Genomic DNA, 288,358 nt, shown 5'->3' with positions numbered 1-288,358 from the left:
GGACCGGTCAGACTTGACAATGTGGACGTAAACTTCTATCCCGATTTCACCCCAGCGGTCCAGAAGCAGAGACTGAGCTTTCTCGGAGTCAAACGTCGTCTACGGGACCTGAACCTCAAGTATGCGATGCTTTTTCCAGCTAAGTTGCGGATGGAGGTGGATGGCCGCACGCACTTTTTTGATCGTCCCGAGGCGGCCGGGGACTGGTTGGACTCCTTGCCCGGGGATCGGGGCCGGGGGGGTGGGGGGGGCGCGGTTGGAGGGGAGGGCTCGCCGGATCAGGACTGAGGGACTAATAGTAGGCCTCGCTCTGGACAACATTATCGTCATTTTTGACTGTTTGTTAAGTCTCCCTCCTGTGGAGGTGGTACGGGGTCTCTTGGGGGCTCTCCCTCCTCCTCTGGGGGACTAGTTAGTTTAATCATTCATGGGGCGACAGGCACACTGCACTTTGGGGGGGCTGTTTGGGCTCATGCAGGGGTGCAGGGAGGGGGGAGTTCTGTTGGGATGGGTGGGTTGGGGTGGGGTGTTGTTCGTTTTTACCGCAAGGCAAACCCTTTATTGTATTGGTGTTTTTAAGGTGCTCTCGGGGGGACGAATGATGGCTTCTGTATGTGATGGGGGGTAGGGACCTGACTTTATTGTCCTGGAACGTTAACGGACTGGGGGATAGGATTAAGCGAGGTGTGGTCCTGCAGTATTTGAAACGACTTTCGCCAGATGTGGTCTTTCTGCAGGAGACACACCTTATTGGTAATTCCTTTTGTGCCATGAATCGGCGTGGCTTTCGCTTGGTGGCCCACTCGGGCTTCACGTCGGGCTCACGGGGGGTGGGCATCATGGTGAAGAACTCGCTCCCGTTGGAAATAGACGAGGTGCGCCATGACGAGAGGGGACGCTACACTGTCTTAGTGGGGAGAATGGAGGGTAAAGTAGTTGTCTTTGTATCAGTGTACGTCCCACCGGGGTTACAGTCTACGACTTTTGCAGACCTAGGGCGCCTCCTCCTTGACCTTCCGGGGGGGCTTCTGGTGGTTGGGGGGGACTTCAATGCGGTGGTCTCTGGGACCGTGGATCGTCACCCCCCTAGGGACCTCCCCCGGGCGCAGGCGTGGCTGTCCGGCTTCTTAGATACACTGGGATTGGTGGACTGCTGGCGCTTAAAACATCCCACGCAGCTGCAGTACACTTTCCACTCGGGTGCCCATGGTAGCCTCTCACGGCTTGATTATGTCCTTGTCCCTGCGGCCTATGTTGGGAGGGTAGGAGAGGTGCGCCATTTGGCGCGGGGTATTTCAGATCACTCCCCGCTCCTGTTGCACGTTGATGTCTTCCCAAGGGGGGAGGGCAGGGTAGCTCCAATCAATGCCTGGTACCTGCGCGACCCCACCATTCGCGCTGATTTGATTAAATCCTTGCAGCGGTATTTCGATGAGAATGTGGGGTCCGTCCCTTCGGCTATCTCCCTGTGGGAAGCCTTCAAAACAGTTCTTAGAGGGGAGGCCCTCTCCTTTATTTCCCATGCCCGGAGGCGCGAGCAGGAGGAGGTGACCCGGGTGGAGGCCGAAATCGCTGAATTGGAGGGTGATCTAGAGGGTGGGGTGACGGATGCTGCACTACATGTCCTACAACTTAAGCAGGCGGCCTACAGGGCCCTCGTCACGGAGGCGGCCAGGGGCCTCTATACAGAGCAACAGGGGCGACTGTATGATGTGGGTGATAAGGCTGGTAAACTGCTTGCATGGTTGGATAAAAAGGAGAGAGCGAGTCGTGTGGTCCCGCTGATTGAGAGGATGGATGGTGTGCGTGTCACCGAGCCAGAAGACATTGTCTCTTGTTTCGCGAATTATTTCCGCGAGGTGTATTCCCCGGTTTCTCCCTGCTCGGAGGAGGATTCCCATGCCCTGCTTAGGGATATCGCGCTGCCTTCCCTTTCGGTGGAGGACAGGGTGTCGTTAGATGCCGCTCCTACCTCCGACGAAATTGCCCTCGCCATACGCTCGGTCGCATCCGGCAAGGCCATGGGCCCGAACGGCATCCCTATCGAGTTGTATAAGCTGCGACCGGATGTACTGGCACCCCACCTCCGTGCGATGTTCCTGGCGGCCCACTCGCTGGGCTCCCTCCCGTCGGACCAACGTCTGGCTACAATCGTGGTGATCCACAAGGAAGGGAGACCTCGAGACCGGGTTACATCCTACCGGCCTATCTCGCTCTTGAATGCGGAGCCCAAAATCCTCGCCAAGGTGCTAGCCAACCGGCTGGTCGGCGTGGTGGGCGATCTGGTCCACCAAGACCAGTCCGGCTTTATTCCCCATCGCAACACGGCCCTTAATCTGCGGCGCTTGCACGGGGTGCTCGCGCGTGTCCCGTTTGTGCGGGAGCCGGCCATATTGGCGTCCTTAGACGCCACCATGGCGTTTGACACGCTCGAGTGGCCATACATCTGGGCTATGCTGGCGAAGTTTGGATTTGGCCCGGGGTTCATCAGCTGGGTCAAGTTGTTGTATTCGGGCCCATTGGCGCAGGTGGTGGTGAATGGAAGAGTATCGGTCCCGTTCGAGCTGGGACGGGGCACGCGACAGGGCTGTCCCTTGTCGCCGCTCCTGTTCGCGCTGGCCTTGGAACCCCTGGCGGAGTGGCTGCGGTGGCACCCTTCCATCCGTGGTCTCCGTTGGACCCCCGAGTTTGAGGACCGCGTGTCCCTATACGCGGACGATATCCTTTTGTACCTAGCCTCCCCGCGTAAATCACTGATTGTCCTGGTTGATGTTCTGCGCTCATTCGGCCGCAACTCAGGCCTTGTCATCAACTGGGCTAAATCATGTGTGTATGTGCTTTCCGGGGAGGCTCCCGTCCTCCCGCGGGGCTGTCTGATCCAGATTGCCTCACAGGGGTTTCGGTACCTGGGGGTTTACATTACTCTGGACCCGGAGGCCCGCTACCAGCGGAATTTGCTTCCCCCCCTCCAGCGCTTGAAGGAGGACGTCGCGCGCTGGCGGCGCCTGCCGCTTTCGCCGCTCGGCCGGGCGGCATTGTTTAAGATGATGTCGTTGCCACGCTTCCTGTACGCTCTCCAGAATACTATGGATTTAGTCCCGGCGCGCTACTTCCGTGAGGTGGAGAGTCTACAGCGCCGCCTGTTCTGGGACGGGAGGCCGCGTATTGCCCTTGCGAAGTTGACGCTCCCATGGTATGACGGGGGGATTGCCCTCCCGGATATTAAACGGTATTACTGGGCCTCCCAGCTAGCTGCAATTAATCATGGCCTTTACGGGCCCGCCTTAAACCCGGCATTTGAAATGGACAAGATGCTCCTGCCTGGTGGCGACTATAATCGAGCGCTCTACTCTGGCGCGCCCGGCCCCCGCCTGACGGGACCTACGCGTGTCATGGTACGAGTATGGCACGCGGCTAACGCAGCTATGGGGTGGAAGGACCGTTTGACCCGGGCATCACCGTTGTACGCGCCTGAGAGATTGGGCTCCCTGTGGACCTCGAAGGGCTTCGTGAAGTGGGACACGATCGGCATCAGTAAAGTGGGGGACCTCTGGACGAGGGGGGGATTTAAAACATTCGAGACGCTGCAGACGGAGTTTCAGCTGCAGGGCAGTGAATACTTTCGGTACTTGCAGGTCCGTCACGCGCTGGGCTCGGTCTTCCCAGACGTCGCCTCCATCCCGGAGTCTTCCCCCCTGGAGGATAGAGTGCTGGATGGCCACGTTCCGGACAGCACGATCTCCCTTATTTACAAAAAATTGATTAATGATCGCTCGGGCTTGCTGACTGGCCTCCGCGAGGCTTGGGTTGCCGACGGGCTGGAGTTGGACGACGAAGACTGGATTTCTGCGGTGGCCTCTCCGAAGGAGGTGGCCATACCGGCTCGCCTTCGCTTCGTCCAGCTTAAGATACTCCATCGGGTTTACATGACGGGGCCAAGGCTTCTGCGTATGGGCTATGCTGAGGACGGGTTGTGTAAGCGTGGGTGTGGTGCTTTGGCGACTTTTTTGCATATTTTGTGGGAATGCCCGAAGGTGGAGCGATTCTGGCGTGGTGTGCATGAGGTCCTGCGAGTGGTTACGCATGTCGCGCTGCTGCCTGAAGCGAGGAGATGCCTGCTGAATGTGTGGGAACCAACTGACTACTCGGTTCCGCAGACGCGATGGGTGACTCTGGGATATATGATAGCTAAGCGTGACATTGCTCAACTGTAGGGATCCCAGAGGCCCCCGGCGGTGTCGGCCTGGAAAGAACACATGGATTGGTGCATGTTCCGAGAAAAGGTGGTGTATGTGGCGAGGGGTAAGCCTGGGGCATGGGTGAAAGTATGGGGCCCCTGGAACGCCTACCGCGGGGGTATCTGCGCGCCACCACTGCTGCCTGCGGCCTCACCAGCCCCGTCCCCTTAGTTGACTCCTTTCCCTAGCCCCGAGCACGGAGTTCCCCCAGTCCTCGATCTGTTCCCCTTCCCCTCTTTAGACTCCTGTGGATGGCTGGGGTCCCCCATTCGGGGAGCACGTGCTGTTACTTTCGATTGCGGGTTGCCTTGCGGGTGTGGTTTTTGTGTTGTTTGTATAAAATGAAACCGTATTGTGGGGTCAGTGTGATGTGGCCCACGACGCTGATACCTCCTGATTTTGCTTCTCTGCAACGCCAAGTGTTTTTGTATGTATGTCATATGCTCCTGTCATTCTAGCGGCCGGCCGGAAGGTTGTAGGCCCATACTTGTATATTCTTGAGATTGCAATAAACGGTTTCACAAAAAAAAAAAAAAAAAAAAAAAGAATCCCCAGCAAGCACAGTCTCACCTTTCAAATCTTCTTCATCAGATGTTAGGGGGTTGGCCCGGCCCGGCCTCGATCGGTCACGGACGGGCTCAGACGGGCCCGCCCTTGGCCCGGGCTTCGCCCGGCGCGCGCCCGCGCGCGTCGCGCGAAGCGGTGGCCGTGAGCTGTTTTCAAGCGTGGCGGGAAGAGAACACAGCTGGTGTCAATTTCAGGGCTGCTGGTCCTCGCAGTCCCGTCGCTTATGCCTGCCCAACGAAGACGTGGAATCAGTCTATTTCCACAAGTAGGTAAAAACCAGGGCACTGCAATATTCGCACTCGGGAGGATTCAAGTGCTCTGACGCTCCTTCACGAACGGCGCCCGCGAAGCGGTGGCCGTGAGCTGTTTTCAAGCGTGGCGGGAAGAGAACACAGCTGGTGTCAATTTCAGGGCTGCTGGTCCTCGCAGTCCCGTCGCTTATGCCTGCCCAACGAAGACGTGGAATCAGTCTATTTCCACAAGTAGGTAAAAACCAGGGCACTGCAATATTCGCACTCGGGAGGATTCAAGTGCTCTGACGCTCCTTCACGAACGGCACCCGCGAAGCGGTGGCCGTGAGCTGTTTTCAAGCGTGGCGGGAAGAGAACACAGCTGGTGTCAATTTCAGGGCTGCTGGTCCTCGCAGTCCCGTCGCTTATGCCTGCCCAACGAAGACGTGGAATCAGTCTATTTCCACAAGTAGGTAAAAACCAGGGCACTGCAATATTCGCACTCGGGAGGATTCAAGTGCTCTGACGCTCCTTCACGAACGGCACCCGCGAAGCGGTGGCCGTGAGCTGTTTTCAAGCGTGGGGGGAAGAGAACACAGCTGGTGTCAATTTCAGGGCTGCTGGTCCTCGCAGTCCCGTCGCTTATGCCTGCCCAACGAAGACGTGGAATAAGTCTATTTCCACAAGTAGGTAAAAACCAGGGCACTGCAATATTCGCACTCGGGACGATTCAAGTGCTCTGACGCTCCTTCACGAATGGCACGATTAAATATACCAATCAGGCGTAGACCAATATAACTGCGTTTTATGGCGAGAGGACAATCACATTATCACTGGTTATCATGGGTAATGTGCATAGAGTTGTAATGCCAACAAAAACGAATTCAGCAAAAACAGGGGGTGAAGGCAAAAAGTCTGGGGATTACCATTCCAAGGATATCAGGTCTAACAAATAACTTCAATACAGAACATTCCTTGTGGAGCAAAATTGACATCACCTCAACACAGGTCTGAATCTAGCTCAGTTTCTCCAACTGTTCTTGGTGGAATCTCTAGCACACCATTTCACCTATATCAATTCACATCAAGGCACTGACATTAAAAGGTGGAACACAGAGATAGACCAAAGACTCAACAGCAATTTAAGCATTCAGCCTCAAAACTGTACGTTTATTCCTCTCTCAAAACCGTTTGCATATCAAAAGAAATGCAACATTCATAACACAAAAAATGTCCACTCCACCACACAAGATGGATCACCATGGTGGCAGCCTCCGACAGAGCCAGGGTTATGCACACCCATGAACCCACTTGATGGGCGGATAGCAAATTTGCAGAGCAGCAAAGCAGAACACCAACATCTATCAGGAATGGTAACACCAAGCAGAAAAATTAAAACGCACAAAAATAAAATCTAGTGTACGCCGAAATGCAGTATTGGTGTAACTAAAAGGCTACGTACACCAAAATCATGACTAGAACAAGAAACATAACACCACCCTCATCTTTGTTTTATGAACATATTAACATGCCAATAAAATTGTGCTTAATATATACACTGGAAATCTCACAGCCTTTGATGATATTAATTTACACACTCTCTATCAGAAGTTAACAGCACTCATTCATAACTCATATAAAAAATATATATTAAATGTACCCCACAGGTCCTTATGGAAGAGCCATTCATATTGCTGGACAGCATTCACAAAGTGACATAATTGGACTCTTTTAATCATAGGACCACACAATGACAGATCCTCAATTGCTATGCAGTCCTTCCTGATACTATCTGCTGAGGATGCTGTCCCTAATATTGATATTGGACTGATGTTGCCATCTTCTACTAAAGCTCTGATCTACGTTGTTCCTCAAGGAATTGTATGTAACATTGTTGAGCTCCTGAAGAGAAACTGTCTTCATATTAATTTGGTGGATATCTTGGAGACAGGACTACAACTGCTGGACCCTACCAATTCGGTGCTCCATCAGGGCAATTAAGCGGACTCCAGGTCATGAAGACAATATGAAGCTTAAAGCAGAGATTGTCCACATACTCCCATGCCACAGAGAAACACATCAGAAAGAGGGTACATGAACATGAGGACACAAAATGAAGTGATACAGTCAGGAAAGGGATTCACTTACATTAAAAGCTAAGACCTAAAGTATATATCTGTTGACAGAACAATTTCCATTTAACTAAGTGATACTGTCAGGAAACGTATTCACTTATATGAAAAGCTAAGACCTAAAGTTTATATATGTTGACAGAACAATTTCCTTTAACTGAAGCGATGGGGGAGGGGTTGACGTGCCTGCTATACATGCAGGCTCTAAGTCTCTATGATTGTGGTAGATCGAGGTTTGAGATGGGGGTACCTATAGTTATGAAACTATAGGCACGACCCCATATCAGTCAAACAGCTTCCTGAATATATTTGTTTTCACTTGTTACTTGTATGATGCTTGTTCCTAAGTTCAGTTTGTTTATGACAGTCTTAAGGGTTTAAGATTTTACTCTGATCCAGAGGATGCCCTGAATATATTGTACTGTACTATGCACAAATCTCTTCCGCATAAAATTGTGGGAGTTGAGACAGCATGTTGTAAAATTCAAGTTAACTTCATTTAATACATATGTGCTGAATTCCCTGCCAAGCAACAAAACCTTTGGGACTTTGTTCACAGAAGTGGCCCTGATGTTATGTTCCTACAAGAGACACATCCCAAATGCACAGATCATTTCCGAATGAAAAATACATTTTGTTCAATGCAATGTGGGCATTGGCACAGACTAAAACAATAGGGGAAGTAATTCTTTGCAAACCAACCCCTGCCTTTGAAAAACATACAGTCTTCAAAGATCACAAAGGTCGCTACACAACATCCACTAACACTCATAAATGTTTATGCACCAGATACAGAGCAAACGGCTTATCTAAAAAATAACATAAGAAAACTCTTATGCTACACTTCGGATCAGATAATTATAGATAGGGACTTCCATCTAGCTTGGGATCCAAGCTCCACCTGGAATCCAAGGATTTCTCTGTCTACTCATATATCCAACCTACTTGCGGATAGATATTTTTATGTCGATTAGCTTACCGCGCAGACTCAAATCTGCAGACATATCTCTTTTGGGCCATGCCCCTGTAGAGGTGGAATGAGGATAAGGGCCTGGACATGGTGGTGAGGCACAATGGAAAATCAGCTGTGAATTGTATAGAGATGTGGTGCCTAGGAAAGAATTACCTCAAAAGATTACAGAGATTTTCCAACTCAGGAAGGTAGGGGATGCCGCCATGCGACTAGATGGGATGTATTCAAGGTGACATTGAGGGGAGAGGCAATAGACATCGAGCAGATATGATTAGGAAAAAAGATTGATAGAAGATAAATTAATAACTAAGTCACGCAACCTTGATGTGCATGATAAACAGAAGTCTTTTATAACTGGCAACAATGCAAGGTAAATTAAACATTCTTAGAACTAGTATGGCTAAGAAGACTTTCTGAACAAAATAGGGCACCTAATGATACTCCTGGGTCTAGCTAGCGCTATAAAAAACTTATATAAATAAATAAATATATGAAAAGTATCAAAATAAGGATATTATTGACTTGGCAATTAACGTCAATGGAGTAAAGAACCACATAACGAAAAATAAACTCTCTGGCAGAACTTGTGCCCTTTGAGAGGTTGAGAAACAAATGGACATACAAACCTTCTTCCAGAACGTATACATTCAGGATCCAAAAGAAGCGGAGATATTTAGAGAATTTGCTAGACATTGCAAACTCCTGACTATCCCAGTATATTCAGTGAAGACTTAAAGCAGCCAATATAAGTGGCTGGAATCAAACAGGTGGATAAAGAGATGAGTGTAGTTAAATCCACTGGCCCAGATGGGTTCATGGTCCTGTTTTGTAAAACATTAATGTCACAGTTAATCACACCTACGATGTCTCTCTTCAATACATTCACCAGGAAGTCTGGGGTAACACCAACTATGTCGACAGTGGATATAACCCTAATTCAGAAGCAAGGGAAAAGCCTGGATGACTGCTGAGCCTATTGCCCTATCACACCACTCAATGTAGATGTGAAATATTCTCAAAATTCATTGCAAATAGGCTAACTAAGGTGATGCCAAGGTGATACTGACCTTGTGGGTTTCATAAGGGATAGACAGGGTGGAGACAATGTAAGACGAGTAGTACATTTAGTGGAAAAGATCTCGGGCCATCCTCCTGAGTTTGGATGCTGAAAAGTCTTCTGATAGGATCAGTAGGGGGTATTTAGGAGAGATCTTAAATATGGTGGACCTTGGTCCTCGGATAAGAGGGTGGATATTGGAAAACTATGTTGCTCCAGAAGCCAGAATTAGGGCCAATGGCCTGAAGATGCCTCTTTTGCTCTTCAGATGGGCAACACGACAGGGCTGCACTCCATCCCCTCAACTTTTTGACCTGGTAGTGGAGCCTCCTGAAATCTAGATTCACAACAACAACTTAATCCAATGGATTACAATTGTGGGGAGGTGATACAGCCTAAAATAGGCCTGTTCACTGAGTTCTCATTAATGTTGACAAATTAGAAACATCACTGACCACCATCATAAGCCTCCTGGGAAACTTCAAGAATATATCAGGGTTCAAAGTCAATCAGCAAAAAACTGAAGTCTGTAACCTGTTCCTGCTTGAGAGAACAATAGATCTCAAATCAAATCAAATTAGTCTTTATTCGATATTTTCAATCATAAAAGACACAAGGACAATACATACAAGATCATAAAACAACAATCAATATTTTTTTTAAAAGATGATAGTCATAGCAGATTGAGATTCCTAAAAATATAATTGAAAAAAGTTTTCCAATAAAACAAACAGTACTATAGAATAGGATTTGAAAATAGTAATAAAATGGTGAGTAAGATTAATATCCTTGATTAAAAAAATTAATAAAAAAATATAAAACACCATAAGAGAAAACAGTTTATCCAAGAAATACAGTAAATAGAGATCACACCGCACCAGATAAATAAACAGGTTGATTAATGCAGGGTAACGACTAGGCCTGGGCAAAAATTTCGTTCCGTTCGCGGAAATTGCGATAATTTGACACTTTCGCGTTCCGAGGAAAGCGCGAAAATGTCAAAATTTCCGCATTCCGCAGCTTAGCGATAATTTGGTTCTTGCTCGCGCTGTAAAATAATACATTCTGCGCGCGCGCGATCGCCTTACCTGAATCCCTGCGTTCGCCGACAAGTTTTCTTGATCCGGTCGCGTTCTCCATGAGATGTTGTATTGTTTTTAGCCATTTGCGCTGTCTCGTGACAGTTCGCGCCCGCAGTGACGTCATGCGTCGCGCGATCACGTCTTTCTTCTCGCGATCATGCACCGCGAGACAACTGAAAACAAGATGGCCGCACCCGCGAGCAACCACATGGGTAAGTTGGCGAGCCGCAACCATGCAGAAAATCTCGCGAACATGCGTGTTTGCGATAATTTTTAACATTTTCGCGATAATTTGCAAAAGTGGATTTCGCAAATTCCGCCCACCCCTAGTAACGACTGCAGTAGCATCCATACCTTTCCTTCTAAGGGCCCATGTCCAGCTCAAAAATTGCGCCATAGCTATAGCTACATCTTCACGTGTGTCTGTTTTCAAAATACGCAGTGCAGCTTGACATGATCTTGTGCCAAGATTTAAATAGATCGGCTTGAGCCATTTATGACGAGGACCCTTATATGCTGGACACACAAACAATACATGTGTTATAGACCCATCCATAATTAAAAACATGCAGCATTTGGTGTCTAAGACTTCATGCCACTTAGCCGTAAAAGATTTTATGGGAAGGGTACCCACTCTAAATTGGTGGTATAATTTCCTGTCATCAGGTCGCGCAATAACATCTCAGTATGCCTCAGGCTTATATTCATACTTGTGTTCTTGGAAGATGCCTGTCAGGGATGTGCTGCTCGTCAATGACATGGACTGATTACAGACCATGTCCCTATAGAGTGCTTTAAAATCATTTTTTGTTGGGAAAAGATTCCCTACTGGGTCCTCCCATAGATGGCTAAGCCCCATATCAGATAAGGTGCCCTTAATCTTTTCTAGCCACTTCATTTTGGAAGACAGGTCTGCTTCTCTGATATGCTTAACTGCATTAGCATATGGTGCTAACTCTGGGGTTGTCCATATCCGTCTCCAATAAGCCAGGGGTCTAAAACCAGCTGCCTCCTCAAATGGAGTGCATCCCAGATCTAATAATAGGGGTCTAAGAGGAGTCGATTGAGGGAGACCAGTCAATGATCGAAAGAACTTATTCTGAGCAAGAACTAGCGGACCTAGATTTTCAAAACCCCAGAGCTCTGCACCGTAAATTATCGATGGCCTGATTTTCCCTTTATAGATTATCAGCGCTGGCCCTACTGGTTTTGTGTAGGATCTATTGCTGTAGAAGGTGGTAGTAAGACAGCTCCTCCATTTTTGGTTGTTCTTAGGATTTTTGCGATTTTTGGTCTCTGTTGACCCCCTCCCCTTTTCCTTTTTGATGTGGCTTCTGGGACAACCTCAAGGATTTTTATTTGGGGCGCAGACCTTGTAGATATTCGTTGAAGTGGGCTACTTACTGCACACTCTTGCACAGGCACAGCAGGTGAGTATATAAGAGGTGCTTCCATTGTGATGGGTACTTCCATTGGCCCACTTAGAGACTGAATTGTGTTGCTCGCCTTATCAGAAATATCAATGGCTGTAGCGGGGCAATGATAGGGTGTACGAGCAGAGGCCAAGACACCCAAAGATGATCTTTTGGACATGGGGGGGTTCAAGCGATAGACGGCGTTCCGTGATTGCTATCTCGTGCTCGAGTAGAGAGCTTGCTCTAATTAAGAATTGATCCAGTGTCCCTGCCACACTTCCACTCGGTAGCGCGCTTCTCCCCTTTCCCTCACGCTTGTTCATCTTGTGATGCAGGTAAAATTAGTTCAAGCTTCCTGATTAATAACAGGCTTTGGCAAAGACAAATACCGAGTTAATGGAAAAACTGACCTTGCGTAGGTGGGGCTCTCAGAGGGGGTCTCCTCCGATCACTGACGGGCTCAGACGGGCACGCTGCATGGGGTGATGTAGGCTTTCCCCAGCACAGGTGCGGCGCGTTAGAGGCAACAGCATGGCTTCCTGGGACTTGCAGTCCCCACCAGAGTTCATGCAACCTCCTCCAACACAGCGAAGCGGCTCCCCAACAGGCCTTTAGGGAGACTCTGGGGGGGCTCAACCTGCTCGCCTGCCTGCTGGTTGCTCACACTGGCCCCCCCCCCCGCAGTCCACAGTCTTTCAACGAAACGCCAACCTGCTCCTCACACAAAGTCCTTTCCACCCCCCTGTAGTGTGTCTGGAACCGTGGCAGGAAAAGGCAGGGCCTGTGCACTGTAAAGACTGTCCTGTGAAGTTTGCCTACTTAAAAGACTAAAGTGGGCATAAGGACTGGACCTATGACCCAATATCTGTAGAACAATTCTTGGGTGTGGGCATTCTGCCAGGAAGAAGAGCTGGATAAGCTTTCAGGAGGGACTGCCACTTTGCCCTTGGCTTTGCTGTGTTGGCCTGCTGCTTGCTGCTTCTGACTTGGGAGTGAAAGGAGTGAACTTTGCTTTCTGTATCCTGCTTCCAAGGTTCCCCAAGGGTTTTAGTTGAGTTTTCCTCCTGTTAGTAAGTCTCCAGTACCTGAACTCTTCTGCTGAGAGTCCTGACTTGCTAAAAGGTGCCAAACCAAGTTGCTGGGCTCTTAGAAGTGAATTCTAGCCATTTTGAGGAGAAAATCCATGTATCGACTCCAAGTATCGTTTGGAATCGGCGCAGCACTGCCAAAACTTGACGCATCGCCACTGCCTGCACCGAAGCATGGTTCCCGCTGAACGCAATGACCGCGGCTTACAACGCAGGCCTCAGCTTTTCATTGCAGCACCACCGAAAAACTGCTGCTGCGCGAATCTCGAGCACCACATCACAGAAGTCCGTGACACAACGCCCGCACTCTGACGCAACTCCTGTTTCAATGTTGTGTAATCGACGCAGCGTGAGTTGACTTTCGACGCATCATCGACGCATCATCTATGAGTAGCATTTTCTTCACCGACACCACATCGCAGTAAGGAACCAAGGCTGTGTGTCTGAAAACGGTGCATCACCTCCCCTGCGACAGTAAGCTAACAAGCTATGTTGTATATAGTAATGGTTCCTATCTTATGACAAATAATGTGTCCAAAACGGAGACCCAATTTCTTTATATTATTTATATTTCAATATCAAAATTAAATAGGCAAGATATGTACAATTGTCAAATATATACTCTACAAAACAGTTTTAAAGTACTTTGTGAGGTGAGTGATCACACAATGCATGGGAAAGAAGGAAAAAACAAGACATAACCCAGAGGTGTGATCTGCACTGAAACGGCAGTAGACATAGGAGAGCCCCAGCTAAAGAATCGATTAATCACAAGAAATGTCTATTGAATAATCAATTTGACCAAATATAAAGCTTCTTGTGGTACCAGTAAATGTTTAACAGTCTTTGCGCCATATGGCTGACTACGGAGCGCGGGGTTCACGGTTCGATCCCCGGTGCCGGCGGCAGCTCAGCTCAACATTATGTGACTCTGGGCAATAGCTCACTTAATCTCCCCAACAGCCCCTAGCGCCTTGAGACCCGTAGGGGTGATTAGTTTGCTCTTTACAAATACCAGATTTATTTATTTATATAATGTTGACAGTATTTCGACACAAGCAAGATTCCAAAGTGGTCATTAGGGCACAAATCAGATCGAAAGCTTCCAGCCGAAACACAATCAATTGTCAAAACGTCAAGGTATCGGTGGAACAAATCTGATTATGATCAATGTTTTGCATTTACAAGGGAAGTTGATGACATAAATATATACCATGGAGCCAGAGATGTGGCGTAAAAAGGTTGAGGTGTAAATACGGCAGGCACCTTATAATTGTGGATGTAATAAAAATGGTAAAATTAAATAGTGGGTCTTGGGGCAAAGTCTACAGAAGACTACAAAGGGCCACTTCAATTAGTGTGTCTTGAGGCAGAAGCTACCGGAGGCACCAGGGAACCAAATGCCCACAAGCAGCTCCAGGGTTAGTCTGAAACAGGACGTATGGGAAATTCCGTACTCTACTCTGCTTTGGCACCCAACCCCATGCTATGCATTGCCTTTGGCCGTATGCAGCAATGGTTAACATAAAGACAGGCCAACACTTTGACAAGTCCCTGTACCCAACCCCCACTGGGTGCCCAACCTCCCACTGTGCACAGCCTCCTCCTATGTGCGCCCTGTGCCCAACCCACTGCAGAACAAACCCCCCATTGTGCAAGGCCTTCAGCTTCCACAATGTGGGTTAGCCACAGGGTCTGTTGTGTGACCAGACCCATCTCCTATTTTGTTATTGTTTTTGCAGTACTGCAGTAGCACGTACCAGCTATAACACAGTACCACATGTGGTGGCATGCTGGGTACCACAGCACCACATGCCAGTACTGCTGCAGCCATGACCTTAAATATATACTTTTTGATTAAGGAGATTTTGCTTTTGGGATCCCACCCCTTCACAACATTGCCCTGGAGATCAGGTTGGGCCCACCAATCTCTAGCAAGATCTGACATATGCAGATTCTGTCTATAGAAAATGATGTAAATCCTTTTCCATATTTATCCTGCTTGGGTATTTGGAATCGAGGTTCAAGATGTACATACTTTCTAGGGCTTTTACCCTATCGCCTCCTCTGCTGGTATAATGTATTGTGTCTATCACATAGTATAACATTTGCGAGACATCACTTTGATGGATTTCGGCACAGTGCCTGGCCACTGGGTAGGTTAGATCTTTGTTTTTATAGGTAGCATGTGTTGTAATATGTGTCTGTGAACTTGCAACACAGTGCTGCCTACGTATCTCAATTTACAGCTACATGTTACAACATATACAGCAAACTCACTTTTGCAATTATAATTGCCTGTGATGGAAATAAGTATATGAGAAAATTGGGAAACATATTCCCTGGTGTTGATACCTATTGTGCACGCTTTACATCTAGGACACTTATAGAATCCATTTGTGCCTATGAACCAATTAGTTGATCTTACTGTCTCTGGACTAGATCTAACCAAACTGTCGCTCATGAAACTGGCTCCGCGGTACATTATTTGGGGTTTAATCAGAACCAAAGTGCCTATGATAAAGTGCTTTCACTAGTTGTTTATGTTGGTTGCTGTATGTAGTTATTAGCCTTATTGGGTTGTCTAGCTCCACCTTTTTATTTTGGACAAATAGAATACGTTCTCTGGATACCTTACTGATCTTTTCCAGTGCAGTGTAAATTATTTGCATGCTGTATCTCCATATCATGTCCCTCTGAATAGAATTAATATGTTGGAGTACGCTGCAATTTTTTTTGGCATGCATTAATTTATCATAGGGGGTGCTAGCTGCCAAATGGGTGAAAGCTAGATGCATCCAAATGGGAACTGCGAGCTGTCCTTTTTCAGTGGAGCCTGATTTCTAATTTACCGTAAGTGACAAATACCATCAGTTCTAAAAATGGTATCTGTTGTTTGCTGATTTGTCCAGTGAAATGAAGATTGTTGACATTAATGTGACATTAATGTGCTGTATAAAATCATTTGCACTTTGTTCTGACCCTTTCCAAATAATGAGGTGGTCGTCACTGTAGCATAACCAGACCACCACATTTTCCTCCCATTCTGTGGCATGATCCACTTTGAGCACCTGCTCCTCCAATGAGCCCATGTGTAAACACGCGTAGCTGGGGGAGAAGCAGGTTCCCATCGTGGTCTCCTGTATTTGTTGATATATACAATTATCAAATAAGAAAATGTTGTCACTTAGACATAGCTTAATCATCTTTATCAACAATTTAGTGTGTTGATGTAGTGCCAGTGGTCTGGTATTCAGATAATGTTCAACCACTCTTATTCCATCATTGTGATCGATACTTGTATGTAGAGATGACACATCGAGTTACACCATAATGAAGTCTGAATCACATGGCATGTCATAAATTACTCTCAGGAAGTCACCAGTATATTTGAAGAATGATGGAAGATTGTGGACATAGGGCTGTTGGAAATAGTCAATGTATTTCGATATGTTTTCATTTAGTCCATATATTAATAATAATTGGTCGTCCTGGTGGCTACATCATGTGAATTATGTAAATGACCAGAATTTTTGGATTGTCATTATGTAAAAAATTGTATTCCTATTGGTTGAGCAGTCCATCATTACGCCAGTCCAATAGTTGTCTTTTTGTTTGATTTTTTTACTTGGGCCATTGTTCCCTTGATGCCCTGGCGTAACATGTATAGTCCTGTAGCTGGTGTTGGATTTCTTTCTTATAAGCATTCAGTGTCGACAAAACAATGTTGCCTCCTTTGTCTGCATTGGAAATGACAATATCATGTTGCTTTTTATGTTTGTTCATCTGAGCAAAGCAAATCTCCACTGTTGCCTATTCGTTTTATGTGGTATTTGGCTTGTTCTTCCCCATGTGCTTGATGTCCTTAAATAACAAATCATTGAATACAGCAATGCCATCATGTGGGGTAATAGGTAAATTATATTTCTTGCAAGAAATGCGCATGCACGGGGCGTGCAAATGCGCAGTTTTCTCAAGCATTACCGGTACGGCAAGGAAGAGGAGGAGGGCAGCCCGGGGGTGCCGCAGTAAAGAGGTAAGTGGTTTTAAGTTTATTTTTAATTACTGTTAACTTACTTCTCAATAGGGGGCTGGAGGCGGGTGGCGTAGCGGACCTCCACGGAGTTCCACGGAGTTTGTTTGCTACTCCGTGGACCTCAGCGTAGCCCCGCTACGCCCACTACGCCCAGGGTTACTGCCAACACTACCTGGTTGAAGTGTTGGCAGCCAATCAGAGCAGTGCATGTCCAGCGATATCACTATCATTTTAAACTTACATTTCTCAAAAACTACTGAATGGTTTTACACTAAATAAGCAGAAGGGACTCCCTTAAACCAACATCTACCTCCCTGCTAAATTTGGTGTAAGTCCTGTCTGCGGTTCAGGCTGTAGGTGTGGCTAAAGGTTCCTTTGGGAATTAACTTTAAAAGTGCACCCTTATTTCGTGCTGCAAATTCTCAGTCCCCACTGCACGGATCACCCCAAACTATCCATGACAACCAGAACCTACCGTGACACTTTCTTTTAACATTTCATGAAGACTTGTAAAACAACGCCAAAGTTATAGCCAAGTCAAAAAATGCTTTTCCTATGGAAACTAGGTCCAACTGTAACTGGCAGTAGGCAGTATGTATATATTTATGTATACACACACACACACACTAAAGTGTTTGTATTTTAAAATTAGAGAACCATTAAGTTACTTACAAAATGAATACACTAAATTTATAGATGTGGTAAGGGGATGCTGTAAGTATGCAAGCATCTTTCTCTTTATTTTTTGCCACTTTAAAACTACATTATGCCTTAAATTACTAAAAACTCGTACCTCTCCTTTCATTTTTAACTCACTGGTTCCATACATTCATTAACATCTGAACGTTTCCTCCACAAACACGCCATGGAGATCTGGGACCTGCTTGACTTCATCTACCCGGACATTGCCTTCCCTATTGAAACCTGGATGAACTCCACGTCCTCCCTGGACATTGCCACCGCCACCCCGGACAGCTACAAGATCATTCACGAAGACTGCATAAATAAACCAGGTGGAGGCCTCGTCATCGTATTCAAAAGCACCCTCCACCTCATCACCCACTTAGAGAACCACTCAACCAACATGGAGCACCTCCACTTCCAGGTCCAGACCGACCCGAACACCACCCTCCTCTTTATGGCTTAATTGAGACTTCCTTTAAATCAAAATCCACATTCATGCCAATGATTCCATGTGACGCCATTGAAATTTTTAATTATAAAATAATAGAGGAAATAAAGAAACTCAATCATAGAACCAAGAAAGCACAAAGGAAATACAATGAACATGATAGAAAATATCTGAATTTTATCCCACTATTGCAAAATAATAAACAAGTCATTATCTGAAATGCGGATAAAGGAGGTAACATTGTTCTATGGCCAAGACCGGAATACATACCAAACGCCTACAGACACTTAAATGATGAACATTGCTACAAAAGGAGCAATATTTACCACGTAAGAGAGACTAATAACAGATTTCAAAGAGATCTCACAAAATTGAAAAATGAGAGACTGTTGATAGCAGAGATATACCAGTTCCTGCGCAATGACAATCCAATAATGCTGGTCCTATATTGTATTCCTAAATTACACAAATATACCGTCCCAATACCAGGAATACTCATAATTTCAGCAAGGAATAGTATCTTTGAATAAGACACCACAATATGTTGACTTCATTTTACAAGAACATGTGTGTAGTCTGCCATCATTTATCCAAGACACTGGTGATTTTCTAAAAAGAATGTAAAAAGAAGGTATGACATGCCTTAGAACAATGAATATCTATTAATGACATTGGACATAACATCACTATACTCTAGTATCAAGCATCAAGACGGACTAGGAGCAATGGAATATTATCACAGAAGCAGACCATTGAGACTCTATAAACATACTAAAATATTATTATATATGATTAGATGGTGCTTGGAAAATAGCTTCTTCCATTTTAATACCAAGGTTTTCCAACAACTAAGAGGAGTTGCCATGGGTAACTGCTTTTCCCTCAGCTACATGTGTCTTCACATGGGCTGGTGGGAGGAGCAGGTTCTCATGGGATAACATGGAGAAGAGTGGGCTAGACATGTTGTTTGTTGGCTTCGCTATATAGATGATGTATTCGTCATATGGAATGGATCTCTTGCCAGTGCCAAATAATTTGTGGAAAGGATCATTGTCAATTCTGTTAACATTTATAATTGTGTTTACAGCACATATAAACAAACAGAAAATTAATTTTCTTGATGTACAAGTGTATATAGTAAACAACAAAATTGAGATGCAGCTACATAGAAAATCAACAGCGGGCAATTCGATACTGCACACCAGCATTTTTCACCCTAGACACCTTAAAGATAGTATTACCTATGGTTACATGCTGAGGCTAAAATGAAATTGCAGTAAGAACACTGATTTAATTAAGTGTTTGGAGGATGTGAAACAGAGATTCCTTGCCCATGGCTACTCTGCCAAGACCTACAATCAAGCTATTACTAGAGCCAATCGGGACAGTAGAGGGACTATTCTATTCAGGTAGGATTTGACTACCAAAAATAGAAAGAGGAACAACCAACATAATGAACAAACAGATGAAACTGATGTTAGATTAATTTTAGCATTCAACAAACAAGAGCAACAAACAAGATCTATCCTCAGAAAACAGTGGCCTATATTTTGACTGTCCCAATCATAGGGCACAGACCCTCTAGAAAAACACCATAACCTTTAGAAGGGTCCCTACAATGAGTACCACACTGGTTAGCAGCAGCCCTGAAATAACCCAAACCACAAACTGGCTTTCAGCCAGAAAAGGATTTTATAAATTCAGCTCTTGCAGAGCATGCCGCTATGGGATCAATACATTACAATACCATACTGCCTTCTGTGACACACCTGTGAGAATTGTCCATTTGTACGCATGCAAAACCGACTTTGCTGGTAGGTGTTAGAATGTACTTGCAAATTACGGTCTATGGGAAGTACAAAATTACAGGTACATGTAAGGGTATTATAACACCTTAGAGCAATTGTAAACTCTGACTCTACCTATCCTGTGGCTCAGCACCACAACAAAAATCTCAACTGTCTGACATACTTTGTAATTGACTCTGTGCCAAAACTAAGGTGGGGAAGTAATTAGGAAGTACTGCTCAGACAGTTGGAGGCGCTGTACATACTGAATCTTGATACCAAATCTCCTAATGGTTTGAATGTCAGTGAGGATCTCCATAACATTCTATAGCAACAGCCAGTTATAATGATGGGAGAGTCGGTGAGTGGTGAGGTGGAAAATAAAGATGCAGACCGAGAAGATACTGGGGGAAGCACACAGTCAGGTAGTGGACCAGATGGTACTCAAGAGACTGGGGGACTGGCCATCGTTGACATAATGGGCACTGAATGGAAACGAAATGAGAGGTTAAATGACAGGATACACAACCTGAGACCATACACCAGACATGGATGGGGCTGGGGGCAGTTTTAGTTGAGAGGGGGGAGGGTTAAAAGGGGGAACTGGTAGACACCGATGGCTTATAAGTTTGGAGAAATGTATCATGGTAGACACCCATGGGGCTGGACTGCAACAAAGAAACATGCATGAAGATGGAACGATTATATATGTTCATTGGATTGCTGTATATACCTTTAAGGAGGTTGGGTTACTAACCCTGAGGTGTATGCAGATATCTTACGCATCAATGCTGGAAGACGAACGATACATACTGATTTTTGTAAATGTCTGCCACAAACTTTAATAAAGATATATTTTTTTTAAAAAAATAGACAGTTATATGTAACTTATTGATAGGTAGTTTCCATCTACACCTAGAGAATTCCGACAGCTATCAAACAATTTTTGGCACATTTTTGCACTTTTTATACATTTTTTCACAAGGGGTAAAGATGGAAGGAGTGTACATAATGTTGAGCCAGTGGTTCAACATAGATTTGCACAGTTTAAATATCAGATTTAAATCATGTACTTTTTCATCATGGAAACACTTTTTGAGCCTCCATGTTTAGCAAAATAAATTCAGACGTAGCAAGCCAAAAATAAGGGTAGGCATATTCAAATAAAGTGATCTCAATTATATGTGCTTAGCCAACTAAGGGCTCAATTTTGGATTCTAAAGTAAAAAACATGTAGCACATACAATGAGAATGGTGATGATACAAGCCACCTTATCAATGCTGATTTGTCTGTTCTTAGTATATATTTTGTATTACTGCTGTCATATATATTTATATATGTAACATACGTAATGGGGGATTTAAATTTGCCTTTTTACAGATTTTTATCTATTTTTTTATCTGTATGCATATTTTACTTTGCATATATTTATATTATCTGCATGTACTAATAAAATCCATCACAATGGTTACCAACAGATTTAATTGTGGTCATCAGTTACAGTATGGGCATTAATTATATTGTCAAATTACTGTCTGTCCTCTGCAAAAGATATGCATTCCACAAGTGTATAGGCTATTGTTAATGGTCATCACCACCCTGTAACTACGTGAACACTACTTAAAGAGGTGTTTGAATTTCAGCGTGTATGTGAGCAAGGACAGGTTTGGACGAAATGCGTAATGGTGAACAGGTTGCATTAAGCAAGTTTTGCACAAGTAACTCGAGTCTGTACCCGAGTTGGATTATATTGATTATATCGGCTTAACGGGATGTATGCAGGTATATATATACACACAAACACACGTGTAAGTGTTTGAAAATTAGAGAGCCATTAAGTGACTGAGAAAATGTTTAGTACAATAAAGGGAGTCACTGTTCCTTGTAAAAGAAAGTCAAAGAATGAAGCTTTGTCCTGTGCTACTCTATGTGTGGGGATAGTGTATCCTCATTGCGATGCCCTCACACACTCCGAAGGATGTCATGCTTCATCATAGGGCTTGTTGCTCCTCGTCTGGCCGGCACTGCAATGCCCTACGGGTCCCCCAAAGGGTCTCTTTTTCAGAGATCTTTTGATGAAGAAGCTGTATGGGTGCAAGCGTGTGAGTGGTAGTGAGGTGTCAAGTGGAGTTTCTTAAAAAATGACTGGAGGGGGAGTGGATACTATTTAATAAAGTGATCCCTCTGTCATTGTTAAAAGGTGTGTGGTGCTGCTCTGGGGGATATTATGCCCCTAGGTAGCTAGATATACATCTCTAATAGGCGTATAAGGTGGTCGACATGTTTTACGTTCTCTGTGGCCTCAGGAGGAGATCCAAAGCGTTTCTTCAGGACCAGGTTAAGGTTAAGTATCACTAGCGGTTTGGATTTGACCCTTGCGGCGGAGATGGAGAGAGGCAGGCAGGTGTACCGGCACAGCTAAATGGGAGAACCCTCCCGACTTCCCTCACCAATCTCATGAGGCAATAATTGTATTAATAAGGGAGACGCTACTCCCTCTCATTAAACTAGCAGCACAGGTCAAATCCAGACTGCTAGTGATACTTAACCTTAACCTGGTCCTGAAGAAACGCTTTGGATCTCCTCCTGAGGCCACAGAGGGCATGAAACATGTCAACCACCTTATACGCCTATTAGAGACGTATATCTAGCTACCTAGGGACATAATATCGCCCAGTGCAGCACCACACACCTTTTAACAATGACAGAGGGATCACTTTATTAAATAGTATCCACTCCCCCTCCAGTAATTTTTTAAGAAACACCACTTGAGACCTCACTACCACTCACACGCACGCACCCATGCGGCTTCTTCATCGAAAGATCTCTGATAAAGAGACCCATCGGGGGACCCGTAGGGTATTGCAGCGCCGGCCCGATGCGGAGCAACAAGCCCTATGATGAAGCTTGACATCCTTCGGGGTGTGTGATGGCATCACGATGAGGATTCACTATCCCCACACATAGAGTAGCACAGGACAAAGCTTCATTCTTTGATTTTCTTATACAAGGAACAGTGACTCCCTTTATTGAACTAGTTATCAATCGGGGTCACTGGACCTAACAATCAGCTCCTACTGTCCCCCCCTCATTTCTATAAATAGAAAATGAGAAAATGTATACGCTGAATTAAAGGATGTGGAAAGCATTTTTCTCTTTATTTTTAGCCACTTTAAAAATACATTATGCCTTAAATTACTAAAAACTCTTACCTCTTCTTTAATTTTTAACTCACTTGTTCCATACTTTCATTAACATCTGAATGATCCCTCCACAAACACGCCGTGGAGATCTGGGACCTACTCGACTCCGTCTACCCCGACATCGCCTTCCTCACGGAAATCTGGATGAACTCCGCCACAGACATCACCACCGCCATCCCAGACTGCTACAAGATCATTCACAAAGATCGCATCAACAAAATGTGTGGAGGCATTGCCATTGTGCACAAAAGCACCCTCCACCTCACCACCTACTCGGATGACCACTCGACCAACATGGAGCACCTTCACTTCCAGGTCCATACCAACCTGAACACCACCCTCTGCTGCACCCTCATCTACAGACCCCCCCTGGACCCTGCCATCCATTCAGCAATTCCATCATTGACTTCTTCACACCCCTTGCTCTCACCTCTACAGACTACATCCTCCTCAGCGACCTCAACTTTCACCTGGACAACTCCAATGACAAGAACACCTTGTCCCTGCTGGAGAGCCTCGCCATCGTCGGACTCAGACAACTGGTCACCTACCCAACCCGCTCAGCAGAACACACACTTGACCCCATCTTCTCCACCGGCGAAACCATCACTTTCAGCCACACCTCTGAGCTCCTGTGAACCGACCACTGCTGCATCCACTTCTCCTTCACCAAACCCACCACTCCCACTGCTACCCTCACAGAAGTTGGAACACGGTCACTGAAGAACAGCTCACCACCTCTATCAGCAAACCCCCTCCACCGACATCCACGGATGCCAACACTGGATCCCCTAAAGAAAGCCCCAGCCAAGCTACACTTCAAGAAAGCCAGCTGGTTCTCTCCCGCCCTTCATGAGTCCAGATGCACCTGTAGATGGCTCGAGAAGAGATGGTGGAGCAGATCCCTGAAGACCACTCAGCCTTCAAAACCGCTGTCACCGCACACCACCACCTCAATAGAACAATTAGGCTAGCACTACACGAAAAGATCAACGCCAATGCACTCAATAGCAAAGAACCTTTCTCCGTGATCAAAGAATTTGCCAAACCTAGCACAAAGACAGCAGACAACCACCCTCTCAAGACCTCTGCAACAACCTCGGCACAGGGAAGAGGTGTGGCGCCGTGGCCAGGGCGACTGACTCCGGAATCTGGGGATCACGGTTCGATCCCCGGCGACAGATTAGCCCAGCACCATATGACTCTGGGCAACAGCTTGCTTAATCTTCCCGACGGGATGGCCCCCAGCGCCTAGAGACCCTAGCGGGTGATTGTTCGCGCTTTATAAATGTGGATCATTATTCTTCCACTGCAATATTTAGGAGATATATACGAAAGCTTCAACAACCTCTGATCCCACCTGCAACCACCACACACAAAAACACCAGACCACAGCAGACCCTACTCAGGTAGAAGTCCCTCGCCGCTGATGACACCCTCAAGATCATGAAGAGCATCCACTACTGAACACACTCAAACCCCATGCTGCTCCACATCTTCACCAGAGCCGGTACTGCCAACGCCCCTGAACTCTGCCGCACCAACAACTGCTACATCAACACCGCCACCTTCCTGGAAGACTGGAAATGCGCAGAGATCACCCCCTCTACCGACCTGACGAACCTCAAGAACTTCAGACCCATCTCTCTGCTCCCCTTCCCAGCCAAGGTCATCGAGAAGGCCATCAACATCCGTCTTTCTGTGTTCATCAAAGCGAACCACATCCTGGACCTCTCCCAATCGGGCTTCCGAAGTAACCACAGCACTGAGACTGCCCTCCTCGCTACTACAGATGAGGTCCACACCCTCCTCAACTGAGGCATAACTGCAGTTCTCATCCTCCTGGACCTCGCGGCTGCCTTCGATACCGTCTCCCACCGCACCGTATGCACAAGACTCCACGATGCCGGCATCCTCAACAAAGCCCTAGAACGGATCTGCTCCTTCCTCACCAGCTGAAAACAGAGAGCCAGACTACCACCGTTTCACTTTGAGCCTACAGAGATCAGCAGCGGAGTGCCTCAAGGCTCCTCCCTGAGCCCCACTCTCTTCAACATCTACATGGCCCCACTCCCTGCCATTGTCAGGAACCACGAACTCAACATCATCTCCTACATCGACAACACCCAGCTGATTCACTCCCTCACCAAACGACCTTATAGTTGCCAAAAACAACTTCCATGACAGGATAAAGTCTGTCGCCACCTAGATGAAGAACAGCTGCCTCAAGTTCAACTCAGTGCAGACCAAAGTCCTCATCCTGCGCACCACCCCCTCCACTTGGTATGACTCCTGGTGGCCCGCAGCACTTGGAAACCCCCTCCCACACACACAGACCACACATGAAACATTTGCATCATCCTGGACTTCTCGCTCACCATGAAATGCCAGATCAACGCTGTCTTATCATCCTGCTTCCACATACTACGCCTGCTCCGAAAGATCTTCAAGTGGATCCCCACTGAGTCCAGAAAGACAGTCACTCATGCACTCATCAGCAGCAGAATTGACTATGCCATCTCACTCTATGCAGGCATCAGCCATAAACTCTTCAAGAAACTGCAGAACATTCAGAACACCTCTGCCAGACTTATCCTCACCATCCCCCACCGCAGCCACATCACTGGCAATGTGAGAGACCTCCACTAGCTCCCAGTCAACAAACGAATCACATTCAAGCTCCTCACACACACCTACAAAGCCCTACACAACGTAGACCCTGCCATACCTCAACCACTGCCTCGCATTCTACACACCAACCAGAGACCTATGCTCCACCAACTGGCCCTGGCCACTGTCCCAAGTTTCCACAAGACTACGGCCGGAGGAAGATCCATCTCCTACCTCGCACCAAAGACCTGGATCACCCTGCCAGTCCACCTCAGGCAATCACAGTCACTGCCTCAATTCAGGAAAACCTCAAGACCTGCTTCTTTGACTGAACCACTGCTCCTTCGACAGATTAGCAGTTCCCCCCACCCAGCGTCTTGAGACCCTTATGGGTGAGTAGTCACCCTTTACAAGACACTTGATTGATTGATTGACTGATTGATTGATTGCTAATTTCCTTCAGCCTGCTCCTCAGAAAAGGCTTTAAATTCAACAATTCTGATACAAATTAGCGTTCTGGAGTGCCTCCCTTTTGTCTTTAATACAAAATGTTACCACTTTAATTGTTCATTAGAAGTCTGTGCAGTCTATTAATAAGGAGTTAATTGACAAACTGCTTGTGCTGTTGAAAGTATATGTTTCCTTCTTAATGTCAGAATATTTTACTGAAATGGATGAGGAAGAAATTTGAGAACTCAGAGAAAATGTCTCCTCATTTTACCTTTCTAGTGCACTAACCCTAACTTTTTTGACAAGAAAAAAACCCCTCATTTTGTTCCCTTACTTTAGTATCTTCTGTAGGAAATGCATTCAGTTTTACAGCTTTGATTCCATCAAGGTCGTGTTTAGGTGTGTTTGTTTATTTATTTATTGAGTTTTATATAGCGCTGGCTCGAACCAGAGGTATCAGAGCGCTTTACATAAGGAACAACATAGCGAGTTACAAGGTACAATAATTTAAACATTTTTTCACAGAAATTACAAAGTAAATGACAAATCATAAGAGGCAGAGAAGGAAAAGGGGGACAAGAATAGGAGTCTGAGAATAGGTGAGAGGGGAGGAGGGAACCTGAGGGGGGATGGAGTAAAGGCAGTCCAGCAAAAAAGAGAAAAACGTTTCAGGGTCATCAGGAGGGGTTCGGAGGGAAGAAGGAACGGACAAGGGTCAGACAAGATGGAGGGTACGGATCATGGGAATCGACGAGACCATCTCCAAAAAAATGGCGAGATGCACAAAAGTCACAAGAATCAAGGTATCAGAGCGCTTTACAAGGAACAAAAATAGAGAGTTACAAGGTACAATAATTTAAACGATTAGTTGCACAGACATTACAAAGTGAGTGGAAAAATCATTGGGGGGAGAGAAGGTAGACGGGGACAAGAATAGTGTTCTGAGAGAGGGTGAGGGGGGAGAAGGGAACCAGAGGGGGGATGGAGTAAAGGCAGACCAGAAAGAAGGAGAAAAATGTTTGAGGATCGCCAGGGGGGACCGGAGGGTAGGGGGAATGGACAGAGGTCAAGCAAGATGGAGGGTCTGGGTAAAAGTAAAAAATCCATAACGAAGAACCAGAGAGCAGGATTTAAGTGCGAAGAGTCAGAGGGGGGACGCAGCCACAAAACCCAAGGCAGGCGGAAGGCTGTAGAAGGCGTGCAGAGGCTCAGGACCACAGGGGCATTGGTGTTGACAATCCGCAGGGCGTAGCTCCCGCACCCCCGTACCTGGAAAGCACTCACGGGTCCCAGAAGTCAGAACTGAGGCGGAACACACCCAGGCAGATGGCCAGTATGGCGGAAGCAGTGAGGCAGCAGCGGGGACTGGGAGAGTGGGCTGTCCCTAGATCAGTAGATTGCAGGCGGGAATTCGGGTCCACCGGACCAACAGCACCGTGGCACTCACCCTCAATACAGCTCATCACTGCAGGTGATCAGGCGTCGGGGCAGACAACTACTCCCGACCCAGAGGGCAGGGGGACGGTCTGGAAGAGTGGAATCTCGCTCCTGATCAATCAGCCGCCATCTGGAGTTTTCCGATGAAGCCAGAGCTGAGCCAAGGCTGGTCCAATTATCAGCAATCTGCGGCGATTCGTTCCGAGGGAGGCAGTAGAGGGACGAGGAATGCCATGCCCCAATGTCCGGCTGGGTAGGTGACGGCCGCGGGAGAAACCCGGGTCAGACTCCTCTAAAACCGAATCAAGCGGCTCCACCGGGCATCGGCCATGTCGTCTCGATGTCCGCAGTCAGGATGCGGGAAAAATTACAGGGAATAAGGGGGATTTAAGCCAAAACGGCAATCCCTGACTGGGAGCTCCCGGCCGGAACTCCTCACCGGATAGGCATCTTGGGTGAGCATCAAAAAGTGTGCCACACTTTTGTCATAAATACAGAATGTCAGTACTCTAGTTGCTGCTTCGAACTCTCTGCTGAAGTTGCACTAGAGTACTGGAGAAGAAACTGACAGGCTGCTGCTGATGTGCAAAACACTTGTTTCATTCAGCATATCAGACTTTTTTCTGATATTGATGAGGAAAATATTTGATGATTTATACAAAAAGTATCCTCATTTAAGCTTTCTTGAGCACTAAACATAATTTTTATAACAACATGTCTTTCATTTCTAATGGAAATGCAGTCAGTTTGTCAGCGTAGATTCCATCAAGATGGTGTTCAGGTGTGCCACACTTCTGTCACAAATACAAAATGTTAGAGCTCTAGTTATTCATTAGAACACTGGTGAAGTAGAACACTCGTGAAGCTATAGTAGAACACTAGGGAATTAACAGGAAAGCTGTTGTTGAAAGTACGTTTTACTATGGGTATCAGAATTTATTCTCACATGGTTGAGAAAGATAACATGAATTTATAGAAAATATGCTCTCATTTCAGAGAAACCACTTTTACACAGTGACGATTGCCACTGTGTAATTATCATTCAGCCACACTTTCCATCGAAAAGGCATTGTTAATTTACTTATAACTTTTGGCCCCAAGGACAGAATTGCATGAAAGTTGGCAATCTGCTCAGTTGCCTAATTTTCAGTATGACAAGATTTGTGAAGATCCATCCATGGTAAAAAAAAGTTCAGTGGAGAGAAAACGTGTATAATTTTCGATGTTAGCTCCAATAGGAAATTTTGCTGAAAGATAGAGCAAGACTACTCATTTACACTAAACCTGCCATGAAAGTAGATCTTTACTCAAATAGCATGCTTTTTTGATTTGCTGTAAATCTGTTGAGTAGTTTTGAGATATCTGCATTTAAAAAAAGGTGCCAAGTTTAGTTTAAAGGGTTATCAATTTTGTATATATTGTCAGTTTAAAAGCCATTTGATAGTTTGCTAAAAGCGTTGGTACGGTTTGCTGAATATGCGTGAAATTTGGCAGACACTTATCATGTTCAGATTGCTACTGGCATTTTATAATTTGTGTGTATTCATGAAGGAGGCCCAGTTAAAAGGGTGGATCAAAACAGTGCTTGTTTACTGATAGGTTTGGCACTGTGTGAATCTGCACTAAATTTGGCCAAAGCTAGAAATTATTAGTTTTTTATTAGCATCATTCTTAAAGGGCAATCTTCACGGGGTGGGCGAATTTTCATTTGCTTATAACATTGGTGCTGTTTGATCACTCTGTGTCAAATCAGGGAGCATTTAGCAAGTGATACCCACTGTAGCTATATGGAGGTTTGTTACAATCCACTGGGGGTGCAAAGTTAAAAGGGAGTAAAGGATTGTACAGGGTCAAGAGAAAAGATGCAGCCATTGAATGATTGGGGAGATAGCTGGAAGGGTAGCTAAGTCCTTGGAGATGATAGCAACTCTGCTCCTTTTCTAAATTGAATCAGGTTTGGAGCAGTCGTGATGTATACTGGTGTCTTATTCCAGATCCTGGGTGCATAGATGGAGAAGTCCTGTAGTTGTTTTTTTTTCTTTTGTACTTATCTGTCCCCAGTTTGATGATGTCCTGGCTGCGAGTGTGCAGACAGCCACTAGAGATGGTGGTATCAGACCCTGGCCTCTCTCAATCAACTGTCCAATTATCAATGCACTGAACTGGTCAAGGCAAGTGGGCTATTTAGCTCACAGCCAGACTCCTATTCTTCATAAACGCTCATGAACATAATACTCTCTCAGTGGCTTGTGCCATCCCAGCAAGACCCATTGCCAACAACTCTCAACATCATCAGGCACTTCTCCCTCGGACTTAAATATCTCTTACATTAGGGCGCTCATCATGAAGAATTACCTCAATCCAGCAGACCCAGCCAATAATCAACCAATCCCCAATGAAACATCTTTCAGAAAACTGAATGAAAGAGCTGCCTTTACTCAGATCTGTGGCTTGCTGGAAGACAGCTTTGATCTTTCAGACCATCAAATAGGGTTCTGCTGCAGGAGACGTTCCAATGGGATGACCTGAAGACTAAGGTGGACAGCAAAGAAGTTGCTTCACGTATAGTAATGGACAAGTCTGCCCCCTTTGGTACAGTCCGCTAATACCCCCTCCTGCTGAGGAGAGAGGAACCTGGCATCTATCATAAACTGGAACTTCTCCTACCTCTCCAACAGACACACTCTATTTTTGCTCCCACTGTTTTTATGGAACAAACTCTGGCAAACGTGTGGGGGGGGAATTAATCTCAGAGTTCCACTTCAACATCTATCACAGTCATCTACCAGATCTCATACAATTCTTACACCTAACTTGCCACAATCACGCATATGACAAAAAGATAATCCAAAAGCTGGAAACCCTGACAGATTTAGACATCTGACAAATTGTGAACCAATGGATACTGAGGAACCACTTAGAGCTTAAGTCCTAACAAACAGAGAACCTAAATTGTGGAGAATGGAAGAAGTACCAGCCTGCAATCCAAGGGATGCAGCCGCCTCATCCCATCACTGGTCTCAGAAGAGAACCAAGTCACAAGAAGTACTTTCTACACTGTGCAAACTCTTAGGTGCATCTTTCCACAGAAACTGCAGGCTGCCATCGCTTTGTCATGTCTTGTCAAGACAATATATTTGCATATATATCGACTGTGTGCACCAGGTACTAACCTATGTACGTGTGCTTGTTTTGCTTCACAAGATGGGTTATCTATAAAGTTTTCACCATAGTAAAAACAATGAAGGTAGTAGTATGTTAAGCACCTTTAGATCTTAGTTATTTTTTGCGAATAGTGTCTTTTTTCACAGCTAATGTATAGAGTGTGCGCTGCTCCTGGTAGATATTTTGTAATAGTCTGTGGCGTTTTACTTATGAAAGTTTCATTGTTTACAAACAGTGTGGTATAAAGAAAACTGTCTTCCTAGCGTAAGCACTCTTTACAGTATACTAAGTTCTCTAGCGATATCAACTTCATTTCTTATTGTAGGTTTCATGTGTGCCAGGGGTTTGATACAGATAAAAAGCTGTCCATGTTTGGTCATCCGCTTTAGAATTTGCATTCACTATTGTGGCTTCCTCTGAACAGTACAATATAGATTTAACACCATAATCGCATATATCTGTGGTTGATTGTTAATGTGAACTATGCCACATGTACAGAGATATATATGTGTGTATATATATATATACAAGTGCAGTCCATCACTGTATCGAGGGACGTGGACACTGTGCCGTCGTCTCCGGTTCTGCCCAAAGTGGGGAAGTGCGGCTGGAAGTAGGGGCAAGTGAGGCACCTTTGCTGATATTTGGGATGCATTCCACCTGACCAACGCTCCGAATTAGCTCACCAATCACTGTGAGTAACTTAATTCCAGGCCACAGGAACTTCCCGCCCAGGCTGAACACCGAGCTGCATTATAGGAAATTCAGTTTTTCCATTCCAAGCTGCAAGGGCGGTTCCAACGTGTATGTGGTCCAGGTGTGCTGACTTCACACGAAGATGAGGCGGGACTACTATAAGACATTCAAGCAGTCTATCCAACATTTTAAACATTTGGCATTTGAGAAAGGATTAATCTGAAACTCATCATGCCACGGATATAAATAAAGATACCTCACCGTTCTCCGCTGTGCCCCTCTCATCTTTTTCAACAATGAGAAGATTTCCTGTTCATGTTTAGCGTGTTTGCCTATGGCACGCAGGAGGGACCCTTCCGCTAAGTGTTCTCAGCATCACAGGCAACGGTGGCAACACTTTGAACTTACCGAGGAACCGGCAGCTGAGGACCGCCACACAAACCACGAGGGATAGTGACCTGCTGACAAGTGCAGTCCATCACTGTATGGAGGGACGTGGACACTGTGCCGTCGTCTCCGGTTCTGCCCAAAGTGGGGAAGTGCGGCTGGAAGTAGGGGAGTGAGGCACCTTTGGTGATATTTGGGATGCATTCCACCTGACCAACACTCCGAATTAGCTCCCCACTCACTGTGAGTAACTTCATTCCAGGCCACAGGAGCCTCCCGCCCAGGCTGAACACCGAGCTGCATTATGGGAAATGCCGTTTTTCCATTCTAAGCTGCAAGGGCGGTTCCAACGTGTATGTGGATCAGGTGTGCTCACTTCACTTGAAGATGAGGCAGGACTACTATAATACATTCAAGCAGTCTATCCAGCATTTTAAACATTTGGAATTTGAGAAAGGATTCGTCCCAAACGCGTCATGCCACAGATATAAATAAAGATGCCTCACCATGCTCTGCTGTGTCCCTCTCATATTTTTCAACAATGAGATTTCCTGTTCATATATATATAGACGTGGGTCCCGTGCTCTCCATGCCATTGGAATCAAGCTATCCTGGCTGAAGAGGGGTGAAACCCCGAAACCGGTCCTTGGTTGCTTGTTTCCAGTCCAGGGAGGACCTGGCTTGGCAGTTCGGGCTGGACTGTTCCCATGAGGCACGGGGTCAAGACTGATTTGCATATGGCTGTGTTCAAACTGGAATGGCATGGTGAGCAAGAAAACGATGGATTTAGGCCCAGATCTCTGTACTGGGGTGAATGTATGACATTGTTCTGCATTCTGTCCATCAACTGTTGTTTTTGCATTTGTCACCCCAAGTGGGAAGGGTATGCCCAGACGTGGGTCCCGTGCTCTCAATGCCACTGGAATCAAGCTATCCTGGCTGAAGAGGGGTGCAACCCCAAAACCGGTCCTAGGATGCTTGTTTCCCGTCCAGGGAGGACCTGGCTTGGCCGTTTGGGCTGGACTGTTCCCATGAGGTACAGAGCAAGACTGATTTGCATATGGCTGGGTTCAAACTGAAATGGAATGGTGAGCAAAAAAACGATGGATTTAGGCCCAGATCTCTGTACTGGGGGGAATGTATGACATAGTTCTGCATTCTGTCCATCAACTGTTGTTTTTGCATATATATAAGGAGGGGCAGGTTCTCGGTGAGGAGTCTCTGACCCTGGCGTGCTTAAGTCTCCATCAGTGTCATCGTGTCGTGTATGCAATAATTGTACTAGTGCCTCCCAGGCCCTCGCCTGTTCCATCCCCTTATCATTTTTAATTTGGGCTGCCATTTGCAGACGCGCGGTACCTTCACATGCTGCCCATTTAATAAATTCAGCCCGTCATCTATGAAAACTAGGGTCCCTCGGGGCTTTCCAGTGGGTTGTTATTTCTCTTTTTGCCAATACAAGCCCCAGGTCTATAAATGTACTGGTTACTTTGGTTTTAGCAGTATGGGGAAACCAGTGCAACAAACAGAGACCGATCGTGGGTTCTATATTTCTATCTGTAATAGCATGCAGAAGGGCAGCCACGTCTTCCCACTATGTACCAAGGTGAGGGCAATTCCACATCATCTGACAGAAGTCTGCCCCTGCGACTCTACAACGCGGACACATTGCCGTAGTCATGTTTAATCTTCTCAGGCGTAAGGTACGCTTGATGGATAATGAAGAAGTGTACCAACTGAAAACGAGCATTCCGGGTGCTCTTCCATGCACGTTCTAGCAACCCCTCCCACACCTTCTCAGGAATTTCGGCACCCAAATCCGCTTCCCACCGCTGTCGGAGCATTACCAGTGGGGTCAGTCACTCAATTGTCATTCGACGATATGAGCAAGTTACTGCCTTGATGGTGCCAGCAGCTAGCACCACATATTGACAAACCATGGAAGTGGGTGGTTCCTGAAGTCCGCCCTTCCAATAACTCTGGATGGCCGCTACAAGAGCTAAGTGTAATAAGTAATCCCCCTGAGCCAGCTCGTATCTGTCTCGTAATACCTCATATGGAATCATGGTACCATCGTCATACAGATCCCCTACAGTGAGCAACACCCTGTCTGCCCATTCTGCCAGTGCCGCCCAGTTGCCGCCATGCGGCAAAGCATTACATACCGCCAACGGTATTTCAGGGGCATATGGGTGCACTATTTGTGCTCGCCTGTGATTCCTGTTCCAGCAGAGCTTAAATATCCCCATCTCACGAGTCACCGAAGAGATTGGGAGTGGCAGCTGTAGAAGCAATTTAGAAAGCATCTGCCTCTTCCGTTGAGATCCCACTCCATCCCCACCTCTGCGGAACTCACGCATCACCGCCTGAGTAAGCCATTGCAGTTGCACCGCCAGATAGTAAGATTCAAAATCAGGAACTGCCAGCCCCCCATCCGATCGTGGTCTCATTAGTGTATTGAGTGCTACTCTCCGATGTCCTCCAGCCCAAGGAAACCCAACCACCATCGACTAAAGCTGCTTGAAAACCAACGCCGGAATCCAAACCGGTGGTGTTCTAAAATAATACAACACCCTGGGTAGTGCTACCATTTTGAGAATGGCCATTCGTCCAGCTACCAAGAGTGGGAGCGTACCCCAAAACTCCATTCAACCCTTAAGCTACCTAATGGCCCTGCCCACATTACCCTCCAATAAGTCAGCTTGAGTGTGATAAATACGAGTGCCAAGATACATCAGACACTGTCGCTCCCATCTTATCTCCTGTGTATATTCTCGTCCCTCAGCCTGTTTCACCACCGGAAATAAACAAGTCTTCGTCCAATTTACCCTCAAACTGGCAATCTTGCTAAGGTCGTCCAACAAAATCTTCTCACCGCGGAGGGCACCCTCTGCGTCCACCAAAAATAAAAGGAGATCATCAGCGTACAATGCGATATGATGGATTTGCTCTTGTACTTTCAACCCTGTATAATGCAAACCCGTCCTAGCCCGTGCCGCAAGCGGCTCCATGGCCAGGGCAAAAAACAGAGGAGAAAGAGGAGAAAGAGGGCAACCTTGTCTCGTCCCGCGACCTACTGGGCAAGTATCCGAATTTACCACCCCCGTCCTTACCCTCGCTATAGCCTGTTTATATAACAGTGATGTCCATTCTACAAAGCCATCGCCCAACCCAAAGTGCCTCATGACGTAGAACAAATATGGCCACTCTAAGCTGTCAAAAGCCTTTTCAATATCTATCGAAAGTATGGCAGCAGTATTTTTACCATATGAGCCATCCTCCAGGACATTAATAAGGCGTTGAACATTCTGAGCCGTATTTCGTTTGGGTATAAAACCCGCTTGGTCCGTATGTAATAAGTGGACCATAAAAGGGAGCAGGCAAGTCACTAGGATGCGGCTCAAAATCTTATAATCTGTGGTCAGCATTGACAACTGGCTTAAGCAATGGTATGATTAACGCCTCTCGAGTAGTGGCAGGCAAAAGGCGCTCTTTCTTGGCAGTATTATATAATGACACCAACCTAGGGGCCAACAGGTCTACATACGCGCTATAAAACTCCACCGGTAGGCCATTAACACGCGGGGTTTTCTTCCGGGCCATATGTTTAATCGCACCTTGGACCTCTCCTAGGGTGATGTCCTGACCCAACAGCTCCGCCCGGTCATGATCTAAGACTGGGAGATCCGCCCCCTACAAAAACTCCTGGATAGCCACTTCATCTGGGGTCACTTTGCTTTGATATAAAGCATTATAATAACCGAAAAACATGTAATTTATCCCCTTCTGCGTGTAGCAGGCTTCCCCATCAGGTTCCCGAAGTTCTAGTATGACCGTCCCTCTACGTGCTGCGTTGGCTAGCCACGCCAACAACACCCCAGATTTATCACGCTCCACATGCACCCTTACAGCATATTTTTTATAATCAAAGCAGCGCAAGCGCTCTACTTGCACCGCAACCTCTCCCCTCGCTGCTATCACGTTGCGCTGGCGATACGGTTGCTCAGGCCTCTCCCTCTCAGCCTTCCGCAGCCTCCGGTCCGCCCTCTCTAACTTCTGCAGTAATTCTCTGCGCACTCCCAACTTATACGCTATGCACTGTCCCCGAATTACACTCTTAAAGGCATCCTATTCCACCATTAACGATGAGGCAGTGCCCGTGTTGCTGTGAAAATAATCAGTAATGCCAGTGCCCACCATGTCGCATACTGCGTGATCTTCTAGCAATTCAGGGTTCAATCTCCAGGTCAGAATTTTGGGGCGTTCGGGCAATATATTCACACGTATTAACAGCAGATTATGGTCTAATAACGTTCGAGTTAAGTACTTGCTATACTGTACCACAGCATGTATGTCAGGAGAGCAAAGCATCGCATCAAGACGGACATGGAGGTCATGCGAGGCAGAAAAGAAAGAATAATCCCGGATAGTCGGGTGCGACGCTCTAAAGGTATCTATCAGCCCCCACCTATGCTGCCAGTCCCGCCTGACCCTTGAGAGAGCATGAGTAGGCGCCTCTGAGAGGGAAGGATGGGATCTATCCAACTGGACATCCGTGACCGAATTAAAATCCCCACCCAGGAGCACCGACCCAGTTAAAAATGGAGCGAGTTTCCCAGACATTTGCGCGAAGAATGCCGCTTGTTCTGTATTTGGTGCATATATGCTGCCCAGTACTACGTCCCTACCATTTAACCTCCCTGCAACCAACAAATACCGGCCCTCAGGATCCCTGAGCTGACGAAGGGGCTGAAAGGGATCTCCCGCCCATACCCATATATTAAAACCCCTCGCGCAAAGGCAGAATATGTTGTGCAGAAAATCTGTCCTCTCCACCTACGCTGCAATGCCGCTTCTTCCTTTGGTGCTATATGTGTTTCTTGTAGGAAAGCCAGGTGGACCCCCATCCGAACTAAATAGGTAAGTATTTTATGTCTCCGTACTATAGTGTGCATACCCCTGACATTCCAAGACAAACACTTCAAATCAGAAACCGAACCCATGGCATCGATCCGCACGGACTCCACATAGCTAATCTCAACAGGTTACGCCATTCCCCCCCTTCATTCCCATATCATAAGAAAAACAAACCCAACAACACCCCCCCCCCCCCCAGGACAGGCACTAGAACATTAGTCCCCATCCAAACTACACCAAACTAGTTTCCCTCTGGCAACTACAGAGGAACCGTGGGGGACAGTGGTTACAGTCCTTCAAGTACCAGCGATCAGCGCACAACGCAAAAACCCCTGTTCACGCCCCCAGAGTGCACGTACCGTACCCGCCCCCCGAGGCGCCGCATCTACATAAACACTTAACTCCCTATCAAATCCCGGCCCACAATCCCCACCACACCAAAAATCCAGCATTTAAAATACCAATACCATAAGGCCCATAGGTCGATGAACAACCTGCAAAGCAATCAAAGCAATGAAACAGAGTGAGAACTTTCAAACAATATCATCTGCAGTTCCTGGTGTAACATGCGGCATCTGCAGACTACTAGCCTGGGTGTCGTCCGTGTCCGTGCCTGCAGCCGAGACATTCGTGTCCACGCCAGCCTCCGAATCGTTTGCAGGGTCCCAGAGCAAGTCCGAGACCACCTTTAGGGCCTCTTGTCTGTCTCTCTCCGTCTGGGAAGCACTTGGCACCTTCAAAGTAGTAGTACGCCGTCGCGGCCTCGGCCAGAGCTGTGGCAGCTGTTTCGGAGGCAAAGCAGGCACATCGGTCCCAGCCGGTTTCCTGCCAGTCCTATACATTTCCAGCCAATCCCATGCCTCCGACGGATCCCCGCAAAAGTGGGTTGCTCCATCCAGGATAATCCGCAAGCAGGCCGGGAACATCAGTGAATACTGTAGCCCCTCATCACGAAGAGCTCGTTTGACAGCCAGGAAAGACACACGGTGGCGCTCAACCTCCAATGTGTAGTCTGGAAAGATCAAAACCTTACGGTTCCCCACTGTGTACGGTCCCGCTGTGCGTGCCGTCTGGAGAAGATGGTCTCTATCCTTGTAGTGGAGGAGCCTGGCCACCACCGGTCTCAGAGGACGACCCGGCGCCAGAGGGCAGGCCGGGACCCTATGCGGTCGCTCCAGCGTGTAGAACTGCGTCATCCCTTCCGGTGCCACTGTATCGCGGAGCCAGTCCTCCAAGTACTGGAACATATTGGATCCTTCAATCCCCTCCGGAAGACCCAAGACTCGGATGTTATTTCTCCTTTTTCTCCCTTCGGCATCCTCAGCTCTTTTCTCCAACACCAGGAGTCCTCGGCTAACGTCGCCCACCTGTTCAGCAATGGACTTCTGCACTGGTTCCAGGGTCGCCAGGGAAGACTCAGTCTGCTCCACTCTGTCCGCCAATTTGACTTGCTCGGCTTTCAACAACCCCAAACCCACTGAAACTGTCGCAATGTCCTGATGCAGGGCCTCCTGTGTGTCAGTAATGGCCTGAAGTATTCGGGCCAGCTGCTGCTGCACTCCTGCGTCAGCAGGCCCCTCAGGAGAAGGTGGGCAGTTCTCTTCCTGACTCACATCCCCTGGTTCCAGCTGCGCCGCCTGTATCTTTCCCCTAGGCTTCCCCATAATGCCGCTGCAGACCAGGCGCGCCTCCTCAAAGCTGTGTATTTCTTCCCCACCGCGACGCCTCCTCCACAATAAGCATTCACCAGTGTCCAATCGATGTGGCAGGAAACTCTATGGGAGTCCGCACTCACTGAACCATCAGAGCCAGCCGGCTTCGCACTCCAGCAGAGAGGCAGCGGAACCCCCACCTTGCAGCACCATCCAAGTGCGTGTCAGATTTAGGACAGGAGGTAGTCCAGCCGTCCCAGAAGATCGCCGTTATCCCGCGGTGCGTCCAGGCCACCCCAGGGTTCAATCCCCCCAAGCCAGTACCAGGACCCAGAGGTTCCTGGATCAAATCTGAGTCAAGAAGGTCCTCAAAGCACCAGTGGTATAGGCTCCAATAGAATCAAAGCTCGGGTCACGCAGAACACCTGTGCAATCCACCATCCACTAGCGCCTCCGATGCAACGCAGCCTTCCATTAAGGGCCCCCCTCATTCCCCCAGTAAAAGGGCCGGCTCCGAAGTGGCCCAAGAGCCATAGCCGCTAAAATAATCTCCACCTCCTCCTCACGCTCTCAATCAGGGAGCTCACTTCACGGGGCAGTGACCCATAGAATCAGACCGGCAGCAATTGTAGGCCGTCCTCCATTCAGGTCGACGCAGGCATTGGAACACCCGGCTGCTGCCTCTACATGCATGCGAGATATTACAATAGAAGCTCACAGTCTCTTGCACCATCCAGGCAGCAGCCCCTCCTCACTCAACAGTAGGTCGCCCGACTCCGCCCGCATCCATGTAAGTCATGGGCATTTACTCTCACCTCTGAAAGGCGCTGCAGGGTGCCGCGACACCCCCTCCAAGGCACCACCGCAGAGCCAGGACTGTCTCTGTGACCCTCCGCTAACCTCCGTAAGGGGTCCCAGCGGGTCCTTCTCATGTGCAGCAAGCGGACATGCCACCCAAACCGGATCACTTCAGGGCACATACGCCACTGACTTTTAGCCCGGGCAGCCCCTCCTCCTCCAGCCAATGCAAGCAGGGATCACCTCAATCAGCAGTGAACTCCGTGTACACGCCACCTCAGCCGGCGGCTCATGAAGCACCGGGACAGGCACAATCACTCGCCGCTCCGCAGTCGGGTCTCACACACCCCGAATAAGGTCACGGGATCGGCTGTATTCTTTCCACCCTCAGGCCAGCACCATCTTGTCTCCCCTCGGCCGGCCGCCTTCTCTAGTCGCCACTGCAGTCACACGGCTCAGCGTGGTCCGGGGAGGGCCACAAGCAACTCCACGTAGCCTCTCGCTGCTGCTAGTTCCCTCAGCGGGTTCCCCTCGGGGACAGGACAGCCGCGAGGTCGGAATAATCACGGGGCCGGCGTGGAGCTCAAAGCTCACACGTCCGCCTCCATCAGGTTGCAAGCCACGCCTCTCAAAACAAATGTAGCCCTTGTGGAGATGCTCTCACGGGAGGTAAGTCTCTGATGGTAAAACAGGACTGCAGCTAAAAACAACTCTGTGCACTCCATCTTTGTTGATCGGCTCAACGTGTTTCAAACAATGTGTCCTTGATCACTAGCCCATGAAATATGACGACGGCAAAACTGATATATATATATATATATAAATAAATATATGTATACTGCATAAATTGTCAATAAAGCGCACACTCGAAGTCTTTTGCAAATGCAAATTTGGAACTTTATTCCCCAGTTACACTTTTCGGCAAAGAATTGCCTTGATCAAACGCTGAGCCAACAAAATGATCGAGCATATGTAAACAAAAACATGGAGATAAGACTTTATCTCATACTGATGGCAGTGGTAGTGTTACAGCATCAGCCATTTTGGAGTGTATGAAATACTTACAAATTTTTACCTTTGATTAAGGAATGTAACTAATGGTGTCCTAATAACAATTTATGTATTGTTGAAATAACTATAGTTATTTGTACATAATATAGTATTCCAGATTTGATTCTAAAAATTCAGAAATCAAAATGCGTAAAAAACGAAAAAATAATAAGTACAATTACCCGGTCTGTTTGTGTATTGCAACCTGGATATTGGTGAACATCGTCGGATTGGCACCATCATTTGAGAGAAAAATACCTGTACAGAGACATTTCAACCTAGATACAATTAATGCATTAATTCACCAAGTGACAAATATCACAGTGTGTCTAAAAAAGATTTTACACGTTTTGATTACTGAATTGTTAGAATCAAATCTATATATAATCTATAAATCTAAATAATTATCTATACATGTATGCAAAAAAGAAGCAGAGAACTCTGGGTAGTTCTCAAGTTTAGGTGGAAAACAGCTCCTGTTTAGAGCACTCTCTACACCAGTGACACTCTAGATGTGCTCACCTCAAATGTCTGCTTTTCTATCAAAGTCTTTAAGCATAGGATTAGCACAGTGCCATCCATGCTGAGATAGAAAGGGACAAAGTATTTTGCCATTCCTACAGAAATGACTTTAAGCATAAGACTAGCACAGTGCTGTCCATGCCAAGCTGACATAAGCCATTTACCACTTCAGGCACTATATTACAGCTTTGAATCGGTAAAATACCAACCAAGCCAACCAGAATTAGTAAAAGCAACCCCTGAAATGGTGTTTCGCTCTACTTGGAGCTCTTCAGAGAAATATAATTTGGCCAGACACAAGGGAGCACCCAGTATAAGTCAAAACAATACCCTTTCAGGCATAGACTGCCTACAACTACCTACTGGCAGTCGCCAGTAGGTAGTTGTAGTTAGGACCATGTTTCTATAGAAAAAGCATTTTTGGCTTTCCTATATAGTTGGTGCCATTTGACAAATGTTTACGAAAGTTTTCAAAAATTGTGTCATAGTGAGTCTTGTTGTGCATCAAAATCATCCTTCAAGTGGGGGCCAAGAAAAAGGGGAGATGAAAAAAATTCCATTTCTCATGGTAATTCCCTTAGGAGCTTTGAACACAACTACAGCTCAGACTGCTAGACGGAATTACACCAAATTCGGCAGGAAGGTAGATTTTGTTTAGCAGATCACGCTTTCAGATATCTGGTGTAAATCTGTTTAGTAGTTGTTGAGAAATTTAAGGGAAAGCAAATAAGGATATCTGGGCGGAGCCTAAGCACAGATCTCATGGTGAGATCTGATTGCCTGCCAACAATTCAACAAGGAAGTGTTGACAGCGATCTTGACACTGGCCTTCAGCCGAATCCCACAAAATACTTTTTTTTAAAGGAAGACGGGCATAGTAGGAATACCCTGACCCTCTAGGTGAGGTGGTGGGGACACTGACGGCACCCGACGGGGTTAAAAATCACTTTTAAAAAAACATCTTTGTCAGGAAAATGTGATGGAGCAAAGCCAGCAATCTGCTGCAAAAATAAAATAAAAACCTGCAGGGGCTCCTGCACTTGTTTTGAATACAGCTCCTGAGAGGGCCAGGTCCCGGGGCATTTTATTTTTAAAAGGAAGTGGGCTCACTGGGCCTTCCTCCTGAGGCTCATTCAGCCCCAGGGATCACCACCTCCTCTGGGCTTTATTGATAAAAAGAATGGGGGTGCACGGGACATCGACTCTATAATCCCCGGGTACCACTCCACTGAGGCTAAATAACACCTAATGTAGGACCCATGGGACCGCCATCTCCACAGGACCAAATATTTTTAAAAGAAGGGGGGAGGGACCACCCAGCCCTCCTCCCAGGACATATATGGCCCCAGGGTCCACCAACTCCCTGGGGCTGGCCCATGCAGTTCACAGGAGAACCACACGGCCCCCCACTTGGAGTCAATAATGGCCCAGGGCAAGCTCCTGCTATGTGCCAGCCCACCCCCAGGACATAGCTATTTGCTCTGACTTCGTGAGAGCTTTGACAGGTCCCACCAGGTTAGAGCAAACACTCTGCAACGAGCAGAAAGAAGCATAATAAAGGATGGAAACAAGCAGAAAGAGGCAAAATAAAGATCAGCAACAACCAGAAAGAGGCAAGATAAAGGTGAGAAACAAGCAGAAACAGGCAGAATAAAGGTAAAAAACAAGCAGAAAACGGCAGAATAAAGGTCAGCAACAAGCAGAAAGAGGCAAAATAAAGGTGAAAAATGATCAGAAAGAGGCAAAATAAAGGTCTGCAACAAGCAGAAAGAGGCTAAATAAAGGTGTGAAATGGGCTGAAAGAGGCAGAATAAAGGTCAGAAACAAGCACAAAGAGGCAAAATAAAGGTGAGAAACAAGCAGAAAGAGGCAGAGTAGAGGTCAGGAATGAGCTGAAAGAGGCAAAATAGAGAACAGAAGCAAGCAGAAAGAGGCTAAATAAAGGCCAGAAGCAAGCAGAAAGAGGCAAAATAAAAGTCAGAAACAAGCAGAAAGAAGCAATATTAAATGTCAGAAATGAGCAGAGAGGAAAAATATAAGTCAGAAACGAGCAGAATGAGGAAAAATATAGGTCAGCAACGAACAGAAAGAGGCAAAATAAAGGTCAGAAGTGAGCTGTAAAAAGGCAGAAAACTAAGGATGAGTGGTATACTCTGCTCTGATGGCAGAGTTTTGCCTCTTCACGATCCGCGTAGTTAGGCAAAAACTCCGCCAACCTTCGGCGGAGAGGAGTTTACTGGTGTGCTCACCCCTAGACTTCAACCCCAACCAATAGTGCACCAGAAGGTGCGTTTGCAGAGTGGTTGAGAAAGGGGATGGGGCGTCTGATGAGGTCTCAGCAATCCCGCTGTGGGGGACTTACTTGTGCAACAATAGGGTTCTTGGCCCTGAACAATCTCAGCAGCCAATAGTGCACCAGGAGGCTCCTTTGCAGAGTGGTTGAGGAAGGGGGCGAGCCTCTGATGAGGTCTCAGCAATCCCACTGTGGGGGACTTACATGTGACAACAATAGGGGTTCTTGGCCCCCAAGGAACCTCTGCAGCGAAGGAGAATTCATCCCCCAACAAGTGGTGCACCAGGAGGCCCCTTTGCATAAGTGTTGAGTAAGGAGGCGGGGCTTCTGATGAGGTCTCAGCAGTCTGGCTGAAGGGGATTTACTTGTGGCAACATTAGCAGTTCTCTCCACCCAACAACCCTCAGCAGCCAAGGGGAGTTCATCCCCCAACCAGTAGTGCACACGGAGGCGCATTTGTAGAGTGATTGAGAAAGGGGGCGGGCCTCTGATGAGATCTCAGCAGTTCTACTGTGGGGGCCTCTGCTCTACGGGGACCCACAAGGGTCCATTCTAAGTCCAGTGCTTTTCAATGTCTATATGGCCCCTTGATCAGCTTGATATCGTCCTTTAACATCGAGACCATCTCATATGCGGACGATATGCAGCTAATCCTGGTCTTAGACAAAAACACCACATTAGCTGAAGAAAACCTCAGTCAATGTCTCACAGCAATTTTTCATTGGATGAAAGCCAATCACCTGAGATGTAATTCAGAAAAAATTTAAATAATGCCCTTGGGGCGAGGGAATGATTTTTGCCTCAGTCTATGGTGGCCGGCCGACACCCACCCCGCCCCCAACACAGTAACGGCAATCAGAAACCTGGGGGGTCAGAATTGATGCAGCCCTGTCTTTCCACCAGCAATCGCTATCTCTGGCAGGTACTTGCTTCCATCTGATCAAATCGCTAAAAAGGTTATTTGATCTACTCCCCATCTCGGCGAGGCAGACAGTTGCAATGGCCTTAATCACAGCTAGAATTGACTACTGCAACAGCCTCTATGCAGGAGCTAATCAATCAGTCTTGCGTAAACTTCAGATGGTTCAACATGCTGCGGTACGGCTAGTACTAAAATGGCCTCGAAAATCATCTGCATCAGCTGCTCTGGAAGCACTTCACTGGTTACCTATCCACAAGAGAATCCTGTTCAAAATCCTGATAATAACCTTTCGAAGCTTCCACTCCTCAGGCCCCCAGTACCTTCGCTCCAGGTTTGTTCGCTACTCTCCATGCCGCACCCTCAGATCCTCCAATGCAAATCTGTTAAAACCTCCAGCTTTCCGATGTATCTCAAAATGGGGGAAATCTATCGCAGTTTCAGGCACCAACGCCTGAAATCAACTCCCTAGTAACCTCTGTTTCATTCCATCAGAAACCCTGTTTAGAAAAAACCTGAAAACCTGCATTTTTACTCCCCCAGATGCACTATGTAGATCACACATCTAAACCTTTCTTTTCCAGTTCTCAATCACCCTGCCCGCCAATCAATCCGCTATAGCGCCATGATACTCTCCGGAGTGACAGTTGAGCTCTACAAATACCTTCTAACACAACATAACTTACTTGTGGCAACAATAGGGGTTCTTGGCTCCCAACAACCCTCAGCAGTAAAGGGGACTTCATCCCCCAGGCAGTAGTGTGCCAGGAGGTCCCTTTGCAGAGTGGCTGAGAAAAGGGGCGGGCCTCTGATGAGGTCTCAGCAGTCCAGCTGAGTGGGACTAACTTTTGGCAACAATAGAGGTTCTTGGCCCTCAACGACCCTCAGCAGCCAAGAGGGCTTCGTCCCACAACCAGTAGTGAGCCAGGAGGCACATTTGCAGATTGGTTGAGAAAGGGGGTGGGCCTCCGATGAGGTCTCAGCAATCCTGCTGTGAGGGACTTATTAGTGGCAACAATAGGGGTTCCTGGCCCACAATGAACCTCAGCAGCCAAGGGGACTTAATTAGGGGTGGCTGAGCAATACCTATCCCACTCACAGAACTCAGTGGAATTTGGTGAAGTTTTTCAGTAACCCCATGAAATTCCACGGAATGAAGTCCACGAGCTCCACCCAGGCTTAGAGAAAATAAGCAGAATACAATCAAAATCAACTCAGGCACTAATGCACCCATTCACAGAACAACTCAGATACTCTCACACCCACTCACAGACACAGTCAGACACTCATGCACCCACTTACAGAATCACTCATACTCTCTCTCACACACTCACAGATCAAATCAGAGACTTGCACACTGGCTCACAGACCCTCTCAGAGACTCACACACCCACTCACAGACCCAATGAGACACTCATATACCGACTTATAGCCTCACTCATACTCTCTCACACCCACTAACAAACCGATTCAGACACTCATACACCCACTGAGACACTCATGCACTCACTCACACACTCAGTGGTGGTTACAGTTAGGAAATAAGAATGTTGAAAACCTGACAAATGCACTTAAAAAAACAAAGGCTATGGGGATGTTCTATTTAGGAAACAGAATTTAAAAATCTGTAGAAATTAATTGAAAAAAATAAAGGTTACAGAAACGTTATAGTTAGGGAATGGAATTTAAAAAACCTTAGAAATTCACAGAAAAAATCAAAGGTTACGGGGCATTGTAGTTAGGCTCAGATTTCACTTGTAAAAAAAAACAGTCCTAATTCAGCAGTTATAGTTACCTGAGACAACTATAAAATACGCCCCCGCAAGGCACTGCTTATGACCTCACAGTTTACATCACTCATGACAAGGTTGGTGACGTCACTGATGACGTCACTGATGAAATCTCAAATGACATCACTGATTACATCATCCACACAACTACTCACACACCTACTCACAGCCCATACAACCGCTCATATGCCCACTCACACACCCACACAACCATTTGCAATCCTATTCACACATCCATACAACCACTCACATTGCCACTCACCCATACAGCCAATCCCACGGATACTCACTCTTCCAGACAGCCACTCACACACCAACTCACTTAACCAAACCCTCACTCAAGCAGCCACTCACTCACCCATACAGCCACTTACACAATGAGTCACTCACTAATACAGCCATTCAGACACCCACTCACTCACCAATACAGTCACTGACTCACTCACCCATACAGCCACTTACAGACACTCACTCACCCACCCATACATTCACTGACACACTCACTCGCCAATAGAGACACTCACACAGTCACTAACTCACCCACACACCTACTCAGAACACACTTATATACCATTCAGTCACTCACACACCTGTACAGTTACTCATACACCCACTCACATACAGATAACCACAGTCACAAAGTAACTCACATACACTATGTTAAAAAAGGAATCACTCATTAGTAGTACACAAATTATACTAATTTAACTTTTGTGGTACCTTAGTATAGACATTTAACACACAAAACATTTAAAAACCACTCACAATCACTGGATGATGTCAACAATATGTAATCAGTGATGTCATTTGAGATGTCATCAGTGATGTTACTGACCATGTCATGAGTGATGTAATGTGTGAGGTCATATGCAGTGCATTGCCAGGGTGTGGGTTATAGTTAGCTCAGGTAACTATAATTGCTGAATTTCACTGTTTTTTATGAGTGAAATCTAAGCCTAACTATAACATCCCTGTAACCTTTGGTGTTTCAGTGAATTTCTAATGTTTTTTGTATTCTATTTACTAGCTATAACGTCCCTGTAACCTTTGTTTTTTTGCAGTGAATATCTAAGGTTTTTTAATTCTATTCTCTGACTGTGACATAAGTTATAGTTAGGCTCAGATTTCACTGTATATACCCATAGAAATTCCACAGTTATAGCTACCTGAGCTAACCATAACTTACTCCCCTGCGATGCACTGCTACTGTCCTCAAATATTATATCCATCATAACATGGTCAGTGACAGCACTCATGACATCACTGATGACATCTCAAATGACATCACTGATGAAATTATGTGAGTATGTGTTTCATAAATGTTTCCAAGACTTAAAAAATATATACTAAGCTAAAGCATAAGTTAAATTACTATTATTTGTGTACTAGTAATTATTCATACTATTTCTAACATATCTCATCTGAGTGGCTGTGTGACTGTCTGTATCAGTGTGTGAGTAGATGTCTGAGTGGCTGTATGGGTGTGTGAGTGGGTGTATGGATGTGTTAGTGGGTATGTGGGTAGCTTTATGGGGGAGTAAGTAGCTGTATTGCAGAGTAAGTGGGTGTGTGAGTGGCTGTATTGTTGAGTTAGTGGCTGTGTGTCTACATAGGTGTGAGTGGATGTGTGAGTGCCTGTATGGGTGACAGAGTGGCTGTGAGAGTAGCTCTATGGGTGAGGGAGTTGGTGTGTGAATGACTGTATGGACGAGTGAGAAGCTGTTTCAGTGTGTATATAGGTAAGTGAGTGGTTGTGAGTTGCTGTATTGGAGAGTGAATGTCTATGTTAGTGGATGTAAGGGTGGGTGAGTGATTGAGCAGTTGTATGGATGTATGAATGGGTATGTAAGTGGTTCTGTGGGTGGATGTGAGATTGATAGTATAAGTGAGTGAGTGGCTGTGTCAGTGGTTGTATGGATAAGTGTGTGGGTGTATGCGTACCTGTATTGGTGAGTAATTGGCAGTGTGAGTTTCTGTATGGGTGATTGAGGTGGTGGAGCACAAGAGTGACATTACCTACCTGGTGAACTTGCAGACTCCCAAGAACCCTTTGAGGGTACTACATGTAAACCGCCTCAAACCTCACTTTGAGAAGTCTGAAGTAAGCATGCTCTTGGTGACAGATGATGGGGTGGACCTGACCTCCTGTCTGTCCAAGAGCACGATCGGTTGGTGAAAGGCATGAACCTCTCCCATACACTGACCCCAGAACAGCGGAGTAACTGTCGCCAGCTGTTGGACCAGTTTGCCACACTGTTCTCCCAGACACCAGATGTCACCCACTGGTGTACCCATGATGTGGACACCAGGGACAGTCCTCCTGTGAAGCACAAAATGTAGAGGCTGACTGACAGGGTCAAAACCAGTAACAAAGAAGAGGTTTCTAAGATGTTTGGCGTTAGGGGTGATAGAGCCCTCCGACAGTCCTTGGGCCAGACCAGTGGTTTTGGTTCCAAAGTCTGCTGCACCCAGTGCCACTCCTGAACTTCAGTTCTGTGTGGAGTACAGTGGGCTCAATGTCATCACCAGAACAGACGCACACCACATCCCCAGAGCCATGAGCTCATCGATCGGCTGGGAGCTGCCAAGTTCCTCAGTATATTTGATTTAACGTCTGGGTACTGGCAAATTGCCTTGACTGATGGGGCCAAAGAGAGATCACCATTCTCAACACCAGACGGGCACAACCAGTTCCGGGTGATGCCCTTTGCGTAGAAGAAAGCCCCTCCCACCTTTCAGAGGCTGGTCAACCAGGTGTTGGCTGGACCGGAGAATTTCAGTGCTGCCTACCTGGATGACATTTCAGTGTTTAGTTCCAGCTGGGAAGATCACTTGCACCACCTCTAAGAAGTGTTGAGGGCTCTGCAGAAGGCAAGCCTCACGATCATGGTCAGTACATGCCAGATCAGGCAGGGGTCTGTGGTGTACTGAGGGCACCAGGTAGGAAGCAGCCAGATGGCGCCCCAACAACCTAAGATTGATACCATTCTGGCTTGGGAGCCCCCCCAAGACCCAGACAGAGGTGAGAGGCTTTTTAAGTCTCACCGGTTACGATTTGTCAAGGGCTATGGCACCATTATTGCCTCCTTGACAGAGCTGACTTCCAGGAAGCAGCCAAGGAAAATGATCTGGAGAGATGCCTGTCAGACCACTCTTGATGCCCTGACGGCAGCTATGTGCCCATGCTCAAGGCACCTGACTTCACCAAAGAATTGGTCGTGCAGACAGATGCTTCAGAGCATGGTGTAGGAGCGGTGCTCTCACAACTAAATGAAGAGGGCCTAGACCAGCCTGCAGTTGTACTTAGCAGGAGACTACTCCCCAGGGAACAGAGGTGGAGTACAATTGAGTGAGAATCTTTTGCTGTGGGTTGGGTGCTGAAGAAGCTAAAACCCTACCTGTTTAGGACTCACTTCCGAGTGCAGACAGAGCACAGGCCCCTCAGATGGTTAATGCAGATGAGGGGTGAGAACTCAAAGCTGTTGAGGTGATCCATCTCTCTACAGGGAGCAGACTTTATGTTGGAACACTGCCCTGGCACAGAACACATCAACCCTGATGTTCTGTCCAGGTTCTAATGCCATAGTGAAGAGAACTCCCCGGTAGGTAGGTAGTACTCCCTACATTCAGCTGGAGGTGACAAATGTTAGACCTGTCATCTTTGTTGCGTATTTCCCCTCTCTTTTTGCTTTCTGACTTCCTGCTTTTGATGGTATGCTGGACTTCGTTTTTGCTAGTTTAGTGTCTGCGCACTTTTTCAGTGCATCAAATCACCCACACACTTATCTGTTAAACCACCCACAGAGCTTCCATGTGTCCCTGTTTCCATCAGCAGTAGCTCATCCATTTCAGTTTTTTCCAGTGTATTCTCGGATTTGTAGTAATTTTTAACCCTTTACAAAAGCAGGTCTACAAGTCCCAGACTTCAGAGAAAACTCCTGGACTGGATGGGGTACACACACATGCAATTGTGGAAACTTGAAACTCGAGAGATCTCCATGCACCTATGTGTGCACCATTCCACCGTTCAACCTAGCAGGACATTAATCTCTTCCACACGCTCACCAACCAACACGTAAATACTTTCATTTATTTAAAAAGCCAGTCCTAGTGACTTTGTCGGTGCTTATGTCAGGAAGTCTTAAGTGTTAGAAACGTTTTAAGTAAAGTATAAAAATAACAATTCACGTTCAAATGGGGGGACCCAGGGGGTGCGTGGCGTGAGCCGGTCGCCCCCTGGGTTGTTCGCACAATGGTTGCGGCACACAGGTGGGGCGGATGAGGGATCAGGGAGGCGGGAGGCGCGTGATGGGAGGTGTTAAATAAGGGGTAGGCGGGGCAGGAAAATCACTGTGCTCAAGGGAGCGGGGAGGAGGGGTTTTGGCCCTGAGCATTTTGTCCCACCCACCCTTCCCTTTGTTTTCATTTGGTGCTTTGCATCTCTTGGGATGTTCTTTTCATTTTCGTTAGCTGGGTGCGTTTTTTATTTTCTCGCCACGTTAAGACAGGTCGTCATGTAGTTTTTTAGGTTATTTTGGTAGGCGGATATTTTGCTGGGGGGGGTGGGCAGCCTTGAGCGGGATTGTCCATCCTCCTACGGGGGGAGGTGGGGGGGGGACTAAGTCAAGGGGACAGGAAATGAGAATGAGGGGATGCTATCTACAGGGGTCAGTCATTCGGGCTCTGATTGGGATTTACAATGGGGATTTGCTGTTTTGTACATAGTTTGAAATAAAAGTGAAGAATTTATTAACGATTTATTGAAAATGTTGAAAAGAAATTGATTGGCACCTGTCTTAATAAAGTGGCCTTTTCTGCTATGCAAAAGAATTGTGGGGCGTGAGTTATTGTGCGAGAGAAATGCGGGAAAGAAAAAGTTCTCTTAGCTAAGGTCAGCACCTGGTCCACAGGGCAGCCAAACAGTATCCAAAGGGCTGGTCTGACTGGTCAGAATGTGGGCCGGTTTTTGGGCTGTTTGCGAGCCTATGTTATGTTTTGGTGGACTCGTTTTGTACTGTTGATTAACTGTTGATTTACCCTTTACTACCAAAAACATTGACCCAGCAAGCACAAATACATGCAGTCACCTACAACTTGCATAACACCTACACAGTAAGTCTTTACAAGTTCAAAAGTGCCCCAATTTTAGGAATGTGGGACGGGCCACTTTTTAATATCTGTTCGCTAATGGGTGGCATGTTTATTACTTTGGTGTACTGGCCTGTATCTGTCTCAGTACGACTCTGTTTGTATATAAAATTACATAAGTATGTGGGGCGAGCAAAAATCTGAAGCGTCCAATACCGAGACGGGCTCCTAAAAATCAGATCCCTGAGACAAAGATTTACAACGTCCTTGTGTGTTTTTTAATGTTCTTTTTTTAGCTTTGTCTATCACTGTTGATTTAACCTGGGTCCATGAAATTCAGAAGTGACGTGATGAATACGAACCCGCGATTTCACGCATCATGCGTGAATCTGCGTGCGAGGATCCGGAATGGATCCGGAACTCCTTACTCCGGGATTTGGAACTCCAGCAGTGAATTTGTGCCTAGTCCCGGCTCAGCCGAGGCCGCTCCATGTCCGGGTTTTCTCGAGCTGGATTTCGTTGCTCCGCCTGCCGCCCATGTGCCTGCCGCTGGCTGCAGAGGAGCCGCTGCTGGGAGTGAGTACAGAGAGTGCGCAGGGCAGCCAGCAGTGAGGTAGCACAGGATCTGGAGGCACCGGGCCGGGCAGCAGCAGCACCTCTCTGCAGACACTAGGACTCCCCGCCCGGCCCGTTTTATCTGTGGGAGCGATTTGACGCGGACTGTGCGCGAAACCCACAGATCGCCGCTGCTGCACAAGGAGGCCCTATTTTTTTTTTTACTTTTCAAAACTTTTTTTCCTCTGTTTTGTGCCGGGCTGCCAGTCCCAGCGCCTCCGCCATGGTCTGCCTGCGCCTGCTTTGCACTTTAGCGGCTCTGTTCGCCTCTGCGCTGGGGGACCTGAAGTCCAGGAGCTGCTCGGAGGTCCGCAGAGCCTACATTTCCAAGGGCTTTAACCAGATCGATGTTCCGAACCAGGAGATTAACGGTGAGTGTGTGATATGAGAAGAAACCAACCCGTGCATGCAGCACCCGCGGAGACTATCGGGTTCAGATGTCTCCGGGACCCTGATTGCCAACATCTCCCTTGTCCCTGGGCTCCCGAGTGCCCGCTTCCGTTGTCTGCGTGTTCCTCTGGTGTGCATGACCCCTCCTCACTGCCAGCTGCCCCGCTTCATGGGGTCCACGCTACACTGTTGACTGCCAGCTCACACATCCTCCGGCGTGAAGACAGCCAGCCCCTCGCTAGCAGCGCTTCACTCTTGCCTTTTCTATGGAATCCTCGCAGAGTGGAGAATCCTCCCTGCCGGTATGATCGTGACCGTCAGCCTCCCTTTCTCTAGAATCGTGACTGCCGCCCTCAGTGTTCCCAGTATCACGACTGTCGGCTTCTGGTATCATCTCTGCCAGCCTCCGTGTCGCTACTGCCATGATCGCCTGCCTCCGTGCTTATAGTATTGTTCCCAAGGTTCTCGTATCGTGACTGCCATACTCCTTGTTTCTAGTATCGTGATTGCCAGTCCCAATGATTATAGTATTACGATTGTCAGTCCCCGTGCTTCTATGATTGTGACGGACTCCCTCCATGTTTGTAGTATCGTGACTGCCAGACTCTGCTGTCACGACTGCCAAGCCTCCTTGTCTCTAGTATCGTGGAGCATCACGATTGGCCACCCTTGTACCTCTACTTTCACGAATGGCAGCCTCAGCCTCTGGTATCATGACTTCGTGCCTCTAGTGTAACAACTACCAGCTTCCATGTCTATGGCACCATACTGCCAGCCTCTGGTCACATGTCTGCCAGCCTCCTTGTCTCTAGTATCACGACTGACAGCCAGTGGTATCACGACTGCTAGCTTCACTGTCTCCAGCATCATGACTGAGTGACACCCAATGGTATGACTGCTAGCTTCACAGCCACTAGTATCATGACCTCTAGCTTCATTGCCTATAGCATCATGCCTGCCAGGCCCTGGTATCATGACTGCCAGCCTCCTTGTTTCTAGTATCGTGACTCGCAGCCTCTGCTAGCTTCAGTGTTTCTACTATTATGGCAGCTACCCTGTATCATGACAGAAGGGCAGCCCCTGATTCTATCATTGCATCGTGATTGCCCCCGTCTCTGGCAGCATCATTTGTTGCCAGCCTCTGATCGAGACTGCCAACAGACACCCGTCTCTCTCAGCCTGTCAGAGTGTTGGGTACCACTTCTTCAGTCGCGTGGTGGCTGCCAGCTTCCATGTCTGCAGTATCACGACAGGCAGGTTTGTCAACTTCCCTGGCTCCAGCACTGGGGCTGCAAACCTCCATGTCTCTAGTATCACGACTCCTAGCCTCACATCTCTCATATCATGACTGCCAACCTCCCTTTTTCCTAGATACTAACTGGCAGACCACCCTGGTGGACTGTCAGCCCCACATGTCACTAGCATCCGCGCTGCCGCAGATCCGTAGTCTCCTGAACTCTTTTTTTTGACTGGCGCCCCGGGGTGCTCATCTGTAGCATTCTGTCAACCACCTGTATGAAAGATCCTGACACGAGCACACCTTGTCTCCAGAACTTTGTTGCCTGACATCTTCCAGAGCCCGGACTATAGCATCCCAAAAGAATGTCAACTCCCCCCCCCCCCCCCCTCCCCCTATCCTGACAGACTCCCAGCTCTCCTTTCTCTAGCATCCTAGCTGTCAGAAGCCACTGTCTCTAAAAACTTGACTATTCTTCCCCCTGGCACCATGAGTGGAGCCACTGAAATTATGCGGCAGGGGAGACCAAGATTATGATCCAGGTTTAACTATATTGTGCAGCAAGAAAAGGCTAATTTTGAGGCGTAATGCAACACATTTTGTGATAGTATTACCAAATTTTTTGTCATTTGTACATGTTAACACTGAGGGACAGACTGGCCTGTTAGGCAATCTGGCAGTGCCAGAGTGGCTGATCTCACAGATTAGTGTATGTTGTTTTGTTGGTCTGTTTGTTGGACTGTTTTATGGTATGGTGAGCCAGTTTTTACTGTTGATTTTTCTGATATTACTACAAATAATGCCGGCAGCAAGTGCAAATGCATGCAGTATATCCTATACCTTGCAAAACACTTATACAGCATTTCTTTACAAGTTGAAAACTGCCCTGATTTGCAAATGTGGGCCACTTGTTAGGTCTCGCCTGACCCAGCGCATGCGCTGGTCTGGCGAGACTTATTGAGAGGGCTCCATAAAGTGCTACCAGGCCAGCCTAGAGCTACAGTGCATGTGCGCGGACGCGCGCCCCGCGCTTTACCGCGATTACTTTCACTTTCGCAGCCGCGCGGCTGCTTTGATGTGTGATCGCGATCACTTTCACTTTTGCGGCCGCACGGCCGCTTTACATAGCCAATAGGTCTCGCTTTTGGGACCTTATAAGTATTTAGTTATGCAACTGTTGCATGGCTAAACACTTATAAGGTCTCAACGGCGAGACCTATTGGCTATGCCAATGCTTGTTTTTTTTAGCCGTCTGATTAACTAATGCTGGCCACTTTTAATTTGATGCCCAGGCTTATTTTCTGTCCTACTTTGACCATGTTACACTATCTGGGCAAATGTTTCACCTCGTTTAGACCAGTTTGACACCCAAATGCAACACTAATCAGCAGAAAGGTGACAAATCACATTTTTGTTAAGGGACTTCTGCTGTGTGGCAACGGCACATTTTTAACAACGTTTTGTCCTTTTGAGCTGGAAACATTTTTTTCTTATTAAAATCTGAAGAGTATGCAGCAGATGACGGATTATGTGGCAAATCGATAATGCGGAAAATGCTGCAGCTGCACGATTCCAGTGGCCCTGGCTATGACCAACTCCTTTCCTACCTCTCAATTTCCACTGGCTCTAGTTTCCAGGGTATACGAGTCCCCTCTCTCTAATATCCCGGCTGGCTGTTAGACCCCATCTCTCTAGTAGCCAAGCTGGCTGTGAGACCCCCAGTCTAGTAGCCAAGCTGGCTGTGAGCTGTAACTGTCTCTAGCATCTCGACTGTTCTCCACCCCTGTTCTGTGTATTCTCAGCCCCACCCATCTCTAGCATCATACCTCTTTGCCCTCTCTGTGAGGCAGGCTGTCGGCTCTGTTTCTCTAGCACCCAGACTGGCTGTCAGCTCCCTCCCGTCTAGATCCACATTGACTGTTGGCTCACCCTGTCTTTAGACCCAGGCTGACTGCTGGCTCACCCTGTCTCTGGGTCCAGATTGGATGTCAGCTTCCCCTGTGTCCAGCACCCAGGCCTGATGCCGGCCCACCCTGTCTCTAGACCCAGACTGACTGCTCACCCTGTCTCTAGACCCAGACTGACTGTTTGCTCACCCTGTTTCCAGATCCAGGCTGGCTATTGGCTCCCCCTGATTCTAGACCCAGGCCGGATGTCTGCCACCCCTGTCTCTGGACCCATGCAGGCTGTCGTCAGCCTCTATCTCAGGACATAGGCTGGCTGTCCGCTCCCACCTCTGTAGACCCGGTCAGCTCTCCCTGTCTCTGGTATTGTGACTGAATATCAGACCCCCCACCCCTCCCAGGGGACTCTAGCACCCTCAGTTCGCCCCGTCTCTACCATCCTCCCCGATGTCCCCTGTCTCTAGACCCCGGAGGGCTGTCCTGTATCTCACATTTAGTCCGTCTGGCCTTCCAGTCTTGGGGCCCTGGCGGTGAGGCCTCCCTCCGTCTGGGATGGTAAAACGGAATGACTCAAATTGTTGAGATCCTCACACGGCTGCTTTTACTGTGAAGTTTCTGATTTAAAGCTCACTTAAGCTTACACATACAGTACAACGTCGCCGACTGGTTTATTTGTATAGTTGTGAGTAGTAAGCTAATGTATGTGGACTTTAAGTATAATAAACTTGTTTTTAAATAGCAAATCAAAAGTTGCCAAATCCTCTGCTACTGTATGTGAACTACTGAGTCGGCCTCTCCCTCGTGAGGATGTTTCCAATGACTGTTGTCCGTGCTATAGCATGTAAGCATTATCCTGCGTAAACTACCCCCTTCCACGTACGTGGGACCCCGCCTGTCTGAGGGGAGCCAGGGAGGATGATGTCACTTCCTGTGTGCAGTTCAACAGGAGCGTGGCCTCATTCCTGTACGTCAGCGTATTTTGTCCATCGTTTTCACGTAAAAAATGCAAAACGGTGGAGGGGTCCTTAAGGCCTGAGTGAGAGTGCACGGAGGTGTGTGTTATGGAAACATGTTCTGCTGCACATGTATGTCTCTCGTGGGACCTCAAGGGCGCAGCATTTCAACCGTCCCTAGGTCTATTCCCCCTTCGAACGGGACGAATGAGATATACACTTCCTCAGACCCTCTTCCCCGCGTTGTGGCCCAGAACAAGGTCCCTGTTTGTCCGCACATCAACGCCCAGGTGTCTGTCCGTTGGGAGCGGCGAGAGCTAGCGCTTGGAAGGTGTGAGAGCGGAGAGGCGCAGGGGCTGCTATTAATGTTCCTGCCTGAGGCTCGCCCCGGTAACTTTACTAGACTGGAGCCAACCAGCAGCCCACGTCGTCTCGGGACGTGCCGTTAATTGTCAGTCCGGTTCTGGCCGGGACAGGGAGTACCGCTGTGTGGAGAGGCTGGGATAGGAATGGAAAATCCACCAGGGTCTGCAAACGCCGAGAGAAAGGCCGCCGCTGGAATGTAACCCTCCCTAGTGCTCTAAATTTAACACGTGGTTTACTCCAGAATTCAGCATTTCTTTCGGAAATTGGAGGAATTCCCATCACAACCCAATAAACGGGCCCCTTTGTCTGACTTTACCGTATCAGCATCAGTGGTACAGGGGTGTGCTGGCATTGTTCTGGTATGACTCATCTTCGTCTTTTGGTAATTGTTCTCCGGCAACCACTTCCTGCTACATCTGTCCCCTGAAACATGGCAGAGCGGCGGGAGCGCTGTGCCTCCTCACGTGTTGTCTGCTCAGCGAGGACAGCTGGAAGAGTGAAAACTTTAACATCTTTCTTCGATCTTCCAAAAGCAGATCATAAAAGGTACACAAATAAAAACATACAATCAAAGGCAGAAATATTTTTTTTAAACTTTTCAAAATGGCAGGGTGTGTTCGAAGTGTTACGAAGCGTACTCTATTTTTGCCTCACTCGTGCAGAGAGGAATTTCCTATAAAAAAAAATAGAAGGAAAAGAAGAATTGGGTGATAGACTAAAAAAAACTGTCACCTCCTGGCTAGATTTGGAGATACGGCTCTTCTCAAAGGGACAGTTTAATGGGCCAGACTTTCAGAGCTCAAATAAGGGTGAAAGTGCAGCGTTGTGAGAGAGAAAAAAGTTAAAAACCCCGGAGGGCACCGAAAAAAGGCCCTTCTCTTGTTTCCCGGAGGGGAGGGGGCCGCGGACATGTTTCCTCTGTGCAGTTCTTAGGCCGGGAAGGCTAAACCGACCGGGAAATCCGAACCCCCAAAGGAACCTTGTGCCCAAGGTCTGTCCTGGACACAGTGCGCTGGTCTCCCGCGGCGCGAGGGCCCATAAAACGGGCCCTCTAGCCGGAGGGGGGGCTGGTTCCTGCGGTGGGCCCGGGATGGTGCACCCAGCAAACGCATTGTTGCAGGGGGGACAGGCCTTGCCGGCTCAGAACACACTGCGGCCCTTCATACAACTTTATTTCCTTCAACACCTTTCTCGCTAATTCGTTTAATTTTAATTTATTTTCCCGTGTCACATCTTCATTTCAAACCTCCTGTTTTCTCGGTTTTCTTCCGTGGGCTTGGATACCCAGGCGGCCGCACACTCTTATGTTTTTCCCCTGTCCAAGCTTGAAATTCGAGTCGACTTGTTCAGCAGGCACGAGAGGCCTTAGAAGGTAAAACTGAACTCGCGTAACCGAGTGCGGCGGCGGCGGCAGACTGCTAAAATTCGATGTAACGACTTTTAAGTAACTATTTTTGTTTTAGATTCAGTGCCCCCTACACCCCACAATCCCTTTTCCAAGCCCAGACCCCCTGTAAGGCACTTTGTGACGTGGGGTTTGACCCCTAGGTTAATTGCAAATGCAATTACAGGCATTTGAAAAGAATGATTACAGGAAATCTTAATCTCTTTTGTTTCGAGATGGTCATGCAAATGAAGAAGGCTAATCCTCTGGAAGGGAATGATCGGCGTTTTTTTTTCTTCTTTCTGCTTTCTAGGTGTTTACAAAATCCCCCCTCAGCCCCATTCCTTCCCCCTCCCCTCCACCTCCCCTCGAGTATTATTCGCTCAGCATTCCATTCTGGAAGATTTACTGCAGGAATTGAAGCAAATGATGACAAAGTGTGCCCTGGAATGGCTGGGGGAGGGAGGAAGCTGGCTGCTGCCGCCGTCCGCTGCAGGCAGGCTAGGAAAGGCCTCCTCCGTGCGTGGCCCATGTTGCATGTCAGCCAGCAAGGAAAAGTTGCACCAACTTTTAATGCGGCCCTTTCAAAAGTTTTTATTTCGAGCCGACTCGAAGGTATTGGAGGTCTTTACACAATTACATGTTACATTACACAAGGACACCTTAGTTAAAAAAAAAATCTATTTAGGCACGGAGATTAAGTGATATGCTCAAAATCACAGGCTGTTGAGCCGGCGCTGAGACTCGACCCTGGTGTCGCAGTTCTAAAGTCGGCAGCTCTGCCATTAACGCCACATCCTTTCCCCGAGATAGCGAAAATGTATTACCATAGGCCATTACACTGTAAGTATACTACCCAGGTGTTCTAGCAGCCCCCTAAAACCTACATTGCATACAATCTTAACAATTCTCTTGTTGCGTCAAATCCATTGAGGGCTCTTTCAAGTTTAGACGCGCTCGACTCCTTACTTTTTTAATTTACTCCACAAAAGATAAAGAATGTTATATTGAATCAAGAGTCCCTCTACACACTTATGAAAATAATGAATGACATGAAGATCCGGGCCTGTCATTGCCAGAATCGACAGGCCTTTTCTCCAGTGTTTGTTTCATAATGCAATACACCGTAACACTTGTTCACCACCTCAAAGTTTTTACTCTATCACAGAGAGTTTTTCGTCCACTGCGTCTAAACACAAAGGCCCGTGAAGTTCATGGAGGCCTTGGGCATGGGAGGGAAATTAGGACGTTTGGACACAAACAGCACAAAGTAAACCATCTTCCCGAAGGTGCAGCAAAGCTACTTGCACAAATGCGGTCTCAGAATAGGCTATTTGATCCAGTTTGCCTAGTCCGCAGAACCCAAGAGAGTTTCAGTGTTTTGAGACTTTTTGGACACAGCCTGGAAAGCCATAACACTGACTTAACTAACGCTGCCTGGCTTGTCTTACAGCTTCCAGAGCCAGGTTTCTTAAAGGTAAAGCACAACCCAACGCGTATTTTTGGAGTTTGCATAGCCCCGATACACAGTGCCATGACTATCGAGCCATGTTATGCTTTCACGTGTAATTTCCATCGTTTTCCAACTTTAACACTTAACAATCGGCACTCATCACTTTCCCTCTCTATTTACGATCATCTGTGACACAATGCAAGAGTGGCGCGGGTTACTTTGTTACTTGACGTCTTGTTTTTCACTGAAAATAACAAAGTAACCTGTACATTGTTTTCATCTGGATGTGTCGGAGGGAGAACGATGGTGGCTGCCAAGTGGTATCTACCGGAGGAAAAAACGACTGAAGTTGCCCTTATGTTAGCCCATTCTGTAAGATACGGAGACAAGACTCCTGGCTGCTTCCAAGCTGTGTATTTAGGCCTGGCGCCATTTGCAAAGTTAGATTGCAGTGTGCGTTTACGTCACGTTACTGGTGTTAGGGTGAGGCGGCGCGCAGCGGCAGCGCTGCAGGTTATCTCACCCCTGGCACTGGGAAGCGAGTTGATGGATGCCTGTATTAGGGGCTGCGGAAAGAAAGGTAAACATTTAGTTCACAGAGTTTGCCATTTGCTGTCGCAGTGTTTGCAGGGGGGGGGGGGGGGGGGGTTTATCTGTCGTAGATTAGCCCCTGCGTGCCCTTCAGTTGTCTTTGTTTTAGAGTGGTGTTTCTGCACGTAACTGCCCTCGGTGAAACCTGAAACCCTGAACTCTGCTTTCCATCCCCCCTCCATCTTGGATGCACACACCTGGAAAAAAGCGGACCATATTCCACCTCCGCGTGAGATAGGCCTGGCTCGGTCGCTTATAACGACACCTTCTCTCTATTGCCCGTAAGAGCAGCCGGAAAAGAAGGTGGGCTTGAATTGTAATAACCTATTTAATATTTTAGCAATTCGCAGAAAGGATCGCTTCAAGGCAAAATAATGTTCTCGGTAAACGGCTTCAGGACATTGAAATTGTTACTAATGTGCTCCCACCAGAAGCATTTTTTTGTTGTTTAATCCCTCATTCCTTCCCAGGGCCACTGCTTTTATTTCCCTTTTTGAATGACCTAGTGGACTCCATTCTCCGCCGAAACAAAGGAGGGGCCTCTTTAACCAGAGTCCGTCGATAGACCACCAAGGACTCCGGGTCAGACGCTGCCATTTCGCACCGCTTTCAACAGTAGCAAAAATGCATGACTGAATGGCTCAAAATGCAGAGTGTTGGGGGCATTCACTGGCGTCCCGAGCGCTGTCACAACACAGACAGGCCCGAGTCAACGCCTTCTCACTGATCCCATCTTGAAGGTCTGCTTCGGTTCCTTCTTTCCCATTAATGAATATTTAAACCTTGTAATAGCGGGAAGATAAAAGTGCACAAAGGGAAGGCACTTCACGCAGTGAAGGCCAACGGAGGTAGGGAGAAGTGCAAGGAGAACTAAAACGGTGTGAGTGTAGTGGCGGCACTTAAAGTCTTCCCAGTAACAGTGAAAGTTGCACTTTGGCTGTTTCAAATGCAGTGTTGCAAATCATTTGACCCCCGGGGTGTAAGTCAAGTCTCTCTCTGACGAGCCTATCGGTGTAGTCTGGGTTGAGATACTGCTATTACCTCTGGGTGGCACATGTATGTGTGAGATTTTCTTTTGTTTAAATCTACAGAACAATACAATAGATTGGTGGGTTAATGCACACACTGCACACAGCTATTAAGTTGAGGAACTTCTGCGTGTCCAACATAGCCTTACTGCAATGGCCAAGCCTCTTTCATAAGTAGAACATGAGTGATGCCAGTAAGGTTTCTCTCTGTGTTCCTTCGCCTCTCTGCACTCTTTACATCTCTGACCTGTAAGCTGTCGTTTGCTAAAGACTGATGGTGCCTGGGTATCAGCTGCATACCATGCGTGTTTCTGGTCTTCCTAATAGGACAATGAGTCATGTGTCCATCACAGGATTCTTATCTCTATCAGTAAGAGTGCTTGTGGGGTACCCCAGGGCACTTCACCCCGCACCCTGCTGTTTATTGTAAACAGGAGTCCTCATTTTAACCTCCTGCGAGCCTCTAGTATCCGTTTTCACATCTATGTCAAGGATGCTCAAATGCCCCTCAGTGCCGGGCCCCTCTGCAGCCTGTGGATGGAAGTCTGCACCTGTGCAGCATCTCGGGTCTTTGGCAGGTGGAGAGGATGAACCTTCATCTTCGCTTTAACTAATTGTTTTTTTACTTGACTACTGCACGTCATAATAAGGTACCTCAAACAACAGTGCTTTATACAAAGAGTACCGCTTGACTCTGGAGGCACAGTCCTTTTTGTGTGACTTTAGCCTGTAATTCAGTGCATTGAGCCCAGCACGGAGATGATGGCGTCAAGTAGTTGACTTGTGGTTGAATTACTGTGTGGACTTAGCTTCGTTAGGAACAAAGCTGTCCCAATCACTAGTGGCAATTTTATATTTTTGTGAAGTTGGGCGGCTTACAAAATAAGTATTGTCAAAGCCAATAGGTCTGGGTTTAATAAGCGAATGCATGTACAGTTAGCAAATTATATAGCACAATATATGGGAGGGAGGGAGGGAGCTTGAGTGGACGAAGAAGGTGAAGTAGTCTCCCATGCAGATCAAGGGAAGCCCTAGAGTGGAGACTGGAGGAAACATATCATTAGGTGAGAGACAAACATTCCACTAGGCTCAGCCAAGATGTAATTGACAAACTCTAAAGCCAATGGCTGAGAGAGATTACCTGAAGAGAGCCAGTAGCTGAAAGGGGCACACCCAAAGCCCATGTTATGCGCATTGTTAGCAATAGATCTGTTTCTTGACAGCTGTCCTATAGTCACGTTGTTTGTTCTTCTGTTTAAGAACATACCTTTAATGGGGAAGACATTTCAGCGACTTTTCTTTAGCACCAAAGATGACGTGTATTTGTTGAGTTCCCCCGACACAGTATTCTTATTGTTGTGTTCTAAGGATTTTTTTCTCTACTTACCCCAGAAACCATATATAGTTATATTGTCTACTGTAACCTGTTTCTGCCCTCACCCCAAACCCAACAACTGTCAGGTTTAAGTAATCTTATTCACACAATCTAGTCCTACATGTGTGTCTCACCAAGGTGGGATCTCAGGCTGCCTAAGGATAATCTTCCCTGCTGTTCCAATTATCATATTTAAAAAAAATAATAATAATTTGTTGCATATTTATATAGCGCAAACTCGACCCGAAGGTATTGGAGCGCTTTACATAGCACCGTATTTACATTACACATTCAGGCACGGGGAGATTAAGTAATTTGCCCAGAATCACAGGATGTGGGACGCGACCTCGAGGCTCGAACCCTGGTTTCGTGCACCAAAGTCTGCAGTTTAGCCGACGGACCACATCCTGATGGACTATCAGATGGACATAAAACTCACATAGAGGAAGCCCAAAGCATTGTATAATCTCATTTCATATAAGGCACTAGTTCAGTGTTTATTATTCGTGATTTAGTTACAACCATTACATGAAATAAGAGCGTACTGTTTAACTTGTGCACAATCCGTTAAAACAATAAGAACATTCTAGAACTAAGGTCACTTCAGTAAGGATGCTGATTATTCACGTGTAAAGTGTTAGTGCCTGAACTCATCCACAGTTAAAATTTGATCAGATAAGAAAATAAGAACTGTCTAAAACTTAGATCACGTAATTAAAAGGCTTGGTTGTCCAAATAATACACATTATAAAGTGCTAGTGCTTGGGTTCTTCAAATAAGTAGACTTGATGCACTTTAAACTCGTTATTTGATTAATAAAAACTGTATGTATTTTTCACATGCTGTAATTGTGAGTCCGGCTATCAAAATTCAGTTTAGGGGCGGACTACATTACATATAAGGAACTATGGTAAACGATTGGTTGCCACGCGTCCCGAGCTGTTGCTATCTGCTCTCGGTTCTACTGCCTTCTATTCCAACTAGAGCATTTACATTTCTGATAGCTCTTATAGAACTTTTCTCTACGAATCGTTTTTTTCTGTAGCTCATTTCTGGATGTCCTAGTCCCCCTGTCACAGACCCGTAGAAGGCCAATTGAAATCACGTAAGATTCACCAGAAAGGAAACGTACAGGACACTTTTAGTCCTTCCTCTCACTGTCTTGCCTAAATATCTGCGCTTCTCTCACACTTTTGCCCATCCTGCTTTGTCGCTCTCCTTGATTCGCCCGCAATCACTCTTTCATGAAGCTGCTGCTATTCTTTTTACCTTTTCCTGAGGATCACATTCCAGAGGAGCTGTGATGAATAACTCTCTTGTTGTAGTAAACAATTGCAGGTCCACAAGAGTAATTATGATGGAAATGCAATTTAAAACCCAACCTCGCAGGGTGTTCAGCCTCTTAATTGCAGAGCAGAAACCACCTCATTCATAGCTTAAAAATGATCCCCATGCCTTCCCCACCCCTTCGCCGCTTCATACAGCACACATATGCTCTTACATTGCGGACACAAAGGGCACACCATATGACAGGGTGTCACGTTGCCTGGTAAAGTGGCTTGGATTTAAGAAGGGTAGGCTGTTTTATGGCAGATGTTGCAATTTTCTCAATGGTGTATATTGAAATTAAACCACAACAGCTGGGGTCAAGCTCTTAAATTAAAAAAAAAAATCTTTCATCTAGAGAATGCAAAAACAGGTAGTGTCGGATGTTGTGTTGAAACCATTGCAGTCACATTTAAAGGCAGCAGGCCCAGCACACGTTATGATCAGCAGATTTTGCGTGCTGTACCACAAGAGTGTTCATGTTCATACGACGGGACTCCAGCAGAACTGACACCATTTCTGTGGACCTGGCAATGGAGCCCTCAGACTAGCTGAAGCTGCCTTGGTGGTCTGACTTTGATTTATGGAGCTACACATGACTTACAATAGGTTCTCTATTCCAAGAACTAGTTGCTCATCAGTTACTCATAGCTTTAAGCAATACTCTTCATTCATCCAAAGACTTCCTGTGAAGTATTATCAACCTCTAGCTATTATTGTGCAATGTGTGGACACACCTTACTGAGCGTAGCCAACCACTCCCATCTCCCAGACAACACGGAGAGATGCCAGACAGCCTGCGATAATTCAAAGCATAAAGCAGCATCTGTCTCTTTCGGGTGCATAACTTGTAACGGGCTCTAATGTGCGCTAACAAATGGGTCATCCTACCCTGCATTGGTGTAGTAAGTAAAGCCATAAGTCTGCTTCATTAGGCCCCTCCTACTCATGTAATGAGACTCCTGCTGCACTAATGGCAGCTAGGCCCCTGACCAGTCGTTTGGTTGCAGACTGCGTACACACAGATCCGCTTGGACCATGCTCCGTGAGTGGGCCAGGACACTACCCATGGAGTCTGCAGCAGATGAGCAGTTGCAGAGGCTCATGATGAGTTTGAGGAGTCTAGCACTATTCACAGCAAAATGTGTTTTGCTTCTAAATTATGGGGCTGCTATATGTCATGCACTTTTCCGATGCACAATACCATAGCTTGGTTCTTGTCCGGATAATATTGGGCATTGTTCGTTTTTGTATAATTATAAGGAACTGTTGATGTTCTAGATTTGTTCTACCAAGCTGCCGCTCTATGAAGGAGAGTCTACTGATGGACATTTACACGTGTTTCTGCTGTTAATAAAGTAAGAGGTAACCTGCTGTTGTTGCTCATGTTACACGTTTGCTAGGTGGAGTAATGGTTATCTTAAATTTACTAACACCGCACAACTGTACACACTTCTTCATAGTCAATAATTATCTGGTCATTATTGTTGTTCTTTGAAACAAAAATACATTTCTGGGACAAAACACAATGACCTCCCTTGTGGAAGGTGCAAAGGTTCCTGCCTATCAGTTTGAAAGCCTACCTGTGGACCCTTGACCCACTGGGCAGTTTTACTCAATCACATTTGGTGTATCCTGTCATCAGGAAAATCATGCCAGAAGGAGCCTCCACCAGAGCACACTGGGCGACAACTGGGTAGGTCGCCTTTTACATTCAAATAAGGTCCTGCCTCGGTCACCGCCTCTCAAGAACCTGTGCTCATCAGACCTCAGGAAAGGTTGGAGCACTTCACTAAATGATTGCTTAGAATGGCACATGGCTGGGGAGCTCTCTGTTACCTCCAAGCACTCCACAAACTCTGAATGGGAAGACAGCTGGTCCATCAAGGAACACAATGAACGACCGACGAGAGGGACTGCTCTATCTTCCATGGCTGATCACAAAAAAAAAATCAAAGAGAACCAATCACCCCTCTTGCAGTAATTATTATATGCATTAGTAATATACAAGCCAAAAGCAGTTTCAGCTTGACATATCTAGATGTAACCTCTATTCATGGAAATGTAAAGAAAACCGCACCACCAGCAAGGATTAAAAAAATCCCTATGATTACGTACAGAAGGAAAACACAAAAGACACAAATTGGCAGCAATCTTGAGGGTCAAGAAGATTTTTTTTTTTAAATTACCACCACGGGTTAAGGACATCTTGTAATCAACCCCACAAAGTAACCAGAGTGCCAAGAAATGATTTTTAATTGAATTTCTTCAATAAACACTCACTTAACATCCTGAGTCTGGGCAAATCACTTAGTCTCCCTGTGCCTAACGAAAATGAATGTGTCCTTCTGTAACGAAACTGGTGCTATGTAAAGCGCTCTGATAACCGATTTCTCGGGTCTAGTTCGCACTATATAAAATACTAAAAAAATAAATACATAAATAAAGGTGCCAATTTAACTCTTACTCTTCAGATGTTTTATAGTCCTGACTTAATCACCGGCCACCAATCCCGGAAGCAATGCACAATAGCTGCATGCGCCGCTCCATTGGTTATAAACTAGATTGAACACTTTTCTCTAATTGATTTGATTATAAGAACAATGAAACCATCTGCTTGTCAAATGGAGGGTCCTTCTGTAAGTTTACCACATTACTGTGTTTGGATGTCTACACTGCTGTTTTTTGGAAGGCTGCTTGCATGCCTTCGTAGCATAAAATGGAGCTGCCGGGTGATGTTCCCTAAAAAGCGGAAGATGCACACCTGGTTTAGTGCACTCAATCACATATGACTCTTCTTGTCTCAGTTCCAAAATATGCCCTGCCCCAGTTACGGAAACCATGATGTAAACTTTTTTGGAGAAGGTACAACACCTCATTATAATCTTGTTTTTTTTCTGAATGGAAAACCTTCAAATGTATGCATGAGCTGGTTATTTTTCGCTGTCTGGAAGGTAACGTATGAATTTCGTGCACTGTCTTGTTACTATTGTGTTTTTGTGTGTGTGTATGCTCCCACGTCCGACTGCCACACATTTACTTTCAGGTAGCCTAGTTTCTTCAGTTCAGCCTTTGTACTGACTATTGTGGCCTTACTGTGGCAGTAAAGTACAACGCAGGTGGGTATTTTCTAATGAGGTGATGAAGAGAAAGGGGTTGGCATGCCTGAGGCAAACCAGACCGCTCTTACCTTTTCCTGATCGCTGTCACTTGCACAAATCATTAGGTTGCAGCATACTAGCCTTTGTAAACAAGCTTCCGTAGGCACTCTGTTTTTTTTTTTTAAACTGAAAATCATGATCTGTTTTAGGACTTGAGACTACGGTATTCCATAGTTTCGTTACAGCATCAGGTCTTATCTTCGGGGAACTGTGGAATGGTCTACTGACTTATTTCATGACTAGAAAAAGTATTTCTCTGAAGGTCTCTTGTTTTTGAATGTAGTTGCAGGCACTAAGTTTCGTGATGCTTATTATCCTAAAGAAGGAAAAACCGATATCTTGCTAAATTTATGCCACACAATATTGCACAGTGGACATCATCTGACTAGTAGGATGCATCGGAGCACACCATCTTCGAAGGTCTCTAGTGCTTCGAGGTAGCCTGCTTGGTGTCTTTTGAAGTGCCCGAATGATTGAGCAGATATTTTGCCTTGAAATTTGCAGGGCATTTCTTCTTGTAACACTTCTATCCATTGTACCATTTTGCTTGTGAATTTAGACACTCTGTTTTTTCTTTGCTGCCAAGGATAAGCATATTTGCAATATCTAATCACCAGAGCGTGAATGAAAACCCACCTACCTGTATTGTTGCCACCTTTTGAGGTGCAACAAGGTACCCTACTCCAGGAGCTGCACATTTACCCTGACGTGATCTAGAAACTATGTGAAAAGGTATACAGCCTAATAACACCACTCTGTGTTTGCCACAAAAGGTTTATTTCTGGAGACTATCGGCCTGATTATGAGGGCTGTGGGACCGCCAGCCCGTCAGTTCGTGAAGGTTCACCCACCACATTATAATGGCGGGCAGATGTTTGGCAGTTGAAGAGACCGTGCCACGTGTCGAACGGGCTGAAGGAGCCCATCAGTGCGTCTGAGGGATTTGAATCCCTACAACAGTGGCGATGCCTGCTTGGGTACCGCCGTAGGGATTGCATGTCCCTTTCCGCCGGCCGTTTCATGGCTGTTAACCTGCCATGAAAAGACCTGGCAGAAAGGGTCTTTGGAGGCCCTAGCCCCTCGTCCCTTGCTCTCATCCTTGGGTTCTGGGGGTGGGGGGGCATCTGTGGTGCCCCCCTACATATCCTTGAACCATGTGTGCCACATAGTTCAGGGATATGCAAAATGTGTATTTTGTATACTGCAGCGTGTGCTTGCAGCCCACAGCACACACCGCAATACAAAACATACACATTGCGACCGCCTTGAAGACGGTCGCATCGTAATCCCTATGGCGGGCCCACCGACAGCTAGTCTGACGGTCCCATTATCGACAGTATGGCGGCCAGACGAAAGTCCGACCGTCATTATAATCAGGCCCTAAGTGAGGTCCTGGCATTTGTTTGTGTTAATAAAAAAAATTAAAATAAGAAAATAAAATATAATTATTTTATTTAAAATCATCAACCTGCAAATGGGTGTTCACCTCCAGATAAAGATTGATGACTGGTGATGAGAATAAACACTGTAGCAACGAGATTTCCAAAAGTCAAATCAATGATTTGTCAAAATATATTTGACTACAATTAAATACATGAATGCAGAAGTAAACACAACATTAAACTTTGAACGATATGAATCAATGTATTGTCTGGTATATCACCAGCTGTATGTTTGTCTCTATAACCTTTCTCTAAATGATTTCTTGGTGAGTTATCTCGTGAGTGACTAATATGCAATGATGGCACATGTCTATTGACTGGTTTGGCCCATTTGTTTTAATTTACTCACTCATCATAACCAAAAAGTTTCTCACTGTGGACCCCACGCAATATGTCAGTGGTAAAAATCATCATATCTTAGTTTCTTCTAGGACAGCCTCACACCACTGATCTATGAGTTAGCTTCATGTCTATTCACTACTTCAACCTTGTCTCCTTAACTCATCATCTTCTCACAATCCAGTTTAACCCATGACCAGAAAAATCTCCACTCTCTTGGTTCTTCTTCTCTCTTAACTTATGACAGTACCAACATTTCTTTATCAACACACCTCCCCTCCTCTACAAGCTATGGACCACACCCATCATTCTGCAGTATCTTCTACTTCCCTGGTAATGACCTTGAGCGACACCCAACACATCTTCTCAGTTGAAGCCTTTCTTACTCCTTGTTCTATCCCTTTGCTTGATGTTATTCTCCCCTACAGAAATCATATTTGACACTGGCTATGCTAAGAAACACAGTGGATGCTTTGCTAACATATTTAAAATAATTTTTTATTTAGAATTTTAGTCTACATTAAAATCTTTGCTCCTGCAGAATATTTTTCCCCCTCGCTTCTTTTTCAAAAGAAAGAATCCGCCTCCATTTATTTTTACTCCTCTAACAACCATCTTGATTTTCATTTATCAAACGACAGACTAATTTATTTTTCTCTTACTGCAAATCTGGCATCTTTCAATAGTTACATGGACAAACGTGTTGCACAAGCGCGTCATCTTGTTAATAAATGTCCTCCTGTTTTCCGATTCCCCCCAATCACATTTTTCTTCCCGTACTGAAGCTGGTAAGATTGTAAACCCTGTAATATCTCATCTCATTCCCCCTTTCTCTCTTTTTTTTATCCCAGTGCCTTTTGTCAGGTTGGACCACTTCCCCATCCCCAGATTTTACCCCTCATCCTTGACTTCAAAGACCTCTTGCCACAGACTATCGATAACCATGTGCAGGTGCCTAACACCCATCCCATCCTATCCCCGACCTTGCTGTCCTCTGTATTTGTACCATATCAAGAGTTAACCTTACTACACAGACTATTCAGAAACCAATAGTCTGCATTGCTTTCTAGACTGTAAAACTCCAGATAGCAACTTAAGTAGTCTCTAAATGCTCCATCTCTTGCAGCTACTCACCGTTTACATCATAATCCTGCTTGTCTATAACTCAGAACTTTAAAGCCCCACACTCAAGCATCTATATGGCACTGATCTACTGTCTTTAGGATTGTTGGTAAGACACAACAGACTTACACATTGAAGCTTGTTACTACCACCTTCAACTAATTCCAAGGATGGTGTAGATTTTAGTTTCTTGTTTTTACTACATGCACGTGGTGTATTGTTTTGTATTCCTTGGTAACCTAAAGGACACCAACAACCCACCACAGGGAATAGCTGATGGCCCACCCACATATCTGGTTGTCGCTAAATTAATGTTAGAACGGCTATTTCTTTTTTTTGTTGTCTTATTTTTATACTCTGAAAAAGCATATTTTCATGAACGAAATCATATGGACCAATTAGCACCAACTAGCCTCTCTTGAACACCGAAACATATCGACATGTGACGCCTATTGTAACTTCCAAGCACATGCAGGTGCAAGAAGGGCGTGTTCATAGTCCTGCTCAGTGACCGTCGGAGTAGATTTAGTTTTGGCGCTTACTGGCATGGACTCGGTGGTGCAGTTTTGTTGTTCCCAAGCTTCAGAAGCCATCTTGCAACTGCACAGGAAGATCGTAAACATCCACCGGTCTTTTGCTTCATGCTCTTCATCCCTGCTGCACATGGTAATTGGTGCACAGTGTGTTTGTACCTCATAATGATTGTTTGTGGAGCAGTCCTGCGGCCTAGGCCTATAATACATTTAAGCTGCCATCTTTCAGCGGCTGTAGGGTAGGAACATGTCCCAGCCAGCCTGCGTCTGCATCTCTGCTCAGGAAATGCTTTTTCTTTTACAAGATGCTAATTCAAGTTTTAAATAATATATCTACACACACTTGAATTGAAAAGTCTAATGTCTAAAGTGCTTGTCATTCATTTACTGGATAAAATGTGTACATTATTTCAACGCTAGAGATAAGGTATGTGCTCTCTGAACACGTGAACCAAACAGGGCAGCCAACAAACAGTAGATCAGCCACTCTGAGGGCATCCTCGGGGCTGAGCTGCGATAACATACATGACATATGGCAAGGGCCACTGGAATTATGCGACCGCTGCCATTTTTGCAGATTTGCCGTATTTGCCATATAATCTGCAGTTTTTAACCCAAAAAAAAGCTGTTTCTAGCTTAAACGTTTCAAAAGGTATTAGAAATGCAGCGACATTATTTTGCAGCGCAGTGGAAGGCCCTCTGCAAAGCTTGACCGGTCACCTTTCTGTTGCTTCTTGCTTTATTTTGACGATAAAATGGTACTAATGTGGTGCAACTAAAGCCCATACAGTGTTACCAAATAAAAAAACAGACAAAATAATGAAGCAATACTATTACAAACTGTGCCACATTATGCTGCATAATTTGCCTTTTCTTGCCGCATAATTTACTCAACCCTGCCGCTTAATTTGGCCCCCTACTGACGCATAAATCCAGTGGCCCTGCCTATGGGTGACTCAGTTCGATTTTGGTTAAGACTGCTTTAACTCTGTGCCTGGAACAGACTTAATTCATTCTTAATATGTACGCTTCAAATGATGAATTACGAGAGACATCACAAGTCACTTTAATATTATGAATGAGCAACAGCTTTGTGTATTTTTAGCGTAAAAAAGGGTTTCCTAAAAAAAAGTGAAGGCTAGCTAGCCTACAGTGCTTTTAAGTAGAAGTAATTCTTAGTGCTTGGTCTTCTACAGACTGCAGCAAGGCGTGTATAAATCATGCTTACATGCATATTTTTAAACCGCATCAAGGCTCTTTAACCAGGGCCGCTGGAATTAGGCAGGTCTGCGGCTGCTGCGTTTTCCACAGAATTATTGACTAGCCACACCTGCCACATAATCCATCATCTGATGCATAATCTACACACTTGAAAACGTGTTTTAAATACAATGGGATAATAGCCCAGTGCCCGTGAATTTATTTCCAAACTTCAGCAAGGCAACATAACAGATGGATCTAATTGTCTATATACCATATATTTTTAAACTGCAGTAATGCTGTTTAAACTGTGGGTATAGCTTCATTCAGTGCGTGAAATGGAAAAAATAGAAGTGCAGATACTCTGTACCAGAGTACCTGCTTGTTTTTAAGATATGCTGGTACTCTCCAATTAAGAGTATCACGTCTCTCTTGAAAAGTGCAGGTACTCTCCCTCTCAAAATAAAAAAGTGCCGGTACCAGCCCATTTAAAGCACTGGCTTCATTTTAATATTGTACATATATAAGGTAAACAATATATATCTTAGCCCTAGACGAACTTTCCATGGTAATACTATTTAAAAAGAGATAGAAGTCTTCTTTCTATTTTCATGTGAGTTCCTGCGTCTGTTTGTCTCTTTATTGGCTTTGCGTCGGGTACCAATGATGTTTTTGTCTGGTAAACCTCCTTAAAAGCATGTCTACAGTATCATATATTCCAAATAGGGTGATTAGTTCTCCATTGAGTGCAGTTTATCTGTCGCATAAAATTATGGCAAATTCAATGGCAATGGTAATTGATTCACATTTTGTCAAGAAATGGGTTTGCATTAAATATGCTTCACCGCGATCAGTCAGTCTCATCCCGCTGCACAATCCAGTTTTAAACTGCTGTCTGCAGAGCGGAAGGATGAGTGACGCATACACTGGTGGATATGTACAAAAAGCCTTGTTAAGATTCATGGCACTCGCATAGATTTGCATAATGAGTACTTCAGATGAAGACATGACACTCTTGACACAGCTGATGCTCTGACAGGTGTGAAAGTGCTCCGTCTGCCATTTACCGCACAGGAGGTCCTCCTCCGGCTAGGGACGGATGATTGTTCCAGCTGCATCCCTACTTTGGTGCGCATTCATTGCGATTCCTAGAAGTACCCACATATAGGACCGAATGGGGCCTACAGTGTCTGACATTCCAGTCCATCTGACCCAACCCCATCTCCTTAAAAATGGACAAGGAGCAAAAGTAAGGACTAGTATGGTGGGAATAAAGTCTGAATATGAGCAACAAAAATAATCTCTCCCTTAATCCAGTGCCCAGAAAATGCATTTGGTCATCGGAACAAAGAGTAGGAAAATGTTTTTCAGACAAAACGCAGTAGTGTGTTAGTCATTAGATGAGCAGACCCTGCCCCTTGACGCGCTACTTGACTTGGATATGGTCTCTGTTTCTGATGCAAGATGTTAACACATGTGCATCCATAGCCCCCCGTGTCATACTCATGTAGAGTGCTATTTGTATTACAGCCGACCATGAAGAACGGCTACCTATGTGTCTTGTGTGCCTGGAGTGAGACTGGGTGCCCTGCACCCTCAGGCTACAACTGGTCATAAGACGTTCTCAGGACTCAATTCGGTGGACGGTAGTTAGTCTTCTGCTTTTAGTAAGCTTCTGCTTCTCTGCCACGTGGCTAATTAGACCTAGTGAATACTAAAGCAGTAAACTGGTGACTACCACTGTAAGGCTGACGTGGGAGGAGTGCATGTCATGTAGGCTGCTAGACCCGCCTTCTTCCTGCAGCCATATCCACCTTCTTCCTTCACGCAGGTGGCCGCTATGAATCAGAGGTGCCTCCAAGGAAAATCTGTGGTCACAAATCTGCTAAGAGCAAATGGCTCCTATAGGCTGTGTGACTGCAAATGTATGAAGTATGCCCTCTGTCTTTATTGGTCGAGACTGTTGAATATGCATAGCGTCAAATTCTCCCCATATATATATACTGGAAATAATCATTGGTGCATGTTGTCAATGCATTCGTATCAAAATACTTTTTTGTTTTTTTTCCTAACAAGCTAGCATTTATATCCAACTTTTTATGGAAAAGTCCCCCTATCTTTGTAAGATTGAAAGAGTGTTAGGGCACACCCTTGAACGCTGAATTATAGAGGGTCACAGTTCTTTTTTTTTTCTCTCAAATGTTTTTATTGGTATTATTATACGTACAAACATAAAACATATGATCAATCATCGCTTTCTCGGTACAGGGTAGCAGCCCCACCTGGTTATGTTGCTGGTATAGTTGGTTAACACAATTTCTGCAAGGTTCCCCCCCATCTACTGTCCTAGAGAAAGGAGAAGGAGGGAGTGAGAGGGGGAAAAAGTGGGAGATCAAGATGGGAAGGAAAGAGGGAAGCACACCTGGAGAATGATGGTCTCTCGGAGGAGTTGTGAACCTAGTGGGGAGTGAGGCTGTGAACCTCTTGCCTACCTTTTGTCGTGGCTGTTCATGGCGGCTTCTATGGGTCCAGTATGGCTTATTGCTATAGTAATGAAATATATTTGTTATTAACCAGGAACCATAATAAGAAGCGTTGCAGCCCTTTAATGTAACTTTAATGATAGTAATGCTGAGGCTGGGCTCAATCTTGGACCAATCCTTGGTCTGTTTCTCTCTTTTTGGTGGCAGTTTAAAAATCAAGGATGCCTGGCTTAAAAATAAATATTTGTTGTAAACGTTTAATACACCGAAAACATGCAGGGTGTGTATCTAGAAGAAGTCATCAGTGAATGTTGATGTATCCTCTTTGTGTTTTTTAAAAATTTTGTTCCTCTGCTTAATTTTATATTCCTGCTTTCCTTTAATGTTTGAGTCCGGGGACCTGCAATTACCGCTCATTTAGGTAGGGTTGTGATTTCTCAATTGTGCAATAACTTTGATTTGCAATAGGTTATGAGTTTCAGATGTGGTTCGCTCTACATTCCACACCGAGCCATTTGCAGAGATGTTTGTGGGAAACAGCAGACTTAAGCCAATGTCTGCTGCGAGTTACGAGTTTGGATGTGTTGAAAGAACTTTCATGAATTCAAGGGACGTTCTGAATAATTCCCAGGTGATATGAAAGTTTATCTGAATACACTTTTTGTTTGGGCTTTGGCAGTTGCACAGTCTCTGTTAAAACTGTTGGTATTGTGCCCAAAAGGTTATGGACTGCGAGTGGTACAGAGCAAGAATGTTCTGTCGTCCAAGCCCTGACTTCTGCACCAAACAACCTGTAGTATTGTTCACTGAGCGAGGCAATGGCCCACACTTGATGAAGAAACAGCCGCCTGTATACAGCACGGTAGTGGTACAACTGAGAATGGAATGTTTGATGAGGGAACATATAGTAAAGTAGATTTGACAGGCTGGTAAAATTCAAAGTTAGTTTTAGCAAATATGTTATCGCGCTTACTGTGTGTGTCTTGTGCTGGTGGAGTATGGAACGTGTCTTGTTTCTGGGAAAGGGCTATTTTTCTATTTCGTTCTGAATAAATGTTGTTGGGACTTTTGTTCACAAAACCTTACAAAGGATGTTTGCATTTGGTTTTCCAAGATGCAACTCCAGCATCTTGTATCTTAATCAAGTAGAGTGTCAGACGAAGAAAAGGTCATATTAATCTGTCATTTCTAGGAGTCGTCCTCTTCTGCAGTTTTGTGTCTAAATGGATGATTCTCACAAGTGGTACTTACATTTTTGCTTTTAAGTATGCATAATAAGTTTTTTAAATTACTATTTTTTATCACACCCCTTGGTAGCTTCACCCCTGATAGAGAAAACAAGAAAAATAATTCACTAAGACCATGCTTCCGAAACGCTTTAGAACCACAGCCCAATTTTTAGAATGACAAACCTTTGCAACCCACCTAGCTTTGATGAGCTGGGGGGCTGGGAGAGTGGTAGCCATTTTTTTTAATGTAATATCAGCAATTGTTTGTAAATGTCACGACCTGACCCTTTACTAATGGACTTTGGCCAACATATTGATCTATCTATAAAAGTTGCAGATGGTGAACTGCACTGTATTTTGGAGTCGGAACACTTTTCAGAGTGGGATGCTGGCCTGATCATCTGTTCACTAAAATCACAAGGCTTCTGAAAAATCTTTCGGTAGTGTTGCTGATTAATTATTGAGGCACTTTTATGTGAATTGCCACTGAAGCTTATTTCACATTCCCTGTGTACTTATGGTGAGTTAAGAATGTATCCATTAGGAAAATAATATTTTCCAGCAACTTGCCCTTTGAGACGTGCAGTATATTGTAATAGGGTTAAAATGAGCCATGGGAGTTGCAAACACTTATAGGGAATTTAAGAATAAGTAGAACAAGTTAACAGGCACTGCATCGCTGACTTGGATCACATTAAGGTTTTTTACAGACATTGTTCAGAAGTTGATCAGTGTTTTTGGCTATGAGATTAAGGAAATGAACATTAAGTCCAATTGGGAGATGTTTTAGTGTCAGTTTTTAAATTCAGCCAGGGTCTGAGCCCTAGAGGGGACTGAGATGGACCCTTCCCACTTTAAGTCCTGACTTTAAAAATTAGTTTAGCTGACTTCTATTCTCATTAAATCTAAAGCTCTCGCAATATATGCAGACCTGATGTAGTCTTTTAAAAATAATGATTTCAAGAAAAAGGCACAGTTAATTTGTAGGTGTGAACAGAATTATTTTGCTGGGCTTCAGGTGTAGCCAAAAATATAATTGTCAATGTATCACTTTTTAACGGTGGGGTAATCAGTCTAGTAGTCTGATCAAAAGTTGTTTCATCTTCTAAGTTAAAGTCAGGAGTGTTGACACTTGTTGACCTTTATCAACCGCATATCTGTGCTGTAAGTGTGTGCATTGACCGCAGAAGCAGTCTATGGAGGATGGTCTACACAGGTGGGGAAGTTTTACATTTGTTTGCAATTCATTGGACCAAGAAGGGGAAGGAATGGTTACATTGAGGGAAATTGGATTTAAAAACAGACACTACAGGAAGGGTAACTAACGGAGGCATTCCACATCAATAGAATCTGATTCACTGTTTTCTGATGGGGGTAATTGCCGTGGGGGCTGGCCCCCCACACCCTCCCACAAATTGGAGGGGGATCTTGCCTGCCCATTTGGTTCCCCCCCTTTCAGGCTGCATGGACCGGCCTCTTTCCTTCCCCTACCGGGGGCTGGGGGGGGGGGATTGGCCTCTGCGCTGACCCGCTCTTCCCCTTCCTCCTTCCCCCCCCACCCCCCCCTCCCCCCCCGGGATATGCTCTGAGTCCCCCCAGACTAAGATTGTTTTCTTTGTGGCATAGTTGGGTATGGAGGGTGGGTTCCGGGTGGGAGGTGGGGTAATGGGTCAGTTGAGCGGACAACGCTCCCCTTGGGCACAATAGGTTGGATGCTAGGCTTGTAATGCACAACACTGTGATGAACTGGTGGCCTCCTTAGTTGTATTGAGACATTCTTGATAAGCTTCGTAGACAACACCACAATTGGCACAGATGGTGCACAATGCCTGAATTGTATCCTGAGCTCTATGTATAACTAAAAATGCTCAATGTAATGTGTACTATGATGTACCCACTTGAAAACACCAATAAAGTTGTTTTTAAAAAAAAAATAGAATCTGATTCACAATTTTGAGCGAAATCACAGGCATTGACTGATCTTTGTCGTACTTCATTTGTAAAATATGGAGGGTCCTTAAACCATCATGGACCTTCAACTCAGTATTGGTGTTCTTAATAAATAATTATTGAAACTGTCAGAATATTGTCCATAATTAGTGATAAACTTAATGTGCATTATTCTATATATTAAATTAAACAAATAATGGCTGGGTTTGGTCTATGTTGCATGACTGATGAACGCACCATGCTAAAGGGACCTTCGATTGCCCTGCGGGTAAAAAGAGAAATACATGTGCATCATATTGTGCATATCTCTGCTTGCTCCAGTGTGAATGAAAAGATATCCGTGTCCTTTTGGCACAGTCATAGATAAACAAGACAAAACAACAGTACTTATTTTGCAGAAATATAAGTAGAGGGTCCGCATTTTTGTTTTACACGTGGAGGACGTTGCTGCCATTTTTGAGTCCTTGCTTGCCGAATGCCAAGGCCTCCTGGTTCAGCATCTTTCTTCCACCATCCTTCTAATTGTGTATCTTCATCTCACTGTGGTAGGTTCTTTCTTACCCCTACTTCTCTCTTTGCCACGGTTTTCCTGTTTCCCTCCCACTCCCTTTTCGACCTTTCTCTCTCTCTTGCTCTCGGTCAAAGTCTGATAGTGAAAAGTAAGCCCTCCACAGGCATCACTTGCACGAATTAAGCAGTGTATCACATGCTACAAAGTTATACAGCAAATTCGAACTCCTTTCACTTTCACATTAACCAAAACAAATTATTACTAAACTAGAGGCAAAATACTACTATCCATGCACACACAAACCAAGCCATGGTCGACAAAAACCGCAGAAGAGAATAACATACTAATGGTAGCAGCTGCCACACAAATGCTGGTAACCTAACATGGCACGCGTCTTATTCTCATTATAAATTGTGCATTGATTAAGGTTGCTGGTTGGATTAATTTTGGGGGTGAGGACAGGTACATTCCTTAATTCTTTTTAACAACATTTAGTCTGCACATCGACCTTGTAAGTGCAATTTGGTGTAATGTAGCTGCCACACTTTAATAATGGTTTATATATTGTTTAATGTATTTTGAAGAGATACTTTAGAGATTCTTCTATCGTCCATTAATTGGACGGAGTATAATCTTGCTCCCAAACCTCCTGTAAGGATGAGGATGGAGTGCTGGTTTTGGGCAGAGGGAAGACTCATTCTTAAGACTTGGGTGTCCCGGGCTGCATAGAGCGGACTTTCCCAGGTTCAGCTCCTCTGAAGAACATGCCCGACCAGGGTAAGTGAAGGAAGTGCCACATGCAGCTTTGTTAACACAGTGTGGCGATTGTTTGCAAAGGGCTTTGAAGTTCTCCCAAAGTATTTGAGTTTGGGACGTTCCAACTTATTACCAACTGCATTAGCATTAGGTTAGCCAAATACCGTGGGTAGCTTAGTTACTGGCAAAGCAATAAACACAGCTGGTGGGACGCGATTCAGTGATTTCTGATACCTGCTGGCAGCTCACAAGTAGAATATTAAGGAGAATGGAAATATCGCCCTCCTGCAATACACCTGCAGTGGTGCAGCATCTTGAGAGCTTGGTCGGTGTTGTTAGCTGGCGTACAAAATGGCTGCTCTAGTAATTTCCGTAACATAGCTCTACATAGCCAGGCACGTTTAGGCAATTCATACACCTCTAAAATAATGTTTACATATTTAATTTAGGAAACATATATGCTTATGCTCGCGGTAAACCTGCTAGATTTAGGTTTGTTAAACAGAATTTTTAGTTGAGGTGCAGCCTTTTCTTTTTTATCTACTGTGAGGTTTCACTCAAGAATTGTTAGGTTATTCTGAGGAATAGCGTCGAAATGCAAACCTGAAACTCATACTAATTTTCTTTAGTGTAAAAGGAACAGTTGCGACAAGATAGGAAGAGGAAACAGCGTCCGCCATTCTGCAAGAGCACACATCACTACTGTACCTTTTCAACTGCTTCACTCAAGTCATTTCTAGTGTCAGCTTCTATCATTCAACTTGCCCCCTCTCCCCCTAATTCTTACTAAAAGATGCTTCAATCAGACTCAAAAAGTTTAGCAATATTGCCCTTGTAAGAGAGCTCTACATTGCAGTGCCTACATGCATTTCTGGTTTTATATCTGTCGCTCAACAGTGGCAGAGAGAAAGTAATTTTCGTATCATCAACTTGCACATCACAATTTGAAGTAAATAAATTAATTCAACCTAAAACACATGGATTGGAAAAGGAGACAGTTGAAGCAAATGGATCAAGATGAGACAAACAAGAAAATGGCTACTAGGCGCACTCTACCCCTTTGTTTTGAAAGTACAGAAGATAAGATGTATAATTATGCAAATAGTCCATCTGGTGCTTCAGGAGGAGAGGAAGCCAACCATTCCCTCTCAATAGGGACAAAGTCCAGAAGTTATGAAACGATTTCCCCAAGCACACAGCATTACAGACTGAGGTTGTGGTTTCAGAAGTCTTTTATTCCAATGTCTTTCTCGATGCCCATATGCCAACACGTGTTTCGTCTAGAGCTGTTTCAGTCACAGCAGCCTTCTGGTATTCGGTCTTTGCGCACTCTGCGGACCACTGGACATTAACCGATATACTTGCGGGACACAACACTTCCTAAATCCTGGTCTTGAGACAATTGACATTGAACATAAGAATTTGTATTATTATATACTCTAGTTTTACTTTGAATCTAATAATAATTAATTCTAGTTGACCTAATGCATTGCCCTGATGAAGTCTGCTGTGACTGAAAGAGCTCTAGACGAAACACGTGTTGGCATATGGGCATCGAGAAAGACATTGGAATAAAAGACTTCTGAAACCATGACCTCAGTCTGTAACTGTGTGCTTGGAGAAATTGGTTCAAATGGATCAAGATGTTAAGAAGCAAAGGGACAGGTAGGACGAGCAAACTGTGGGTAGAGGCCAGTAAGAACAACTGTTTCAGGGAAAAGAAATGAATAACTCCAAGACATTCCTATTGGGACAAAACCAGAACGAGGCCTCCATGTTGGGATGCAAAATGACTAGTTTATGAATTCATTAAATTCCTCGTTTCCAATATCCAGGGTTTAAAAAGGGACCATCCAGTCTGTCTCAGGAACATTTCGCTGTCTTACAGCCTGGTTGCAGGGGTTTTGCCAAATAGCCCCATTAAAAAAAAGTCACGACTGCTTTGTAGTAGGTTGTAATATTTGGTATTTATTTTCAGGTGTAGTTTCTATGGGTTCACAGCACAAATGACTCTTGGGTTAGTAAATGGCACAGTCCTTATTTGGAGTGTAAGCAATAGTGGGTCTGATTCCAGAAACCTGTGCCATGCATATATCAGTGGAAAAAGTTGGCACTTCTGCAGGCAGAGTCCGGCCCTTTTAAATGTCGGATCGGTGTAGGTGTGCATGCCGAGCTTTTAATTACACTTATGGAAGTGGTGCACTGGGTGCAGATGTTTCAGGCGAGATATGTTCCTGGGAAAGCAGGGCATGCACTCGAGGCGAACCTTCGTGGTTATCCAAAAACATCTGCAATGCCTTCCTTACACCAGTCTGTACTTACCAATTTACACCTAAATAGCCGTGTGCACGTGGTGCGGTAAGTGTGGAGAAACGTGAGCGAGTCACGCCCATAATTTCCTAGAACGTGAGAACAGGGGCGTCTTCAATCTATTCCACCAGGTCAAAAACAGGACTAATAGTGAAATGTTAAATGGGGGAGTGGTTGCACTCTACCTGTGTGCCAGGCTGCGCTGTGTTTGCTGCCTGGCTGTACCAAGTTCATAATGCATTAACTGTATGAAAACAAAGTCAGTCCCTAAGGCATACTCATCATGTAATTTGTTTTACATTCTCCTTTCTACTCCACAATCGTCCTTGGTTGTGTCTAATGTTTTTGGTTTTCTGTTCTCCCGCCTACTGCAGTGTGTTTGGCTGTGCCTCGTTTGCTTTACCGTCTGTTAGCCTCACATTTGCAGTAGGCCTCGTTGGGTCTTTTATTTGGCTTCTACCCTCACCATCAGCTGCAGTTTGTTTAGTTTCTTGGCACTGTGTCCCTCGTTAACCACAGGTTGTATTTTGCTGATGCATTGTGTGACCACGAGGTGCAGTGTAAGTTTGTCAGGATTGCGGAAATTGGTCATTCTTCTGACATTAGCTTTCGTCATTTACAGCAAAAGCGATTTTAGCCCCTATTACAGGAGGGAAAGTGCACATTATATTATGCCCTAGCCTAGGATTATAGTCCAGTAATTACTGATTATCTGCGCTGAATTGCTGGAGCAGTCCTCCCCTCAAAACATGTTTGCAGAGGTAAGAAATGAAGTACACTGAAAAAGATGTACAAAGTGTGATTGCGTGTCAATATTGCAGTTAATGTGATACAATGGACAACATTCATTAGATGGAATGGAATGCTGTGCATTAAAAAAACAGGTACATTTGTGCACGATGAAAATGCAGAATATATCACTTGACTATCTTGTTGTGGGAGGCCTGTTTTTTAAAAAAATATTATGCTACAATCCTTTCCTGAAAGACTTAGCAATAATTACACGTCTTTCAAGGGCTCGGTCTCTCTAGACAAATGTAAATTCCCTATAATTTGTACCTAAGGTACAGTTTCCTGTAAATTGTAATTTGGATTTTATCCATAATACTTTGCATATTTTTTGTTGTTTAGAATAAAAAGTCAGTCACACTTCCATATTTAAAGCAACGTATTTTTAAATATTTATTTGAAATGCTGTATACTAAAATAGAATTTAGACATGCTATGCTCCTCTCCACCTACTTTTAGAAACAAACATTTTTAATCATGCCCAATTCCTTCTTTCACCCTCTGCCAATTTCTTTCCCTGATACTTGTTTCCCTAGTGATTGTATATTTTACCCTTTCCCCATTAAGTAAAATTGTATTTAACTCTTCAGCTACTCTCTACTTTTTGTGCATTAACTGTTTGTCTGAAAAAAAAAAGAACAGATGCTCTTAAAACTCCCCCCAAAATTAATTGATGATGGCTTTCTAGTGGTTTTCACGCAAAGTCGATTTTGCGGGTGCTTTGGGAGATCGGCATATATAAACATAGATTTCATGCATTCATTCATTTAATCTTTCTCCACCACAGCAGCTTCAGTGCAGTCATCAGATTAGTGCCCTTGCCTTTTTACCAGAATAGTATCCTAAATACACAGCACATTGATCCCTTTAGCCATGTCCTATCCTAGAAGTTACTCATCTGGATGACTTTTGAGCATTGAGATTATGACGTGGCTAAAGATCATTGCCATTCATTTGATGAAATGCTTATATCTATATAGGAGTTTCCACGTCATTGCTTGAAAGCGCGTCGTTTGGAAAAAGGAATAGTTTCAGCTCTGATTCTGTGTTTCCATTACTCAGAGCGCGAGTCATACCCTGCCACAGCCAAGGACACTTCACCATGTCTGCGGATAACAAGATGGCCGACGAGCTGGAATGCAGATTTACAGGGCTGGGAAAAAAACGAGCAAAATTCCTCTTTTGGATTTTTCATTTGAGACTGGCTCATCTTAGTGGCGCTACTCCTAGCTTCCAAATAGTTGGTTAATCCCCTGAGTGACAGAAGACATTTGCTACCCAGGCAAAACTTTACTGTAGAACCTAAATGTTTCCTTTATGTTTTACCCCAGACCGTGAGCTGTCTCGTTAATTTAAAAGCCTGGTGTAGAAATGTTATTAAATGCGTTTTTATTTTAAGAAGCCTGTGTTTACACTAGCTGTCCAGAAAGATTAATGGTAAAGGTTAATTTTCTCCTATTCTTTACTTTTGGACTTCAGGATAGACAAACTATCAACTATTTTCAATTAGATCAGATGCATAAAGTAAACTTCTACTGTATCTGGTTCATGTTATTCCCCATCGCCCCATCATACATGTAGCTAAAATACTGCTCCGACCCACCGCCTGCATTGTAGTTCATGTATATTGTTACAGTGAGGTTGGGATATTTAAAATGTGATTTGTGTCTTGTTTAAAAAGCCACTTATTGGGAAGATACAGTAATGGCTTGGGTAAAAAAAAAAAAAAAAAGATTTTAGTAGTTTTCATATGGTAAAGTATTTCTTTTTTATTTTCTATTTTTCATGTATATGGTGTTATTCAGTCATAGTGAATTATAGCCTGAAAACTCCTGCCACCATTTTAGAAAAAGTAGTCAAATTAATATTTATTTTAAAGGTAATAAAATATGAGGTTTAGTAGTTGTACTAATTTATGGTGATAAGGCTATTTTAAATGGCACAACGGGAGATGTGAAAAGGATTGTCTAAAGTAGTGTAACTAGATAAAGTTATGTGTTATTGTCGGTATTATTTTAGTACTCTTGAAATTCCTTCCTATCATTACAGTATTCAAAAATATGCTTACAAAATCACACAACTCTGCTTCATGCCTGATCTAGAGTGTAAATACCCATGTGTGTGTGAAGTCCACGAGCAAATGTGCACCCAGAGCAGCTTGTAATATTCAATCATTTAAACTTACCTGGACCACCACTGAACAGGCTAACTCGAAATCCAATTCTACTTGCTAGAGACTCGATTTGCTGGAGAGGCTCTAGGTCAATCCAAGAAAATAAATCCCTTGTAAACAAATTAATTGTGTTTAGAATACTTTATACACACCTAAAAATACCAAATGTAATTAAAGAGTCCTGCAAAGTTTTCCTAGCTACCTCCTTAAAACGCACTGTGTAAATTGCACAATAGAATCCTCACATCAACATCATCCAGTGAGGTATTGGTTGAAAACTGCTGCAGCCTTCAGGATAGGGAAACTGCACATCTTGGCTCCCCATCCCATATTGTTTCGCCAGAAAGTTCTATTCACTGTCTGCTATGAACCATTAATTGGGGAGGATGGATGTGCCACTATGTGGACCACATGAGTTGCTACCAGCATTAACACGTTAGCCCATCCGGCCAAATCTAAAGCCTTCAACTAATCAATTCTTACTCGCTTCTGACGAGACCCTTGCATGATCCAGCTGTTCTGCTAGCATTTGCCCAGCAGGTAAATTCCTGGTTGTCTAACTCCTAATAATTGAGAAAACTGCATTATCTCCAGCCCTTCATATTATTCAATAATGTTGTTGCCTCTGCCTGGTCTGTAAAGAACCTGGGCAAGTACCGTTACTGTAATTTCACCATGAGTTTTAAAGTTAGGGCAGCCACTGAGAGAGGATTCTTATAACCACTCCCAGCCAGAAGAACCCTCTACATCTGACCCAGTTTGCACACAGTCGCAATTGGAACCTAGTTCAATGCAAAGTTGCACTGTACTTTCACCATTACATTAGTTTACCCAGACCCCAGCGTGACGACCTCTTAAAAGAATGCATGGACACTGACTTTCGACAAGTGGTTCCTGCTGCCCATTTCTACAAATAATGTAACTTTTTATGTTCATATTACTCAGGATCACGATATTAGTTCTAAGAAAGTTTTTAGAGCACAGTAACCAGTAGACGAAACAATTGTTGGCAGAGGTAATATTGAACGACATTTGAGGCGCTTATGGGCTACTGAATGACAAAAATTGGGCAACCTATACTGAATTATCACTTGTCTTTGTGCACTGCATATTGTTTGTGACACAGTTAATGTGAAATTAATACATGAGCTTGTAATTGTGTGCAAGAGCTTATTAAGTTATAAATAGGAACACGTGTTCCAGAATAGGAGCTCTCTGGCAACGGGGGGACCTATTGTGCTTGGCACTCAGTGTCATGCAGCCCAATTGGGATTCTTTTCAGCATATTGACAATCTTAAGACTTTCTGAGGAGGGCACTCTCTTAGTTCCTGGCTTCCCTTGTTCTGTTTCTCTCAAGTCTGAAATATTATGGCCGGCTAGTAAGTGGCTCTTCTGATGTCAGCTGATGCTGAAACAGGACTTAATTTACTCTCTCTTATCCAGCAGCATGAACTGCTTTCCTTGAATGTTATTGTGGTTTCAGATGTGAAGATGTTTGAGTGAAGGATATCATGCAATAGTTTCATACAGTATGTTATCTCCCTTGCCTCTTTCGCTGTCGAAATACAGTATGTGTATACATTTCGATGATTAGTGCATTGTGAGGCTACATACGTATTCGAGGGGTAATAATTGGGTTGGTAGTGCAAAATAGGAAGAGGGTTGTAGGTTGTGAGGAGAAATTGATGGAAAGGGAGGTATTGGTCTTAAGTTAGGATGGAGGGACATGAGGGATGGTTTTACATTTTTCGTCTGCACCTGTCCTTATTTTGGTAGCTAGTGGTGGCGATTCATTTGTTTTATTTGTACCATAGAAAATGTCACCTGGCAGCTTAGTGTGAGCAGTCAATACAAATAGATTTGAGATGCAGATGTATCATGTAGTAGGTCTAAGTGAGAATTACAAATTATGCTTTGGGATACTTTGATTGTAGTCGAGAGACTGGATGAATACTCTTGCGTGAAGTTTCATACAAGGTTGGTCGACATCTCTTAGAATAGGGAACGGTGCCCCTTAAATGATCTTCCCCTATGTTCCATTCACTTCACCTTTGCTAGGTGGAATGCAAGGGTGGTGGAGGACCTGAGATTCCAAGTAGGCTTAAAACATGACTGATGAATGTAGGTAAGTGTGGCCCTTTCTTCAAAGGGATTTATGGTGCATCATGCAATTTATCATGTTTCACTACTGGGAACCAGTGAGGTGGTGTTAAGGAAGGTTTCATGCGTGCGTCTTTATTTTTGTTCAGGCATGGTTTTGCCACCTGGTTTTGTTCTCTGTGAAGTTTTTTAATAATGTTTCTTATACATTGTATGTGATCTTCTAAGTATGCCATCTGGCAGCTCCAGACAGGCTTGGTTTATTTGATATAGAGAATCCTTTGGAGTGCTCGCATTTTCGAATTGATTGTTTTGATTCCTGATTATTTCCTAGCTTTAAAGGTTGCTCAGGCTTTACTTCTGGACTCCTAAGTGACCAACTGCTGGGTAAATGCAGTGATCTCTGTAACTTGAAGGTAGGTCTGGGGAAAACATAACTGGGAGGGTGGGAGCTTGAATTACTCCTAGCCACTGCTAATTGTTCTGGACTGGATTAAGTCTTTTTTGCTCAGTGTGCCATTTCAAATTCCCAACCTTGTGCAAATCGGCCTTGCTCATGTTCCGCTTAAAATACCAGGCCACATTCCCTCTGAATGAAAACCAAAGTGGCCCCAGGCCAGTTTTGGTAATTTTGGGCCTCATCGGTGAGGTGTCGGCCAAGTCCTTTTGTAAACAAGCACCGAACCTCTGTCTGGACAGAATGGTTACACACAGAAAAAACAAAAAACAATCGGTGGAATGCTTATATTTACCTGTGCCACTGGTAATTACTCTGTGCTGCATTTCAGTCTGTTGTTTTTTGCTCATTGTGCAACTCCAGACATAGATCAACATTCAGCAAATCCTGCTGCTCCAAAAGGAACAGTCTAATCCAGACTGCATCCATAGTGCCTCCACTCATTCCCATTATTACACTGAAGGCATCCCCCCACCCATGTGCACTTGGGAATACTGCCTGCCAGGGTGATGCTGGTCTGAATTTCCATATGATTTCTCTTATCTATATGAATGTGCATTAGTGTTTGTGTCCGACTTGGTCTTCCTGTACATTCCAAGACATGTTTCAGCGTAACTTGATAGTTTCTGGTTCAGGAAGGCAGAGTTTGAAAAAATAGAAATTTGCTCCAATAAGATGTCTCTCCTAGGTTTCAAGCCAATTTGCAGCTTTTCAGAGATTCACAGGTTTCAAGCCAATTTGCAGCTCTTCAGAGATTCACAAAGAATTCTAAGAGGAGTCCTGTGAATCTAAGAGATGGAAATTTCTGCATGTGAAGCAAACGTCTATTTTAATATTGAACTTTTTTTGGTTTTCAGTGTGGATTTTTTTGCTCCATGGCGAAAGCCCTTCTCATGCGCATCAATTATGAGTACGTTTAATTTCAGGAAATATACTTACTCTCTTACTTGAAAGGGAAAATAGTCCCTGTGAGTGTGTGAAGGCTGGGAAGCGATCTGCTGATAATTTGTGAGTATTTGCAGACTTGTAGTTTGGTCATTTTTGCCTACATGTGCTGCCTGGTAATGCAGGGTCATTAACAAACTCACTTCAGCTATTAGTTTGGAAATGGCAAAACACTGATACACTGACAATTGCAAATGCCTTTTGCAGCGGTAAGATTTGTAAAGTGGAGAGTAGGAATTTAAAATCTAAATAGCATTTTTAATGCAGCCAGATTCAACTTGGATGTTAAAATATTTGTGTATTGGCCCACAATTGTGTCTGTGGTTCATAATCTTCCTGTCGTTTGTACTTTGTGTTCATCCATCACAACAAGGAGCTGTGACATCCCTCTGCAGCCTTATATTCTCTGACAATGGAAATTACCTGTGCATGAGAATGGAGTCCAATTCTTTAAATATTTTGAATGAATGAATGAATGATTGATTGAGAACCAAGTACCTTCACTATTTACAGTGTTACCCCTGAAAATAGTGTAAAAGAAAGCCAAAGCAAAGGGGATGGGAAGCCAATTGTTGGGAGGCTAGTTGGCAACCCGTGGTGTGATGGGCTGGCCCAGCAGCCTCTTATTGGATAAACTCCCCATTTGCAGTGAAAGTAAAGGTACAGATGGGGATCCCAGACGGAGGGATTCGACCACCCAAAGCGGACATTTGCAATCTGTGCTGGGCGGGCCGGGCCAGTCAAATGGCAGTCAGGGCACTCGATCTTGTCGACGATGAAGTTTGCCTGCCAGATACTCTGGGCCTGGGGGAGGAGTCGGCTCTCTGTTTATGTGCATGCAAGCAGATTCTTGTTTTTACAAAAGGCAACAGCTGGCTGCCAGTGTGAACACACACTCCTCGCTGTGTGCAGGGAGCAGCTGGGTGGGCTGAGGGCGCAGGCTCGGTTCACATTGATACCTCTCGGGGTTTGTAAGGCAGAAGGGTGTATCGATATAAATCCTGTGCCCCGCTGAGCCATCTCAGTGAAAATAATTGAATTTCATTGTTTTAATCGTTCTGTTCTGCTGTGCACCATGTCCATGCTCCTATTTCACATAAGATGCATCATTTTGAAACTCTGCTTTAATGCACCTGTCACTGCCCAGGCATTAGAAGACGGATATTTATATTTTGTGACATAACTTTAGGTGCAGTGGTGATGCAAATCGCTTCCATTTTTTTATTTGTTCTGTAAGAATTTGATAGATCAGCACATGTTGCTGCGTGTTTTAGAAAAAATGGCTCATTAATTCAAAAACGTTATTGTACTGAAAAATACAATACTAGTCTGGGTTTAACACTCCTCTTCACGGAATAAAAAATTGCTAGCTGGTAAACACTGAATCCAGCATAAAGATGCAGGGTTGGTTGTGGTTGATTTCTCTACACATTTATCATATCGTTTGTAGTCTTCATTCCGCTCTTCCAACCAGTGATTCCCCATGTTTTGTGTGTGGGATGAATTTTTTGTGTGCTTGAAAAATACAAACTTTGAGAGCAAATATTAAATTTTTTGACACTCCAGAAGAGAAGGATGCTTCGCTTTGCACAGGAATTTACATAGATGATTGCCAACATTGCTTTAGGACATTACTTCTGTGAGAGTGTGATTCTCAAATTATTGTTGATCTGAAAACCATACCAGGTGGAGAACCCCTCAGCTCCACCTCAATTCAGAACCGCTGAGTTTAGCATCCTTATCTGCGGCACAAGATGGAAGACGGAAGACTGCCTAGTGGTGGATTGGTTTGCTCTGCTTTCTTGGATTTCCTTTGTGGGGAAGGACTTTCTGATGAGAGGCATAATTTAGGTAGATCCCTCATGCCAGAAAAACCAAACACACACATAAAGTAACAAATTACTTCTCTTCTAACTTGAAACGTCCCCTCCAATAGCTAAGAGAAGGAAATATGGCAGCTGCCAAGCATTCACTTTCTGCTGTTAAAGTTTTTAAAAAAAGTTACATAGTTACATTGTAAAAAACTAAAATATTTTTTTTTAAAACACTACAAGATTGGGATTCAGTGCTATGGGGCCAAAAGCACGTAGAGCAGAACGCCCCCTCGAACACCATATGCAAATATTGCATTGGGTGATACATTGCAGGGTCATGTGGTCCCTCATTACAAACAGTGAATCTTCCTGCGTATGTGCACGTTTTCATCTGGTTTGGATTTTAGTTTTATCGCAGTGAGGTAGAGTCATGATCCAGACGCAGTTGAATTCCAAAGTTTGCTGTGCTGTTAATAACAAGCTTGTAAGATAGAAGTATGGTGCTCTTTGTTTCTTGCAGACTGTACCCTAACTTGTAGTCACACCCTTGTTTTGTTCTGAAGCCTGTGACGGGTATGGTTTCACTATGCTGGCTGCGTCTAACATGGATGCCAAGCTCATCCTTGTAATTGACTGAGTGGATAGGGTTATTAAACCCACGATATTTAAGGTTTTTGTGTTCTAAATAAATTCAATCTTACACATGTGGAAAGCATTGAAACGTACATATACAGCAGAAGTTAACACTACTGGTTATATGAAAACCTTATTAGCAGTACTAGACTTATCAAGTTAGAAAGATGTGGCTATTGTAAAGCAAATTCTCTGTCTAATTTCTGTCTTTTGAGAGACCAACACAACATTTTAGACCTAAGTGGTTTTTATCATTGATCTTTTTTATGTCTGGCCTAGGGACCGCTTTATCTGTTACTCCAATCTTCAGTTTCCAAGAGCATGCATAGTAAAAGTACATGCATCTATAGGCTTTTGATAACTTATGTTCATCCATTGGGATTCTTCAGTGTCATTCACATTTTGCTTCCACTCATCATAGAATACATCATGGGTCAGCTCACTTCATCCATTTGATGTCCTACACTGTGAATAGCTGCTTTTTACTTGATCACACATGCACTTTCACTTAAAAAACAGGAACGCCCCTTTTACATATTTCTCTCTGAAAGGAAATGCCTGACCTCTTTGACTGGTGGCAGTTTAACTTTTTCGCTTTTAAATGTTTAATTTCTATTGCATTTGCTGACAAACGAAAAACAAATATTAAAAAAACAGGACATTCTTTCCAAGTCCAGCTCCATTGGCTTTGCAAACAGTTGTTGGCTTCTGTATTTACTTTGCTGGTGATTTGAGCATTATGCAGCAGATTTTCTGCTCATTGCCTTTCTCTGGGACGCTGTGATTGCAAGCATTTTCTGCAATTCGGGCAAAGTAGACTTTTCACCTTGGAGTGCTTTTCTGTTTATTAATAAAATGTCAATCCATTTTTTTTAAATTCTTTTCATGCAATTTGGTCCCAGCCAGTCATTGCAATCAATGGCAACAGCCGGCCTTTCATCATTAAATTTTGCCACTTATTTTTATAATGTTTCTTTTTTTAACGGTTCTGACTGCTTGAGACTGTTTAGAAGAATGAAGTAGACCTTGCTCTGTGAATGTTGGCTAAGTATTGTTACATCCTATTTAATTGAAACTATGAGCAGTGTAGGGTCTTGGAAGAACAACTCACAAGTCTGTCCGGTATCTCGTTGCTCAAGGTAAGATTACACGCCTGCTATCCGCCATGCAGAAACCGCACTGTTTTCATGCGTCATGGCCTGTTGATTGCCTCAGTATCATTATACTCAGTGACGACGAAACTGACCTATTACTTTGAAGCCTCCATTGTACCTCATAGGCCATTGTGCAAAAGAGTGCACACTATCTTTATGAGAAATATATCACTTATCATAGTAATTCTAACCCGCTGTTATGCTGATTGAAAAGAGCACTTTTGATTAATAGCCCTTCCCATAAGGTGTAGCCAACTAGCACATTAATGAAGTAGTGATTTGCCTGAAATCCGAAGATCTAAGGAAACAATCAGACATGAACTCTCAATAACATCGTAAATTAAGTGCACCGTAGCCCACATCCACTTATCCTATAATGAAAAGGCTTAAATCATTTGAGTCAAATAGATTTTTAAGGAAGTCCCATGAGTTTTTCCTTTGTTCCTAGGGTTGTTAATCATAGATTAAGGAGGGTGAATTTCATGCCAGATTAACATGATAAAACCTGACCTTTAATATAAACTCCTGTAGATTTGTTGTATGCAAACTTATTTTATGTGGATGTCTTAAGGTTCTAGCATGCGACAGGCCTCACCCCTGTTTATACATGTGGGAGTCTAAGACAGTAGGACACTAGCAATTTGGCCTAGATGATGGGGCAGTGATTTAGGCATGTGAGAATGTAACACCACTATCCTCAATTCTGTTGTTTTAACTGAGCCTCTAACACTGGCAAATCCCGCACCAAACTTAAGTGAGGAACAACAGCCACCAAAGTGACTTTACGTATAGTAGTCCGTGTGTGTGGTGGTTTTGTGAAGTGCAAACTACAAGAGAAGCCGTCTGCATGTTGGTTCCTGTTGTTTATTGAGGTTCTGGGTCTTCAACTCCTCTCCCAGCTGCAAGATGAAAGCTGTGGTTCTGATGTTGATGGGATGTTACTTTATATTTTGGGTTTCAAATTAGAGGAGGACTGCCTTTTGGTCTTCTTGCTTTTTTGAGCTTGTCTGCTGATGCCTTAGATCCTGGTTTGGCATTTTCTGCATGAGGTGTTCATGCTTTTGGCCAGGTATGCGGGGTGACGAGTCTGATGATTTTGGATAGCAGACTCTGCTTAGCATTCTTTGCTTCTTAAATGTTTGCTCTTACGTTACTAAGTCTTAAGCAGGGAATTATTTCATGCACATTCACCCTTAATGATCTTTCTGAGCAATACAGCTTTATAAATGTTGTGGTCACCACTTACCATTAGCAGTCCTCAGGAGACTTAAAATGATTTGGTAATGTTTTCAACCACTTGTCGGTGGACGTTCATAATGCAAAGTCTAGACATCTAAGGTGCCAAGTTACATGCCCCACTCAGGTAAGCAGGAAAGCATATTCTGCTGAGATTGTTCCTCCTAATGCAAAGTACCCACCTGACCCCTCCTGTTTGTGTTGTCTGAAATTAAAGACCTGTCTAGCCTCAAACCTCTTGCAGGGTGGGGTTGGCTTTGGTTAATCCCCATGCAAGACGATGATGATGACTATATATTTTCAAAGGTGTTCTGTGGAAATGTTAAAAAATAAGTGGATGGTGGCAAAATGCCCACACTGCAATCTGGCTTCAGACATATGTGACGTGTGCCACAATAAAGAAAGATACTTATCAAAAGCTCTTGAACATTGCATTAGTGTTCTAACACACGTCATCCATTGCATGCAAATTCTAGTCTATCTGCACCTGAAACTTTTCTGCAGATGGTGCTTTTCCTAGCTTTCATTTCATGTTCAGGCACCTGAAAGAGGTCAACCTATTGGAGTAGGCTCTGGGAGAGAGTGCAGACCAGCCCAGTCTTTAGTGTGTCATTGGTTGCCTGGACATTCCCAGTGGACTTGACCCAATTGACTGGGCGTATAAATGACTAGGACTAACCATCACAGTCACTGAGCACCACAGTACTGTGATATTTGAGCTATGATCCTGTGGTTGAATATTCCAATGTGAGCGATCGTAGTGTGACGTATCAACATTTACTGCTGTGCACCATTTCACAGCCACCTACATTGTTTTTGTCTCACCCTTGAGGTGTTTTGTTATTCAGGTGAGATGTGCAGCAGTCCGAGCTGCTGCCATTGTTTGAGGGGGAAATTAATATTTTCAGGTGCATGGTTTCACTCTGTGCCCCACAGTCACGAGCATGCCTTTAATCTGGAGGGGGGACGTCGGGTTCCAATGACGTCCCTCATTGGCAACTCTTTCCCTTAATTCCTTCCCCCCTGCTCCTCCTTTCCTAGTGCTTTGAATTAAAGAAACTGGTACATTGCTGTTTATACAACCGTGTTATTTTGACGTTCAAATGGATCTGCTTGAAATTAAAATGCCTTTGCAGGAATTTGTTTTAGAGTCTCTACAAAGGGACTGGAGTGAACTGCAGCAACAAATAGGAGGGTCAGTGGGGACGGGAAATGCTTGGCAGAAACCCCGAGTGTTTGTAGATATTCATGAACTTCAGGGATCAGTGGCAGTGGTGGAGCTCTGGCAGCAGAGGCCATGTCACAAACTACTGGCATGCGACCAAAACCTTTAATTTACTTCTTTATTATGAATACCAATCTGGAACTAATGATGCCTAGTTTCTACTTAAACTGAAGTCATTTCAATTGTACCAATTATTATTTCCAATTAATTGACTCGCATTGTATAACGTGTGTGTTCCTGTAATTGCGCAGGTTTTAAAGTCCGACATTGTTTTGTTAATTCTGATTCATGGATGCTGTAAATCGGGGCATCTGCACGAAAGGGTATATTTTCTTCAAAAGAGTGTGAGCTGATTGCCAAATTGTTCTCATGTGGTTAATGGGTGGGAGAGCGCTGGCAACCAAGGAAGTGCGACCAAACAATATTTCTTATTTAGGTGGAATTGTGTCCAAGAATCGTTTCAAAGTGTAATCTAGTCAGCCAAATTAATTTTGTCTAGATTGGTTTCTACAACAGCAACGATATTTGTGTGAAGTGCACATTAGATCATGCCCTGTATGCATGCAAATCCAAGGCCTGTCTGTTCTCAAAACCTCTGTTGGCTTGCTTCACAACTTCTCTCCCTTTCCTTTGTGCAACAAGTACTTTTTTTTTTTTTTCATTAAGCTAAAATATAGGTTTTGTGTAAATATGCAACGCCATTTGAAAATGTGAGAGGAACATGGGAAGTTTAATGTCTTAAAATTCGTGTTTAGAATGTGTCTTCTTTTTTATTAGGGTAAAATGATTTTGTTGATTGGAAGGTTTTTAATTTAGCACTACATAGACTGAAAGAGATTATTTCTGTTGCATATGCATATTATTTTACAAGTCTAAATTATTGGTGTTTTACATAAGAAATACATATGTTGTAATTAAGATATTTGGCTCAATTAAAGAACATCACGTCTGCTTGTTCGCCTGTCAAAACGACTATTGTACGTGCAGGTCAGCATGCCTGGATTATAAAAAGCTGGACGGAGAGTGCCTTCTGAGTTTTACTTCAGTCCTATGAGGGAGCATAGGTCCACCTCTGCATGCACCATTTATTTTTATGCAGGTCTGTAGTAGCTTGACCATGATTTTATCTCTTGTCATCATTTAGTAGACTGGTTACTAGTCTGTAGTACGTGATCACATATGATTCTGGTGTGGTGTTTTTCGGGAGCATTTGAACGACTGCATTTTTTTTTAAGTGGCTAAGTAGCTGAATACTACTCACTGGGCCAGCCATACATTCTAGGATGGATTATGTCCATATGTTGTGCCTGATAATGATGAAAGAAACTTGTTTCACAATCACAGAAGGCTGATTTGCATAAGGATGCTCAAACAGGTACTAAAAAGAAGTGATCACAACTCCAAAAGTCTCAGACAATAGCTTTGGGTCCCAAATATTACTTCAAAAATAGGTTTAATGCCTCTCAGTTTGAATTTATATGGGAAGTGTTTGCTAGAAAGCAGCATTGACATCTTGCTATGCAGGATTGCACATTTGTTTATAATTGTTATGCATTTGGGGTATTTATGTAGCCCACACCCTGGTTAGGAAATCACGGCAGCACTGTGCAATCTTATACTTATTACAGGTGTATCTAGAGCTCGAGCCTGGCTAGTATTTGGATCCTGGTCTTTTGGCTTCCCTCAGGTAGTCTTCCAAAAGAGTAAGTAAGGGTTTTTTGGTGGTCCAGTTATCTAGATGTCAAACTGAATGTGGGCCTGAAGCAGATGGTGATATAGAACACAACCGATATAGTGGAGGTCTGGCTTTGTTTTCTTTTTATCAGCTCGGCAGTGCTTAACTTGAGCCAGTGGTTTCCGTTGCTCTACACTGGCACTTCATTGTCAGCACTGGTACCTACGACAGTCTGCCACATGGTGGCGCTGTTTTTTTAAATTCAGACAACATCTGTTGTTTATTAATTCCATGTACATTAAGAATGACCAATATCGGCAGCCAAAGCCATTCTTTTAACTTTGGGGTCCTGAAAATGTCAGAATTGTAACACTTGTAGGAGTGTCAACTATTAGTTATGCTGTTACTGTAATTGACAGTAGCAATGGCGAATGCAAGAGGGAGCGGCCTGCTGACTAGAGCCCTAGCACATTTTTTAAATACAAATTAAGCACTGCAGCTGTGCCGTTGCATTATGTACCACTCGGGTGAAAGGTAGCTTTACTGTAGGCCTCGTCCACCATTTTAAGACTTGCACCAGGGTTTGGGAGATCTGCTTTCAATTTATGTTTGTCTTAGTCTAAGTCATTTTGACCAAGCTTTCCTACCTGAGTGTGCTTTTTGAAAGAGGCACTCTCCATAATCCATGCCAACAGCGCTGGTCTGCAAGTTGTTGCCCGAGATCAAAGCCTCAGGCAGAAGCTGCAGGTATACTCACCATTTCTTCTTTCAACATTGATTCTTGGGGCAAGGATTTATTGCAGTTGAAGCTGTAAAGTGCCTGCTTCAGTCTGGACATGTAGATTGGTCACTTCTGTTTGTATTAACAGGTTTGAGAATAGTGAAGTGGGCGGCTCAGGAATATGTTAACATTAGGAACAATGTGCTTGTATAATGGCCTCTTATGCAAAATATTGGCAGCATAGAACACAATCCATGGCAAAGAGGTAGCCCCTTACCTTGCCAGCTACTATCCAATATGACGCCCATCTAAAAAGTGCAAAATACAACCAAGTACATTGTCAACTGACTGCTCTTACTCTGGTAAATTAGATTCCCAGAACCTCAGAAATGGTACCTAGATTCCCTAAGTGCATCAGGACCATACATATGGAGGCAGGGTGCCATAAAAATTCACTTAACATAACAATGCATCAAAGCATCACAGTCACTAATTTGCATGTGTAGTATGCTAAAGAAAAGTTAGTTCCTTGAATTTTTTTTTTATATAAAGAAAGCCTCATGCCATATTTCTGCATAGCTTAATTGTGAATGGTGACTGGTTTATGCATTATTTTAGCAAGTGTTTGTATCGGAAAGGGGCCGTGTCTTGTTTCTGTTTGTCTGAGCTGTCAAGAGGGTACTCCATTACGAGCTTGTCATCACCTAAAAGAGCTACTCTGAGGAGGATATAATTGGATGCTAGGGTGGAGATTGTAATGCTAGCATATCGCTTCTGAGATACTTTTAAAAACCTGAGCAAGCGCTTTCATATGACTGTGCGGTCTCCATACAGCTGTGTTTCGCTAAGCCAGTCATTTGGATCTCGATTGAGTCGCGTTAGTACAGTGCATTATTAAAAACAAGAAAGAAAAAAAATATATATATATATATGTATGTATGTGTGTATATATATATATATATAACACATAACACATGTATTTGTAAAGCGCACGTTCACCACTACGGGTATCTTGGCGCTGAATAACAGATGTTTATTGTTACCCAACTCAATGGTATATATATATTTTAAGTTACCCAAAACAACTTTAACATGTCTTCAGTATTCTTTCGCACTTGGTTAACATATTACAGCAGACCACTATCCAAATGAACTCTACCGCCTGTTGATGTTATTTGGTTACTGTCTAAATTTTGCTTGCCGATGTGAAATTTTTGCCAAACTTTGGCTGATAAATGGGGTTATTTATTTTATGTATTTGTGTTATTCTTGATTTGTAATTTTCAATCCATACTTGATTTAGCTGGCACTTTTCAGAGCACAAAATCGTTTGCGCTCCTAAATGTAAAATTCGTTAAAATAATCATTGTTGCATGCTGTCAAGGAGAATGGCGCTAATTTATAGCAGCATCAATAAACCCCAGACTGTAAGACGGGAGAGAGTGCACAGCGATAAGCACATGTAGAGAATTCTGACCGAACGTATAATTGAGATTATCTGTCACAACAAAATGCACCTTGTCTGAAGGTGTTCACATACCATGGACAGATGTGTTTACTTGAATATTTCAAACACCCATAAACAAGACTATTCCATTTAATATAGAGTGGAACCGTTTTTCAAATGGCGCATGAAATGCAAAAGCGAATAAAGTTTAGAAAACGTACGCTATAACAAGAACTTGTAAGGACTTTGATGTTCCTGTTTTAAAAGATATAGAGCAATGTTTAAGAATTTGTCTCAGGCATTTACAAAGTGTTATGTGAACTTTAAGAATTTTAGAAGAGGCAAAGAAAGATGGAAGGAAAGTCAGCTTGTGATCTCAGTTTATGGGGTCTTAAAATGGAAGATGACCATAGGCCATATTTCAGTGACTCGAGACAACGTTAGTCTTTTTTCCTCTAACCTATTCGCTGCCATTGACCCGAGTTGCACTCTGTGTGGTTTGTATGCCTGCCTCCTCCTGCTTCTGCCAGTAGCCCTCTGCCTGACTCTGTCTGGAGTCTCTGTTAGATTTGGCATGTCACTGTCTGTCTGATTTTGTAGGTCGTTTTCGGCCTTATTTTGTGGGTCTACTATAATCAATAAGAAGTGGCTCACACCTTGAAGTCATACGTTTATGTTTGTGGAAAACCAGTAGGTTTTTTATGAAAACCCTCACCCACCAACCTAGTTGGTGGCATGCTTCATCATCGGGTCCCACCGAAGGTGCCAAGTGCACCTCGGGTGTGCTATGACGCCTGGACTACAGCGGAGCTGGGTTTTTTGTGTGGTATGGTGCCCTCTGATAATACTTGTTGCATCCTCAGTTCGGGATTCCATCTTGAACTGAGGCCGCAACAGGTATTATCAGAGGGCAGTGGGCCTTGAGGAACGTGGGACTACAGGCTCTGCCCCCTTGTGTGATTCATGCTGTACATGGCGAGTTTACCATAGTTTCTACAGCATAACCAGGAAGACCTAACTAATCCCCTTCCTTTTTTTCAATTGCACCTTAGTGCGTGCTACACTTTTTTACAAACTTGGCCAAGAAGACTCAACCAGACCAATGTACGGTTTTTCACACACCTCACTCCACGGGCCCTGAAGAAAGCCAGCACATTTTAGAGACTGGCTGAAACATGTAGACCTAACTCCTCTACACATATACCCACTTCTCTATTTTAACCCTGTCATAGGGCCCATCATTAAAATTTAACTTATAAAAGGGTCCCTATAGGCACTTTTATGATCACTTTCACTGCATCATACCCCACAAAAAATCCGCTCCCCTGTAGTCCAAGCGTCGTAGCACACCCGAGGTGCACTTGGCACCTTGGGTGGGACCCAATGATGAAGCATGCCACCAACTAGGTTGGTGGGTGAAGGTCTTCATAAAAAAACCTACTGGTTTTCCACAAACATAAATGTAAGACTTCAAGGTATGAGCCAGTTCTTATTGATTATAGTAATACATACCTTACAGGGGAAATGAACTAGCTCCCCTCCCATTTTGATTCATCCTCTCTCTCCTATTGATTTGCAATTATTTTGTAGGTCGCATGCCTGATTTTGCAGGTCACCCGCCTGCCTGATTTTTGTAGATCACCTTCTGCCTCAGTTTTGCAGGTCTCCTTTTGCCTGATATTATTGGGGGGCTTCTGCACGATGTTGTCAATAGCCCCCTTACAGGTTCTGTCTGTAGTGCTTTGGTCACCCTCCGCCTAAATTTGTTGCCAAACTTGGCCTGATTTTGCCGTCACATTCTACCTGATTTTGGTGGTAGTCCTCAGCATCAATTTACTGGTAGCCTGCTTTCAGATTTTTTCTTCTGTTCATCACCTGCTTTTTATATGTAAAATAAATCCTAACCTTTCCCCGTCCACTCACTCATACCTTCCAATCCACAAATTCTACCCACTATTTCATTACCTGAAAAAGTAATTGCATTCTTTTCATTTGTAAACCTGTGACTTGTCTGGCTTATAAGGAAGGGAAACAAATTGTGTTACGTTGGAATCACAGTATAATATTAATTTGCCTTTGTGGGTACTATATTCATCTTGCTTCTCTCCTTGTGCTACATTGAGCCAGCAGACGCCATCTTTGTTTGTGCACGCAGTTATTGAACATGCAATCTGCAAGCGTGTGTGTCTACCAATGCACAATGGACAGCATGGAATATTTTGTATAAGAGACTGGTGTTCGCATAGGAACAAACTTTAAAAAAAACAAAAAAGCGTGCCGTTTTAAAGAGAGGCTGTAGGAAATCCTCATGCCTCTGGTGAAACCCCTTGATTTATAATAGCCTCAAGTAATACTTACTGTTCTTCCGCCATGAGTGCGTTGAAGACCGAGGAAAAAACATACAGATTATATCATCCTGCCCGCCCCCAAACCCCCCACACCCGCTCCAACTGCTGAAGGCAAGTTTATTTAAAGCCATTTGATTGCAAGCAAAATGCATGGCTTCTTTATAAGGTGTAAATTAAACCACCGCCTCCCCAAAAGGTGTTGGCTTGGTGTCAAGAGAATAAGTGGCGGCCTGAAATGTGTGACCTGCTTGTTGCCGTTAGCAGATCCTGCTGCTGTTGCTAGTCCCGCCCAACCCAGTGTCTTTACTTTGTGGCTCGCTGTGTTATGCATTGGAAGGGGGTTGTCGACAGTGTGTGAAGGGGGTTGAAACTGGCTTTTTTTAAAGAGCTGGAGTAATCCTAATGTAGAGTGACTTTAAAGATTGCACAAGTGCATAACTTTACACCAAAAACCTAAAAGGCCAAACATTGTTCGAATCCTTGAGCCAGAAAAATATATGTGGCCCCTTAATCCACAGCCTTGTCCCCAAAATGCAAAATAATCAATGCAGGTCTCTTCTGTGGCTAATGAATAATTCTGCTTTGATCATCCCCTTTTAGCCTCTTGCAGAGTATGTCAGTGTCCCCCCCGACCCCCCTCGGCCGCCGCTCTCTGCTCGCAGCAGGGCCGTGCTTTGTTAATTGATTGCGGGATTGTTCGGCCTGGTTCCCAGCTAGAGGTCTTGACAAAAATGCATGTCAAGGAAGGAAAATGTAACCTTTCACGGTTGCTTATCAAACGACGGTTTAAAAAAAAGAAAAAATGCTTCAAATTCCTGAGCGGCCCGAGCCTCTGTTCGCCAAGTGAAAGGTGCAACTTGATGAAGCCGGACCTCGAGCGCGCGCCAGATAATGCCTTTTGTTGCTTGAATCCCGGGAAATCTCAGGCGGGCAGTTCACATTTCCCCTCTGCTGAACCTGCGAAACCATACAAATGAAAGTTCACGTGTTCGGTGTGACTTCTTGAGGCACAGAGGGAAGTTTGTGCATTCTATACCTGTGTGAATTTATCAGGCGGCCCAGTGGGGCCCGAATAGACAAAGATTTGTTTGCGATTGTGCATGGTTTGCTTCTGAAATGTCCGGATTAATGCCAGACATGCTCCTCCTGGAAAAAAGTTTTGTGAATCGGAGGCTGCGTTTCGGATTTTACAGGCTCCCTTTTGGGTGGAAGACTCCTTACCCCCTCATAGGTCCCCCTCATCACGGTTTTTACAATAGTGAGGCGATCCCGCCTCCTGAAAGGCCATCTAGAACACTAGTATTTCTTTTAGTATGACTATATAAGCCCCGCCCACCCACTGCCATGCCTGCTAGTAACAAAACCAGACTCAACCACAGTGGGAGGGATGGAACAGGACTGGAACGAGGAGGACCCTAATGAGGGTAATGCAGATTACCGGTAAGTAACGACACATTTTCTTCCGAGTCGGACATCACTTCCCTTGCATCACTTCCCTTACATCATTTGCAGCCATCTCTGTAGTTCTATGTTGTCATCGTCCCCAATGGGTTAGATCGCCATTGCAGTCTTTTCAAGGCCTTGCTAGTTCATATCGGGGCTTTGAATTGAAGCTACTTTACGCTCAGTGTTATTGTAAATTGTATTTATAGCAATTACTAGCCGTTGAAGGGCTTTGAGGCAAGTACCCAATGTTGGAGTTAAGTTGGAAGAACATTAATATGTCCTTCCTTTTTTGCTGCGGATTAGTTGTGGTTAAAGCTTGTGCTCTTGAAATCTAATTCATTGTGGTAGCTGGTTCTTATTCTTTTGGTCTGTCCGGTGGCTTCCACCAACAACATGGCTTAATCTGGTCCACAAGGTACTTAGGCTTCTATCAAAGGATATAAGTGTATTTTTTTTCTTCTCCCAGGGTCATTGTGGCCATTTCAAGGGAGTTGCTCAGGTTTTTCTCAGCATGAGAGCAGTGGTGCAAACTGTATTTTTGAAAGCGCAGTATTGCTGTATCTTTTGCAATACTTTCCCCAAATTGTGAATGTGTTTTTAAGTGGTTCCTTTGTACATAAAAAAACCTTTGAGATCTGTTCCCGTGTGCTACTGACTGACTTCCCTTTTAAACGTGCCCTATATGGTCCATTGCAAAGGCTTTATTGATTACAAGTCGGGCTGGCGTGGGGTCAAAGTTTTGCATTGGGCGCAGGGCAGTTCCAGGGAGGTAATCCAGAGTTTTGAGAAATGCTGCCTGCTCCAGTTGTCGGCGGGTGTATATATAGTATTTAAATGGCGCAAACCTAGCTCAAAGGTAGTGGGATACTGTACATAGTCCAAGACAGATACACAACCAAGGTGTGATCGAAGAAGTAGCTGATTTCTAAGAGCAAAAGTGGACTGTTATTGCATTTTGAATTAGTTCTTCTAACGAGGAATGTCTTCAGCTTTTTCCTAAATTGCAGCAGGTTTAGGGCAGTTCTGATTGATATGGGGATATCATTCCACCCTCCGGGTGCATAGATAGAGAAGACCTGTTGCCTTTTTTAAATATCTTTTTTCATCTCTATTCTGAAGGTGTCTGCCAGCGTGCAGTGAGCTCCTAGAAAGAGTGCGCTTTTGCCACATAGGCAAGAGTGACCGGCCCCGATTACTTTGTAGATCTTTGTGCCTTTGCAGACAATGCAACTGGTCTTGAAGATGGTGACAACTGGCAAAGACGGCCTACAAAGTTCTGTGGGGGTGGGGTAATGTATTTCTTTAGGATCTAAATGAGGCATAGTCCTACATGTAGGATGCCCTAATTTGGGGTGGGGGGCTTGTCTTGAGGCTATGAAGCGAGGCCATGTTACCATCCATATTTAAGAATACGAGGACTTGAAGAACAATTAATACGTTGCTTTCTGGGAGAAGGGAGTGTTCGTACCACATTATCATTGTTTTCAAGGTGAACCAGTTGTAGCTTCTTGTTCTAGGCAAACAGCAGTAATTTTGTTTTCATGAGGTTAAGCAAGTAGGTGCTGAACATCCAAGTCTGGGTGAGATGCAAGCAATGGTTGAGGTGTTGAATGTCTGGAAAAGAAGAGAAATATAATTGCTGGTCATCGGTGTATTGTTGACTTTTGATATTCCATACGAGTAGAAATCTGTGGCATCTATGTAGAGGTAAATGCACTGTGATTTGGCCTCATCTATCTGCTACCAGGCTTGGATTCTATTGACCTTCAACAGTCTGTCTTAGTTTTAAAAACACTATATGTTGCTATAATGGAATGGGAGCAGTAATGGGCGACTTTACTAAACAGAAGGGGAGGTATGCAGACTTGCATCAGCAGTTTATAGAACATGCCACCGATGAATCATTGCTGAAAGCAGACTGCGTCCTGCTTTTGCTAATCAAAGATGATGCCTTAATACTGTTGAACATGAAATTGGCAGGTCATGGTTTATAGAAAGGGGTGTTGACCCAGTGTGCTTTTAATCACATTTCTATTAAGATTGGGAAATTTAAGTATCTGGTAGTGGGGAAGTGATTACCACCTAAGGGCCCTCTCAAGCTTCACAATTAAAAAAAACTCTAGGTCTTACATTTTGACTGTTTGGAGAACCGATTATTGCTATTGACAGCAGCAAGTAGTGATTGGATTTTATTGAAAAATTGAAGGATCTGAATAAAAAAAAATAAAGCTCTACAGGTTTGCAAGCAGAAATAAGTCTTAGCAGCTCAACACAGGGTGGGTATGGTGGGTTGGAGTAAGGTACTAACAGTTCTGAAATGTTGTGCTTATTATCCTTGACAGAGGAAGGGAGGTAAACCTCCATACTTGTGGTAAGAGACGAGTAGGACACTGACCTTGGTAGCTTGGTGCTTGGCTATGGACTAATCCTGAAACTGCATTCTAGAGGTGATGCGATTATGTGTAACATAAAGGTTGATCTTGTAAGTAGTCTTAGGTGGGTGGAGCATTGGTGGTTGCAATATATTGGAGCAAGGCTCAAAAAAGCTAGGTCTGTTACTGCTCTGGGACTCTGGAGCAATCGAGTAAAGGAGAAAAATTCCCTCCTTCAAGAGAGCTGTTGATTGTACGTAGTGTGTCGGCCTTGGAAAGTGTGGCATTAAGTTGATGGCTAAGCCCTAATGTAAGCAAAGTAATGGAGTTTTTAAAGAATATCTGACTGCAATCATGTCCTCAGCAGCAAAAGATGGCTGTGTATATGGGGAGGAAATTAATTGTTGTATCAATTAGACGATGTTGCAGCATTTCTGTCTGCTTTTGATATGTGTTTGTGTGTTGCAGAGATTTGTTTTGGTTTTTTTATTTGTTTAAAAAAATATATGTTTTTAGCTGTTTTATGATGTTGAATCAGAAGTCCAATAAGCAGTAGTCCTGATGGGAAATCTACTTAGCAAGCTTATATGAAGGACTGAACATGTTAAGAATGTTCTGAATCTGATCCACATTGACCATTCTTCTAGTGGTTCCTAAGGTTATTGCCCACTCTGTTCAATTGTAAAGTGCTATTGTAAATTCATACTTCCTTCCATGTGGTTTATCTTAATACATTAAATAGCAAAAAGATCTGTCATCTGGGAGGCGAGTAGGCCCAGTGCACCCCAAAGAGGGTTCATTTTCTTGTCTAGTGGAAATAGCATTTCTCTGACCCCCATTTTTCCTCTCACCACTAATGAGGAGTGATTATGTAACTTCCATCCCCAATTCATGGGTCTTGGAGCAGAACAAGAACTAGCAGCTCAGTAGCTCACCACAGGAGGTCTTCTAGGTCCTCGTGTGCTTTTCAGCTGGTGAGTAGGTCCTTCTGCACTTAAAATATTACTTATAGGCTTAGACCTATGCAACAAAAGTGCCTATGGTAGCTTCCTACTTTATCAGATACTTTGCATTTGCAAATTAGATGCATTCTTCACATTCTCATCACTCCTCCATTTAGCACGTTACATTTTGTTTACACTAAATGCCCAAAGCTACAGCATGTTGGCCATCATCTGCTAATAAACAGCCATCTTGAGCAAGAGTTTGCCATGACGTGAAATCCGTTTTACCAGTGGCAAATGGTTTCTATTGTATAAAGCTACAGCATTTGGTTATTTAAACATAAATTGTGTCCTCAGCAGAAAAAGCAAGGGCAATTCTACTGCTTATAAATGATAGTACTTCCAACCAGTAAACCCTAATGATTATTTTCAAGATGCAGTTAGACATTACTCCTTATCCATTTACTGTATGTCCAAAAAACTGTTATCAGCTGTATAACGGGGAAACTACTGGTACTGTGTCAACTGGAATTTCCAACAAGGTGCTCTTTTCACCCTACTCGGATTGCCATTCTTATATCTTATGTGATCTTGGTTTACTCTGTCTGCCTGTATTGGGGCTTTCTGTTGGAAATAATGAGTTCATAGGTCTGCACCTTTCTTTTGAGAGCCTTAATTGCACTTAGTAAGAAACATCCTCCTGATGGTTTTACATCTAGCATTGTTTACTGACTTGTTTAACTACAGCCTTCTCTTGCCAAAGCAATATAACCCTTTAATGTCCATATGAACTTTTTATATCTATCTATTATTATACTACATACAGGTCTTCTTAGGGTTGCAAGTGTCAATGGTTGAACTTGGATTGGTTAAGTGGCAGGAAGCACTGACAATTTGATGATTTATTTGGATGTATTGGAGCGAGTCCTTTGGGGCTATGTCCTCAGCCATGTCATCTGTGAGATCTAGGGATTTTTCTTCATTAAGGACTAGACATTTGCTCAGCAGTGTCATTTGTAACAGCTCTTGCACCACCTGGAAGCAATCGCTGGAGAAACTTATTTTTATATCTCTAGGTCTATTTAGTTTCTTATTGTTGTTTGGAAGCATCCATTGATCACATTCTTTGTTGCTAGTGGCAAGTAAATTCATATGGCCACTAACAAGGTGGATAGAGCCAATCCCAAATACAGCCGTAATTCATAAAACATTTTTTTTGGGTTAAAGGTCGTAATTGAAGTCACTAACCTGAGATAGGGTGGAAAGGACATAGCAGTCAAAGAATGTAGATCTATGCTTCAAGTTTGTATCTTTCCTTCTCCTAGCTCAACTTTTGGGGAGAACCAATGAGAGCCTTTTCCGTGTACAGTAGCGACATGCTGGGTCACGTAAACAGCTGCTACCCCGAGAAAAGTTTGTAAATAAAAAATACATTTTACATTTAGTTCACATTGAGTTAATGAACCTAAATGAAATGTTCTCAAGCAAATGAAAGCCTGCTGACCACATTCTTAATTCATCGAGGCATTGCAGATGTTTTGATCTCTTGCTGGAGAGCTAAGTGGGATGAACCTTTTTGTAGCAAAATTTTTGTACCCTCTTTATGTTGCAGTGTGGTGTAGCACTAGTAATGTGGCTAGGTTGTTTTTAGGTCGAGCCTAGGCAACCCATGTTGCTCTGTGGGGCATGCTGTATTCAGATGTGGACTTGAAGCTCAGCCCACTCCACCTATATTTTTAATTGGCTTGTGTCATTGTCTATTGTAAACTGTGGCTTTTCATTAGTCAATAGGCTTAGTAGTCCCTCCTTAGTACCGCTTTCTCTCATTTTGTAACCTCACATGGGGAACACCCCCTGTTATGTGTGTTGTTACTCGGTAGGCTTTACAGCACTATTTTCTAAGGGTGGGCGTAGTTCGCGAAGTAGCACTTCGCGAAGCTACGCAAAGTGAAGTTCGCACTACGCGAGCTACGCGTAGCACTTCGCGAACTGCGAAGTAACATGTTTGCACTGTGCAAGATGTTGTTTTCAATGATTGCACAGTGCGGACAAGCAACCGGCACTGTGCAATCATTGAAAATGGCATCTTGCACAGTGCGAGCTGTAGTTTTCTGCTGCTCGAGTAGATTTTTACTCGAGCTGCAGCTTTCTCAACGCGAACTGGTAGTTTCTCATCGCGAGCGGTCGCGAGCATACGCGACCCCTCGCAATGAGAAACCTGACCTTCTCGCGTTGGGAATCTCGCCGGGAGGTTTATTTTCCATGCTCGCGATCGCGAACAAGGAAAAAGTCTCGCCAGGATGTCATTTTGCTTGCTCGCGGTCGCCAACTTGACGTTGAGGACCGCGAGCAAGCAAAAAATGACCGCAGCACTACGCAACACTACGCTACGCGTGTTCGCACTGTGCTACGTTCAGTTCGCGTAGCGTGAAGTAGCGCGAACTTCGCAAACTACGCGAGCGTAGCGTAGTGCTTCGCCCAGGCCTACTATTTTCCCAAATAACTTTGTCTTGCGTGCTGTTGCAGGCAGGACACGCTCTCTCCTAATGCTTTAAAAAAAACATTTATAGCACGGGCGCCAAACGCATTTGCAATGCATTAAGTAGGTCTCGCATTTACGAGAGTTTAAGCTGTTGTCATTGTAAATGACAATGCCTTTTATTTGTCTGTTTTAAAAACAACACATAAATAAAAGGCATTGTCATTTACAATGCCAATAGTTCACACTCTTGTAAATGCGAAGACCTATTGCATTGCAAATGCTTGTTTAGTGTCCGTTGTCTGGCATGAGACACTTTGGGCCCTGAATGAGTAAATAAACTGTGTGCAGGTCTCCAAGACTCTGCGTGGCTCCAGGAGTGATCTTTTGGCATCTGAGGATACATCGCCTAATTGAAACTCTAATAAAATTGAGAGGAGGTAGAACTGCCATATCCAAGCTAATGCCTTTTGGAGGGTTATTGCATATTGATGTTCCAAGAGCCTAAATTCCATTGTATGGCTGAGGAGTTGAGTGACTATTTAGGCAGGCATGCCAACTCACACTGTGCCATCGTGGGTCATACATTTTTAGCACTCTCTGTAAGACCACCCGGTGAAGAGGCGTTTTCACATGCTGAGCAGTGACCTGTAACAGAAACTTTTTCATGGAGTTGGGTTTCTAGGTCATCTGTAGAGCATCTTTACCGAGCCCATTCCATTTCCTCTTTAGCCCTCTGCAGAGGGAATGGAAGATGGCCTGGACAGTGATGATGTAAAGGCATTCCATAGGATATCATGGCATTGCTCTCAATCCAATCCCTCTCCATGGCCACACTCCTCCTCAACATTTTCTTCTTCTGCCCATCTGATCACACAGTGGGAGTTACACCAAAGAAGATGGAGCTGATTTAGGGCGTTGGAAATGTCTAAGATCATTTATTACACCATTCGAGCGTTTATGTAAGTCGCGTGTTTTGGAAAGATAGGGCTATACTGATGGCTTGCTGTTAACTTTCTGTTGGGGGAAAATAATAAGAAAGAAGACGCAAAAATGATCGACCCATTGAGTTAAGTATTTTGTGTGTCAACATGGTAAAATATTAGCATGCTTTAGTTCATTGATTGTTCCACAATTGTTGTTCTTCGGCCCAGTGAACGCCTGGTAATCAATGCTGCTAGTTATAGCATGTACCTAGCGCATTAGTACTTTTTGATAATTCTGCTAATCCTTCTGTAGGTATTTGTTGCCAGATTTTTTTCAGCAGTTGTACTAATCCGGTCATGCTCCTAGGTGAATGCCAGGTACGGGTTTTGTTTGTTAGCTGATCTTTGTTTGCGGAAAATGTGAGGTAACTAAGTTTTTCTTTTCTCTGAAGCCTGTGCAGTTTTTGATGTGCTGCTGTACTTTCAATAGATGTACTCTGAAAGATTCAGTGGATTGATGCCTGTTATCTTGTGTTTGGTAGGCTTGCGTAGAATTGCTTCGCTTTTTTCCAGGGAGCGAGGTTTACATTGCGCCTTGAAGAAGGTGGCATGTCAATGCTCCGTTTGACTTCGACTCTTTTGTAAATGCCGGGAATTTATGCCTGGGTGAAGATTTTTATTTCATGCCACAAAAGCAAATTCAAAGACCTATTGCAGATCAACAACTAAGGCATGGAGGAACAAATAGGCAAGTATGAGAGGTGAAACCATTTCATTATTGTTCTTTGGAGACATAGAGAATGATAAATACTCCTGTGTATGAAGAACACTGGTGTGGGAACCAACTACCCTGGAGCTTTGTGTAAATGTAAGATATTGGGCGCTGGTTTGCCAGACCATTTAGACTGGATCTTGTATATATTTTGGAAATGCTGACACCACTGAGACATCTATATGGTAAGTTTCCAAAGGAAGAGACGAAAAAGTGCACTTTTTGCACTTTCACTACTATGCCAGTAGTTTGTGAATCAAGAAATTCTGCTGGTGACATTAGATGGTGAACTGCAGTACATGGACAGTGGTGACTGGGCCTCGGTGCTATCACCTCACAGACCACTTCCAAATTCTTTGCTCTAGCTCTTGAGCTTCTGCTCTTCCCTTAATATAATGTGTCAAAGCGAGGACAGACAGTCACTTCCTGTTTGAACAAATCTACTCCCTGGAATATTAACGATTTATTTCGTTGCATTAGACCCACATTCTCGGGTTTGCCGTTTCAAGTTGCACAAATTGTTAGTCTCCTATTGTTTGTAGATGATATTGGTAAGCTTTGTACCAGTGCTTAATTTGAGCCGGTTGTGTCCGGTGCTCGGAACCGGCACTTAATTGCCAAGACCACACTTATGACAGTCTGACACATGGTGGCGCTGATCATCTAATTTAGAGATGAGCAGAATAACGGTTCTTTATTAATACAATATACATTATAAATTACTAATACCTGCCTCCCCAGTCATTCCTTTAGCTTTGGGGACCTGAAATAATCTTAACTGTCGCACTTGCAGGCGAAAGAGATGGTTAGTATTGGTTTTGGCAGCGATGACAGGGGTGGTACAAGCTGCAGTGGCCTCCTGGTCAGGCCCTGGCACTTAATATTTTACAAATTAAGCACTACTTTGTACATAAGCACAGTGCAGCCTGTGGCTGGAGCTCTGCGTTTGCTGATGCAGGCTGCTATCTTTAACCGTGCAACAGCTCCCAGGAGGGTTGCATCCTCACCTTTTGCTCCTCATACCTAATATAGAGAACTTGGACCGCGTTTCGTTTCTCTGCTTGAGCGCACAAAATAATCCAATCTCCTTTTTTGCTGCAAGCATGTTTGCAGGCTCTTCACTCTAAAATGCACACCTCGCTTAGTCACTTCATTGGAATTTCTTTCTAAACCGAGTTGAAGACCTACATGGTTTCAGGCTTCAGTGCTTATGAGGGAGACCTTTTAAAGCAGGCTTAAAAACAGCAGTAAAACAGTGGAGGCAATGTAAACACTGGCTTTCCACTGCCTCAGCTGCGAGCTCCTTAACACAATGTAGCCCAAGCATCGAAAGGGACATTATTAGAACTACAAATGCCAAATGTGTACTTTGTCCACCACAGACTAGCTTTGTTAATGATTAGATAGACGTTCGACAAACATGTGGTTATCACGTGGTCTGCATGCTAAGTCTGATCATGAGATGCCTGAGGGTCAAAGGTCATTGCAGTCACACGCACTGAACCAGAATGTACGTTTGTGCACCAGACGGGGTCTAGACACGTCTCATAATTTGACGTTTAGTATGCCTAATTATATCGCACTCACTCACTCACATGCTATGTTGTGTTAAAGTGCACATTGAAATATTTACAATATTGAATTGTTTGAGTTTAGTGCAGTTTGCAAACATGACTGATGAATGCAGACAAACACCCTTCTTACAAATGTATGGTTTAGTAACACATGAGATGCCGCCATTTCTTGCTGAGAACTTTTGTTCCCTCTTGCAGTCACGTCATGGGCTGATGGTTACAGACGAGGAGGGCGTGCTACACCGAAAACAAATATTAAAGCGCAGAAAACGTTTTCTAAACTGGCTGATTATCTGTTATTTAACCGGGATATCAAACAGAACGCAGTAGAAAACCAGACTGTTCTCCTATTGTCATTGGTCGTGTGCCAAATCTTTGCTGTGCAACAATACTTCTGCTGCTCCACCACCCCAAACAATATTGAACCCCAAGTATGCCGGCCAACAGAAAGTGATTACGATTTACCCAGTGGATACATAAAAAAAGCAAGCTTTATTTTCTTAAAATGCAAATTCTCTGCATCTATTGTTCCTTTAGAATAGTGATGCTAAAGTCATGTTATGAATAATGCTCACCGATGCCCTCGTGCTAGAACAAAGCTGTAGAAGCAATTCAAATAAATCCAAAAATTAATTGTCCAGCAGTTGCTATTAAAGCTGAATCTAACTTAATAGGAAAAACAACAAAATGAAAAACCTTGAAAATATGTTGTGTGGATTTTGTCCAATTGGAGATAAAAGTCTTGTGTTGAAAAAACAAGCAGATTGAGCAATTTTATTTCTTTAAGGAGCCTGCATTTACAGATTGCACATTTTATTATAATTGCTATGACAGTGTGTGGTCTATATTTTTAAATATTACTAGAAGATGTGCCGTCATTCATGTATAGAGAAGAACATAAACAGCTACATCTTCAGCATGACAAGCACATATATATTTTGCAAAGTTAGAAATAAAATGTGCTGTACTAGCCTGACAATGTCTAAACAAAACGACAAGTCTGCATTTTTAACAGATAGACAGATTTATCAAACACATTTATAGCCTTTTTATAAAGTGTTTTTTAGGTCTCGCCTACGCAGCGTGGAAGCGCTGCCTCGGAGTGACCTCTTGGAATCACTCCGGGCTTTTGTGGGAACTCGTGCATCTACTGCACTGTTTCCAATGAGCCCTCGTGCATGTACGACATTTACCTTAGGGAGCGAGCAGCGGTGCCATCTGTTTGCAATTATCGCGCCCACCGCTGCTCGCTCCCTTAAGGTAACTTTCGCGGCCACGGTGCCGCGCTTGTCTTTCAGCGCTTGTTCTTTATGTGTAGTAGCGCATTGGCACCACAAGAGGGAAACTATAGTACTTGGTATTACAAGAAACGGGGCCAAGGCAGGAAACTAGATAATGTGTCATTGTTTTTCCTAGAAAAATATGGCGCACATTACTATGAATCATCGTGTGGTACATATTTGGTGGAAATACCACACACCCTGATCTTCTTTTAAGCGCACGGACACCTAACACGAAATTAAAAGCTTGGTGACAGCATTTTCGTCCGCTAAATAATGTTTTAGGAAAATTACAGTATGCATAGTCCATTCTGTCTCCCCTGACACTGAAAAAGAAGCAGTGATAGGCTAGCTTTGTTTGCTGGCCCCTTCGTTCCGGCCTGTCGTTCCACGTGCGCCCCCTCCTGCAACAAAAAATCACAACGTCTGCCCCCCACCCCGCACACTGGAGCACCATTGTCTCAGCACTGCCTCCCTCCACCGCACGCTCTGTCGTGTAGCAAGAGCCTCCTGACCTGCCTCGCTCACCAGTGCAATAGGGAAAAATAGCTGGCAACTCTACTTATCCAGAACATTTTCTTCTAATTTCTCATCACATTCTTATGGTGAAGGTTAGCATTTCCCACAATGACAGGCCTCTGAGGCTAGGGATGATTTCTAATATGGCCAGTGGCGTTAGAGTAGTTTCTAATATGGAATGACTACTAGCGGCGAATGGTCTGTCATTCAGTGAAGTGCTGTCAGGGATAAAAAGTTAAGGGGGTGTTAGGAGGAGGTAGCAATCAGTAGATAAGGTGCAGTGCTTAATTTGTAAAATAAAAAGAGCCAGGGCCCAATGTTTTGCTCAGAGCACCGCAGTTCATGATATCAAAAGTAAACATGGCGTACGCCAAGGCTGCATAGCCAATTTTAATGCACCAGCAGACACCCCCTGCTTCTTTACCACACTCTTCCACATCCTTTCTGATCCCTGCTTCCTTCCCCTGTCGGTGCTTCTTTCTCCTGCTCCTCCCCCCCCCTTGTGATTTTCTCTCTTTTGCTTTAGATCAAAGTATGTGGAGGAAAGCTAAGCGCTGATCCCAAGATATGAGTGCGGGTGGGCCTCACCTGCACAAATTAAGCACTGATGAGGTGTAGTGTGTGTGTGTCTGTCTGTCTGTCAAATCTTAGGCTGCAATTAATCATGTTGTCGCTATGTGGTGTGTGTAGGAATCCTATCCTGCTGCTTCCCGTGCCCTACATGTTGTGGATCTGAGGGAAGCTAGCACTGCTCCAGGCCTTGAGATTCATATACCCTTGAGTGTTTGTGTGTGTGTGCGCATGAGAGAGATACCTGCACCGCTCCCACCTGCACAGCACATGTGATTTGTGGGAGTGTTGTTTTTGCGACCATGTTGCATTTTACCTGTGCTTAAGGGAAGTTGTTAAAGGTATTCATTGTTGTGCTGTATGTATTCTCTTTTGTGGCAGGATTTTCTTTCACTGCTGCTGACCATGTTATATAGATCTGGCTCCGGAGGATAATGCACTGAGGTTTCGGTATTAACCCTGGTCTGTAAGTAAGAGGACAAGTATTTTCCGTTGTACCATCCTGTACATTTTTGTCATAGCTGCGGTGCATATTTTTTACTTTTTTATTGCATTGGCACAGAATTCAAACAGGTTTGTTGTGTCAGTGCTAGCTTTGCTGAGGTGCAGCCCTCTGAGACATGCTGCCACATCTTGAGTGCACTTGTGTTGGGCGCGCAGCTGCCCGTTCCCTAAAGAGCCTGAGTGACAATGGCCTATTGTCAGCCCCGTTGTGAAGCAGCAGCCGGGGACGCTTCGACTCTCACCCTGGAGGCTACCGGAACATCAACTCTTTAAGCGTCGGTCTACTCTATTCCTTTTAAAGGCAGATCCATATCAGGGGCAGCGTTTCTGTGAATGCGGCCACCACCAGCACTACACACCACACCACATTTGTAAACAAGCATTGGCATAGCCAATAGGTCTCGCCTTTGGGACCTTATGTGTTTAGCCAGAACTTTGGCTATGTTGTAGAGCATTGTGGCTGCTGTGCATTATGTTGAAAAGTTATAATAAAAAGTGTTAAGCATTTTTGTTACCTTTATACAAATGAAGACGACATTATATAAACTGAAAAACCTGATTAAGAAAAGATTTTAACATAAAAAATGTCTTCTAGTTTTTTTATACTTGCACTGCTGGCAACTTCTTCCTGCCTGTTCTTATGCTTGTTTGTTATAATTATTTTTGTTATGGGGGAGCGGGACATAAATCACGGTGGAGTGGAGGTTTTACTCCTCGAAATGAAGCTGCAACCTTGGTGTGTGAAAATGCACTGTCAGCGAGTAAAACTGCACCTGATTGTGGGACTGCACTTCAGTGTGAAGCGGAAACACTCTCAGTGAGTGAGAGTGTGTTCCAATGTTGCAAACTTATACTCAGAGTGAGACTGAAGCCTGGGATGTCAGTTTGCACCCATCTGCGTGGGACTCAACCTAACATGAGGTTACGGCACCCTTAGTGGATGAGACTGCACGCTTAGGGCCTGATTCACAAACTGCACTTTTGGGTAAGTTTACACTTTTATGTAGGTTTACTACTTTTTGGTATTTACAAACTGCACTTTAGTACTAACTTACACTTTTGTAGAAAGTCCAGCATTACACATGGCCAACCACAGATGCTGCAACCTCCATTATTTCTCTAAGAGAGGGTGTTGCAGAACCAGTTTAGTGCTGGACTTACTACTGCATTTTGGTAGGAAACTTACTCAAAAGTGTAAACTTATTCAAAACTGCAGGTTAACTTTGTGAATCAGACTACACCTCAACAAATCAATCTATATCTCACTGCTACAGACAATCATATGGTGAGACTCCACCCCAGTCTTACAGATTATGAGTTAACCAGTACCCAGTGTAATACTCACACCCTGAGTAAGGCTGCACCTCGTTGTGTAAGGTTTCACCCTAATGTATTAGGCTACACCTCATTGTGGGACACGGACACTTCAGACTACACGCTCGTTGAGTGGAACTGCAGTCCCTAACTAGGACCAAGGGCATCATGAACCCCCAACTTTAGCAGCTTGAGAGGGGGTGAAATCTGGCACTTCTGATTGACAGAAAACAATTAAATGTTTGTTTTTATCTCTTTTGACTTTGACTGGCAACACTGATCTCTAATCAGACATGCATAAATGCCACAGCAAGAATATAGAATGACAGCACTGTGGGGTGGGCGAATGAACGGAACATAAGAACATCGATGGATGGATAAAAAGGCAGAAGGAAGGAAGGATGGAAGGACGAGAAGGCAGAAGGAAGAAAAGAAAAAGGGAAGAAAGAAAGATGGTAAAAACACAGAAATAATGATTGAGAGAGTGAAGGACTAAAAGAAGGAAAAAGAATGAAGGATGGAGAGTCTGAATGAATGTCAACATTTTTTCAGGACAGCAATCCCCGAAATGGCTGCCGGTTTGGCGAGCCTCTAATAGTCACTCATTGCTGTTTGGGTTTGGGATATGGTTCAAAGTGGGTGGTATTTTCATTTTCTAGTATACCGGGTTTGAGGCGACCACCCAGTGAGTGTACCCCGCAACTTGTGACGCGGACTGCATCTCAGTTACTGACTCCACGGTTCATGATGAGGGTGAAGCGCACTGCATCTCAGTTACTGACTCTACGGTTCATGATGAGGGTGAAGCGCTCTAAGTAACTGAGACTACACCCCCACTCTGCCAGACTACACACCAGTGGCTGCGTTGGGATTGCACCCAATATCAGAACATGGCCAACACTGCTGTGCCTGAGACTCGAACCTTCAACTCGCACAGCCATCACTCTCTTGGCCTCTCTGCTTGGAGCTGCTGGTGAGGACATGCCTCTCCGCCAGGGCCTCTCCCTGAAGAATGCAAGATATGCCAAGCACTGACTCCAACCTCCCGTGGCACCCGAGTGAAGTCAGGCCCAGGAAGGTGAGGAATGAAGACTTTCCACTTCTGAAAGCCCCGAAGGTGCTCAAAGAGCTTGCACCAGTTCATTTATCCTGTTAGCGACGCCTAAAACAGAACCAACTTCTAAACATGAGCGTGGGGAGAGGATGTGGCATTATGGCCAGAGCAGCAGACTTCGGAGCTGGCGAGCCTGGTTGGAGCCTCGGCTCAACATCCTGTCATTGTAGGCAAATCACTTAATCTCCTTGTAAATTAATTTGTCCTTAACTGGTGCTCATGAAAAGCGCAGGGTTCTGAGCACCAGAAACCACAGGCTCAAATTAAGCACTGCTATCCCTACACACACAGCTCAGTCACACGGGTGGGCAGAGTAACACTGCATGCCTGTACACTTGTGACCACTGAAGGCGATTATTGGTGGTACTGAGGGTGATTAATGGTGGAATATGACTACTGTACTGCAGTTGTAAACAGCACTGAACACGTATCAATGCACAATAAAAAGTGTAGCCTTTAGGTCTGGTAGAAACAGCGTGGGCTGCCTAGCCAGCCTCATGTAATAAACAAGCATTGGCATAACCAATAGGTTTCACCTTTGGGACCTTATACGTGTTTAGGCATTGATGTTGAACGAAGGATACTGTCCTGGATAACTAAACACTTATAAGGTTCCAAAGGCGAGACCTACTGGCTATGCCAATGCTTGTTTTTATTTTAAATTGTTGAACTAAGATAAAAACTGAAGTTTAAACCCCCCAAAAACCTGAATTCACCAGCTACTGTTAACTGAGCTAGCTATAATTTGCATCCCCGACCATGCACTCGTTATAACCTCACATAACACATCACTCATGACATTTTAATGACATCATTAATGACTTAACAGAAGTCACACATTTTTGGAAATAGGCACACAAATAAAATACACACATAAAATAATGTATAATGACCTGCAATGAATACAAATCATAGGGTTATAACAAATGAATTTATAATTCCTGACAAAAATGTCCAATACCATGCATGATGAATGTATAAACATGAGAAATATGCTTCCAGAGAAAGACTGCATTGCAGTACCATTCGCAATTTTTTGAACTTTGAAAGACTTATTTTCCCAAAATGCCACATGATGGGATAGTTACATATATAGTAACACTAAAGTAGGGCTACTTCTCTTTGTTCCCTTGAGGAGCTACTTCTATGTATAACGGGCGGGCTGCACCCTTGCACCGGCACATGTGTCGACAAGGTGGGCAATTGGAGCTGATAATATAGATTATTTTTTTTCTAGGTTGGCCCACCAGTTGTCTGTGGCCCAATGTGTTCTACCACTCCCTTTTTAAAATTCAGTTCTAGATACCCCACCTTTAAAGGGATGGTTTGGTGTTATTATTAAAGCAGACACAAGGAGCTGATGGATGGAGCGTTGAAACTTTTCAGACACTCACCCCCAGATCGGAGTTAAATCCATCATCGTTCTTTAGCTCACTTTGCCACCCCAGTTCTTGACCCTGTCCTGGGAAGAGTCCAGCCCGAACTGCCAAGTCAGGTCATCCCTGGACCCGAAACAAGCATCCTGGGACTGGTTTTGGGGTGACACCCCATATCAGCCAGGCCAGCCAGAATCCAGTGGCAAAGTGAGCAAGGGACCCACGTCTGGGCATACCCTGCCAACTTACGGCGAAAAAAGCAGACACAAGGAGATGATGGACGGAGCGCTGAAACTTTTCAGACACTCCCCCCGAGAGTCACAGATCTGGGTTAAATCAATATTATTGACTGATGCTCACATTTTCGGTGGAATGACATCCCAGTTTTTCCTTATTCTTTTTCAATAAAAGTTGCCAGTTTGACTCAAATTTGTTAATATTTATATGTTGCTTGGTTGAAACAGGTGTGTTTTCATTAGCCTGTGGGGAAAGTGTATAGCAGGCTCATGGCGAAGCAGAGTTTTTATGCAAAATGGCCTTTTTTTTCAGAGAAAATGGCTGCTCAAACCTTTCTTCCGCGATTATCTTTTCATTTTGCCGATTAGAGTTGGTTGGTTACAGCGGCGGCCCATTAATTTCATACCGCCACCACCACCACCAAATAAAACTATAATAAAATGGGTTTGAGACCAGTTCCATTATTGTTTTATTTGAATCCCCTGCCCCCAATACTCTGAGTCTTGGCAGAGTGTCCAGTGGGGGGGGGGGTGAGGGGGGGGGGGGAGTTGTGGGCACTCCCTTCAATGCGCATGAGTTGTTTGACTGGCCGTCACAGGCCGGCCAAACCCCTCATGCTCAGTGAAGCTCAGGCACAGGCTCCCCATCTGCCTGAGAGCGCAAGTTGCTGGTGCTCAGGCCAACCCCGAATGTGCTTTCATGCAGCGTCGGGATTAGCTGCAGTGCAGGCTGGGAGCCTGTGCCCAGAAGGAAGAGTTCGATGTGGTGATGGCGGCTTTGATGTAAGTTTTTATTTTTTGTCCTCAATTTCCCTCCCCCAACCTCCCTCATCCGGCCTGCCTCGCCACTTTGGCAGGGTACGGGCCACTACTGGTTGGTTACCGTCTACTGACCGATTGTCCCTGTCAATGATCCTTCTGGTGTGTTTTCTGTTCCACTTCCTGTTAGTGCACGTGATAGGCACAGATGAAGTGCAAACTGATTATGCGTTGTCTGACTGTGCTCCGGAGAATAGAATGAGCGCTTGGAAGTATAATTTGTTTTCTGAACATTTAGAAATGACAAAAACATATCGGTTTTTGTTATTACTAGAAATATCAAATTTTTTCTTTAAGTAGATACTTATGTATACATAGCGAATCAGAACTTTCCTGTCGCATTCACCAGCACTGCTTCTCTGACACATAACATTGCAATTGTTTATATTGGTACTTCAGGAATAAAGGAATACACACTTCAAGAACATTAGGGATTGCTACATTTCTTTTTGGGATTTAAGTTGCAGTCAAACTATATTTCCGCAACTTTAAATGTCGACATTCCATATTAACGAGTAAAAATTCTTTCACCTCCTATTTTTTCAGTTAAATAATTTTAGTTGAAGAATAAATTAAAATATAGATAATGTGCGATTGTTGTGTTAAATGTTGGACGGAAATTCATGTTCACACATTTTTCTACAAAACAAATCTTGGAAAAATACCAGTATTAATAAGTATGATACCATCATTAAGAAGAAGTTGGTCTGATCTTTCCAAATAACTGTTTGGAAGGAATATTTTTCCCCTGTTAATCTATGACTGTACTATCAAACTGGTCAAGCTCCTGCTACATACTCTCTGTGCAGGGTGGTACAGCACAAACAGGAAGTGGGGGTCGTGGGCCTGGAGGAGCTGAGCTCACGACCTTTCCCAGAGGATGTCTGTTTTACTCATTCCATTTTACAGAGCAGTTGATTATATTAAGGAATGTGCCAGCAGGTTTGCAGGAAGGCCCACCAAAACTAACAAGGACTAATCCTAGCTGTCTGCAGCGCCTCCTATACATGATAAACGATATGGCCTAATGATGTAAACAGAACATTTTACAGCAACATAATTAAAGCTTGTAACAGCTTCCACCTTATTTTATCAAATAAACTCAAAGGCCTTTTTTTAGATAACCACAGAAAATGCTTTGCTCATATGTTATTATGATCTTTGAAGGGCAAATGAAAGGTTATGCTAAATAACAGCAGCTAGCACACATATTTTTACACTTTTGTACATTTACAGTTTTTACAATCCAAACCGGTTTATGAACAAGAGCGGCTACTGACCAAATGCAATGGATACAGATCACACTGGCAGCTGGAATTCAGTGTTCCTGTTTCACAAGAGACTGACTGGAGTCATTTTTTAAAAATTTGTGATTGTGTTCAGCCACTCCGAAAAAACATTTTGGGTGTGCGTAACATTTTGAATTCAGCATAGGCGGTTTATGTTCTGCTGTCTTCATCGGTTTGCTATGTTCATATTGCTTGAATGTAAGGTCTTTGTGCTCCCAGAGAGCTTAGGGTTCTCCAAAGTCAGTCCTGGAGGGCTGGTTCCATGCCAGATGTTTAAGATAACTACATGTATCTAAATGAGGATATGCTAACAATCTGGCATTGGATGCGGTCCTCCAGGACCGGCTTTGGAGAACCCTGGTTCAACTTTAGTGTTTTCCCCTTTGAGGTTCAGAACAACCTATCGGCATCCATTGGAGCAGACTGCTGCTCCTACTGTCTTGTGGCCCAATTCACAAATGCCTAAGTTAAAAAGTCTCAAATCTGGTACTGTGGCATTACTTCATGTTTAGGGCAGGTTTCTGGTAATTCAAGATTGACTATCTTTAATACTACTTCTATTGTTTGGACTTGGTGGATGCCAGGGGTTTGTCCATTATCATTTAGTTGTGTGGAGTCTGGGCATAGAAATCCAGTGAAAAGACAGTTGGCTGATGCTGGAAATTCCAAAATAGGGGGAAGAGCCTACAAGCCTTTTGCTGCAGACTACTCTTAAGGGACTTCTTGATTCTTAGGGATTTGCCTTCCTTTTGAAGATACAGAGAGAGAACTAGTTTCAGAGGGAAGAGCCTAGAGTATGGAATGATCTACCACCAAGAGTTTTTAACTTGCATAATAATGTAGATTGCTAGGTGTATGGCAAGATTTTCTTGGACAACCATCCAATGGCATCTGGTTGACCAATATGGTAGCAAAAGTTTAAAGGGCTGTGATCAAGCTTGATAATAAAGGCTCGTGTGCACATGGTCTTGAAATGCATCTTCTGCTTATTGAGGAGTCAATAAAGATACAATGTAGTCATTGTACGTCACACTGATTGCACCCACTGAGCACAATAAATGGCTTCGGTAAAGCTTGCCTCCAACTCCTCCCAATTTAATTGTAGGTGGACAGAGTGGTATTATCCAGAGCGTAGAAGTGTGCTTTCCACAATTATGTGGATTGGAATTGTTAGTTGTGGAATTTTGTGGTGTGGAGTGGATTTTGATAGTGGAATTATGCAGTATGGTGTGCAGTGGAATTATGCGGATAGTAATGACGTGGTGTTGAGTATACTGCAATTATATAGACTGGTATTGTGTGTTATGGAGTGTAATTATGTGGAGTGTTATTTTGTGTTGTGGAGTGGTATGTAGTGGAGTCTAATAATGTGGCGTGCAGTTGAATTTTGTGGCATGATGTGAAATTCTGTGGTGTGGATTGGATGGATGTGGTATTTTGTGTAATTGTGTTGAGTGGAATGATGTGGTTTGGTGTCGAATTATATGGTGTGGAGTTGAATTGTGTGGCATGAAATTGTGTGGCATTGAGTGGAATTATGCTGATTGGAATTATGTGACATGGTCTGGAGTGTATCTATGTGGATTGTTGCTATGTGACATTGAATGGTTTATGTGGGGTGTATTTACATGGTATTGAGTAGAGTGTATTTAAATGGAGTTGAATCATGTTGCGTTGAGTGGTATTATATGGAGTGTAATTATTTTAGGTGATGTCGAATTGTGTGGCAGTGAATTTTGTGGTGTGGAATTGTGTGGTGTTGTGTGTCACACTAAACATCCAGGTATGCTACACAGAATTGGAAGCTTTGGATCAACCTACGGAAAAATAGATACTAAGCAATCACCGAGAAATAAAAAAAATTAAGAAAGATCTGGCTGTTCTCATTAAACAAACAGGTTAGTTGTCCAATGTCATCATCGCTCGTGAGATGTAGGCATTTATTTGGAACTCCTAAACTTTTATTATAAAAAATGTTCAAATAAACCAGGCATTTTCAATAATTATAATTCCTTCAGAGAATGGGAACATCTTTCATTCTTCATAATGTTACAAAGACCATTCCCCGCCAATAAGTGTATACAATTCTATGTTGTTGGGAGAGCAGCTTTAACCGTAGCTAGGTGTACATTGGCTGTGTTCATGTGTGCCACCCATTTTATTATTTGGGAGTTAAAAGTAAACAAGCACATAATTAATCAATCAAATCACTGGCAGTTACTATGTCACTTAAACACTTTATAACCAGCTTTAACAAGAAAGGAGTGTGCCGTAGGCTTTACTATGACAATCGAAGCAGGGCTAGCAGGGTGCAATAAGGGTCGGTAAAAGTGCAGAGATTTGTCTTGAAGTTGCAGTGAAGGATTCAGTGAGTTTTGGAAGTGAGTGTGTTGCAGTGAGTGCTGTAGTGACTGCTGCAGTGGTAGGTGCCACAGTGATGGTTTTAGTGAATGGTGGACTGGGAGCGTGTTGCAGTGAGGGTTACAGTTAGTGCTGAAGTGTGGTAAGGTGAGTGGTTTAGGGTGTGCAGGGGGAAGTGTGTTGCAGTGAGGGTTTTGTGAGTGCTGGAGTGGCAGGGTGTTGCAGTGAGGGTTTAGTGAGTGTGGGTGAGTGTGTTGCAGTGAGTGTTGTAGTTAGATCTGGAGTGGGAGTGCGGTTCAATGAGGGTTTTAGTGAGTGCTGGAGAGGGAGGGTTTTGCAGTGAGGGCTGTAGTGAGTACTTGAGTGGAAATGTGCTGCAGTGAGGGGGTTACTGAGTGGTAGGGTGCTGCATTGAGGCTGTAGTGAGTACTGGAGGGATAGTGAGTCGCGGTGAGGGCAGTGACAGTGGCCTGACTTGCCCACAAATGGTTTCACTGGCTTTGTTGCATTCAGTGATATGCACTGTATAACCGGGTAAAACGTTCGGGAGGAATTAGTTTGTTGTTCTTGTTCTATAAAGCAGCTTTCACCTCCCCCCATGTTCAATAAAGATAATGCGGTTAGTAAATAGATCTGGAGCTGTATCTCTATAGCACTCGATCTCCACAGATTCAAGGAACTAAGCCAGTGACAATGTGATGTAGGCTTTCACCAAAGCATGCCTTTGTAACTGTAATGGGAAAATGCTCTACAAATCATCAGCAGTAAGGCGGAGATGGAACATCCTCAACTCCCATAGAAGCCCTGAAAAATTAACACCAAAAACAAGTCCATGATAAATGACTGTTAGCCCTATACATACATGCTTTCAATGCCAAATAACAAGTTACAAAACAATACTCCATTGTGTGGTAAAATATAGCTATGCCTTGCCACTGGCAACTGCGTATGCACAATAAATTACAAAAGTAAGAGAAATGACGATGGCCCGCATTCTGCTGATTTACAAGCACCCGGAGCTCAATTTCAACTTTCCAACGCTGCATATATATTTTTGTGCGACCCAATAATGGATTTTGTATGCCATGTGCTTCCACTATCCTGGGAGGGGTTGTATGTGTGATCGCTCGGGCGCTGCTGTGTCTGTACACCTTGTGACTTTGTCTGTCTCAGCGCTTTCTTCCCAGGCCACTGAATAGAATGCACAGATTTGCAAATAGCACACGTACCGTGCCTTTCTAACACTGGACGGAAGTGAACAAAACTCGAAGCACTCTTTGATAGATCCAACAATATTTGAAGCTTACCGCAACTTCCTTGTTGAGTGCCCGTTTCATTAGCATATGAGAGACAGCGGCCACCACTCCCTGGTCATGTCAAAACAAACTAACAAGATAGTCTGTGCTGCTTTAGAATGTATAATAATTATGCATCCAAAGGAGCTCCATCCATCTTCAATGCTGAGGTCGAGGATGTGTAAACAATTAGAGTGCTAATACTGCCCTAGAATTAAAGCTTCCATATTATTCTGGAACACACATTTAGAGAAAATGAAACAAAATGTGTCACAAAAAATGAATTTATTCTTTTGTTTGATTAAATCAATGTTTTAGTAATCTAATTTATAGATTTTTAGAACCTTCCTGTTGCCAGAGGGCCTGAATTTAGAAAAAGTGATTAATACAATATTTACATAACAACAATTATACATTCAATACTGTCATATCACAAACACACGTCTCATGCATTCACATCCATTCCTACAATCACACAGGCTTGTTCATTGGCACACAAATAGAAAAACGGTTTTTACAGTCAAAGGACCACAGAGTCAATTGTTAGAGCAACAAGCTTAGCTACAAACAATTCTTAATTTTCAGTGTTTAAACTTCTTGTGGTCACAGTATAAGGTCTACGCGTTTCGAGACCCTTAGATCATTAGGTCTCTCGTCAGGACCTGTAAAATAATAAGAAACCTATATAAGTTTATGTGCTTCCCCTATGCCTCTCCCTAGAAGCTTTTTAAGGAACTCAGATGCATGAGACGTGTTTGTGATATGACAGTATTGAATGTATAATTGTTATGTAAATATTGTATTAATCACTTTTTCTAAATTCACCAGAGTAACCAGGGAGGTACAAAGTGGGAATTCTATTTTGAGATAGGATGATGTGGACAGGACTGAGCCAACATATGACAGAGAGGCCACGCTTTTCAGAACTTGATTGAAAGCCACAGACAGATTTCAGTATGAGTCAAACCATATGCATGTAATTAACAGGTCAAGAAATTGGTTCACCTCATTCCAAGAACCACCTAATTTTATAAAGGGCTGGCACTAATTTGAGGGGCTGAGTTTCCATCCAAGAAACTTAACAACAGTACACCAAGTAATGGTCCCCCTGCCAAGAACTTGTTCAATATCCTGTACAGCAACATTTGTAACCACGGAAGCTGGTCAAAGCCCGTTCAACATTTCACTGTTCTTGCCGCATAAATTGGGTAGGGAATCAAACCAAATCATCCAAAGGTTGCGCTAGAATAATACCCCTTCTACTCATAATTTGTCCTTTAACTGAGAGTGCACCACCAATGAATCTCCAGTTGCCTTTTTTATGCATCCATTCAAAAATAATAGTCCCACCTCCTTCTGTTTTCTTTCACTCCCTTTTCTTTCACTACTGACAAAATTATATATTTTATTTAGATATGTGACAGCTTGGTTCCAGACCAATGAAATAGTGTAGTGAGCTACACATAAGGTTACTGACTTCATGCAGAAAAGGACACAACCCTGCAGATTAGAAGTAGCACCCTCTCTCCTTATTATGAGAGCCGCTTATTTTTAGGTTCTGTAGCATACTCAGTTTTTATACTCCGTGGATTTGGGTATCGAGAAAGGTTGCATAATTATTGTGAGTTTTTTGTGTGGGTTGAAACCACAGTTCACCTGTCTACAAAACAAAAACATCTTCCAACCAACTCCTAATCAGCTTGGCGTTTATGCATTTATTGACTTTTATCTAAATTTGTATCCACAGTGTTATCATGTGCTTCACAGCCCAGCAGTCAGTTGAATGACTAACATTTCTTCATCTGGGAAGTGGACTCTATGTTTTTGTATGTGTTAATTTTTTGGTACCTCAGTAAAAGAGACCGGTGAGGAAGGAGGTGGCTGTAGGAGGTATGCAGAAAAGAGGCCGCAAGACCCTTGCCCTTCCAACTTATTGGTTGTGGCCACAAACCCAACTGCCCCATGTCCCACAGACTTACACCCAAAAGTTGACAACTTCAGAAAGGGCACTTTTGGTGGGCAGCCCGATTGATCAACAGACTTCCTGTGTCACCCCATGGCCCTGCTCTACACTTCAGCTTCCCCCATTCAAAGGGAGCCTTATCGTGTAAAGCTTTTAAGCGGGCACAGAGTGCTCCCTATCTATGCAGACCCCTTCGTTTGGCGTTTGGTTTGCTGTCTAAATAAAATATATGCTATATTTATCTTACTGACGATGTGTTCCTGAAGCCACCGCCAGAGGCAGCAGCGATCTGTGCATCAGTTCCAATAGAGGCTCCTTAACAGCCCTCCAGTGTTCTCTCTCTTCCCAGCACAGACCTCATCGGGCTTAGATTAGATCAGGGGTGTCGATATCAAATGAAATCGCAAAATTTATAACATGGAAAAAAATCTTTAATATGAACATTGAAAAAGAAATAGGGCTCTTTTAGATGGTATTAACAGAGGGACATTTGCAGACTACTCTTCTTGCTGATATTAGAAAGGGTAGAAATCGATCGACTATATCCAAACTTTTATCCTTCTCAAGGACAAGACCGCAGTTGTTCTTAAGCTGGGCTGACAGCGTTGCAGCCACTGCAGCGCGCCCCCTTTTGTACGATGCAAGTGCTTCTTTTTAAACGGCGGAGCACAGTGAGTGTGCCTTGTTAATAGATACAGATGCTTATTTTAAACCCAAGTGCTGTTTTCGTTTGCCACAGTATCCCAGGAGGCCTTGAAAATGAGAGATATGCTTGTGGAATGCGTGCACAGGGCCACGCACTCTGACAAGTGCATCTGTAAGTTATTGTGTGTTACACTAGCTCGTCCCCAGAACTAAGAACATGGAAAATAATGTTGTGATCCTTAAGGACATATTGCAGGTCAGAAACACCGCTTTTAACATAAGAGGCAGCATCGAATGCTGACTACAAAGATCCCCTGACGCATTCAGATGCCAGGGTGCTTCTGCAGCACGGTGCCAGACCGTTGCCCAAATATTTGCGCTAAGCTTGTGCAAACATGTTTGAGGACATTGCAGTTGGTATTTGTGCCACGTGGCAATGATGTGTGAATATATATGGTGTTCGAGTGTATTGATATCTATAATATTTATTAGTGCCAGCTTTGTAAAGGGACCACTGTTGCTCATATATTTTATCAAAGAAAGTAGGCATTCTGGGTTAGCGGAAATGTTTTGCTTCCAATCCATATCTTTTTGGTCATGCACACAAAACAACGTGTTTGGACTGAGATCTCGGTCAAGCATCAAGTCTATCATCTGCGCCAGGACACCCCCGGGTAACCGTTGCGCTTTAGAAATGTATATAACATCTGTTTCATAGAATTAAATAGAGGATTTCCCTATTGCACACAGGATACGGTCTTTATAGCGCACCACATTCTAATTGAAAGTAACTGCATGTGATTCCGTGATCTCTCATACAAGGTACCCTATGTGGAATGCAGCGAGCTACATGACAGGTTACCTTGTTGATTTAGTTAAATCTACTCCACTATGTCTGCATATGATCGGCCCACGTATGTCTTGATTTTCATTCTTTTTCTCTAGTGGTAAAGCTCATTCAGTATCCCCTTTTCTCGTACATAATATACCAAGACTCCTAGAGATGATCTGACTTAATTTACTATAGCATCAGACCAATGTGGATTTGGACGTAATTTTATAACTCATTGGTATCCTTACAAAATAATCCATATATTTTTTTATTTAGAAAGGCAATTCGAAATATTAATTAATTTGCAGTCTTTAAATGATCCTATAGTGTATCCTATTATGATAAACAGCCCACCTGGCCTATCTGTCAATTTCTACAAGATTATTAATAACTCCTCATCCTGACTGTATTTTAATGAATCTTTTCTTTTAAATGTAATAACTTAACTTGGCCTGATGGGACATGGGATACATTTGTGGAAAATCGTTTTTTAATGTAGCAATATTACAAAACCGCGGCACAACTGTCTGAAGTTATTAGCATCTGGGTAATTAATTATTCATCGATCTGTTGCATTGTCTTTAATTCCTGCATCTAAGTTCCATATATATTGCCTTACCTGGCACAATGCAGGAGCTTGTTAGGCTTTCTTGGCCCAGAAGTTAATAGGTGTTTTCCCTTTAGTCAGTAAGGCCATCTTTGTTCGTCTAATATGTTATTAACCAAGCTAACTCCCATAGTGATGCTGTGTTTTAGCTTTGGCTGTTTGGCATTGTTAGTTGGGGGGGGAGGAGGGGGGGGGGGTACTGGGGTGAGAGACAAAGGTACATGGGGCCTGATTTATATGGTGGTGGACGGCCCATTGTTCCACCAGGGGGAAGGAGTATATTACTCTATGCCCCTGGAGCCCTGCACCAATCGTTTATTTTTATTTTTAAAAGAACCCAAAGCTGAGTTTACTTTGTGTAAATAAAGACAATGCCCTCCTTGCCATGGGAGTAATTTCCCATGGCGAGGGGGACATTATTCCTTTTTACTGTCCCTCATCACCAAGATTTGCCCGACGGTGATGGACAGTAAAAAAATGGCTATATGTCCTTCCATTCTAATTGGAAGGGCGTACATATAGCCATTGCTCTGATGGTCCTTACTCTGTCTGAGAGGCTTCGCTATGGTGGTGATGGAGTAGTCTCCGTAGCCAAACCAATTGTCTGCCCGCATTTAAATTGGGAGGGTTGACCATTATCTTGGCTGTAAGCATACTCCGTTGCTGTTGCGATGGAGTATGCTTACCACCAAGATGTAAATCCAGGCTCTCAGTTCCCTATTTCAATGTCTTTCGTGAAATGTGCGATTGGCCTTTCCTCTCTATATATAGGTTCTCCCGATACCCAGCTTGCGCCTCGGAGACGAGCCTACCTCTTCTTGAACGACCTAGAAGCCCCAGCAAATCATTTTGATACATAAGTCTCCATGTTTAAAACTAAATCTGGTGTCTTCTCCGGGCAGTCACATAAGGCCACCTTCAGTGGCATAAATTTAGCATCGATCACATAGAAGCATTGCAAAGGTTATTTTTTGCACATTTACGCGGATGTGGATAAATCATGCACATGTGTATAGGGTATGGGGGGGGAACAGGCATTTATTGTTTAATAACATCTGTTGATTCATTTTTTTATCTAATATGATGTTTTCAGGTTGAAAGTGTTATCGTGAACCAAAATTATGGTTTCAGAACTCCTCTATCCAGGATGACTTTATGTATGAATGGGTCTGTACTTTGCCCAATGCCACAGCTGCAGGAGTCTTTGAACAGTTGCCCATTTTTTTCGGAATTGACTGTCAGCCATGCAACAGCACATCAGTTATGTGGATGATGTGCTGTGTTGTCTGGAACATGGTATTTCAAATCGGATGAGAAGTTTGGCGTTTTCTTTGTTGTGTTTGCTTGTATCTGGTGCTGTATCAACTGCATTTCACATCTCCTTAAGTATTCTTTCGAACAGTTGGCTTGTCTGTTTGAAAGCGCACCAGCAGAAACTACACCGAATGGGCCTGGTATTTTTTTCCCCAACATATTTATATTATATTTTTTGTGACATCCTTTGAGATTCTTTGGGCATTATAGGATTCCATTCTGAGCCTAATGCAGCATAACAAATAAAACCACAATTTTTTTAATGGAATAATAGGTGTTAACTTTAAATCTGTTACTCATTCGTCATGAAAGCTGAGGAATGCATTGCACAGTCAGAGGAATTGCAACTCATAATATGTGAAAACGACTGCTGATAAATGCGAACAGTCGACAGAAAACAGTTCAAATAGTATATGACCCGCATTACATGTACTAAACATAAAGCACCATATCGACATCGAAAGCAGCTTTAAGCAATTTGGCTAGGGGGCAGTAAATTTTGAGCCATGGCAATGTTCAATGGGAACCGGTGGAGAATGCACACCTGTATGGGTTACAATCCAGTAGTATACCATGGTAAGCATCAACTTACATGAAGCTCAGCTGAAAAAATTTAATGAGGCATTCAAGTCTTATTATGTGTCCCTGTACCGTCTGCCAGAGTTAGGCCTCCCGACGGCATTGGAATCCTTCTTGGAGGGGCTCGCACTTAGGTCTCTCCAACAGGTCAAACAAGGATCACTAGGCACCTCAGTGTCAGACGTGGAAGTTAGAAATGCCATCAAAGACATGGCGATAGGTAGGACCCCTGGAGCATATGACCTCCCTGTTATACCCCACATTGTACTTCATCTAGTGTTAGATTACATTTGCATGGTGTTGTTCTTTAAGAACAGAATGTTAGTGCAGTTGCCTGGGAACGTTGTGTGGGCATTCTTAGTAACTGTTGGAATACTTACAAAAAGCTGTTTGTTGTAAGCGGTGTTTCTCCAGTCTGCTGCCTCCTCTGTTTATCTTCAACAATAAACCACGATTACCGAAACCATTGACTCCTCAGTTACTACAAAATTATTGGCGACGATTTACTCAAGATACAGTTATCGGACTCAACGCGAAAAGCATTCATCAACGGACTTTTTAAGATCGCATATACTTAAAGCGTGTACTTCACAAGCTACCTCTACAACTTCGATTTCCGATTTTGCCTCCGTTTTCAACACACGCCTTGCATCTGTACCTCAACAACATGCGGTAAGAAATTTTGCCGTTAACTACTTTTAACCACGCTTAAAATTAAAAATTTAATTTCTCTACCTGTCTTGGATGTCAAGCAAACAACTGTGCTTTACGGATTGATTGTTCCCAAAGATCGGTTTGCCAACGACGAGATCCGATTTATTGATCTTCTTTCTGTGTCACCGGCCATCTTCTGCGCATGCGTGAGGGAAACCATCGCAGTGTCGATGTTCTACACATGCGCAGAGTCGTACCATCTTTTGCGCATGCGTGAAGGAAATCATCGCAGCGTCTAGTTCTGCACATGCGCTGAGTCGTGCCTGACCCTCGCAATTGTGACGTGACGACAAGAGAATCAATCTGCATTTGTGGTTGCCCTGCTGAATTTCTTTATACCGCTCAAGCACCAAGCACGCTCTATTTTCACTGCAAGTATCTTTCCTACTCAGCAAGGGAGTGAGTCTCTACTGTGATTCACTCACACACCATTCCAATCTGTGAATTTCAACAGTCAAGCTAGTCTACTGTGATTCACACACAAAATCGACTTTGTAACCAGTCTATGGTTATCCAAAAGAGGGACTACACATTTATTATTTTTTTTTTTTTTTTTGGATAACTTTATTAGCGGAAAATTCCCAAATGACATTCCAATTATAAAAATATATATATGTTTTTTTTTTTCTTTTCTCACAATTTCATTTTACAGGTCTTGTACTAACTATATTTGGAATCTTCATATATTGTGAATTCATTTCAATTTTCCTTATTCGTTTACAGTATGCAGTCTGTTAATCCTCCTCCTTCTTTCCTTGAGTCAGCTGGTGATCCACCTGTTAGGTGGGAGGTTTGGTTTGATGCTTTTCAAACATATCTCGGTGCCATTGGTGCATCTAGATTTAATAACGAACGCAAAAGATATTTATTGCTTCATTCTCTTGGTTTCGAGGGAAGATCCATATTCAAGCACCTGCCCGAGATTACACATGTTCCTGGGGATGAAATTGATGTGTTCGAAGATGCTGTAACCAAACTTAGAATTAGATTTCATAAACAACCCAGTTTGATGGTATTACGACACAAATTTTTCAAGAGGCAGCAAAGGGATGGTGAAGATGTCGATACCTATATTACTGCTCTAAGGAAACTAGCTTCAGACTGTCAGTTCGAGACATTTTTAGAGCAATTGATTAGAGATCAGTTTGTCTGTCACTGCAGCGATAAACAAATACGCCAAAAATTACTTTCTCTGTCGAATCCTGATTTAGATGAGACTATAAAGATTGCCAAAAGTATTGAAACTTCACAAATTTCCTTAAAGGAACTAGAGGACAAACTACCTGAGTCGATCAACATTGTTTCATCTAACTCCAAGCTTAAGCCTAGTGAAGTCTCGAAACCAGATGTTGTTAATTATCAGAGCAAAAAAGTTGGGCAAAAGAAAAACATCGTTCCATCTTTTGGTGGAAAGCAAATATGCAATAGATGTGGTAATCCACAACATCAAAAGGGCGCAAGGTGTCCTGGTTCAAATGTTGTATGCAGTTACTGCAAAAAAGTAGGACATTTTGCAAAAGTATGTTTTAAAAAAAAATTTAACGATCAAAGGAGATCTGTTGCCTGTGTGCAAGAGTCAGATGTTGACTCAGATTCTGAATGTGTTTCAATTGTCACTGAGAAGTTGGATTCTGTCTCACATGTTTCTGATGATGTTGAATGTGTTGATCCTGTTGAAGAGATATGGGTTGGGAACAAACCTTTAAATCTGCTAGTAGATTCGGGATCGAGAATAACTATGATCACGAGGGAGTTGTTTTTAGAGACATGGAGAGAGAGAGTTTTGTCACCTCCGGACAGGTCACCTGTATCCTACGAGGGTCGCAAAATAGAACTAATGGGGTATTTTGAAGATAGTTTAACGTTCAAAGGAAGAGTGATTCATGGGAAGGTCTATGTGGCTGTCAAGGGGCTCAATATTTTGGGATGGTACCACCAGGGATTGTTCGGTATGATCCTTAAACCGGGATGCCATGAACAAGTACTTGTAGTTTCAGACCCAAAGAGTAGTATTAATTGGGAAGAGCTTTTTCCTACTGTATTTTCTGGGCAACTTGGGACCATTCGAGGGTTTAGACATCGAATCATAGTGAAGGAAGGATCTTTACCTGTAAAGCATAAATTGAGGGGGGTACCTTTCAGTGTTAGAGAAGATCTTGAGATTGAAATAAAACGCCTTTGTCAAGAAGGAATTATTGAACCGACGGAGTCGTCTTTATGGCTTTCTCCTCTGGTTGTAGCACGTAAGAAATGCGGGAAGTTACGTGTCTGTGTGGACCTTAGGTCCCTCAATAAGGAAATTTGGGTGGACTCGCATCGTCTTCCTAAGATTAATGATTTGTTTTCATGTGTTAGAGGGTCGAGATATTTTTCAAAATTAGACCTAGCTAATGCTTATCACCAGATCGAATTGGAGGAGGAATCCCGTCATCTCACTGCATTCATTTCACCATTAGGAACATTTCGATACAAACGGATGCCGTTTGGGCTAGCCTCGGCGGCATCGGTTTTCCAACGAGTCATGCAGAGTTTGTTGGGTGAAATTAAAGGAGTTCTTGTATTTCAAGATGACGTTTTAATTCATACTAGAGACATAAGTTCTCACAACATTTTGTTGAAGAGGGTTTTTGAAATTTTTAAAGATCGTGGTGTGGTCATAAAACCTGAAAAGTGCCAGTTTATGTGTGATGAAGTTGAGTATTTGGGCCATCACATCTCTGGAGAGGGGATTAGACCTAGAAAGGGTTTGCTGAATGCCATTACGGATGCTCCCATTCCAGTAGACAAGACGGGTGTCAAATCATTATTAGGGCTACTTGAGTATTACTCCAAGTTTGTTCCAAATTATGCCTCCATTGTTAGACCAATCAGTTCGTTATTAAGAAAGGGTGTTCTGTTTGATTGGTCTGATGAGTGTGATGCAGCTTTGAGCACGGTAAAAATGACTCTTGCGAACAGTGAAGCACTCAAACCCTATGATCCTTCCCTATCTACCTGCATTACGGTGGATGCAAGTCAAGTGGGTTTGGGGTGTGTTATTACTCAAGATACTCAAGTAGGTGAAAACACCATTGCGTTTGCATCTAGAGTATTAAGAGACGGAGAATTACACTACTCAGTAATTGAAAAGGAGTTATTGTCTTGTTTGTGGGCTGTTGAAAAATTTCGTTCGTATGTCTGGGGTAAACGTTTTCTATTGAGGACTGATCATAAACCCCTAGTCAACATTCTCGGTGCAGGAACTAGTAAATGTTGTTCACCAAGGATTGTAAGGATGGTTTCACGGCTTATGCAATACCAATTCGATGTGGTACACGTTTCTGGTGGAAGAAATATAAGGGCAGATTTTTTTTCTAGGTTTCCTATTGGTGAGGAAAAAGGGGAATTCTTGAAGGAGAACGAGGATGATGACAATGATTCGGATGATTGTTTTATTGCTGCAGTAGATCTTTCCGAACATAGTGTTGGGAGTGAAGAAAATTGGTTGGTAGCCATGTCTCAAGATGAAGTACTACTACAGGTGTGTGAGTGTGTAAGGAATGGTTGGCCGAGGGAAGGCACGTTGCCACATTATTTGCAACCTTTTTGGAAGGTGCAATCAGAAATTTCGATTGAGGGTGGTATTTTGGTTCGAGCAGATAAACTTGTCCCTCCCAATAGTTTGAGAAGGAACATAATTTTCAAGGCCCATGAGGGTCATCTTGGTTTATCTCTCACTAAACGAAGAGTCCGCGATTGTTTTTGGTGGCCATCCATGGATAATGACATTGGGGATGTTGTTGATGTGTGCAATATTTGTAGTAGCGCGGATAAGGGATTGAAAGTTAAGACACCTCCTCTTCTTCCTATTGAGTGTCCGTCTTCTCCTTGGTGTAAACTGGGGTTGGATATCATGGGTCCGATTGAGAGTATGGTTAATGGATGTCGTTTCATTCTGGTTTTGATTGACTATGCTTCGAAATGGCCTGAAGTGAAAATAGTTAAGGATACTTCATCTTCCAGTGTGATTACGTTTTTAAAAGAAGTGTTCATCCGAGAAGGATTTCCTGAAACACTAGTTACAGATAATGGCACCCAGTTTGTGAGTTCAGAGTTTGATATGTTCTTGAGGTCGTGCAACATCAAACATGTGCGGAGTTCGCTATATCACCCACAGTCTAATGGTCAGGTGGAGCGCATGAATAGAGTGGTAGGAGAATGTATTAGATGGGCAAAGTATAACAATGTGAACATTCAGGGTTCGATTGACAGCATGCTTTGGTTCTATAGAACGACTCCTCACTCTACAACTAAGGTATCGCCTTTTGAGCTATTGAGAGGACGTAAAGCCAATACCAGTTTTAAACCAGGGTGGATGAATAAGTGGATCAAATCGATTCATGATGTGAATAATCTCATGAACATTGTTAAAAGAAATGTTGATGTGTCACAGGCCAAGCAAAAAAAATGGTTTGATGGGAAGAAGTGTACTGGGTTGGTTGAAGTACATGTGGGAGATTTTGTTCGTATTAAATCCTCTTTTCATGTAAAGAAGGGGATGAGTAAATTCGGACCACCTGTCCGGGTTATTCGTATCGGTAAAAATGCGGTACAGGTCGAGGATGGAAAATGGTGGAATGTAGGGAAAATCGTTAAAGTTCGAGTTAGAGAGACCTCTTGCAATAGGGGAACTGGTGCTAATGGTGCTGATGTTTCTCTATCTCATCAAGCTATTGATGCTCAAGCTTCTCTGAGAAGGAGTACCAGGATGAGAACGATTCCTAAGCGCTATAACGTTTAGGAAGATTTCTGATTGAGGATTTCCTGGACGTTATTGCGTTTGGGAGTATTACCGGACTATTACCGGAGTGAAAATTATTTTGACGTAATTGCTAGTGATTTTATGTTGTGGTTTGTATAGTTTATAATGTATTATTTGCTGTTTTTGATGACTGTTTGATGTTTTGTTTTTATTTTTTTTTTATTTTTTTTAATTGAAGAAAAGGGGATATGTTATACCCCACATTGTACTTCATCTAGTGTTAGATTACATTTGCATGGTGTTGTTCTTTAAGAACAGAATGTTAGTGCAGTTGCCTGGGAACGTTGTGTGGGCATTCTTAGTAACTGTTGGAATACTTACAAAAAAGCTGTTTGTTGTAAGCGGTGTTTCTCCAGTCTGCTGCCTCCTCTGTTTATCTTCAACAATAAACCACGATTACCGAAACCATTGACTCCTCAGTTACTACACTCCCACATGCTAACGGCCACATACATTGGTGTAAATGTATGGAGATGTCTATGAAACAGGTATCATTACTGCATCAGAGGGAGGCTCTGGTGGTGCCTCAGCCCAAATCTATCTTGTGCGATGTGGCACCCTCTGCCTTTTCACCCTTTTCACCCCTCTCTATGTTGAACTCTGACTTCAAAATACTCAGTAAAATATTAACGTCCTGGTTGTTACGCCCATATGCAGTCCCCAATTCACGAAGACCAAAATGGTTTTATACCAACCCGTAACACCTCTCACAACCTTCGTAGACTTTATTCTATCCTGAATGCCCATGACCGGTTAACTGATCCCGCCACAGTGATTGTGTCAGTGGACCTTGAGAAGGCCTTTGACACAGAGCGTTGGAACTTCTTGAAGACCACTAAGTCTCATGTGGGACTTGGTGCTAACTGGCTAAGATGGGTCAGGCTACTGTACACTTGCTCAATGGCTAGGATTAAAACAGGGCGCACGATTTCAGAGGTCTACGAAATATTCAGGGCTTATCCGACTTGGCCGTGGAGCCACTGGCAGAAACAGAGGGAATAGATTGGGGCATTAGGCTGGATGGTTCAGTCCATGTAATTCCATTATTTGCAGATGACCTTATTTCACTCTTTGATGGGGCGAATAATATTCAGAGGGCCCTGCAGCTCCTTGAGGTATTTGGAAGGTATTTGGGTCTACGGGTAAACTGGAGTAAAACGTGTTCCCAGTGGTCACTGGATCGGGTCGTCCTGTTTCTTGCCCACCTGATTTACTTTGGGCTTGGTGAATCTTTAAGTACTTGGACATCCACGTCTTGCACGACCTAGATGAACTTCATGAGGGAAACCTTGGAGTGGGGTGGTGGCATTCAGTCTTTAAAGTCCTGTATCTCATTTTGGCACACTCTTAAGCTACCAACTATGGCATGTATTGCGCACTCTAAAACGGTAATTCTCTTGAGGTTTCTTTACTTTTTGGTAAACCTCCTGGTGAAAATCCCGGTATCCTGGTTTTGGAGGCTTGATGCACTCCTAAGGGAATTCATTTGGGATGGTGGGCGGCAGAGAGTTGCATTAGCTGTCCTCTACAGCCCCCAACTTGAGGACGGCCTGGGAATAACAGACTTTGAATTGTATTTTTTCGCAGCTCAGCTTCAGTGGATCATTAAATGGCTGGATGTGGTGGGCTTACAGGAACTCAGTCAGTTGGGCGCTGAGCCCTACCAGATACTCCTGCTGGCAGACTCCTGCTCCAGACTCTTCGGATTTCCCTCCCAGGCATCCTTTTGTCCGCTGCCCTGGCCTTTTGGCGGTGTGGGCTGCGGCTTACTGGTATGGGACCTCCTTGCCCCTGAACTCCCACTGGTGGACCTCCCTCATGGCGACCCATTGACTTTCTTTACTTCAGGGTTAGTGGACTCCTGGACGGAGGCAGGCTTGCTGACCCTGGGTGACTGTTTTCAGTTGAATGTTTTAATGCTCTTTGGAGACCTGGCGGAGCAGACAGGCCTGCCAGTGGGACAATTTCTATTTCTTACTTACGAAGTGTTTACCCATGCCCTATTGCACCTGTGGGGTGTTGCAAGATCAAAACCTCCCATGCATGCAGTCCTTGCGGCAAAACCTGGTGCTGGGAATGGGCTCTCACCTAGTCTCATGGTTCTATAACTCTCTAAATGGGCTGGTTAAGAAACCATTGGACGCTCTTCTGGCTCACTAGACCTGGACATGACGGACTCTGAATGGGGGAGGATGCTTGTATATTCACAGAAAAGTATCTCACAATGTGGGTCTTAAAATACATAAATTTAATTCCACTCTCAGGATGTACCTTACTCCTCATAGGATATAGACTGTGGCGGGGAGCCTAGAGGTTGCCCTCGCTGCGCGACTCTGGATGCAGATTTTGGTCACATGACTTGGGGTTGCCCTGGGTTCCCAGGGTTCTCGGGGGTGGTAATTTTGCATCTCAATAGGAATAGGATGCTGTTTAGGACTAATACGCCTGCAGTTTGTTCATTGGGCCTCTTCTGTAGGCTGAGCCAAAAGAAGGTGGGGAACAGATTCATGGACTTGGCCCTGGCCAAACAACAGAAATCTCCCAGGGGACTTAGTGTAAAAATATGGGTGACTGACACGGGCAGAAGGAAGGGATCCACAGAAGGAGGAAGCAAGGGGTGTCCATGACAGACCTATTGTACCACTCTAGAGGGAAGTGGTTGATGAATGGGAATCCCCTGGGACTGCAGTTGACTCTTGAGGTGGGGCAGAATGTGGGGCCAAGTCCTGGTTGCTAAAATTAGCTAATCCCTGATAGGACTGAGGGTGCGTGGGTCCTAGTGCTGCCGTAGGCAGAATGGATTGCTCTTCCTTGCCCCCCTTCGCACCTTCCCCCCTCTCCTCCGCAACTGATTTTGTTCACACATTCCGTGACAAGATTTAGGCATGCACGGACACTGGATAATAGTTTGTTTATTAAATGAGTATTATTATTTTATAGCATCTAATCCTCCTGAAAGTGCAACAATAACCAATCCCTTGTGGGTGTTTCCTTGCTCCTGTCTATATAGCGTGGACTAAAAATTGGAAACCCAGATTACTTATTCACTGTTAACATTGTACTATATCATTATAGCATTTGAAATGTCAATAAACAAAAGTTTTAATAATAACTCATATGAAGCGCAGCCAGAGCCTTTACCTTCTTTGTAAAGCTACATCCATTAGATAAGTTCAAATATCTATCCTAGATGACCCAGGAGATGAATAGTGTTGGAGGTGGCAATATAACAATTCCCTCTAATTGAAGAGTGATTGTTTGGCCAATTTGTAGATATATTATACTCCCATATGTTAAAAGTTTTGGTGGACCAGTCACTATTAAAATAGTCATTACGACCACCGCTTCCTGCATTCACTAGCTGCAAAACAGCCTCCTTTATCATGTAATATGGAACATTATTCTCCTTCCATCTGGATATGTCAGAGACAATGTCACATTCCCTATTAGCTCCACTGTAGTCAGCACTAAGTATCTTATTATCTAGTCTAAGAACCACCCCCCCATATCAAACATACTCTGTTTGCTTGATCACAAACAAAACAACAACGTTCAATTAATGCGCCTCCTCCGGTATAGCCTCCCCCACCCAAACTCTTCATCTTCCTATGTCCTGTTATTTATTTATGCATGTCAGAGCTATACCGTTACTCCTATTTCTATCTTGCTCCGTTCAGAACTTGTTAAAACTTAGCACAATCATTTGATCAGTAGCAGAATTATCCCTAAGATGCATCAAGTAAAACCAGTCATTCACACGTTCCTCCTACAAGCACTGGCCGTGTGCAGGCTGAAGCCATGCACTAACAAGGTCTGGCCTTTGAGACTGCTTCAGCAGACTTGTTTTTCCCAAACAATCATACATAATGAACATACACAGAGGGGCTTTCAGTCAGCGGGTTTCATCCACTTTTAGTGACTGCAGAATGCCCAAACCTGTTGTTCATAGCCACTTTAAAATAATTATTTTTTCTTCATTTGCAAATCCTTTTTTTATTGTATTTATTTTAATTTTATTTTTATATTTAAATACGGGTTATTTTGTCTGGACACCTCTATAAAGTTTATTTCAAATTTTTTAAGTGATATTGTAACATTGCAGCTCCTCACGATTTGAGTGTTTAGTTAGGTGGTGATTTGTTTTAGCCATCCTCATAAATAATAAAAAGCATGGCTCACTCGGAGGTGTTATTTGAAATGCATCCTCCTTGGTGAATGTTTTTAACTAAACATTTATTTGCAACCATAAGGTGCTACATTTCGGTGACAGTACATTTTTTTTTCCTTTTCTTTTTTGTGGGATATGGCTGCAATAATTTTTTCAATTAACCATCACACTAGATAGCCAGTATCTAACCTGTTGGCTTTACCAAATCATGTTTGGTTTAGGGATGATTCCTTTATTGAAGGCCCAAAATTTTGTACTCCTGCTGCTTCAACACTCATGAAGTCTAGCCTGGTATCAACAAAGTAAGTTTAAAAACACACCTGCTATACATCAGATGTAGCCTATGTGAACATATGAATATAGAAATTAGGCCCATACCGAGACTACAGATGGCCTGACCATTTTCCATCTACTGTCATCTATAGTAATTTTTCGGGTCTTGTAGGAGCGTCACTGGAAGACCCATTTCCAGCATCTGGTAATAACATTTGGTAAACGTAAAGCCACGTGTTAGATGCATAGAATTCTGGTAACTTGGAACCACAGTTTCACTGCCAGAACAGGTGAATCTACTCATGTAAGAATACAAATAGGCAGTTGGCATATTTGGTCTGAATCTCCATTGTTCATGTGTTGCTAATAATAATGATGGAAGGCTTAATAGAAAGATGTGTACACAATGCTGGGTGCCCACATGCCTCCATAATTGAAATAATATTTTATAAATCCACTAGATTTTACAGTAAAAATTTTTTAAATGGCAATTAAAGTTTCTGCGGAATTTTCCTAACCAGTGTAAAAAATAAAAATGAAATAATGAGATTACATAAAAAGTTGTATTTAAATGACAATGATTTCATCTTAATAGTCATATGTCTGTCTCTCAGGATGACCACCACCTTTAAAAAATTGTTTCCACAAAGTTAGGTGTTAAGTTGAGAAAGGAAACTTAACATTTGCAGTGGAGGCAAAGTATTTTTTTATGTTTGAGTTCAACTTCCAAACCTTAAATAGTAGCTTATTGCTCAGAGTTTGCAAGAAATTCTCTTCATTTTTGTCATCACCAACTATCCAAATAAATTCACACGTATTTTAAACCTATCATTTTAGATATTATTTCTTAAAGTATTGTGTCTGTTCCTGAGCACACAGATCTACTGTGGATTGAATCTGAAAGAGTGAGAACCCCTAGGTTGTGATGGACTCTGTAAATAAACCTGATAGAGGTTTCTGTGCAAAAGCATTTGCTGTTGAGAATCAGCATTTTGAATAAAGTACAAGATATGAGGCTTGCGTCATGGGGACAGTATGTAAAAAATATAATGATTTAGGTGGCCAAAGTGATAATGAACACCAAGCATTACTAGAAGAGATGGATTGTCAGCTAGTTAATCAAGAGGGTTGTTACAAGATACAACAAGGGAGCGTATGCAATTGAAATGCATCTAATTTTGTGCCTGTGTTTTGATAGATTCTTTTGAGGTGAGTCTCTAGCTTATTGCATTTTCAGTTTCTGTTGAACGCATGATAAATTAGACTGGGAGCAGTAATTTATGAGCCGACCAAGAACGTCGTGCTCGAAAGCTAGTCTGAGGAGAGCCTCTTATATCATTGAGAACTATCCTCAACAGCAAAGCTCTGTATTGCTATTTCTTCAATTTTGGTGATATCTATTCCCAATCAGTGAAATGGGCAGAGAGACTAGAAATAGATTAAAGTATGGTATACTTTCAAGACTCCCTACATTTCGGCCATACGGTGTTACTTTCCACCAGAGTAAGATTGATCCTAATAAAACCATAATGAACCTTTATTACACACCTTCGAAATTGTTTAAATTGGGGAGGCAGCCAAATTCACACTGCCTAAGGTGTGGTAATATTGATACCGATACAATCCACTTTGGCTACATGTACTAAACTGGCAGACTTTTTAGAGGAGACCAGAAATTTGCTGGGTATTAACATCACACATTCACACAAATTATTTGTCTTGGGATAGAGGATTGGACTCTGTCTGATCCAGCATCTGCTATCCTTTATTTGTGGCAGTGGTTGTTGTCAGAATCTGTATCAACAATGGCTATCCCGTTCCTTATGTAGTTATTATAATGTAAGGGAAAAAAAGCCTGGAGGAATTGCCATACTATGTAGGCCACACACTCAAATTGGTTATTAATCTTAAATTGCTGATCTATGGATTACATTGATTCATACAAATCTGCTAAATTATAGGTGGAGGAATAGCCAAATTGAAACATAGTACCACACACTCACATTCTTGTTTTTTTGTGGTGTGAATTAATATATATGTAAGCGTCAATGAAGTTGTATCAATAGTTGCTTGTAGGGGATTTGCTTTCTATCCAGATACTAATCTAAAAATCTTTATCTGTGGTTTTAATGTTTTGATATGAACTTGCCATTGGAATGATTTTAGAACAAATTGAAGTTTATTATGGTTGTTTTCATGTGTCGCTGTTAAGACGTACTAAAATTAATTAGAGAATTGATTGCAAGATGATTAGCTATATGAATTTACTCCATAGATTGTTTTTTTAACATATTATTATTGATTGTAAACAGAATACACTGCCAGTGGTTTAACAGAATTAGTCTTAGCGTCAATAGATGGTGAGGATCGTTGTTTGTTTTTTAATTTGATTTGTCAGTAGTCGAGCTCTAGTGTTAATAATTTTGTGGTATGGCGTTTAATGGTGGAACATTTGTATTTTCAGGTGACCATCTAAAGGTCTGTCCTCAAGAATTTACATGCTGCTCGCAAGCCATGGAGGAGAAGTACAGTCAGCAGAGCAAACATGACTTCAAGAACGCTGTAACGGAACCATGCAATCATATGCAGGCTACGTTTGCATCCAGATATAAAAAGTTTGATGGTAAGTAGTGCTTTTCTCACACAGTTCTATTTTAAACTGGGATGTTTCTTTCTTTCTGAGTGTGGTTACTTTCATGGGGCCTCCTCCCTCCTCAATGAAATTCGCTGTGGTGCATGACTCATTCAATCACAATGCTGAGGGTGCAAGTGATAGTATGCAATAATGCAATATAATGCTAATAGATGCACATTTTCTTCATAGGTTAGGGAGGGTGTAGCCAATATTTTAGATTGCGACATAGTGTTCGTTCTTTGTTCCAGAACCCCTGTACACAGTTTCCTTTTTTGGTGCTCAGCAAGAGTCTGTGACTATTTACTAACTAAATATTTCCTATGGATGGGCCAATTCTGTTTCTTTATATTAATGAAGAAAATTGACAAAAAACACAGAACAATAGCTTATGGCTTCAGATGTGTTTTTTACCTTTCTTATGACTAAAGCAAACCTTCTTTTCATTGGTATAGTTATAGATATAATGAAAACCTCCAGGCCATTTAATTTCCTCAGGAAATACCTTGCCTTGCACAAAATCTGATGCATGCCAACTTTTAATACAAAAGCATGGAATGGGCCCTTCTCATCTACTGTGCCTGTGCTTAAGAATGAAAGTCAAAAAATGAAATCCTTTGTTTCATTTAATATTTAAATATTAGTACTTCAGTTATTTTAGTATCTGGTCGTTCCTTGGGCCCACATAACACACTAGCTTTTTACATTTAAATCCTGGAAAAAAATGATTCTCTCCATAATGCCATTTCTCACAGCCCCAAATTCTGATTTATATAGATTCTTCTGACAGACACCATCTCAACCCACTTTTAAGAAACAGATTCGCTACAGCTGCAGTGTACTTGCTCAAGTTATACATTTCAACATTCCTAGACAAGCATCAGGGTCAATGGTTTAGTGAGGATTTGGCTAAGGCATCTACTTGGACTGTGGGAAGTGTATGTTGGATCTCCTAATGTTCTCCCACTCAAGAGTAGGTGCCTCAGAGTTTTGTCTCAACTTTGGAAAGTAGTACTTGAAACTAGTTCTGAGCTGAGGCTGTATCTGCAAGTCTGAGATGCCAGGAGCAGGAGGAAAAGAGCATGTGAAATTCTAAGAGACAGTGCAACTTGAAATCGATGGTGTGAGTGTAATAAATCTCAATAATGGACTTAGTATAAAATATTGCATAAACTCCACAAGAATAATATGCAATAGAAAAACAAAGTTGAAATAAAGGAAAATACCCAAATAGTGGCTTAACAGTAAAGGAGTAGGGCAAGCAGCGGCGTAGCAAGTGGGGGGGTGGGGGAGGGATGGTCCGCCCCTGGCGGCATGACTTTTGGGCCTGCACCTCACCCCACGTCCTTACATGAGTTTGTCACAGGGACGGCAAACGCAGGAATCCACACCTGCACCCCCACCCCTTTCCCCGCTCTTCAGCGCAGCCGTGGGACAGAAAAGGAAGGGACCATCACGGGTGGCAAAGTGGCTAGCTACGCCACGGAGGGCAAGAGATGGAAGGGTTTAAGTGTGAGCTGGTGATGGAGGGAAGAAGGGCAGGAATTTGTGCACACTGACTCTCCTGTTCTGAGCTGCAAATGTTTTTTGCGCATTCAGGTTCCTTTGATATGCACAGAAACATCCATTTGTGAAGGAAAATTCCACATTCTAGTTCACAGAATAGTGGTACTTGCCATTTTACCCTCCTAAGATACACTCCATGACAGGGAATATGTGCCTCTTGTTGACCATTTCTGGGATCGTCACTGATGGAGTAGGTGAGCACCCAAAAACATTTATGTTTACAAGCATACATATAATCTTTGGAGGTGTTTTCACAGCTTGGTAAAACATATAAACATGCTTCTGTCAAAAGTCCAAAAAGTTTGCATATTTCCTGGGTGTTAATGGCCCTCATATTCACCGGAAGTGTATGGAAGAGATTTCTCCATGGCAGTTATATTTTCCCTGTGTAGCAATATATTTTTAGCTTTTCAGCCGGTCAGACATTAGCATGTGTAATAATTGCATATATGAGCACTCAAAAAATATATAACTTTCAATAATCCTTGGATCCTCGATAAATCCTGATAAGTAATTTGGCCCAAATGTAGGAGCAACGCTATGGAAGCACAATCCTATCTCTTTATTTTACTAACCCCCTTGTGACTCCTCTTTCCTTGTCCGTCTCTCCTTGGCCTCTTTGTTCTTGTCTTAGTCTCTCATATGTGTTTCTGAGTGCTTTTTGTCATAATTGTAATTCAAATTCAACATTTACCTTATTTCCATTTGCCATTTGCGGGGTGGAGGAGCAAAGCTGATGAGAGGGTTTACAGAAGTCTCCTGTTAAGATGGAGTGGGCCGGAATGGTGTAGAGCTTTGTGAGTGTAGCATAGAAGTTTGATGAGGGCAAGCGTACCACCACAGGCAGCCAATGAAGGGCTTTCAGATGGGTAGACTCTCAAGTGCAAGCCGATAGGTTGAGGACCACCCGAGCTGTGGTGTTTTGAGCAGTTTGCAGTCTCTTAATAAGGTAGCCCATAATCGCGACATAAAGGGTGTTGCCATAGCCAAGGCAAGTAGTGATCATAACCTGAGTGACTATTTTTCGGGTGCAAATGGGAAGCATTTAGAGGATACCAAAACTGGCTAAAGATACATAAGTAATTTGATCAGCCGTGAAGAGATTTTTATCCAGGATGATGTCAACGCCCCTGAATGTATTGAAGGTTTAAGGTAACTATCTTTCAGCCTCCACCCTTCAAACTAATACTCTGTTGATTTCCCTAACAGGATAACCTCTGTTTGGTTTTCGTAGATTTTGAGGCAATTAGTTCTCATCCAGAGGGCATCTTGGGACATGCAATGACAAACAATTCCTTGCATTTCATTTACATCGTCTTTAACGGAAACATTTAACTGTGTATTATCTGCATGGGATACTGTGTTGAAACCAAAGGCTCTAATTATCCTGGCCAACGTGCTCATTTAGTTTTTGAGAAATGTTGGACACAGAGAAGCGCCCTGTAAAAACTCCCCAAGGAGTTCGACTAGTCAGTACTGAACACTGCCGAGAGGTCTGCTGAGGTGCCTTGATCCATTATTTTGCCAATGTTATCCGTATCTTCTAAAAGAGCGTCTCGATTCAAAGGGTGGTTCTAAAGCTAGACTGGATGTAATAAAGAAGATGACTGTATTCTAAATAGGTAATATGTTGGGTATTGATTGGCTTTTCCAGAAGGAAATTGCTGCAGTGTCAGCCACCTACAGTTTGCAAGCATCAGAGGTTCAGCAGACGTTTTTTTTCAACAGAGGGAGAACAATGAAATGTTTCAATACATCTGGAAAAGCTGAAGTGATGAGAGAAAAATGACAGAGTAAAGTTAAAGATGACCTAAGATACTATGGGCTAGAAGAAAACCTATAGTAATGGCATGGATCATCAGGAGATCCATATTTGATGGAGTGCATAAGTGCATAGAAGTGCACACAGTATTTGTATCTACAAGGATCAGTTTGATTAGAGTGTTACCATGCAAGATGGCAGACGGGATGTCCCTGAAGGGAAGAGTGTCAATCGATTGTTGAATAGAAAAATTGGCATAGATATAGATAATTTTATCTAGAACAAATCCAGAGATAGCATTATAGAGAACCTGAAATGCAGTAATCGATTCGGAACGGACAGTCAGTTGGGTAAATTCATTGATGGGTAATAAGGAATATTTCATGGGCTGATCTAGGTCTGGAGTGGATATGATAGACCAGGAAATTCTGGTGAGCTCGGCGAATTTGCCTGTAGTAATGATTTCTAAGTGCAGCTTTGTATGTAGTCCTATCCGATTTAAGTGTCCCCAAGCTTTTTCTATCCATGGCTCATATTTATGTGCCTCCTTTCACTCCTGATTAAAGACTTCTCATCACACACATTTTAGGACAGACTATCAGCTCCATTATGAAATCGGAACTGCATGATGCTTGCTCCAACCTTACGATCACCCCCAGTAGATTTAATGGACCACTCTGCATTCGTATACATTGTTGGGTAATATGGCATCTTTTTTAAAGCAAACAATTAGTGTGCCAAAGAAAAATCTTAAGGCTAACACACATTTATTTTCTAGATTTCAGGACAGCATAGGTCTCTTCATCAGACAGATGGTCAGTTCTACTTTGGGTAATCTGGCATCTTTTTTAAAGCAAACAATTAGTGTGCCAAAGAAAAATCTTAAGGCTAACACACATTTATTTTCTAGATTTCAGGACAGCATAGGTCTCTTCATCAGACAGATGGTCAGTTCTACTTTGTGTACGATGGGGTCTCCCACTTGAAGCCATGTATATATAATGCCACAATCCTCTTTGCCAAGTAACATTTTAAGTGCATATCCCTTTGTGTAATTGGATATTGGAAAAGGTAAGTTGTGAAAGTATAGCTTGCTTTTGGCAGCTAACCAGTGACAAAATCTAATCTGAAACGCTGTATTACGACGGGGGGGGGGGGGGTTCTGAGAGATGTCGGTGCTGTACCCTTTTTGTTAATACACATCTTGGATACGCTAACATGAGGGATTTTGCTTGTTGTTTCAACATACCCATAAAAAAAGCATATTAGCTCAATGATCTCTTTAATTATTGATGAAAAGCACATTTTTATATTTTATGTCTTGTGTTTGAGGGCTGCACATTTGGCATCAATAGTGCTCTTCCAAATGTTTTCACTTTTTAACATAGTTATACGGTACTTGTATACACAAGTGGCAGCTTTACGTGCGTAATCTTCATGTCGGACTGCCCATGAAGAAAGTTTGAAAGAGTTTTCATAATCTGCTGTATGAACATTTAGAATAACTCTGTTCATCGTGGTATGTGTGACTTAAATTAAGTTTGCTAAACGTGGGAATAAGTGTTTTTGGTATAGATTGTTACAGTTGGGAATGGGTTTTACTGTTTCAAGTTACATTGTAGCTACATACAACCAGATATATGCAGATGTATATTTTTTTTATTTGAAGGACAGTATGAAGGCACCCCCAGGGTAGTTTCCTGTTCATCATACTTCAGTAGCTTCGTTTGCCACCTCTAGCACCACTACCGTCTCCAGGGCATCCCAGGGTGACACAGGAAGCCAAGCCTTTGTGTTTTCCAGACACCAATGAGCTATTACTCAGCTAGTAATTGAATCGGGTTCTAGTCATGCTTGTGCAAGATCCATTTGGGTAAATCACCTGATGCAGAGAGAAAATCTCATTTGATGCAATTAACTGTTATCTATATGTATAGGGATTACATTGAGCAAATCAAGGCGCACAGGGGCGCTTAAAAAAGGGGAGAGGGGCATGGTGCTTGTGAATCGAGGGTGATAGATTGTCAGGATATATCATTGGTGAAGAGAGAGACGGGGGAGTGGGCTGCTTTGGATGGATGAGGAGTATGGAATTGGCCTGGCTGCTGTCCGAATGAGAGGGAGTGCCATTGGGAGGGATGAAGGAATGGGGTGTGTGGTTCCTTAGCATCTGATTTTACTCTGCAAATTTGAAGCATAGATAAGGCTATTTGCCAGCGAGGGGGCGTTTTAAGGGTAGGGTCATTACTTAATTGAGATAGGGAGATTGGAAGCCTTTCAGGTACCAGGAGGAAATGGGGTCCATAATGCTAGGCACATAGCATGAGAAATCTGGCACTCGTTTTCTCCTTTATTGAACTGGGCATTTGCTTGGAAGTGTTGCTGCTTCGATACCAGCTAGGGTTGAGTGGCTTAGTTGAATGCCTTGATGATAATTCATAAGGTCTCGAGGGCAGTATTGGGAGGCAGAGATAGCTAGTAGAGTTCCCCGCAGCTTTGGAGAAATTATGTCAAAGTTCAAAAACCCACTGTGGAGAAATATCTTCTGTGGGATGCTGTGAAGTAGAATATTGCCTCTGTCAAGGTGAAATAGCACAACTGACTGTTCAGATGTCCTATTCTGTGAAGGATGGCTTCACTCTGCATAGCATGGACTGCGACTAACCAATGGCTTCGGTTTGCTTGCAATCCTGATTCTGCTCCTGATGAATGAGTGAGGTTCAAGGATGGGGCTCAGCAGCCAGAGCTGCCGACTCGGTAGTTGGGGATACATGTTTGAGTCTTGGCGTCGGCGCAACAGCCTGTGATTCTGGGCAAATCACTTTATCTTCCGTGCCTATGGACAGAGCCTGGATACCCTATTATTGAAGCTTACTGACTTGGTGCTCCTGATAAGTTGTTGCGTGAAGCCTTCCATGTTAATGTTCTCTTTTCTGCCTTTTGAGCTCGCTGTTGGCATGGTGCTTAGCACATTTTCTGTGTATGTATTTGAATATATGATCTGCTTTCCTGAAATTTAGGCGCTTGTTCTGTTAGCTGATGAACCTACTATTGTTTAGACCAGAGGGGGGTGTGTTTTTTATGTGCGTGTCATTGATTGGTGCCTGGGATGATCCATGGAAGCATCGCCATTTTAATGCTGGAACAAATTTGAAATTGTGTTTATATTGATTTGAAAGTAAAAAGAATGCTGTTTAATTAATTTGTCAATTCTAGAGTACGGACGCATCGGTTAATGCCATTAACAGTATCTTACTTGTCTTAGTCTCAAACTACTAGAAAGCATTTTTTACTTTTGGCACGTGTGTCGGTCTAGAGCATGGCTCTAATACCTCTATCTGTGTTCTGACCAACTGACTCAATATGTGTATTGATAGCTGTTTATTCTTTGTTATTGAGGCCACCCGAGACAGTTCTGGGATCATCCGGGGCAGAGTAGTCATATAGGCTTTTTTGAGACGTGTCTAGACTCCAGAACTTCAGAGCTACACTTTTTGCCACACTTCCACCCTCTCTTATAAAAGGTCTATGTAGACACCAACTGCATAGTTAACTTCTGTGTTGCCAGGATTGCGACGCCTACATCCAACCATTCTGAACTACCTGTTCTAGTTCCATTAATACCTGTGTGCCATCAGAGAATAGGTTGCTATTGTGCGAAGGTACATAGTCTAGTAGTTTGAGATGGAAATTCACTATTGGTTCAAAACCAGGACTGGTTAGCATATGTTTTTTATCCGTGTTAAGTGGCCAGGGGGCTAACAAAAACAAAAAAATGGTTGTGATTTTGACCACGAATAGCCAGTGGCTGAGATGAATTTAAACAATCCATCCAGAATTTATTCGTTTTTCTTCGGTTTCACATGTTACGGTTTCACCAGAAGAAAACATGGTCTTACTTCATTAAATGTTTCCAAATAAATCATACTTGCATACGCCCATTCGATATTTACAGTAAATCAGATTTCCATTTTATTTTTCGGGGGAAAGGAACTAAACGAATTAAAGCTTTCACTCCTCGTCAGTGGCCATTAGAGCTATGTAAATGCAATTACAATACAATATATAACTCTCCTGGCCCACAATGTTATCACTCATTGGTCGGGCAGTTGGTTGTAGTTAATACAGACAGCACAATAATTCCCCTGAGATGTGTTACACTCTTACTGTCACATAAGACAAGACTGCTAAGGGTCATTTCCACCACCAGTATTGCTCCAGTCCACTGTAGTAAACCACCCATCACCATCTGAACAGGAATGGAATAATGAAGAGATCGGTTACATGCCGCTGGCCAATGGAGGTCTTAATTTTAGTCCACCATTGCAGGTCCTGACAAGCTACTTGCTGTGGCCACTTTTTGACATCTCACAATGCCAAACAAAAATAGGATGATATTAACAATGTCCACTCCACCATTTCTCTGTCTAACCTTTGCCCTCTCAGCACTATAAACTTTAAACAAAATATCTCAGAAAAGACAAGTGAATTAAAAAGAATTCCAGAAAGGGACCTGTAGAGATGCTCAAAGCTGCCAGCTTACTGAAAACTCTAAACTGTGTGCCCCTCTCTCACATTTCTTCATCCATCACATTGCTAAGCTCTGCACCCCATAACATAACTGCTCCTCGGAGGTCATCAGGAATGACAAGGAAACACTTCGTGTATCGTGATACCCATGTAGACAAGTGCTTCAGCACCCCACATATGGGTAGTAAGCGCAATACAAGTTTTGCAATTCAGTCGATGTTTTTTTAACAGTGTTATTTAAAATATCCCTTGTAGATCCATGTTAGCATTTTTTCTAACTCATCCGTAAATTTCCCCGTTTTTTTCTGTTCTCTCAGTTGATACATGTTGACATTCATTTTCCATTACCAACAGCATTTTGTATTGTTAATTGATGTTGAACCAGATACTAGTCAGTGAACCGTCAAAGAACTAATTCCTTTTAAAGGCTTGTTAAAATCAAAAACCACAAAACCTAAAAGGCAGCAATAAAATTCTGCTTTCTGTTGTTAAGGGCACGCACACTGTTCTAGTAGCAGCTGATTGAACTACCATCTGGAACATGGGAATGTGAGGGATATAGGTTGCCACAGTTGTTGTATTTTTAGTTCGTATGTGCTATGGTGAAATGTCTGAAATCCAAACTATGCACCACAAAAAATATATGTTGGCTCCCCTTCGCCTGATGCATTATGTCGAGCAGCACATTTCAAACGTTGTGATACCTGAATTTCACCTCCCACCCCTATAAATGATTGAAAACAAATGTTAGGAAATTTTAATTTTCCCCTTTCTTTTGGTTTTTAGGAGTAGAGTTTCGGGCATTTTCAAAAGTATATGCGTCACTTTGGGATGCATTGTGTAGCTCAAAGTTATCAAATACGTGGCCTCGTAGCACTGTAGCCAGAAATCTTGTCAGTCTGCTGTTATGGATTTTACCACCAAAGGTTCTCTGCCAGGTGATGAAGTGGTGGGTACTTCTTAAAACTAGAATTACACCTGGCCCAAGTAGGTTAGGTGATATGATTTGAAGGGATGGAGCTTAATTCTTCTCTAATTTCTAAGTACTCCAAAGATGTGGTTTTATTTTTTATATAGCCGATCGTTTACGGACAGAGATCCACCTATGGTTGACTCATGGATTTTCAGGATTTTGTTTCCGGGCCAAATGGGATATATTTCTAGCTGTTTCCACTGTGACTTCTAAAGCTCAAAGCACTATAATAAAAGCTAACCTGGAAAAGAATAGAGTTCACAAGACAGAAAGACATAAACCGTCACATAGCATGTGAAAACAGGGAAACCAAATGCCCTATTATATTGTGGGGAGATTTGTGTCTAGACACGAGTGCGGAGATCATCTAGCGTATCTGATTAAATGTGTAAATAGCAATTATTGGAGTGTATTGTATTGGAATTGCATTTATACAGAACTTACTACCACTCAAGAAGAACTGAAGTGCTTTATGGCGAGTGCTTCTCTGGGACCCAGGGTTATTGCTTAGTTTGGTGGTTGTTGGGTAATGAGTTTAGTCTTGTATTCTCAGAGGAAATGCTAATGTGCATTACCCATGTTTATGCTGGAATCGAGAGAGCTCGATGTCACTGCTAGCATTGTGTTCTGGCGTATATTCGTTTTCAGGTCTGGCCTGAGCCAGCGCTTTAGCGCTGCTCTGGCGAGAGCTTCAGTAAACGGGGGGATTTGGAAGTGCAAACTAGTGCTTTTCAGGCCTCCAAATGCAGTGCATGTGCGCCGGGCACGCGCACCATTTGGCAGCCTGCGTGATCATTTCGCGGCCGCTTTGATGTCCTCAGTGAGCCACGCGGCCACTGAGAACATCAAAGCGGCCGCTGAAGTGCACACCATTTGCCAGCCTGCGTGCCTCTCTCCCCTTAGAGGGCGCGACGTGCCCTACCCCCTCCCTTATTCCACTTCCTGCTTGTTCTTTCTTGCATGTGCTTGCAGCTCATCGGCTGTCTCGCGTGGAGAGCATCAAATCAAGTTACTGTTTGCTTTAAATAGAACGAGGTATCAGATGAAAACACTAGAATGAATAGTGAAGTAGAATCCATCGCGCTACTTTTAAGAATTTCTTTGTTTCCGTAATGCCTCGAATTCGCAGCCCTGCCAAATGAATATTGCACTGCACAATGCCGAATAGCATCTAAATATAGCACCACAATGTACCACATCAGAGCAGTCCCCTGTAATGCGATATTGGGGTGTGTGGTAGGGACGCCATCCAGCAACATTGCTACCAAGGTTACTCAGCCATCTGTTTTACGTACAGCGAAAGATACATTCCTTTGCAATTATGACATCTAGTGGCCAATGTAGGTTTTGGCATCATTTATTAGATGAATATTCGCAAGGGATGTTAGACTCCGGAACAGTACAGGAAGAACGATTCTCGCACTAGTAACTTCCGTGACCAGTACTAGAAATAGATTAATATACTCCAGGAACTAAACACGGCAGAGGGGTACTGGTCTTGAGGCGGGGAAAACTGGATCATAGAGACAGGCAGCTGCTGGGCTGCCTTGCTGATGTGTACTTCAGGATCTCATAATTTCACCACTACCTAATTACTCAAACGTCTCATTAGAGCTCCCTTACTCTTAATAGGACGCTTATCAGCAAGGCTGTTGTACCATTAGTGGACGATAGCTGCACTTTTCATCGGGTATACCAATAGTAAATAGCCACAGCACTTCTCAACAGGTCTGTTAACGCAATGATAAAGAGTACCAACACTTCTCAACAGGCTTGTTAAACCAATAGTGAACAGTTCCAGCACTTCTAACCAGGTCTCTACAAGCAATATTAAACATTATGCACACTTCTAAGCAGGTTTTTAAAACTAATAGTGAAGATTACCAGCACTTCTCATCAGGTCTGTTATATCACAAGTGAAAAGTACTGGCACATCTCAGCAGGCCTTTTAAAGCCATAATAATGAGTGCAAGCACTTATAAGCAGGTCTATTAAAGCCATAGTGAAGAGTACCAGAACTTCTCAATCGGGTCTCTTAAAGCAATAGTAAACAGTACGAGCGCTTCTGAGCAGGTTTGTTAAAACACTAGCGCAGAGTACTGGCACTTCTCAGTAGGTCTGTTATATCAATAGTGAAGAGTAATGGCACTTCTCAGCAGGCCTCTTAAAGCAATAGTATTGAGTGCAAGCACTTATTAGCAGGCTTATTAAAGCAACAGTAAAGAGGTTCAGCACTTCTCAGCAGGTCTATTATATCAATAGCGAAGAGCTCTGGCTCTTCTGAGCAGGTCGGTTATACCAATACTGGGGTATCCAAGCACCTCTCACCAGGTATAGTATACCAATATTAGAGGGTCTCATCAAGTCTGTTAAACCAATGGCGAGGAGCCCCAGAATATCTCAGCAGGTGTGTTACACCAGCAGTGAAGAATAAAAGCACTTTAGAGCAAGTATTTTATAGCAACAGTGGAGAGTACTAATGCTACTTTACAGGGCGGCCAGACCATTAATGGACAATACCAGCACTTCTCAGTAGGTTTCTTACACCAAATGCTGAGGATTGCTGGCACTTCGCATGAGTGCTTTAATAGCCACAATGAGAAGGACAAGGACTCCTCAGCAGGTCTGTTATAGCAGCAGTGAAGAGTCTCAGAACTTCCTAGAAGGTCTGTTCTACTAGTAGAGAAAAGTACGAGCAGTTCTCAGTAGGTCTGTTACAGCAATAGCGAAAGGTCCTGCCACTTATCAGCTCTATTATGCCAATAGTGAGGAGTACCAGAACTTCTCAGCTGGTACGTTCTAGCAACAGCAAAGAGTACCAGCACTTCTGAGCATCTCTGTTATACCAATAGTTGAGAGTACCAGAATTCCTTAACAGGTCCGTTATACCAGTAATGGATAAAACACTTACTACCCATTTGGGCTGTTATACTTGCAACAGGATATACCACATGTTCCCAGCAGAGCACTAATAAAAGTAATAGACAGTACCTGCACTTTAAAAAAACAGAAACGGTATTAATTTACATAGACTTGTAAAGCACAAACCGTGTTACAATGCTCTCTCTACCTCTTCCACTCCATCTATCACTCCCTTTGCTTTCATCTCTCTTTGTATCCCCTTCACTGTTTCTGTTCACTCTCTCTGCTTCCAATGTCTCGCTCGTTTAATACATCTGTCTTACCTCTGTCTCTCTCTCTCTCCCTATTTCACCATTCTCTACTTCTCCCTCGCCCTTCCTCTGTATTAGCCTCATCTCTCTCTACCTCATCTGCACCTCTTTTCTCTCTACTTCTCATATCTTTCTATTTTTCATCCCACCGGCTCTACCTGCCTCTCTGCCTCGCTACTTTGTTTACTTGACCTGTCATTCTGTGCTTCACCTTTCTATTTGTGCTATCTCCTTATAACTCACCCCTCTTCCTATCTTATTTCTCTCTAGACCTTGCCCCTCGGGTTGGCACCTTTTTTTACCAGCCTTCATTTAAAACTGCATGCCAAGCCTCTAAAAAACAAGCATTGGCATAGCCAATAGGTCTCGCGTTCGGGACATTATACGTTTTTAGCCATGCAACAGTTGATGTTATTGCACCAAGGATATTGTGCTGCATAACTAAATACTTAAAAGGTCCCAAAAGCGAGACCTATTGGCTATGCCAATGCTTGTTGAGATTGATTAGTGAGGTGATGTATACATGGGTTTTAGCATCCTTCTCAATTGTAACTTATATTGTCTAAGGCCAGGTCTGGTGCACCTTCACTGGATTAGCTCATTTAGTTTCATATTTCACACTTGTGTTGCTTTTCTTTGCCAATATATATTTCTTTAAACCTCTTTCGTACGTCTTGGGGTAGTGTCACTTTAGCATTAGTAGGTAAAAATAATTGCATTGGTATGAGAAGAAAGTGGGCCATTAGGAAGGAAATGAGAAGGTGTCCCTTATCCATGCTTTGCCGATTAGTGCTTTCTTTGCTCTGGATGCATGGTAGAGTTGCCACTGGTATAATCTTAATGCATTGATCCTCCTTTACGAGAATCTGACCTGAGAACGGCATTCATTGATTCTCCAGAGCGGGAGCTAAAGAAAGTCTCTCATTGTTGTGCCTTTTCAATGTCGTTGACTCTTGGGATTTTCAATGTTGCAACTGAAATGATGGTCAGACAGTAGACCGGGGTACTGTGTGTGACTGTGCCCCTCCTACTCTTTCCCTGCACTTTAGGCTGACCACCACCTCCTTAGAGCTGGCATGTATATTTCTTCTTTGATATCCGCAATCCTGATGTCCCAGCTCAAGCACAAACCCCACCACTTCCCTTGCCTCAGTAGATCCTGTAGTTGCCACAGTGATTACCAGCTACTCTTTCCGCTCCTACTGTGCATCGGCTCCAGACCTACCATTTTCTCTAAAACCTTAGCAGAGTCTTCGGGCAACCTCCCCCTCTAGCCATGCAGGTTTGGTTATCACACTATCATTACTCTACTGCCACAAGCAGTAATGGACTAGGGTGCACCACAGCTAAAGTATGAAAAGAAGGTAACCAAGAACAGATAGTGAGGAAAAGCACATAAAAAAGAGTATTTGTGTGTGTGTGTGTTTTTTTGTTGTTTTTGTTTTTGTTTTAGGTGAATAGGCCACAGCCAATTTTCTTTTAGTCTCCAGTTTCATTACTGAGGGAGGCTTGCAGTACTGCTGCTTGTGCTGCACCTATTCATTCTTTGATGGAAGTTTGTACTTGTTTCCTTTGTGTTGGTCCTAGCCAGTTTGTTAGTGATGATTTGCACTGGCTGTGGGATATGTGTGGTACTTATCCAGTTTGGGAGAGGTGTTTCTGCCACTGCTGGCTATGCTATATCTCTCGGATTTGTGAGGAATGCTCGAACTGCTCCAGCCTCTGCTCTGCTTTTTAGGTCGAGCCTGACCCAGCGCTTGCGCTGGTGTGGCGGAGACCTTAAGTAAGGAGGGCTTCAAAAAATGCTACCGCCGGCTACAGCATGCAGTGCATGTGCACGGGCGCGCGCTTGCACTGCAGGCTGTGGCCTGCAGTAGCATTTTCCCCTCCAGCTTTTTTCTTTGTAAAGAAATAGATGCTTGTTTCTATTTCTTTACCTTTGGTATAATCGCGGCACCGGCGCTTTACTTTTAATGTTAAAAATAAAGCGCCGGTGCCGCGATTATAGCAAAAATAAAGAAATAGATGCTTGTTTCTATTTCTTTACCTTTGGTATAATCGCGGCACCGGCGCTTTACTTTTAATGTTAAAAATAAAGCGCCGGTGTCACGATTATAGCAAAAGTAAAGAAATAGATGCTTGTTTCTATTTCTTTACCTTTGGTATAATCGCGGCACCGACGCCTTACTTTTAATGTTAAAAATAAAGCGCCGGTGCCGCGATTATAGCAAAAGTAAAGAAATAGAAACAAGTATCTATTTCTTTACAAAGAACAAGCATTGGCATAGCCAATAGGTCTCGCTTTTGGGACCTTATAAGTATTTATTTATGCAGCACAATTTCTTTGGTGCAACAACAACTGTTGCATGGCTAAACACTTACAAGGTCCCAAAGGCGAGACCTATTGGCTATGCCAATGCTTGTTCTGTTTCTGGTAGACCTACGTCTAGATCTGGGTGCATTCTGGACCCGGATTGCTGCTCACTCTTTTGTACCTGCTCTCTGTTTGATAGATGTTTACACTGTGACCATTAGATACCCGTCCTGTTTAATTTAAATATTTCCATTTTGAAAGCGCTAAACTATTGTATTTCTCATTGCTTATATTGATAATGTAGAAGACTACAGTTTGCATGTTTTTGCATGTTTCTTTTGGCTGCAGAATTTTGCAGATGAATGAATGGTGGTGGCACAGGGAGACAATGTAATGTTCTAAGAACCACATCAATTAATAAAGCTGGGATTAACACATGAATATTATATTCACAAAGTAAATAATTTAGTCACCAAAGTACATCTCAGTACAGCTTTTATCAACATTTTACTGCTAAACTTAACAGCAAAATGACATCGATATCTTTAATTTTGGAAACACAATTTACCTCTACAATGTTTTTCTTTAAGGTTGAACAGATTACAGATCTACAGCAAAGGTAATTCTGAATTGGTGTGTTTGCTACCAGGTGGTCACCAGCTCAATGTATTCCTCAAATACGTTCTGAAAACAGAGAGGAGATCGTAGAACACAAACGAAACATGTAATTTTACTTTGAAAATGTCACACTACTACAAACAATGAATTACTACTCACAGCCGGAAAGATGGCTCAGACGTTAGTGTTATTTTTAATGATTCGAAATGGCAGATATGGGCTTTGAAAGACTGTCAAAAAATATTTATTCATGGATGATATTTTGGTACTTCTATGGCACCTTCCGACCTGTTGTCAATTCCTGCAAGTGTTTTGCTGGGGTGTTTACTCTAGCTGTAGTGCACGGATGGGAGCAGGGGGTTGGGAGCAGTCTTATCTGTCAGTGTTGAGTTTTGGTGTGGTAATCGGGGCCTGGTAAGTGTGCTTTAGACTTTTACAGCAGTATGTGCGCTCGACTTATGCTTCTGTTGTAAGCAAGGTGTTTGTAGATTGGATTGCATGCAACCTATGCACGCCATTTGACGGTTGTTACATGATTTACTTGTCTCCAGCATTATGGAAAAGTCGTCTTTGTTTCTCATCTAAATTCTCAATTGTGAGAAGTTGGCCTGGCATATGCTGGTCACTAGTTATAGTGGCCACCTTGCACCAGTCCAATTCGACTCTTATGGTAGATGGGTTTAAGACAACCTTTTAAAGAAAGCTATCCTAGTGGTAGCTGTGGAGAGCAGCCTTCAGGCTAAGTCTCTGAGGAATGTAAAGCAGCTTGTTTTACCTTTTAATCTCTTGAATTACCAAATGAAAGGACACCATACAGGTATATATATCAAATATATATGTATTTATTTCTAGACACACTCTACTAATCTCTTTATGAGATTAGAAGCCAGGAACACATTCAAATATCAACGTTTCACAATACGTTAGGCACAAATATGGCTGGGGCCCTAGGGGCGTACCAGACCATATACTAAAAAAGAGGTTTAGGAAAGTCGACTTGCAGAATGACAAGGCCTAGGGCCTGTAGAATTGCTGGGCTTCACTAATGCAGTAAAAGCAGGTAAGTAACAGACCCACGGGAGATGCATGCAGTGTGAGAACACAGCCGCGGGTTCCCCATTGATTTCAATGGAGCAAGTCGCGGTTTGATTTTTAAAGTTGAAGGGTACTTCGAGGAAGTCTACAAGCAAGCCACTTACAAGGTAAGTAATTCGAGGGCCAACACACACTAGGGCACAGGAGTGCACGAGTTACCTCACCCAGGGAAGCTGGGTGCATAGGTGTCTTTTGGTGTTGGGTCGCGTCGCTGTTTTCTATGGAGACCAAAGAAGATTTGCTGCTTGCGAAGACTGAAGAAGTGTCCGGTGGAATCCAAGGCTGGATTCAAGATGCAGATGACCTGAAAATTGAAGGGACAGTGTTAACAGTCACTTGCCAGTGACCCGGGGCAAGGAAGATGGATGCCCACGGATGTTGGGTGATTTCAGGTGATCAAGGGTGTTTTGACTCTTCGCACACGAGGTCCAGGATAGATCGACGATAACCAGCAGCTGGATTCGGAGTGTCCCACGACATCTAGATTGGAACCAACAAGCCTTGGCAACAGCAATTCTCGTGGAAAGTGAATTTAGTCAATGGTGCAGACCAGCAAGGTCTGAGGGACTTACCCAGCGAGGGTAAGTGAGGGCAGGCCTGGAGCAACCAGGGGAGCCCTTTGAGTCTATAAGAAAGTCTTCGGGGGACCCACAAGCCAACGGGCAAGGAATTGCGAAGACGCCTCTTGAGGAAATGCTTCACAGGAGCCCACGGTCACTCGGGATGGGGTAGGCCTCTGATTTTTGCTGCACAACCTGCTGGAAGCTTGGGCCACAAATGGTCCAATGCAGAAGATCGTAGAACGTCGTGAAGGGGTTGCACTCGACAATAGTGCACGGTACCCGGGTATTGCTGTTCCTGGTCACTCGTGGGGTCCACTTGCCTCAGCTCTGCTGGGGACTCACAATGGCCGTCGAGAAGTCAGGAAATCCACTTCCGGGGCTGCAGGGACTTCGTTTCTGGTGCCTGCAAAGCAGGGGAGTCACTCCTTGACTCCAAGGGAGATTCTTCTGTCTTCCAAAGGTAGTGGAACGTCAAATGGCCAGGATTCTTCTTTGTAGAGCGTTGTCCAGGGTTATCTACTTTGCAATGGCAAGGTCTCCTATCTTATACTGAAGATAGGGGAGGGACTAGCTCTAGGACCACTCCTTTGGAAGGGTCAGGGTAGGGGGTGGTTACACCCACTTCCCTTTGTCCAGTTTCGCGCCAGAGCAGGGACAGGTAGCCCCTGAACAGGTTTGAGCTGGCATATGCACAGAGGAGCCTACTGCTCTCCCAGTGCAGGACTTCAAAGCACTCTAGAAGTGCACCCACCCAGCCTCAATACACTAAATCCTGTCTGGAAGGTGGTGACACCTCCCTATGACAGGATGCCTATTGTTGGGCATCCTCCACTGCGAGTTTCAGTCAGCAGCAGGAGGGCAGCCCAGTGTCTGTGCTGGTGACATCCATTTTGTGATGCCAGGGCTCTTTGAGATTTCTACCGTGTTACCACAGCAGGTATATGTCGTCAACTCTAGAAGGGTGGGATCATACTCCCACACCAGTTATTGGTGTGGGGGTATGATTCCAAGTTGTTTGACACCAAACACGACATGTTTTGATGGAGTCATTCCAAAGTTAGCATTTACTGGTAGGTTATAATGCACTTAAGAGTATATGGTTTAACCGCATCCACAAACAGCCACAAGGAATAGACCCTGCCAGCTGCAGTGGGGTCCTGCTCATGCAGAGGCACCCCCTCACATTGTAAACCAAGCACCCTGCCCTCAGGATTGATAGGGCCTGCCATAGGGGTGGCTGATAGGTTTATATGTGTGTGTATGGTGAGATATAGGAAACTATACCTCAGTGAGGAGTGCTAACACTACCTCACCCAGGTTGCAGTAGCAGGCCTGTGGTGTCAGATTGAGTCTGCTTCCCAGGGGTGGCATAATACATGCTTCAGCCCCTGGTAGGCCTGTGAAGTGCCTATGCCCTAGGTACCTAAGGTACCATATACTAGGGGCTCCTAAGGTACCACAGTATTCAATCCCTAGTGCATCTAATATGCACATCAAGTCGTTTAGAGAGAACAGAGAGACTGGGGCCCTGATTAGCAGGGACCCAGCCGGACTATAGCCAGATAGCAGGGACCCAGCCAGACTATAGCCAGAAACCAGTGTATACATCAGAAAAAAAGTGGAGGCAACATAAGTGCAGATCCTACTCTCCTACATCAATTATTGTTGATGGTCTTGTTATTGTATTAACGCTGGTCCAGTAATGATCACGATGGGATATATACATGTATTAAATCCAGGTTCTGAATATTGTCTTGAATTTGAATGCCGTCAGAACCCTTTTTAGATGGCCATGGTGCACGCAGGGGCTACTGACTGGTCCTGACCTACTGTCGAATCTGATGCAACTGGGCCGTGTACTCCTTCTGCACTTGACTCTCAGTGGTAGATTTGGACAAGCAGTCAAAGGCCTAAACCGTAGATACAGGTAAGTGAACATGACTCATAACTCAAAGTGCACGCAGTACGAACAATAAACCAATGTCCAATCAAATACTTTCATAAGAAAAATAAATATTTTATTTATATTTCTACATATTTAAAGGAATAAGAACATTCATGAGCAATTTAACATTCAACTGAGGTCGGGGCTCTAGTAGTCAGCAAGTCCTTGTCCTACACTTTTCCTTACAACGTGGTGAAGGTTATTCTCCATTCCCTGGGGGCCGCATCCAGGGAATGCTCACTAATAGGCTGTACTCAAGAGTTCCCCTTTGACTCCTTATGAATTAGCCAAACATGTCTGCAGCGAGTGCCCCAGGACCCTACAAGCCCAATTCCAGTTTTGTCCACTCCTGCAGTATGGAAGATTTGAGTGGTGCAGCACGTGCCCTCTCCACGGCAGCTCACAAGTCCTTCTACTGTTCCACAAAAGTCGGGCTGCCTGCACTACACACAATAGCATTCGGCAAGCCATGGTCTCTCGCTTTGGCTGCACTACAGGCTTGTCTCAGCGATTGGAGTTGCTCTAGCTCAGTGGAGAATGTGGGAGGGGTTGGGAATGGGGGGGATTCAATCATCGGGCTCTCGACTGGAGCCCAGCGACAGTGCGACATCGGAGGCGGCGTCCTTCATGGCCCTCGGGGCGAATCAGTCAGGTGCAGGCCTTGGTGTGCGGGCTGGGCCCAGCGGTCACAGCTCCAATCTTCCCTCTGCATTACGACCTGAACTTCGGGCAGTGTTGGTACTGGCAGCCCTTTCTGGCTTGCAGCATTGTCCAGGTACTCCCAACTGAGGGGGAGACTCCTCCGGTACACTTGCCCTCACCACAGCAACCCCTCCTGGCATTCAGGGACACCGATTAAGGAGGTAACAAGTCTTGACACTCTGGCAAATAGTTCAACTGTGGCCCCTTCTGGCATATTGGGTCACCACAATGCAGCGGTGCAGGCCTAGTTCTTCATGCATGGCTCTCGCTACATGCCTCATGTAACGGCAGCCCTCTCTTGGCATACAGCAGTTGCCAGAATGCTTTTGCAGACAGGCAATTACCTGATCGGTGTACTGTCGTTCCCTCACACCTTGCTTAGGGAGTCCACTCAGTATGGTTCCCCACTGGACGTCGCTCCCTTCAACTCTTACCTCTCCCTCACAGGGCACACTGGCATTGGCAAGCAGATATGCGTTGGTGCTCTAGGCTCCATGGCAAGTGCTGTTGGTTTCTGTGGGTGAGGTCACCCTACCAAGCAGGGAAACTAGCAGACCTTTGCCCCCAGTCCTGGTCACAGGCAGAAGTCTTGCAGAGCTTCCTCTTCTCACACAGTCTTTCTGGCTGCTTGGTAGATTACACATTTTGGGGTCTCAAACTTCTTATAGTCATTTTCCAGACACAAAATTTGATTTAGGGTCTGAGACTTGGAAGTTTTATGTTGAGGTACTTCTTTGTGGGAATGTTATTTTTTTCCTTTTCTTCTTTCCTCTTGAAAGGCTGTCTGTCACAGGAGGAAAGACTTTGAAGTTGATAGACCCACAACACAATTCATCGGAGTGACCCAGGTTCACACCTGGATGTCAGCCACACTACTATGTGCATACATGCACTCAGTACATGTATTAACCAATAAAAACAAATGGAAACGTATGCTCAGCTGTAATCTTTTTTTGTTTTTATAATTGCATTAAGGGTGCAGTACCTTATGAGGTACTGTGCCTCATAAGGTGCACAGGGACCCCATGTAACATCCTTGGGTACTGCACGCTTTCCTTGCTTTGTGGATTTTCTTTTATTACTTATGCTACTGCTGGGATTTTTTTTTACCAAAAACAAAAATCTAACAAACATTACCATTTGCAGCACCCATAGCTCAAACTTTCACTAATGCTAGACCTATTGCATTGCAAATGCTTGTTCTAAACTGGTGTGGTGTCCATTCGTGGTGTTTTCACTGTTACTGTGTTTCGGTACAAATTTTGCTTTACACATTGCCTCTGAGATAAGCCTGACTGCTCATGCCAAGCTACCAAGGGGGTGAGCAAGGGTTATCTTAGCTGTGGTGCATCTCCTTACCACGACTAGAAGGAAGGGTCCTTACATGGACAGGGTGCAAGCCATTGCCAACTAGAGACCCATTTCTAACTATATATATATATATATATATATATATATATATATATATATATATATATATATATATATATATATATATATATATATATATATATATGTTACCTACTGTCAGTTGCCAGTAGGTAGTTATAGTTAGGACCTAGTTTCCATAGGAAAAGCGTTTTTTGATTTGCCAATATCTTTGGCGCCGTTTGACGAATCTTCGTAAGATTTAAAAAAAAAAACAGGGTTGGACCACTCAGTTTGTGTGTTGAAAGTTTTGGGGTGATTCGTCAAGCGGGGGCCGAGAAAAAAGGGGGTCCCAAAGCGCGTTTTCCCCATGTTAATTTCCATAGGAAATTTATTACAGGCTACAGCCCGAACTGCTGAACGGAATTACACCAAATATGGCAAAAAGGTAGGTCTTGGTTTAGACAGCGCCCTTTTTGGTAAATGGTGTAAATCCGTTCAGTAGTTCCTGAGAAATTTTATAAAGAAAAATATCGATATTTGAGCACCGAGGAGGGTTCACGAACGCTCCCGGGCACAAGCGTCACTCTCATTGGCTGTCAACACTCCAAACCAGGAAGTGTTGGCAGCCATCTTGTGACTCGGTAAAGCCGAGTCACAAGAAAACAGTGAAAAAGAGGTTAAAAAACATGAAAAGGGGTCAGTGTACAAACACCCTGACCCCCTAGGCCTGCTCAGGGGGTCCCACAAGGACCCCCAGGGCCCAAAACAGCATTTTCTTTTTAAATCAGCCGAATTCGCGCTGCGGTCACGAATCCGGCCATGAAAATAAGAAAAAAATTAAGCTTCATTTAAATGAGCCCCCGGGTGGGCCAGGTTCCAGGGGAATGCCAAAATGATATCGGGGTGCCCGCGGGGGCCCCTGCAGCCCCGGAGACCGCCACCTCCCTGGGGCTATTCAAATTGTATGCGGGAGGGCAAGCGGCCCCCTGCAGCCCCGGGGACCGCCACCTCCCCGGAGCTTGTTTAATAATCTGTGGGGGGGCCTCCCAGGCCCTCCAAGCCCCGGGCACCGCCTCCTTCCCAGGGCTTTCTTCAATTATATGCAGGGGTCCCCGCAGGCCCCCCCAAGCCCCGGGGACCACCACCTCCCTGGGGCTGTGCAAATGATGGACGTCCCCCCCTCCAGGAGCTCTTGATGGCCCTGGGGACTGCCACCCAGAGGGGCCCCCCAGCCCCAGGGACCGCCACCCCACGGGGCTTCTCTTAATGTATGCGGGGGGCTCATGCCCCCCCCGCAGCCCCAGGGACCGCCACCCCCGGGACTTTTTTTTTTTTTTTTTTTTTTAAACCTGTGTGAGGGGGCTCGAGCCTCCCCACACGCCCCGGGGACCTCCACCTCCCTAGGGCACTACATATTTAAAATAGGGGGTCCGATACGGACACCCAAGCCCTGGGGACCACCACCCCCGGGGCTTTAACTTAAGTGGAAGGGGGGCTGCGAGGCCCCCCTCCTGGAGCCTTGTCGTGGCCCTGGGGACCGCCACCCCCCAGGGCTGGCTCCTGCAGTGTCCCGGGGTGCCCACACCCGGGACACTGCTGTTTGCAATGGCAGGGCGGGAGCCTTGCGGCTCCCACCCTGCCATTGCAAACATCTTTGCTATTTGGAAGAGAGAGCAGGGAAACCTGCTCTCTCTTCCAAATAGCAAAGCAGATTGCTTTTCCACATGGGGAGCAGCATGTTAGCTGCTCCCCATGTGGAAAAGCAATGCCGGCTCCCGCAGGAGGCGGGGAGCCGGCGCGGCCGTGAGGGGGATTGGGGACCCCCCCACGGTCCGCAACGGAGGCCAGGCCGCGGTGTGGCCTCTGAACCACCTCTCTGCAACGCAGCTCCCTGGCGCATACTGGAGGTACCTGGTGGGCTAGTTGGACGCCAGGGGACCTCAGGATTCAAGGGGACTTAATCCCCCAACTTAAAACACCCCACGGGGCGTGTTTGCACAGTGGTGAAGGTAGGGGGCGGGGCCTGAGGTGATATGTGTGCAAACATGCCCTGTGGCGCGTTTTAAGTTGGGGAATTAATTCCTCTTCAATCCTGAGGGTCCCTGGGGACCAACTAGCCCACCAGATACCTCCAGTAAGCACCACGGAGCTGCGTTGCAGAGTGTTGTAAAAAGGGGCGTGGCCTCTGAACACCTCTCTGCAATGCAGCCCCCTGGCACATACTGGAGGTACCTGGTGGGCTAGTTGGCCCCCAGGGGACCTCAGGATTGAAGAGGAATTAATTCCCCAACTTAAAACGCGCCACAGGGCGTGTTTGCACACATATCACCTCAGGCCCCGCCCCCTTCCTTCACCATTGTACAAATATTCTCCTAAAATCAGCCGAACTACGAATTCCGATTTACTCACCTGTAATCAGGAGAGAACCCTGGGCTGCATCTTTTAGCCCAGCACTGACCCTGAAAAGTAATTCTAAGCGTACTTACCAGTAACTTGTATTTCCTTCCATAGGAATCCATTGTGTGGTTTTCACCAGAAAATTTTCAAAGTGTCCATTTTTGAAACGTACAAATATTCCTCTAAAATTAGCCAAACTACGAATTCCGATTTACTCACCTGTAATCAGGAGAGAACCCAGTGCTGCATCTTTTTGCCCAGCACTGAACATGAAAGGTAATTCTAAGCGTATTTACCAGTAACTTGTATTTCCTTCCATAGGAATCCATTGTGTGGTTTTCAGCAGAAAAGTTTCTGTGTCTATTTTCACAAACTAAAAATATTTCAAAAAAATCGTCTGTATGACTTAAACACATTCTTTCAACTGTTTACAGGAGGTAGGCCAGTGCTGGATCCAGGATCCACCACTGAGTAAAAAAAAGTAACGATAACACTACTTGCCTGCTAAGTGAATTTTCTGCCATAGGATAACATTGGTGATTCTATGTGAAAAAATTTCTAAGTGTCAACTTTTAAAATACAATAATATTCCTTAAAAATAACTACTGTAACCAAAACGCTTTTACTCAACTGTTTACAGGAGATGTCCAAGGACTGAATCTAGGATCCAGTCCTGTGGTTAGAAAAGTAATCCATAAAGTAACTAGTTGCATTGAACTAGAAATGCACATTGAGCTCAATGTTGCTTTGTGTTTGAAATTGGGTTGGCCATTGCAACAACTGTAACTACTGTACTTAAAAGTCTGTTGCCTATTTGCCAAGTATTTAAACTAAAGTAATTCATTCTGAGAAAGTATATTTTGTATTGTAATGTATAATGTAATTATAATGTAATTAAAAAATTATCTAAAAATAAAAAGTTTCAAAAATGTAGTAAATCAGTATAAAAAAAATCAGTATCACAATTAATACATTAAAAATTGTCATTTACAAAACCTTTTCACTGAAAAAAAACATAGGTTTCAGGCCTGATATAGTTAGGAATTAGCATTTAAAAAACCTTTGAAATTCACTGAAAAAACCATAGGTTTCAGGCCTGACATAGTTAGGAATCAGCATTTAAAAAACCTTTGAAATTCACTGAAAAAAACAAAGGTTTCAGGGGCGTTACAGTTAAGAATTGGCATTTAAAAAGCCTTAGAAATTCACTGAAAAAACCATAGGTTTCAGGGGCGTTATAGTTAGCTAGACATTTCCCTCGTACAAAACCCTAGAAGTTCCCACGTTATAGTTAGTTTAGCTAACCATAGCTCGCGCCCCCGCAATGCACTGCTGATGACGTCACATATTACATCAATCATGACATGGTCAGTGACATCACTGATGACATCTGAAATGACATCCCTGATGACATCACCGATGACGTCATCCATTGAGTGTGTGTTTCTGTACATTTTAAATATGTTTAATATATATATATATATATATATATATATATATATAATATATATATATATATATATATATATATATATATATATATATATATATAGGGAAAAACCTATGGAAGAATGAGTGGGTGTATAAGTGTGTGAATGGGTGATGTTATAGGTGCCTGACTGACTCTATAAGTGAGTCATTAAATGTATCTTACTGCAGACTAGTGACTAAACTGTGTGAATGTCTGTATCTGTCTGTCTGTTGGTGTATAAGCGGCTGCATGATTTTGTGAATAGCTATATGAGTGTCTCTATGGGTTATTGATTGGTTGTCTGAGTATCTGTATGGGTGCCTAAGTGTTTGTGTGGGTGGGGTGTGTGTGACTCTGTGCATACATGTGTAAGTGGGTGATTCTATGGGTGCATGGTTTTAAGAGTGCATCTGTGATGGACTGTATGGTTGGGTGAGTGTATGTATGGGTGTGTTAGTGATTGAATGTATATCTCAGTGGTACATGTGTGAGTAACTACATATGTGAAAGGCAGTATATATGTGTGTAAGAGTATATAAGTGGGTATATGTGAGAGTGTGTGATTGTGAGAGTGGCTGTATGGATGAGTGTGTGCCTGTATCAGTGATTGTATAAGAGCGTAAGAATGTGGTACTATTTTTATGAGTAAGTGAACTTGTGTGTGTATAACTGCATAGGTGAGTTAATGGGAATGTGATTAATTATTTGCATGACTGACTAGGTGTGAGAGTACCTCTATGGAGGATTGGTGGTGTGTGAGTGTCTATGTAGGTGTATATCCTCAAATTCTGTTGCATGTCATATTTAAAAACTCCCTCCCCCATACTTTGTTCTAAGGGCAGCTTGTGATCTCTGCCTTGGGTGCCGGGCTTTGTAGATCCTGATTCACCCCTCTTTAACTTCTGCTGTGCTGCATGAATGACACCAGTCCTGACAGCAGGAGACACTTATCAAGTAAACCCTGTGTAGCCTGTCTGTAATGAGAGGGTCGGTGTAAATGTGAGCTTGCTTAACACTGTGAAACTGTGTGTGCTCACCTGACCCTCACTCAAAAAACGGTACATATATACATATATGACCAAGAGCTGTTGAGTGTCTTTTTGTGCCCGAAATACATTTCTAATTTAAGAACCTTGGATCGGTCTGGCTCGTGCTTACTGGATTGTGCTTACTGGATCGTGTAAGCGTGGTGGAATTCATATATATATATATATATATATATATATATATATATATATTCACTGAAAAAACCATAGGTTTCACACACGTTATAGTTAGGAATTAGCATTTAAAAAACCTTGCAAATTCACTGAAAAAACCAAAGGTTTCACACATGTTATAGTTAGCAGGACATTTCACTCGTGAAAAACCAATGAAATTCCCCCGTTATAGTTAGTGCAGGCAACTATAACTCACGCGACCTGCTGATGATGTCAAATATTACATCACTGTATTTAGACACTTATTTACCCATGTCTTCTTCCATTAATTTTCAGCTATACATATATTACAAATATTTTTTTTTCAGAAAGACACATATGTCATCAGTGATGTAATATTTGACATCATCAGCAGAGGATTGCGGTCGCGTGAGTTATAGTTGCCTGCACTAACTATAACGGGGGAATTTCATTGGTTTTTCACGAGTGAAATGTCCTAACTATAACATGTGTGAAACCTATGGTTTTTTCAGTGAATTTGGAAGGTTTTTTAAATGCTAATTCCTAACTATAACGTGTGTGAAACCTATGGCTTTTTCAGTGAATTTGTATGGTTTTTTAAATGCAAATTTTTTTTTGAGATTTTTGGTAAAAAATAATATCCAACCTATGTATAAAATAATATATGTACTATATCCTGCATTATGGAATGGTTAATTTTTTTAAAATTAATGTTTACATACAGTTGTACATCACAGTTATTATCTTCTACAACTCTTGAATCTTTTTTTTTTTTTATACATTTTTTGCTGTGCGCGTACGGTAAGCTGACGCTACGCGCTCCGTACGTCATAAGTATGGTGCGCTTACATGATACGATGCGCGTACGGTAAGCTGACGCTACGCGCTCCGTACGTCATAAGTACAGTGCGCTTACGTGATACGTACGTGACGTACGCGTACACACATGCGCGTTGCGCGGAAGCAACGTCGCGGTTACGCAGGGGCGTGTAATGTGCATGCGCGAGTGCGTCTTACGTACGCGCTCCGTAAGCGCTCCGTAAGCGTCACATTTGCGCATGCGTACTTGTTTACGAGCACGTACCGTAAGCTTACGGAGCGCGCACGGTAGGTCATGTGATCCACAAAGAACACTTTTCATTGGTTGAAACTACTTTCAGTTCGAGAAACTTCCCACACCACACCCATTCCCCTCATTACTGCTTGAGATCCCCTAGGAGAAGGAGCTGAATTGACATTGAGATACAATGGCAGAGCAGACCTCTTCTGAGAGTGAGCCTAGCAGCACCATCATCAGACAGAGAAGGAGGAAACAAAAGGATTCTTTTGTGTGGGAGTATTTTACTTTTCCAGAGGGGCAGAAAAAGGTCAATGCTCCATTGGTCACTTGCACAATTTGTGACTGTGTTTTATCTAGAGGAGATCCAAGGAAGAAGTATTCCTTTGGAAATCACTCTATGATGAGACACCTTAGGGATAAACATCCCAGGACCTTTGCTCGACATACTGAAGAAAACTCTTCAGTAAGTCACCGGAGCCCAACCTCAGAAGCTCAGCCGAGTACATCATCGGCAGCTCAGCTGAGCCCTTCCTCTGAGGTGGGAGCATCACCTTCTTCTGCTCCTCTGGACATTAACCCTCGATTTCGGAGGGTTTCAATGAGGTGTACAACGTGTTGTGGTCTTATTGTTTTTGGGGAGACCAGTGTTTCCCTTATTAACAATAAGATAGACCAGCACGTTTGTAGACGCTCATAATATTCCCATTCTTTCTTTCCTCTATCCCTGTATTAACCCAACGGCTCTTTTAAGAGCCAACCTTACCTCACAATTTTTTTTATTTTTTTTATAAGCTTTCATTTTTGAAAAAAAAATTTTGCCGTGCGCGTACGGTACGCGTAATCGCGGAATAGTTACGCGAAGTTCGCGGAATTTTTTCTCGCGGAATTTTTCCGTTTACGCCGTGCGCGTACGCTACGCGCATTCCGCGATTTTTCGAAAAAAAATTAAAATTAATTTTTGCCCTTGGGGGTCCTTCTGGGACACCCTGACCAAGGCTAGGGGGTCAGGAACTGTCCACTCTGCCCCCTTTTCACGTTCTCCACCTTTGTTTTTCACCCCCTCAGACTGCGAGAGACAAAATGGCGGCAGACACTTCCTGGTTTCGACCGATTCGAATGTTTACTAAGATCTAACAACCAATCAGAATCGCGCTTGTGCACGGCGGCGTGCGCGTACGGTAAGCTTACGGTACGCGCTCGGAGCGCGCCTATAGATATATATATTGATTTAAATGCTATTTTCTCAGGAAATACTGAACAGATTTACACGAGACCTACAAAAGGCACATCCCTGACCTGAGGGCTACCTCTCTGCCAAATTTCAAGTAATTCTGTTCAGCCGTTCGGGCTGTAGCTCGGACTAAAGGTCCTATGGAAAAATGCATGGGGAAAACGCGTTTTGGGACCCCCCCCTTTTTCTCAGCCCCCGCTTGACGAATCCCCCCGAGACTTTCAGGGAAGGAGCGGAACGGAGCGCCCCACCTATTTTGAGAATTTCGCGATGATCCGTCAATCGGCGCCAAAGTTATTCCAAATAGAATGTTGCGGATTTCCTATGGAAACACGGTCCTAACTATAATCACTACTGGCGACCGCCAGTAGAATATATATATATATATATATATATATATATATATAAATCCAAACAGCTGTCTCCCACCTCCAACCGGCGAGGAAGAAGCACACGGACACCAAATCGTGCTTCAAAGATTTTAATGTAGATCAGCACCCACACAGCACGCCCTTACGCGTTTCGGCCACCAGATGGCCTTGATCACATATATATAATTTATTTATTTATTCCAGGCAAATCCGGGACGTCTTGTCACCCTAGTGTCTTGCTCCCAGATTCACTAAAAAATGGCAATATTCTGGTGTGGCCCACCTTGGGGCTCACTCTGCCCTAACTTTGGAATTTCACCCTAAGTGTGGTGCCCTTTTCAAAAATCACTTCCAATGGGTCTGCTATGTCGTCTGATCATCACATGAAAGCGACCGTCACTCTACTGATGTAAAAATTTTAAAGGGACTAACATGACTCCCTGCCCTTTGTGGCTAGATTCTTGGTTCCTGTACATTTGTTCAACTCATTTAAAACTCATTTACAACGAGTTGTGTGTTAACAAGATTGGTTGGTCCCTTGTGGAGCATTTGGACAAGCTTTGTGCCTTGTCGGAAGTGAACACATATTAAGAAGAATGACATTTTTTCAGTTGCTTGGAAAACTGTGCCCAAGGATTGTTTGCTGAAGAGATGAAACCAAAACTGTGGTGTTCTGTTTCTTTTCTCTGGGCTCTTTTTATCTCGCTGGATCCAGCCAGGGTCACCGTGCCGGAGTGTGGAACCAGCTGCAGGGTGGGGCGCCTTTCTCACATGCACCTTCCCTCCCTGCGAACAAAGGTCTGCTCAGACAATAGCTGATGAATGATTTTTTTTCAAGGCCTGTTTTCAACGTCTTTAGAGAGAGGTTCAGATAAATGTCCCTTTAAAAAAACAACACAAAATGAGCATATAATGCAAATAACGAAAGCACGTATGCAAACATATTTGGGATGTTTGTCCTGCTTACTGTCTACGAGAAGACTCGAGGCATACATTTCAATTTGATCATGCTTTTTAGTTCATAGAGAAGCAGATGTGAGTTTGTGGTGGCAGGCGGGACATCGGATCCTGTTATGAGAACAATCCTTCACCATTTCAGTGAATTTTAGACGATTTGTTGACTTTAGTGCAGAGGTATTGCTTCTGATACCGTGATCTTCATAAGTTTTGTTTCCATGTTTCTTCTCACGCACTTGGTAATTTCATTCCCCTGCAAGATTGTTTCTTCAAAAAAAAATATATATATATATATATATATATATATATATATATATATTACCTACTGGCGGTCGCCAGTAGGTAGTTATAGTTAGGACCCCTTTTCCATAGGAAATCCGCAACATTCTATTTTGAATAACTTTGGCGCCGGTCGACGAATCCTCGCGAATTTCTCAAAATAGGTGGGGCGCTACGCTCCGCTCCTACCCTGAAAGTCTCGGGGGGGATACGTCAAGCGGGGGCTGAGATAAAAGGGGGGTCCCAAAACGCGTTTTTCCCATGCATTTTTCCATAGGACCTTTAGAACGAGCTACAGCCCGAACGGCTGAACAGAATTACTAGAAATTTGGCAGAGAGGTAGTCCCTATGTCAAGGAAGTGCCTTTTGTAGGTTTGGTGTAAATCTGTTCAGTAGATTCTGAGAAAATAGCCTTTAAATCAATATATATATCTGAGCCCGCTTACGGTACGCTTACCGTACGCTTACGGTAAGCTTACGGTACGCGTACGGTGGCGTGCGCGAGCGCGAATCTGATTGGCTCTTAGATCTTAGTAAACATTCGAATCGGCCGAAACCAGGAAGCGGCGTCCGCCATTTTGTCTCTCGCACGGAGTGTTATTTATCAAACATGATGCCAAAAAACATGTTACGGGGCTGTTTTGACAACTCCCTCCCACATAGTCATGTTGAGGGAGTCCCCAAACATCCCCCAAGAGCAAAAACGGTTTTATTTTTTTTTCGGCAATTTCGCCGAGTACGCTTACCGTACGCTTACGGTAAGCGTACGGTAAAAAATAGAAATAAAAAAAACACTATCCACACTTACCCCACCCCCTGTGCTTTTGGTGGCCGTAGGCCACCAAATGTACAGGGCTTATTAAATCAGTAAAAAAAACTATATTTTGGCAACATGAAATTATAAAATCGAAATAAAAAAAACACTATCCACATTGACCCCACCCCCTGTGCTTTTGGTGGCCGAAGGCCACCAAATGTACAGGGCTTATTAAAGTTGATAAAAACCGTGCACGGAACGCACTGCGTTAAGTGGGCGCGCACGCCTCGAATGGCGTAAAGTAACTTAGCATTTAAAAAACCGTACAAATTCACTGAAAAAACCATAGGTTTCACACACGTTATAGTTAGGAATTAGCATTTAAAAAACCTTGCAAATTCACTGAAAAAAACATAGGTTTCACACATGTTATAGTTAGCGGAAATTTTACTGATAAAAAAACCAATGAAATTGCCCCGTTATAGTTAGTGCTGGCAACTATAACTCACGCGACCGCAATCTTCTGCTGATGACATATGTGTCTTTATAAAAAAAAATATTTGTAATATATGTATAGCTAAAAATGTATGGAAGAAGACATGGGCAAATAAGTGTCTAAATACAGTATTAGCATCAGCAGAGGATTGCGGTCGCGTGAGTTATAGTTGCCAGCACTAACTATAACGGGGCAATTTCATTGGTTTTTTATCAGTAAAATTTCCGCTAACTATAACATGTGTGAAACCTATGGTTTTTTCTGTGAATATATATATATATATATATATATATATATATATATATATATATATATATATATATATATATTTACTATATGTAATTATATATCATATCAAAACCTTTATTGTGGCTACAAAAGAAACCATAAAAGTACAACACATAAATAACAAAAAAATACTCAATACATTCCATTTTCAAAATGCATCAGAAAAGATAAAAACTAATATGTAAAATGACCAAGTAACTTAAAAATAGATAACAATAAAATATCATACCCATAGCATCTCAAAAGTATCGTACATTGTCCCACGCTCTTGACGAAGCCATTGTACAATTACAGTTGTCTTACCGTCTGGGACTAGATCCTACAAAGTTACGCATGTTATGAAGCTTCCTTTTCTGATATGGTGAATAACAAATCAGAAGAAATCCCTCACCCACCCCCACCCTAAGCCAACTGCTGCCACTCAACAGTGACTTGGTGGCACCTATGAAGAACCGAACAACAAAGAAAAGAGAAGAAAAAGAGGAGGGGGGGCTATGCTAAAATCGGGGTGTCCGATGTGGGGGCCTTCCTAAAGTGCCCCGGCGGCGGAAGGGGGGGTGGGGATCAGCTCTCCCCATTAGGTCATTACTATCTCCGGAGTGTGTATGTATGGTGAAGGTGACGGAGCTCGTGCCGGGGGAACCATTCATCCGACTATGGGGAGCTGCCCTGTGTGTCCAGATTTAGGAGATTTTTTTAAGAGTATGTGGGTATTGAGTTTTGAAGAGAATATATATTAGGGGAGAAAAAGTTTCTACTTCAAAAACGTGCCACCTTTTCTGTGCATGATGTCATCAAACACAAATGTTTGACCGTTTTTTGTGTGAAAGATAGCGAAGTTCAAAAAGTGGAATTGTATAAAATGTTTTCCACCCAAGTCGTGCTTAAATCATTTTGAAAAAAATATGCATTTACGTAGAGTATTAGCACACACAATCATTGTTGCTCTTAAAGAGTGAACATTTTTTGCATTACTTAATTACTCCCACAGATATCAGCCATCAGTGTCTTGCAATCAACTGTCAGACATTAACAGTTTTGCATTTTTTGGCAAAATTACTTTTTATGGAAAACAGTTATTGATTTAGAAGGCGCTTGATATAAATAAACTTTGTTTTCAGGTCTCGTCTACCAGAAAATGTTTGGCTGGTGGACCGCACCAAAAACGTACTGTGGCCTTGGATCGCTGGCTTAACGAAACTTGAGGGGGGCCCTCCTGCAAGGTATGTGGAGGGGCCCCCTCTTGATAAATCAGGAGCTCTCTAGCCAGAGAACTGTGCTGAGGGGGGCCCCCCTGGAGCTTGAGGGCCCCAACTGCACCGCGGGGGATGCGGGGGCCTGTGTTACACTACTGCCTTGGACCCAACCCATTGCTTACCATTGGATTCCTTTGTAGTCACTCTTATTTGCTTGCTTTTCATTCAATGCCTTTCCTTGCCCATCTTGTGTTTGTCCCTCCCCTTCTTGTGTTCGTCCCGCTGCTGTAGCATAGACTCTTTACTATCCTTTTGATTAGGTGACTTGTAAGTTTCCACTGCTCCCAATTATGAAACTGTTTTCCTTATCTATCAGCACACATGAGAGTGCATGAGTTGTCTAGCTCTCTCCCTCATGTGCTGCTTTTCTCCCCAAACACAACCGCTCCTGCCTGCTACATGGTGCTTCCTCCGCCCCCCTTCCCCAAACTAGTTTATTGCTTCCCCCAACCCATCCTGTCCATTTTTATTATTTTGAGCTTCCACCAGGCCAATTTCAAGCACCCCTGTTGCTCTCTTCTTCCCACCTACACATCCTTCCTTCACCTACACCCACCCACTCTTCCGTTGTCCCCTCACACTTCTTTTTGTATTTTATATTTTTAGAAGGCCCAGCTGCCAGGCCGCTCCACCTTACAAATGTACTTTTATGTTACTCAGATCCAATTTTTTTAAAAATTATTTATGATTCCTTTTGTATCAGAATTTTTTTTTAAATGGTGCCTGTACCATTATATAGACATGTGCATGCATGGTGATGCATATATGCTCATATGCCATCATGCATTCATGCTTGTGGTTCATCATCACACATGTGCAGGCCTGCGAAATGATGGCTGCCAGCGGTGGCCCCTTCATTGTACTTTTTTTTCCTTTTGCCTGATCCTACACATCTTAGGCAAAAAAAAACTCTTTATACCAATGCTGTACTATTATTGCCAAACTGCATTGCTAAAAAGAGAATGGGACAAAAGTTGAGACCTTTTGACTTTGTCAATGTTTGCTTGATTTGTGTATTCATTGAGTAACCATTAAGACATTACCAAGTTAAAAAAAAACGCCACATAACTTGTGTGTTAGAAAGAAGGTACATTTCTAATATGGATTCATCCTGACATATTGAAAGCAAACCATTTCTTCTGTCTGCCACCACACGTCAATGAACTCCTGCTGGCTGGGAATGTGGTCACCTGCGTAAATGTTGAGCACATTTTCTTGCTAAAAGGGTTAATGTGAAATTTTTAGCAATGATTATTCTGCAACGTCCATATTTTACCCGGATTTCCTCGCCTAATCTAGGTTTATGGACACACTGTTATTGAAATCATGAAGATAAATTGAATTTAGAACAATCAAGTCTCTCGCAGCACACCAAAACACAATTCTTGATTTTGTAAGGTTTCTTAGTAATGTCATTCCCAGTCATCAAACGGTCCGTGGTATAGACTAGGTCGCCCAGGTAGCAATAATTTAGACTTTGGGCCGTATTTCAATGTCGGGTAGACCGCCACTGATAGGCCATCAGTGGGGGGTTCTCCGACATCCTGGGAATTGCTCCGACCGCCGGATTACAATACTGGTGGTCCGAGCGCAGAGGTCGGGGGGGGGGGGAGAGGGTTAGGACCACCCCCTCCGTCAGGTTCGAAGATCCCATCAGGACGGCGGTCTGATTCCTGACCCTAGGATAGGTGTGGTGCCTGCACAGGCACCGCCATCGGGATTAGGATATCCCTTTCCGACTGCCTTTTTTCATAGCAGTCCCAGTGCCATGAAAAGGCAGCCGGAAAGGGACTTTGGGGGCCCCAAGCTGTCCTCTGTAGGTCAAAGTGGCCTGGGTGGCACATGTAATGCCCCCCAAATATCCATGCACTGTTTGGCAGGCACCACTGTTTCCTGGGCCCCAGCACAAGCCACAGTAGATAAAGGCAGTCTCTGACTGCCTACACAGCAATTTAATCATTATATGGTGGTCGGGAACGCCAACTCCTTGTCAGCCGATCTCATTCCCGCTGTGACGGCGGTCAGTCGTCTGCCATCGTAATGAGGTCCTTAGTAATCATACATTATCTCCAGCAACTCCTTCATTCACCCTTCCTCCCCAGCCTCCCATATAAGATAAATCAATATTTAAATTTGTCCGATGTCCAGAATAATTTGGGTGTCTTGAGGTTCCAAGAAAAGAAAGAATTTGTGTCTTGTACAACACTCATTTCCTATGTATGATTAACTTAACTCTTGACGCGTGTGGTAGAATTCCTGCTACACACCAGCACTAGGGCCTGCTGTTTCTATCACGTTTACAGATTATTGTTTGGGGGAAAAAAATTGTCTTGTCTTTATGATACATCTGTTCTTTCTATTTTTATTGGTCAAACTCCCTCTCTTCTTTTTCACCCACTTTTCCTTCATCTCAAATTCCTTCTCTTGCTTTCCATTTTCCTGCTTTCGTGTAAGTCCTCTGTATCTTAGTCTCTGATTCACACCTCTGCCTTCTCATAACTTCTTTAGCATTTGAAGCCATTTGCTAGGGAGAAGTCTACTTCAGAATAAAGACATTTCAGTAGTAACCCTTTGGGAAAGTTATCAGTATAGCTGCCAAGGTTCCCAAGTTAGTGCGCGATGTGCTACACCATCCAGTTTTTTTCCGGCCTGTTTGTTCTGGGACTCGTATCCCTGTTTTATAATGGAATTAAACAAGACTACAAGTCCCAGAAATCAATTAAAAAAACTTGCCACCGAACAGCAGGTCCCGCATGGACCTGGGAAACTTGCAGGGTTCTATTAGGGTAGCTTCCTCCAAGCTACTGCTGGCCTATTGGATGACCTCATGTAGGGTCTCCGTCATTGCTGTATTTGTGCACTTTGAACACGATGACACTGGGATTTTCACATCTTGTGGAAGAAATTATTCCATCTATCTTGAGAGCAAGGTGGGTTAATGTTGGAAGAACCTTGGCTATCAATCTTTTGTTTTGGTGTAATACACACTTGTAAAGCCCTCTTTCTTTTGTAACGCATCCCTGGTGTCATTATAAACCTGAAAGTTTCTTCTTCTTGAACCTGAAGCGAGTTGTTGTGAACCTGGTAGGCAGTGTAATACATACGAGTAGTCACCATGCAAAATACACACGATTGCTTGGACCATTTGCTACATCTTGTGAAGAGGGAATCTCTGTTCTAGTGGTTAATAGGCAAGATTATATATTATACTTAGGAGGTCTCGGTTTGTGGAATTGACGGACATCGCTACTTTACTGCATTGGCTTATTTTGTTTTGCAGGATTTCCTCCTGGCTCTGTATTGCCTCTGCTCAACTTCAATTGTGTGGAGCATAACTGATATTTCACTGGTTGCCTCTTCACAATCCTGAATAGCCGTTAACCACCACTTGTTTAGTCGAGTCCAAAGATGATAGTTAACTATTATCTGTTCAGACTCTTCCAACATGGCTGGTTTCAGAATCTCCTGTCCCTCCCACTTACAATACACTAAGGCCCCAGTTAAGAGTTGCACAGTACTGGTGGGGTGCAAACACTGAACATGTGGTTGCTGGTACATGCAATAACATCCTGGTAGTCATATGTGGATATGAGTCAAAACCCATGCAAAGGGGTACCACTGTATAGAATTGGAATTACTGGGCAGAATGTGGCACCGAATGTCCGGATCCATGAAGTTAATGCACTCAGCAGGTAGTTCATGTCTACTGAGACTCCTGTGCACAGATGGACCAGGGGGTTGTTGAAAGAAGGTGGCCCCCGGCGGGGTAGCATTGCGTGCCCATCTCTGCCTTAGTTGAGGGTTGTGTGGAGGTAGATGTGTGGGTACAGGCTGCAATGCAGTCTTTTCTCAAAGCAATGTTTTGGCCAGAGTTTGCATGTTGTAAAATTGGATCCAATATTCCTGTAATCAGAAAATATGCATCTGGGAATGCCAGATACTAGTCACTGGGCAGAGCTGAACTTCTAATGGGAATTGCACTCTGGTTGACTATTACTCGGGGATGCAATCTCGATAGCCACTTCTATTAGTGTTTTATACCTATGAGACTCCCTCATGGATGTATAGGCTATGGAGGATTGTACCAAAAAAAACAATTAGTTAGAGGGTCTAAGGGAGTTTAAAGACCTGCGCGGACAAATCCCGAAATAACTGAGACTGTCCTAAGAGGACGTGTTCCTACAATATTTGCGTACACGATTTCCTCCAATATCTCTGCTTTTTTATTTTCATACCACTGGATATCGAATAAAAATATTTTTCCATTGGCAATCAATTTTAAACCACTTTTCCAGTTTCACACACTGCACTTATTCTCACTACACTTTTGGCAGCTTTTTTCACCAGGAGATTTATATCCTCCATGTTACATCAATTAAAAACATCCTTGAGCTCCTCCTCTTTACAGTAAATAAAGGAGTTGTAGCTCTTTAATCGCACCAGGTGCGGTTAAGGGAGGTCCCAGATGATGAAGCATGCCACTTCGGTGTGTGATGGGACTTGGTCCCTTTTAAAAGGACTTTTGCATATTTTAATTTTGCTGGTGCGTGGCTCTCGTGTTTCAGGTAGACTGTTGTAGACCCGCGGACTTCTGTGTTGTCTATGGAGGATTGTAGTCAAGTCCACTGACAGCAAATCTTGCACCTGATATTGAGCAGAAGTTCAGCCTGTAGCTCCCCAGGTCAAATTTTCTATGTGTTCCACCAGGCCAACTCTTCTATGTGTAATAATCTGGCACATCTAACATGGCATGCTGCCAAGCACTGTGTGTAATAATCAGATGATCCCAATGATGGCCAACAGTCATCACCTGCCCTGACAGTGGCAAGCGAAGGACACAGCCTTTGGCTGTCCTTCGAGTGCAATGTATGTGGAGCGTAAGTTGTGGCCATGACTTTTGCATGGAAAATTCAGGCCATACATTTTTATGGGGGGGGTGTTATATAGCGCGAACTCGACCCAAATGTATTGGAACGCTTTACATGAGCACCAGTTGTGTTGCAGACGGACACATTCATTTTGTTAGGCACAGGGAGATTAGGTGATTTTCCCAGAATCACAGGATGTTGAGCATCCCTGACAAGACTCAAACGCTGTTCCCCAGATCTGAGATCAACTGCTTAAGACGTTAGGCCACTGTGTGCCTTCTTTGTGGTCTGTACAAGGCATGTCCTGTATCTGTGTGGGGTTTTGACATAGCTTGGTCTCTTTATCTCTTCTGTGTATTATGTTTACAGGACCGCACATTCGCCATGTCACTCTCAAATGCTGAAATAATTGTGTATAATAATACCATATGCACACTAAGTACATGGTTAGACCTGCAACCGTGTATTGTGTGACAACTACACAGGATGCCTAGCAACACTATCACATTGTGGTGAGCGCAAGCGCAGGACAAAGGGCCTGGTTTATATTTCGGCGGACGGGTTACTCTGTCACTACGGTGATAGATATATTGTCCGCCGAAATATAAATCTCATAGGATGTATTGGAATTTATATTTAGCGGATGGAAAATCCGTCACTGTTGCCAAAATATAAATCCGGCCCAAAGCATGCTACAATGTATGCCCCAGTATACTTTTTTGTGATCTATGTAAGAAGATTCTGAAAATTAGCTTGATCTCTCATATGAATGTGCAAATGTTGGTTGATCTTCGAATCCAATGGCCAAATTATGTTGCTCCTTCTACACCATGCCTAATTCTTTTTTGTGAGAAAAACTCTTCCATGGAGTTTTGAATGGGTATGGGCCCGCTTAAAAAATGACCCACAAATCCAGTCTTCCCTAAAACTGAGCCTGAACTTTTTTAAATTGTATAGAGCTCCAGCCATTAAAATGCACAGTATGGAATTTTAATTTTGTGTCACACAAATTACAATTTTTACCTTCATATTTTTTTGCTCAGGTCATAGGCATTAGGGAAAAACGTTGCACAAATTGACAGTATTCCAAAATGGGTCTCAAACTGAGTGACCTCTAACTCCTTGTGAAACGTAGTACTTGCCTCTAATGGAGGGAAAAATGCTACTGGAAATGTCAATATAAAGTTTTGTTATTTTGGGGTTATGGGTCGAGACCCTCGCCCAAACAGCTTTTACTCCTCCCAGTGACCCTCGCCAAACTTAAAATAATCATACGTTTTCGTTGCCCATTCTGTACTTGTGAAAGGTTTGGTTTAATTTGGTAAGTGAGTGCCCCTTTAGTGATACGTAGCGAAAATGTGCCTTTATACCGATTTTTTAAGACAGAACCGTTATATATTATTTTTTTATTATGGATTTTGGTAGGGGTAGAAAAACAACCAGGTGCATGCGTCGTGGAAGAAGAATGTAGACGTTCTGCAAGAAAACCATCGTGTTTTAAGGGTTGCTCGATTTTTCTTGCCAAATGTTCGTTTAGGTTGCCGTTCTCTCCAGTTACACCAGCCCACAGATGTCTGTGACGCAATTGGTGTTGTAAATGAAATTAATCCCCATTGGCTGCAAGCAGCGTACTGTGCCTCCCCGACTTCTACAGCGCCTTTGTGTCCAGCGGGAGCAGCCGAGCATGATTTGTCATCCGTGAGAAATGCTCGCGTGTGACAGCTTCTCCACAAGAATTCTGTTGACATACTGATTTAATATTGCTGATTGTTTGCGCACAAATGTAGAGGAGGTTTTACAGAGTTGTAAAATGAGAAAGTAATCCATGTATGCGCACTTTGTTTGCACCAAACACGAGCACTTTTAGAAGAAACTAAAGGTGTTTTGTAAAAAAAAAAAAAAAAAGAGGGCCTCTGAATAATAATCTGTGCTACCTTGATGTACGAAGTTTGGTGAGCAAAAAAGTGAGCGAGAGAATGTAAAACTCCAATTAGTAACCATTTCTGAAAGAAGTAAGGCTGCTGGCATGTGTTTGGTGTGTTTGTTTGTGTGGATGTTTGGTAGGAGTGACAGGAGGTAAAAAAAAATTAGGGTAGCATTTTAGAGTGAAATAGCTCCTAGTCATTTTGTGACTCCGGTTTTGGCGATGCTCGCGTATACTAATGGTTCTGAACTAAACACCACTTAGAGTCTAATTAATAGTTAGTTAAACATGCTGCATTCCTTGCCTCGCTTTAAAGAGTGAAAAGAAGAAAAGAAATCTCGAGGAAGTGAACAATGAAAGCAGTTAAGTGAACTAGAAATGAATGTAACCGACGGGGTTAATGTTCAACCAGAGATCCGAAATAATCTCCCTAGACAGGAAATGGCAGTCATGGGAACTGGAGTGAGGCCCGCGCTGATGTTGGACAGAGAACATGGCGGCGTTTGGAAATAAACCTTTCCTGCCCTGCATCATTCCTGTTGTGCAGGATTGAGAGAGCCTCTCTGCACAGCTAAGTCAACCAGCAAACCTCCCAGGTCTGCTAATGAGGAACTCCAAGAATGTGTTTTAGTTTTCGTGAACATGGCCTCTGTTAGTCTTTCTTTGTTTTTACTGGAATGCTTTAATGGGTTAAAACTGAACTTTGGCTTTCCTCATACATCTGAACTGAGTTAAAATGCGAACCTGGCTCGAGTTTTTTTCTTGCGACTGTATTAGCCCCTTAAACATGATCACAAATCGAAGGATTGTAATATTCGAAATTAGTTATTTAATATCGGTCTGCAGGGAGCAGTTCAGGATGTCATGTAACTAGTGGTTTCCATTACAGAATAAAACTTTCCTAGCATGTTACACATCATGTTGAGTTGACAGAACATGTCCAAAGGTGGCAGAGCAGTGGAAGTGGTACATTTACGAAAATATTTGGAAACAGGAAATGAGATTATGACAAAAATTTGAGGCACTTATTTTCACCATCTGCTGATTGCATTAAAGTGGAGGCACCTTTAGAAAGGTCAAAAGTAAAATGAAACGTACGACCCTGTAAGTGGCTAGGGGTATGTCCAGACGTGGAACCCGTGGTCACTGTGCCACTGGAACCAGACTTCACCCGACTGAAGAGTCACACTGAATAGTATTTTTTGTTTTGTTTTTTGGTCCTAGCGCCCATGATGGGACCAAAAACACATCTCACACAGTTTACCTTTCAATCTGGCCTCTGTGGCAGTGCTAGACTGCCTGAAAGAACACTCCAACACCGTTGATTGCCCACTATGAAGATGGGACCTGTGGTTTTACACTACACATGAAGGCCAATACACCTTTGGTCCTCTCCAAACCATTCATGACTGCTATTTTATGTGCGCTTCATCTAGGTAGGGGTTTTGTGGTGCACTCTTAGTAGAAGTATGGGCATCTGCTTGTTGTGCACCTCTTTATTTGGAACGTCTTATAAATCCCTGTAGTCGGTGATGGGTAAAACGGATGCTCTTCAGGCCTTTCTTAGATCGGATGTGATTGGGCCTGGTCTGATGTGGATGATGTTTTTTTCTTATTTGATATTAATGAATGCACGGCTTCAATAGCATTGTTGCTGTGTGCTGAATATCAGTAAATTACTAAGTAATTGTCTAGGAAAGTCTTTGGACATTTGTTAACTTTCATGAACCATTTGACCCGGAGCTATGACGGGGGCGGCTCCTTCGCAATGGCGGAGGAGTGTCGCCCCACTGTCTCAGAGCCAGAAGGTGGAAAATAAAACAATATACTATAATCGTTCTAATTTTCATTTGCTGACTCTGAGCCAGCATGAGCAGGGAGGGGTGGGGCCGAGGTCTTAGGAGGGCGGAGGAGGTCTGGTTTTTGCACTTATAAGTGCGGATGTGTGTTTGGCCGGCCAAACAACATGCACACTTCGGTTTCTCCAACCGGGCTGTATTGAGCAGCCGAGTGGAGAAACAACACAGACTGCCTGTCCTGAATGGAGCGTCGGAGCAGCCTGCTCAGGCCAATCCCTGTGCTGCTCTCATAGCATGAGAGCAGTGCCGGGATTGCACAGGGAGTCGCTGCTGCTGTTCGTGTGTCCGCTGGGACCAGGAAGCAGCAGAACACCGAGGAGCGATGCAGCCGGTATTAACCCCCCGCACTCCTTTTACCCGACACACCACCTCTTCATTGTGTTGGCCGCCACTGAACCATAACCTATTTATTAAGGACACTCACTGTGAATTTAGAGTGCATTTACGATAGTTTTGAATTTACTGGATTTAATAAGCAATTATTCTGTTTCTTTCAGAATTTTTCAAAGAACTCCTGGAGAATGCAGAAAAATCTTTGAACGAGATGTTTGTAAAGACATATGGACGTTTATACACACAAAACGCAGCTCTATTTAAGGATCTGTTCGTCGAACTTAAGCGATACTATGTGGGTGGAAGTGTTAATCTCGAGGATACGCTGAATGACTTCTGGGCCCGGCTGTTGGAGCGCATGTTCCAGCTTGTGAACCAAGACTACGTTTTTTCAGAGGAATACCTGGAATGTGTCAGCAAGTATACGGATCAGCTGAAACCCTTTGGAGATGTTCCCCGCAAGTTGAAACTTCAAGTGACTCGGTCGTTTGTGGCAGCGCGCACATTTGCACAGGGGCTTGCGGTTGCAAGGGATGTGGTCAGCAAAGTATCTGCGGTAAGAAAAGTTTGAGGCATTTTTTAAGATGTGACCATCAGTTAGCATCTAATGGCTTGGTTACAGCAAGAAAAACAAGTTGGTTTACCTTTTGTTTTGAACAGATATTGGTGTTTGATTGCTTATTTAATACACAGTGCCAAGAGTCTTATCTAAATATTCTGTTGGTGCTTCAGATGTGGCCAGTAGCGCCCTGTGAATTGGTTGTCTAATGAGAAAAAAAACATAGAGCAGGCAAAAATACAGATTGGACGTTTCTAATTCAATGATTATACAAAAACTCCTGTATTCCTGAGGATTATCCGCGTTTTTATTTTTGAGTGCAAATTCACACTCATAGTTAAATGTTTTTTGTACGGGTGTGTGTGTGTGTGTGTGTGTGTGTGTGTGTGTGTGTGTGTACACAGCTACATTTATAAACACACATATGCATGTATTTGTATGCTACAGAGTTGACCCCGCCAACTGTGAAGTTATGGTTGTTACACTTACACAAGTACAGTATTAAGCTGGTTGTAATTTTTGTTGCTTCTTGGAGATTAATCTGCTTGAGATGCCTCCGATAGGTGTGCATGGAAGCAAGCTTCATGCTGTCAAAGCTTTGTGTAGATTTGTCTAGAGGTGGGTGGGTGAGAGTTATTCAGACGTCCGGTAATTTTTGTGTTTCCCATTCAGGTTTGTACTATAATGTTGCCAGAAGCACACAGCCAGCATAAAATGTGACATGATCACCTTCTTCAGGTTGGTAATTTATGATGAAAAGAGTAGTCCTCAGGAATAGGCCTTAAATAGGGAAGGTCATTCTTGGTTTTCAAATGTCTGTGTCAGAGAATCCCTAAGGACATGTTGGTTTAACTGCGAGTCGTGCATTTTGAAAAAGTTCTCTAAGGCTGGGTTGAGGCTATGCAGAGCAGCGTGAGTTCTCTAAAATAGTAGTGATTTGAGGGGGTTCATATCATACAAGCACTTCTGTATTGGGAGACATGTTTTTAGAAAACCGTGTACAGTGAGCAAAGAATCCTGGCTGCGGATTGACGAAATCTCTGCAAATCCCGAATTTCCAACTTGATATATATATATTTTTTTTAATCCTGGACAACTCAATTTATTTCTCAGTGCCATTCTCTGCAAAAAAAGGGAACACTTAGAAATGGGTTAAAACTGAGCAGTAAACAAATAAGAGTCTTATTGAAGGGACGTAGACTCCGCTTTTTGAATTAGTGGATTAGAAAAGATGGAAGAGTGGTGACATTCAGCTGCATGGTGTTTAGGTTTGTGTTTCACTTGGAAAGAGCATTAGTATTTGGGGTATATTCATATTTTTGTTGTGCATACCTTGTTTTAGGATTTTGGAATCTTTCTGCATAGAACTATATAATCAAATGGATTTGCGTGTTGAAATACCTTGTGCATACATTGGAAGCCAGTAAATTAAGGGGAAGCACTCCTGGCAGGAAATAAATTATACTTCTAAATACATCTCTTAGAATTCAAAATGATAATGTATTTGCAGAGGTAACAACAATGTAATTGATATTATCATTATCGGGATCAATAATTCTTGGTTTGTTTATGCTCTCAGTTAACGGGAATTAGAGAAGATGGTCCATAAATCCAATTTATAGTACTCTGTACAATGTTGTCCTGTATTGCTGTTGGCTGGATCAGGAGTAGATATTCCTCTTGTTGTCAATGAAAGTGAACAGCCTTTATGTTGATTTGGAATCTTTTTCTGACCAAGTCGATAAGCAGCAATTTCACTTAAACATTATTTTGAGGAAATCCATTCATTACTTCCACTAGGCACCTATTCTTTTCGATGGACTGCCTCAATATTATTTCCACATGTTTCTTGGCCTAACTCATATATCTGATTTCCCTTCACCGCTCAGATTCCTCCATGTGGAGGTAACCCAGTCACTTCCTCAACATGCGTTTTCCTCCTGTTAAGGATTCTTAAGTTACCTTTTCTGATTCCATCTCCGGCATCTATCCACACTGATTTACACCTTGTATCTCTTTTGGGATCCTTACTTATTTCCTTCAACACTAGGGTGTAATCTTATTTCCCAGATGCCATATTACCATAGAAAATATTTAATACATCTATTTTGTGGCACATACTACTTATGTGGCATGCTTCACTTTTTGGGAATGATATGCAGCGTGAATCTTACCTTTCTTCTGCTACTAGGTATGATAAACTTGGGCACACACTCTCTCGCCTCACTCTTTCTGTAATTTTGGAGTATGGTGACTCTGGGCTTGATGTTTGTCAGTTTCTTACTATTTTGCGTGGGATGAGGTAACACTGGCTTATTCCTCTCCATAGATAAGATTGAAGACTCTTGCCCGGCCCATGTGTCTAGTCTCTTAGAGCCTAGAAGTTGTTCCTCAGGGATAATGTGTCTGCTGTCATTCTAGGGGCTGTATTCTATGTTGCTTGCCACTCTGTCAGAAAGCAATTCCAAATCAACAAAGGGCATTGACAACTGGAGCAATGTGTACATTTTCTGATTATGCCATATGAGACCACGTTCTATGGAGTACTATGAATAAACTTCTAGCATAAGAATGATGGATTCTGAGAATGTTGATATCGAATTTTTTTTTTTTGTTACTCCTCCAAAGACATTATTATTTTGAAGCCTACAAGAGTTATATCCAAAAATATACCTTATTTACTGCTAGAAGTGCTTCCACACAATTTGTTGACTTTGTTTTAGTAGGGTGGAGGCTCTTGATATGGTTCCCCACAACTTGGAAAATAAGAACTTCCTAGGCGATGGGATGGGTTGTGCTTAAGCACCATTCATGCTATGTATTACTTTTTAAATGGAGAGACACTCCAGATAAGGGCCAATTGTGTCATAAATGAACCACTTTCTTACTCTTTTGGGACCAATAGGAAGTCTTCTTAAAATATGAAATCTATCTTAGAAGAAAAAGTAACTAGATTGCTAGTTTGTTCCAAGGTTAGAGAATAAAAAACACTGAAGCGGTCAGCTTTCAGGTACATACGTTTATATCCTATGGCTCCCCCTCTCATTGCACCTTCATGAACCTCTAGAGACCCTCTCTTAGTGATCAGAATCCGGGATAGTATGTATAGGACATTTAAAAAGGAAACCAATGGTGGTCATGATGTTGACGCTTCCTGGTGCCTACACGTGTAGAATGAATAGAGCAGCCTTCTGCATCCTGCTGCGGTGTACACACATGAATGACTGGAATTGCATACTTCCTCTGAGCTTTCTCAAAGTACAGCACTAGAAAATGTGGGTCACCCTACTCTTGGTGTTCAAAGTGTTGATGCATGCCTTTCCAACCTCAATGATCTTGTATGTTCTAGGGCTAGCACAGGAAATATGGACGAGACATTCCACTAGGAATAGACCTACTAGCAGTACATCTCCCAGGGAAGGACAATGTGGATGCAGACAGACTCAGCAGGTAGACGTCAGCATCCCACGAATGGGAGCTCAACCAACAAGAAATAGAGAAACTGTTCAGGAAATGGGAAACACCGCAAATAGACCTATTTGCAACACACCAAAATGCCAACACTTCGCATCCAGACAACCAGAGCATAGGTTCCAAAGGAATGCGCTATGGATAAGTTGGTCAAAGACATTTGCCTACGCTTTCCCCCCGATTCCACTGATACACAGGGTACTCAACAAATGCAGGATCAGCAACATGACGCTGATACTAATAGCACCTCAGTGGGCCAGACAATCCTGGTTCTCACAAATAGTAGAGATGGTGCAAGCACCAGCACACAGGTTCCCCAAGAGAAGGGGCCTGTTGACAATGCAGAACGGAAGGGTGCTGCACCCAGAACCAGAGAGCCTCAAGCTAGTGGCTTGGCTCCTGAAGACCTAGAGTATGCACACCTAAAGCAATGGCAGTGGTATGGGAAGCAAGGAGGCCTACCACGCGAAAGGCTTACGTAGCAAAGTGGAAAAGATTCACCCATTGGTGCATCAAGGAGAAACTGCAAAGAAGAGTTACTAAGGAATCAACAGTACTAAAATACTTAATGCATTTGTTGGAAAGTAGGTTAAGCTACGCTTCACTATGGGTGCACCTGGCAGCGATAGTGGCTTATACAAGGGAAGAAACAGGGAAAAGTTTCTTCACATCCCTAGTGGTGAAAAGATTCCTAGAAGGGGCCAAAAGAATAGCACCCCCAAAAAGAATGCCACCTCCGGCATGGAACCTCAACGTAGTGCTGACTCAACTAATGAAGGCACAATTCGAACCTATTCACAAGGCTACACTACACATGCTGGCTACACTACACATACTCACCATAAAGGCGGCATTCCTGGTAGCCATCACTTCGCTACGCAGAGTAAGTGAATTGCAAGCGCCAACGCTACAAGAACCCTACATTCAGATTCATAATGACCGGGTTGTAATGAGAACGGACCCGCATTTCATGCCAAAAGTGGTATCAAAGTTCCACATGAACCAAATGGTCCAAATACCAAGTTTTTTCCAAAAACCATCCACAAGCGCCGTGAGGGTGTTTCACACTCTGGACGCTTGTAGAGCAGTAATGCACTACATAGAAAGAACGAAGGAATGCAGGAAAACAAAGCAGTTATTTGTGTTATCCCCCTCACGTTCCACCCACTGGGCAAGGCAACTATCCAACCTCAACTCTTGCAGGAATGGTACCTGGTAAGTCAGAAATACAGTCTTAATTATCTCTAACCTGTGGAATAATCACATTTACTCTCTTGGTCCTTAATGGTACTTATTGTATGCAGATCTAAAAGAAGAAGCGTTGAGCTTGCCCTACTGGAAATTCATGCCAATTACTTCAGGCCTTTCAAGGCCTGGTATAACTTGCATTTCCTTTTCTCCCTTGTAGTGCATTTGGCACACTCCCCACAAGTGAAAACCAGATCTTTGTGCATATTGCACAAACAAGGAGTAGTGATATGCATATTCGATTGCTTCTGTGGCTACCAGAATGCTGCTAGTGTTGCCTTATTATAGCACCTGACCGTTAGGCAGCTATGCACTGTACACTCTAGATTGAGACCTCTCGCTTCTGTGCCCTGTTGACCTGCACAAAACAACCGTCTCACCTAATTATTTGTGTGTTGTCCCCCCCTCTCCCTCTGGCCTGTCTAAACACGGCTGGGTATTTGTGACTCCATAATTAGGGCAGAGGAGTTGGCCTAACGGCTAGGGCGGCCGACCTCCAATCTGGGGAACTGGGTTTGAGTCTCTGCAATGACGCTGAGGCTCGGCATCCTGTGATACTGGGCAAATCAATTAATCTCCCCATGCCTAACAAATATAAATGTGTGTCCTCATGTAACGTAACTGGTGCTATGTAAAGCGCCCTGATACCCGATTCGGGTCAAGTTTGCGCCATATTAAACTTTGTAAAAAAAAAAATATATATATATATATTGTAGCTTGACAGTCTTGTGTTGCCTGTGTGAACATCACTGCAAATGCATAGGTGGATTGTATGCTCCATGCCTGTCCTCTTGTTTTTGCCCCTTGTCTATGCCCCTAACTGTTGCTATGCATTCTGTTCTATTTTTATGAATATTTAAAAAATGCTGCACCGAAGCCTAATCATGGTGACATAGTGGAGCGATACTTGTTGTGCCATGCCGTTCATAGACGTTTCCTTGTCATTGTTGGCCCATCGTGCTTTCCATAATGGGTAAGAGTAGAGCTAACTCTCTCTGGAGCGGAGATGTTATGGATTTCTAATGGTCTTTTTAACCCCTTCAGCGCGGCGCGGATTCCCGCGCCACGCTGAAGGTTCGTTGCGCGGGCGGGCTCATGACGGAACGGTTCCGTCATGAGCACAGCCCAACCGACGCTCATGACGGAACCGTTCCGTCATGAGCGCCGAAGGGGTTAAAGTACATCCTTCCAGAGCAAACAGTTTTTCATATAAGAAAAGACTATGGCCCTTATTGCATCTGCGTCTGGTATACCACATTGGTATTCGCACCTCTGGAATTACGTATACCGCAAATGTCAGTAATTCAGGACTGTGGGAATATTGCAGCATTCCCAGCAAGACCCTGAGTGGATACTTAGAAGTTAAGAATGATCATGTTACTGATTCGTACCAGTTGTTTTCTTTTATTCTACCATTTTCTCATTGGGAAATTTCTTCAGCTTTTCCCTTGTGAAATATCTAGGGGAGAAAACTTGGAATGCAGCATTACTGCATTTCTTCTGATTCCCAGTTCGACCACTAACTTTGATACCAGCCAATTCGGGAATGATTCACCACTTGGGATGAAGGTTTAAGGTATGTATTTCTTTTGCTGTTAATGTCTGCTGCAAAAGATCTATCGATGTCGGCCAGTAATACTAGACTTATCTGGCCAATCTGAATCCGCAGAACTGCAGAGGTTGTGCTGGAGGGGACAATTTAATCCCCACTGGATGGGATTTGAAAACGTGCCTTTATTCTCATTACTAGGAATCCTCCCAGAGCCAGTGTACAAATTCTCTGTTTTGATCAGCAGCTCGGTGATGTTATTAGATTACCCTTCATAAAGCTCACCGATATATATTTTAAAACACAGAGGCCTTATTAATGATTTAATGCAGTTAGTGGCACAATCCACATTCTTTTCCTTTTTGCTGTGTAAAAAATACATTTTCAGAACAATTTTCAAGATCCTTAGAGTTGAAGGCAAATTTATTTACAGCTCTCGGTTCACATTGCTTGTTTCCCAGTTATTCTAAGGATCCATAACCATATTTCTACGGTATTTTGCAAAATCTGGAAAACTGAAGGAAGGTAACGCTAACCTCAAACAGACCAGAACATCGTTATAATTGTATTTCTCGTGTCTCACTGGATTTCAGCAGGAAACCATTGTGTATCTTGGGAGGAAATGGAGTTTCAAACGTTTCTGTGAAATATGCAGCCAGTCTCTTGGTACATTTCAAGAGCTGCTGAAGTAAAAAATATAACTTGCAAGCAGCAGGTTTTGCCTTCCTGGTCTAGTTTTGGAGATATCTTCATCCAGCTCATTAAATTTTCCCTTTTGCAAGTTCCTTCATTTTTTTTCTCTTAGGTCTTCTATTTATAATTTTGCTAAAGTGCTTTGATGCTATCCAATAAGGGTGTAAGATTTTTTTTGGGCTAGTGAGTTTTGCGAAGTTAATTAATTTTTCCCTTTTGTCAAGTTTGCAAACCTTCCTGATTTGTTTACTTTTTCCGTGAATAATTTTTCTGAAGTTTGCTAGATGTTTTTTGCTGAACTTGGATTATTTTCACTTCACTCGAACCCAGACAAAATTGAAGATTTATAAAGGCTTTTTGTAAGTTACAAGACTTCTCATATACATTTTCTATGAACAGCACAAATTGATGCATTATTTTTGTCTGCACATTTACAATTTGTAACATAAATTGTCACAAATGCCACAATTTTCATGCACATATGGGAAAACATAAAACTTTGACATTGCAGTGCTTACCAAAGAACGTAGCTTGGGTTGAGAAAAATAATAGCAGCTTCACACACCTCTAAAATCCCTGACCCAAATATCATATGAAAAGTAGAATAGGCCTTATTGTGTGTAAAAATACCTGCATATCATCTACACTCCTTGGATTATTAGAACTTTGCCTTTGCAAGAGTCTAAAACCAATGCGAGCCTAGTATAGGTTTTCCGTTGCCAAATGACTGCGTCCATAGTCATCGGTGGAAAATAGGTGCCTCTGAACTCCTGTTTTCAACACTCCTATGTCTTTTAGTCTCCAACATATAAATATTGTATTAGGATTTACAAAATAAATGTAATAAGCAAAAAGCTAATCCTTGTTGTAAAACATGGGATTTGTTTATAGTCGGTGCAAGTGCAGGAAATGTCTGGTTTCACCGAGGATGTTGGACAGGGTAGAAAGCTGGCTGCAGCTCCACCTGGCTGACTGTTGTGTCTAAAGAATAAGAAAACCACTCGGCACTTCTCATGACAGTTGCATATTTCAGCACTTTTTGCTGTTGCATGCGGTCACGTCAGGCGGATTTTTTTTATCGGGACACACACAAGCCAGTACCAACCCTCTCTAACTCATTCTCTCTTGAAGGGCAGTCTCTTTGACTGCAAGTGTCAGCTCCCTTGAACTGGAAAGTGCCCTTTCATTAGCGCTCCTCTTGAATAGTAAATCTCTGGGAGAGACATAGGAGGTGCCCTCCGAGGGGTCAGCGTGTGTACATGCCACTGGCGAGCTCGTTTTTTAGTTTTTTCTTCGCCCTGCCTCAGGTACGTGGCACCCGTCTTTTGTCTTTTAAGGGAAGAAAGCAAACATTTAGGAAGTGGGACGTCATGATGAGAAAGGCTAAGCTCCCGAGTGGCTCGTAACTCTTTTCCCGTTTCTTTAGCTCATTGTGGAGACCGTCATCCCACGGTCCATCTGTATTACTATATGACCAGCGCAAACCCGCTGATAAGGAGCGTCTGATCCATGAACCTTTCTTTACTCGAAAAGTCAGTCACTGGTTTGGACACACATTTTTGTCCATTTCCTGCGCTTATTTTCATAATGTAGGTTGTTTCTTAGTGATTGTCATCTGTTTCCCAATAAATATTGTAACTATAACAGGTTAATGTAAGGATCTAATTACGCTGTGAATTGCTGGGCCTCCAAATATTTTGCTTTTGCTCACCACTGTGGTCTGCGACACCACTAAGGGGTCCTGTTAATGGACAAATAATCTCACCCCAGTACAGCCCACAGTATTAAAATGTGGGTAAGTACCCGAACACACACGTTATTAAAATGCACCTACTTTTTGAAGCTCTTTCAGAATTTCTTCTTCCCGTAATTTGTCCGTCTATAGGTGGGCTTTGCCCATGAATGGCACTTCCTGCTTACAAGTATTCTGTCTCATAAAGGGGTGTCATTTCTTTTAATATCTACCTATTGCATGAAACTCAAAAGGGCATGTAACGTTTTATGTAACTTACAATTTTTCACGTGATTTGAAGAGATATCGTGTCTAATTGTAGTTTTGCTTCCCCCCTCCCCCACCCCGAGATAAAATATTACTATAGCTAAGTCATACACAAATTCTTACTTGGGGGGGGGACTTGAGTAATCTTATCCACAGGTTATTAGCCCTACCTACGAAAGACCTTAATTAAATTTCTCTCTTGACCATACCCAGGATGAGTAATTGCCTTGTTATTGAGCCAAATGGTCACCCCTTTGTCATTACATGGATTTGGGGGTATACTGACGCCTCGGAGCCCTTCTTGCGGCATCATACCTGTGCTTTGTTCTGCATCACCATTGACCTGTTTGAAGAGAAAGGAAAGAATGAAGATGTAGAGATAAAGCTCATGCAATCAAGTAGAGACATTTGGATTATTGGGTATTAAGGAAATCAGCCTGCGAGGAATGGCCTGCTGAAAGCAAACCTTTGAATGTTGTGATTTCACAGGAATTGTGATTGTGGACATAGATCATTTCAGAAGCCTCTTATGTCTAGCACAGTCTAGGCTTCAGATTTTCATCAATATAGATTTAGGGATCCACCCAATGTGTTGCTCAGCTGGACCTATTGTCTTTATTCAAGGTTTGGTGAAAGAAACTAGCCAGTCTTACCTGCTATTAAAATTAGAAGAGCTGTCCTACCTTATCCCATGTACCTGGTTGAACCAAGACTTTATGACTATGACTGTACCAGCTCGTTCTTTGACAGATATGGATGATCAGCTGAGTTACCATCTACTGCCGCCCCTGTTTACTTGAGCTCAAGTGCACAGAGCTGTGAGTGCCTTAGTGGTAGCTCTGTAATACATGTGCAGTAGTTAGAAACCTCTAAGAGATCCCTTAAGAAAAGTGTTGCTTGCCACATCCCCGCGCATAGCTTGTGTTGGGAAATATCTGTACAGACTGCCGTCGCTCCCAGATACTGAACCTACTTCTGGAGAAAAGCAGAGTTAACAACAAAAATGATCAAATGCTCTATGGTGTGATCTGAGCATAGGCTTTTAAAAAGTACCTTCTCCAGCCTGGAGCTTTTGCCTCGAAGGTTTTCATTACTGAATACGCCGGCAGTAGGGTCCCGAGCTGTGGAAGCCTGTTCAGGTAGCTCTCATGACCATGTTCTGCTGGGTAGATTTCTGCTCCATACCAAAAACTAAATATGAAGTTAAAATATATTGACGTGTTGAAGTTCCCACTAAGGCTGCCTGTATCCACTAGTGAGTTGCCAGTACCTTGGGCTAGCCTCCGCTCGAAAATATTTGACCTTTTCTGATGGATTTTGCAATTGTTTGAGCTGTCACTTTCTACGTTTGTGCTATTTTGTTTATATATGTAAATACACTCCTCAATCAAAATTACCAATGCGGATCAATACCGTGGTGTGCATATGCATAAAAAAATATGATGTAAAAACCTCCTAATCATACTAAGTAAGTCGTAAATTGCTTGTGTATAACGTAGTTACTATTTTGTCTTGTATGTGTCGCCAGATTCCTGGGGATGGGGTGTGTTCTGATAACCAAAATTACAGAGGAAGAGTGGTTTGCTTGCCCTGGGAGAGGGAGCGTGCTCTCTGTAGAGGTACTGTTTTTTGCCAGATTTTCGTTTGACCCATTAAAGTTTGCTTTGCGGAAAGGGTAAATATGTACATTTTTGCTGTATGGGCAATAACGGCTACCACTATTTTGAATGAGGCTGTTAGCTTTCCGTTTGCCGTTGCCTGCAGAATGTATTGGACTCGTCTTAGCTGTTTGAAGGTATGTTTTCAGCTAACAATAATATGTTTATCTGAAAAATTCAGACATGTCAAAAGTGGAGATCTAAATACAAAGTTCCATTGAAGAAAATGTTATCACTGTTAATACCAGCATTTTCTCAGTTCACTTTTCAACAACTTGTACGAAGTATAATGCAGCCTATTTAGAGAAGGTAAGGGCAACAGTGAAGGGGTGTACATGGGGTATGGGACATAGAGCATGGGCAGGGGTTGAGGTAGTAGAGTATAGGTAGGGAGGGGTAGGGGTGCTAAGCTAAGTCTGGCTTGCATTTGGTGGTCCCAGCGTTCCACCGAAGCGTTTGTGTCATCAGCATGAACGGGTGTGTTGCACTATAACATGAATGTGTGCCACTTTCAGCCAGTTGTGGATAAAAGTCCTTAGTGCTTGAGTGGTAAGACCAGAGGTCTGTATGCAATGACTTAAACATCCTATAGGTTGGTAGGGGTGCCCATTGCACAAGAGACACCTTTAAGGACAGATTATTATTGATGACCTTTAAGGACACATGTCCTGAAGAAACTTCCTTCATTAACCTGTACTCAAAATACGTTCAAATGAATGACTTTCCTTGGATGTGGAGTCCATTGTAAGGAATGGCTTTTGTGTTGAAACATGTTCTCTGCAGTCTGTTTTCCTGGCATTGTAATTGCATTTATATAGCACTTACTACCCCTGATGAGGTGTTGAAGCTCTTTTTCAGCGAGTAGCACGCTACTCTGGAACCCGTAAAGGATTAGTGGTGAATTATTATAGTAAAATATGGAAATAATTTGAGTGGTGGATATGTTAGTCAGTTATTTGGATTGAGAAGGATGGTGGAGGGATGGAAGAGGGAAAAGGTTTGCATTTATACAGAGCACTTGCTACCTCTGATGAGGTGTTGACGTGCTTTTTCGTAGAGTAGCGCGCTACTCCGGAATCCATAAAGGATTAGTGGTGAAATAGTATAGTGGAATATGAAAGTAATTTGAGTGGGGGATAGGTTAGATGGGTATTTGGATTGAGAAGGAAGAGGGAAGGGATGGAAGAGGGAAGGAGGGGTAGAAGAGGGAAGGGTCTAGAATAATTTGTTTATTTGTTTTAGTTCAGAGCAGTAGGAGGGGGTTTGGGATGAGTAAAATGGAGGTGGAGGGGCAAGAGCCCGAGGTAAGGGTTTAGAATGGCTTGTTTGGGATATCTGAATAGTAAAAGAGGTATGAGATGATACAAGGTGGGGTAGAAAAGGTTATTTTGGGAATCATAGTGGTATGGGGTTTAGGATGAATGAGAGAGTGGAGTTAGAGGCTACATTAATAGACATTTAGGGTGAGAAACAGGGTAGTGCATTGGAAAGAGTTGTAGAAAAAGGCTTGAGATGAGTCGGAGAGTTGAGGTAGAGGATATGTTGAGAGCGGTATAGGGTGAGAAATAGGGTAGTGCATTGGATATGCTGAATAAGAAGAAAGGTAATAAATAGAGAGATACAGAAGAATATGGAAGGTATATATATGTAGGACCCGTGAGCAAGGAGCGGCTGCTTCGCAATGCGTCGGGTGTTTTTCGGTACATGGAAGAATAAACATCACTCGCACTTGAGGAAATGGGCTCGGCATTGTTTTTTTGATTTATAAACTGAAGGAATGGATATATATATATATATATATATATATATATATATATATATATATATATATATATATATATATATATATATATATACGGATATATACGGATGTTAGTATAGGTAGATTAAAGATGCATTTAATAAACTCCGGCTATCAAGTGTTTAATTAATTTATTTGCTTTTATTTTTTGTAGTTCAATAGTGAAGCAATTGTTGATGGATATGATAAAAGATTTACTTAATTATGCAGTCACTTATATTCATGTTTAAAACAGAATAATGTAACTATCAGTAATATGTACATTTGTTTAGCAGAACTAATGAATATCTATATTTTTTTTAAACATAATTGTCTGGGTCGTATAGGATTTGTGTTTCTCTTTTACTTCTTATCTTCCCTCCTTTCATTCCTGTCTACACTCTCCTTCATCACTCTTCTTACGGCCACAGCAATCCTTCCCTTGTTTGGCCTTTACCCCCACACTCATCCAACAGTGGCGTCACCAGTCAGGTGACCCTGTCAATAAAAGGGGACTGGTGCACGTGCCCTGGGCCAGTTGCCAGTATCATACTTATGTGTCAGTGTACATTATTTGCATAACATGTGGGTCCAGGGGTCCACAGCACTACGTTGGCGATGAGCAGGTCTAACCCCCCGTGTACGATGGCCGCTGCTCAGCTATTTCTTGCTGGGGGGACGTGTAGTGTGCGCCTAAGGCACCCCTGCAGCAAGCACGCTTCCACCTGATAAGCGAGGACTATGGCACCTGCATGTTAATGCCCCTGCAGCAGCCCAGCTGCCATGAGCCAGTGCCAGCATGCCAACTACTTTTTTCCCAGAACCAAGAAAAAGGGGAGATCCGTTCTAATGTCCTGCTGCCTTGAGAAGTGCCCGTTTTACTGCCGGGTGTGAGATGGGCCCTGAGGGTAGCAGTGTGCATCCATGGGTGAAGAAGATTAAAAAAGGTGGTGAAGAGTCGTAGCCAGCCCCGCACCCAAAGTGCCGCTAAGATGTCTACCTGGACCGCATGAAGCGGAACCCCCACATCGCCTGCAGCACCCCACTATCAAGAAAGGAGCTAGAAGCCGCAGAGCAGCCCAAAGCTGAGACAGCAGATCAGCCAGCGGCTGTATCCTACAGGAGTAACATCTCATGCAGCAAGATGAACTAAGCCGGCAATCACGCCACTGCCCTCCGTGCTAGGAAGGGTGCCGTAGCCCCCACCGTTGAAGGGGCAGCACCCCATACCTGGGCAAGTGATGTATGACTTCTCTAACTGGGGTTAGCATCGAGATACCTCTGGGGCCGCACCAGCGCAGCACAACCCTGTACCAGTGTCTCCCATGACTGTAGAGGCCTGTAGCCTGAGGAAAGACTGGAGTAGCCTGGGAAGAGAGGCGTCCACAGCGCCACCTAGTGGTAGTTCACTGCACCACATGTAAAGTAAACATCAGGCAGCCCCGGCAAAATCTACCACCTATTTACTGAGTGCCGCATGGAATAAAGAGACAGCTGATGCCTGAATGACCACTTGGCAGTGTGAGCAACCGTGTCAGCAAGTGCAAGGCATGGTCTGCCTCTACCTCGATGGTTAAGTTTTTATACTATGAGTTTCAATTAACTGAACAATAAATAAATACTCACTTACTTACTCACTCTACCAGACTGCCCAACCAGCAAGTCTGGACAAAGACTGCAGTACCACCAGTCAGTCTCACCCCTCCCAGGTGCCAGGAAGACTGCAGCTAGAGCGCGCGGCTCAAGAAGAAGCCACAGAGGACTGGGATCGTCTAGTGCCGGGACAGACCAGTCTGGGCAAGGCTAGCCCCGTAGAGAGACTTTTTGTTGGGCTACCACATGCCAGGGCTGCGCATCATACAAAGAAGAGACGAAAGCTCTCCCAGGAGAGCAACCCCCCTTGCCAAGCCTGACTGCCTGATGTGGATGTGCAGATGGGAGTCCATGAACATGAACGGTCCCATAGGAATTAGTGAAAGCGCAAGGAACAAGGACTTTTGCTCCTGTGCTCAGCAAAGAGCCCCAAGACTGCCACTTCCTTTTCCCCTACGGTTGCTAGTCTCAAGCTACGGAAGTCGTCCCTTGGGGAAGTGGCATAGTATAAAACAGCACAGTACCTGTTGCCGCCCAGAAGCTGCGACTACACTCACCGCTGCGTAAGCCCTGCCACAGTCTGGAGCAATTACATGGAAAGGACATAAGTGCCTGGGGAATGCACCCACGCCTAGTGAGGAGACCGGGGCACAGCTCCAACCACAGGCAAGAAGACGAGCTGAAGAGACAGTGCACTGCTCCCAGGCACGGCAGCAAGAGACTGTCAACCTCCGCAGAGGACCCCGAGAATCCCAAAGCTGCCCCAGCCATGAGAGCTGCCAGGAGTCCAGTGAGTGCCAAGGCAGTGAAGTGTCAAGTAAGCCAAGAAATGTCTAGTGAAGGTAAAGGAGCTAAAGGAAGACACACCCCAAGCAGACAAACAGAAAAGCAGAAATCCCCATGAAAGGCACAAGGAGAAGGTGCGCCTACCAGTGGCTCTTTGACGCCAAAGCAAGCAAGGACTTAGTGCCACACGACCCTAGTGGTGAACAGCCACCACTGCAATAGAGAGAAACAGGAATGCAAGGTGCCACCAGAGAGACTGTTTACTAACCCCACCACTGCCTGACCTGGCACCAGCTCACAAGAACGCACCCTGCAAAAGTGAGGCACCAAGGACGATAACAGTGGTGCACAGAGGGCCGCACCTGGAAATTGGACAGCACGGGCAGGAGCCCTCGAAGCAGAGACCTCTGAGAAAAAGAAGCAATGCCGCATGACAGAGGCCGCACCATCCGGCCACATCTAGCAGTGAATGGCCACCATTGGCCCTTCATTGAGTATGTCACGCAGAGTGACCAACCTGGTAAGCAGGCCTGCACTCAGGCAAGAGCAGGTGCCTTAATGTTGTAGCCTCGAGACGCAAGCACTGTGTCATCGAGTAAGGAAGAGAAGACGTAAGAAAGGTGACCCTCCATCGAGAGAGCAGAGCAACAAGAAGATCCCCGAAGAAGGGATAGGAGATATGAGAGGTCCAGGAAGAACACGAGGAAGCAAAGAGTCAAGTCCTACTGACAGGACAAGACCTGTGCGAAGTCCGCAGTGAAAAAGGGAAACAGTCCTATGAACAGGACACAGCCAGGGAGGTCCCTCGGAAGAGAACATTACAGCAAGAGGCCTGGTCAGAAGAGAGACATGATGCCACATTGTGAAAGAGTTGAAGAGGAGAAGAGATCGGCATGATGCCATATTGTGAAGAAGAAGAAAGAAGAGGAGGGAAAGGTGTGTGGGAGATCCGTCATACGGAAGATCCCAATAACCACAGGTGCGCAGCAGAAAGGAAGAAGAGTGGCAAGACCAAGGACTCGTGCCACTACCAGAGAGTGCATTAATCAACACAAGCCAGCCCCCGGGGTAGTGACGTCACTGGAGACTGCACAGAGGGTGTGCTGAAAGTAAGCTGCTGGAGTGAGCAAACTACGTAGCTGCCTCACAATTCATAGTGCAACAGTCCAGACTTTCGGCACCGGCTGCTTGAGATGAATGGCATCCCTGCTGGGGACGGCACATGCTAGAGAAGACGAACCACAAGTGGCCACGAAGTCCCTCACTCCAAGTAAGACATCACCCACCACCTGTAGTCAAAAGTTGTCTGATGGTAAAATCGACCTCATTACCGTGTGCATCACCAGAACCACCTAAGGAGCTTCACTCCACCGCAGTGGAACCTTCTGCCTGCAAAACATCCGGACACCAAACAGGGTTCCTGGAGCCGTGGGAGATTCGTCACCCAGAGACCACCTGTTAGACCCCACGTACACCTGCGTGCTGCTGAAGAGAGCACACCCGACCATTACATTACCTACCCTTCTGATTGCACTGCGATTTGGACATGGCCCTTTTAGGCGTTCCGCAGTGACCCCTTTGCCTGGCCTACAGTCCCGTGGCAACCCAGTGAGAAGGGCCTCGAGGGAATTACTACGCGAGGGATTCCGGCACGAGAGATGAGTCTGAAACTGCCAAACAGGTACTGGGAGGCACCTAGGCCTCAAATGATGATGTCATACCGCTGCACTGTCATCCCCGTCTTTGCAGGTTTGCCTTTCAGGGAGTCAGTGCGCCTCCAAAGAAATCTCTGCAGCGGACTTCACCATTGCTCCTGATGCACCCCCAGGGCTTTAAGTGGGATGAAAAAACTGGGGGGTCTCTCAAAGGGGCGTGGCGTATGTAATTAAGTGCGTGGCTGAAAAATACGTAAGCTAAAAATCTGTGCCTAGCATAGTGTGCCGCCCGACTTTTATTTTGCTGTCTCTGTCCATTCATCCAGGTATGATACAAAAAGTAACATCATACCTACAAGAAGTCCGGACTATTGGCTTTGTCAATGGTTATTAGTTGCAGAAGATAAATAAGCAGCAACTATGTCTTGTATATAATATTGAAAAAGCTTCCACTTAAAGTCCTGGTGACACCACGACAATGTTACTGCTCCGGAGTTTCAAAAAAATAAGGGAAATCCAGAGAGAAAATTACTCTTTTAAGGATTTCCCGTCCCCTACAATACTCACCTGGCATGACGTCATGCCGTAACTTATCCACTAGTGACAAGTGAGCAGTGTGAGCATGCGCACATCCATGTGCCTGCTGTCACTGCAGTCCGGAGAAAAACGGACCGCCTGTGCCAGTGAACACAACAGAGCCCGATAGAGACCCGTTTGGAGGCCCCCTTTAAAAAACTGCCGGTGCTCAGACCCGGTGAGACCCGGACCACTTAAAGCCCTGTGCACCCCCAAATTGAACTATCTAATTAGACTTCAACACTGTGAGACCAAGCGGGACAGAACAACAATGGCCAGGTGGACTGAAACCCCCCTCACGTGATCAAGAGATCTGGACTCCATCAACACTGCATTTCATGCCCAGTTTTATCTGGTTAAGCTGTGGATGTGTGCCGTGACGCCGGGTGCTCCCAGCTCCACCTGTCCGCTCATCCTTTCCTGCGGGCTGCCTGAAGAGACTCAGTTGTTTTATTTTTTCTCACAGGTTGCTTGCTCATTTGTTTATTTTCAATAAAGTTTGGGATGGCTATAGTGTCCTGTTGGACACGTTCCAGTGTTTGGCCTTTACCCCAAACCCATCCAGCACAGGCGCCAATAAAAGGGGCCGGGCGCACATGCTCTGGGCCAGTTACCTGTACCATACCTATGTGTCCGTGTACATTATTCGCGTGTTGGCCCAGGGCTCACGACACTACAAGGCGCACAGTATTACCCTGTGTAAATGCACACATAGTCATGGTTGATATGGCCTCTGGCGCTTTGGGGTCATTCCCTTAGTTGCGTAGGCAGTGCCCCTAATAAAGGTCTTAAATTACACCTGACACTTCTTAGGGTACACCCACAAAAGTATTTAGGCCCTTCCTCGTATTTCATTTTCTATAAACCAGCTACCATTTGGAAGGCTGTACATTTTATCGGTTGTAAGGATTCCCCACTTCGCACTCTGCGTTCTTAGTGGGTTCATATATCCCCGCACAAAAGCATTCTCTCAGCACAGCATCTGCAAAGAATATGGAGACTTTGTCTGGTTACGTTTCTTATGAATGTGTGCTCTGTATTTATTTTGTGATGTCATTTTGTAGGATGCTTTTGCATAGGGTGGGAAATATATTTTGAACGCCTTGTCTTAGTGTTTTAAAGTAATTCTTTAATTTAAATTACTAGTTGCACCTGTGTTAATTAAAGATAGTCATACAGTTACTAGAAGAGACCTTGCAAGACCGGTAATTATGATCGGCGTTACTTTCTATTTGCACAGCCTAGCTCGGTACTTGATCACTTAAGCAGTGACGTGGGGCGCCACCTAGTGGACTCTTGTAGTTCTTGTATCTACATGCAACGTACGAACGTAGTAGTACTGGGCAATTTAAATCGCCACTGATTACTGCTTAACAAGACATTTCCTGTCGTGCCTGTGAGGTTTTTACTCCCAACGTTAAGAGGCAGCAGTAAGACTAAATGATTGCAAGAATTCCATATTTTGTATGAGCTGATAATCAAGAACATGCGTCTGATGTACACTGTAGTACTAAATGTGTTTTTCATTACTGAGCTGAGTTTCTTTCTGGAATGGTTCAAGCCGCTCGCTTATTTTCTGGGTTCTGGTATGTGTTGTACTGTTGAACGTTGAAGTATTCCGAGCTCCGTCCAACGTGCGCCATGACGCAGTGACGTATCCCAGAAAACTGTCTCGATGGAGAGGATGCTCGTTCCCTTCGGCGTTTGCTAAGCCGAGGGATAGTGTAAGGTGGAGCCTAAGCAGTAGCTGGACATGTCTGAGTGTTGAAAGTGAAAAATGCGGTTGGTACAGGGTGGGTGTGAAATAACAGCCTGATATCTGTCTCTGGGAAGTCAGAGAATGCCCAGAGCATGCTTTTTTGCATTTTCTTCCCTCGCCTCTATCAGGCAGTCTTTGGGGTATGGAAATAACGCTGTAAGGACCGTGAACTTGGCACAGTGTATTAACCCTGCGAGGAGAGTTTGCGCTCGTATAGCACACAATGATGTTGGATAAGGGGGACCTAGTGGATAAATGCTGGGTAACTGCAAGGATGTTTGCTAGGAGGTATTGAAATGCTACAAAGATTGAAGAAGGACAGGCTGGGGAGGTTTAATGGTACATGTAGGGAATGGATGGGGAGCGTGTTCAGGAGATAAAAGATGGGATATGCTCAGGTGATGGGGTATGCCCAGAAGCAGGTGATGTCGGTATTCTCATCAGACGGTGGAAACACTTGTCAAGCAAAAAGAAGTGCAGAGGCGGCAGTGAGGGGATGCACGTAGTGAACGGTGGAGGGGACATACTCGGGAGATGATGAAGGGATGTACTGGGATGGAGAAGTGGCATGTTCAGGAGATGGACATGAATCATGCTTTGGTGGGTGGGCAGCTTGCCAGAAGTTACAAGGGTATCTGTTCAGGGAATTAAAGGCCACACTCTTGACCCACTTAGGATAAACACTTGAGATAGATGTGGAGCATTATCAAAAAATTATGGGACATGCACAATTAATTTTTTGACCCTCCTTTTTTTTTATAGGGCTCCTTGCCACTTTTGTTCATTGGTTCTTCACTTAGGCTTTGAGTCTGTAAAAAATAGTGGAATTACCTGTAGAAATAAGGCCAAATTAGGACAACCTCTATAAAAATGGCATTTGAATACAAGAGAACACATGGCATACTGGAATACCAACATATATTTTGGAAGACCAAATTACACCTTTCAACAGTCTTGTTTATAGTAGAAAAGTATTTCATTTGTCTGTTAGGATTTGTAATTTTTAGGTCTTGCCTTAGGGCAGTGCATGCACGGTCTGTTGAGAAACCTTTTGTTTACCTTAGGAGGTCGCTCATTGCTTACAATTGGTTGGCTTTATTGTCACTCTTATTTGCTTGCTTCTTATTCATCAGCTTCCATAGGCTTTCTTCCTCTTTGTGTGTTTGTTCTTGCTCTCGAGCATAGATGCATTACTGTGCCCATCTACAGCTTACTTTTTCTGGCCCTACCTTTTTCTATTTTAAGTGCTCCAGGACTACAGTGTGTATTTTTCAGCTGTCATCCTCATGTACTTCTCCCCCCTCTGTAATGCTGCCTTAGTCCCTTCTCCCTACCCTTCCTCCATGTGTCCGTTTGCTTTCCCCAGCCTTTCAACACACTGTTTTCTGTATTTCCCCCAACATCTCCTGTCCACCCAATGTTGTCAAAGTTTGTCCGCTTGCACCAACCTCTCCCACTCACCCTCCACTATCCATCTGCGTGCCTTCAGCCCCTCCCGCCCACCCTCCTTGGTCCGTCTGCATGCCCCCAACCCTTCCCGCCCACCCTCCATGGTCCGTGTAGCTGCCTCCTGCCCACGTGCATTGTCTGCCTGCTTGCCCCAAACCCGCCCTCCCACCCTCTATTGTCTATGTGCTGCTGCAGTCCCTCTCACCCTACCACTGTTGTCCGTGTGCTTACTCCAGCCCCTCTCACCCACCTTCCATTGTCAGTCTGCCTTCCCCATTCCTTTTCCGAGCATCCTCTGCTGTCTATTTATTTGCGATGTAGAAAGTCAAGAGATAGATATCACGCACACCAATTGTTTGTCAAAAAATTAGTTAAATCCTTAGCAGGTAATTTGCGTGCAGCTAGAGGAGCGACCCCTGAACCTAGGTCGGTAGATGAATGTTAGTTGCACTGCCCCATTCGGGGTGGTGTCCCTCTATGCGCACAGCACTATGGGGTAACGAAGTTACCAATCTTCACAAGCATGAGTTTGAGTCAAAAGTTCATTTATTCATAATGAAAAGTATGTTGCCATATTGTAAACTTCAAATGTTAAGTCACAACGATATCAACGGATATCCTCTATGCATTTCGGGTAGAACCCTTCATCAGGAGGAATCCTGTAACAGAAATAGGAGAACAAGTTGCTAATCCCCTTAAAATACAATAATTAAACCAAGCATACAAAAGAGTAAATGACATTGCCCTTCCGTGAAAGGTCAAAATTAAACTAAATAGAGTTACTCGAAAGAGTATATGTAACAGTGTTGCAGTGAAAACTGAAACGTGAAGAAGCACAGTAACGGTGAAACTTAAGAGATGATAACGGTGAGAAGTGAAAAATAAAATACAAATAAACTTGGATGGTGAGAGACACCACGCGTTGTGATGCGACAGTAAGTTCAACATATATGCGAAAAAATCAAGCTTTGAATGAACCTGGGTCAAACACAGGTGCATGAGTTAATACGTGAAACTGCGTGTGTAAAGTTGTACGTTTGAAGCGCTGGGGTGAACGCTCAAGCGTTGTAAACAGGCTAATAAACGTGATAAAATCAAAGGAACAGGGTCAAAGGAATCGGGGTTAGAAGAGAAAATTACCTCGATTCGTTGGTGAAACGAGCATGGTGATATCTGTTTCTGTTACAGGATTCCTCCTGATGAAGGGTTCTACCCGAAATGCATAGAGGATATCCGTTGATATCGTTGTGACTTAACATTTGAAGTTTACAATATGGCAACATACTTTTCATTATGAATAAATGAACTTTTGACTCAAACTCATGCTTGTGAAGATTGGTAACTTCGTTACCCCATAGTGCTGTGCGCATAGAGGGACACCACCCCGAATGGGGCAGTGCAACTAACATTCGTCTATTTATTTGCCCCTACGACTCCCTCCTTCCGTTGTCCATCAGCTTGCCCCCAGCCCTTCTCATCTGTTCTCTCTCTCCAACTGCTCCCTTCTCTCCCTCCGTCTTGCATGTGGGGCACACAGCTTTGAAAAAAGCATTCGCGCTGGCCGCATCATTGCGCTTTTTAAAATAATCAGGTTTATTCATGCTGCATCTCAGCCGCACTGCTGTACAGCATGGCTACACAACATTGCCAAAGTAAATAACTCACGTAGGGGCGACCTGTTAGCTTTGCCAGTGCTTTTTTATTACGTATTTCCCTCTTTGAAACCTGTAGAAGTGTATTCTGTCTCAGTGTTACTAAATAGCCTGTATTGTAACAATACTGTACTTTTATAACGTTGGGGTTCTGAATTTAAAGTAATTATTGATTTTATTTATTTAGTTTGAGTTTTTCTTTTGCTAAGCGCAAACCATACCCAGAGAGCGCTAGAGCGCTGTAAATATAGAGTGGGATAGCTAGAAATGATAATACCCGTGGTCAATGAAAGTAAACAGTAAGGACAAATTACATGGGACTTTAGTAAACAGGCCATACAAAAGCCATTCAATAAAAGGAAGAAAGGTTTACCTGATCAGATAGAGGCAGTCATGTTCATGAATAATGTGCATTGGCGGTCACCGGTAGGTAGTTATAGTGCTGACCTAGTTTCCACAGTGAAAGCATTTTTTGTTTTGCCAATAACTTTGGCGCAGTTTGACGAATCTTCACGAAATTTTAAAAACGAATTTGACCCTCACTTCAGCTGGTATTTTGAAAGTTTTGGGGCTTTCCGTCAAGCGGGATCCGAGAACCAGGGGGTGCTTATATACAATATACATAGCGTTAAGGAGTGTATGAGCTAATAAATGTATCTGCATATTCTAGTCAATGAGTAATTTACTTGATCGTGAATCGGGGAAAGAGATACAGAGGGCTTGTGAAATGGTGACTGTTATAGTGACAGAGGTGTTGCTGAAAGCTTTTTAGCTCATCCTTGAAAACCATGTGAAATTGTCTGACCCAATAAAGTGGACCAGTAAAAAATGTAGTCCGTGAGTTTTCAATATAATTTTTTTTTTAAAGGGCGTGCATTTGGGGGTAGTTTGTAACTGCATAGAGACTTTTGTCCTCAGAGGTGATCAGTTTCTCTGCTAGATAATATCTGCAAAATTCATACGTTGCTGTCTGCAGTAGGTACGTATAAAGAATAAAGATTGCCGTAGTTTGGCTGGTGAACTTCGGTTCCACAATTTACAATTTTCTAGGTGGTCTGTGGATCTTTTCAAGAAAATAGAATATGAAATGTATAAAAAATGTTTTGTTTCAGTAACCATTACAAATAAAGCCTTTCCTGGTGACCTGTGTAAACCAGGGCAAATGTAGGTCATCCCTACACAAGAATGGCATTTGGTTGCACAAGATAAGGAGTTTGGAAAGACAACCTACTGAGCATACATTGGTTTAAGGGACGCAAACATGGGTTTTACAAAAGCAAATTACACCTACTAGTTGTTTCTGTGTGCGATGAAAGAGTATTATGTCCATTCACTATTATTGGCCACGTTTTACTTTCAACCATTTTAGAATATATTCAGCGCCACCATTCCTAAATGTACGTGAATCCAACTTTATAATGTTGGGGTATAAACTAGATACAATAGAAGTCCACGGTGGATTTTGAAAGCAATTCTATCTCTTGCTAATGGAAACATTGGTTATTGAATGGGTGGGTTGAGAGGGATACAGTTGCACATCCACAGCTAAAGGTGCATGTACAAACTGATGAATAGTAAAGTGAAGAAAAAATGTATCTTACAAGAGCAATAAGCAAATGTATAACTATAGGTGGTCCCATTGTAGCAACTTGTCCCCAGACGTGTCACTTGAGGGATTGTGACATCAGTCAGTGTCCTAAAGAAAATTGAGGGGGCCCCCCTCAAAGTACATGAAGGGTGACCCCCTGTTTCTGAACCCAGACAGGAGCTCTCTGGCCAGGGGCCCGTGGCCCAGGCACAGTGCCTGGCGGGGCCCCCTGGAGCCCGGAGGGGAGGCCTGCACCGCGGGGCTATTGTTACGCCACTGACATCAGTCATACATAAACACAGCAATGCAACTACACCAAAGGTTATTCTAGGCAATTAGTTCTCATCAATAAAGAGCTCCAGAAGATGTGGTTCAGAGCAGGGATCTCTAAAGTCGGACCTGGAGGGCCAGATGCATGGCAGATTTTTTACATATCCCCATTTAGATAAATGTAGCTATCTTAAAAATCTGGCATGGAACCGGCTCCCCGGGACTGACTTTGGAGAACCCGGCTAGCGGATGTTTGGCTTCTTCTTTAGTAGAGATTTTGTCAATCCAAATCCAAATCAGTATTAACATCACCAAGAACAGGGCGGCCAACAATTGTTTCATCACAGATGGCTTTATCAAGATGATTGCAATGGATTGAGAACCTCTTTTTTTTGTTGCTGTTTTTTTTATATCGTGAAGTTGCTTTACATGAGCATCAGAATATATGACACTTGGTCAGTTTTTTTTTTTTAGACTTGGATAGCTGCTTAATGCATGGAAAAGACATCTCACAGGCTGAACTCTGTGGCTGCGTTATTGATCGGTGTAAAAATGCTTGCATTTCAAAATTCGAAATTTAAGTCATTTTCTTTCCTGTACAAATTGCCCTATAATTGGGTACTTCGAAATTAAGTGTTTTTGTTGGCTTTCTGTCCACTTGTAAAGTTTAAATGCTTGCATTTCTTTCAGTTGACGTCTTCTGGGTGAAGCACAGATGCTTTGAGCCATTGCTGGGTTTAGTTGAGTACTTTGCTGCCTGCACTAACTATACTCTTTTGGAACGGCACAGAGTAATTATTTCGAAATGTCCTTGAACCTGCCCCCATCCCCCTTAGTTCTCTATGCAGAGATACTTTAAAAACCTATTTTTAAAGCACATCTGTGTGGCACAATCTTGAGTTACAGCCTCAGGACCTGTATTTTGTTTGCCAGAATGCGCGGGTTACATTTAGTTAACCTTCTCTGTCAGCAGTAGGCGTTCAGCCCCATGAGGTCGGATTTGACAAATGCCTTGTTAATATAGGAAACGCCTGATGAGGTACTTCCAGTACCCATTACACGTACTGACGTGACTTTCCTTCAGTTCCTCTCTGCAGAATATTTTTTTTTGGGATACAAAATTGCCTTCATGGCTTGATGCAGGCCGGCCATTTCCTGTGGTTTCCCTGGTCACTGCACCCTCTTCGGTCGCCTCCTTGCACACCTTCCACTGCCACCTGCACCGGGAGCGCGGGAAGGTTCCTCCACCTTCGCCAAGTAGTTTTTTAAATGCACACACTGAAGAAAGGCTCACTGTTAAGCTTTTATTATGATCATAAAACTATTATGAGAAGCTTTGAAATATATGGGAACAGCTCGAACTATTTTTTTCTTTAGTCACGATGCAAGTTTGGGACAGGTGCCTTCTTTGTAGGCACGGTGGCTGCCATAAGGTGAGGAACGACAAACAGCCGAAAGCAGCTCAACCTAGATAAGGCCATAAGCCCCATCCTTTGTTAGGCGGAAAGCGTGATTGCGTAAGAGGGCTATCGGCCTTCTTTTATCGTCTTTCTCACGTGCTCCTTGGAGCTTGTTAGCTAAATGTTAACTACAGTGTTTTTTAGGGGGAACACACTAAGATATGATTTAAGTCATGAAAAGAACCTAGAAAAGCCCTTGTAAGGTCACCGATAAAACAAGAATTGCTATCACTCGTGTCGTAACTCTGAAAGCAGTATGTGTGCAAAGGCCGTTGCTAAATGTAAACGAGTTGATAGCGCCCAGACTAGGTGGGTATCTGATTCTAGCAGTTTTACGAACTGCATTTTTGCATTTTATGAAACAGATTAATTTTAGGTATTTTTAAGTCACTCAATGCGCGTTATTCTATTAGTTGTCTCACAAGACTTTATTATTTTGAAACTGCAGATAGCTAAAACACGACTATTGAATTAGTTTTCTTTTTAACATCCAGTGTCTGTTTGTTTATGAATCTTTTATTGACGGGGAGGCCATAGTACAACGGACGAGTGGAAGTAACATTGATCTCCTGAGAACCATAAATCTTTGGTGATTTTTCTGTTCTAGAATTATTGTGGAAACAAATCTGATTATAGGAGAGAAATTCACCCATCCGTTCTCATATTTCGTGACATCCTTTAAAAAAAAAAAAAAAAATTCTGTGATAAAAAGATGCTATCACGTGCTTTCAAATTTTGCAACAGGAAATCATTAGTTAAAGAAAAAATGTCACTCTTCGAGACAAAAGACCGAATTATTATTGGGTACATGGCCCGCATGCACCTGAACTGGGTGTGCACGGATCAGACCGTGGCTGGTCACATGCGCTAAAGCAGAAAAAGAGTTGTGGATCTGTGCCTATGGATGCAGTACTTTCACTGGCTGTACCACCATGAGTGAAGTGTCATTCATTTGTGATGGATACTTCCAACTTCGGATTCCTCACCATTAGAATATCCTCAGAATCCATACTGGATGAGGAAGATTTTACAACATAGCTCCTGCGCATCAGTAGGTGGCGTCATGCAGCTCCGTGTTGCCTCTGTTCCTACCCGGATGTGACGACCGTAGCCTCATATACCCACCACCTAAGTGCGCTGACATCATTTTCTTTCTTTCTGCACCTTCATACACTGATCCGGCGCTAGCTCCTAGTTTTATCTCGTCAGTTGACAAGCTTTTTCTCTCAAAATTACTTCGTCTGCAAGGGATCATGTCCCCTTCTAAAACTACAAACTATAAGCCTTGTCGGGACTGTTGCCAAAAGAATCTCTGACTGATTTCCATGATCCCCATTAACCTCAGAACCTAAGAAACTCCTCTGTGGAGTCCCACAATTATTGTCGCTCAGCCTAGCACTCTTCAACGTCTAAATGATGCCACTCATGGATATAGTGCATCAACATATTCTCCTACGCCGAGTACACACATCCTCTCCTTTACTGACTCAACCAGCACTGTCGAAGCAAACGTCGCCACCTGCATTAGCAGCGTTGCTGTTTGGATGAAAAACAACTGCCTCCAGTTCAACACAGACAAAACCAAAGTCCTAATCTTTGCAACAACCTCTCCCGCTGGGACGACTCTTGGCGGTCTTCAAAACTTGGGCCCCCACCTATCCCAGTGGACCATTTCAAGAACCCCGGGATCATTATGGACACCAACCTCTCCATGAGCAGACAGATCTATGCCGTCTCCTCATCATGCTTTCACATCCTGCGAGTGCTACGTAAGATTTTCAAGTGTATCCAATGAAGTCCCGACGAATGGTCACCCAGGCTCTTATCACAAGTAACCTTGATTGCAAAAACTCCTTCTATGTCACAATTCCAGCCCATGTCCTACACCAACCAAACCACCCAGAACGCCACCGCTAGACTCATCCAGAACATCCCTCGAAATAGCCATATCTCTTCACACCTCAACATTCTCTATTGTCTCCCAGTCCAGGAAAGATGGAAGTTCAAGCTACTCACCATCACCAGCAAAGCTCTCTACAACACCGGTACTGTTTACCCCAACCACCGCCTTAACTTCTACCAACCCACCAGACTCCTTAGATCTGCCATCTAGGCAGAAGCACACCTCTCTCTCATCAAGAGGACCAGAAGCAAAAGACGCTCCTTCTCATACCTTACTGCCAAGACCTTGAAAGACTGCCTAAAACACCTCAGAATCTCCCCTTCCATCTTGGACTTCTGAAAGTACCCCAAGACATGGCTCTTCCAAACAAAATAAGCATGATCTACTCCTCCCCCCTCAGGCCTGCCATACTCAAAGCATGCATACCCTCACAGGTGATTAGCCGTGCTCTACAAATTCACATAACATAATACAAGGTATTTCCCTGTTGTTTAACATAAGGCCACAACCTTAAGGGCATGCGGAAAGTGTGTCTCATGCACCTGAAGGGGACTCAGGAATGTGAAGTCAAGCTTGATATCATTGAACACTGCAGGTAGTCTGATAAGGTTCTCTCCTATTCAAAGTCAAGGACATGGATCCATTCCCGCTCTCTGAGTTGGATCCATAAAAAACCATGGTGGTTCAAGTTTTCGGGTAAATCAATATTCCAGAAAAAAGCCACAAAATTCCAATTGGTCCTCAACCCAGCCGCACCATTCTCCTTCTGGGAAGATGTCAGGACATCAAGGAACCATGTTGTCCCCCCAATGCTCCAAAAACTCTACGGATTAGACCTTGACTGCCAGCCAGCTTTTGGTGTTGTTGGGGACAAATTCTCACCACAGTATGAGGAAAATTCTTGTACACCCACAGGAGGCCAATGGACTTAACACTTCATGAGACGGGCAGCAGAATTTGATTTTGCAGTTGCTTTCCATTGCAGTAAAAACCAATGCCTTCACAGAAGTGTTATAGCACTGACACTCCTCATCTGAACCTTACTGCCATTCAACTAGGCACTTAACAACACCATCATGGGCAGAGCCCTTCTCCTGCCCACCTGTAAACATCCAGGTGCAACGTCATCACAGGTGCCAGACAGAGAGCCAAACAGAATTGAGGCATATGAGTACAGAATACTTTCCTCTGCCTGCCTCGCTCTCAGGTCAGTCAACCCCAGCTGTTTGCTGGGATGGTACTCCTATGCATTTATGGCAGTTGGTTGCTTAGATTTTACCATTAGTCCCAAAAGAGTTTTGTTCCAATCTGGTACTGACCATCCAAGATGCGACCAAGTACGTCATGCAGTTTGGCCTGGACATGACCTACTGTTTAGGCAGAGCTATTGGACTAGCATGGTGCTTTGGTGTCATAGATTAGATCCCTGGGCTTCTCGTTTGATGTTCAGGCATCACTCATGAGCCGACCTTTTGATGGGTCTTGCCTCTTTGGTGAGATGGCCGTCTCCGCTATTGAGCACTTCATGGAAAGCAGAGCCACTGTGTGCTCCTGCAGTCTTCCCACACTCTTTAGGCAGTATCCCCACCAATTTCACTCCTTTTGAGGCATCGCTCCAGGTTTTCCCATCAGACAGTACCGAGGCCCAACACCCCCAACAACAGACACCCCAGTCCTTTCCCGGTCGGTGTTGGGGATCAAGCAGACCACTTTCATTTCTAGAAGGGCACGGATCATCCCAGGCCCCAGCACCTCTGACAGCAGCTGCCGAACCGCTTTAGTTTGCTCTTAGTGGCAATAGACCACCCAGTGGAAGGCAGGATCCATCATTTTCCAGATCAGATGGTCCTACAGATCATCTAATGGGGTTATGCCCTGCCATTTCTGTCTGTCCCACCACATCTTTCCCCCGCATCAGAGCAGCTTTCAGAAGACGGTTTGTCCATTTTGCTGCAGGAAGTTCAAGCACTTTTGGAGAAAGGAGCCATCGGTTCCCAGGCCCCAGACATGGTGTTACTCCTGTTGTTTCCTTGTGTTGAGAAAAGGAGAAGACCTTCATCCTATTTTAGATCTTTGACCTCTCAATTTCTTCCTGCAGAAGGACAAATTCAGGATGCTCAAGCTGGCCTAGGTTCTATCAGATCTGAATCGCGGAGACTGGATGATGGCATTGAACCTGCAGGATGTTACTTTCCTGTTCCTATCCAACAGACCCACAGTCGCTATCTGTAGTTCAAGGTGGGCCATGAGCATTTTCTGTTTTGGTGTGTTCACTTTTGGTCTCACCAGAGCCCCTTGGGTATTCATGAAGATGATGGCAGTGGTAGCTGTGTATCTTTGGAGGTTGGGGGTACCAGTCCTCCTCTACCTCGACGATTAGTTACTGAAGGCGGGCTCACCACAGTCAGTTGTAGACTGCCTCCAGATTGTGCTAAACTCCTTACATTGCTGTGGTTCACAATCAACATGCCAAGGTCACACCTGACTGCTTTGCGTAGATTTTCATTCATCAGAGCCATCCTGGACATGGTGCAATTTCGGACCTTCCCTCCGGATCAATGGATCCAAGACATTCAGCTATGATTTCAGTGTTTCAGCCTCTATTCTGAGTCTGTGAGGATGGCCAAGAGACTTCTTGTCCTGCTGGCCACCTGCGTCCTACTAGTTAACCATGCCAGATGGTGCATGCCGGCTCTGCAATGGGATCTAAAGTCTCAGTGGGCCCAGCACTACAGATTCCATCCAGGTCTTGGAGGGGACTGCAGATGGTCAGCGGATCACAAATGGCAGCTACATCTGGTGGTGGCACAGGGAGTCTTCCAGCAATGGCGAGAACTCTGGCTCGATCTCTTCACCACCGCCAAGAACATGTAGTGTCGGCACTTTTGCACATTGGGGTTCCAACGAAGGCTGTCTCTCTGAGACCCATTCTGCCTAGAGTAGAGCAAGGGACTCCTGTATGGTTTCTTATTACTACCTCTTATGCCCCTATTTCTAAAGAAGATCAAGAACGAACGGGCTCAAGTCATCAAAGTAGCTCTGGATTAGGTCAGGAGAGTGCGGTACCTGGAACTTCTGGGCATGAGCATCTGTCCTCTGATCAGGCTGCCTCAACAGAAGGATCTTCTGCAGGGCAGGGCTCTGCACCTAGGCCTGCGCAGTCTACGCCTCCATGCATGGAGACCAAGCTGCACTACTGCCTTGACAGCCAGGTCCGATGGGAAGGGTGTTTTGGCCATCGGCCTACACCACTTTTTGGTCTGAGTCACTGCACAGACCAACCACAGAGGGAGCCACTTTGCTTTGGTCGCTATTCTAAACATAAGAAGAATCTATAGTTGGAAGTATTCGTCAGAAGAACAAGTTACTTAACTTTGGTAATGCTCTTCCTGCTAGATACTCTATCTAACCGCAGACTATATATATATATGGGCGACCTCAGGGCAATCATGGAAGAACATGCTATTATCTATCTGAGATACATTGACGATCTGTTTTTTATTTGGAAGAGCACAGAGCAAGGCGCACAGGAATTTGTGAATATGCTCAACATTAATTGTTTAAATTTACAATTTACGTCCTGTATTAATAAACGGTCAGTCTGTTTTTTAGATGTTGAGGTATTTGTACACAACGATGTATTGGCTACAAAACTGTATAGTAAATCTACTGCAGGTAACACAATTCTTCATGCATCTAGCCATCATCCTCAACATCTGATACGCAGTATCCCATACGGGGAGATGCTCCGTATCAGGCGAATATGCAGCTCAGATGCTGAATGTGACATTGCCCAGGAGGCAAGCAAAAGCCGGTTCCTGGCCAGGGGCTATCCACCAAATATGATTGATCAGGCTATTAAAAAACGAGTCTTCTTTCTAGAACAGACACTTTGCTCCCAAAAACCAAGCATAGTACATTATTTGATATGGCCCCCAATATTCAATCTAGGGTCATCCTAACTTTCAGCAAACAACATCAAGAACTGAGGAAGATTTATAATCAAAACTGGAACTTGGTTCAGGGTGATCCGGTAATTGGGGGTTTAGTAGCTAATAAACCTGCACTAACCTTCAGAAAATCATTTTCTATGAGTGACTGTCTAGTGAGGAGCAGTCCAGAGTCAGCCTCTCCAACTACTTGGAGGGCTCAATCTAAAGGTTTAAAAAAATGCCCCAGCTGCAAAGCATGTAAATTTGGTTGCAGTAAAACCCAGTTCTCCAGTCCATTGAAATCCAAACCAATCCAGATTAATAAAAGACTAACATGCAAAACCGAGTTTGCTGTATATGTGCTGGAGTGTCCTTGTGGGCTTAAATACGTTGGCAGCACTAAGCTGCCGGCACATAAGAGGATACTCCAGCACATCAGGGCCATCTCGAATAAAGATCAGGCCTACCCCGTTGCCAGGCATTTTGAACAGATGCACGATGGCAACCCGAATTTTCTTCACTACTATGTGATTGATACAGTGTTGCCAAAGAAACGGGGTGGTAATCGGGAGGCTAAATTGCGCCTCCTGGAAACACGGTATATTTTGGAGCTGGATACGAAAAATCCAGCGGGACTGAATTCTAGCGAAGATTTCCATACTTGTTTATAGTTTCCCCTTTGAGTCAACATTCGGGGCATATCAATGTGGGCTCACATTGAAATTTGATAAGGAACATGACTGCTTTTGTAAATAAAATAGTCAAACATATTTAAAGTGTATTTTTGTACAAAAAAATGTATAAAAAGAAAGTCCTTTTTTTAATTAAGTAAATAAATATAAAAAAACAGAATAAGAATGTTGAGTTGAAAACAATAAATAGAAAAAAAGTTTGACATACCTTACTGTGATTTAGAGAAATATATCTATACACTTTTAGAATAAATTAATAGTCACACTCTCTTTGCGGGAATTTAACGTGGAAAAGGAGGACCGATCTTTGGTCTCCTTATTCATTATGTGTTTTTTAATACATTTCTGCACCAATTTGCACTTATTATTTTTTGTAGCGGCATTTTTGGGATACATTTCTAGGATATAACATGACGAGCATTGATTATACAAGCCCACTTGGGCATTTGTAGATACTTGGATAAACTGAACTTTGACAAATTTATAATGTACTGTATTGAGGAAATTCAATTTAGAAATCGATAAAGCACACAATCTAATATGACACCATTTTCAAATTGTATTAGCATTTGGCTCATATTTGGATAAATGTCGTTTTTTAATTGATACAGATGGTTTTATGTATTTAAAAGTATCTTAATATTTATATTGATATAAGTATTTATTTGTATATTTATCTATATATTTATATAATTATCGATGAAAAAATACTTTTAGGTTGTGCACAGTACCTCTTCTTGAAATAACTTCAAAGAGCAATTCATCGCTTTCTATGCCTGACTTGTCATGGTGATGTCATTTCCTGATTTGTTGCCTTTAAAATGCTGCCTATTCCCATGGCAACGTGTCATGTGATCAAGGCCCGAGTGGGGGTCGAAACGCGTTATGGCGGACAGGCTTGACGAACATTGAAATAAAGAAAATTTGATTGGCACCAACCTCTGGGTCCTCTCTCCGTCCTTTTCTACCGGAGTGAGGCAGAGACAAAAGGCGATTTACGTGTGTGTGTGTGTGTGTAGATATATATATATATATATATATATATATATATATATATATATATATATATATCAAAACCACACTTCCCCCTTGGTAAAGAAAGCGGAGCACACACGGGTTACCAGGTAAGCTGCCTTTTATTAAACCATCGGCATGACGCGTTTCGTTTCTCCAAACTTCCTCAGATGCCGCCAGAATCTGAAATGGTTTTCAGCTCACTTTTTAAAAGGAAATGCCTCACTGTAATTGGTTGAAGCACCTCTGACACAGTCACCCAGGGATTGGCCCGAACTCAGCACTCCAAGTTCGTGTCGAGCGGAAACTCTGGCGTAAGTACTAGCCCCAGTGGGCGGTGTCCGCTCTATCCCCAAGTACGTGCCTGGATCTTATTTCGTGGGCAGTAAACAGCTCTCCTGGTCCCTTACCCCACCGCTGTAAGTCTGAAATCTGCCTTTACACACCGCTACAGTGAGCAGTGACCTTCCAGTGCAGTCGCGCTCCATCCGATCACAACCAGGCACGGTTTCAGGTATGCGGTGGTTTCAGCGTTTCCAAAAAGTTTTTGGATCGTCCAAAAGTTGCCACACTTGCCGCTGAAACACTGAGGGGCTGGTACTCCTTACGGTGCAAGTGGCCGCACCCAAAACATCAAAACCACACTTCCCCTTGGTAAAGAAAGCGGAGCACACACGGGTTACCAGTAGATTATATATATATAATCTACTGGCAGTCGCCAGTAGATAGTTATAGTTACAACCTAGTTTCCATAGGAAATCTCAAAATTCTATTTTGAATAACTTTGGCGCCGGTTGACGAATCCTCGCGAAATTTTCAAAACAAATGGGGTGCTCCGTTCAGCTGCTACCCTGAAAGTCTCGGGGTGATTCGTCAAGCGGGGGCCGAGAAAAAGGGGGGGTCCCAAAACGCGTTTTCCCCATGCATTTTTCCATAGGACCTTTAGTCGCAGCTACAGCCCGAACGGCTGAACAGAATTACGTGAAATTTGGCAGAGTGGTAGCCATAAGGTCAAGGAAGTGCCTTTTGCAGGTCTGGTGTAAATCTGTTCAGTATTTCCTGAGAAAATAGCATTTAAAAGTATATCAATATCTATACGCGCGCACCGTGCGCGCACTGTGTGCGCACCCTGCCGTGCGCGAGCGCAATTCTGATTTGTTGTTAGATGTCGTTAAACATTCGAATCGGTCGAAACCAGGAAGTGTCGGCCGCCATTTTGTCTCTCGCAGTCTGAGGGGGTGAAAAACAAAGGTGGAGAACGTGAAAAGGGGGCAGAGTGGACAGTTCCGGACCCCCTAGCCTTGGTCAGGGGGTCACAGAAGGACCCCCAAGGGAGAAAAAAAATGTTTGTTGTTTTTTAAAAATCGCTAGGTGCCGTGGGCGCTCGGTGGGCGAAGCGCACCGAACTCCCACAGCGCGCGCACGGTGCGCGCACGGTGAAAAACCTGAAAAAAAATAAAAATAATAAATACATAACCTAGCATTTAAAAAACCGTACAAATTCACTTAAAAAACCATAGGTTTCACACACGTTATAGTTACGAATTAGCATTTAAAAAACCTTGCAAATTCACTTAAAAAACCATAGGTTTCACACATGTTATAGTTAGCTGGACATTTCACTCGTAAAAAACCAATGAAATTCCCCCGTTATAGTTAGTGCAGGCAACTATAACTCACGCGACCGCAATCCTCTGCTGATGACGTCAGATATTACATCACTGATGACATATGTGTCTTTCTGAAAAATAAATATTTGTAATATATGTATAGCTAAAGATTAATGGAAGAAGACATGGGTAAATAAGTGTCTAAATACAGTGATGTAATATCTGACGTCATCAGCAGAGGATTGCGGTCGCGTGAGTTATAGTTGCCTGCACTAACTATAACGGGGGAATTTCATTGGTTTTTTACGAGTGAAATGTCCAGCTAACTAGAACATGTGTGAAACCTATGGTTTTTTAAGTGAATTTGCAAGGTTTTTTAAATGCTAATTCGTAACTATAACGTGTGTGAAACCTATGGTTTTTTCAGTGAATATATATATATATAATTAAAATGCAGCTGTTGATTCAACATAGTAGAAGATCAGTGTCATCTTTCAACTTCTGTTCATGTCTGTAGTGCTGTTTCATGGCAATTTAAAGACTTTCCAATCCATCACATTTCTGAAGTTGTCATGAGATCACCTGACCGCTGATTGTGTTTTTATCCTGCAGAGCTATACTTTGCAAGCTGGGAGGTATAGCAGGCAACACTTACAAACTGCTGAATTCATGCGGGCTCCCCATTCCAGACCTTTGTCTTGGCTCAGTTCATTGACGTCCGAGCACGCGACACACCCTGGCAGTGGCCATCCGAAGCCGCCATGTTCAGCACCACACAACGCCCATTTTGTATCATGACTACAGTCATGATAAGACATACCCTTTTCCCAGTTGCCCTAATAAGGTAGTTTACTTTGGGAGCACAATCTCACTTTCCCGGTCTCTGTCGTGCCCCGCTTCTGAAGTAACATCTTGTTTCAAGCACAGCCGTCCACAATCCCTCCTCTGTGCATTCTATTCATTTGAAATACTCTGCAGGAGGCCAAAATCCAGGGGCTAAGGTTACACCTTATAAGGAGGGGAATTTTGCAGTGGGTTTAAGATAAGTATGAGGAACGTTTCTGTGAACAAGAACCATAAAATCATTCGATGAATAGGGCAGGATTTCCCATGGCTGAAAGTGAAAAACATAAATTAACTTTCATATAGGGAAGTACAGTGATGCGGACTGTAAGTAATGCGTGGTTTTTATGTTTCACTTAATATCATGTTTAATTATGTGAGTGTTCTATGGCACTACATAGCCTGGTAACCTTGGAATTGCTTAATTTCTTGGGTATTGGTTGAACCATTCCAAAGAAATGCCCCATCACCTGTTCTTTGGAGAAGATTTTTGTGTGAGATATTATCACCAGGAGAACAAAATGTTATCTGTCTACTAGCTAAGACTGTAGAGAGTTCCAGCTCCTTTCTAATGGTTTGTGGAAATCTAGTTGACTTGATTTTGGTTATTCTGGTTTCAATGTGGCCTCACCACATTTACAAATACATTTCACTAATGCTGAAGAACATACAGTGCAGCTCCTACAGACTCTTCCTGTTGTAACGAAGATGTTGCAACTGTAGTTCTACTTGCATACTGAAAAAAACACTGTTCTTCTGGCCTTGTTTAGCAATTCGGAGCCACAACTTGCCTTATTTTCTAACCTTTGAAGCTCCCTCGTATCTCTGCACCTTCCAGAAGTCAGATGAGGCATTTGCCTACTTTTGACCAGTGGATTAGGAAATATTGTAAATGTAAAGATCCTGCACTTGTTTTGTTAAAACTTACAATCATTAAATATAAGTTTGCACCCTTTAAACACAATCAATTCTGAAACAAAATCTTCTCTATCAACATTCTGTCTCTTCTTGGGAATAGCTGTAACGGACAATATTCTTGCTACTTTTGATGATTAGTTTTCGCGATACCCTTAAAGTGCTTAGTTTATAACTGAATGTGTATTTTGTTGGTCTTCTGCACTCCCTGGTTTTCCCCCTAAGATGCTCTGTTGTGCTCCATAAGTTTCAGGCAGACAGGGGCTGCAAGGGAATCTTCAGGCGTCCTAGATTCCTAATGGTGAGTGTCATCTGGGTGTTCCTTTGTGATCTGCAACGAGTAGCCGTGTGCGTTGAAATGAGTTAAATTCCTCGCAGTGAATAACGCTGCTGACAGCACTTTGTGATCGCGTTCCAAGTACATTCAACATGATTGGGTGGCTGTGACAACTTCCCATGCTCTGCACACTGGGCTGAACTGAGCTCATTCACCCAGCTGTGCATACCACGTCTAGTACGCATCCTGCCCGACGTAAGTGAGAGAGCCTTGCCTCATACCCATCTGTTGAAGTACTCTAGAACCAGGAGTAGTGCAGAGCTCATTGAAACGGCATGGGCTTCTAGGAGACTTTTCTTCTACCCTTCTCGGGAACGGTATAATCCCCCATGACTGTCATTATAGGAATGCTTGGCTTTCGAAGGGTCACTGCCCGTAAGGCATGCACAGATGCCTCAAAGTGCACTGATAGACTACATGTTGCTTACCTTTCCAGTGGGGGGGGGGGAGAAGAGAGAGAGAGAGAGAGAGAGAGAGAGAATGTATTTACATATATATATATACACACAATGCAACCTAGCCCTGCAAGATTGTATGTAAGGTTATTCACCCGGCTGGGAAACAAGAGAGACCTTCGTAAGTGTGTGAGCTCAGGGAACAATCGGTGTTTGCAATTGGTAGACGTGTAATTCTACAGTGACTTGCTTTTGAAAGAAATTCATTTTCAGTTTCTTCCTGATTTGCAGGATGTTTGGATGCATTCTGATACCAGTGGGAATATGGTTCCAGTCCCTGGTTGTGAAGGTGGTTGAGGCCTACCTTCTGTGTATTTTTTTCTTTCTGACTTTTTTTTATTTGCCTGGAAATGTCTTGGCTCCTGGTTTGGTGCTATCCACCAGAGGTGGTTAGTTTATCCAGCCGGTACTTCCAGATTAAGGAATGCATTATAATAACTGGTCTTCTAATGGCGTGGCTTGCCATATTCCTGCAGAACATCAATGTGTTTTACTTGCAGAACCTTGAATCACAATGTAAAAATAACATTAGATCTGCATTTAAGGCATCATTGGGACTCAAATCTATTTCAGGCGGATTCTGTAAGTTTTAGTCCTATTGGCACACAGTGATGACGCAATAATTTTCGAATAAAAAGTGCTCTACAGCCGTCAAATGACTTTCCTGCCCTGTATGCAACCTTCAGCCAATCTTGGCTTTTTAAATAACAGCACTTGCTTGCTTGAACTTTTCAGACTGTACTTCTGTGAAAGCAAAAACACAAGGCCCAGAATGCAATGTTTTGTTGATTACAAAAGCACTAGCTGAAGGATATTTTACATGATTTGGGTCGACTTTGTAAGTGTTTACTCGTAGATTTTAGTTTAGAATGCCTTAGGAGACTCCAGGGCAAACAGTCCATATAGTAATAGGTACTGTTTGGCCTGGAGTCCGTGCAGCACTTCCATTTTAAGTGCACCATTGTTGGTCCAATCCAGCGACACCTCTTTTAACCCAGAAAACTCACACCATCGTTCCGTAAAACAGATTCATGGAAACTGCGCCGAGATGTTTTTGTCTGTTACTTTTTTCATTATTAATGTGATGTTCTATTTGTTTTCTTCTGAAGGTAAATCCAACACCCCAGTGCTCACAAGCTGTGGTGAAAATGATGTACTGTCCGTACTGCAGAGGTCTGGTGACGGTGAAGCCGTGCAACAACTACTGCCTCAATGTAATGCGGGGATGTCTTGCCAATGCTGGAGATCTTGATGCAGATTGGAACGCTTTTATAGGTAAATAAATAACATTGGGTGCAGTATGTATACCTTACCAATACCACTAATACCAATATTTCATTATTTAGGTGTTTCACCATAAAAGAGCAATCACAAATATGTACACACAAATTACCTAAACAATAGATACACCTCCCATCTTCAAGAACCAATGGCATTCGCCTGTGAGGTCAAGGGCACCTATCACATTTAATATACACCTACAGCCCCATTCACAAATGTAATGAACAAAACTGGAAAATTGGTCTGTGCAGGATTACTGCTACATTTGAAGCAAGTTTCAGACTATTCATTGATTGAAAAGAATCATAGAGGAAGTCTTGGTATACGAAGAGAATCCTAGTCTTTTTGGGAGAGCTCAACCGGCTGAAGTTTACATGCATGAGATTTACCCACTAGTTGGAAAACACAGCAGATGGAAATGTGAAGATAACATGCATTTGAGCATTAAATTGGGTACATACTCTTTTCATGGATAGCCCCCCTTATATCTCCAATAAATATATGGGTACTCCCTTCCCAATCTCATCCTGAAAACTGCTTAGGATAGAAAAAGTACTTAGTATGAAGGCGACTTTAAAGCATGGTATTCACTAATTCTGGAATCCACCGAAAGCCAACTGAAGGCTTTTCCTGCTTGAGGAAACATTTTATATTATTGCTGAACTGGAAGTCAGAGTAACCTTTGCATTCTAAGCACTCTGAATCAAGTAGAATGTTTTGGGGCAAGACACGGTACGGTGTCATTTTATAATCTAACCTGGGGATGGCTGTCCCATTTACAGTGGCATTGAGAATAATCATCGTGAAATCGATGATCGTGTAGAACACATGCCACATTAAACATATTGATGATTTCTATGTGTTTTAGCAAAACAGTCATTGTTCATCATCATGTAGTGTCATGCTAGATGAGGTAGAACAATAGTGTTGATGCTGAGCGGAATGCTTTCACTTTCAGTGGCACTGAGTGCAGCTCATTTGCTCTTCATTGTCATCAGGACCAGAAAGAGCTTGAGAATGATGCTGAGCCTCACACACCCTCAAGTGGTTGTCATCCGTGTAGGATAGAAAACTCCAATGTCCAGAGCATGGATGGTTGTCTTGGGATATTGAACTGAACTTAAGATGCTGGAGCAAAATAGACCATGTTGGACCTGCTGACTTTTCAGCTGGAGAAATGTGGAAGTCCATTTAACAGGAAGGCTGTAAATCCCAGGGGACTAATTTTAATGCATAGTAATGAATCAATGGTCCATCACAAATGCCACTGACCAGTATTTGGAATGGCCATCGCCCTCTAATCCAAACAGAGACCATTGTTTAAGTAAACTAGAAAAGTCTTTTCAAACAAGCTTTCAACTAAGTCTCGCATTATCAAGCACGTGCCGAAGGATGTCAGATCTGGGTCCATTCTAAGTATCTGACTGGACTCCAACTCTCTTTTCTCCAGAACTTTCATTGCTCTGCTTCATCCCATTTCGGTTCCATCACTCTGAACTGATGTTGATGAGGTGTAAAGCTCCTCAGAAAAAAAAACGTTGCCATGCAAAACTGTGCTAATTAGTTCGTCACCAACTTGTTTCACCCAAATAAATCAAGTGTAATTGGTGCAATTATGAGAAACTGCATTAGTCAGTCTATTTTCTTTCTGCAGGATGCCTGTTGGAAGGATGTCAGGAAAGAAAATAATGCAAAATACAATTCTACAACTTTTATATAACCTTTTGCATGGCTTATTGATATATATTTGACATGGTTCAGCATTCCGTCCACCCATTGTTCTTTTTGCTTATATATATATATCACGCAGCTGTTATTTCGAAACAGTGACACATGGCAATTTCATATATGAGGGTGCTTTTACATTATCACGTGGTCAATTTAGCCATGGATCATAAAGATAATGTGCGTGAATACCTAATAGATACAAAAATGTAATTGAAAGTTATGTATTACGCTATTGACATACCTAAAATTCTATATTTGATTTAGTACTATTTATTTACGTCAGTAGTTCAAGAGCCTTCAATTGCTGTTCTGTTCCACACGGCCATGCATTGACCCCCCTCCCCCACCCCCCCCAATGAGCTGCCACGAGACTATACCAAGCGCGTGTTCAGCTCTAGCTGTGCGCGTTCGGTAAATGTGCAAAATCTATGAAGTTCAAAAGGTCCAGTGTGTGTTTTTGTCTTTTCCTAACCACAGTTTGTCGTTAATAAATAGTCAGAGCAATGTTAGTCTTTCGATTTAACTGGAATTCGGATAACTTTTAGTGTTGGAAAAGATTTTACCAAGTGTACGTCACTGAGGGCCCCAAACCCAGCCTATTCCATGCAGCTGCTGCAAGTCGGGTATAACGCGGCCCAGGAGCAGCTGCATACGTGCCCTGCGGCCTCACCCACTGAGGTGCAGAAGCAAGGGGAGGCGGGGGGGGGGGGGATTTGTAAAGTGGCCTGTGTAGGGACACACACGCTCGGCTTAAAGCTTGCATTTTCCGTGGCTGCTGCTGCTGAAGATTACGGAGCACGCCCTGGACCGACCCTTTCTCCCAGGCTTAATTTGGGCGTGCGTTTTGCACTTTGACTTCTGAAATCATAAATCTCAGCGCAGGCTTGAGTAACGGGGCCCCGCGGATTTGTTTACTTGCCCCTGGGCTGAGATCAAACAACAGACCTGGGTGTGCGCTGGGAATGCTTTAGTGGCGGCCTTTCCCATGTTCGGAAATAGATTTAGCCTGCGCGTGCATTTTTTCCTAAAACATAAATGGGACACTCAGATTTGTAAATTGAAGGATTGAATTGCATTTCCTTTCTACTCGCATGTGTACTACAGCGATATTTCACGCATCCTTGTTACACTACTTCAACCCATACTAGCGCCTTACTTCATCACCTACTGGCGTCCTACATATAGATAGCCTAATACCCCTAAATCAACTAATAAAGCGTTCTACATAAGCTTACACTATTGTCCCAAACCCATACTAGTGCTCTACATACAATCATCCTAGCATCCCTAAATAAATGTATACTAGTGTCCTACATAAACAGACACTTGTGTCTTTCTTTAACTCATACTAGTGATCTACTTTAAAACCTACCTCAAAACCTACTAGTGTCCTTACATAAACTCATACTAGCGCCCTGCAAGGGAGAGGGGTGGCGCAGCGGCCAGTGCGGCTGACTCCGGAGCACGGGGATCACAGTTTGCTCTCCGGCGACAGCTCCGCACCATGTGACTCTGGGCAGTAGCTCCCTTCCCCTCCCCGACGGCTCCCAGCGCCTTGAGACCCCTGGGGGTGATTAGTTTGCGCTTTACAAATACCAGATACATAAATACTTCAACCCATATGAGCATCTTATTTCATCACCTACTGGCGTTCTACATATAGACAGCCGAGTACCCCAAAATAAACTAATAGTATCCTACATACATTTACACTATTGTCCTAATTGAACCCATTCTAATGTCCTACGTACATTCATCCTAGTATCCTTACATAAAAGTATACTAGTGTCCTACATAAACAGACACAAATTTCCTGCTTTAATTCCTACTAGTGACCTACTTTAACACCGAGTAGTGTCCTATAAATACTCCTCCTAATTGCCACTACATATTCTCCTATTGGTAACCTACATATATGAACACTAGTTTTCCACTTCAAACCATACTTGCACTCAATCTAGTGTCCTTTGTAAACTCCTACTATTGTCCCACATAGTCTCATACTAGTGTTTCACATTAGATTTATTAGATTTCCTTATTAAGTGCAGCGTATCGCCCTGAGCAGGGTCTCTCTGCACTGTTACGGCTCTACAGGTCCTTGGATAGGGATATTAAAGTAAATATCTAAAGCTAATGAAAGATTGAAAAAACCTAGGTTTTAAGAGATGTTTTAAACTGTTTAAAATGCATGCAAGCACGTAGATATAGCAGGAGCTGATTCCAGTGCTGGGGGGCTAAGTATGAGAATTCACATCCCCCATACCTGGCAATGAAGATGAACTGAGGGGTAAACAACGTTTACCACGAAACTTTTTGCCCGCAGGGAATCACAACGGGGTCATTACAACGACCGCGTTGTGATTCCGCATACCATTACTCCGCAAGTCGAAACGACGACTTGCGGAGGATGGGGGGGGGGGTTGGATTCAAAATCCAACACCTTCCATAGGGTGTGTCCAGACTGGAGTTGGAATAGTAAATTATACTATTCCAACATCCAGCGCCCCCCTCCGCAAGTCGTTGTTACGACTTGCGGAGTAATGGTATGCGGAATTACAACGCGGTCGTTATAACGACCGCGTTGTGATTCCCTGCGGACAAAAAGACCGCGGGATTTCGAGACATATTCGAGCTGAGGATGTAACAGGAGTTTCTCGCAGGATCTGAGACTCTGAGTGGGGGCATATCACTGCAGTTTGCCCTGCAAATAGAAAGGTACACTATGGACCAAACAAAGTAGTTTAAACACGGAGTGCTTTTTTATAGACCGCTAATAAATGGTTCTGAGAATTAGTTCTGAGTGTGATCAAGGTGGAAGATGACAGATTAACCGTGCCACGGTATTTTGAACCACATGGAGCTTGGAGAACAGTCCTTCATTCATGGCGCCCATTAACGCATTGCCATAGTCCAGGCAGCTGATTATGAGAGCCTGGACCAAGGATTTTCTTGACTGTAGTGGCAGCCACTGAAATACTTTCCTGAGAGGGTGCATGATTCCAAAGCAGGAGCCCGAAATGGCATTCAAATTTTCCCTCATGGAGAGGTTCTCAAGTACCATGATTCCCAGGTTTCTCACTGCTGCTTTTAGGAAGGGAACTGAACCAAGAACATGAAGCCACCTGTCCTCAGACCACACAGAATGGGCCTTCCCAAAGAGCACAATCTCTGTTTTGCTCGTATAGATTTGAAAACAGTTGAGTTACATCCATTAGGCGATCTTATTCATGCAGTCACAGAATCTTTCTTTAGTAGAGTCCGGGATATGTCCCATTGTGATGACAAGTTGAGTGTCATCTGTATAAGAGATGACCTGGAAACCAAAATATTTGATCACTTGTGCCTGTGGGGATCCATTGATATTAAAAAAGAGTGGGGATCGTTGAGGATCCCCGTGGCACTCCCATTTCCAAGGCTATGGTTCAAGAGCAGAAGGACTCTAACTGCACTGTATGGGTGCACTCACTCAGAAAATTCTTCAACCATCCCAGAGCTTTCCCACTGAAACCTATCTGCCCCAGTCGTTTAATTAAGACTGAGTAGGAGCTGGTGTTGAATGCAGCCGATAGATCCAATAGTACCAGCATTGCTCAGTGCCAATAATCCAAAGAAAGTCTTATGTTGTCTCATACCTCAACTAGTGCCATTTATGTGCTAAAAAAAGCTTGAAAACCTGACTGGGAGGGATCATGCAAAACATGGCTTTCTAGAAAAGCTGTTAGTTGGGTATTCACCTTAGTTTCCATAACTTTTCCAAGGAAAGGGAGCAGTGAAATAGGTCTAAAATGTTCTAATTCTTTAGGATTTGCCGTGGGCTTTTTAAGAATAGCTTTGACCCAAACTGATTTCTACTTGACCAGTAATGTTTCCAGGCAAAAGAAAAGAGTGAATAGATCATTGAGAGAATCGACAAGTGCTGTGGCCAAAGTTGCCATGATAAACGGTTGTGCAGGATCCTCTGGTGATCATTCTAAATTCTGACTATTTTTTCCCCAAAATAGTTGGCAAGATCATTTGCCAGGGCCTGAGATGCTAAGACTGGTTTGGTGCATGCTGTGGGATGTGGTGAATTCCTTGACAATCTTGTACATTTCTTTTGCAGAGTTACCCGCATTGTTGTTGATTCTATCTACAATATGGGATTTCCATGCTGCTTTAACATTATGATACATTTTGAAGCCATTGTGCTATGTTCCAGGGTTTTTGAGGTCCTCCATTTACATTCCATTTTCCTGCACAGTTTTTTTCCTTCTTTTAAGGAGTCTGTAAACCATGGTACCCAAAATAGTCTTTGGTTTAGGATTGCTCAATTTAGTAAGGGCAACTTTAGCCAGGGTTTGAATCACCGAACTCTCAAAAGCTGCCTAGGCCATGTTCATATTAGTCTGATCAGTCAGGGAGTGGGGGAGAAAATGCGATGTAAAGGAGGAGAGCACAGGCCTCCAGGACCTGATTAACCAATGTGATGTGGTCCTAGAATCAGGGAACCTTCCCACTTGAAAGTGAAATTTAATAGCAAAATGGTCAGTCCAGACCAGCAGGATGAAGGGTGGGGAGGTTCGACAGAGAGATTGGATGCGTTTGTGAACAATAAATCTAATGTATGTCCAGCTCTGTGAGTAGGTCCGACCTCTTTTTGGGGCAGACGTGGAGATTCTAGGTCTGCTAGTAGGCGGATAATACCAGGGTCTGTGGCTAATGAATATATGTATCGGCCACAGACAGCTGATTGGACACTTTGGCCAACCCCCTGCTCTGGATAAACCAAGGCCATGTGCTGTGGGGATTGCACTCCTACAGCGTGTTGGGCACAGGGTCTGAGAAACTCTGCTGTGTACTGCTGAAGGCGCGGGGCCTCTGATCATGCACAGTAGGGGTTGGAAACAAGTGGTGAGTTGGGCGTGGGTTCTGTCTATGAGCTACAGCCTGGGGCCAGCCCCTGCTGTGCACAGCGAAAGACTAGGCCCTGGGTCCAACCCCTGCTGTGCTGTACATAGGTGGTTACGGTATAGAAAAAAGCGATGGATGGAATTCTTGAATTAATCTCATCCACTGATTATTATTAGGGGCCGCATCCCTATCCATAGTTATTTTTCTCACCATGTCACCTCAGTTTGGACCCAGCCTTATGTGCAAATCAGTCTCGACCCTGCTCCAATGGGAACAGTCCAGCCTGAACTGCCAAGCCAGATCCTCCCTGAATTGGAACTCTAGCAACCCAGAACCTGTTTTTCCCAGCTGATGAGCCCATAACTAGGGAGCAATAGCAATGGATTGGGATGTGGCTCAGAGTGATTGCTAGTGGCTGAGATTAACTCAAGCATTCCATCCATCACTGTTTTGTATACTTGTTGTGTTGCCCTAAGTGAGACTGGTATGACCAATTGTGAGTCATGTGCATACTTTGTCACTGGAACCAAGCTGTACCCTGCTGATGAACCTATAACTAGGGTGAAACCGGTCCTGGGTTTCTTGTGTTCGGGGAGGATCTGGCTTGGTAGTTCGGGCTGGACTGTTCCTATTTGAGCAGAGTCAAGACTTCATTTGCATACAGTTGGGTCCAAATTGAGGTTGCATGGTGTGATAAATAACGATGGATTGGGATGTGTCCCCAGGTAATTACCAGTGGCTGCGATTGATTCAAGCATTCCATCCATCACTGTTTTGTATAATTATTGTACATAGGTGGTTAGGCGCATGGAACAGTTGTATGTAGTACATCACAAAAAAAAAGGAAATTGGAAAATGCTGATACTGTCCCCTCTAGGGAAAAAAATATAGGTACAACGGCATTTTCAAACGCAGAGAACACCAAATTAACCAAACATTACAGAACCTGTAACCAGTCGCAAAAATGTACAAATGCTGTCTCCTCCCATGATGGTTGTGCAATATTAAGACCAGGCATGGACAGAGCCACTCGAGTTATGGAAGTATGTGGCGGTACAGTACTCCCTCCCCGTAGTTATAGATCCTCCACACTTGCCCTTGTGCAGTGCTTACCTGAGCACTAGAGATGGCTTCCAGGCAAAAACGTATAAGTGATATAATTACAGTTTCATGAATTCTTCAGTGAAAGTGTTCATTATTGAAATGATGAAATATGATATTGTCTAGCTATAGAGCACTGGTCTCCATCTCTAAAGAAACCTAGTCACAGGGTTCCAATATGATGTAAAGCAGCGCCATCTGCTGGCTGGGTGAAGAGTTTGGTCGAGCAGCAAACTTATTGCACAGACATCTCTGCTGGTAGTGCAGTGACCAATGACCAACTGTAGGTGTATATGTCCTAATTCAAGCATACCACCGCAAATCTAATGTGGAAATTCACAATCTCTATGGTATTTAACATGTCAAATAAAGGAAGTGACATAGGCGAGGCTCTCATGACAAGTACAGATCGCTAGCATACAAAACGATGTGATCCCCGCAAAAAACAGTGTGAAACATTTCTTTTTAAATAAATCAGGTAAGAAAATCGTAGAACTATGTATGTCTTTTAAAGTTCGACTTTTCCAAACTAAATACCTCACTTGATCCGAACAATCTAAATTTGTTTGCTGCAGATCTTTCATTCAGTACCTTAATTTTGCTAACTTTTCGGGGCATCAATCCTCTGGACCGCTGCTGCAGTAGGCGATTCCAGGCTCCTGTCTTGGCAAGAGCAGCTCGGGTGTACAGCATCTGCCTAGACCTTCTAGAGATGACCCGCCCTGGTTTCATAAACTCTGTTGGTGCGTGTACTGCCATCAAGGGTTTCTTCTCATTAGGGTACCACTGGGGAGGCGAGGAATGCAGGGAGAGGGGTGCTTTGGATGTGGAGGGGTTTGGGAAGGTTGCCAGCCAGATCTAGGAGGTGAGAAACCAGCATCAGTCCTGAAAATAGACACTTGGGGGCAGATTCTGCAAGAATCGTGCGCCATTAGCAAACAGCATCACATTGTGCGGGGTCTGTTTACATGTTGCATGATCATATTATCTTGAACCAACAATTACTCATAATGCCATAGATGTGCAGCACCAAACATGATTCATCATTGCACGGTGGCTCAAAGACAAGCCAGCGATGGTTTGCATGGGATTTGTGATTGAGGTACATCCTCCAGTACCAATTTTGTTGCTAAGACTACAGTCCAAGTGTCAATCGTGTAATATGTGTAATTTTTGCGAAAGTTCCATGAATCACATGAGAAAACGTCATACATTCACCTACTTGCAACTGTTTGAATGGGATACTGAACGCCGGACGTAGGTACCTCAACAATAGTGTGCGCGTCAACCAGCCCTTCAGACTACTACACTCAGCATCTCTCTCGACTCTTGCTCGCACGAGCTCCCCGCATCCGACAATCCGTTCTGGTGGAAGATCTTTCTCCTACATCGCCGTTAAGTCCTGGAACCACCTCCCGCAGCACATAAGGGCGTCCGCATCCTTTCTCGTAGGAAGCTAAAGACCTGGCTGTTTGGTTAGGAGTTCCATAAGGCCTACATTCCTACTCTACACCTGGATGCACTCACGGGTGATTAGCTGTGCTCTACGAATGGAAATAACATACTAGTGCCAAATGAAAACAGATGCAAAGCTATTCATTATGGCTTTTCGCAACTTTTGCTGATCTCACTTTGTGTGCAATAGTTGCACCGTTGCTGCCCCTATAACGTGCACATTGCATATATTTTCAAGGGGTTTGTGCTATGCGGTGCAGTGCCATATAACACTGCTCTTGCGTCAATTTCCCGCAAAAAAAATCAATTGCACCCAAAAGTAGATGACTGCCATCTTGTGCGTCACTCAGCCAGGCAGACTAAGAGATCTGAGTTTGTAATTTGCGAAGTACGTTTGTGTTACTGGCTGCTTGGCAGCAGATCCCGTTCTTGTGGCAGAGCTGTATGTAAGATGCTTTCACCCTCACCCTGTCTGCTGCTGTCTGCGCTCTGCTGGAGGCCTCCTGCCTCTTCTGTATCAGCAGTCAGGGCAGAGGGTGCATTCCTGCGCAGGAATCCACGCAACGCCATGCCACCATGAGTAACAAAGACCCCAATTCGCTCTACATTCACATGCTCTTGTGTATGGCCTGGGCAGCCCCGAGTTCACAAAGGCGCCAAACAGCCAGAAGAATTGGGGTTTGTATTTCTTTTCAGGCCTTCACAAATACATTATTGATCTGGCGCCTTCCTGCGGGGGGAAGGGGGGGGGGGGGGGGGCAGCCGAGGAACATGCATGGAGCACATTGGACGATTTTCTTATTACAAATATGCCCGTTCCTGGAGCTTCCCATTAAAAATATTTTTTATTTTAATTAAAAGCCTGTCTGGCTGAGCACGAGCGGCTTTTCAGGCTAAGTTAAAGCGCAACAAAGGTCTGTGACGCGAGGAGTACATTCAGGCTGTGCTCCACTTGTTTACAAAAGTCCCCCAATTGCTGGCACATCAAAAGCATTTTTCTCTCCCCCACAGTATAAAGGGACATTCATGACAACAGTCTTTGCCCCGAGATTTTGAAGCATCACTTTATATTGGGAAAGCGCCACAATACGTCTGACCTTTTGTTTCATTTGTTCTTACCTTTTCTCCTTTTTTTTTTCTCCAACAAAATATGCGTGGAGCTGGAGACCTGTTTGCAGGTCAGAGCCGCTGCATTCCAGCCGAGAACAGCTCTGTCATTCATGCCCTTTCGTTAGCAGTGTGTGTGGGGTTTCCGAATGAAAGGGCTTATCGCCTATTCCCTTTCTCCCTTCATTGAATAAAAGGGATTTTTTTAATGCCTCTGGGCTGACTGGAGCAACAATTTATTCTAAGCATTGCTACAATTCCCTACTGCAGATGAATTGTGCGCCCCATGAATGGCCGCCCCGGCTGGAATGTGCATTCCAGGGCATTGAGGCAAGGTGCCATGCAGTCCAGTGAGACGGAAGAGACGGGTCAATTTATTCGCTGGGTTTAAAGGGAACAAGCAAGCAAACCACCCTCTTGAAATGCAGTAATTGCAACCCACTCTTGTTGATGCATGTCACCACACGTGAAGTAAGGTGACCAGATTTTGAGAAGCAAAAACCGGCTCAGGCCAGACCTAAAGTAGGATCAAGGCCTTTAGTGCTACTTCTATGTCTGTATATGTATGTGTGTATATATGTGTATATATATATATATATATATATATATATATATATATATATATATTCAAGCTATCCGTACATAATTTTAACTATGTCAGACCCCTACCCTGAGCCCTCTTGCCTTCCTCTCCACTCTCTCCTTTGCTGCAGAGTGAATGCAGCTGACCGCCTCCTGCGCTACCTGCCCAAGAGTATACCTTTCAAATCTCCTTTGCAGGATGAATTGACTTTTGTCCCAAAAAACAGGACATGTATTTAAAACTTAGGAAAGCGTAGGGACACCCGAACGGACACTCCTTTGAAAACTGGGGCAGTCCGGGGAAATCCGGGACGTCTGGTCACCCTAGGTTAAAGGAATTTTAATAGTTATTATCAGTATTCTTCTTATTATAATGCATTGTTGGAATGTACTTGTAAATTTGTGAGTTATGAGCAGTGATGTAACAAGGGCCATGTTGCTACCTATTTGAGTAGTAAGAGACATCTGTAGTTGGAGTGTAGGCGCTCAAGTCCCTAGGCCCTGCACATGTTGATGGCTATACCCCTGGTTATGGGCCATTTTAGTAACTTGAAAATAACTCATTGCTTTTACTTGTGTAATTTTACATTACTGAAATGAATATGTTGCTCTCTAATGTAACCAAAGGGTTGATTGAATGAGCAGGGCCTGCACGGACTGTCTGGCCACCGAAGGTAATAATAACAGATAGACATGAAAAACAGACTTGTATTAAACAAACTAGGTCTTAGTTTTAACGAAATATGTTGAAAGACGCGTATCATTCTTTGTTTTACCAAGAGAACCAGAACTGTGTGGAAAAGGGTTATATTTAGCAATCACCTTTTTTTTTTATTTTTATAGTAGATGAAACGGTGCTTATTTTATTGGTCTTTGCCATTTTCTACAGAATTTGTGTTTTTAAAGCATGGACCGGCCATAACAAGTCGCGACCCCTGCAGATTGCAGAGGTGGGCTGAGAGCTGAAAGCAGCCCTGGAAAAAGGGTTCAGACCAGCCTCACACTGCACTGAGTGACCATAGCCAGGGAGTCTCAGCATTCCCAAATGGAGTTTGGGGGCAGATTTTGTGTTTTCATGAAAAGGGTGTTCATTCCCTGACAGGAGAGAAGATCCCTTATGTCCATTCATCTCCCAAATCAGTCCCAGCCTACTGGGGGTTCCATGCAGCCCGAGCTGTAGGGGCCTGGTGATGCCCCTGGAAATAAAACATAAAAATGTAAATTAAACATTAAAATGCAGATTTAAGACTCTTTGAACGAGTTGTGTTATTCAATGTATATTCGATTTGTATTTTTGTCACATCAAACTCAAACCACGTGGGCAAAAAATTGCATTAAAAAAATGAATAATGTCATTTTTAAACCCTTCCAGTAATGTTATGTAGATCTCAGCAGAGCAATAATCTCTCTGAAAGCAAGGCCCTGTCAGTGAGCTGAGCCGACAGGGCTACTCTCGCTTTGCTGAAGTCAGCAGGGAAGTTCTGCCAGAGTCCACTTCCTGGAGGTGGAGGCTGCCGGTCAGGAGTGACGGCTCGGTGACTACACTTTTCCCACTCAGAGGGCTGCCACGCACTCCGGGCCTTGCCGTTTTTGAGTCTCCAGTGTTGACTGCAGCGGACTAAAAACTTGGCCCAAGTGGCAGTGACAGTTTGAGATTTCCAACGTTGACTTATTTTACGTTGTTATGGAGCGCAACTCAACCGGGAGGTGTCAGTACATTAACATGGGTTGTGCATGGCAGCCCTTTACAAAGAAAATACTGTAAGCAAACTAACATTAAAGATGAACAATTTATCACCAGTTCCAGCAGAAATCATGGCCGGATAGAATCCAGGCATAATAAATTAAGAGCAGGCCTTCAGCCGGAAAGGTAGGGCAGTGGGATGAAATTGAATTGGAGGGTTAAAGATGCAAGATGGCTGCCGAGGAGAACGGAACAGAGGACACGACTACAGATTTGGAAAATCAAGAAACTCGGCGGGGTGCATGTCAAGGGTGAAATAAACATAATTTTTTCCCAGTGTAGATGAGTTTTCTGAATTTACAAGATAATGGATTCCTAACCGTTTGACTTCCCCAATGAAAGACTATGGACACCAGGAACCCCTGCTAAGCCATTTCTATGATTTGAACCACAAAACAATACACAAAACTACAGAAACAAGTGTAGATTAAACTAATACATAAGGGATGAAATATTTTGTTTCAGATACAGACAAAAGATGCACAAAGAGCGAAATTGTAATTTTAATGGGAAGCTTTGGAGTATTTCATAATGTGGATTTATTCCTTAAAGACAAAGAGCTACGATAGCCTCTAGCAAATTGCTTTTTTTGCTCCTAATGTCTGCTTTTTATTGGTGCCTATTAGTGCTTTAGTTGCTGTCTCCAATTGTCTATAGTACTGTTTGTTGTACATGAGCTACTCCCACAAATGGAGCTAAGGAGACCAACTTAATTTTTAAGAATCCAATTACAATATCTTTCACATTTACAGAACAATTTAAAATTTCCAATTTTAAATGTATCTTTTTTATGTAGATATACTTTAGTAATTTGCCTGCTACGCAGTGCAGGGATTAACAAAAACACGCATTTCTCATGGGAGTGTGCAACCGCACCATGTGCGGTCACATCCTAATAATGCGGTTGGGACCACTGACCGGAGGTCGGTGGGTCCCGATTCCGCAATATCGTAATGAGGGCCTTAATAGTTAATTGAATTCCATATAAAACCCACACAAATGTGCTCTTCTAATGTTGCCTTCCCCACTAAAATAAAATAACGGGCCTGTACAGACTTTTGTTGCTTTAGGCTGCCCAAAACATAATGGATAAATATTCCATCTGCCAGTGTTTCCTGACTGCCTTTACATTACGGTTATGCACTTTCAGTGGCTGTTCATCCCAGTTCAAGCGCAACATTACATTTTCGTCAGAATCGAGATTATATGTGCACAAATTTCACACCTACATTTTTCCCCTATAGAAATGTCACCAAACAGTACCTGGTGAAATATATGTGTAGGGTAAAACGCTAGATTAAGTGTTTTGCTGCTCAGACCGATTAAAATATGTGATATCACCTCATTATCTCCTATTCTGCCCTTTAAAATGCATAATGGGGAGGTTATTTCGAACTCAGAAATATCTCAGTCTGTGAAATCAGCATCACAGGGTACCACTCAAAATTAGGACCTAGGTGTTTTCATAAATAGCACTTTTTTTAAATTATAATTTTTTTGTGAGCAAAATGTGTTCATTAACGTGAAATTGCATGTCCTACTTGTTTAGATATGCTCTCATATCCGCTAATTTCACCACATAAGGTATCCTCCAATGCAAAAAAATCAGTGATTCCCTTCAGTATCCAGGTATGTAAAGCACACACAAAAGAAGTGACCATTTGCACAGATGGTATAATATAAAACATTGTTGCTCAATTTCGTTATAGTGCGAAAATGCTTGGATTGTTCAAATACTTAAATCAATTTTCACCGTTTGCCACTCTTACCAATGTAATTCTACTCCCCTGGACCATAGATACTAACCCTGGGTTCCCTCACTCTTCCTTGACCAGATTCCATGTTGCTGGTGGCGGAAAGGCTGGAAGGCCCCTTTAATATTGAGTCAGTGATGGACCCCATTGACGTCAAAATTTCTGATGCAATCATGAACATGCAAGAGAACAGCATGCAGGTGTCCAAAAAGGTAAGCCTGAAAGAGAGCTTCTGTCTTTATTGTGAGATAACCATTGATATTTTTACATTTCATTGATAATCTAAGAAGAGAATGGATGGGTGGACACACGTGCTCTCATGCAGCACATTCCTTACGTGCCTCCAACTCAGTTCTAAATTTGCCTCTAATTGACTAATAAAGCACCAAAGAGCACTCGTGCCTCCAATTGCCATACATGCACATAGTTCTTGTGGGCTATAGGCACAACCAGCACTTTATGACACATGTAAGCAGTCTGGTCCCTTCAATCTCACCTACCAAATGCCAAAAGTATTCACCCACATTAACTGGAACATAGCTAGCCACACTACGAACACATTCTTCTCACGTGGAATCCGAGTGTGATGGAAACTACATTCATTCACACTCAAGTTATGGTGAAGACATGTGTGCAGCGGTAGAGCATGGAAGTAATATTCTCACAGTGCGATTCCAGAGGGAATTTCGTTTTATTACGAGGTTCACATTACATTGTATTGTTAACATATGTAATGGCATATAAAGGTTCACAGGGGAACTCTCTCATCTTGAAGTGATCAATGTTAGGTACCTCTTTGCAGCTATTTCAGAATGCAAACTAACATGATGTTTTAGGTTATATTGAAAACGTAACCTTCCTCTTTATTTTGATTTTAATATTCTTCCAGCATTATACAACATTTGCCTTTTTTCAGGGACCACGCTATTTGAGAGGGAGTTTCTCAAAACTAATTTTTCCTACATTTTATGAATTTGGTACTTTGTCAGTTTCTGCTGCTGTTCATTGGCACAGATACGTTTTCTCCAGAATGGTGACCAGTAGATGCCAGACTACAGCCAGCCCCTCCAGATCAGCGGAGCCTATGGCTTCCATTCTCCTGGCAGAGGACCACTGGCCAAATTTAGTGATCCCTGGGAAGCAGGGACGCAGTTCTGTCCTTCCGTTGAGCCGTGGGTGTGGCTCCACTTTGCAGAGGGTTTTTGTTTTATAGAACAAAGCTCCCAAAGTCAGAACTTGTTTCTTGAAAGCAAAAACAGTGGTCCTGACACTCAGTTTTGTTTCCGTGCATCAGGTTTGTTGTTATATACCTTGGTAGTCCTGGGAAGACAAATCTAGTAACTGTCGCCCTTCTCTAAATGGAGTGACAAGACCATTGCTATGACATGGTGAACCAGTGATAGACGCACTGCCAAGTCAGAGGTTTATTCAGGCGGCGCCAGCTGAAGTTCCACCAATGTAAACCTGGCACTCCTCCCCTCCCAACAATGTAAACCTGACACTTCCCCCACCTCTATATGAATATGAGAAACCAAGAGCTTAGTCTTGTGGGAATGTCACCAGTTTACGTCCGGGTTCCCACCCTGTCAAACTCGAAATAATGGCTTATGCCATAAAATGTGTGCCCAATCCCTTCACAAGCAAGAGGACTGGGCATGGCTACTCTTCTGCAGGAGATCATGGTAGGGGTCCTTGCCTCAATGGAGTGTGATGGACTTTGCCTTCCCACAGCATACCAGTGAACCTCAAACCTTTCTCCTTTAAATCCATCAGGTAAGAAAATCTTAGCACTCTGTATTTCATTTAATGTTCGACTCTAGCAATAGAAATATCCAACTTGATCCAGACAATGTCAACTCATTTACAAAATATCTTTCATTCAATACCGTAACTTTGCTAACTTTGTGGAGAATCCCCATTGCCTATCATGTACACCTCCTAAAGATAGATGTGAAAAAAGCTGGGTTACTTTTTTTGCAGCATGTGCCCTTCCATCACCAATATAAACAAATCAAGGGCAGACTGGTCATTCAGACACTGGCATTTTTCAAGTGGGCTGCAGGCTCGGTGCTGCTTTAAAATATGGATGGACTACTGTGGCACATCCATGCCCGTCACCCCCTTCTTGCTGTGGCCTCCTGCTGTGTAGCACTATCCTGAACTTGTTGCCAACGCTGAATTTAATTTCCTGTCCTTCTCTGAGGTATCTGATGCCTACAATAGAAGAGGTAGGGGATAATGCACCCTCGCAGATGAGGCCTACTTCGTTGTTGGGTAGTGTGCTGGCAATTAGATATAGCGACTCTCTCGCCAGCAGCAGGATTCCATCTGCCAGGTGACGCAATCCGTCACCGGCTCCAATATTGCATAATGGCTGATGTGTAGTGCCCAGAGGTAGCTCTCGGCACCCACCTACATAATGTAGGCCTTTAATTGTGAAATCCTTTGCAATGGTGATTGAAAGATAATCCTTTGAGTGGCAACAAGTCCAATGGTTTTGCTCAATTCAAGTAAATGTGATCCACATTCTTAGATTGCCATCTCTTCCCGCCATAATAAAGTTGTTAAATTGTCAAGCCTTTTACACAAAGTGCTACTTATTTTATTTACCTCTTTGCTGACCAGACACCGCATATACCCTGTTCTTTTACAAATGCCAAGTCACCCTTTGAAGTAAGGGATATTTATATGTAAAACAAGTTAAGTACAAGAGTACTTTAGCCTTTGTCTATCCCCAGTAATTTTTACCTCTTCATAAGACAGTCCATCTCTCGCTTAATTTAACTTAAAAATGTTTTTCTTTGAATAGCTCGTTGCAGTAATGTTTTGCCTTTGTTAGGCTTCGGTAATCACATTTAATTTATCTATAACTCTTTTACGGTGCCTAGTACACTTAAAACGAATCCTTCAAACCCTACTCTCTTTACCACATAAAAATATGAATGCCATTTTTTGCAGTGCAATTGGAGTGAGACTATCTTTGTTGAGTTAGAGCTGGACTTTGTCCATGTAGGGCACAAAACAACATTTAATATGCATCTCACTTTTAAATATCCATCAGCAAATGTTTCCCAATCTGTAGAAAGCTATAGTCTAGGAGTAGTTAAGGACAGAGGAAGTAACTTTTATGTTTTGTTAGTGGGTACTTTTTTCACTTCTCAGTTCACCACATATATATTGAATGTATATGTTGGTCCAGTCTGTTTTTTTCATTCTTAGAATACCTCTCTATTACGGAGTACACTCCAAAGTAGCAGTCTGCTGTTATTGTTGCCATCTAACATTCCTAGTGGTGTGCACCATCATCCCTAAGTTGGGACCGGTACTCGTAAGCTGAAGAGTTTCTATTCTCTCTTTTTGGAACTGGTTGAACAGTGATGTGTGACAGTAAAGACTGCACATGATTTCCTTTCATCGATAGTATTACGCATGCCTTGCTTCTATGTACACTGAACTATGTGTTTAATGCAATAACATAACTTCCTAAAAGTCGTTGTAGTGTTTAGCACACATACTTTATCACATTTCATCGTTGTGATAATGTACCCGCCATTTTTTTAATGTTTGAATAATAGATTTATGTCTTACGCACACAGCTTTCTCTAAATCCTAGGCTTTGGAAAAAGATATACAAAACATTTATTAAACTTGTCTTCCATTTAAAAAAGGCAAACAGCGTATGGGTAAAGGGTTCATAATGACAAATTATGTTTTTTTATTTTGTAGCTCATTAGAATAGAGGGCAGAATATGTATGTCTATAGAATGTGCATGTATTTACAAGTGGAAATTGCAGGTAACCCTGCCAGGTATTAGACAAGATATCGGGAAAGTTGCTCTTTTTGTAGGCTAGTTTGTGTATTGTGTAGGGTGTAGTTAGTGGCCCACATGTTTAATATAATGTATTGAATCGCTGCAGGTTTTTCAAGGATGCGGACAGCCTAAACTAGCTCCCCCGGGGCCCGAAGGTCCAGGCCGCTCCGCCCGGTCGGTGTCTGAAGCCGGTTTCAGTGCTCGTTTTAGACCATATAACCCAGAAGAAAGACCAACGACAGCGGCCGGCACGAGTCTGGATAGGCTGGTGAGCGACAGTGATTGCCCTCATTTTTTGAAGCTCTGTTTTTGTCATTAATTTATCCCAAAGATTAACCTTTTCAATCATTCCAAATATTTTTCTGTGTCTTATATCCTGTCTTGTTGCTAAAAATGTTAAACACTGCAGTACTGTGGAAAAGGGCGAGGTGCATATAAATCATTTTTAAAAGGGTTGTTCGCCTTTAAGCAGAAAAAAAAATCACTTTGACACCAAGTACCTTTGAGTCGTACGCCAGTCAGCATAAAAAAGACTTTTCGAGTCATAAAATTGAGGAGAGGAAGTATTTCGAGGAAATCCAGCTGAAAGAGACCACACGCATCTACCTCCCGCCGCGAGGACACCCAGTGTGAATGAACACCTGTCTTGGTTGCTTCATGATTTTGCCAGGTGGAAACCAGTATCCCTGTTTGACTGTGGGTGAAGCTGTTAATCCTCTCTAGGAAGGCCCTTCTCATACAAAGCAGTGCTGCAAAGAGCAGCACATCTCTGTCGAGGAATAGATTATTATTTTTTTTTTAACGTAAACCCTCGTCTACAGTGGAATAACTCATTCATCCGAATGCTCATGCAAGACCTTCAGTTTGGAGCTGGCATTTTAAAGTCACATAATTATTAGTGATGCCTCTGGTCGAGGGGACATTTCAGCCTGCACCCCAGGAACCAATCTCTATTAAATCTGCTGCTACTAGATTCCAGGATAGTGATAACATCTTGAAATAAGTTCCAGGAGAGGAGTCTGAAGAGCACAACAGCAGATGACCCTCACAGCTCTGCTTAACTGCTATGCCCCTGAATAATGGGAACACCAAGAAGACTTGGTGCAACATCCTCAGTCGGAGCATAAAATAAGATTGGAACTTTTATTGAGTAAGGCAAATTACTTTCAGAAACATTTATCGAGGTATCACATGTTGCTGCAGAACCCACCAGTAAGCAGATCTTCTAGATGAATGCTTCCTTTATAGTCCTCCTTCTAAAAGAGAGTGGACAAAGCCAGAGATGAGGGGGTAGAGGGTCCAGTCTCTTAAGAGTGACAAAATGTACCCTCCCCTCATCGTACCACTGATGTCAGTGGAAGGGGGGAGAACAGGAGGGCAGTGAGGCGGGAATGTTGCATCACAAGTAGAAAGAGATAACATTAGACATGCAGGCGCTGTAAACTAAAGATTACTTGTAATGTATGAAATTTGTCACAAAGGCCAAAAATCACAAACCAAAACAGACCTACATCAAAGAAGACTACCTTTCTTCCTAGAGATGATAGAGGCAATGATAAAGAAAGGTGCTATAGAAGACGCAGGGTATGGACAGGGAATGTGCTGTATACATTTCCCCGTCCCGAAGAAGGATGGGATTTTGCACCCTAATCTAAATCCATTCCCTCAACACCACAGCAAAGGTCAAAATGTCAACCGTGCACTTATTTTGAGCAGTGCAGTTTTGTGGTGACTATCAGCTACAAGGCTGCACAGTTCTTTATCCAAATGCATCTAAAGCTCTGGAAATACCACTTCTTTCTGGGCACTATATTGTTTTTTGTTGCTAGCTAAGTAATATGTTGTTGGGGAAATATCTTAGACATATCACAGCAACACGACTTAGACCTTTTAAATGACTTTTTCAGGTGTCATTCACATGCAACTTCCAGGCCTTGTATGCATGCACACTCAGTTATTCAGTGGCTTTTCTGTATTTTGATTGGTCCCTTTGCTCTATAATGTTATCTATTTTGGTTGGTTCTTCTGACTGTATCTTGAAAAAATTGTCTGATCTAATGCCCGATTTATAAGCCTCGTCTATTAAAACACTTTTAATGTCCGCTCTTAAGTTACATTGAAAACTTTAAACAGGATGATGTAAATCACAATTTCAGCGTGCTAATATTATGACCAAACGTTTGATATCTGGGGACCTTTTCCGTAGAGCTTGGTTTACAACACGTTTGTACGTTTTTCATGAGCTATTCAGCAATTGTTTTTTAAAAATGTCAGAGAATCTGGTCTCTCTAATAGGCCTCGGAATTTTGTTACCATGACATTTTCGGACACGTGTTTCTTTGCACAATAATTAAGGTTGATCTTTTTAATAGGTCACTGACGTTAAGGAAAAGTTAAAGGCTGCGAGAAAGTTTTGGTCCTCTCTTCCAAGCAAAATATGCAGTCATGAGATGACTGCAGGAGATGCCGAAGAAGACGCCTGCTGGAATGGAAGTGCCAAGAGCAGGTTTCTGATCCTTTTTGTATGAATATATTTTAATATTTTATGCAAATGTAGCCAGAAGGTGGTGCTAAGGTCAAGGGAAACCTTCAAGCACCTCTACTAAAAGTCATCTAAAGTAATCTCTATCAGAAAAAGCATATAGAAGGCAGGGAATGGACTGATAAGCTCTAGTTACACACACCCCATCACCTGCCACCTCCCCAACACACACACAGACACTCCCACACACACACTCCCACAACCCATTGTATCACACCTCCATACTTCTTTCAAGAATCTTAGCATGTTGGTTGGTGGTATTGTGCTGCATGTCACAGGGATATGTGACTGTTAGTAGTGGATCATCGTTTCTTGTCAAACTCATTGGTTCTGGTGTTAGCCATGACCTCTTGATATTATTAACGTTTAATGTATTATATACATACTTTTAGGATCTTTTAACCAGGCCTCTTGATGCACTGGTCTGCTATTGTGTCAGTCAAATTTTTCTTTCGTCACCAACTACAGCATACAGCGTGAGGCAATGTGTCAGCCCAATTCTGTCATTGGCTAACCTCAGCGTGAGTGACTGCATTCTACCCTCTCACAAAGAGCACATCCACACACAAATTAGTTGCCTTAAGTGCCAAGGAATATTAGGCCAATGTGTGCTTTTTGAGACCCAAATATTTCTTTGATTTTAGCCTGTTTTTTTTAATAGATGGATGAAGGTTCAGCAGCTTCCCCAGCAAAAACATTTTTGCAAAAAGTATTAAAAAACAAAACATGCATTGCCAAAGCCAAAAGGCAGATTCACAACGCTAGACGTATTTGGCTTTGCCAGTGCATGTCTTGATTTCGATACTAGAAACCAGTATGTAAGTGTAGATCAATGAGGAAAGGTACCAATGCAATTCATTACGGTTGACACGCTTGAAGAAAATTAAAAATTATAAAATCAGATACCATTTTTAGGATTAAACTATAAATATTGGTACTGTGCTCAATACAGCAAGTGAATGATAGACAAAGTATAGAGGCTATTTAGAGTGAGTGCTAGAATAAACTATAATTAACCCAGTCATGCAGTCCAGTATATTTTTTATTCTAGGTACCAATTTGCGGTGACCGGAAATGGATTGAACAGTCAAGCTAATAATCCAGACGTTAAAGTTGACATAAAGAAACCAGATATATTAATTCGCCGGCAAATTATAACTCTTCGAGACATGACGGTGAAAATGAAGAATGCTTACAACGGAAATGATGTAAATTTTATTGATGCAAGTGAGTATCTTAAAGTTTACATTTTCCCTCAATTACAGGTCTGTTAATAACGTCTCATCTGTGTTTGCAAGGGAAAAAAAACGTATACATAATTCAGCATTATAGTGCAAAAGAATTGTTCACCTATTCATTTTGTGATCGACTGTTACAATTCTATTTTAAATTAAACTGCATCAAAACATAAAAGAGAACCCTTTATAAACTATCCTAAGAGCTGTTGGAACACTATAACTATCGCACAGCTTTCCTTCTTGTTTTTTCACATGTTCGACCAGAGAAAAAATCAGCTTCAAATGGTTTTCACAAATTTATGAATGGCAAGTGGTGGGTTCCTGTTTGGAGTTTGAAATGCTCCAACAATTCAATTTTGCCTCCATTCTGTTAAATGTGCATATTTAGTGTTTTTTTTGGACCACCTTTAGTATGACAACATTTAGTTGTACCGGAGTGTATTAGAACAGTAATGTAAGGATTCAGGAGATGTCTTACTGATGTAATGATAGCAGATATTCTGAAATTAATTCATCCAGGATAGATCTTGATTTTCAGATCACCTTGTCCTGTGCTGAATTAGTTTTCGCCCCATGGGAAATCTATGATTTTTCTCCTGTTTTCATGTTTAACTCTGAAAAGGTATGAAGGCCAGTACCTTAGTCGTATTGTACAGGTCCTGGATCTTTCCTACATTAGTTAAGGTATGCAATATTAGTTCAGAAGTCCCTTTTTTATGCCTTGAAGTGGGGATGCGTCTGCATTTGGTGGCCAGGCTGATCACTTCCTAAAGAGTGGCTGTTGAAATGTGATGCAGGGTCATTGGTGGTCATGTCAGTTTCTACCTTTATACCCGATGGTGCATTGTGTCCTTCATTTAATATGACTATATTTTATTCATGCACTACTCCGAAGGACATGGTTCATACTATCAAATTAATATACAATTAAGACTTATTTAAAATATGCCAATAAATGAAGTAATTGTTTAAACTAGATAAGCACAGCCTAAATTAAATACAGGGAATACATTTATAACAGAGTAGTTTGTAACTGGACTGTCGTCTAAATTGATGTTTTTGGGATCTCATCATTACAGGAGCGTTGCCTTAAAACAGAACCTTTATAAAATAGTGAGTACATTAGCATAGTAATTCTTACTGTGACACAGCAGGAGGTATGACCATTGCTTGATCTCGTTCGTTATCGGATTACTTGTGTAGCTACCAGTGGTGGGCGGGCCAAAGTGGTCCACCTTTCTGTGTTTTGTTTTTACATTCGACCCCTTCTGAATCTTTTTCATAGGTGCCCTGTTTTTTTTCCATTGCAGGTGAGGATGGAAGCGGTGAAGCGAGTGGAAGTGGCTGCGAAAGTGACCAAGAGGCGTGTAACAGGGAGTTTGATTTCAAATTAACCAATGAAGCTGGGAAAACTGTAAAGAGCGATAAAAAATTGGAAGTGCCGAGTGCCGCCGCTGGTATTGCCTTGTCACATGTCGTTTTCCTGGCTAGCATCCTGATCGTGGCAATGCAAAGACAATGGAGATAATCATGCCCATAACAAAAAAGACTTGAATCTGAGTTTTTAAAGGCACACGTTTTCACTTTTATACCATCTAGTGACTTGCTTTTTAATTTAATGGACAACGATGTACAGTTTCTACAATGTTGCCACTGGATTTGAAGTATTCATATTGTTTTCACTTCCCTTTCTGCAAAGTGGGATGTATACTTTTGTCTTTTCTATTCAGCAAGAGGCAATATTAATGGTGGCTAACAAAAAAATGTATATACAGACCTGTAGTTAGCTATGCATTTGTGCTTGTAATACATCTTGTGTTTTGGCATTTCACCACATTACTTTGCAAGGAAACTGGTGCAATTTGCTTGCACCCAATAACTATGTGTTTTTAAAGATTTGAATTATATGTACAGAAGCTAAATGTATTGATCCTTTTATCGTATAGAAGAATGGAGCATATTCTATTTGGGTCTTCTGTGGTTAGCCTACATGTCTGCAAAGCAGCCTTGACCCAATGAGTTGTATAGGCAGTGGGTCTATTCACCTTTTATACTGTGATTGCAAAATAGATGATCACCAAATCTCTATTGTATAAAGCATCACATTCTGCCATGGGCTGTGTTATAGTTAGAGAGAGACTGAATAAGTTCCATTCTTATATATAAACGGAGAAGGAGGAGGGCATTTCTGTCTCTGTATTGTTCATTCAAAATTAGAACAATATGGTAGGTACCATATTGCAAAGTGAAAGAGGAATTGCCTATATGTGAAATATCCATTAAGTTACTAAAGCAGATCAATAATGCAAAAGGATATTATTTGGAAACGTGTTTATGGACACAGCCATAGTAGGCTGTGTGTGTTTGCGTGTTCTCCCCAAATGAGGTGAGAAAAGCCAACCTGGTGGCATCCTAACCGGAGCTTTCCACACTGTCATCAAGAACCAGGCAAATAGTATGGAGCTGTCTGATATAGGAATGTATTGTTTTTAGAGGAGTGGTTGGGGAAGAAGACCATGCCTGTTGCTTGACGGCCAAGAATGGAACGGATCATTCTTCTGTCATTCATGTGGACCATCCTGACATTTCAATGGAACGGAAATCACAGCATCCCCTTACCCTATGATGCGAAGTAAAATGGAGGCTGTTGTGGAAACCCTCAGCTTGCCAATAAAAAGGGAACAATCACTTTTAAAAAGTTGTGAAAAAAATATCCCAGAATTCTCTTCCTGCTGTGGACAGCTGTCAGAATTAAGCTGGAATTATATTTTAGCATGAAAAGTAATCTTTGACAAGCCCTCTTCTTATTTTACTGCAGTAGTTTGCTGTATTTGTTTTTATTTTTTTCCAAACATTTTACCCTCTTGTAATTGCTTGCTTTCAAGCTGCGGATTACATGCCAGTGCATTACACACCACTATTTTAGGCCTTGATAAAAAATGAAATATGTGGTACTTGGAATCAGTTTTGAGAGCATATATTTACTGTCAACAAGCAGATATTTAGTAGTCATTGGTTCAAGACTCATCCAGTTTATATGTGTTTCTTAGAGTAAAATTCTGCATGTACAAAATTGAAATAGTTACCCATTTATGTATGGGTTGGAAAAAGTTGTAAATAGTATAGTTGCCTTTTGAGAAATTGGATATTGTGCTGATGCTTTAGTAAGTACCTCATTTCGGAGGAACCTCCATTTAACTGTGAGGGCTCGAACATTAACTCAGTAGAAATAATTCTGATTCCCAAAATGCAGTTAGAAGAATTATCCCACTAGACCTTGGTATAGCTTTTTTAGCTTTTAATTTTTGAGATCTGAACATTTTCCAGCTGTTTCTTTTTAGATAAGTTCCCTAATGTAAAACAGTTTCTGGATTGAGTCTCGCTGAAGGTTTCCATAACATTAGTTGATTTGTCTTTGTTTCTTGAAATTATTTTGATTGCCATTTTAATATTTAAATTATTTTAGGCTGTGATTTTTGTTTTAGCCCTGACCTAAATAAATCTTAGATGCACTACTTTTGTAAATATTTCTGAGGTCTAACTGGATAACCCATCAGGCTTGTCCCCAGCTGGCCAACAATGGAAACTCACTGCAGTTCAGAGGAATCGGAGGGAACAAAAAACCATTGTATACAACCCAGCTAACATTTCCAAAATCTGTCTTGCCTGGCAAGTGTTCAAGTGCAAGAAAATAGTTCATCTGCCTCCGTCAGACATTCTACTAAAAAGCTATGACCTTACCCCTGTTTTCAAACGCATCAGCTCATTACTGGTGATTGCTTTTCTAAATATTGTCATTCAATTGTTTGATAGATGGAGCAGTGCAAATAGTTAACAGCCATTCACTCATCAACATTTTGTAGCAAACTTCCACTATACAAAATCTACCCTGGACTACAGAAATAAGACCTGGATACTACAATGGTAATTGATGTTGAGTGTTTGTACATGTACATATAGAGATACAGACATACTGCTGGGGTTTAAAAAAAACAAACACGTATTTTGGGTTAGTAGTCCCCACCTTTGTGTAGTAAGACATATTATTGTATCATTTCACTGTGACTGTGCTTCTAGCTGCAAAAATAATTGCCATCTCAGATTTAGAGTACTGTTACAAATCAAAAGGTAGCTAATGGAGTAATGCATATTGTTTGCTAGACTTAAAACTGCCATTCTTGGCTGGATAACATTTCCAAATACGTATTTATTTAAGCTATTAAAAACAAAGCAATAGGCAGTTTACAATACTAGTAATATATAATTATCTAAGCGTATACTTTAATGTAAATAAGTCAGCTCGTTGTTTTATGTTAGAGTAACCTATGAGGGCAGGTCAGGAGGTCATTTGCAGCTCTACCTCATCCTGTTGCCTCTAAATACAGGATTATAAGGTTTGTTTTACTCAGCATGTTTCATCACTCTTTAGGAGTAATCCTGAGGAAGAGTAGTTTTGCCCAGATCATAAAGGTATGCACCTTGGAAAGAACTGTAAAACACAATTGGGTAAGAAGGATGCTGAGAAGAAATGCTACTAGGCAACATGCAGAATTAAATAGGGTTATTGCTACAATACCAAATCATTTAGTGGCACTCTGCTGGATGCCACACTAACTGGTCTCATCTTACGAATGGTCGCTGCATACAATGTGTTGGCCCCGGTCCTTTAGCTAACGTTGTTGCAGTTCTGTTAAAACAATTTCTTATTCTATTAAAGAAATGTTTTCTTTGTTATTCACTTCTGTGCCTTATTTCATCAGCCTTTTGTTTTCATGGTCATCAGGATGGGTGCCATCCTTGCCTACACACTTGGCTGCTGAGGATGGTTCTGCCAATTGTTTTGTGTAACAGCTGTATCGCCATCATATCCCCTAGTAATATTTCTGCCTTGAGGTACTCATTCCCTGAGAGTGGGCTCTATTGTTGGACCCAAGTAAAGACAATTTTCAGTGTTTTTGTAAAAGACTCTAGTTGTTTCTTCTTGGGCACTTGGATTTTTCCACTTGTCACTTGACTTGAGCCTAGATATTTACAGGCTGCACTTTACTAGCCAATACCGAAATGAGTGTAGTTCTGTTTTTTGAAGGGATCATTTGAACCTTGAAAGAGTTGCACATGTCTCTAAAATTCAGTGTGTATGATCCCTAAAAGCGATGTATTAAGACAGAACGTCTCCATGTCAGAGTTAAGAAAAAACTTATATTTTTGGTAAATTTCACACATTTGTTTGTCAACTCTGAAAGGTTTTCTGCCAAATTGTAATGGTACAAACTACAGCCTGCAATTCAGTAATACATTTTAGTGTACAGCAATGGGTAATTTTGTATTGCAGAAGTAAAATAAACAGTTACAGTATTTTATCATAATTAGCTGTTGGATCATGATTTCTATAGATTTGTTATTACTCATGCATGACATTAGCTGATGTGTTCTTGAATAGATTTGAGACGGTTTCGTTTGTTCAAATATTGTAAAATAGAATTTTGCAGCTCCAGACACATGCCATTTGCCGGGGCAGGGAGCTGGTTGGGGGGTTAAGAAGGGAGGCGTAAAACTGTATGGAAAACCTATCACCACCAAAGACTGAACTGAATGTTGTTGCATCTGTGCTCGCCAAGTTTACTACTATTCCATGTACTCTATACAAACATTTAGCCTGTAATGTCTTTTGATACTTTCTCCAGTGACTGGTAGGCTGAAGCAATTGGACTAAAAATGGAAAGTGAGTACGAGTTTAAGATCAAAATAATACTATACTTTCAGCTTTTCACTTGCTAATTTGTTTTGAATATCAGCACATCTGTCGATTTGCACAGAATCTGAAAGTAAGACAGAGAAATAGGAGTACATAAATTCATCATACTTATAAAATATGTTTAATTCTTAAATGTGTGCTTTACTTGTGGAGTTGATAGTGGGTCAGATTTTCTTGTTATGCAAAAGTTGCTTAGGGGAGGTGATGTAGGCAGGAGGCCTGTGAGAAGAGTTAACTTTGCAACACAAGTTGTTCCTAAATTCACATACTGTGCATTTTTCTGTCAACTAGTTTGTGTCCAGAATTGTTTCCTTTCAGCCCTTTATCTGTTTTTTAGTGTGGGCATTGTCGAGCCTTTGACCATTTGGTGCCATGTCTCTCCTTGAAAGATGTTATACACATGTTACGGAAACCCTTAATCATGGTCCCCATCTTCAGATTCTTTTTCTGGCATTGGGTCTGGAAACACATCGGAGAGCTCTGGAGCTGAAGAAGGAAGAAGATTGAAGTTTTTGTGGAGAGATCCAGGAAGACACCGAAGGCCAGAGGCTTTTTTTTAACTGGATTACTGATAGACCCTGAAGGAAGGAGCATGAAAACACCAAGCAACCAAATAACATTGCTATTTTTTAAGAACAGCTGCATCGACATTGTGGAGCAGAGAATTATCAAGGGGTATCGAGCACACCGAATTTTGATTTTGCTCCAACTGGCACCACAAATTCACATGGAACAATGGCGACGTATGCAACCTCTGCCTCATAAAAGATTATAAGTTGGAGGAGTTTGAGAAGTTCCAACAGAAGGACCCCTAAGCGAGAGAAAAGCGAAGGAAGGCACACTACAACAAGGTGCAGTCTCAGCAAAAGCAAGACTCACTCAAGAAGTTAAGTATGTCGAACAGCAATGAAACTCATGAGGACACAGAGGATGCATGAGAAGAAGGCTCCAACCCTGAAGAAATAGCCTAGTCTGAAAAGTTAAGAACAAGGAAAGGACGTCAAAGGATACAGACTCCAAGAAATGCCAGGTAACACACCAAGGGTGCACCATGGGTGAGCTGAAATCTTTAACCATGAAGGATACAAGATGATCCTCAACACCAAAATCTTTGGCAGTTAAAGTCAGGGAAAAGCTGAAAGAGCCACATGGATCCTTAAACATAAAGGCCAGAGGAGGCAGGCCCTCCGCAGTGGCCGAACACCAAAAGGTGATGGAGCATGGGAGAGAGAAGGAAAGCCTGAGATGGTTGACTGACCAAAAGCCCCTCGACATTTAAAGAAAAATATTTGAGACCCTGATGAAAAATAGGAGTGAAATGAATCTATGAAATTCTTCCAAATCCCTCTCAAACCTTCAAAGGGAACCCCTTCTATATTAGAAATGCAGAAAGAGGTTGTGGAGAAATTCTTAAATCCTGTTGAAGAACAGACTCAACTAAGTGGCCCACCAAATAAACCATGACAGCGGCACTATTGCTCACTTTTGCAGATGTATTGGCCACCATTGTGACACACCTTTCGCGGGGAGACAGAATAAGAGGGACCATCCCAAAAGCAACAGGACCCTCCACCATGTGGCTAGCCAACTGACCCCCTCCAAAACAAAATACCTTTAGGAGGAAGAATTGGGGGATTCATCCAAGGGTGGGAAAAATCACCTCTGATAAAGTGATTTAGAACTTCCTTCAGCATGGTTAATACATAGAACCGCTAAACAAGATTTCAACAATCAAACTGCGAGGAAAACCATGCAGCAAGGAACCGCTGTGTCTGCAGCAAGAGGTCAATGATCTCTTTCTCAAGAAGGCAGTAGAACCAATACTATTGTTAGAAAAGAAGCAAGGAGTCCATTTATTTCCTTGTACCAAAACTGGACGAGATACTCAGACCCATATTAGATCTAATGGCATTAAATGAGTTTATAAAAACATATTTAATCTATAGACCTCAAATATGCCTGGAATTTGTGCTTGGAATAATAAATCTGACACTGGAATCCGTGCAGGTTTATTACTCTTGAGAGGTTTGATTCCAGACTTCCCGGGATTCATTAAAGCCATTATCGTGCTAGGAAACTTGTAATGACCAGTTTCTAGAATATATACTCGGGATGGCTTTACTGGGCATGTGTAATATCTAAGAATGGCCTTGGATATTATAGGGACCAGTCTGCTCATGCAGATAAGTCTTCACATGCGCCAGGAAACGTTTGGTGTCAGTGCGCTTAATAAATTTCACTTAACATAACATAACATGAGGTATAGGACACCCTGTCTTATGGGAGGACTTATCTTGGCGTCATGAAGTGCTGGGCACACAGGTATGTGTCCCATGTCGACTCTTCAATTTTAGTTGCACCACAACACGCAGGCTACAATAGCAGTGTTGCCTGTTTGTGGTGGGAGGTCTCTGAGGGTGGCATTGTACATGCCTGAGCCCTCAGAGGCCTCTCTCTGGCTACCATGCCCTTGATACCATAGGTACCCTTTACAAGGGACTTGCAGTTAGGCCAGAGTTAGTGCCAATTGCTACTAGGACTTTTCCCCCGTGCTAAGTCTTTTTTTGGGCTATTTGTGGTAGTTCATGCTTAGGCCCCTGTAACATTTTGTCCACATAAGGTATCCACACCAAATATGCGTTCTTTTCTTCCAACATCATGGGGATTTTAAAGGTACCCAGGATTTGTGGATTCCCCTGGAGGGGACCCAGAAATTAGCCAAGATACAGCTAAATATTGTTTTTGGGGGGAACAAACAGGGGGAAATTGCTGCAGAAGAAAGCATCTAGTTTTTTTTCGCTGCATATGGTATCAACAATGGGTTTGTGGTGCTAAAATCACCATATTCCCAGCTTTCAGGGACAAGCAGACTTGAAAGAAAAACAATTTTTTTTACACAGTTTTGGCATTTTACTGGAACATAGACTATGTTTGCTACTTTTTGTGCTTTCAACCTCCTTCCAGTTAGTAGTAGAAATGGGTGTGAAAGCAATAATGGATCCCGGAAAGCTATACATTTCTGGAAAGTAGATGAAATTCTGAATTCAGCCAGGGGTCATTTGTGTAAATCCTTCAAAGTTTTTTTTTTTTATAGAAACTAACAATTGAAAATAAGAAAAATTGAAAAGGAGTTGAAACAAACAGCCATTTGTGCCAACATTTTCACTTGTAGCTTCTTCTAAGTATGACAGATTTTTAAAAGGGTAGGAAAACATTGGGGGTCCATGCAAACCATACCTCCCTGGACTCCCCAGATTTCTAGTTTACAGAAATGTTTGGGTTTGGTGGGTTTGCCTAGATGGCCGCCGAGCCTGGGGCTAAAAACTCAGGTGCCCCCTTGCAAAACCAGGTCGTTTTGTGATGGGTAATTTTGATGTTTCCACAATACATTTTGGGCCCTTGCCTGTCGTGGGTACTTGGCCCACCCACGCGAGTGAGGTACCATTTGTATCGAGAGACCTGGGGGAACGCTGGGTGGTGTGAAATTTGTGTCAGCCCAGTGATCCCACAACTTTCTCACACAGAAATTTGAGAAAAATTTGATTTTGTTTCAGCTGAATTTGAGGTTTGCAGGGGATTCTGGGTAGAAAAACTTTGGGGGATCCATGCAACCCATACCTCCCTGGTCTCCCCAGGGTGTCTAGTTTTCAGATATGTGTGGGTTTGGTAGATTTCCCTAGATGGCCACAGAGCGGGGACCAAAAAACGCAGGTGACCCCCTTGAAAAACCAGGTTGTTTTGTGATAGATATATGGGCACCTATGTTTTTGGTCCTGGGTTCGCAGACATCTAGGGGAATCTAAAAAACCCAGACATTTCTGAAAACTAGACACTTGTGGGAGTCCAGGAAGGTATGGCTTGTGTTGATCCCCCAACATTTTCCTTCCGAGGATCCGCTGCAAACCTCCAATTTAGCTGAAAGGTCAAATTTTCCTATAATATCTGTGTGGGAAAGTTTTGGGATCACCCCACAGCACACATTTCCTACCACTCAGCGTTCCCCTCAGTCTCCCAATAAAAATGATACCCCACTTGTGTGGATAGGCCAAGTGCCTATGACATGGATGGGCAAAAAATATGTAGAGATTGACGGGGGCCCAAAGCGGGTCCAAAAGGGCAGTTTAGGCACCCACAAAAGTGAGGTATAATTTTTCTCGTGAGACCAAGGGGAATGCTGGGTAGTAGGAAATGTTTGCCTGCGTGGTGATCCTACAACTTACTCACACAGACATGTGAGGAAAATGTGACTTTACAAGTAGATTTGAGGTTTGCGGGGGATTATGGGAAAGAAACCACTGGGAGATCCATACAACCCACACCGCCAGACAAGAGTCAGTACACGCACACCACCAGTCAAGCGCCATCCACGCACACCGCCAGCTAAGCGCCATCCACGCACACCACCAGACAAGCTCCATCCATGCACACCGCCAGCCAAGCACCATCCAAGTACACCACTAGCCAAATGCTATCTGGGGGAGGAGGGGCAGAAAGACTGATTTTCCCCAATTAATAGGGGGAGGAGCAAAGGCCCTTGCCCAAGGGGCTGCTCCCCCCTCCCTGGTGCCTAGTAAGTGAATCCCTGCTTGGGGATCACCCTACTGGGGTGATTCACTGGGGAGGGTTACCATTGGAAAGGGGAGATTCTCCTCTTATCAACGATACCTCTCCTGACTTTCTACATGCTCAGGGGGCTGAGATAGCCCCCTGAGCACGTATAAAGTGAAACTGATATGAGCCTACCGGCTTATTTCAGTTTCGGTTTCACTGAAATGACATCAGCGCGACGTGTGCGCTGATCGTCATTTCAGGGAAACCACACAAACAGTCTTGGGAGCTGGGGAAGCTCTTCTCCAGCTTCTGAGGCTGTTGGGTGGTAAAGGAAATCCCTCTGGTGTGGGCACCAGAGCGATGTCAAGTGTCATGTGCGAGTACGGCAGGGAGCGGTCCCGCGCACACGAGCACTGTGGCGCAGGACGGTTCCCTGCCATCCTGCATACGGAAGGGGTTAAATCAGCCCATATACTTAAAGTAAACGGGGCTGAACTCATATCAGTTTAGCTTTTCAAAGGGACACTCTCAAAATGCCCTTCCAAGTACTGAATCGATATGGAGTCCTAACCCATTTTAGAAGCTGTTAAAATATTGCTGATTCCGAAAAGGGATTTAGTAAATAGCAAAAAAAAATTCTGCGTGTGTACACAGCCATTTGGACTGTTTGCGACCATAAAAACCTTTAAATAAACTTGCTTCAAATCTTCACAAGATCAGATAGTTTGGTGAAGATGAAGAGCCAAAACTATATTTGTTACTTGTTCCCAGGATCTTGGCTTTCCCACTACATTTTGAAAAGTGAACCAAAAGACTGGGTTCAGTCTTCAAAGATATAATATCCAATGAGCATGTGTTGGGTTTCAATCCAGTTTTATTATCATACACTTCTTCAAACTCTAAGCCGAATTCTAAATTTGTCCAATCTTGTAACGATGACCAAAGATAGAAGATGAATGTCTAAGATTTCACAACTTAGTCCCATTGGGAGACCAGGATTAAAAACCAGTTTACAAAATTCCCACTAGATTACTGATGTGGGTGTGGCTCTGATAGCGAGATCCAAAGCAGGCTGCCCCCAGGGGTATGACACTGTTGGCGGCCAAGCCCAGATTTGTATGCAGCTCTTATTATAGGCATATTTTGTTTAAGTGGTAAAGGTGTGGTGCTCTTCTATCCCCCCACTATCCTTTTCAATCCAAATAACAGACTAACATGTGCACCACTCAAATTAATTTCATATTTCCCCAGACTAATTCACCACTAATTCTTTTTTGGTTCCGGAGTAGCGTGCTGCTCCCCTAAAAGCGCTTCAACTCCTCATCGGGGTAGCAAGCGCTATATAAATGCAAACCTTTTCCCTCTTCTATCCCTCCACTATCCTTCTCAATCCAAATAACAGACTTACATAACCATGCTCAAATTAATTTAATATTTCACCATATTAATTCTCCACTAATCCTTTATGGGTTCCGGAGTAGCGTGCTACTAGCTGAAAAAGCGCTATGATGACTCGTCAGGGGTAGTAAATGCAATTACAATACAATACCCGCACATACCACAGTCGGCACAACAATTTCCTGCAGTTTGTCATGGACAAGGTACATTACCAGCTAAAGGGGTTTAACCTTTGGGAATAAAGTCACCTCCAAAGGTGTATACGAAGTACCTCACTTTAGAAGCGGAATACATGGTTTTGTAGCATGAATCCTTTACTAGATTCACATGCGGTGTATTATTCCGCCATCTAGTGGTTGGGTCCGTAATTGTCTTTGTTTTTCTAATTTGGGGTGTCGTTGACCACCATTTGGTGCTAGGTCCATCCCTTGTGTGACGTCGGATGTTCCTATGCGTGGTAGCCATCTTCAGATTATTTATTCCGCCGTTGGGTCAAGAAGCAAAGGGAGATACTCCGAAGATTTGGATGAAATCCCAGAAAGAATAAAGGAATTCAAGTGAAAGAACCATCAGTCTTCGACTGAGAAGACACCGTAGAAGGTGAGAGACCTCTGGACACCTTTCCCTGTCGGGGAACCCTGATGGAGCAACTACGCAGATTGATCAAAGTAGGACAAGGTAGGGCCATGGTAAATACCCCTTTCAAATTTTGCCCAAAGTGCCACCACATCTTAGGACAATGCAATCCACATGATGTTTGTAACCTCTGCCTGCTGAGGGATCACAAAGAAAAAGACTGAGAAGCATGTGCAGTGTTCGTGTCAAAGACACTCAAGGTACGCTGAAAGCAGAGGGAGGACCATTACGCAGCCATGCTCCAAAGCCAAAAAACAACCATCGCTGAGGGACATGGGCCTCTAAAGCGATGAGGATGACCAGGGAGTGGCCGCAGAATCGACACGGGGGGGGTCAGACATCGAGATCTTCAAAGGGGACACGATGGACAAGGTAAGAAACCCCACTCTGTTGGAAACCAAGGGCCCTGAAAAGAAGGTGCCCAGGCAACAAAGAAAACGATGACTGAGGGTCAGCCGTGACCAAAAGAAACCCACGGATCCCACCCCAGGGATACCGTTGAGGGAAGATCGTCAAAATTGATGAAGACAAGTGCCGAACGAGAGGCTGCGAGGGGAGAGACCACACCCTCAGAGGCAGAATCCACCACACCCAAGAAGGGGATCTCCCTGGCCTCAGACGCTGAAAAGGTCACTCGAGGTGGAAAAGAAGAGACGGCTGGAAGCAAAAATGGCGGCACTCCTTCTCCGGAAAAAGGAGTTCGACAAATCGCTGAAGGAATTCTGAATTCCCGCAAAACCTGCCACCGAAGATGCAGAAGAGGAGGAAGATATCCTACAAAGCTCTGGCAAACCATGAACCTCACAAAGAGGATTTCAAAGACGAGCTCGACGCTCCAGAAGAGGAGGAAGCCTCGGGGACTTTCGAGGAAGAATGGAACGACCTCGGCACAGAATGCCCAGAAGAAGAGGTCTGTAGTTATCCCTCGAAGGCTTTGCCTCAAGATGATATATCCTTATATAACAGCCTTATCAAGAGAGCAGCTGACACTTTCGGGTTCCCCTTAAAGGAGGAAAAAGGAGACTCCTCCTTCCTCCTAGAGACTTATGGTCCATTCACCAAGTGGACACAATACCTCCCAAAGCTACCAAGCATCCTGGGCCAGGTCAAGAAGGCTTTCAAGTAGCCTGCCTCAGCAAAAAGGGTAACCCCAAGGGTGGAGAAAAATAGAAACCTTCCACAAAGGTCCCTAAATGCATTTAGGGAAACACAGTGCCAGACTCCATCATTGTCACCACGGCAAGAAGGAGGAACACTCACTCCTCCACTGGCCCCCCTCCAAAGAGAGAAAGAAAAAGAATGGACATGGTGGAGAGAAAGATCGAGAAAGTAGCAGCAACACTGTGGCCCATTGCAAACTCCAATGCTCTCCTGAACAGGTATGGCCACCAACCATGGGGTGACATCGAAGAAGTGATGAACAAGGTCCTAGAAGAGGATAAAAAGAGGTCAAAATCCATTATTCAGGAGGGGAAAGACAGCAAACACCTGCCTAAAATCAGCCCTAGACGCAGCCGATACAGCCAGCAGACAAATATGCACACACACAACATTAAGAAGGCACGCCTGGCTCCCAATATCAGGCTTCAAGCAAGAACCTCAATAATTAACAGAACCTTCACAGGAGACGCCCTGTTTGGAAGTGAGGTAGACGAATCCCTTCAACAAATACCAAAGGACAATGAGATGGCCAGGGCTATGGGAACCGTACAACAGAGGAGCACCTTCAAAAGAGAAGGTTTTAACCTCAGAAGACCCACAGGAAGGGGAGCCAACAACAACAGAAAACACAGGGCGGTGGACAGCAATCTAACCAGCAGTCCAGATACCAAGCCTAGCAACGCCAACCAAGGCAGCCCTTTTGGGGCAGAGGAGGAGGCAGGGGACAACCCTCTAGAGGGGGAGGCGCAAACTCCAATCGACTTGCCCACAACAAAAAAAAACCACACAACCGGTGGGAGGCAGAATAGCACACCACCTACTTCAATGGAAAGACATCACCACAGACAGTTGGATTTTAAATGTGGTCCACCACGGCTATTGTATAGAGCTAACAAACAAACACCCACCAAACAAATATGCGCTTCCAAAGAACAGAACTCTTACAATTAAGACAGGGAATAAGGGAACTCCTACAAAAACAAGCAATAGAGACGGTACCAAGGAGGTAACACTATAAAGGAAACTTTACACCTTACTTTATACGAAAGCAAGATCTCACACTAAGACCCATCTTAGACTTCGAGTTCATAAACAATTTCATTCGCATGCAGTATTTCAAAATGTCAACACTTCAGGAGGTTGTTTCACAACTACAAAGAGATTTCATGGCAATAATAGATCTAAGGTACGCTATCTGCACATCCCCTTGAACCAAGCTCACAAGAAATACCTCAGGTTCTTCCAAGAGAACATTCACTACCAATTAATGGATCTGCCCTTCGGGATAAAATCGGCACCAAGAATCTCCATAAAGTACCTAGCAGTGGTTGCTGCATCCCTAAGAAGGAGAGGAATCCACATCTATCCCTACCTAGATGACTGGCGGGTGAACGCAAATTCAAAGCAAAGATGTTACACACCTTCATCAAGTGATCACGACACTGCAAAAATTGGGTTTCTCTATAAACCACAAATAATCAACAAAGCCAGAACAAGTAAAATCATTCCTAGGGGCAAGATTAAACTCCAAGGTTGCACAGGCATACCTGACCCAAACGAGAATATAGGCCATCAGACTAGAAACTCGCTTCTACCAGAAGGGTCAGTCTCTGACAGTAAGGGCTGTCCTGAAACTCATGGGCATGATAGCATCATGCATCCCCCTCATCACTCATGCATGCCTCCACAAGTGCCCTCTACAGGAGTGGTTCGGCAGCACCTGGTCACAAACCACAGGGAGTTGGCAAGATCTAGTGGTTGTAACAGAAAAGGTTCAGACGGTGATAAAATGGTGGGCATCCAAGAAAATAACACTAGGCAGACCCTTCCAAACACCAACTCACTCAGTGACCATCACAACAGATGCATCCCACAAGGGTTGGGGAGCACGTTAAAAAAAACACAGGGTACGGGGTCAGTGGAGCAATGCAGACTCTTTAAAGCACATCAACTTCCTATAGATAAAGACAGTGTTCCTGGTGCTAAAGGTATTCCAAGCTCACATAGGAGGGAAGACAGTATTGATCCAGACGGACAATATCACAACAATGTTTTACCTCAGCAAACCAGGAGGAACTAAATCATTCACCCTAAGCAATCTAGCTCAGGAAATACGGAAATGGGCCCATTCAAGAAAAATGTGTCCACAGACAATTCACCTTCCAGGAAAGGACAACACCAAAGCAAATCAGCTCAGCAGACAGAACAGCAGCTTGCACGAATGGGAGATAAAACAAAGGAGCCCGCAACAGGTTTTTAACCTCTGGGGAACTCCAGAAATAGATCTGTTTGCAACAATGGAGAGCAAAAAGTGCCAATCCTTCACCTCCAGGTTTCAACACCACCTATCAAAAGGGAATGCCCTATCACTAAACTTGTCTGCGACATTTGCGTATGCTTTTCCTCCAATTCCTCTGATGCAGAGTGTTCTGGGGAAAGCCAGACAACCAGGAATAAACCTAATACTCACAGCCCCTCAATGGGCAAGACAAACCTGGTACTGAAGCCTACTCGAACTGTGCAGGGGACGGATGATCAAGTTCAAGGCAGACAAGGACCTCTTCACAATGCAAAAGGGTCAAATCTTTTACCCAGAACCAGCGACGCTCACCCTAGCAGCCTGGCGCCTGAATACATAGAGTTCGGACATTTGAGCTTACTGCAAAGAACAATGGAAATACTAAAGGATTCAAGAAAACAGACCACAAGACAATGCTACACAGCTAAGTGGAAACGGTACACCACATGGTGTACAAAAAACAATACCCTAAATTCTATTCCCACACAGGAAACAGTGCTCAAATATCTTACACACTTGCTCGACAATAACATCAACTACTCAAGGTGCATCTGGCAGCAATTGTAGCCAGGGGCGATTCATGTAAATGTTTCTTCACAGTACCAGTCATCAAAAAGTTCCTGGAAGGGTCCAAAAGGATTGCACCCTCAAGAAAGGCTCTAGCCCCAATGTGGAGCTTAAACACAGTCCTAACACAACTAATGACAGGACCTTTCAAGCCCATGCACAAAGCAGAAATCAAATACATTACTATAAGGCTTTGTTAATATCAATAGCATCACTATGGAGAGTAAGTGAACTACAAGCATTAACTATTGAGGAACCATACATGCAAATCAACAAGGACAAGGTTATCATAAGGACAAATCCTCAATTCCTACCTAAGGTAGTAAGCAAATTCCACATGAACCAGAGCATACAGCTAGCTGTCTTCTTCAAAAACCCACAAACACGACTAGAAAGAAGCCGTCATACCTTGAACGTAAGAATGGCTTTACTATACTATCTACAGGAGACAAACAATTTCATAAAGGCGACCAATTGTTCATCTCTCACTCAAAGTCCGACAAGGAAGCACCTGTGACAAAGGGTATAGTTGCACGTTGGATTGTAGAGTCAATTCAAGTATGCTATGCCTCAGCAGGAAAAACTCTAAACATACAGACAAAAGCCCACTCAACATGGAAAAAAGGGGCAACCTTGTCCTTCATGGTTAATGTGCCAATAACATCACATGTGCTGTGACAACATGGGCATCCCCACACAGATTCACCAAACATTACTGCGTGATATACAGAATACTAAGGAAGCTCAGGTGGGACAAAAGGTGCTTCAACACCTGTTCGCAAGGTCTTCATCTCACTGCAACTACCCCAAGGAGGGGGAAACCACTGCATATTCTAATGCTCAGCATGTGAATCCAGAGATGATTTCATGCTGCAAAACAAAATGGTTACTTACCAGTAGGAGTGGTATTGCAGCTTGAAGAGTTTTCTGGATTCACATGCGACCCAACCACCCCTCCTTAAAAGGAGGAATGCTAACAGGTGGGGCAAAAGATAACCGTAAACCAAAGAACTAACATCTGAAGACAACAGGTTTAAGATATACCGCAGAGAAAAAGGGGAAAAAAGAATCTGAAGATGGCTACCACGCACAGGAACATCCTGGGTGCCATCTGATGTCACACAAGGGATGGGCCTAGCACCAAATGGTGGTCGACCACTTCCCAAAGAAAAAACAAAAAAACAAAAGACAATTTCAGGCCCAACCACTAGATGGTGGAATAATGCCCAGCATGTGAATCCAGACAGCTCTTCAAGCTGCAAAACTACTCCCACTGGTTAGTAACCATTTCATTACTGATATCTAACCAATTGACTGGTGAAGTGAAATCGTTCAAACAGTGCCAAGACAATGTAGAAACAGTGATAATGGTACTCCACAAAATGGGGGTTTTCCCTGAGCTTAGAAAAGTAATCGCCAATTCCAGAAATGGACAAGACATTACTAGGAGCAAGACTACATTCAGTGGAAACCAAGGCCTTCTCTATAACAAAGACAATCCAGGCACTGACAGAGCAAGTTCTGTCAGTATGGCAACCTGTGAGAATAGTGGGTAAAATGATGGGCATGATGGCATTTTACATTCCACTAATCCTGCATGTCAGACTGCAAGGAAGAATACTTCGAGTGGCTATCAGGGAAATGGTCACAGGCAGCCGTGGAGAGATGGGAGGATCTAGTGGTTGTCACTGACAAAGTACACAAGGAAATTCAGTGGTGTAATACAGACAACATTACAGTGGGGAGACCATTCAAACGGATGCATCCCAAAAGGGATGGGGAGCCTGCATGGGGAAACTATACATCAGGGGTTTATGGTGCCCTGAGGATGCAGAGAAACATGTAAATGACTTAGAACAAAGAATTGTCTTCTTAGCCCTAAAGTGCTTTCAGGCATGTGGGGTTGGGGTTCAAGCAAACAACACAACCTCTATGTTCTACCTCAACAATAAGGGGAGGCAGGATATCAATGTCAAAACTAGTGCAAATCTTTTGGAAGTGGAGTATATCACACATAGAACTATTAGCAACTCAGTAGAGCGTAGAATGCCTTAACTTTGCATCCAGGTACCCCCAACACCAATTGGTAGGTAAGGCCCTATCAATAGAATGGTGAGGGAAATCTACCTACTCTTTGCTCCCCAATGCCATTATTGCCACAGGTGATACAGAAATGCAAGCAAGCCAAGATGGCTTTAATCTTGATAGCACCTCGATGGGCCAGACAAACTTAGTTTCCAGACTTGGAGTAAATGGCACAGGACAAAATTATGAGATTGCCAGCACACCAACATGTTGACAGTACAGTGGGTTCAGGCGTACCATCTTCAACCAGTCACTCTGAGCCTAGCAGCCTGGTTCCTGATTACATCATTTTTCCATTAATGTCTACAAGCAAGAGGCATGGAAGTACTTGAAGAAGGCAGACGTCCAACTAAAATAAATTGTAACACAGCAAAGTGGCACAGAATCATCCATTGGTTCCATGGAAATGAACCTATTAAGGACTGGACACAGGACACATGCTGAAGTCAAGTACCTCACACACCTGCTAACCAAGAAACCTTCCTACACTTCACTAAAGGTACACTTGACAGGCATAGTAACGTAGACAAGGCGAGTAATAGTGAGAAGCTTGTTCACCATACAGGTCATTACAAGATTTTTGGAGGGAGCAAAGAGAATAGCACCCCCAAGGTCAGTTCCAACGCCATTAGGAACCTTAACCTGGTGCTGACACAACTCATAAAACCATCCTTTAAACGAACACACGATGAACGTAGAACTTAGACCTTCGAACTAGCCTTTCTTGATTGCCATGATGTCTCCACTGATAGGTAGTGAACTGTATACTGACAATATAGGTGCCTTACCTACATATACTCAAGTACAGTGTAGTAATGAGAACAAATACCAAATTTATTCCAACCTTTCCTTATAAACCAACCTATATAATTGCCTGAGTTCTTCGAATAGCCTAAAAACGCAGTCAGAGAGAAGTTAGAAGAGAGGTCATGTATTACTTACAGAAAACAAAAATGATTAGAAAAGGGAGCCACATCTTTATCTCTTGTATAAGCAAGTAATCATCATCATCAGCAAAGCTTTATTTTGACATTGCATGTCATAAATGCAAAATACAATATAAGTATTTAAAAGTATAAAATATCATACAAACATATATACATGTGAATAGTGCTCCAACACAACAAACATAGTTTTATTGTTCACAGTAGGACCCGCTGGATTCCATTTCCAATTCCTAATGATGCAAGGGACAATGCATTGATCCTTGATCTTATGATCCACATCCATCCCAGGAACTTAGCAACAGAAATAGCGTACTGCAAGAATGGTTCTGAGCACAGCAATCTCAAAGCAACACTGCAGTCTCTGGTGCCCAGGTTCCTGCGAGTCTGTTTGAGCCATTTCTTTGGCGGCTCTGCATAAGCAGGGCAAATAAGACATGAGAGAATGTTTAGTTTGATCTGGGCAGATGGGACATTTGTTATCTGCTGCAGAGGACTACTTGCATGTAAAAGATTTTAAAGGGAGGGTACCTACACTGAATTGAAAATATAATTTTCTAGCAAACGTCTTTGATATTACGTCCCAATAAGGTTTATACCGTGGAAAAGGTTTAAATTCGAGGAACCTCCCTGTGAGTGATTTGCTCTTGACTGCTCTTAAATTATTGGTCCTCGTCATTTCCCAATAATGTTCTTCATTTTCTCTTGTTGGGAAATGTGCACTCCTTGGGTTCTCCCATAGTTGCTACATTCCCATATTAGTCAGTACATTCTTAATATTAAGAAACCAGCCGATCTTGAAAGAGCGGTCTGCCTCAATGACATCCCTAAGAGCTCTAGCATAGTTTGCCAACTCATAGGACACAGTCTTGCCATATCTTTCAGAGAGTTTCCACCTAGGTCATTGAGTAGAGGCTTGAGTGGAGTGCTTTGTGGGAGGCTAGTGATTGTTATATAAAATGTATTCTGAACCACAAAGAACGGAACTCACTACTTTATAATTATAAATCTGCAGGACCGGACTGATCAGCCTTGTCAATGAGGTCTTAAATTCTTTGACTAGTGCGCCTGCTAGCTGGCAATGTTTCAGAGCCATAATTTCTATTTGGGGTCTGAGCAAATAAGACCTCCCCATTCACTAAGGGAACTGTTGTGAGATGGATAGTACAGGCAATTCAGACATGTTACCAGACAACAAGTGTGTATTTGGGTGAAAAATCAAGGGTACACTCAATGAGAAAGAAAGTTGCAACATTTGCCTTCATTGTTAACCTATTTTAAAGAACATCTGCATGGCAGCTACATGATCTTCATTGCGTACTTTCTCAATGTGCTAGTGTGTTGAAATTCAGGCTAAGAGGGAAGCTTAGGTGAGACAAAAAGTGTTAAACCACCTGTTTGCAAATACACACTCAGACAACCACAAAATAACTGAAAGAGGACTTAAAGAAAACCATTCAAGACCCAACCGCTAGATGAAGGAATAATGCACAGCACGTAAAGCCAGACAATTTTTCAAGAGCAAAAATATTCCTACAGGTAAGTTTACATTTTGTTACTTTTGATTCTGAGTGTGAACAATGTACACACATTCACATCTTGATAGGTGACACGTCAAGCATGGGGTAAATGTGGATACACACCCTCAGGCCAACCATTAGTCTGTTGGCTGCATATTGAGGAAGTTGCGAGATTGTGGGGGTGTCAATGTCAAGCAATGATTAACCATAGCTGATTTGCTGGTTTTGTAAATAAATCTGGTGTATTTGATTTTATTTAGGTGGTTGATGGAAGGACTTCATGTTGGACTGCAGTTTTATTGCGCCAAGTCATTGGTGGGGAGATATGAGCTGAGAGGAAAACTATTATCTACAAAGTATTTTGTGTGATTGCTTATTTCTGTAGTGTTCATGAATTGAGAGCGGTCTGATGATAGGTAGTTTGAGATCTGGGTCCTTTTTCAGGAATATGAACTTAGTGACATTGAGTAAGAGCCAGTTAATGGAAATACATTCAGGTTGTGATCGTGCTTAAGCATTGGGCATATGTTGCACATCCTCTGTCCCCTTGGTCTGGGTATTGTTTGCATATTATGAGACTGAGACACCACCAGTTTGGGATACACTACAGTGGAACTAAACATATGTGTTTAGGAGAAGTGAAATTTCTAGTCACTGGGGGGTTCCCATGTTTGTGTACATGCCTATTCTCACAGTACACTTCACCCTAGGTGGGATGGTGCTAATTTTGCAGCTTTGTGAATGCTAATTTCCTAACATGGCCTTAAAAGGTATTGCTTTGAGCACATTGTGCACTGCAAGACGTGCAAAATATCTTATCTTTTTTCCAGGATGTGAAAATCAAGGTACCGGATTGCTATTTTCACAGCAATTGCCTTCTTTTTCAAAAAATAAAAATTTTAAATGGTGAAGGCAGAAATCGTAAATGAAAATCTACTTCAGATGCCTCATCCCCCCCCCCCCCCCATGACTCTATCAGTTAAACTGTAACCCTGAGCTGTATAATTAATACGGGATATCTCAGGGTTTTTTGGTTTCCCAAGTAAGCGGGCTTTCCAGGCACATCCTCCAGCATATGTGGAACGCAATTTGACAGAATACTCAGTTGCAGACATAGTAAAATGGAGTCCCTGACTCATGTAATCATCAACCACTGCTCGATTGTTGTCACGGCGGGCCTTTAAATTCTTATTGAAAGGCACGTCTTGGGATGCTTTGCTACTCCGGTTGGTCAGACAAGGAATTCACTATTCCCTTCTGCCAGTTAACACCTCTTCTTACCTGCTCCAGGTCTCAGGGAAACCCACAACTAAAGTTTGAAAGTTGCTTAATATGAGGTATGCTGTCAAATTTGTTTCCTTAAACAAGATTAAGCAAGGCTTTTGCTCTCACTTCTTTGCAGTAGAGATCACAAATTGGGGTTTCACATTTTCTGGTCCTTCTTTGATCTCAGTCTTTTTATGTTGATGAATACTGTGCTCCATATCTTTATGAACCTTCAAGTAGTAGATTGGTTTCAGGTCCTTGTCTCTTCGGATATATATTTGTATATCCCCATCTCTTGTCCTCACAGCTATTTCTTGTCTTTCACACATTTTAAGCAATGGTGCTCTCCCTTTGGTCCGATCAAGAGACCCCCGCATTTTGTTTGAGGCATGTGACCTTTTGTGTTGAAATGCTCTCGTTTTACAGGTTATAACCAAGATTTAGCAAAATTCATTTGCAAACATAGAGCAGACTCACAATCCATTTTGATAATGTTTTGTTTTCTTTCTCTAGATCAACCTTTTGTGTAATACAACTTTGACAGTAGTTAGCACATTTCTCTGTGGTATACAGCCAAAATTGTATTAGATTGTGCTTTGACTTGCAGCTCTAAATATTAATACACAATGATAGATTTCATTGTGTGTGTATATAAATATATATATATCTATATCTATATCCAAAAGCACTCTTCTTCCTCGTATATTTCACAGCCACGACAGAAAGAGCACGGACCGCAGGATTCTTGTTAAATACCCATTTGTTTATTCAGGATGGTTTTCACAGACAAACGGCAGCCATTACGTGTTTCATCCCTCCCTGGGGACGTGATCGCATGACGCGGTTCTACCAATGGTATTTCTTTTTAACGGTTACACTTTTTTTCTTTCATTTTTTTATCATTAATTGTAATTGGGCAAATGTATACCACGTGATTATTGTACAAATAGTGCTGGGTGCTTGTTAAAATAAGCTGTTTGAAATACATTTCAACATCCATAAACTACAATCATGGTAGCTCGTTTATCCCGGGATAATCCCAGCGGCAAAATAGGTACTTAATCCACCTACTAACCACCTGTGCAAATTGCGCTGTTTAAATACATTTTGTTGGAGACCAGATAGGGCTTAGCTGCTACTAGATCAAGATAATTGATCTAACTATTACTTTATAATTGTTGTTTGATGTTGGATTACAATTAATTCAATGAATAAATAAATATATATATATGCACAAATCCGTATAAATATAAATACAAGTATAACCATATACATGCATACAAAAATGAACATCAGTATATATCCAGTAAAAATATATTTATAAAATCACCATAAATATATAGATAAATACTAGAATAAGTAGTGTCATGTTGTGCAAAATTATATTTAAAATATATATACGCACACATCTCACACCACACCACAGGGTCCAAGACCACACCATTTTTTTATGAATGTTGGGATAAATCCCTTTTATTCTATTTATAATTCATTCTTAACTGTCTAACCTTCTCGTTTGGACCCTTGGGGTTACCTGATTGCCAATGTTTATCTTGTTAATTCACTATCAATTAATCTTAATCAATTAATCTTTTGCCCTAATTTGTATCTATTTCGGCCCAACTTTATCTATGTTGTAGTTAATCTTAACCAACATTAGTCGACCTCACTATAGATGGATGTATTTGTGCAAAAAAGTGCTTGTGCAAAAACAAAAAACGGAAAGTTAAAGGGGGAAAAAAGTGTGCAAGTTGTGCCAAATTAAAAGAAATGGTAGCTTTAAAAGAACTATAGGGGGAATCTTTCTTTTATATACTGTACAAACACTTTAGGCGGATTTTGATTCTTATTCATGTTTATATGCGATCTTAACTGATATCATGCATATATATCCACAAAAACCAAGGTTTGCCCTTCCTTCGATATCTCCTCCACACAATCGAAAACAGACGGGCATGAACTCCACTTCAGGTTCGCAGATTTTCTTTATTTCACGATCAAGCAGTCACTATGCGTTTCGGTAACAGCCATTACCTTGATCACATGACTCAAAATGCATATCCGCCTAACATAGATACCATCACCCGGCTGTGACATCATACAATAGACATAGTAAACAGCCTATTCGATTCTTGCTGCTTTGTTGACTTAAATACATAGCCACATATCACGGTGCTATTACTTTAAACAACCAACTCATTGAATATATTCACACATAAGAATTACATTAATGTAAATCTTAATTAAATATATAAATACATAAATATATATATTTTTTAATTTCAATATAATTAATGAGTTAAGTAAAAACATTATTGCTTAACCAATTATAATTCATTTTGAGAATTCAAATCCTTAAAATCTTATTCTCAAATGGTATAACTGCATAAATGCAAGAAACAAATGTATCATGATGTAGTCATTATACATTGTAGTAAAACAATTTTTATACAAACATCAATATCATTCTAGTTTACATGAATTGGAAATAAATATCTAACAAACCTTTTATCAAATAGCAGGAATCGAAAAGAATAAATATATTTTTCTTTTTTTTCTCTTTTTAAAGTACTAACGTGATTCTTTGGTGAAAGGGCCTATTGTGCAAAAGTGCAAAAAATAATGAAGAACTAGTGTTTCACATTTGGGTGGGATTCTATTTTTCTAAGATAATAAAAAGTTTCAAGTTATTTATAAAAAGATTTTTTAAATTTTATATTTAGGCTAAAAACGGGCGTAAGGGGAGCTACGCAAATTTTTTCTACTCCCAATGTTAAACTATTAGCATTAATAGGATGCCTAATTACAGATAATTGTGCATGTCTTCATTATTATTGAGACCATGTGGGGTCTTACTGTCCAGCTCTTGTATTGTACGTGTTTCAAGCTAGCGTAAGAGCTTCTCTCTCTTGCCCCCACGTCGTAAGCTTGGGACAGCATTGATAACAAAATATTTTAGACACTCAAGATTGTTGTATACAGCCTTAAAATGTCTGGCCACAGGGTACGTAACGTCATTATTAACAAGCATTGGCATAGTCAATAGGTCTCGCTTTTGGGACCTTATAAGTATTTAGTTTTGCAGCACAATATCCTTGGTGCAAAAACATCAGCTGTTGCATGGCTAAACCTTGTACCTTATAAGTGTTTAGCCAGACAACAGTTATGTTGTTGCACCAAGGATATTGTACTGCATAACTAAATACTTATAAGGTCCCAAAAGCGAGACCTATTGGCAATGCCAATGCTTGTTTAAAGGTGTTGTATAGATGGCAACAAGGGGGAGCAAAACGCCAATATGGCACTAATTGAAAGTACTAACAGCAAGAAAATATCTACGGGTAGGTAAAGGCTTCTACTGTGTGAAATATTAAGGGGAATAATGGTAATAGGAAGACACAGAATGCATTCAACTAAATAGGCTCTAAGGTATTACAGTAGATTGCCATAAGCAAATGGTAGACCTCATTCACTATGTATCTACAAACTTAATTTGCACTTTCGCGACATTTTAATCATTTCTACTTTGGGTATTTACCTGGGGGTTATTTATATAGCAGGGACCCTGTCACCAGGAAGCAGCAGAATGGTATATGAAAACAGAATACTCGCTGGAGATGGAGGGTTACAGAACATGTTGGGACATTAACAAGAGGCATTTGAATTACTTTAAAGGAGAGGAGGATGGAGGAAAGGAGAGCTTAGATGAGGATAAGAATGAAGTGATAAGTTTTGAGATAGCTTTCAAGCACAGCAGAGAGCGAACCAGGTGATGCATAAAGAATTCTGTAGCATGGGAACATATCAAATTGTTTCACATGGGAGTCAGAAGTGCAGTACTATGCATCTTGAAACCACACAAGTTAAGAACTGCAACATAGAAGTGTATCAATGGAAACAAAAAGGCAGATATGCCCCATTACTGTCCATCTTGATAGTCTACCTTCATACACACATGGGGAAACAATATTTGACCTGCACTTGCACCAAATTAATAGAAGCTAATCAAAAACAGGTGGGCACAAAAACAGTGCCTACATTTATAAAGGATGTGTCTGAGAGACGCTAAAGCACATAACAAATGCAAGTAATGAAGAAAAATAAAATCCATTGGTGATTGTATGGATTATTGTAAACCTCTGCAAAATTATAGTTTTTCTTTAACCGACTGCTAAAATAACCATAATCGCCCTCAAGTGGATTAAGTCAATATAATCGAGGCTTCATTTCCCAAGAGCAAATATGTTACTAAGAACATGAAAAGTCACTAGGAAACGGAAGAAGGGACAGGGAAAGTTGTGGCACAGACACCACAGCATTGACATACTCCAAACACATCGCAAAGATCATTAGACAGATAAATACCACAATCACCACTGTAAGATTAGAGAACTTGTCAACTTGCAATGCAAACACAAAGCCCTCTCTCTGTGCAGCTGCAGTAATGTCGCTCAATTAGTTACACCGTCAAAGTATATCACACACCAGCCACAGAACCCATTACAAAAAATAGAGGAATACCTCAACGAGTCAAATCTTTCCTTCCGGATTCCTGAACTGCCATTAAACTTCATAGAGTATGTGCGCTGCGCTCTCTCAGGGGGTGCTGTATAGGTCCGGGTAGGGAGGGGGGTTATTTCACACAATCTCTATGTAAATGACTTCCATCTAGATTCGTTGTATATGGATTTGAAAGAAACAGCAATTCTCATGTTCTTAGAAGACAAAAATTGTTTTTAAACGTTTAAATACAAAACAGATTTGCAAAAGAAAGGACACCGTTGACAGCAGAGAAGCTTGAATTCAACTTTGATCAAACATGGCATGACTCAGCGCATGTAAGGTTCCCATCAAAATTCCAAAGCTACTAGTCAGGGAAATCCCTCCTTAAAATTAGGAGGACCACATACCCTTCCAAATGATTCCTGTTCAATAACCTATTCTTTGCTATCCCAAACCCCGCCTCCCCATTGATGTATGGACACCGGGAACTTAGCCGTGGTTCGGGTTTTGTAGATACATTACAAAAACCTAATAAGAGAAGGTAGACCTTTCGAAGTAGGACCTGTGCCAGAAGTGATTTGAAGCATCCTTGGCTCTACGACCAGCCGTGCTTCAGTTCACAGGTTTAGATATTTCACAAGTATTAGAGAGACGTGTGTTTCTTATAAAGCAAACACCTGCTTCGTGATCATCCATGGAACGATTAACCTCTATTTTGTTTTTTTCTAAAGCCTGGGCGTTGTCCGAGTAGATGTCTGAGCGCTTAACAAGAAGACACTGTGCAAAGACATAGTGTACAATATTTTCATTCAAATCAGTTACAACAACAATTAGAATCAATAGATTCGGCAGAGGCGTCATGTTATTTAATGTAGAGATCAACAAAGAGAACCTAGTTTGAGGGAGATGGTACGACTCTTTGAATGCAACAGCTGGAAAGAAAAGTAATTTGTGAATAAACTAACATCAGAGGGACCTGTGAATGCTGCATGTTTACAACTGCAGAACGCCCCCATTATGTAGGCAATCATGAGTATTTTGGATCGAATAACAAAGCATATAAATAAGCTGCACAACGCACACGTTGGTTGCCAGAATGACATGGAGAGTAATTCTGCCCAGGTTCGCTTGAAATGTTCTTCCGACCTTGGCCTTTGCTCTCTGAATGGCTAACATCCGGTAAGCTCCCGCCCCACAAGCAGCAGGAGAATTTCAAACTTCAAAGAGTGCACTGGGGCATGCAGAAAAATGTGTATGTGTGAGTGTGTGTCTGTCACAATCAAGGGTTTGCCACACATTGTAAATGATCTTTGGGGGCCTGGATGTTTATGCACTCTTTGGAGTGGGATGTCGAGGACAGCTCTGAGCTTTTCACCTGATGTCCTGGCATTGAATCCTCAAGCTGCATGGATTTGCCTCTGAGACTTGACTGGAAGCAGTATCTTGTTTAAGCCTGGAAAAGGTTAGAGTGCCTCATCTGTTCACCCTTTATTTCAGACAGTGTTGTATAACGGAAGTTGGTTTTCAAAACAGATTCTGTTATGGAAGGAAGAGGATGCTGAAGTTCTCCTACAGACAGTCCAATGAGTATCCACTTCCTACGGCCATTATAAAAACTTGTTCTTTGCCAAAGAAATGTATGTTTTTGTCAGTTCAAAAAGTCACTTTGCAGGCAGGCCAGGAAAAGGTTTGCAAACTAAGATGCCATGTGCATTCCTAACGGAGACTTTGTGACCTGCCGGAAGTTCGGTCCGTGACGGGGGCGTGTGGTGCCTGACGATAATTGCATTTCAGCCTTAGCAAATTTGGCAGAGTCGCGCGGCCACGAAAGTCATCGCGATCGCAAAAATGAAATTAACAAGAATTGTCCGCACGCGTGAGAACAAGCATCGCGGCACTGGCGCTTTACCTTGAACATTAAAAGTAAAGCGCGGGTGCCGCGATTATAGCAAAAGTAAAGAAAATAGATGTTTTTTTCTATTTCTTTACTTTTGCGAAGTGAAAGTCATCATGGTTCTAATGACCCGTGAAAGACTGCTGGCGGCCGGCTGCGCGCGTGCACACTCGCGTGAACGCAAGCGCTAGGCCAGCCAGCAGCACTTTGAAAACTCATCTACAAAATGTCTCTCCGAGCAGCGCATGCGCGCTGACTCAGCGAGATCTAAAAATGGCTCTTAAGTGCTGCAAAATTCTCACGTGCGATTGCAGTTTGGTGCTTCCAACATATTTTAAACCGCAAGTGCACGTGAGAACATATGCCGCAAAGTCCGTTCTACAATTGTAGTTTCCTCGAATGGCTATCTTTTTCGTATCAAAAGCTGTTTCAAAATGCGTGGTGTTGATCCCAAATTTACAGGCTCGACATGAAGAACATCTAAAAAATCCATTTCGAGGTTTCAACCATTGAGTAGTGGGACTTAATTCAGGGCTGGCTTTCACTAGCTGCGTTCTCATAGAATGAGTCCTTCTGAATGTGATTGTTGGAACAGTGGGTAATCTTGGAGCCAGTACCTAATCAGTTAATACAAAGGGCCAGTTTTTCTTTATAATGGCTTTGATTTGTCTGGAGGCCACTGTAGCTTGCGCCACCTTATTGCCCCTGCAAGTCCAGCCAATGACAGTACCAGCAGAACTATTATCATCAAACTGCTACAAGTGCGACTAGTCAGGCCATTCCAGATACCCAAGGCTGTTAGAATGGCTTGAGCAGAGGTATTAGTCGTTTCTAATGTATATCATTTAATAATACACTTTTGTACTAATTTCTAAATTAGACAAACAGCATGGCAGACTGTCATAAGAGTCGATGTTGACAATTCTGCTGAGCGCCAAAAACCACTGGCTCAAATTAAGCACAGGTAGCCACTCAACAAGCATCCCTCACACAGATAAAACAGGCAAAGCACACTTTCCTTTCACAAGCAGAAAGCACACCAAACAGCTACATAACAGGCGGTAGAACTGAAACAGTACACTCATTAGGTGAGCAAGCTTCCGCCACCTAGGGTCGGTAAATAACAGACAGCAACAGTGCAAGAGTCTATCAAACACACAATAGGAACAGCACAGCCATGCACCTTCCGCTGCACGCACAAAAGAGGCACAGCTCAAGTACATCAGTGCAAGCTGTATGCACATTCACGGAACGTATACACCTCGCAGTCCCAATAGACCTCACGCTCCATTCACTTCAGCAGCCATGGCAGTATTATATAGCGGGAACTCGACCCAAAGGTATTGGAGCTATATGTGAGCTGGGGCACCATATTCAGATATTGGATCCTATGGCACAGCTGGCCAATGGTACCCACGCGTAAACAACGCAGAAAATGCAATATATGCGCTATGAGCCATTAGTTTGAAAGACACCAAATGAAGTACCAAATAGCGTTTCGCGCACACAACACGTGTGAGGGCGCTATATCGATGCTACATTGCAATGCAACACTCTCTGAGCAGGAGAGGGATAGCGACTCTGGAACACAGACTGTAACTTCCAATTTGCTGAGTGACCAATTCACGCTTTCATATAAAACAAGCATTTGCAATGCAATAGGTCTCGCATTTACGCGAGTTTGAGCTATTGACATTGCAAATAACAATGCCTTTTATTTTATTTTCGTTTTTAAATACAATGCTAATAGCTTAAACTTGCATAAATGCGAGACCTATTGCTTGTTAAATCTGAGCTGCAGAATCAAAGGACAATGGAAAGTATTTCATGACTGTATTAAGCTTCTGAAATGTAGAGCAGTATACAATTTCTGAAGAATGTTTTTTTTTTTTAAGGTTAAGGCCCTAGAGGTATATATGTAAATCGATTTTTAGCAAAATATAAAACTGTAGAAGAAAAAAAATCATAAAATAGAAAATATCCAGGGCTGGTTGCTCCGTGGACTAATACATCCATTGTAGGGACCCCTGTTTGACTTAATGGAACCTAGTTCAAATCCTGGCACATCCATCCACTCAGCCTTTCACCTTCTGAGGTTGAAAAGACGAGTGCCACAGAGTCGGGAAACAATAAATATCAGTTATTCGGCACTGTGGTGCTCTTGCTCTTCGGGGTGAAAATACACTTTCTAAATACACTTTCTGTTCTGCTCATCCAATGTGTAACTTTGTATTATGCTGTGGTGGCACATATGAACACTTGTAAATCATGTCGTCCGAAGCTCCCGTGATATTGTAGGGTAAATTATGAAAAATGATCCGAACTGTGAGACGTTGCTGGCTGCCACAAACGATTCTCTGTAGTTTGTACCTATATACACTGCTTGGTCTGGTCAGATGGTGACATTCTGGCATTCATCTCTTCAGCACACATCATTATCGCTCTCTTATCCACTTTAAATGTCATACAGTGTGGTCCTTACCATGGCTGGGGCCTGACGAAGAAAGCAAGCAATAATAACAGCAAAGCGTTCCATAAACACCGGTAAAACACTGTCTCAGTTGTTTTTTATGGCGCGAAAATGAGTAACCACTGAAAAGCACTGTTCTTTTGAGGTATTGAAATCACTGGAAAACACTGAAAAAACACCACCAGAATTTACCAAAAATAGAAACTGAAAACAGGGAAGCCTATGTATGGTATAAACTATGCACCAAAAAGTGTGATATAAGATGTACCGGGCATGAAATATAATATGCAATACATTGTGCGCAATTACAGATTCATTGGAGAGCGCGAGATAGCACAGGCACTAGCGCGTGCTATGCGATATGCGCCTTGGAGTGTAATATGCACAGGGCAGTGTTGTGTAACCTAACTAGTCTCTAAAGTTGTAATATAAAATATGTGCTGGGGAGTGTAACGTTGCATATGCACTGCGACAAAGATTTGGATCCCAGATTGTAATATGTATGGCATAGAACTGTGCGCTATAACATAGGCATCGAGGAAGGCACGTTAGATGGGGCAATATAACCCGTGCGAAGACAAGTGTGGCATGACATATTCACGGGGTGGTGTTACAGTGCACATGGGCTAGAGAGTGTCATAGCATATGCACTAGCTAGTGCAATACAACACAGAGGTGTGTGGCACTCAGCAGGCAATGGTGGGTGTAACACAGCATTGGGCTCTGCCAGGAGTGCGCTGTGACTCTCAAGTGATGTTCGTCCCCTTTCCAGAGAGTAAAATAACAAGTATTACACATCTGGCAGTGGATGTGTGTTTTATTAACCGTGAGGGGGGTTTCTTGCATAGTTTTGGTCGAATTTTTGTCGAATCCCCTTTGAATGGCTTGGTGTGCATGTGTATTAAATGTGCCCGTCAATAGCTACCCATGTTTGTATAAATAAACGACAAGGGTGTCTACCGGGATTAGGCACGTTAGGGCATCAGACATGTCAGAGCTTCACTAGTGGTGTAAATACATTCCACGTGGATTCATTGTATGCATAGTCGCCTTTTAATGAATATCACGCAAATCGTCATGGTGATAGGTACGTACGGTTTGTCCAGCATGTCCTAGGTGTGTCTATAAATATATATTTTTTTAAAATAATAAAAAACAGTGGCCGGCCCTGGGGATTGGGGTCAAAAAAATATAATTAGGAGACAGGCCCTGGGGGATGGGGTCATCAGGGCCAATCAATTAGAATAAGAAGGGGAACCACACAGCCCCCCTTCTTAAAAAATTAAAATAAATAAAAGACTGGCATCGTGCCGGAGGCCACGCCCCCTCCTTGCAGCACTCTGCAAACGCGCCCCCTGGCGAGTTGTAAGTTGGGGAATTAATTCCTCTTCAATACTGAGGCTCCCTGAGGGCCAACTAGCCCAACAGGCATCACCTGTATGCGCCAGGGAGCTGCGCTGCAGACAGGTGTTCTGAGGCCAAGCCCCTTTTTACACCTCTCTGCAACGCAGCTCTGTGGCGCTTACTGGAGGTACCTAGTGGTCTAGTTTGACCCTAGGGACACTTAGGATTCAAGGGGACTTAATCTCTCAACTTAGAACAGCCACAGGGCGCATTTACACAGTGGTGAAGGGAGGGGACATCAGTGATGTCATTTGAGATGTCATCAGTGATGTCATGAGTGATGTCACTGACCATGTCATGAGTGATGTAATATGTGACGTCATCAGCAGTGCATTGCGGGCGCGCGAGTTATAGTTAGCTGAACTAACTATAACGGGGGAATTTCAATGGTTTTGTACAAGTGAAAAGTCCAGCTAACTATAACACCCCTGAAACCTATGGTTTTTTCAGTGAATATATATATATATATATATATATATATATATATTACGACCAATCCTGCCTCCTCCTAAGAAAGCAGGTCTGACACAGCTGGGGTCTCGTCACAGCAAGGCTTTAATATCCACCATTAAGCATAAAATCACAGCGTGTTAAGCATCAGTCGCGCGCCTGGGACGCGTTTCGGCGATTGCCTTCTTCCAGCCAGTTCTACGCTCGACTGCCAGTGTTTTGCAAATTTCGCGGGGGTTTGTATTTGTCCATCATGGAGGAATCTCATTGGACCAACGATGTCAGCATAGAAAGAGGACTCCGACAGTTCACAAGGTTAGTACCTCTCCTCTTTCACTCCTCCATTATGCCCCATCATGCCACTCCTGTTGGTTGAAAACCGCTGACACCAAACAATTGTGGACTGAGTAAGTACCTCGCCCAAGCTGAAATAAAGCTACGACGTTGTCGTCTATTGTACAGTCCCGGCTTTTTTTCTCCCAAACAGGATTCAGGGTGGAAGTGTCCTGCTGTGGTGCTGACCCATTCAGCGGTACTCCGCTGCTCTCTCCCCAATGCCAAAACCAATTCAGACCGGGGGGGCGCCGCGCTATGCCTTCAGCATCAAACCAACATTGTGTCGGCCATCACGGAGCTCCTGAACGAGAGGCGTGCCAGATTTGCGGAGCCGACCTCCGCACAAACACTACGACCAATCCTGCCTCCTCCTAAGAAAGCAGGTCTGACACAGCTGGGGTCTCGTCACAGCAAGGCTTTAATATCCACCATTAAGCATAAAATCACAGCGTGTTAAGCATCAGTCGCGCGCCTGGGACGCGTTTCGGCGATTGCCTTCTTCCAGCCAGTTCTACGCTCGACTGCCAGTGTTTTGCAAATTTCGCGGGGGTTTGTATTTGTCCATCATGGAGGAATCTCATTGGACCAATGATGTCAGCATAGAAAGAGGACTCCGACAGTTCACAAGGTTAGTACCTCTCCTCTTTCACTCCTCCATTATGCCCCATCATGCCACTCCTGTTGGTTGAAAACCGCTGACACCAAACAATTGTGGACTGAGTAAGTACCTCGCCCAAGCTGAAATAAAGCTACGACGTTGTCGTCTATTGTACAGTCCCGGCTTTTTTTCTCCCAAACAGGATTCAGGGTGGAAGTGTCCTGCTGTGGTGCTGACCCATTCAGCGGTACTCCGCTGCTCTCTCCCCAATGCCAAAACCAATTCAGACCGGGGGGGCGCCGCGCTATGCCTTCAGCATCAAACCAACATTGTGTCGGCCATCACGGAGCTCCTGAACGAGAGGCGTGCCAGATTTGCGGAGCCGACCTCCGCACAAACACTACGACCAATCCTGCCTCCTCCTAAGAAAGCAGGTCTGACACAGCTGGGGTCTCGTCACAGCAAGGCTTTAATATCCACCATTAAGCATAAAATCACAGCGTGTTAAGCATCAGTCGCGCGCCTGGGACGCGTTTCGGCGATTGCCTTCTTCCAGCCAGTTCTACGCTCGACTGCCAGTGTTTTGCAAATTTCGCGGGGGTTTGTATTTGTCCATCATGGAGGAATCTCATTGGACCAACGATGTCAGCATAGAAAGAGGACTCCGACAGTTCACAAGGTTAGTACCTCTCCTCTTTCACTCCTCCATTATGCCCCATCATGCCACTCCTGTTGGTTGAAAACCGCTGACACCAAACAATTGTGGACTGAGTAAGTACCTCGCCCAAGCTGAAATAAAGCTACGACGTTGTCGTCTATTGTACAGTCCCGGCTTTTTTTCTCCCAAACAGGATTCAGGGTGGAAGTGTCCTGCTGTGGTGCTGACCCATTCAGCGGTACTCCGCTGCTCTCTCCCCAATGCCAAAACCAATTCAGACCGGGGGGGCGCCGCGCTATGCCTTCAGCATCAAACCAACATTGTGTCGGCCATCACGGAGCTCCTGAACGAGAGGCGTGCCAGATTTGCGGAGCCGACCTCCGCACAAACACTACGACCAATCCTGCCTCCTCCTAAGAAAGCAGGTCTGACACAGCTGGGGTCTCGTCACAGCAAGGCTTTAATATCCACCATTAAGCATAAAATCACAGCGTGTTAAGCATCAGTCGCGCGCCTGGGACGCGTTTCGGCGATTGCCTTCTTCCAGCCAGTTCTACGCTCGACTGCCAGTGTTTTGCAAATTTCGCGGGGGTTTGTATTTGTCCATCATGGAGGAATCTCATTGGACCAACGATGTCAGCATAGAAAGAGGACTCCGACAGTTCACAAGGTTAGTACCTCTCCTCTTTCACTCCTCCATTATGCCCCATCATGCCACTCCTGTTGGTTGAAAACCGCTGACACCAAACAATTGTGGACTGAGTAAGTACCTCGCCCAAGCTGAAATAAAGCTACGACGTTGTCGTCTATTGTACAGTCCCGGCTTTTTTTCTCCCAAACAGGATTCAGGGTGGAAGTGTCCTGCTGTGGTGCTGACCCATTCAGCGGTACTCCGCTGCTCTCTCCCCAATGCCAAAACCAATTCAGACCGGGGGGGCGCCGCGCTATGCCTTCAGCATCAAACCAACATTGTGTCGGCCATCACGGAGCTCCTGAACGATATATATATTGAAGCCATTCATCTTGAACAAAAGAATCCCACATGGTCAGAGGTCTTGTGAATCTATCCCCACCACTTTGCAGTGAGGTGGGGGGTTTTCTGAACCCATTCTGTCTGCATGTCAGCAGAAAAAAGCTCAGAATTTATGCTAAAAGGATGACCAACTTTAATAGGAGAGCAAGCAGGAGCAAGTAAGAACGAAAGATAGGGAGATAGAAAAGGGAAAGAAGGAAGGAATATTGAGCGGAAGGTTGAAGAAAGGTAGGAAAGAAGATAGAATGGATGAGTGGGTGGTGGAAGAGTGAGTGGGTAAATGGATGAGTGGGTGAAAGATTAAGTGAATGGATAGGTGGATGGGCAGGTGAAAGGATTGCAGAGTAAATGGAAATCTGAGTAGATGATGGATGGCTTTATTGATGGGTAAGTCAAAGGATAGTTGTATAGGTGGATGGATGGATGGATGCATGCATGCATAGATGGTGGATGGGTGAATAAATGAACGAAGGGATGGATGGAATAGCCAGTGGTTGGAATGGGGAAAGACTGACTCATGGATGAAAGAATAAATGGATGACAAAATGTAATTTGAAATAGTGGATTTCAGGGGTTGGGTGGAAGTGTGAAAGGAGTAATGGGTAGATATTTGTATGAAACAGACAAGGGATCTCTTCTATGGAAGGTTAGGCTGATGTGATTCACTTGCTTGGTACCATCAGTGCTTTGGTTTAAAGTAAATAAATTTTGATTTTCTGGCTGCTCCCTCATTCACGGTAAACACACAGTGGTGTCCAATGTGCAGTTGATTGCTTAGGAGAGATGTTTTAAGGAAGGAGAATGGTGTATTATGATGCACCCAAATTCCACAGGTGTATTGCTCACTGAGTTTGAGAGCCCTGCTGTACTAGTATATGTATTTAATTGTAAGAACATCAAGTTTTATTACTAAGCAAAATATTTTATAGAAAAGTAACAAATACAAAATATATGTAAATGTTTTAAATCTGAAACATTTTGATAAATAATAATTCTTATTATTTGTTTGAATAGTTAATCAAATAAGTATTTTAATATTAATGTATACATCACATAACATTTTGTAAACACACAAATATATTTACATTAAAACCAAACATAATATTAATAGATTAAAAAAAGATCTATCTGAACTTGTATAATTAGACATTTTAATGAAAACATTTACACATACTACAAAATATTGTTGTAATTTTTTAAAACAAAATATTACAAAAAATACTATTTATAAACTCTGTAAAGACATTTCAATAAATATCTAACAAATTTACAAGAGAACAAAAGACAGAAAAATATTTGAAAAAATAACGAAACATATACAAATGTACAAGTACATTTTACATGTAGAAAATATGAAAACAAAATCAAAACTAAGTACTAATTAACTAATATAACTCCAATCCAAAATGTATAATAAAACAGGCTATATTAAAAATATTTTAAATCCCCTACTATAACTCCAATTCAGTAAGTATTAAGGAAAATACATAAATTCGGGGTGGGGGATCGGCAGAATTACTATTCTAACACTAATCCAACAATTATTGTGGAAAATACACACATTTGGGGAGAAATTTTCTATTTTAACTCTAGTGCAACTATCACTAAGTAAAATACATATATTCGGGGGTTTATGTTTAATACTCTTCCTCCACTTCAATACACCTTGGGTAAAGTGCGTGTGTAAAGGGCGGTTAGATTTATAATTTTAACTGCAGTCGAACTAACAGTGGGGAAACTGCATATATTTTGAGAGCATATTTACTAATCTTATTCCAGGTCAATTAACATATTGGAAAGTGCATAGTTTTAGGGAGGTGAGATTTATTACTCTAATTCCAGTTCAAAAACATTGAAGAAAGTGCACATGATTAGGGAGGTGTGCAGATTTACTAGTTGGACTCCAGTCCAAACACATTTAGCAAATTGCATATATTTGTGGGTTGCGGGGCGACAGATTTACCGTTCTAATGCCAGTCTAACATACATCAGGGAAATTGTATACATATATATATATATATATATATATATATATCGTCAAAGTACAAAGATACGTGCGCTCTCAGGTAAGTAAACGACACATCCGAGTTGTAGTAGTGATCAGGTTTATTCCATAACGCGTTTCGACTGCGTCCGCAGCCTTGCTTCCATGTGAGCAAGGCTGCGGACGCAGTCGAAACGCGTTATGGAATAAACCTGATCACTACTACAACTCGGATGTGTCGTTTACTTACCTGAGAGCGCACGTATCTTTGACGATAGTCTTGCCGGTTGCTTCGCCGGCGTGTACGCCACTTTCCAAGGGTGCCAGCTGTCCGGAAGAAGCGTTTGTGGATTTTGGATATATATATATATATATATATTTAGATAAGTCAGATTTACTATTCTAACTCTGGTACAGCATACATCAAAGAAGGTGGATATATTTGTGGGGTGGATAGTGAGACTCACTATTCTAGCTCCAGTCCAAAAATCATTGGGGAATGTGCATATATTTAAAGGAGTCATATTTACTATTCTGGACCAGTCCAACTAACATTAGGGAAAGTGCACATGTTTGGGGGCAGATTTTCTTTTTAAGTCCAGTCCAATTAAGGCTGAGTAAAGGACATTTATTTTCAGGGCCAGTTTTACAATTTTTCCTCCAGTCCAACCAATATTGAGGAAAGTGAACGTATTTGGGTGTGTCAGATTTACATTCAAACACCAATCCAACAAACAAGTGCAATAATAATATAAATTGGTATAATAGGATAACATTAAAATTCATTACACAACCGAAAATACATTTACAGTTTTTAAAGAAATGATTATGAATATTTTTTAAAAATTAATTTAACTCAAACAAATCACGCAACCTAATAAAAAAATATTGAAATAACTTAATAATGAAACATGTAAATAAATAATTACAGTCTCAATATTTTCATAACTAAGATGCTAATCCAATAATATCAAATAATGTATATATTAATTAAAATATTACAGACCAAACCCAAGGGCAGAAACATGTTGACCTAACAGAGAGATGGTCTGAGCCATTGTCCTCATTCCACCATCTCACCTTCATTTTTAGATGTGCCTTTAGTCCCCTATGAATTAAGGAGATACTTTTGGAAACTACAAGGCATTTTTAATTTTCTTATCTGGATCCCTCCATTGTTCAGTAGCTTTTTATGTAAGAACTCCCTTCTGATCTAAGTCCAACAGGAGGTTGAGTCCGCTCTGGTGGCACTGTCCTACCAGGGTGGGAGAGGTCGCCGATGATAAAGCATGATACAAATATGATTGAGGCCTCCTCTTCCATGAGGATGGACTTCCTTAGACACTTGGACAGTAATTCTGTATCGTCTGTGTAGGACTTTGACTGGGTTTCTTAGTTAGGATCACAGTCACATAGATCTGTACACCTTTGTGTGGTTGTTGCATGTCTCATGAGGTAGTCTCACCCCCCTCTCCACTTATGTGATAAGAGGCAATATTAGATGCCCTGAGCAGTGTTTGATGCTGAAACTGCTTTTAGCCTCAAAACATTCAATATCATCAGTTTCAAAGGTAAACCAAGCAGCATTTCCATGCCTTCTCCTAGCTGTACCATTTTTGGTCATTTTGATAAGAGTTTGGCTGGACACAGTGCATATGTGTGTGGCGCGATCACCTCAGTGGAGATCCACAAGTGAGCAAAATTGTGTCACACTGTTAACATATTGGTAGTACCCACCATCCTCCACAAACTATAACAGCCCCCCCAACATGGCAGTGCTATATAGTAATAACAAATGTGCCCGATATGGTGCATAACAGAACACACATTTATATGCAAGCAGTGTTTTATGACTTTCTTGACACCCTGCCGACACCCATCTCCCTCAAACATGGTAGCAAAACAAAGCACAAGTATCATGTGAATTAAATCAATATGGCAAGCGTGGTACATAACTTGAGAAATGAGTGTTGTACTGAACGCTCTAAACAACCTACCAAGATTCACTCTTCTCTGCAAATTCTAATATTTTCCGAATGCTTTGGTGAAATGGCATGTTGAAAATATTATCAGTAGGGCATGTGTGTGCAAAACCTGGAAATAGATACATTCAAAAATTTCAGATATACTGAAAATCAACACCCTCTAAATCAAGATTGTCAAAAGCAAGTATATTTAGCACCCTCATACCGCTCTGCATGATTGCAACACAATCTATGGCCTTTTAAAGCCCAAAGGTTCAACATGCATTTCTCAATGACCTTACCTTCTTAAAGATTTGTCTGACCTGATGGCCTTTAAATAGCAAGAAATTTCAGGTAGTTTGTGTTTCAACTGATTGTTTGTCTGGGCTCAGTGAGTACTTAAATGCCATTCGTGGTAGTGGTGGAGCATGGGACCTTAATAAATATTTGGTTTACAGTTCAGAATTTGTGTCTCAGCATATCTGAATACACAGTCCCTGCTCTCACTGGGCCCTTGGGCTCCAGACCTTGGACGCAGGTAAAGAATTAATCAGAAGCTGCAATCAACAAACAATTAAATTATGTATCACAAATTAAATATCAATTATTGGGAGTCAATGATGAGATTTTGGTGTGAGTTTAAAGGTTTTTATTAAAATCTTTTAGTAAGTGTTTCTTTATTATTCATCAATAAGTAATCAATTCATCAGTTATACAATAAAGAACAAATGCATAAACCGCATTCCATATACGCAAATCCCTATTTCTAGAGTCTAGAAAATGTGAGAAATGTATATTTTAAAACGCAGCAAGAGTTCAAAATTGAGAGGTGAAAGGATAAAGCTTTAAGCAATTTGTCATTCAATAAACATTTCCCATGAAGAGAAACTCAGATTCTCAGTGAATTCTCAAAACAGCATAGATTCAGGTAAGACAAAAATGAATGGGTCTCAGCAAATAGGTCAGCAAGGAGTATGGAAAGGACTGCTCAGCGCACAGCTTCAACGCATAGAGAGTCTGGGTCCTCAAGGGGAAAGCTTTCTTAGGAGGAATCAATAAGAGAGTTTTTCCCTACTCTACGAACACGCTCTAATATAAAATTTCAATATCTTTTATTAAGGTAAAATGCTAAATTCTTCTGTCTTCTAAGCAAATCATTGCGCAGTATCATCATTGAAACAGGACAGCTTCTGATGTCTAAACAGTTTCAAGACAATGATTTGCAGATATTAAATGTTAAACAAAACTTTTTTATTAACGTTGTAGAAGTCATGGTTTAGTTTCTATTGCCTTTTCTTCTACAAAACAAAACAGTTCACATTTAAGTCTGTCATTGTGCAAATGAAATCATGCCTCTCTCATACATTCTAACATGGAATTTATTCATGAAGAAACATTTATATAAAATTTAAGCTACATAATTTAATACTCTATTGTATTCTATGAATATATCTCTATGGGAAGGTCGAGAACTAACTTTTTCTCCATCAAGACATATTAGATCAGCACATTTGTATCATGGAACTCTTCACGTCTTCACATTACCTAAGGTCAGTAGAAAGGAAAAGAAAATAGCTTTTAGAAGCAACTTGGCATATGGATGCCTAGTGCTCCCATTTGTCTTTTAAAATGTGACATTTCTTTTTATTTATTTATAATGTTTTAAATAGCGTGAACTAGACTCTAGAGGGTATCAGAGCACTTTTCAAATAGTTAGGGAAAGACGAAACAGGTAGAACAACCAACAAACATATATGCTTACAGTGCAAGGTGTAAGTCAGGAAAAGGCCAGTAAGTTAAAAAACAAGGACATAGCAGGAGTGTAATAACCATGTGTGTAGACACTGCATCATCTCAATGCCTGGATATGAGACAATGGGTTCTAGGTTAGAAATGTGTTAATCAAAAGCACTTTGACTTCTTTTTTGAATGATGTAGTTGAAGGGTTCAATCTGATTTCAGGGGGCAGGGAGTTCCAAATTCTAGGGCCATTCCGGCGAAACCTAGGTTCAGAGATTTCTGAGGTTTCAACAATATGGTGCTTGAGCTTCTAGAGGATCTGCAGCTGCCAGACAGCTCCAATTTGTCAGCTAGGTACTTTTCTGTGTTGATGTGTAGGGCTTTATGGGTCATGCAGGCAATTTTCAGCTGTATCCTTGCCTCATACGGGAGCCAGTTTAGCGACTTCAGATCTGGAGTGATGTTGTTGTTTCTTTTGGATCCACGTTGAGCCTTGCAGCAGAGTTATAGGAGGTCTTTAGAGGAGCCAACTTGGATCCAAGCAGACCGCAGAGAGTTGCACTACCATATTATAACCTGGGAATCACTCGAGCTTGCACCGCTGACTTGAAGTCGGCAAGGTGGAGGAAGGGCTTTATTTTTCTATTATGAATGTTTTGGGGGGTGATTAAGAGAAAATCGGTTTTGAACGCATTTAGTTTTAGGTGGTTTCAGGTCAGCCAGTTCTGCTTTTTTTGCAGAGTTATGTTTAGGGATCGGATATCTTCCAGGGAAGAGAGTTTTTGGTGTAGTCGGGTGTCACCTGTGAACATGTGGTATTGGATGTCATCTAATTTCAGAATTAGAGTTAAAGGCTCCGTGAACCGGTTGAAAAGAATAGGTGACAGGGTGGACCCCTGTGGCACCTCTAATGTGACTGGAATGGAATTGGACAGGAACCATGATTCTTTGAGTTCTGTTTTGGAGGAACGAGGCAAAACAAGTTCAGAACAGTCCCCGATAACCCCATCCTGCATTCAAGTAAGTCTAGCAGACTGTCGTGTTTGACTGTATCGAAAGCTGAGGAGAGATTTAGGAGAATTAGAAAGCAAGACTCATTCTGATCTAGCATTTTAAGCTTGTCATAAACTATGTGTGTAAAGGATGTTTCGTGCTGTGAGCCTGGTGGATGCCGATTGGAATTGGTCAGACCTGCTCCATGTGGTTGCATAATTGGACATGGACACGTTTCTCAAGGAGCTTTGTTAGAGTCGGAATGGTGGTATTTGGACGGAAGTGATTTGGGTCTGCAAGATCCACTGTGTGTTTTTTCGAAATAGGGGTTTCCTGCCCAGATTTTAGGCAGTCGGGTATTACGCCTTGAAGTAGTGAAGCATTCACTATTTTGGTCCAGAGTGGGAGTATAGATGTTTTGATCTCATTGAAGAAGATAGATGGAAAATGTTCGCAGAAGTGATTTGACAGCTTAAGTGTTGTTAGAATTTTGAGAGAACGGTTTTCATCAATGGTTTTAAATGTGTTCCGTGAAGCGTTGTTTTTGAGAGTGTGTCCAGGTAGCGATCAGAGGCAGGACAGAGTTGCTTAATGGTATGACTTGAAGGTGCTCTTTTTTTTCTTTTTTTATCTTTTCCAGGAAGAAGGATGCAAACTCCTCGCAGTTTGGCTGCTGGCTAGTTCCAGTCGTGGAAGTGTTGGGTTGTCTATTAGATTGTAGTTTGACAATTTCGAAGTGTTTTTTTGAGTTATTTCTGGCTTTGTCTAATTGGTTTCTAAAGAAATTTGCTTTTACATTTCTGATACGTTTGTTGTAGATGCTCCTCACAGATCTCATGTGCTTAAGGTGTTTGAGGGACGGTGTGAATCTTCACCATCGTTCAACTTGTCTCAAATTGCGTTTTTTTTCCATTTAGGTTACCATTGTACCATGGTTTGGAGTCTTTAGTAGACATCTTTTTAGCTGTAAGGGTGCAATTGTGTCAAGAATGTTCATCCTGGAGTTGTTGTAATGGTCTGTAAGGTTATGGACATCGGATAGGACCACAGGATGAGGCAAGATGCTATTGCTGAGTGATGCCAGTTCGTTATAATTAATGTTTCAAGTGCTCCTTTTCCAATGTCTGGGTTTCTTAGGTTGAGCTTTGTGGGTCCTCACCAATTCAAGGATGAGGAAGGTGATGCGGTGGTGGTCTGTCCAGTCACAGAGGATGATGGATTCAAGTTGAATGGAATTGGCCTTAGCAATGATATGATCGTGCCCAGGTTGTGTGTAGAGTTGAAAAGAACAATGGTCTCAGGGAGGCCTAAAAGGTCCTTGTGTAGCCTAGGTACTTTTAATGAGTGCAGTATTAATCTACAGAAACACTTTCATAGAGAGTCCAAGCGGGACTCAATAAGCAATGTATGCCGGGACATAGGGTTTGGAATGACATCACATTTATTAGCAGCATAAATGGATTATCATTCAATTCTTAACGATAATAGTTCTGGTGCTCACACAAAAAAAATTGCAAGTGCGTGAAGTGAAAGTGCTTAGTGACATTAAAAGCTTTACATCTCATTGACAACAAACTACAAAACTCCAAACTAATCAAATTCAGTGGAGGAGTTTAGGTTGTGAGGTCGACGGCGTTTCGATCTTGTTAACTAAAGATCATCATCAGGACTGTAGTGTGAGCAAGTAGAATCTATAGGAGAAGAAAACAACGGAGTGACCCTATGTCCAGAGTATAAAAACAGTGTAACAATTGCGCAATCTGTGATTAGATTAGCTTCAGCATTAAAGGGAGATCAATATATGCAAAGACAAAATGTTAACTTATAACTGGCTGAGTCATGGTGACGCATGAAGTAGGTAAATAAGAAGAAGGTAAGGTTATCGATCTAGAGATAGAGAACGACATGCTAGGAGGCGGAACTGAATTCAGATTTTTGAACGAGCATTAATTGAGGTGAAAGAAGAGTGACACGTAAGTTCCGAAATAGCAGTGATAAAAGGCGATGTATGACATTTAACCAGAGGCATTTCCTGCGAAGCCTGCGCGGTATCCATGAAACAGGGAACCAGGAATTGGAGCGAGCAATTCTTGCGTAAGGTGAAAGAAGGTGTACCTGATGACAGTGGAAAGGAAATGTATCCTGACATAAGGCATGCATTGAGAGGCCTGCGCGGTGTAGAAGTTGCCATGAACAGACCTGTGTTGGATGCTTCAATTTTAATTAAGGTCGTGGGATTGCAGCCAGCAACTATGATCCGATTGCGGAGGTTGCGTGGGGCCGGTGCCGGCAGGCGGGATGGCCGGCGGAATGAATCAAGATCATGGAGGGCACATGGTTCCTGAAATTGAGGAGGGGTATTAATGCCAGGGCATAGCGAAACTCAAGGGAGATAGCGGGGCTGTGGATTACTTATGGGGTGATTCCAAAACCAGTCAATGAGTCGGGGAGGGAATCTTCAGCAACAAAAGAACAACCTGAAATAAAGGCGGTCGGTCAGAGAATGACGAAACGGAGGTGTCTATGTGTGTGAGAGAAGGCCAGGGCAGTTCACTTACTTGTGGATCCGGATGAGTCCGGAGTGTCTCGAAATGAATCTGTGGCAGTCCGGCCACTCCGAATTGAATACGTCAGATGCCGGTGAGGAAGAAGAGCCCTGATTAAAACAACGCGCGTGTAACGGCACGCATGCGCATTGTGATGCAGATCTAAACTAGTGCTACGGCCGTCAGAGCAGGGGGCGACTAAGTGTGGTGGCCATATTGGATGAGTGCGCGAGAGCAAGGTACATGGAGGGCCATGAGTGAACCAGTATTACGGAGCGCGCAAGGCTGGAGGAGAGTTGAGTGTATTATGCCAACCATACAGTAAATGAGTACGTGCTATGTAGTATCTATATGAAATAAAGCAGCTAGCAAGTTATAAGGCATACTGATGGCTCCATGTTGGGAGTATGCAGGGGGACACAAGAGTCATAGAAGCTCTGAGTAAAACAATTGGTAGGGCAGAGGGGCCGTAGGAAGCCAAGACAGGGGTCCAGAGTAGGCCCTAGTAGTTGAGTTTAGATAGATATGGAAGACAATTGGAAAAGGTGTCATCAATTATATACATGATAAAAACAGGTACAGGCAATTTATATACAGTTGGACTTATAGCAGCTAGCAGGATATTACAGAATCGTGTTCCATTCATCGAGCGTATTGAGCCCATCCTCAATGGAACGGCAATTGAACATCCATTTGCATTCAAGCCTCTTAAGGATCGCTTGAGAGTCCCCACCTCTGCTGCATGGGCGAACAATGTCAATGACTTGCCAGCGT

At 43.3% G+C, this 288,358-nt stretch overlaps 1 protein-coding gene across 1 annotated transcript; it reads left to right on the top strand.

Moving 5' to 3' along the window:
- Window positions 1–51,230: 51,230 nt before the first annotated feature.
- GPC4 (glypican 4) lies at window positions 51,231–248,195 on the top strand. The gene is made up of 9 exons (XM_085607899.1): window positions 51,231–51,701; window positions 140,642–140,800; window positions 182,314–182,705; window positions 220,705–220,870; window positions 235,319–235,449; window positions 239,156–239,317; window positions 241,422–241,555; window positions 242,643–242,818; window positions 244,140–248,195. Exons 1-9 carry the CDS (start codon window positions 51,554–51,556, stop codon window positions 244,355–244,357), a joined length of 1,686 nt encoding a protein of 561 aa, XP_085464025.1. The 5' UTR covers window positions 51,231–51,553; the 3' UTR covers window positions 244,358–248,195.
- The last annotated feature ends 40,163 nt before the right edge of the window (window positions 248,196–288,358 follow it).

This window comes from Triturus cristatus, chromosome 5_2, assembly GCF_964204655.1.
Source record: "Triturus cristatus chromosome 5_2, aTriCri1.1, whole genome shotgun sequence".
In the NCBI taxonomy this organism is placed as follows: Eukaryota; Metazoa; Chordata; class Amphibia; order Caudata; family Salamandridae; genus Triturus; species Triturus cristatus.
The sequence above is the reverse complement of the archived record's forward strand: the minus strand, read 5'-3'. Positions and strand labels throughout refer to the sequence as shown.

What these genes read in the sequence shown, in the direction of transcription:
- GPC4 (XM_085607899.1), top strand. Translation starts at nt 51,554, where the DNA reads ATGGTCTGCCTGCGCCTGCTTTGCACTTTAGCGGCTCTGTTCGCCTCT. An exon ending in CAGATATAAAAAGTTTGATG is followed by an intron (nt 140,801 to 182,313) that starts GTAAGTAGTGCT and finishes TGTTTCTTTCAG; the next exon opens with AATTTTTCAAAGAACTCCTG. An exon ending in TGGTCAGCAAAGTATCTGCG is followed by an intron (nt 182,706 to 220,704) that starts GTAAGAAAAGTT and finishes TTTCTTCTGAAG; the next exon opens with GTAAATCCAACACCCCAGTG.